At 45.2% G+C, this 270,710-nt stretch overlaps 1 protein-coding gene and 1 non-coding gene across 2 annotated transcripts; both read left to right on the top strand.

Annotated features, from left to right (window-relative positions):
* Nucleotides 1-50,162: 50,162 nt before the first annotated feature.
* Nucleotides 50,163-50,269, top strand: LOC144611126 (U6 spliceosomal RNA). Its single transcript, XR_013549482.1, has one exon. It is a non-coding gene; the product is annotated as a U6 spliceosomal RNA (small nuclear RNA).
* A 20,895-nt stretch (nucleotides 50,270-71,164) lies between these two features.
* LOC144607224 (zinc finger E-box-binding homeobox 1-like) lies at nucleotides 71,165-243,115 on the top strand. The gene is given in 10 exon segments (XM_078423908.1): nucleotides 71,165-71,288; nucleotides 169,221-169,427; nucleotides 181,291-181,353; nucleotides 188,265-188,453; nucleotides 198,372-198,574; nucleotides 210,971-211,079; nucleotides 220,491-222,259; nucleotides 225,071-225,125; nucleotides 225,128-225,250; nucleotides 236,039-243,115. Coding segments are annotated over 10 exon segments (3,303 nt in total). The 5' UTR covers nucleotides 71,165-71,230; the 3' UTR covers nucleotides 236,566-243,115.
* Nucleotides 243,116-270,710: the final 27,595 nt, after the last annotated feature.

Below are 270,710 nucleotides of genomic sequence, written 5' to 3'. Positions count from 1 at the left end.
GGTTTCAGTGTTTGTCTTTATCCAATCCTTGAAATCTTGGAGAAGTGACAATATTTTAGTGCAGGAGTGCTGAAGTTACAGGAAAGCATTTCTAGAAACAGAGAAAATAGGTGCAGGAATAGGCCATTCAGCCTTTTGAGCCAGCACCTCCATTCAATTTGATCATAGCTGATCATCCAGAATCAGTACCCCATTCCAGCTTTCTTCCCGTATCCCTTGATTCTGTTAGCCCTAAGAGCTCTATCTAACTCTTGAATGCATCCTGTGAATTGGCCTCCACTGCCTTCTGTGGCAGAGAATTCCACATATTCACAACTCTCTGGCTGAAAATTGTTTTCCTCATCTCAGTCCTAAATGGCCTACCTCTTTTTCTTAAACTGTGACCCCCTGGTTCTGGACCACCCAACATGGGGAACATTTTTTCTGCATCTAGCCAGTCCATTCCCTTAAGAATTTTATTTGTTTCTATAAGATCCCCTCTCATCCTTCTAAATTCCAGTGAATATAACCCCAGTTGATCTATTCTTTATCTCACTCATCTCACATTAAAATGACAGGTTTGGCCAGGTTGAAAGACTCCTTACTTACTAACTACAGCAGAGAAGGAGGCCATTCAGCCCACCAGCAAACCAGTCCCATCTGTCACATTTCCCCCCATTTCTTATTTCTTTCTAACCCTACAACTTATTCTAATTTCCTTTGATTCTTTTGCCAATCACCTACATGCAGGGGTAATATATAAGCATATATATATATATATGAAGGGGTAATATATCACCATAGAGAGCATCCTAACACATGGCATCCCTGTGTGGTACTTCAGCTGCACGGAGGCAGAGAGAAAAGCTCTTCAGCAGGTAGTCCATAGAGCTCAGAGGACCATCGGAACACAGCTACCAGCCTTGGAGGGCATCTACAACACACGATGCCTCAGAAAAGCCACCAGCATCCACAAAGACTCTTCACACCCCTGCAACAGTCTGTTCGAACTCCTTCCATCGGGCAGACGATACAAGGCCTTCTACGCCCGCACCTCCAGACTCAGGAACAGCTTCATCCCCAGGGCCATAGCTGCTATGAACCGGTCCTGCTGAGCCGGTTGGTCACATCGCACAGTGAACCGGCACAGATCTACTTGCACTTTATTCTGTTTTAAAACTGTTCCAATTTGTTTCATTGGTTTGTTTAAATTAATACTGACTAGCTAATTAAATTATTGCATCGTATGGGAGGCGCATTCCAAATCTCGTTGTACCCCATTACAATGACAATAAAGATATATTATATTATATTGTATTGAATTGTATTGTATTGTATTGTATTGTAATGGGCAGCTAATTAATCTAACAGCTTGGCTTTAAAATTTGGGAGGATGCCAAGAGCCTCGGCAGAAAAGCCACTGGACACAGAGGGAGAACATACAAACTCCAGACAGCAAGGTCAGCATTGAGCTCAGACCCTGGGGCTGTGAAGCAGCGCTAACCGCTATGCAACTGTCCCACCCACTCTTCATACTTTTATATATGACGTTAAAAAGATCTTTTAAATCCATTTTATTCAGCGCAGATTTCTTACACTTATCACAAATCTATTTCTCAAAAATATTTGCCCGGAGGCCCCAGGTTTCCCAGGACGGCCTTCTGATGGCTCTTACGAGCATTTTGATTAGTGATGTGGGTCTGCTTTGAAGCCAGTTTGGCAAGATCCAGCCTGGAATTGTAGCTCTCCCAGGGGTATCGCCTGGGTTTTACTTGGACTAGTATTTCCATAACAGAGTGCCAGAATAGGAAATGACATCACCACGTCCTGACATGCAAAAGTAAATGCATCCCATCTCGGACTCCACAACTTTGGCATTATTTACTTTTCTGTTATGGAGCTGTTGCTAAGTTGTCCACAGTCTGCTCGACTGGATTAGAGTTACAGATTTCCAGCTGAGGTGACTCAGACGGAATAGCAGTGCAAAGTAAGTCAAAGTGAACCTTCAGACTTTAGCAGCAGTTTGATGTTTTTTACTGCCTTTGCATACCTAAGTTTGACAAGCGAGGCCCTAAAATCCAGTCTTTCGTGATCTCCTGCCTCAGCTCAGTTGCGTCCAATTGTTGATCATTTTTACGTATGGTACCGTCAAAAAGGAGCTCCATAGCCTCACATTAATGTTTCCATGGTTTCTTTATTGTCATGCGCACAGAGGTGCAGTGATATGCTTGTTCTGCAAGCTCTCCAGCAAATCATACCAGACATCAGTAAACGCTTTAAACGCCCCTCCCATTCCCACACTGACCTTTCTGTCCTGGGCCTCCTCCACTGTCAGAGTGAGGCCCAAAGCAAATTGGAGGAGCAGCACCTCATATTTCGCCTGGGAAGCTTACACCCCAGCGATATGAATATTGGACTTCTCTCACTTCAAGGAACCCCTGCATCCCCTCTCTCTCCATCCCTCCCCCACCCTAATTTTCCAACTAGTTTGATTGCCTCCTGATTAAATTTTACTTTTTATGCAGCTAACAATGATCTATTCTACATATTCTACTTGTACCGCATCCCCTTTGATCTCTCGCTTTCACACCTTACCCTTCCATATCTCTTGATTCCCTCTACCCTGACTCTCAATCTGAAGAAGGGTGTCGACCCGAAACGTCACCCATTCCTTCTCTCCAGAGATGCTGCCTGCGCCACTGTTACTCTAGCATTTTGTGTCTATCTTCGGTGTAAACCAGGATCTGTCGATTAGTAAAATAGATCCTCATCTGAAACACCATGGAAAGTCATCACGTTAGAGCACCATCTTGCAACTTTGGAATGCATATTAGACTTCTATGGTTTTAGAGGTACAGACCAGAAACAGGCCCTTCGGCCACCGAGTCCACACTGACCAGCAATCCCCACACATTAACACTATCCTACACACTCACACGGGACAATTTACATTCATACCAAAGCCAATTAACCTACAAACCTGTACGTCTTTGGAGTGTGGGAGGAAACCGGAGCACCCGGAGAAAACACACGCGGTCATGAGGTGAACGTACAAACCGAATACAGACAGCATCCCTAGTCGGGATCGAAACCCACATCTCGGGCGCTGAAAGCGCTGCAAGGCAGCAACTCTACCACCGTGCCGGCCTATGGTCTACTTGGGAGGCAGGACATATTGACCTTGGTGCACAGTAACGGAGAGGCACCTGCTGGAGGTGACGGAGAGCGTGTTCTCAGTGGTTGTGAGTGGTCGTGCTGGCGGAGGCAACTGTGGGAGGCCCCACAGCAGAGTCCATCAAAGTCTCCGAAACATCCGATCTAAACCTAAAGAGACGTGCAATTCTTATATGTGTAGGAAGGAACGGCAGGTGCTAGTTCAAACCAAAGATGGACACAAAAAGCTGGAGTAACTCAGCGGGACAGAATATTTTCCCAGCCTGATAGTTTAACTTGGTAGTAAATTTCATCGTGAAATGTTTTCGAAATCAATAAGAAAAATGTGTTTTGTGCATTTCTTGGACCTGTTTGTGAAAACTTTGTGTAATGTCAAAGAGATTAGAAAACAGCAGATTAAAATAAATTATAAGGAAGACCGACACAAAGTGCTGGAGTAACTCAGTGGGACAGGCCTAATTCTACTCCTATTCCTTATGACAGGCAGCATCTCTGGATAGAAGGAATGGGTGACGTTTCAGGTCGAGAGAAGAGTCTCGACCCGGAACGTCACCCATTCCTTCGACCTAGAGATGCTGCCTGTCATACAGTCATAAGGAATAGGAGTAGAATTAGGCCATTCTGCCCGCTGTGTTACTCCAGCACTTTGTGTCTGTCTTCCTTCAAATTTATTTTAATCCGCGGTTTTCTAATCTCTTTGACATTACACAAAATATTCACAAACTGGTCGAAAAAATGCACGAAACACATTTTCCTTAATGATTTCAAAAACATTTAGCGATGAGACTTGCAATCAAGTTAAATTATCAGGATAGAAAAATAGTCACTTTCTGATATTCAGAAAAACATAATTCTGGACTGAGCAGAGCTTCAATGTTCACTGCAGTTAGTCATTTTTGAGAACTCTGCGGCATGGTGGCGCAGCGGTAGAGTTGCTGACTTACAGCTCCAAAGACCTGGGTTCGATCCTGGCTAGGGTGCTTGTCTGTACGGAGTTTGTGCATTCTCTCCGTGACCTGCGTGGGTTTTCTCCGAGAACTTTGGTTTCCACCCACTCTCCAAAGACATACAGGTTTGTAGGCTAATTGGCTTGGTATGAATGTAATAAAATTGGCCCTAGTGTGTGTAGGATAGTGTTAATGTGCAGGGATCACTGGTCGATGTGAAGAGCCTGTTCCAGCACTGTATCTCTAAACTAAAACTAAACTAAACATAGATCAAGATGCAGCCATATAGTCAAAACAGGTGGCATCACACAGAAATATTTACTCTTACAGCACAGATCAGAGAGACTGGTATTGATACTGTGCCAACTTAACTGAATTCTGGTGTAAACCTCTCAGCTTAATAACATAGTGGGAGTGGGGTGAAATATTATGTAGATTTAGAGTGCAGTCTTCATTGTGAGATTAATTTAATGCAAAGTTCCATCCAGAATTAAAAGGTCTTTTTTTAAACGGACTTGCTCAATGCTGAAGATAGACACAAAAAAGCTGGAGTAACCCAGCGGGTCAGACAGCATCTCTGGAGAAAAGGAATAAGTGATGTTTCGGGTCGAGACCCTTCTTCAATACTCCCAGCTTAAGTCCATCTGATGAGTGACTGACTTTGCGACCCCTCTAGATAACCTTAATTATCTTGTGTTGAGGTAATGATCAGTAGCAGCTACACATTTGATGCTCCAATGTTTTTAGTCCCAATACTGAGAAGTTCAGAATCAGAATCAGAATCAGAATTACCTTTATTGTCATCCAAAAAAAACAAGTCTTTCGGACGAGATTTCGTCACCCACAGTCCAACAGTAAGAGCAATAAAATAAGCAATTACACACACAACCACAAAGCAACACAAAACAAAAAAAAGAAACATCCATCACAGTGAGTCTCCTCCAGTCACCTCCTCACTGTGATGGAAGGCCAGAATGTCTTTTCTCTTCCCCTGCCGTCTTCTCCCGCGGTCAGGCTGTTGAAGTTGCCACGTTCCAGGCCGCGCCGGACGGTGAAAGGTCCGAAGTTAGCGCAATATGTAGTGTGTGTACCCTTACCAAAAGGCAGCCCCGGTAACAAAAATTCTCTGTTTTCGGAATTCACAAATCACAACCAAAATTAATTTGAGATACGGAATAAGAATTTGCTTTCGCAGAATTCAAAAGGAAAAAAAACCCGAAATAAACACAAAATGCGAAACAAATATCATGAATTTTTGGCAAGGGTTCACATTCGCGGAAGATCAAAAACAATGTGGACAGTTTTCTCTGAATTAAACACCATCTGAATGCAGAGGTGTGCTGCACGTTGAACTGAAAACATCTGCTTCGTTTGCTTTCCTTTCCTTTGTCACAGCCATATATCCTTATTTCATATTTTTTTAACGATACAACTTTATTCATCCCAGAGGGAAATTGATTTGCCTCCAGTCAAAAGATACAGTTTGCAAGGCATCGAAAGTGTCATGCGCATTAAAAGAATAATGACAGTTATTGCACAGTTCGTGTGTAGCATTGCACAAGCATGAAAATTAAATTTTCGAGTGGACAAGTCCTTGATGTGCAAAAATGGGGGGGGGGTGGGTCAGTCTACCCCATGACAGAAGTGGGAGGAGTTGTACAGTTTGATAGCTACATGGATAAAGGATCTCCTGTGGCGTTCTGTGCTGCACCTTGGTGACAATAGACAAAGGTGCAGGAGGAGGCCATTCGGCCCTTCGAGCCAGCACCGCCATTCAATGTGATCATGGCTGATCATTCTCAGCGGTCTGTTGCTGAAGGTGCTCCTCAGGTTAACCAGTGTGTCGTGGAGGCGGTGAAATGTATTGTCCAGTTTGAGGAGCATCCTCCCCTCCAACACCACCTCCCACGAATCCAACTCCACCCCCAGGACGGAGCCAGCCTTGCTGATGAGCTTGTTGATTCTGTTGGCGACCCGCGGCCTTTGCCCTGCTGCCCCAGCACACGGCAGTGAAGAAGATGGCACTGGCCACAATTCCGGGCACAATCTCTTCACGCAATATGACTGAGAGTAGATCCGTAATGTGGTTTACATATGTGAGTGGCTGCGATGGTACTGAAACCATTGCAATGATAATAATTAGCATAATGCTAATTCTAGTTTGCATAATTAGCATAATGCTAGTTCCTTGAACTTCTGGCAAACGTTCAGACAATTGTGAGACCGTGAGTGGTCTTTATTGTCCTGATGTGAGGAACTGTCTTCACCTGGTTGCTTTCTCAGCTATTCAACTGCAATGGCAACTCCCTACTCCCACGCCCTTATCTCTAGGTTCCTCTAAGATGTTATCCTAAAACCCCATTCAATTTTACATCACAATTGTGTACCTCACCAACATCAACCTAGAACATAAGCTCAAATTCTAAGGGTATGTTGACAATCACCAACAGTAACCTAACTCCAATGTTCTCAACCTCCACCGTGTTATAGGAAAGATGTAGTCAAGCTGGAAAGGGTACAGAGAAGATTTACAAGGATGTTGCCGGGGCTCGAGGGTTTGTGCTACAGGGAGAGGTTGAATAGTCTGGGATTCTATTCCTTGGAGTGCAAGAGGATGAGGGGTGATCTTTTTGAGGTGTATAAAATCATGAGAGGAATAGATCGGGTAGATGCACAGTCTCCTGCCCAGAGTAGGTGAATCGAGGACCAGAGGACATAGGCTTAAGGTGAAGGAGAGAAAATTTATTAGGAATCTGAGGGGTAACTTTTTCATAGACCCACCACCCTTTTTCACACAGGAGGTAGTTGAGGCAGGGACTATCCCAACATTTAAGAAACAGTTGGACGGGTGCATGGATAGGACAGGTTTGGAGGGATATAGACCAAGCGCGGGCAGGTGGGACTAGTGTAGCTGGGACATGTTGGCCGGTGTGGGCAAGTTGGGCCGAAGGACCTGTTTCCACGCTGCATCATTCTTTCACCCATTCCTTCTCTCCAGAGATGCTGCCTGTCCCGCTGAGTTACTCCAGCATTTTGTAACTATCTTCGGTGGAAACCAGCATCTGCAGTTCCTTCCTGTACATCTATCTTACTTTTCTTCAGTACATTTTATATGATTTGGAGCATTGCAGTGCACACAGTCTTTTAATTGTGGTGTACGTGACATGTTACATAGACTCCTCATTACTTGACTTTTATATTGAATCTTAGGACTGAGGTTTGCTGAATTCCTATGTTGAGTGAATTTCTGTTTTACTAATCATTTCTTGTGTTATCAGCCAATTGTTAGAGCAAAAGAAATTTCATTTTCTACTCAACTTCTACGTTATTATAGCTAATTACAGAATCCACTAGAACTCATTACGCAGAAATCATTACCTTTAGTGTTGAGGCCTTTTCAAGCAACAGATGAAAGAAAATTGCTTCATTTGTTTCATTGATCACTCAACCACCCTGCATGTGAGTAGGTGTGGGCTGAAGTCTGAACCCAGTCTGAAGAAGGGTCTCAACCTGAAACGTCACCCATTCCTTCTATGCAGAGATGCTGCCTGTCCCGCTGAGTTACTCCAGCATTTTGTGTCCATCTTCTGGGCAGTTAGTTAGTATTGTGCATCCCTCTAAACTGGTTTCTCAACCCCGTGCATTGATATCACTCAGTCACTCAGACACAGCGACAAAGTCTAGGACAACCTGCTGAGAAAGAAACTGAACGTGTAGGAAGGAACTGCAGATGCTGGTTTACATCGAAGATTGACGCACAATGCTGGAGTAAGTCAACGGGACAGGCAGCATCTCTGGAGGGAAGGAATGGGTGACGTTTTGGGTCGAGACCCTTCTTCAGACTGAAGATAGTCTGAGTTACTTCATCATTTTACGTCTATCTTCGAGAAAGAAAGTGAAACTGGGTGCAGCCACTGCAATGGCTGTGTGGAGAAGGGCCACCATTGAAGTATTTCTCGCATTGTTTGGTTTAGTCTAGTTTAGTTTAGTTTAGTTTAGTTTAGTTTAGTTTAGTTTAGTTTAGTTTAGTTTAGTTTAGTTTAGTTTAGTTTAGTTTAGTTTAGTTTAGTTTAGTTTAGTTTGGTTTAGTTTAGTTTAGGGCGGCACGGTGGTGCAGTGGTAGAGTTGCTGCCTTACAGCGAATGCAGTGCCGTAGACTCAGGTTCGATTCTGACTACGGGCGCCGTCTGTACGGAGTTTGTACGTTCTCCCCGTGACCTGCGTGGGTTTTCTCCGAGATCGGTTTCCTCCCACACTCCAAAGACGTACAGGTGTGTAGGTTAATTGGCTGGGCAAATGTTTAAAAAAAAATTGTCCCCAGTGTGTGTGGGATAGTGTTAATGTGCAGGGATCGCTGGGCGGCGCGGACCCGGTGGGCCGAAGGGCCTGTTTCCGCGCTGTATCTCTAAATCTAAATCTAAAATCTAGTTTAGTTTAGTTTAGTTTAGTTTAGTTTAGTTTAGTTTAGTTTAGTTTAGTTTAGTTTAGTTTAGAGATACAGTGCAGAAACAGGGCTGTATCTCTAAACTAATAAATTGGAGTCTGTGTTAAATTCCTATGAGCTGTTTGTTCAACAGTTGTATGTAATTGATCATTGTTGTTGAGCTGACATTGTGTAATGTGAATAACAGAACTTGTGATGAAAATGTTTCATTTTTTTAGTTTTAGAGATAAAGTGCGGAAACAGGCCCTTCGGCCCACCGAGTTCGTGCCGACCAGCGATCCCCACACAGTAACACTACCTTACGCATGCTAGGGACAATTTTACATTAACACCAAGCCAATTAACCTACAACCCTGAACGTCTTTGGAGTGTGGGAGGAAACCAAAGATCTCGGAGAAAACCCGCGCAGGTCACGGGGAGAACGTACCTGCCAAGCACCCGTAGTCAGGATCGAACCCGGATCTCGGGCCCTGTAAGGCACTAGCTCTACCACTATGCCACCAAGACCAGAATGTTCTTTATTACATACATTTTTTTTTGAAAGTCAAAAAGAAACCATTGTTGTTGCAGTCGACGATCAACGGAACTGCAAGCAAGTTACAACAATCCTTCCAGATATAACCTTGCCACACACATCTCTAAGACAACAGCATCCCACCAATCATAAGATAGCACTCTCCTCCAAACCAGTGGTTAACCATTAAAGCCTGTAACATCTACCCAATAAACACACTATTGAGTAGTGAGCAGCATCTTATGCAGCAAGCACTCAAAATATTAATTTTCCTTTGAAAGTTTTGGTATTCTGAGAAACAAATTTGAGTGCAGAGTCGAGGATTGACGGGTATTGAATCATTTACAGTTCCACCTCTAACAGGATCACACCACGAGCCACATCTTATCTTCCCATCTCCAGCCTTTTCTGCTTTCCACCGAGACTGGTCCCCTCGCAACTCCCCGGTTAACTCATCCCTCTCCCCGGGCACTTTCCCCTGCAACCGCAGGAGATGCAACACCTGTCCATACACCTCCTCCCTCAACTCTGTCCAGGGACCCCAACAGTCGTTACAGCTGAGGCAGAGGTTCACTTGCACCCCCTCCAACCTCATCTACTGTATCCCCTGTGCCAGGCGTGGACTCCTATAAATCAGCGAGACCAAGTGCAGACTCCGCTATCGTTTCGCTGAACACCTCCCGTTCAGTCCGCCTCAGCTTACGTGATCTCCCGGCTGCCAAACACTTTAATTCTCCCTCTCATTCCCACACTGATCTTTCTGTCCTAGGCCTCCGCCATTGCCAGAATGAGGCCAAACGTAAATTGGAGGAACAGCACCTCATATTTTGCTTGGGCAGCTTACACCCCAGCTGTATGAAGGTTGATTTCCCTAATTTCACGTAATCCTTGCATCCCCTCTCTCTCCATCCCTCCCCCACCCCAGTCGTTGTACTAGTTTTACTGTCGTCCCGTTAAGTTCCTCTGTCTGTATTAACTCGTTATCACCTACCCAACGGCCAACAATGGACCATTGTGGGTTCCAAACTTCCTTGATTATCGTTGCTTTCTGCATATCATTTCTCCTAAGTACCGTCTATATGTCTCGTTCTCCTTTTCCCTGACTCTCAGTTTGAAGAAGGGTCTCGATCCGAAACGTCACCTATTCCTTTTCTCTCGAGATGCCGCCTGACCCACTGTATTACTCCAACCTTTTGTGTCACATGTACAGTTCAAATCGGGGTTTTTGGTATCAGCAGGTCAACCAGCATTAGGTCTTCCTGCATATCAATCAATTGATTATAATCACCCTTTGGACTGCACCAGACCTGCACCAGTCCTTACCACACAATATGTAAACACAGCAAAAGCATATGGAGTGGTACAAATTACTCCGTATTAGATAGTTCCGGGTTAGACACGTTGGTTGAAGACAGAGAGAATTCCTATAGATAGACACAAATTGCTGGAGTAACTTAGCGGGACAGGCAGCGTCTCTGGATAGAAGAAATGGGATCCAGGCTCTCCAGAGATGCTGCCTGTCCCGCTGAGTTACTCCAGCATTTTGTGTCTATCTTTGGTGTAAACCAGCATCTACAGTTCCTTCCTGCACAGGATTCCTAGGGATTCAGTGTGTCAATCCCACACAGATAACTATGCAGAGGGACAGAGACAGCACAAAATCCGTAGAGACAAAAATCTTGTGAATATTTGATAAGGGGCTCGAGAGGTACTTAAATTAGTAAGCCAATGTCCACTTTAACCTCAATCATCCATCAAGCTTTCCACATTTAAATTAAACCCGAAACGTCACCCATTCCTTCGCTCCAGAGATGCACGCTGAGTTATTCCGGCATTTTGTGGCTATCTTCGGTTGAAACCAGCAGCTGCAGTTCCTTCCTACAAATTAATTTAAAAGTTGGAAGATTACTTCCCCTGAATCAGTATCATAAATAAGTTTCTCAATAGATCTATAATGATGAAACTAGTAAGAAACCATCAAGCATCAGGCATCTCTCCAGAGATGCTGTCTGATCCGTTGAGTTACTCCAGCTTTTTCATCAGATCATAGATCATTGATAGGAGCAGAATTAGGCCATTCGGCCCATCAAGTCTATTCTGCCATTCAATCATGCCTGATCTATCTCTCCCTGCTAACTCCATTCTCTTGCCTTCTCCTCATGTGTCTATCTTTAGTAAGAAACCCAATCATTCAAAACCAGAGTGTGAGTTGTGATGTTTTCTCTCATGACAAAGTAAGATAATGCAGAAGATGAAAAAATCAAAGAAAAAAATTAGAATATGTTTAAAAAACCCCAGAGAAACAGCATTAATGTTCAGGCTGAAGTGTGGAGCAAAGTTTGATGTGGGCTTACCAATCTGAAACACTTTTTCTACTGTGTGTTTTCATAATTTGTTGAGCATTTCTGGCATTTATCTATCTTTGTCCAGCGTTGGGTTAGAGTTGCCTCCTCAAGGATCTATCTTTGATTGTCATATTTCTGCCTATATCCTGAAGCTCAGCTGTATCATTCACACGCACACACACACACACGCATGTACATAAGCACACACGCACGCACACGCATACATGCGCACGTGCACACACACATCCTCACAGGCGCACATGCACACATACGAATGCATGCACACACACTTGCACGCACACACACGTATGCATGTGCACATGTGCACGCACGCACGCGCGCACACACACACACACAGGGCCGTCTTAACGCATGGGCCTGATGGGCACTTGCCCGGGGGCCCACGAGCATAGGGGCCCCATGCTGATCTGTGTATGTTAAGTGACTTGCAATAAATAAATACTACTTTAAAAATGTAGGTTCAATAAGTGCTTTTTTTCGCAACATTTTCGGTCCCTAAGTGCTTCTCACAGCGATCTGTAAGTGCTTTTCGCAAAAATGTAGCACCCTAAGTCCATCGCTAAGTGCTTTTCGCCGGCACGACAGGGGGGGGCTGGTAGGGAAAGGGGGGTGGGGGAGAGTAACGGTAGGGGCCCCAGTACACTGCTTTGCCCGGGGGCCCATAATGCTGTAAAAACGGCCCTGCACACACACACACACACACACACACACACACACACACACACACACACACACACACACACACACACACACACACACACACACACACACACAAACTCATGCGCACCCAAACGGTACACACACACGAACACACACACACACACACACACACACACACACACACACACACACACACACACACACACACACACACACACACACACACACACACACACACACACAAACTCATGCACACCCAAACGGTACACACACACGAACACACACACAATCTCCTGACATCCAATATATTACACCACTGCCTCTCTCAACACCTTCATATCTCAGCCTGACTCGCTGAGTATTTCCAGTATTTTTTGTTTTATTGTTTTAGGATTCCAGCATCTGCATCTTTTTAATTTTCAACTTTGTGCTTAAGTTTGACAAGATGAACCTCTGATCATATTTCTGTGGTCACACTGGATGAGACTGATCCCTTCCACTGATCCCATCGCTGCTTTTGCCTTTGGTGCCAAAGACCTCCTCCTCATCTTTGTCATCTTTATCCTGTCGGCCTGGCTGATCTCCCTTCTTCCACACTCTATAAATACGAGCCAAAACCTAGTTGTTACTGTTCCGTGCAGGAAGGATCTCCCTTCTTCCACACTCTATAAATACGAGCCAAAACCTAGTTGTTACTGTTCCGTGCAGGAAGGAGCTGCAGATGCTGGTTTACACCCGAAGATAGACACAAAATGCAGGAGCTACTCAGCAGGACAGGCAGCAACTCTGGATAGAAGGACTGGGTGATGTTTCGGGTCGAGACCCTGCTTCAGACAGTTTGAAGAAGGGTGCTGACCCGAAACGTCACCCATTCCTTCTCTCCCGAGATGCTGCCTGACCCGCTGAGCCACACCAGCATTTTGTGTCCATCCTCTGTTAGTGATCCTGTTTGAACCAACTCCTGTTTGCTGATTACACCTGTGCTCATAGACTTATATTACCTGTGGTTAAGCAAAAGGGTCGACTTTTCAAATCCCTACATATTCTCATTATTCTCTGTATCAGTAATCTCCTGCAGACACACAATCAGGGCCGATATCTGTGTTACCCACAATCTATACTCTTTGACTTTCCCGGTTTTAATTGTTTCATCATGGGTAGCCACTCATCTGCCTCACGTAATCTTTGCAATTCCCCTGATATGTCTCTGGTCGATATCTTTGCCCACCTTTAAAATGCTCTGTAAAATTTGCTAGTTTGACCAAAACATTGGGCATTTCCTCTAATTTACCCTAATGTGGCTCATTGTGAGATGTTGTTCACCTCAGCATTTCAATATGTTCAAGGTGTTTTTCACATACAAGTTGTTGTTGCAAAGGGCGTATTGAAAGGAAGGATGAAGAGATTTATCTCGTTGCCAAATCGAAAATACTTCTTTTGATTTTTTTTGCTTGTAATTTTGTGGGCCTGCTGGTGTCGAATCGAAAAATATCAGACTGAACACTCTTATTACATGTTTCAATATCTTTTTGAATGGGTAAAATAACCTCCTCCATCCTCACAGATGATTTAATGAATGATAATGGACGTCTGGATACTTAATGTTGACAACACTTGACTTTGTTTATCCGGCTGCTGCAAGAGAGCCAAAGCTAATCAGTTGTGATTTGGTTATTTAACGAGGGTTTTCAACAAGGAAGGTGCTCATTTCTGGGCCTGATTCCAAGAGGTTGCCTATTTTTAAGTACAGCACCTAGACCCACAGTAAATGACACTTGTACTCGTTGTGAAGGGCATACCAATAATATAATAATTGCCAAAGATAGACACAAAAAGCTGGAGTAACTCAGCGGGTCAGACAGTATCTCTGGAGAAAAGGAATAGGTGACGTTTCAGGTCGAGACCCATCTTCAGACTGAGAGTCGGGGAAAGGGAAACGAGAGATTCCTTTTCCTCTTTCCATTTCCCCTGACTTTCAGTCTGAAGAAGGGTCTCGACCCGAAATGTCACCTATTCCTGTTCTCCAGAGATGCTGTCTGACCCGTTGAGTTACTCTAGCACTTTGTGTCTATCTTCGGTTTAAACCAGCATCTGCAGTTCCTTCGCACGCATGTATTAATTGCCCATGTTTTTTGGATTGGCGTTTACATTTTAAAGACATTCGCAAGCAGATGCTAGCAGGAACTTTCTGTGAATATATAATTTTACAAAAGATTCTGATTCATTTTGAGAAACATGACAAACTTTGAAACATCACTGAACTAAAAGCAATGCAAAGTTCTGAAAGTACCCAGATGGTCCGAGACCATGTGTGGAGAGAATGGTTATATGTTTTACTGGTACCGGTCTCTACAGAACCTCTCAGTCTCTTCTGATGGTTGCAGGAAGCCCCAAACTTTGAGCGGCACGGTGGCGCAACGGTAGAGTTGCTGCCTTAGAGCGCTTGCAGCTTCAGCGACCCCGGTTGGATCCTGACCACGGAGTTTGTACGTTCCCCTCGTGACCGCGTGGGTTTTCTCCGAGATCTTCGGTTTCCTCCCAAACTCCAAAGACGTACAGGTTTGTTGGTTAATTGGCTTGGTGCAAGTGTAAATTGTTTCCAGTGTGTGTAGGATAGTGTTAGTGTGCGGGGATCGCTGGTCGTCGCGGACTCGGTGGGCCGAAGGGCTTGCTTCCGCGCTGTATCTCTAAACTAAACTAAACTAATGTTGCCTGACCTTAATATATCAAATGATACCATTTTCTGTTCTTGTTTCGGAAATGCTTTTGTTGCTATGGATTGAGAAACTTTGACTCTGCATTCCTTAGGCGATGTGCCACGTCTGATTTTGGTATGGTGTGGCTGTGCAGGAACTTCTCCCACCTCTGAGACATTAGCACCTCAACTGGGTGGGCAAAGATGACCAATGAATGTATGGGAAGATGAAGGCTTGGCTCATGGGAGATAGAGTTAAATATAGACCAAGTGGACTCGTTGGGCCCAAACCTCTCCTGCATTGGTGCAGCACCCTCTCCTCCCCCCCTCCTCTCCCCTCCCACCTCCCCCTCTCCCCCTCCCTCCTCCCCCCTCCCCCTCCCTCCTCCCCCCTCCCCCTCCCTCCCCCTCATCCTCCCCTCCCCCTCCCCTCCCTCCCCTCCCCCCCTCAACCCACCTTGTCCTTTCTCCTCCCCCTCCCTCCCTTCCTGCCTCCCTCCACCACCCTCCCTCCCTCCCTCCACCACCCTCCCTCCTCCCTCCCTCCCTAGGAGATAGATTTAAGCTTTAAAATGTGAATAACTAAAAAAATATAAGACCGATTTCAATGAAACTTCTTCCATTAGCACCAAAGGGACAACGGTGAGTAAGGTGGGCCTAAAATTGTCATGCTATCGTGTACCGTTTTGGCTGTAGTTCAGGAACAAACAAACAAACAAACGAGAGTTTTAGTATATAGATAGCAACTAGTCTAAAAACACTAACCCCAATCCTTGTATCTCATCAACTATCAGAAATAACAGGCCAAATTGCTGAATCAGGACTTTCATTGAATGGGAATTTGGAATGCAGATATTCAAAATGATGGAAGAATTGAAAAATGGCTCGAGAATTGTTAAGTCATAAGGTCATAAGTCATGTGATAGAAGCAAAATCAGGCCATTCAGCCCATCAAGTCTGCCATTTAATCATGGCTGATCTATCTCTCCTTCCTAACCCCATTCTCCTGCCTTCTCCCCATAACCCCTGACACCTGTGCTAATCAAGAATCTATCTATCTCTGCCTCAAAAATATTAATTGACTTGGTCTCCACAGCCTTCTGTGGGAAAGAATTCCACAGATTCACCACCCTCTGACCAAAGAAATTCCTCCTCATCTCCTTCCTAAAGGAATGTCCTTTAATTCTGAGGCTACGACCTCTGGTCCTGGACTCTCCCACTAGTGGAAACATCCTCCCAATATCCACTCTATCCAAGCCTTTCACTATTGGGTAAGTTGATAGCTATATGCTGGTGAATTATTCATTACAGAGAGGGTTTGCCAATTTAAAATTACTACAATTTTTGGGAACGTGACAAATGTCTTTGAAAGAGGGAAGTTAGATAAATTCCTTTCGAAAGACTGGTTATGGAAATATTGAAAGCAGGTATTAAATAGAAATATTTTACAATGGATGTGCATTGATTAACTGATGCAACCCTGGGACATTACCATTTGACAAAGGAAATGGTTCCAAAGGGTCAAGGGGAGATTTGTTTTGAAACTGTATTTTAAAAACATTTCTGATAAATGCTTCGAAGCTAGAAATGTAGAGGATAAGTTTTCAGATCAAACAAATTAATCCCTAGAGCCGTATAATACAAAGAGATTACACAATCACAATCACAATCACGATGTTGATAAAACTTTATTAGCCAAGTATGACAATTCGGCCCTTCGAGCCAGCACCGCCATTCAATGTGATCATGGCTGACCATTCTCAATCAGTACCCCGTTCCTGCCTTCTCCCCATACCCCCTGACTCCGCTATCCTTAAGAGCTCTATCTAGCTCTCTCTTGAATGCATTCAGAGAATTGGCCTCCACTGCCTTCTGAGGCAGAGAATTCCACAGATTCACAACTCTCTGACTGAAAAAGTGTTTCCTCATCTCAGTTCTAAATGGCCTACCCCTTATTCTTAAACTGTTGCTTTGCAACATACGAGGAACTTCATTTACCATACAGTCATAACAATAAAAAGCAACAGGACACACAAAATACATTTTAACATGAACATCCACCACAGTGACTCCTCCACATTCCTCACTGTGATAGAAGGTGAAAAAAAGTTCAATCTCTTCCTTCTTTGTCCTCCAGTGGTCGGGGGCTCCGACCTTCCGTTGACGGGACGATCTTGACTCCCGTAGCCGGCGGTAGGCCTTCCTCATTGGGGCGATCAAGCTCCTTCATCGGGGGGCAGGGGATCTCAGCTCCCCCGTGCCAGGTGATCTACCCCAGGTCGGGACCAGTCGAACCTCGTGCAGCTTTTGGAGCTCCCGACCGGTCTCAACCCGAGACTGCGAGCTCCTGATGTTAAAGTCCACAGGCTGCATTGGAGCGTCGATCCCAGGCGAGGGATCGCAGGCTCAGATGATAAGTCCACGCACGCACCTGGGAAACGGGAAATATATTTATGAAGATGAAATTCAAGGTGCAAAATGATTTACCCATAGTCAAAGCAATGATTGGGCTAATATTTTAACTGCATAGAATAGAAAGGGAAAATAAAATAAAGGCCATCCGGGGCTCCTGATTTTGTAATAAACCAATTTATTCACAGAATGCTGGAGTAACTCAGCAGGTCAGGCAGCATCTTAGGAGAGAAGGAATGGGTGACGTTTCGGGTCGAGACCCTTCTTCCGACTGAATAAACCAATGTTATTACAAAAGTGCCAGATGACGTAGAATGAAACAAATCGAAGTTTGGGATATGGTAAAAGATGACTATATCAAAAAACACAAAATTAATCATGAGGACAACTGCCTCCAGAGGAAAGTGAGCAGTTCTGATTGCGAAGGGCATTACAATTGGCGAAGCTATACAGTGTTTTGTTTAGTCTCATAGCTCCGGGAGCCTGATTTAATCTTACAGGTTTAGGCAGAGTTTTCATATTCTCACCATGATCATGCGACTCTCTCTCCCTTAAACCAAGGATGCAGTTTAGATACAGCACAGTAGTACAGGTAGCACAGAGGTAGTGCTGCTGCCGTACAGCACCAGAGACCCGGGTCCGATCCTGACCATTGGTGCTGTCAGTACAGGTTTGTACATTCTCCCCTGTGATCGCCTTAGTTTCTCCGGGTGCTCCCATATTCCAAAGACGTGAGGTGTCTAGGTAAATTGGCCGCTCTAAATTGTCTCTCGTACGTAGGATAGAACTTGTGTACAGGTGATTGTTGGCCGGCCTGGACTCAGGGGGCCAAAGGACCTGTTTCCGCTTTGTACGTCTTAACTAAAACAGAACTAAGCTAGATGTGCTAAGCTGAATGGCCAATGAACCTCATATCCCACCCTTCAGCTTTATACCAACCGTAGGTGACCAATTTAGTGCGAAACCATTCATCTGAATGGGGTCATCAATCTTGATTAAATAGATAGTGGCTTATCATAAGGTCATAAGTGATAGGAGCAGAATTAGGCCATTCAGCCCATCAAGTCTACTCCGCCATTCAATCATGGCTGATCTATCTCTCCCTCCTAACCCCATTCTCCTGCCTTCTCTCCACAACCCCTGACCCTGTACTAATCAAGGATCTATCAATCTCTGCCTTAAAAATATCCACTGACTTGGCCTCCACAGCCTTCTGAAGCAATGAATTCCACAGATTCACCACCCTCTTACTAAAGAAATTCCTCCTCATCTCCTTCCTAAAGGAACGTCCTTTAATTCTGAGGCTATGACCTCTAATCCTAGACTCTCCCGCTAATGGAAACATCTTCTCCACATCTACTTTATCCAAGCCTTTCACTATTCGGTACATTTCAATGAGGTCCCCCCCTCATCCTTCTAAACTCCAGCGAGTACAGGCCCAATGCCGTCAAATGCTCATCATACGTTAACGCACTCATTCCTGGGATCATTCTCGTAAACCTCCTCTGGACCCTCTCCAGGGCCAGCACATCCTTCCTCAGACGTGGTGCCCAAAACTTTGGAACCATTTAAAATATTTTGGATCATTTAAAGACGCATGGAATCCGCAGTGACTTGGTAGTTTGGGTTCATAACTGGTTCACTCATGGAAGCCAGAGGATAGTAGTGGAAGGATGTTATTCTGGCTGGAGGTCTGTGACTATTGCTGTTCTACAGGGATCTATGCTGGGAACCTTTGTCGTTAGTAATATATACAAATGACTTGGACTGAAGATGGAGATGGGCTGGTTAGTAAGTTTGCAGATGACACCAACATTGGTGGAGTTGCAGACAGTGAAGAAGGCTGTCAAAGGACACACCAGGATATTGATCAGTGGTGTGGACTGAAAAATGGTGGATGGAGTTTAATCCAAGCAAGTATGAAGCGTTGCACATTAGGAGGCCAAATGTAAGAGGGAAGTCTACATAACATGGCAAGAGGAATCTAGGACTCCAAGCCTAAAGAGTATAGAAGTTGGGAGGTTATGCTGCAGTTGTATAAGACGTTGGTGAGGCCGCATTTAGAGTATTGTGTTCAGTTCTGGGCACCATGTTATCGAAAAGATGTTGTCAAGCTGGAAAGGGTACAGAGACGATTTACAAGGATGTTGCCAAGGCCAGAGGGTGTGAGCAAAAGAGGGAGAGGTTGAGTAGGCTGGCACTCTATTCCTTGGAGCGCAGGAGGATGGGGGTGAACTTATTGAGGTGTATAAAATCATGAGAGGAATAGATCGGGAAGATGCACAGAGTCTCATGCCCAGAGTAGGTGAATTGAGAACCAGGGGACATAGGTTCAAGGTGAGGGGGAAAACATTTAATAGGAATCAGAGGGGTAACGTTTTCACACAAAGGGTGGCGGGTGTATGGAACAATTTGCCAGATGAGGTAGTTGAGGCTGGGCCTATCCCAACATTTGAGAAACCGTTAGACGGGTACATGGATAGGACAGGATTGGAGGGATAGGGACCAAGCGCGGGCAGGTAGGTCTAGTGTAGCTGGAATATTTTGGCCCCTGTGGGCAAGTTGGGCCGAAGGGCCTGTTTCCACTCGGTATCACTCTATGACTATGTAGCTCCCTGAAAGTGCCGACACACGTAGAGTTGGACAAAAAGCTTTATGGTGTGCATGTTTTCATCAGTCTGGGCTTTGGGTATAAGAGTCAGAAAGTCATGTTGCAGCTTTATAAGACTTTGGTTAAGCCAAATTTGGTGTATTATGTGCAAACCTGGTCATCCAATTATGGATGGATGTGAAGGCTTTGGAGCGCGTGCAGAAGAGGTGTACCAGGATAGCCTGAAGAAGGGTCTCGACCCGAAACATCACCCATTCCTTCTCCCCAGAGATGCTGCCTGACCTGCTGAGTTAATCCAGTGTTTTCAGCACTGTAGTTCTTTGTGAATCATAGTATCCTTACTCCGTTGACTACACTCTTCATCCTAGCAGTACGCATTGCTCACAGAAGGGCTTCAAGTTCATGTTCCATCTCCAGGTCCAGAATAGAGGTAGCTGCAGAGGAGATGCAGCTTGCCAAAGCGAACAGTGCAAGTCACACTTCACCTGCATCAGTACAATACCTGTCTCTGCAAACATGAGGGGATCCATATACCTTGGCTCCGGAGAGGGTCCACAGGAGGTTTACAAGTATGATCCCAGGAATGAGTGGGTTAACATGCGATGAGCGTTTGTCGGCACTGGGCCTGTACTCGCTGGAGTTTAGAAGAATGAGGGGGGACCTCATTGAAACGTACCGAATAGTGAAAGGCCTGGATAGAGTGGATGTGGAGAGGATGTTTCCACTAGTGGGAGAGTCTAGGACCAGGGGCATACATAGCCTCAGAGTTAAAGGACATTCTTTTAGGAAGGAGATGAGGAGAATTTTTTTTAGTCAGAGGGTGGTGAATCTGTGGAATTCTTTGCCACAGAAGGCTGTGGAGGCCAAGTCAGTGGATATTTTTAAGGCAGAGATAGATTCTTGATTAGTACTGGTGTCAGAGATTATGGGGAGTAGGCAGGAGAATGGGGTTAGGAGGGAGAGATAGATCAGCCATGATTGAACGGCGGAGTAGACTTGATGGGCCGAATGGCCTAATTCTGCTCCTATTCCTTATGACCCTGCGGGTGATATGTTCCCATGCAAACATTCTCCTTCACAAGGATGGAGATAAGAGGGTTGGGAGGTGTGCTTTGAGTACAACTAAGTGAGTAACTTCAGTGCATTTTGTAAATGGCACACACTGCAGCCACATTGCATCAGCGGTGGAAGGAGGGAATGTTTAAAGCAGAGAGTGAGGATCAATAAAGTGGCCTGTATTGGCCTGATGTCAAATTTCTTGAATATAATTGAAGCTATATTCATTCAGGCGAGTGGAAAGTATGCCATCACTTCCCCTTTGTGTACGGGGGGAATTCCTTTGGGGTGTCAGGAGGTGAGTTAAGTGCTGCAGGATACCTGATGGTCTGACCTGCTCCCATAACCATGGTATTCATATGTGTAGGAAGTAACTGCAGGTGCTGGTTTACTTCGCAGATAGACACCAAATGCGGGAGTGACTCAGTGGGGCAGGCAGCATCTCACGGAGAGAAGGAAGGGGTGACATTTTGGTCAACACAGGAAACATGTTCCCGATGTTGGGGGAGTCCAGAACCAGGGGCCACAGTTTAATATATTATTCATTTTAAAAATATGTATATATATTAATATTAATTCCTCAGAACGATGACCTAGGCTCCAACAACTATAATCGCTTCTCCGATGACTGTCTCTCCATCATTTGAAACATATAAGATTATTAAGGGGTTGGACACGTTAGAGGCAGGAAACATGTTCCAAATGTTGGGGGAGTCCAGAACCAGGGGCCACAGTTTAAGAATAAGGGGTAGGCCATTTAGAACGGAGATGAGGAAAAACTTTTTCACTCAGAGTTGTAAAGCTGTGGAATTCTCTGCCTCAGAAGGCAGTGGAGGGCAATTCCCTGGATGCTTTCAAGAGAGAGCTAGATAGAGCTCTTAATGATAGTGGAGTCAAGGGATATGGGGAGAGGGCAGGAACAGGGTACTGATTGTGGATGATCAGCCATGATCACGGTGAATGGCGGTGCTGGCTTGAAGGGCCAGATGGCCTACTCCTGCACCTATTGTCTATTGTCTAAGACCCTTCTTCGTACTTCTTCTCGAAGTTGCCTGGAACAGAAGGCTATGGTAATAGGGTTATAGAGTTATAGGGAAGGGTCTCGACCCATTCCTTCTCTCCAGAGATGCTGCCTGTCCTGCTGAGTTACTCCAGCATTTTGTGTCGATCATGGTATTTATATGGTTGGTCCAGATGGGTTTCCAATTGATAGATGGTGATAATGCGACTGAATGTCAAGAGTTGGTGCTTGGACTCTCTCTTGCAGGAGATGATCATTTTCTGATACTTTTGTGGCACAAATGTTACTTCAGTTTTCAACCCATGTCTGAAAGTTGTCTCAGTCTTGCTGCATGAAGGCAAGGACTGCTTCATTTGCCAAGGAAATGCAATTGGCATAAAACATTGTGCAGTTATCAGTAAACATCCCAATTTCTGATCTAATAGACAATAGACAATAGGTGCAGGAGTAAGCCATTCGGCCCTTTGAGCCAGCACCACCATTCAATGTGATCATGGCTGATCATTCTCAATCAGTGCCCCATTCCTGCCTTCTCCCCATACCCTCTGACTCCACTATCTTTAAGAGCTCTATCTAGCTCTCTCTTGAAATCATCCAGAGAATTTGCCTCCACTACCTTCTGAGGCAGTGAATTCCACAGATTTACAACTCTCTGACTGAAAATGTTTTTCCTCATCTCCGTTCTAAATGGCCTACCCCTTATTTTTAAACTGTGGCCCCTGGTTTTGGACTCCCCCAACATTGGGAACATGTTTCCTGCCTCTAACGTGTCCAACCCCTTAATAATCTTATATGTTTCGAATGATGGAGAGACAGTCATCAGTGAAGCGATTACAGTTGTTGGAGCCTAGGTAATCATTCTGAGGAATTAATATTAATATATATATATATATATATATATATATATATATTTAAAATTAATAATATATTTATTTTTTCCGGTCAATACAATACAACATACAAATGTGAAAGTTAAATAGTACAAAATCATTATATCAAAAATAAAACAATATAATCACACATGATATTCTCTGACCGAAAATAAAGGTGTAGGCAGAAGCCAAAGCTTATTGTGCCTACCCTTAATACTTAACAAAGCATTACCCTAACTCGCCAAAATAGCAGCGAAACAAAACAATAAAACAAAATATAATTAAAAAACACAACATCATAAGTCAGAAGCAGATAAGCAAAACATAGAAACACAAGTATAATCAAGAAACATCATTTCTGTCATGTCAGTCATTTCTCAATGTTGGCCACATATTTTGCATCGTTCAAATATAATGATTTTGAACATTTTCTTGAATTTACACATATTACTACACTCTTTTAATTCATTGTTGCAACTATTCCATAAATTGACCCCTTTAACAGTCACACATCTATTTTTCACATTTGTTCTTACCCACTTTTTTTCAAACATATAATTTCCCCTGAGTGGATATCTGCTCTCCCTCACTGTAAACAAGCCTTGGATACAGTCAGGAAGTGTTCTTTCTTTTGCTCTAAACATTATTTGTAGAGTATTAAAGTTTACTAGGTCCATAAATTTTAGGGCTTTACTTGGGCTTGGACAATTAAACACCAACAACCACTACCATGTGAGGTGTGACTCCAACCTCTGGTGTTTTCCCCTTGAGATCAAATGTACAACCACTTCAGTCTGTAACCAGTAGGAAAATAACTGCAGATGCTGGTATCACAAAATGCTGGAGTAACTCAGCGGGTCAGGCAGCATCTTTGGAGAGAAGGAATGGGTGACGTTTCGGGTCGATAAGTTCAGTCTGAAGAAGGGTCTCGACCCGAAACGTCACCCATTCCTTCTCTCCAGAGATGCTGCCTGACCCGCTGAGTTACTCCAGCATTTTGTGATACCTTCAGTCTGTAACCAGGTAGGTTGGTTTGTCTAAATGTTGCTTCAGTGACCGAGGCAGCCTCTAGATTCAAGCTCTTTGGTTCACGTCTAAAATTATAAAAGGACTGGACAAGCTAGATGCCAGAAAAATGTTCCCAATGTTGGGGGAGTCCAGAACCAGGGACACAGTCCAAGAATAAAGAGGGGGCCATTTAAAATTGAGGTTAGAAGAAACTTTTTCACCCAGAGTTGTGAATTTGTGGAATTTTCTGCCACAGAAGGCAGTGGAGGCCAATTCACTGGATGAATTTAAAAGAGAGTTAGATAGAGCTTTAGGGACTAGTGGAATCAAGGGATATGGGGAGAAGGCAGGCATGGGTTACTGATTGTAGATGATCTGCCATGATCACAATGAATGGTGGTGCTGGCTCGAAGGGCCAAATGGCCTCCTCCTGCACCTATTTTCTATTTTTCTATGTTTCAACCAAGGCTGTGATAAGGTTTGCAGCTAAGTGATCCTGGCAAAATCCTAACTATGAATTACACAGAAAAAGGTTGTTTGGTAATGAGAGAATGATGTTTGATAACACTTTGTTGACAATTAGCTGTTTTGGAATTGTCCTGCTTTTTAGGAACATAACAGCCTTGAGCTATTCTCCACGTTGCTGGGTGGATGCCAATGTTACAGATGTCCTGAAGCAGTTTGAGCAGAGAGGCGGCATGGTGGCGCAGCGGTAGAGTTACAGCCTTACACCCACTACCACGCCAGAGACCCGGGTTCGATCCTGACTGCAGGTGCTGTCTTCGTGGAGTTTGTACCTTCTCCCCGTGACTGCGTGGGTTTTCTCCAAGATCTTCAGTTTCTTCTCAAACTCCAAAGACGTACAAGTTTGTAGGTTGTGTAAGAAAATAACTGCAGATGTGTGTACAAATCGAAGGTATTTATTCACAAAATGCTGGAGTAACTCAGCAGGTCATGCAGCATCTCAGGAGAGAAGGAATGGGTGACGTTTCGGGTCGAGACCCTTCTTCAGACTGAAGAAGGGTCTCGACCTGAAACGTCACCCATTCCTTCTCTCCTGAGATGCTGCCTGACCTGCTGAGTTACTCCAGCATTTTGAGAATAAATACCAAGTTTGTAGGTTAATTGGCTTGGGTTTGTATACTTAGTATAAGTGTAAATTGTCCCTAGTGTGCGATGGGTAGTGTTAATCGCTGGTCGGTGCGGACTTGGTGGGCCAGAGGGCCTGTTTCTGCGCTGTATCTCTAAACTAAACTAAAAAAAATGCAGATGATGGGGAAGTGCAGATCTCAACATCCAGTAAACAGTGGGCATTTAAAGGTGAGGAAGTAAGAATTCAGTCAACATGTTCCCATAGGGTAGGAAACAAAGATGGCCGACATAACCTTACACTGCTGTTCAACAGAGCTAGATGTGCCAGTGTTCTGGCTGCTGCTGCTGCCATATCCTCTCCATAGTATTCAATAGTACGCACATTGGAGGAACAGCATCTCACACTGTATTTCGCTTGGCCAGCTTGCAGCCTAGTGGTGTGAATATGGATTTCTCTCACTTCGGGTATCCCCGGCATTCCATCTCTCTCTGTATCCCTCCCCCACCCAAGTTGCACCAGCTTCTCATGTTCACCCAACAAACAGCTTACAATGGCCTGTTTCCTTTATCATCGTTACTTTTTTTGCATATCTTTCATTCATTGTTCTTTATCTCTCCACATCACCATCTGTATTGCTCGGTTCCCTTATCCCAAACCAGTCTGAAGAAGGGTCTTGACCCGAAACGTCACTTATTCCTTCTCTCCAGAGACGCTGCCTGTCCCGCTGAGTTACTCCAGCTTTTTGTGTCTATCTTTGGTTTAAACCAGAATCTGCAGTTCCTTCTTACACTGTTTTCAATAGTATGCTTGTTTGAGCGAGAGATAGCCACAGGAGAAATCTGTACTGTTTGGCAACTGAATCATCGTACCACAACCAGAGAGCAGTGCTGAACTAATATCTATTTCTTTGGTGATCCTCGACTATCCTTGATCGGACTTTGCTGGCTTTACCTTGCACTAAGCGTTATCCCGTTATCTGTACACTGTAAATAGCTCGATTGTAATCATGTGTTGTCTTTCTGCTGACTGGATAGCACGCAAAAAGTTTTTCACTGTACCTCGGTACACGTGACAATAAACTAAACTGAAGTAAACTGAACTGTACGACCATTCGTCTATCTGGCTGAAGATTTGGTGTGGCCATCTCCCTAATACTAGTGTCTACAGCCTTCTCTGCCTCCTGTAAGCTCCTCTGTGCAAGTATAACCAGCACTGTAGGTTACTTTTTGATCGGACTTTGATGGCTTTATCTTGCACTTAACGTTAGACAAGAGACTATAGACAATAGGTGCAGGAAGAGGCCATTCGGCCCTTCGAGCCAGCACCGCCATTCAATGTGATCATGGCTGATCATTCTCAATCAGTACCCCGTTCCTGCCTTCTCCCCATACCCCCTGACTCCGCTATCCTTAAGAGCTCTATCCAGCTCTCTCTTGAATGCATTCAGGGAATTGGCCTCCACTGCCTTCTGAGGCAGAGAATTCCACAGATTCACAACTCTCTGACTGAAAAAGTTTTTCCTCATCTCAGTTCTAAATGGCCTACCCCTTATTCTTAAACTGTGGCCCCTTGTTCTGGACTCCCCCAACATTGGGAACATGTTTCCTGCCTCTAACGTGTCCAACCCCTTAATAATCTTATACGTTACGTTATTCCCTTATCATGTATCTGCACACTGTGAATGGTTCGATTGTAATCTTGTATTGTCTTTCTGCTGACTGGTTAGCACGCAACAAAAGCTTTGCACTGTGCCTCGGTGCATGTAACAATAAACTAAACTAAACTAAACAAAGGGGATCAAGTTCAACAAGGTAGACACAAATTGCTGGAGTAACTCAGCGGGACAGGCAGCATCTCTGGAAAGAAGGAATGGGTGATGTTTCAGGTCGAAACCCTTCTTCAGGCTGATGTCATGCGAGTGGGTGGGACAGAGATAGAATGTAGTCAGAGACCGTAAGACTGGTGGGAGAACTGGGAAGGGGGATGGGATGGAGAGAGAGGGAAAGCAAGGGCTACTTGAAGTTAGAGAAGTCAATATTCATACCGCTGGGGTGTGAGCTGCCCAAGCGAAATATGAGGTGCTGTTCCTCCAATTTGCGCTGGGCCTCACTCTGACAACGGAGGAGGCCCAGGACAGAAAGGCCAGACTGGGATTGGGAGTTGAAATGCTGAGCAACAAGGGGCATGGATGCAAGTGGCTGGGCTGTCAACTAAGGGCATGTGTTCCCCAATATTTAACTGGACAAAATGAGGCAATGAGCACGGGTACATTCAATTGTTCCATCACGTTGGCAACACGTGACAATGCCTTCTTGCCCGGAGGCCAGCCAGCCAGAAGCCAGCCAGTTCCCAAGCAAGACCCGAGCTTAACGAGGAGAAATGGGAAATGTCAAATGCGCAACTGAAGAATCTGCAATCGTCTTCATCCAGATGTCCAAATCATCACAGCATTCAGAAGACTGCATCTACTCCACATCCTGTGAAATGGCTGAGGATCTGTAAAACAGCACCAGATGTGGGACTAGACAAAAATCACAGCTTGTATAAAAATTCTAATAATCCACTGTCTTGACTATTCATACACTGAGATAGTCAGTGTCTGGCTCACCGTGTGATATTTGCTGGGCTCCTTTCCCACCCACCAGGGCCCTGTTTCCCCACACTCCGTATGCATTCACTGGAGTCCTTGTACCTGCGTTCCCTTTGAACTTGTGTAGGAAGGAACTGCGGACGCTGCTTTAAACCGAAGATGGACACAAGATGCTGGAGTAACTCATTGGGACAGGCAGCATCATATCATCATATCATATATATACAGCCGGAAACAGGCCTTTTTGGCCCACCAAGTCCGTGCCGCCCAGCGATCCCCGTACATTAACACTATCCTACACCCACTAGGGACAATTTTTACATTTACCCAGCCAATTAACCTACATACCTGTACGTCTTTGGAGAGGTGACGTTTCGGGTCGAGCCCTTTCTTCAGTCTGAAGAAGGGTGTCGACCTGAAATGTCAGCCATTCCTTCTCTCCAGAGATGCTGCCTGGTCCGAGGACTAGAACTGTCCACAATACAACATGCAGTCCAACCAATTTTTTTTGTCCAGCTGCAAAAGAACATCCCACTACTCTATCCACCTGCGTCACCGCTCTCAGCGAGCTATGTGCTTGCACTCAAGGTGCAAGTGCTCTTCAGCTGCAGTTCAACACAGGAGATCCCTGCCATTTACTCAATATGTCAGGTTTAGAGATACAGCGCGGAAACAGGCCCCTTCGGCCCACCGGGTCCGCGCCGTCCAGCGATCCCCGCACGTTACCACTATCCTATACCCACTCGAGACAATTTTTTACATTTACCAAGCCAATTTACCTACATACCTGTACGTCTTTGGAGTGTGGGAAGAAACCGAAGGTCTCGCAGTAAACCCACGCGGGTCACGGGGAGAACGTGCAAACTCCGTACAGACAGCGCCCGTAGTCAGGATGGAACCCGGGTCTCCGGCGCTGCAAGCACTGAAAGGCAGCAACTCGACCGCTGCGCCCATGCCCTCCTGGAACAATTCCCACATTCCATCTGCCACCGCTCCACCTAATTTTCCAGCTGTTCTACATCCCACTGTTCCCATAAACAACCTTCTTCACTGTCTATGACTGCGTGTCATCTGCAAACGTACTAATCAGACCACCTGCCAAGTCGTTTACATATCTTACAAACAACATCGGTCCCAGCATCATTCCATGGGGTTCACCCCCAGTCAGAAAAACCTTTGTTCGCCGTTTACCTCCCGTCTCTACCACCAAACCAATTTTGGATCCAGTTCACCAACACATCTTGGATTCCTTGTGCCTTCATCTTCTTGACCAACCTACCTTGCAGGAACTTGCCAAAAGCTTTGCTGAAGTCCGTGTAAATCGTGTCTGCCTTGCTGCCTTCATCAATTTTCTTTGCGACTTCTTCAAAAAAACTCAATCTGATGTGTGAGATCCGAATTCCCCTGCAGAAAACCACGCTGACTCCTTCCAATCATTCACTACCTCCCCATGTGATCCGATCCTTCAATCTTTTCAAACAACAAGGACATTAATTTCAGTCCCACAAGTCCTAACATTAGAGGAGAAACCAGAGGTTTGTGTGCAGGTAAGCACTTAGATTAGTTTAGTTTAGAGATACAGCACGGAGACAGGCCCTTCGGCCCACCGAGTCCACACCGACCAGCGATCCCCGCACATTAACACTATCCTGCACACACTAGGGACAATTTTTACATTTATACCAAGACATTTAACCTACAACCTCCAATGAGGTCGATAGTAGTTCAGCACTGCTCTCTGGTTGTGGTAGGATGGTTCAGTTGCCTGATAACCGCTGGGAATAAATTGTCCCTGAATCTGGAGGTGTGCGTTTTCACACTTTTATACCTTTTGCCCGATGGGAGAGGGGAGAAGAGGGAGTGGCCAGGGTGTGACACGTCCTTGATTATGCTGCTGGCCTTGCCGAGGCAGCGTGAGGTATACATTTGTCAATAGAACGGAGGTTGGTTTGGGTGATAGTCTGAGCTGTGTCCATAATTCTCTGCAATTTCTGATGGTCTCCGATGTGATGTCTCCTGATAAAATGCTTTCTACGGCGCATCTGTAGAAGTTGGTGAGAGTTGTAGGGGTCATGCTGAACATCCCAAGCCTTCTAAGGAAGTAGAGGTGTTGGTGTGCTTTCTTGGTCGTTGCTTCAATATGGGTGGTCCAGGAGAAGTTGTTGGTGATATTGACTCCTAGGAATTTGAAGTTTTCAACCATCTCTACTTTGGCGCCATCAATGCAAACTGGGGCGTGTGAACTGCTTCACTTCCTGGAGTGGATCACTATCTCCTTTGTCTTGCTGACATTGAGAGAAAGGTTGTTGTCTCGACACCAGGACACTAGGTTCTCGATCTCCTTCTTGTACGCCGTCTCATCACTACTTTATATCCGGCCCACAGCGGTGGTGTCATCTGCGAATCTGTAGGTTGAATTAGATTTGTACACGGCAGCACAGTCGTGGGAGTACAAGGAGTAAAGAAGGGGGCTGACAACTCATCCTTGTGGAGCCCCCGTGTTGAGGATGATCATGGAGGATGATGTGTCCCCTATCCTCACTGATTGGGCTCTGTTGTTCAGGGAGTCGATGATCCAGTTGCAGAGATGAGATGCTGACTCCAAGTCCCATGTGTTTGGTGATGAGCTTGGATGGGATAATGGTGTTCTACCCCTTCTTTAGTTTAGTTTAGTTTAGTTTAGTTTAGTTTAGCTTCAAGATACAGCGTAGATACAGGCCGTTCAGCCCACCGATTCCGCGACGACCAGCAATCCATTTAGAACTGAGATGAGGAAAAACTTTTTCAGTCAGAGAGTTGTGAATCTGTGGAATTCTCTGCCTCAGAAGGCAGTGGAGGCCAATTCTCTGAGTGCATTTAAGAGAGAGCTGGATAGAGCTCTTAAGGATAGCGGAGTCAGGGGGTATGGGGAGAAGGCAGGAACGGGGTACTGATTGAGAATGATCAGCCATGATCACATTGAATGGCGGTGCTGGGTCGAAGGGCCGAATGGCCTCCTCCTGCACCTATTGTCTATTGTCTATCCCCGCGCATTAACACTATCCTACACACACAAGGGACAGTTTACATTTATACCAAGCCAATTAACCTACAAACCTGTACGTCTTTGGAGCGTGGGAGGAAACCGAAGATCTTGGAGAAAACCCATGCGGGTCATGGGGAGAAAGTACAAACTCCGTACAGACAAGCACCCATAGTCGGGATCGAACCCGGGTCTCTGACGCTAAAAGAGCTGTAAGGCAGCAACTCTACCGCTGCACCACCGTGCCGCCCACTGAGGACTTCCTTGCGATAAGCCTGATTGCTTTCCAATTTCTTGACTCGCCCCTTTTCGCCTTTTTTTGAACGGGACTGTAAAAATTTCCACTGTCAGTCAGGTTCATCCAGGGGACAATTGCTCATTGAAGCTTCCTTAGCTTTTCAGCTGCCTGTAAATTCCCTGTTTCTATAATTGGAGAGGTTATAAGGGTGGAACATTTGGAAGAAATAATTAGCTGAGAAATATAGAATCCGATGGGCACAGTATGAGGTTACTGCACAAAATCAATAAAAGGGTTTGCATCTAAACAGTATGGTCACGTTACCTAAACTAAACCAGGTCAGTCTGTTGTCACGTGAGAAGTATTTTCCTCTGCCCACTGGCCGATGTTATGGCTGGAATCAACAGGCTGGGTGTTTCGTTCAATGGTATGTTATAACATCCTGAGTGACAGACTAAACTGGTGACATAATCATTGTAAGATTATCAGAATTTAATCAGCCTTGGACTTCTGGGAAGTGTCAGTGGTCTATGTATTGTAAATATTTAGCAAGTACAGTAGATTATTGGTTTAACAGTAGAATTTTAGCATCCTGACATCCATGAAAGCAGACAGCTCTATTAAATCAATAGCCATCTTTTAGCGGGCACCTTTCCATTTTCATTCATTTGGAGAAACATGCAAGCTGACATGGCCCTTTTTAATTATGTCCCAGAGATATTGGTTTGTCACTGTTTACATTTCCTGGAATAAAATGCAATGGCATGGCTACGCCTGACATTTGGAAATCACTAACCAACTCCAACAAAATGCCAGTTCTTTGGTTGATTTACTACCACTTTTCTGTGAAAGCGACTTTTCTTGTTCGGAATTACACACGTATTTTTAGGGGAATAAAACGATGAATATCATTATTCTCCAGCACGCTATATTGACTTTTGAATCATTTAGGCATGAAGCCTCCACAAAGGTATCAGTGGAAATGCAGTACTTAATAATCCGGCTTCTCATTTAATTAATGAATGCTGTCAAGTTCCAGAACAAATCCAACAGCCCATTGCTTCACAACACTCTGTCTACTTCATTATAACCCCTTCCCCTTCCCCCACCCATTCCTACAATGAGCGCTGAGGCTAGCAATGTCATAGAAACAAGTAACCTGGGAGATTTTGTTTAGTGGCTCTGATTTTAATATCATCTATTAAAAGTCCACAGGTACAACACTGACTCTGGGTGAAACATGTGTGACATGATGTAGCATGTTTATCGACTGTTGTGAGAATCAAATGGCAGATTTTCTGTGCTTTTTCCAATTAATGGCATCTTTTGTATCGATGTTTTGCTCTGTTGTTACTTTCTCCCAGCTAACAAGCCAAGTCAAGTCAAGTTTATTTGTCACATACACATACACGATGCGCAGTGAAATGAAAGTGGCAACGTCTGCGGATTGTGCACAAAAAAGAATTACAGTTACAGCATATAAATAAAGTTAATAAAGTTAATATAGAGAAGACAAAATTTAGTCCCTGGAGTTATAAAAGTTGACAGTCCTGATGGTCTGTGGGAAGAAACTCCGTCTCATCCTCTCCGTTTTCACAGCGTGACAGCGGAGGCGTTTGCCTGACCGTAGCAGCTGGAACAGTCCATTGCTGGGGTGGCAGGGGTCCCTCATGATCTTGCTTGCTCTGGATCTGCACCTCCTGATGTATAGGTCCTGCAGGGGGGCGAGAGTAGTTCCCATGGTGCGTTCAGCCGAACGCACTACTCTCTGCAGGGCCTTCCTGTCCTGGGCAGAGCTGTTCCCAAACCAGACTGTGATGTTGCCGGACAGGATGTTCTCTACAGCCCCAGAGTAGAAGCACTGAAGGATCCTCAGAGACACTCTGAATTTCCTCAGCTGTCTAAGGTGGTAGAGGCGCTGCTTTGCCTTACCCACCAGTGCGGCAATATGCGTTGCCCACGTCAGATCTATTCTACATTTTTCTTGATCTCCATCCCCTGTCTCGTTTTCACACCGTATACTTCCTTATCTCTGTGTCTCCCTCTCCCCTGAATCTCAGTCTGAAGAAGGGTCTCGACCCGAAACGACGCCCATTCCTTCTCTCCAGAGATGCTGCCTGTCCCGCTGAGTTACTCCAGCATTTTGTGTCTATCTTCGGTTTAAACCAGCATCTGCAGTTCCTTCCTACAGCATCTTTTATATAGTAACGTGACCAAAACTGAACACAATATTCCAAGTGCAGCCTCATCAACATCTTGTACAGGTACCCCAACTTCCATTCGTAGTGCCCTGATTGATGAGGATCATTATGCCAAATGCCTCCTTCACCAAACCTGTCCATCTGTGATATGACTTTCAGGGAGTCCCTCTATTCTTCAACACCACATAGAGCCCTACTGATCACTATGAACATCCTACACAGGTTTGACTTCCCACAATCCTACGCCTCACACTAATCTGAATTAAACTCTATTTTGTCATTGGTTGGCCCATATACCCAGCTGATCAAGATCCCACTATAATCTCTGATAATCATCTTCACTGTCTGCAACCACCAGTTTTAGTGTCACCTGCCAAATTACTAACCATGCCTTGTCAGGGGGTATGGGGAGAAAGCAGGAACGGGGCACTGATTGAGAATGATCAGCCATGATCACATTGAATGGCGGTGCTGGCTCGAAGGGCCGAATGGCCTACTCCTGCACCTATTGTCTATTGTCTATTGTACGTTCTCATCAAAATCATTGATATCGATAATAAAGTCAATGGGCCTGATATCAACTTCTGAGGCCGACTAGTCACAGGCCTCCAGCTCAAAAACCAACCTTCCGCCATCACCCTCTGCTTCCAACTATCAAACCAATTATGTATCCAATTAAGATAGACGCAAAAAGCTGGAGTAACACAGCGGGACACGCAGCATCTCTGGTGAGAAGGAATGGATTGTAGCGACCATAGAGAATGGTCCAGGTCGTCGAACCCTCGGATTGGCCAGCGAGGTCACGTGGGAACGCGACCATGGGGATTGGTCCAGGAAACGACATCGCTGATTGGCCAGCGATGTCAGGTGCGCGTTTGGCGCCCGATTTAGCCAGTTCGGCGAAGTCTTCAAGGAAGACAGTAAGTTTATATTGGTTGTCCTGTAACTTGTTGTTTTGACTCTGTATTCGTGTATTGCGGCTGCAATAAACTTCGTCTACAACTAGCAAGTTTCGGACTCGCCATATTGGTGACCCCGACATGATCTGGACGATCACCAACTGAGCAGGAACCCGACGCCTCGTTGACGATGACCGAGCAGGGCACACCGGAGTCAAGCGCGGCAGACGTTCATCTTCCGTTATTTTGGACGTACGCACCGCAAGCTTGGTTTATCCACGCCGAGGCCCAATTCCACATAAAGAAGGTGTCGGACGATTCCACGAAGTACTTCTACCTCGTCAGCGCGCTATCGCCGGACACAACCAAGCGCGTGATGCGGTTTATCATAAATTCACCTGCGGAAGACAAGTATGTAACCATGAAGAAGGCATTACTGCGAACCTTCGGGTTAAATAAGCATGGTGGTGCGGCAAAACTTCTGCACCTACCAGAGCTTGGAGACCAACTGCCTTCCGTCCGCATGGCCGAAATGATGGTGCTAGCCGGTGAGCATACGGATTGCCCGATGTTTGAACAGGCATTCCGCGAGAAACTTCCCGAGGATGTCCGACTGCTGCTTACGGATTGTTCTTTTAAGGACCCCGAAGCATATGCAGCGAAAGCGGACGCGCTCATAGCGGGAAAAAACAAGGCAAGTGATTCAATCAACAAAGTCTCGACATCGGTGACCACGCCACAGCGACGGCAAGATGGCGCCACGTCTCCCGCCAATTCTCCGAAAGCCCGCCAAAAAGATCCGCACAAGCGCGGCTGGTGCTATTATCACCTATGATGGGGTAACGAATCCCGCAACTGTCGTTTGCCTTGTACCTTCGCGGGAAATGCCTCGGCCGATCGTACATAGGGGCAGTTACGATTGGCCAGAACCGGCGCCTCTATGTCCATGATCGATTCACGGACACAGAATTTTTGGTAGACACGGGAGCCATCGTCAGCATAGTGCCGCCAACCGACCTCGAAACCAGATCGGGTAAGACAGGTCCCACCCTCATCGCGGTTAATGGCAGCCCAATTCGCACTTTCGGTACACGGAAGATGTCCCTTGTGTTAGGCCTCCGCACGTACGAATGGCCATTCATCATAGCCGACGTCAAACAAGCGATCCTGGGCGCAGATTTTCTCTGGGCTTTTTCACTGGTTCCTGATGTCCGCGGTAACGACCTCCGAACCGCTGCTGAAGACGAGCACGTCGCTCCGGCAATCGCCTCCTCGCCCAGCCCTACTGTCCAGGCCGTCGTCGCGGCCCCCGACACGTATGCTGCGATTCTGGCAGAGTTCCCAGAGCTGCTCGTCTAACGTTTTGACGCACCTTCAGCTAAGCACGGTGTGGTCCATCACATCCGCACCGAAGGCCCTCCCGTTTTCGCTCGGGCCAGGAGACTACCGCCAGACAAACTGGTGGTGGCACGGGCGGAGTTCAGGAAGATGGAGGAAATGGGAATTGTTCGTCAGTCTGACAGCCCGTGGGCCTCGCCGTTACACATGGTCTCCAAGGCATCTGGGGGGTGGAGGCCATGTGGCGATTATCGGCGTCTCAATGCTGTCACCACGGCTGATCGCTACCCCATACCGCACCGACAGGACTTTTCATCTGGACTGGAAGGATCGGTGGTGTTTTCCAAAATCGATTTGGTGCGAGGATACCATCAGATTCCGGTGCGACCGGAGGACATACAAAAAACTGCAACTATTACTCCGTTCGGGTTGTTTGAATGGTTGCGTATGCCTTTCGGTTTAAAGAACGCGGCACAGGCTTTCCAGCGACTGATGGACCGCGTGGGTAGGGGTTTACCCTTTGTGTTTATTTATTTAGACGACATCCTGGTAGCCAGCCCCTCAGTGCAAGAACACCAGGCCCATTTGCGGACCGTGTTCCAGCGGCTCCAAGACCACGGGCTCATTATTCAACCCTCCAAATGTCAATTCGGCCTGCCTGCTCTCGATTTTCTAGGACACAGAATTACCCCTGCCGGCGCTGTCCCTTTGCCAGAGAAGGTGGAGGCTATCCGGGCTTTCCCCAGGCCCACCACAGTAAAAGGGCTGCAGGAGTTCGTAGGCATGGTTAATTTCTACCATAGATTCGTTCCGGCAGCGGCGCGAGTCCTGCGCCCGCTTTTCCAATGCCTTGCAGGTAATCCGGTAGAGTTGTTGTGGTCCCCGACCGCAGAGTCGGCTTTTACGGCAGCTAAGGCAGCCTTGGCAGACGCCACCATGTTGGTCCATCCGAGCCCCTCCGCCCCCACGGCCCTGATGGTTGACGCCTCTGACGTGGCGGTGGGCGGGGTTCTGGAGCAGCAGGTTGGTGGCCGTTGGCAGCCTTTAGCGTTTTTCAGCCGGCAACTAAATTCGGCCGAGCTGAAATATAGCGCATTTGACCGAGAGCTTCTAGCTCTCCATTTAGCTGTTCGTCACTTCAGGTACTTCCTCGAGGGCCGCCCATTTGTGGCATTTACGGACCACAAGCCATTAACATTTGCTTTTTTGAAATTGTCTGACCCATGGTCGGCCCGCCAGCAGCGGCACCTGACTGCTATCTCCGAATTTACCACAGATGTCCGTCATATCGCGGGTAAGCTGAATGCCGTTGCTGACGCCCTGTCTAGACCTGCTTTTCCCCCTATTTCGGCGGTGGACTGCGAGGTGGATCCCCAGGAGCTCGCGGAGGCACAGCTCCTGGCGGATACCGTTTCGACGTACCAGTCCACCACTTTGGGATTGAAGTTGGCCCAGGTAGCTTGTGGGTCGGAGGGCACGAAAGTCTGGTGCGATGTTTCTCTTCCTCGCCCCAGGCCGGTAGTACCGCCCTCCCTTCAGCGCCGGGTTTTCGATGCCATTCATGGGCTGGCGCACCCGTCCATCCGCTCCACCTCTGCCTTGGTGGCAGCGAGGTTTGTCTGGCATGGCCTGCGGAAACAGGTAGCGGGGTGGGCACGTTCCTGCGTGCCCTGTCAGACCGCTAAGGTCCAGCGCCACGTCCAGCCCCCCGTACAGGATTTCGAAGTCCCGGCTTTTCATTTTTTCCACATCCACGTGGATTTGGTCGGGCCTTTGCCTTCCTCCCGGGGCTACACCCACCTCCTCACGGTGGTGGATCGGTTCACCCGGTGGCCAGAGGCTTTCCCATTGTTTGATATATCGTCAGCGTCTTGTGCTAGGACTTTGGCCCTTCATTGGGTAGCTCGTTTCGGGGTCCCGGCAGTTATTACAACTGACAGAGGACCACAGTTCACTTCGTCCCTCTGGGCCGCGCTGGCGGAACTGTACGGGTCCAAATTACAACCCACAACTGCATATCACCCCCAGGCAAATGGACTCGTAGAAAGGTTCCACCGCCAACTTAAGGCGTCCCTCAGTGCAAGGCTTGAAGGCCCGGACTGGGTAGACCAACTCCCTTGGGTTCTTTTGGGCATCCGGACGGCTCCTAAGCCAGATCTCGGTGCGTCGTCCGCAGAGCTGGTATATGGCTCGACCCTTCGAGTACCTGGAGATCTGTTTCCGGACACTTCAGCCCTGCTCCCTACAGTCCCATCAGCGTTAGCAGCTCTCCGGGAACGGGTGGGCTCCCTGGCTCCAGTGCCGACTTCACGTCATGGGTGTCCCATGGTACATGAACCGTCTTCCCTGAAGGACTGTGAGTTTGTTTTTTTGCGTAAAGATGCCCATCGCGCCCCGTTGCAGAGGGTCTATCAAGGGCCGTTCCGGGTTTTACGTAAGGGAACGGCTACTTTCACCTTAGACATGGGCGGCAAGAGTGAACTCGTCTCGGTGTCCCGGCTCAAACCTGCCCATTTGGACCCGGATCAACCAGTCCTGGTCGGTCAAACCCCTAGAAGAGGCCGACCTCCGTTAGTTCCGCCCAGTCCACAAACCCCCGTTCCGACAGTTCCTCCGGGACCCCCAGTTTCGGCAGTTCCCCTAGGACCCCCCGTTTCGGCAGTTCCTCCAGGACCCCCCGTTCCGGTAGTTCCTCCAGAACCCCCCGTTCCGGCTGTTCCACCAAGTCCGGAACCTCCGGCTCCTGTGGTTCAGGCTGTCCCTCTCCGTACTCGTTATGGTCGCGAAATCCGGCTCCCTGCTAGGTTCCGCACCTCGGGTTCTGGGGGGGGTCATGTAGCGACCATAGAGAATGGTCCAGGTCGTCGAACCCTCGGATTGGCCAGCGAGGTCACGTGGGAACGCGACCATGGGGATTGGTCCAGGAAACGACATCGCTGATTGGCCAGCGATGTCAGGTGCGCGTTTGGCGCCCGATTTAGCCAGTTCGGCGAAGTCTTCAAGGAAGACAGTAAGTTTATATTGGTTGTCCTGTAACTTGTTGTTTTGACTCTGTATTCGTGTATTGCGGCTGCAATAAACTTCGTCTACAACTAGCAAGTTTCGGACTCGCCATAGGATGACGTTTCGGGTCAAGACCCTTCTTCAAACCAACTAGCTCTCCCTAGTTCCCTTGTGATCTAACCTTCCAGAGTAATCTGCCATGCAGAACCGTATCAAGGCCCTTGCTTCGGTCCACATAGACTACATCTCCGCCCTGCCCTCATCGACCTGCTTGACTACTTTTTCAAAAAACTCAATTAAATGTGTGAGACATGATCTCCTCTGCAGAAAGCCATGCTGACTATCCCTTATAAACCCCCACCTTTTACAAGGTATTTATTCACAAAATGCTGGAGTAACTCAGCAGGTCAGGCAGCATCTCAGGAGAGAAGGAATGGGCGATGTTTCGGGTCGAGACCCTTCTTCAGCACATACTGTAAATATATGTCTTCAGAATCTCTCCGGTAAAGTACCTACCACAGATGTCAGACTTACTATTGCATGGTTCCCAGGTGGGGTTTTTTTGCAGCCCTTCTTCAATAAATGCCTCAGTCAAGTCTTCTGGGCACCTCACCTGTGGCCAACAACGATACATATATGTAAGCCAGGGCTCCCACAATTTCTTCTCTAGTTTCCCATTGTCCTTTAAAGCACCTGGAGAGTTAGCTCCCTTTATATGTGTTAAGACGCCCACCTGGAGAGTTAGCTCCCTTTATATGTGTTAAGACGCCCACCTGGAGAGTTATCTACCTTTATATGTGTTAAGAGGTCCACCTGGAGAGTTATCTACCTTTATATGTGTTAAGACGCCCACCTGGAGAGTTATCTACCTTTATATGTGTTAAGACGTCCAGCGACTCCTCTGCTGTAATGTGAACTATTCCGGAGACATCCCATTAACTTTTCCCAATTCCCTAGTCTTCATGTCTTTATCCGTCGTTAAAACAGGAGAAATATTCATCAATGAGGACCTCATCGATCTCCACACAGATCTTTGAGGGGCTCTGTTCACTCCCTAGTTACTAGTTTTCCCTTACTGTGTTATCAACATCCCTTTGAATTCTCCCTAATCTTCTCTGCTAAAGTTCTCATGTTCATTTTATGCCTTTCAGATTTCCTTCTGCATCCCTAATACTCCTCCAGGGACGTACTTGCTCCCAGCTGCTTGTACCCGACCCATGTCTCCTTTTTTTCTGAGCAGAGCCCCAATATCTTTTCACTCTTTTCCACATCTTTCATTCATTGTTCCTTATCTCTCTACACCATCGTCTTGATCTCTGGTTTCCCTCATCCCTAACCAGTCTGAAGAAGGGTCTCGACCTGAAAGGTCACCCAGTCCTTCTCTCCAGAGATGCCGCCTGTCCTGCTGAGTTGCTCCAGCATTTTGTGTCTACCTTCGGTTCAAACCAGCATCTGCAGTTCCTCCCGACTCAATATCTTTTAGACAGACGCAAAGAGCTGGAGTAACTCGGTCGGGTCAGGCAGCATCCCTGGAGAAAAGGAATAGGTGACGTTTCGCGTCGAGATCCTTCTTCGGCAATATCTTTTGTCCTCCAGGTTCTCTCTAATCATGTGCAGGAAGGAACGGCAGGTGCTGGTTTAAACCGGAGAGACACAAAAAACTGGAGTAACTCAGCAGATCAGACACCATCTCTGGAGAGAAGGAATAGGTGACTGGTTTTGGGTCAAGACCCTTCTTCAGACCTACCCCCTACTCATGCCACCCTTTCCCTTCACTCTAATAGGGACATTGCAGGCCTTGAACTTTCACACTCTAACTTTTAAAAACCTCCCACATAGCTATAAGTATGTACAGTACATATTTGTGAATACCAAAATGAGAATTAAGACTGCTTATGATGGGAAATCGATGAGTTAACATACCAGTAAGGTGAGCTTTCTGTGCGCTCCAACAGAACCTCGTGATTATATATAATGTGGTGGTTGTCTCCGAACCACCTTTTATAGAGGTTTAGACATTTTAATTTTACATCCTGTCATACATATTGAGACTTAGCATTTGATTATTACAGCACTCATTAGACATTTTACACAGTGTCGCTCATGTGCCATCCATTGTTAACTACGTACCTGCGGACTTTCGATGCACGGAATTCAAATCTCCCAGGTTACTTGTTTCTATGGCATTGGTAGCCACACTGCTCTTTGTGGGAGTGAGGTGGGGGGGAAGGGTTGTAATAGCATGAAAGAAGTGTTGTGAGGCATTTGGTTGTTGTGGTTTCTTTCGGAAATGGAAGGCGCCCAATTTTCCTTCTCCATGCATGTTCAGAAAGAGAGGTTGTGGACATTGCAGTGCTGCAAATCAGGGCTCCTGATCAACGCTAATCTTCGAGGTGCAGGAAATTTGGAGCAGTGTCAGGCTTTAAAAGACTTAAGATTGACACGAAAAGCTGGAGTAACCTAGTTCTCCGACTAGTTTGACTGTCCTGATTAAATTTTATCTTTGTGTGCCTCATTGTCACCTTCCCCTGGCTAACACTGATCTATTCTACATATTCATTGATCTTTGTCCCGTTTGATCTCCTGTTTTCACACTTTACCCTATCATATCTGTCTTCCTTGAAGGCAGACACGGGTGAAATTGTTATGGGTAACAAGGAAATGGCAGAAGAGTTGAACAGGTACTTCGGATCTGTCTTCACTAAGGAAGACACAAACAATCTCCCAGATGTACTGGAGGACAGAGGATCTAGGGGGGTAGAGGAACTGAAAGAAATTTTCATTAGGTGAGAAATAGTATTGGGTAGACTAATGGGACTGAAGGATGATAAATCCCCTGGGCCTGATGGTCTGCATCCCAGGGTCCTCAGGGAGGTGGCTCTAGAAATAGTGGACGCATTGGTGATCATTTTCCAATGTTCAATAGATTCAGGATCAGTTCCTGTGGATTGGAGGATAGCTAATGTTATTCCACTTTTCAAGAAAGGAGCGAGAGAGAGAGAGAAAACGGGGAATTACAGACCAGTTAGCCTGACTTCGGTGGTGGGAAAGATGCTGGAGTCAATTATTAAAGAGGTAATAACGGTGCATTTGGATAGCAGTAAAAGGATAAGTCCAAGTCAGCATGGATTTATGAAAGGGAAATCATGCTTGACTAATCTTCTGGAATTTTTTGAGGATGTGACAAGTAAAATGGATGAAGGGGAGCCAGTGGATGTAGTGTATCTAGACTTTCAGAAAGCCTTTGATAAGCTCCCACACGGGAGATAGGTGAGTAAAATCAGAGCACATGGTATTGGGGGTTGGGTGTTGACATGGATAGAAAATTGGTTGGCAGACAGGAAGCAAAGAGTAGGAGTAAACAGGTCTTTTTCAGAATGGCAGGCAGTGGCGAGTGGAGTGCCGTAAGGCTCGGTGTTGGGGCCGCAACTGTTTACCATATATATTAATGATTTGGAAGAGGGAATTAGAAGCAACACTAGCAAGTTTGCGGATGACACAAAGCTGGGTGGCAGTGTAAACTGTGAAGAGGATGTTAGGAGGTTGCAGGGTGACCTGGACAGGTTAAATGAGTGGGCAGATGCGTGGCAGATGCAGTATAATATAGATAAATGTGAGGTTATCCACTTTGGCAGCAAAAACAAGGAGGCAGATTATTATCTCAATGGTGTTAGGTTAGGTAAGGGGGAGGTGCAGCGAGACCTGGGTGTCCTTGTACACCAGTCACTGAAAGTTGGCGTGCAGGTACAGCAGGCAGTGAAGAAAGCTAATGGAATGTTGGCCTTCATAACAAAAGGATTTCAGTATAGGGGTAAAGAGGTTCTTCTGCAGTTGTATCGGGTCCTGGTAAGTCCACATCTGGAGTATTGTGTATAGTTTTGGTCTCCTAATTTGAGGAAGGACATCCTTGTAATTGAGGCAGTGCAGCGTAGGTTCATGAGATTGATCCCTGGAATGGCGGGACTGACATAAGAGGAAAGATTGAAAAGACTAGGCTTGTATTCACTGGAGTTTAGAAGGATGAGAGGGGATCTTATAGAAACATATAAAATTATAAAAGGACTGGACAAGCTAGATGCAGGAAAAATGTTCCCAATGTTGGGCGAGTCCAGAACCAGGGGCCATTTAAAACTGAGGTGAGAATTTTTTTTTTAACCCAGTTGTGAATTTGTGGAATTCTCTACCACAGAGGGCAGTGGAAGCCAAATTACTGGATGGATTTAAGAGAGAGTTAGATAGAGTTCTAGGGGCTAGTGGAATCAAGGGATATGGGGAGAAGGCAGGCACGGATTATTGATTGGGGACGATCAGCAATGATCACAATGAATGGCGGTGCTGGCTCGAAGGGCCGAAGGGCCGAATGGCCTCCTCCTGCACCTATTTTCTATGTTTCTATGTTTCCTCTCCCCGATTCTCAGTCTGAAGAAAGGTCTCTGAAGAAGTGTCACCCGTTCCTTCTATCCAGAGATGCTGCCTGACCAGCTGAGTTACCCCAGCATTTTGTGTCTTTCTTTGGTGTAGACCAGCATCTGCAGTTCCTTTCTACACACGTGGCCTGACTCGTGTGTAGGAAGGAACTGCAGATGCTGGTTTAAACCGAAAATAGACACAAAAATCTGGAGTAACTCAGCGGGACAGGCAGCATCTCTGGAGAGAAGGAATGGGTGAAGTTTTGGGGTTGAGACCCTTCCAGAGTAAAAGACTCCTGTTTGCTCGAGTTCATTCATTGAGCCTCAGACGAACTTTACTTTTAAAAAATGCCTATGGCGGGTGATTCTTTTGATTACGTTACCTAAAGCATTCTTATCCACTGCCAAGAACGACCTTCAGACAGGATTCTACTCGTCAATGGGGAGAGCTCTGGCTTGCTGCTTCAGGAGTTTAAACCGTTGTGATAAGTTCCACATCTATTGTCAGCAACAACCAAGGTAAATAAAACAGGGGGCAAGGAGGCTTTGCAGGAAACTGCTGAGGCTGTCAGTGTGACCACAATAGTACAAAGGACATGGTTTCAATGCCTTTCTTGAGGGGGTAAATTAGAAATGAATTTCGGAACTGCTGCTTCCGAAGAGGCCTTGCGGGGTGAGAACTTTGCTACCTGCTGTCTTCGGCGTCGCTGGTTTCGCAGGAAGAAATACAAAGGTAACAAAAAGGGACATCACAGATATCTACGTGCGTGGAAAGCCGTGACTTGGGAACATGCTGTTTGGCCCAATCACTCTCTGCCAGCATTCGTCTTCCACATGAACGGCAGTCCTAATCTCATTGCCCGAGCTGCTGCCATATCCTTTTACGGACTATGTTCCTTCACCCTTGGTTATAGAAATTGGCTCGGTGGGAAAAAAGTGTTGGGATTACATCGCAATAAGAATAGATAGGTTCACATGCAAATGAGGTTTATTGGGGCACTACTAATAAAGGTTCTTTGTGTCACCTTTCAGGAAAGGCTTTGTTATGATAATTGACTGGGGTTTGAGAAATCCAGACAGTTTTTATGGTTGGCTTGTAGGATGCGGGGTAGGTTTGATGCAAGAGAGAGAGTGGTGAGTCTGTGGAATTCTCTGCCACAGAAGGTAGTTGAGGCCAATTCATTGGCTATATTTAAGAGGGAGTTAGATGTGGCCCTTGTGGCTAAAGGGATCAGGGGGTATGGAGAGAAGGCAGGTACAGGATACTGAGCTGGATGATCAGCCATGATCATATTGAATGGCGGTGCAGGCTCGAAGGGCCGAATGGCCTACTCCTGCACCTATTTTCTATGTTTCTATGTTAAGATGTGGTTAGGTTTTAATGCAATGACTCTATCTGCCCCTTGTGGTAATGCATGAATGAGTAGATCGGCACAAAATGCCGGAGTAACTCAGCGGGACAGGCAGCACCTCCGGAGAGAAAGAATAGGTGACGTTTCGGGTCGAGACGGCTCTGAAGAAGGGGCGTACAAGTGGGTATCTTGTTCCACCTCTCACCTTCTAGCCCCGGTCTCTCCCTCACCTCTCACTTCTATATATGTGGGGACTGAACTGCAGATGCTGGTTTACAAGGAAGATAGACACAAAATGCCGGAGTAACTCAGCGGGACAGGCAGCATCTCCGGACACGTCAGTCTGAAGAAGGGTCGAGACCCGAAACGTCCCCATTCCTTTTCTCCAGAGATGCTGCCTGTCCCGCTTGAGTTACTCCAGCATTTTGTGTCTGTCTTCGGTTTAAACCAGCATCTGCAGTTCCTTCCTGCACATATCTTTAAACAATGCATTAATGAGGTTTGCTCTGAGATTGCACTCTGATGACGAGCTATTTTTTTGTCTTTAGCCTCTGGCTTCTCCGTGAGAGAGGCTCAATGATTGAAAGTGTTGTGTTGCTGTCACTTTTATGGTGACAAAGAGTGCAGAACTAACCTTGTACCATTGAGTCAGGCCTCTCCCAAAACCACAGGCCACTGCCAGAGTTCCAAGCCATCATTGTGATTCCTGCCTTCAAATACGTGACTGGCTACTGGCATGGAAAACCGCTCCTTTGGCTGCACTGTTTAGCTATGTCCCCTGGGGACCTCTGCTGTTGTTACAGATGTTATGAGGAATCAGACACCTTTTTTGGACGTGGTTTCCTTTCTGGCATCCTCCCTCGCTTTGTGTTCCACTGCCTTCTTGGAAACACTCAGCAGGTCAAGCAACACCTGTGAAAACAGAGTTTTAACTCTTCAGGCCTAAGGTGCATTCATTCCGATGACAGTGAAAGGCTTGGATACAGTGGATGTGGAGAGGATGTTTCCACTGGTGGGAGAGTCTAGGACCGGAGGTCACAGCCTCAGAATTAAAGGACATTCCTTTAGGAAGGGGATGAGGAGGAATGTCTTTCGTCAGAGGGTGGTGAATCTGTGGAACTCTTTGCCACGGAAGGCGTTGGAGGCCATGTCAGTGAATAGTTTTAAGGCAGAGATAGATAGATTGTTGATTATTGTGGGTGTCAGGGGTTATGGGGAGAAGGCAGGGAGGAGGGAGAGATAGATCAGCCATGACTGAATGGCGGAGTAGACTTGATGGGCCAAGGTTTTGTTTTACATGCTATCCAAACTGATCATATATACCATACATAAATATATGGTGAATAGTAAATGGTGTGTGTAGTGCTTGTTTTATGCAGGGTAAGTAGGACTGAGGGGCAATCAGGACCAATACAATATTAAGAAGACCCTTCACTTCATTAACAGGAAACGCACCTAAGGGAAACAAAAAAATGGCATCAGTCCCGATGCCTCTGGGACGTTGCAACGACCGTCCTCCATCCCAAGATGAGTTGCCTTACTTCTTCGTGCGGAAGGACCAAGGTGCCCATTTCCTCTGCAAGTCCACTGCAAGAAGCTCATCTACCTGTCCACCCACCTGATGGAGGCAGCAGGTCACCTGCAATCCAACCATGGAATGGGTTGAATTGTTATCTGTGATGCTGGACAATGGTCTGAGGGAGATTCGACCCGGCAATAACTATAGTTGGACATGGTCTGCCCCTGGATTCAGCCAAAAGTGCAGAAGTATAAAGATTAGAAGCCAATCTAAACTGAATCTGAACAGAAGTGTTGACATACAGAACTGAGCTATGAGGATCATTGCCTCACTTTTATAGAGATTTTAACATTGGCTTCGGACAATCCAAGCCACTCCACAAAGTTTAGGGGCTGTGTTTAAGATGCCTCAAGAAATCTTGCAATAGGCACGGTGACGTAGCGGTAGAGTTGCTGCCTGACAGCACCAGAGACCCGGGTTCGATCGCGTGCTTGACTGTATGGAGTTTGTACGTTCTCCCCGTGATCTGCATGGGTTTTTTCCGAGATCGTCGGTTTCCTCCCGCACTCCAAAGACGTACAGGCTTGTAGGTTAATTGGCTTGGTATAAATGCAAAATTGTCCCTAGTGTGTGTAGGGTAGTGTTAATGTGTGGGGATCGCTGGTCGGTGCGGACTCGGTGGGCCGAAGGGCCTGTTACTGCACAGTTTGGTTTAGTTTAGTTTAGAGATGCAGCGCGGAAACAGGCCCTTCAGCCCACCGAGTCCGCGCCGACCAGCGATCCCCAAACATTAATACTATCCTACATACAAGAGCATTATGGAATACTTTGCAATTGCCTGTATAAGTCAAAGGTTCATGAATGACAGGAGTAGAATTAGGCCATTCGGCCCATCAAGTCTACTCCGCCATTCAATCATGGCTGATCTATCTCTCCCTCCTAACCCCACTCTCCTGCCTTCTCCCCATAACCTCTGACACCCGTACTAATCAAGAATCTATGTATCTCTGCCGAGCCCCATTCTCCTGCCTTCTCCCCATAACCCCTGACCCTGGACTAATCAAGGATCTATCTATCTCTGCCTTAAAAAATATCCACTGACTTGGCCTCCACAGCCTTCTGTGACAAAGGATTCCACTGATTCACCACCCTCTGACTAAAGAAATCTCTCCTCATCTCCTTCCTAAAAGAACGTCATTTAATTCTGAGGCTGTGACCTCTGGTCCTGGCCTCTCCCACTAGTAGAAACATCCTCTCCACATCCAACAGTTGCATCATTCATGAGGCACAAGACAGCCTGGTTCAACAGCACTCCATACACCATACTAAACGTCATTCCCTTCACTACCAATGTACATTACTTGTGGTAAGTGCCATCCGCAAAGTGAGAGGCCATTACTTCTTCAACGGCTTCATCAATAGTCAAGATTAATGTTGGATGTGGCAGCTCCGTGAAAGAGAAAGATTGTGTGGGACCCAGCAAAGCCTGAGACATCAGTGTGAAAGGAGGAGAACCATATTATACTATAATGAAATCCAGTAGAAGCCTTGTATTCCGAGTTCCCTGCACCATTGGTGAAGCCACTGTTGAACTGAATAACCTATTCAGAGCTTGTACAGTGAAAAGTGCAGGTGGTTGTTGATAGTTGGCAAAAAAAGATTTTTTAGAAAATGTTAAACCCCTTGTTGGTCCATTCAAGATATCTAAAGTCAACTTTCTCCGACTAGAGGGCCAATTCTTCCAATAAAATTAAATATTACATTGAATTTATTCAAGCAAAAAAAAAAGCAAATTGCCCAAATTGCACCATCCCTTGAAAGTATTTTCTACGGTAATTAAAATTACATTTGTCCAGGCATTGACCCAAGAAGAGTAAAGTGACTTGCCTCAATGACTATCATTGATATCCGTGGCACTGATATCCGTGATGATGAAGTAATTTGAGGCATTGGTTATCGTGCATATTAACTCCTACCTCACCAAGAACCTGGACCCACGCCAATTTGCCCACCGGAGATCAACGGAGGATGCGATGTTGATGGCTCTCCATTCTGCACTGGACCACTTGGACAATATAAATAGATGCAGGTGCTCCTCAACTTACAGTGGGGTTACCTTCCGATAAACCCATCGTAAATCGAAAATATCGTTAGTCAAAAATGCATTTAATACACCTAACCTCCCAAACATCATAGCCACCTAACCTACGGTTTCTACTGAATCTTTTAGTTTAGTTTAGAGATACAGCGGTCACGGGGAGAACGTGCAAACTACGTACAGACAAGCACTCGTAGTCAGCATCGAACCCGGGCCTCTGGCGCTGTAAGGCGGTCCCTCTACCGCTGCGCCACTGTGCCGCCCACCAGAGTCAGAGAATGGTCAAGGAATGCAAGGCCGACACGACTTGTTCCTGAACAGGGTGTGTGGTCTGGAGGAATAATTCACAAAGCAGGATCTATCCAAGGATGCAAGATTTACCTAAGATTGGTCAGGGAATGTGGGCTTGCACAATGTGTTGTAGAATCTAGTTTTTTGAAAGGATTAGTAACGAGGAGATGGTGGTGGAATGTGGGGCTTGTCAGGGTGATTTGTGGACATGAGACACAAGTGAGAGGATAATGGCATGTGCAAAAATAGTCAATATTCAGTGGATATTTTTAAGGCAAAGATATATAGATTCTTGATTAGTACGGGTGTCAGGGGTTATGGGGAGAAGGCAGGAGAACGGGGTTAGGAGGGAGCGATAGATCAGCCGTGAATGAATGGCGGAGTAGACTAGATGGGCCGAATGGCCTAATTCTACTCCTATTCCTTATGACCTGGACCCTGGAGGGCCTGAAAGGATGGTCAATCTAATTGGGATCTGTGAAGATGTTCAGAGAATGTGGAATTGACAAGTAGAATCAGCAAGCATAATCAGAAGTGTGGTGCCCTCAAAGATGGTCAGAGATTGTGAGGCCTGTGGAGATAGAAACATAGAAACATAGAAAATAGGTGCAGGAGTAGGCCATTCGGCCCTTCGAGCCTGCACCGCCATTCAATATGACCATGGCTGATCATCCAGCTCAGTAACCTGTACCTGCCTTCTCTCCATACCCCCTGATCCCTTTAGCTACAAGGGCCACATCTAACTCCCTCTTAAATATAGCCAATGAACTGACCTCAACTACCTTCTGTGGCAGAGAATTCCACAGACTCACCACTATCTGTGTGAAGAAATGTTTTCTCATCTCAGTCCTAAAAGACTTTCCCCTTATCCTTAAGCTGTGACCCCTGGTTCTGGACTTCCCCAACATCGGGAACAATCTTCCCGCATCTAGCCTCTCCAACCCCTTAAGAATTTTATATGTTTCAATAAGATCCCCCCTCAGTCTTCTAAATTCCAGCGAGTATAAGCCTAGTCTATCCAGGTACAAGAACCTGGGATTTGCGAGGACATTAAAGTCTGTGGCCTAGAAAGACAGTCAAAGAATGTGGGACGTGTGAAGATGATCCAGAAACCCAAAGTGTACAAGGCTGCTCAGAGGAACTGCAGCTACAAGGTGGGCCAGAGAACTTGTGGACTGCAAAAACCATGAGGGAGCCAGGCCCAGCAGGGCCACCGAGAATGGTCAAAGAGCAGGGCCTGCAAGGGTAGAGTAGGTGGACCTGCTTATTAAGAAGGTCACAGAGCCCTGGGCCTGCAGGGTCTTTAGTTTAGTTTAGTTTAGTTTAGTTTAGTTTATAGTTTATAGATACAGCGCAGAAACAGGCATCTTCGGCCCACCGAGTCCTCACCGACCATCAATCCCCGCACATTAACACTACCCTACACACACTAGGGATAATTTACACTTGTTTAGTATGAAGCCAATTTACCTACAAACCTGTAGATCTTCGGAGTTTGGGAGGAAACCGAAGATCTCGGAGAAAACTCACGCTGGTCACGGGGAGAACGTGCAAACTCCGTGCCCGACAGCACCCGTGGTCAGGATCGAACCCGAGTCTCCGGCGCTGCGAGCACTGTAAGGCAGCAACTCTACCGCTGCCCCACCACCGGCGGCCGCAAGGTCAGTCACAGAATGCGGGCCTTGAACAAAGGGATGAGCCTAGAGCTACGAGAATAGTCAGAGAGTTCAGGGCCTTCTGTGGTGGCCGGAGAATGGAGAGCCTGCAAGGGCACTTATAAAGTGCAGAGTCAATAAACATGGTTCAAGGCATGAAACATTAAATCTCCAGTTTTGAAATGATTATTTTGCTACTGAGACTTACCCGCCATTGGACGGCTTCCCATATTTGCTGTCACGAAATTCTTGCTGGAAGAGTATATCAATTGCCGCACTGGTCCATGAATTTAATTACAGGAGGACAATTTGCCCAAATGCTGGTTATAAATAAGTCAGGCTTTCAATATTTCTTCTAAACTGGACACTTCACCACCAGCAGTGGAGGATTATTGACAGTTTGTTGGCCGGCTTTGTGCTTCCCAACGTTACGCAATTGGATTAAATCAAAATGCTCCAAAGCACTGCAAAGATAATGTTCAGGAGTCCGTTTAGTAGACTGACAAATAATAGCACTTTCATAAATGATTACGTGACTATTCAAGCAGCACTGGGACAACACATCACGCAACAGGAAAGTGCATTAAAAAATAAAAGTATTAGCTGTTGAATGCTGGTGCCATATTCCTTCCTGCCTTGGCACCAATGATACTAGAGGAACAAGATAGACCACTCGACCCTAAAAACCGTAGTACATGCTCGCTTCGGCAGCACCTATACTAAAATTGGGACGACACAGAGAGGATTAGCATGGCCCCTGCGCAAGGATGACATGCAAATTCGTGGAGTGTTCCAAATTTTTTAATAATAAAAAAATAAAAAAATAAAAATAAAAAACCAAAAAAACCATAGTATGGCATGGCGCCATTTTAGTAAGCAGAAACTTGCAGAAACATTTTAAAAGAAAAATAACAAAAATCTGTGAATTGATAGATGAGATATATTCTGCATTTTTATGGTATCATCACACATACTGTTCCCCCAAAACACTGATTACACTGCGAGAGGCATAACGAACGGCGGCTTTTTCCTACTAAAATGGTGGCCGTTCCGCTCCTGTGCGTTACTACACTTCAGTATAGGCGATTTCAGCGGAGTGGTCCATCTTGTTCCTCTAGTGTCTTTGCTTGGCACCAATGTTCTGCCAGTGGATAATGAAATTACTTTTGGCTCTGCTAGCAGGTGTCAGCTCTAACTTTCGATCTGCTGCCTACATACCGATAGCCCCCACTGATCACAGTTGAAGCTCAGACTTGGTGCAGGTAAATGTTTCGGGGTTACTTTTACCGCGGTATTTGATTTAAATTTAAATATGTGGATGTGCTTCATGCGATGGAATTTGAAAAACCATGGAAAATGGGTTGTCTAATCTCTGCGTAGAAATTTGGCAGTGAGCGGCCCCGAACCTTAGACACGTTGTCATCAGCTGTCACCTTGTGCCTCCGCCCTACGAGACAAACGCTGCCCTTTCAGAAACTGCCGTCCTGAAAAACAAACGGAACAAAGCATCGCTGGGGACATGAACATGAACAGCTACTTCTGATAGATTTGTTACGACAGCAAAAAAACATCTCACCAATGTGGAGTGAACTGAGTTTGCCTTGTGCTGTTTTATTTCTGCTCTAAGATACAACGCAGGATAATGTAATAATAGTTATTACGCTGCATTTAAATACTAATTCTGTCATTCTTAGCTGTGAAAACTTTCCTTTGACTTCTCTAGGTAAGTTAGGTGACAGTGATGATAGCATATAATTATGTGAGTTAGCTCTTTCTGAACTAGTTTATTGCAGCATTTTATCAGTTATGATCTAATGACTTTGAAATAATACATTTTATTCAATTTATAATTGGGGCCCTTATTTATTAAAAACAGAAACACATCACTTCCTGTCATTGAATTTCAATGCCATTTTTTAGCCTGTTCTCCTGCCTTAGCAATGGCCTTCTATAGCCTTTCAAGCTTCTAAAAAAATTACAATTTGTCCCACAATTTGATAACGTCTGCAAATGTGACCATTAATTCCTCTTGAGCACATCAAAATAATTGGTGTGGAGAAACAGGTAGTGTAAGAAAATAACTGCAGATGCTGGTACAAATCGAAGATATTTATTTCACAAAATGCTGGAGTAACGCAGTCAGCAAGTGGAAGTGCCCCAGATACTGAACCCTGGGGGTTACAACAATCTTCCCTCATCTTCTAAAAAATTGTGTTTTCACTCCTAATCACTGTTTTGACAGAGAGAGTCAACACCCATTGGAAGGCACAGTAAGAGAAGAATTATTGGTCGCTTGGAAAGGCAGGGATAGGGTTGCCAACTGTTCCGTATTAGCCGGGACATCCCGTATTTTGGGCTAAATTGGTTTGTCCCATACTGGACCGCCCTGGTCCCGTATTAGGCCCGGGGGGGGCGCTGTAGGCCCGGACGCTGTAGGCCCAGACGCTGTAAGCCCGGACAGTGTAGGCCCGGACGGTGTAGGCCCGGGCGCTGTAGGTTCGGACACTGTAGGTCCGGAGGCCTGGGCGCCGCCTAACGGAGGGTGCGCAGCAACCCGCCTCGTGGCCCGGGCGGCTGCTGTTCGTGGAGCGGGAGCACGTGGCCGCTGGCTGGGTGAGGTCACGTGGGGCGCGGGGCAGTGACGTCACCTTGTCCCTTATTTGGGAGTGAGGTACTTGGCACCCCCAGGCAGGGACTAACCAAATATATAGCGCATGGCTCTGTCAAGGACAGTTCTTGTCCTACCAATCCTCGTGATTTTTGTTGAAGGGATTACAAGATCTATGATGAGGGCAATGCCGTAGATGTGGCCTAGTCATGCTCCATGAATGCACGGATAGTGGCCAATAGACCACAAATGAATGATTCAGAGCAAAGACTGAGCCTGACAATGCCATGTGATTGACCTGACACTTAGCTCAATCTTGCCGGCTGCAATGTTGCTTTGCACCTCCAGAGAGTGAAGCTGATCTTCAGAACTGATGGGAAGCTGTTCAATCAACAGAACAATGAAGGAGTTGAAGGTAGACACAAAATGCTGGAGTAACTCAGCGGGACAGGCAGCATCTCTGGAGAGAAGGAATGGGTGACGTTTCGGGTCGAGACCCTTCTTCAGAGTGAAGGAGTTGAACCGCAGTGCAGGGACAATGTTTGTACATGTTCAGGGCCTCTTTTCCAAGCCACTGTCAACACTTTCACTGAAGTGCACAGGATGGGCCTCACGGACAACATAAGCAAGGCAAACTACCCCTAATCAAACTGCCTTGTTCAACCACACTGCCCTCGACAATATAGGTCCATGGAGCAATCCAGAAAAATATCAATCACTTGCCATATCTCAGGTGTCAACCATCAATGATCAAATTCACCATTGCTTTTAATTGCCCAGTCCAGCCTTTGGTAATTTGAGGGAAAGGGTGTTTGAAGATCAACACATGCCTGGGAGAATGTTCAGAAAAAATGTTTAAAGCCTGGGATTGTTTGACGATCCAGGCCTGGAGGGTTTGAGTTACAAAGAGAGTCTGGATAGACTGGCACTTTTCTTGTAGGAGTGCAGAACACTGAGGGGTGACCTTATAATGCAGGGGTGACCTTATATGCAGGGGTTGGAGAGTCCAAAACTAGAGAGCATGGATTTAAGGTGAGAGGGGAAAGATTCAAAAGGGATTTGAGGTGCAACTTTTTCACACAGAGGTGATGCATTTATGAAACATTCATGCCAGAGGAAGTGGTAGATCCAGGTACAATATATGGGGCCAGTTTATTTTGTACAGGGACAGTGATGAGCATTTGTAACGTGTAATCAGGGATGGTGGTGGAAGCAGGTACAATTGTAACATTTAAGGGTCTTTCAGATAGGTACATGGATATGCAGGGAATGGAGGGGTATGGACTATGTGAGGACAGAGGAGGTTTGTTCAACATGGTATTAGGTTCTGCTTGCATCAAGAGAGAGTTAGATATAGCTCTCAGGGCTAACGAAATCAAAGGAAATGGGGAGAAAGCAGGAACGGGGTACTGATTCTGGATGATCAGCCATGATCATATTGAATGGCGGTGCAGGCTCGAAGGGCCGAAATGGCCTACCCCTGCACCTATTTTCTATGTTTCCAATTCCAATTAAAAGACAGGGATGGGACAGGTTTGGAGGAATACTGGCCAGATGCAAGCCAGTGGGACTAGTTCAGTTGGGCAACTTGGTCAGTGGGGACAAGTTGGGTTGGAGGCATATTTCCAAGCTGCATAGCTCAATGACCCTGAGAGCTACTCCCTGAACCACAGCGTGGATTCTGTCCATCCAGAGGCACAATGGACACACTCTTCACCACGTGATAACTCCAAGAAAAATGCAGGGAGTAGCAGCAGCCATTATAAATACTCTCCTTTATCTCATTCAATAGGAAGGGCCTGTGGAACACCCTGATCAAATCTGGTTACCCACAAAAATTAATCTCCATCTTTTCTTGCTCCATGAATGCACAGATAGTAACCAATAGTCCCTAAATGAACGATTGAGAGCGAAGACTGAGAATGACAATGCGATGTGATTGAGCTGACACTTAGCTCAATCTTGGCGGCTGCAATGTTGCTTCACACCTCTTGAGAGTGAAGCTGATCTTCAGAGCCGATGGGAAGCTGTTCAATCTACAGAACAACGAAGGAGTTGAACCGCAGTGCAGGGACAATGTTTGCCTTTGCTAATGACCAGGGCCTCTTTTCCAAGCCACTGTCAACACTTTCACTGAAGTGCACAAGATGGGCCTCACGATCAACATAAGCAAGCCAAACTACCCCTAATCAAACTGCCTTGTTCAACCACACTGCCCTCGACAATATAGGTTTATGGAGCGATCCAGGAAAATATCAATCACTTGCCATATCTCAGGAGTCAACCATCAATGATCAAATTCACCATCTACATACTAAAACTCTCGTTTGTTTGTTTGTTTGTTTGTTTGTTCCTGAACTACAGCCAAAATGGTACACGATAGTGAGACAATTTTAGGCCCACCTTACTCACCGTCATTCCTTTGGTGCTAATGGAAGAAGTTCCATTGAAATCGGTGTTATATTTTTTAAGTTATTCTCATTTTGAAGTTTAAATCCATCTCCGAGGAAGGGTGGGGGGGGGGGGGAGGGATGAAGGGAGGGGGAGGAGGAAGGATAAGGGGGTTGAGGGGGATGGAATGGGGGAGGGGAATGGGGAAGGGGAGGAGGGGTGGAGGGAGGAGGGGTGGAGGGAAGAGGGGGAGGGGGAGTGGGAGGAGGGAGGAGGGAGGGGGAGGGGAGGACGGAGGGGGAGGGAGGGGGGTGGGAGGAGGGAGGGAGGGGGAGGGATGGAGGTGGTAGAGGGAGCGGAGGGGAGGGGTGGGCGGAGAGGGGTGGGGAGGAGAGGGTGCTGCACCAATGCAGGAGAGATTTGGGCCCAACGGGTCCACTTGGTCTAGTTGCTTTTAATTGCCTAGTCCAGCCTTTGGTAATTTGAGGCAAGGGGTATTTGAAGGTCAACACAGGCCTGGCACAAACTGCATGTCCACTGGGCAGCAATGATCACTGGCCTCCTCTATGCATCTGAGACCTACACTACCTATAGGAGGCATCTCAAGGCACTGGCAAAATACCATCAACGGTGTCCCTGCAATATTGACTGGAAGCAGAGACGAGCCAATGTCAGTGTCCTCTCCCAGTAGCAAGGCTCTAGTTACATTCCGTAGGCACCATTGGGATGGCCACATTGTTCACATGCCCACACCAGACTCCCAAAACAGACACTCTATTCTGAGTGGAAACCAGTATCTGTTTAGTTTAGTTTATTGTCACGTGTGCCGAGGTACAGTGGATAGCTTTTGTTGCGTGCTAACCAGCCAGTGGAAAGACAATACATGATTACAATATGATTACAAAGTGCTGTTCCTTCCTACACACTCTATTCCGAGCTCTGTTATGGGTAAAGATTACCAGGTGAAGAGAGGAAAAGATTCAAGGATGTGCTCATAGCTTGCTTGAAGAACGCACCATCTCCACTTAGAACCTCTGACCCACACTGGACCCAAGTGGAGAAGAAGAATTCTGGATGGCATTGAGAACCTCACTGCCATGTATCATGAGCACAAGCGGCTACGGAGGTAAGTGTGCACAATGGAGGTAAGTGTGCACAATGGAGGTTAGTGTGCACAATGGAGGTTAGTGTGCACAATGGAGGTAAGTGTGCACAATGGAGGTTAGTGTGCACAATGGAGGTAAGTGTGCACAATGGAGGTTAGTGTGCACAATGGAGGTAAGTGTGCACAATGGAGGTTAGTGTGCACAATGGAGGTAAGTGTGCACAATGGAGGTAAGTGTGCACAATGGAGGTAAGTATGCACAATGGAGGTAAGTGTGCGCCACCACCCACCTGACCATTCAATGTGCCGCCAACTACCCAATCTGTGAAAGGGTCTCTGGTTCCCATATGAGCCTCATTGGCCACCTGAGAACCCATGCAACCAGAGTGGAAGCAGGTCGTTCTTCATCCAAGGGATTGGAGAACGGCAGGCTCTGGTGGCACGGCAGTAGAGTTGCTGTCTTACAGCGCTGGAGACCCGGGTTCGATCCTGACTACGGGTGCTTGCCTGTATGGAGTTTGTACGTTGTCCCCGTGACCTGCGAGGGTTTTCTCTGAGATCTTCCTTTTCCCCCACACTCCAAAGACGTTCAGGTTTGTAGGTGAATTGAGAAGGTATAATCGTAAATTGTCCCTGGTGTGTGTAGGGTAGTGTTAGTGTGCAGGGAACGCTAGTCGGCGCGGACCTGGTGGGCCAAAGGGCCTGTTTCAATAAACTAAACTAAACAGAAGAAATAAAAGAAAAAGATGCAGCAGGACTGTTTTGTTCTTTCTAATTAATTTTCCACATACCGTCTCCATGTCATTTACTTGTTCTAACGACCTGACATGTCAAACTTTTTAATTTCTCTCCCTTCCCCAGAGCTTTCATGGTCACGCTCCACCTACCCACAATGAAGTATTCTTACTGCAGCTTTATTTGCACTTGCTAGTATTGGAGCCAAATGTTCAACATAACAGAGCAATAAATGTTGGGTGAGGAAATGTGAAGCTGGGCCTCTCTCTTATCCCAAGGGATGCACGGCAAAATCCATGAAGTTCTATCAAAAGAGATAGAAAAAGATGGAGGAAATAAAAGAATGCAAAGTTTAGTTGCTGACTTGTATTGTTGCAAGTTATTACTAAATGTTCCCTGATATACAAAGATGACCATGGTCATCAAACCATCATCTCCCAGACTGTCCTGAAACCTCCCCACCATAGCCTCCAACCTTACAGTTCCACATTTCTCTCTCCTACCTAAAGTCCACAAGCTCACTTCTGCCTGCTCCTACCCCAGCCAATTAATCTCCAAACACCTCGATTCTATCTTGTCCCCCGTAGTCCAGTCTCTTCCGACCCACTTCCGAGATACCTCACACATTCTTCAACTCTTCAATAACCTTCGATTCCTTGGCTCCCATCACTTCATCTTCACTGTGGACGTCCCAGTCCCTTCACGCCTCCATTCCCCATCAGGTAGGTTTCCGGGCACTCCGGGTCTTCTTTCAACAGAAACCCAATCATTTTTTTTCCCTCAACCAACACTCTCCTCCATCTGGCGGAACTTGTCCTCACCCTGAATAAGTTTATTGGCTCCTTTCACTTTCATCAGGTCAAACATGTTGCTGTATGAACTCGCATGGGCCCCAGTAATACCTGCCTCTTTGTTGGTTACGTTGAACAGTCCTTGTTCCAAACATACCCCATGGAATGGAATGGAATGGAATACGTTATTGTCACGTGGGACCAGGCACAGTGAAATTCTTTGCTTGCATACCCAATGTATACAAATAGCAACCACCTACGGCATTGACAACGTAACAAAGCAGTTCAAGCCAAGAAGCAGCTGATGGAAGTTCAGTCGAAAGAAGCGGTTGCTATAAATCAGCTGAAGAGCCAACTGACAAGAAGATAGTAAGAAATCCGAGCTGGAGATAAGATCTGGCAGTTGGGATAAGCTATGTAGATTACGGTAGGATAATAGATTTTTACCAAGCTAATCAATAACAAGTCGATGACAAGGGATATGCCAATATGTTATATTGCAACTTCAAATAAACGACTAAGTGATTTAAATGTCGTGGAGATCTCTGTTGTTGTGATGCTTGCGTTAAGAAAATATCGTTCCAACTAACCTACGTCGAAACGGCAGACGAGAAGCTGGCCGTAATATCGTTGCGTAGGAGCCATTTTGCATATTATTATATCAGCATAGGTAGATTTTTACGATGAATCTTCAAAGTCACAAATTTAGATTTTTACGATGGTATGGCCAGCCCCCCCACCAGCGGTCCCCCCACGCCGGGTCCTCATTGCCCAGTGTCCTTCCTCCCCATTGCCCAGCACCAAGTCCCAACCTTTTCTCCGCTATATTGACGGAGGCTGCCTCCTCCACCCGCGCACAACTCGTTGAGTTCATTGACTTTAGTACTAACTTCCAGCCTGCCCTCAAATTCACGGACTGTCTCTGTTGCCTTTCTCAATGTTTCTGTCTCCATCGCAGTGGACAGACTGTTGACTGGTGCTTACCACAAATCCACTGACTCCCACAGTTACCTTGACCACACCCCCACCCACTCACCCTGCCACTTGCAGGAACGCCATCCCTCACCCTAAATGTCTCCATCTTCACCACATCTGTTCCCAAGGTGAGGCTTTCTCCTCAAGGATATCCGGGATGTCCTCTGTCTTTGGTAAACATGCTATCCTGCTGTTGTGGGAGGATCCCTCACCCCTGCCTCCTCTGTGTGTAACGAGGTTCTGCTCTCGTTCCTTCTCGCTCCAGATGGAACAAGGATTGAGTCCCCCAGGTTCTCATCTTCTCCCACACCCACTTCCGTATCCAACGCGTCATTCTCAGTCACTTCCAACGTGATCCCACCACCAGTCACATCTTCTCGTCCCCACTCCATTTTGCTTTCTGCAGAAACCACTCCCTTCGCAACTCCTCGGTTCACTTATCCCATCCCTCCCAGCCTGACCCGTCCCCAGGTACTTTACCCTGCAACTGCAAGAGCGAAGATCAGTCCCTACATCTCCTCCCTCATCTCCATCCACCAACCCCAGTCTCCCTTGCAGATGAGACAGAGGTTCACGGGGGCCGCATCTAACCTATTTTTCTGTATTTCATAGTCATACAGTGTAGAAACAGGCCCTTTGGCCCAACTTGCCAACACCGGCCAACATGTCCCAGCTACACTAGTCCCACCTGCCTGCATTTGGTCCATAACCCTCCAAACCTGTCCTATCCATGTACCTGTCTAACTGCTTCTTAAACGTTGGGATAGACCCAGCCTCTCCTCTGGCAGCTTGTTCCATACACCCACCACTCTTTGTGTGAAAACGTTACCCCTCAGATTCCTATTAAATCTTTCCCCCTTCACCTTAAACCTATGTCCTCTGGTCCTTGATTCACCTACTCTGGACAAGAGACTCTGTGCATCTACCCGATCTATTCCTCTCATGATTTTGTACACCTCTATAAGATCACCCCCTCATCCTCCTGCGCTCCAGGGAATAGAATCCCAGCCTTCTAAACCTATAGCTTAGATCCTCTAGTCCTGGAAAAATCTTCTTAAATATTCTCTGCACCCTTTGCAGCTTGACATCTTTCCTATAACACGGTGCCCAGAACTGAACACAATACTCTAAATGCAGACTCACCAACGTCTTATACAAAGAGCATTTGGTGCTCCTGATGTGACCTCCTTTACATCGGCGAGACCAGGCACTTACGCTCTGTCTGACAATGCCCACTGGATATTTCAGTTGCAAACCATTTTATCTCCCTTGTCATTCCCATACTGACCTTTCTGTCCTTGGCCTCCTCCAAACGAGTCGAGTATAGGAGCAAAGAGGTCCTTCTGCAGTTGTATCCTAGGACCCTAGTGAGACCACACCTGGAGTACTGTGTGCAGTTTTGGTCTCCAAATTTGAGGAAGGATATTCTTGCTATTGAGGGCGTGCAGCGTAGGTTTACTAGGTTAATTCCCGGAATGGCGGGGCTGTCGTATGTTGAAAGACTGGAGCGAATAAGCTTGTATACACTGGAACTTAGAAGGATGAGAGGGGATCTTATCGAAACGTATAAGATTATTAAGGGGTTGGACACGTTAGAGGCAGGAAACATGTTCCCAATGTTGGGGGAGTCCAGAATCAGGGGCCACAGTTTAAGAATAAGGGGTAGGCCATTTAGAACTGGGATGAGGAAAAACATTTTCAGTCAGAGAGTTGTGAATCTGTGGAATTCTCTGCCTCAGAACGCAGTGGAGGCCAATTCTCTGAATGCATTCCAGAAAGAGCTAGATAGAGCTCTTCAGGATAGCGGAGTCAGGGGGTATGGGGAGAAGGCAGGAACGGGGGGAACTGATTGAGAATGATCAGCCATTATCACATTGAATGGCGGTGCTGGCTCGAAGAGCCGAATGGCCTACTCCTGCACCTATTGTCTATTGAGAAGAACAACACCTAATATTCCACTTGAGTAGCTCACAACCCAACAGTATGGACATCTTCCTTGTGGCCCACCCTGTTGGTGAGCACCCATTTCTATCACTATCTCCCACTCTCCCAGTCACCCTGCTCCTGCTCCTCTCCCTCGTACATTCAACCCCCATCCTCGAGTCCCTCATTTCCCTTTTATTCCCCCCCTTTCCCCTCTTCTCCTGTCCCCTTGCACCTAGATCTCTCCCTCTGGCTTCACATTTCACTCTTCTCTCTGATACCCTTTAGTTTCTTTCTGCCTCTAGCCTTTGCCACTTATTCCATCCATTTGCCAATTATCATCCCTCACCCTCGCCTGTATCCACCTATCACTTGCCCGAAGATAGACACAAAAAGCTGGAGTAACTCAGTGGGACAGGCAGCATCTCTGGAGAGAAGGAGTGGGTGACGTTTCGGGTTGAGACCCTTCTTCAGACTGGCACGTCCGGCAGCTTTGCCCTGCCCCCACCTTCCTCTTCCAAATTTCTCCCGCTTAATACTATCAGTTTGAATAAGGGTCTTGACCTGAAACGTTGCGTGTCCATTTCCGCCATAGATGTTGCCAGACCCGCTGAGTTCCTCCAACATTTTCTGTTTTGAACATGGTCTAAGTCTTACTAATAGAAGTTGATGTGTCTATAAACCGATCTGTTGTGACCAAGCAGAAGGACGTGGAAGAGAGTAAGTAAGTGACGTAAGAGCAAGTAAGGGGAGGGATGTTTTTTAACTGTTGGCAGACCAATTTCCCTCCGGGGATATATAACGTTCTATCGTATCGTATCGGATACGGTGACACTCTGGTGCATGTCGGTATTAAGAAGGAGGGGGTGGTTAAAATCATGGAATGTATAAGGAATGACAGTTTCTCCAGTTACTAGAGGAAAGCATGGCAAGAGATAGCTGTGTGCTAGTTGAAATTTTTCCATTTTCACTACAGGTGAGGCACCAGAAAACTGGAGGATCTCTCCAGAGATGCTGCCTGTCCCGCTGAGTTACTCCAACAGTTTGTGTCTTATCTTCGGTGGAAACCAGCATCTGCAGTTCCTTCCAACACGTAAACAAAATCTGTTAGGAGCTGAGGCCAGAAAAGCTGCACCGTTTCAGATACAGCGGGAGGTCCTGTATCCGTTGTTCAAGATGTGGACTGGACTCTTATACATCGGCGAGACCAAACACAGACTGGGCGATCGTTTCGCTGAACACCTTCGTTCAGTCTGCCTGAACCTACCTGATCTCCCAGTTGCTGAACACTTTAATTCCCCTTCCCATACTGACCTCTCTGTCCTAGGCCTCCTCCGTTGTCAGAGTGAGGCTAAACACAAATTGGAAGAAGAGCATCTCATATTTCACCTGGGCAGCTTACAGCCCAGTGGTATTATATTTAATTTCTCTAACTTCAGGTACCCCGGCAATCCCTCTCTCTCTCTCTCCCCCCACCCCCATCCCCACTAGCTTCTCGTTTCCACCCAACAAACAGCTAACAATGGCCTGTTCCCTTTATCATCGTAACCTTTTTGCATATCTTTCATTCATTGTTCTTTATCTCTCTACATCATCGTCTACATCTCTCGTTTCCCTTATCCCTAACCAGTCTGAAGAAGGGTCTCGACCCCGACCGAAACGTCACCCATTCCTTCTCTCCAGAGATGCTGCCCCGTCCCCCTGAGTTACTCCAGCTTTTTGTGTCCATCTTCCATCTCAGAGGCAGTTGGAGCCGGGTACACTCCACGAACATTTGGGAGGGAGAAGGTTCCTCCTGCTTGTTGCAGTTGGCCGAGAGGGGTAATCATTCATAGAAACATAGAAAATAGGTGCAGGAGTAGGCCATTCGGCCCTTCGAGCCTGCACCGCCATTCAATATGATCATGGCTGATCATCCAACTCAGTATCTCGTACCTGCCTTTTCTCCATACCCCCTGATCCCTTTAGCCACAAAGGCCACATCTAACTCCCTCTTAAATATAGCCAATGAACTGGCCTCAACTACCTTCTGTGGCAGAGAATTCCACAAATTCATAGCAAATTCAGCTGGTGCCTGGGATGGCTGACGGCCGTAAAGCCACGGGCGGCGTTAGGAGGGGAATTCCAGCAACGTTGTGGGTTGAGTTGGACCCAGCAGCAACGCTTAAGGCCAAGCGCGGCTGCTTTTAGTGAGGAGCACGGTGGAAGTGTTTCAATGACAACAGTCGCCGTCTGCACAGAAGTCCCCGTGGGTTTGTAACTGGACCCTGCCCAGGGGAGGGGTCAATAGTCAATAATTTGTCACATACACATAAATGTGTAGTGAAATGAAAAATTACCCGCAGTTCAACAATAAGACCAATAAGAATAAGAATAATCAATAAAAATGCAATAACACATACAATCATAAACTAACACAAAACAAAAGAGGGGGGGGGGGGGGGGGGGGGGGGTTGCACAGTTGTGCGATGCTTTGACAAAGCGATTCACAGCACACAGCTTCACCCAAAAGTGCGAGTCATCTCACATGTTCATTTCAACGCCCAGAATGTCACACACAGTTAGTTGTCTGCGCCAAACAGCGTGCTAATTAAACTTCAAAAGTAACTCGGAGGCTGTGAAACACATCGGGTGGGGGCGGGTCCCGGCAATAATTTCACACGGTTTTTTTTCCTTTCTATATATGCATGTATAATAAAAATTAAAAAAAACACACGCTTTGCATTGGGGTCAGGAGGAAGGTGACCAAATGTAATCGGCCATTTTAGCGGAGGCGCTGCTCTTTGCACCGCGTAATGGGATCTGACCTTCCGACCCAGGCATGTCCAAGCGCCCCCTCATCACAACCAAACTCTCCCCTCCGTCAATGCAACCGTGCAATGCGAGCAAGAAGGTTTCAGGGCTCGTTAGTCCCCTCCCAGTCCCTAGGTAGCCCATTGCCAGTGGAATCCGTTTTAACGTGGGAGAAGCCGCCTGTTTCCTTTATCACCGTTACTTTTTTTTTTGCATTTCTTTTATTTGCATTTCTTGCATGCATTTGTTCTGCATCTCTCTCTCTCTCCATCACCGTCTATATCTCTCTCCCCTCCCCCCCCCCCCCCCCCGACTCTCAGTCTGAGGAAGGGTCACCCATTCCTTCTCTCCAGAGACGCTACCTGGCTGTCCTGTCCCGCTGAGAGTTTTGTGTCTCAAGCGGATGACTGACTGACTGTCCGGCGGCGCTCTGGGCTACCAGTGGCTGTAGATGGGAGGGGAACCCCCACCCTGGCGCCCACTTCTCCCCCTCCATTCCCCCCACCCCAAACCACCCACTTCTCCCTCCACTCCACCCCCCCACCCACTTCTCCCTCCACCCCCACCCACCCACCCACTTCTCCCTCCACCCCCCCCCACCCACTTCTCCCTCCACCCCCACCCACCCACCCACCCACTTCTCCCTCAACCCCACCCCACCCACCCACTTCTCCCTCCACCCCCACCCACCCACTTCTCCCTCCACCCCACCCACCCACTTCTCCCTCCACCCCCACCCACCCACTTATCCCTCCACTCCACCCACTTCTCCCTCCACTCCACCCACCCACTTCTCCCTCCACCCCACCCACCCACCCACTTCTCCCTCCACCCCACCCACCCACCCACTTCTCCCCCCATCCCCACCCACCCACTTCTCCCTACACTCCACCCACTTCTCCCTCCACCCCCACCCACCCACGTCTCCCTCCATCCCCACCCACCCACTTCTCCCTCCACCCCCACCCACCCACTTCTCCCTCCACCCCACCCCCACCCACCCACTTCTCCCTCCACCCCATTCCCACCCACCCACTTCTCCCCCATCCCCACCCACCCACTTCTCCCCCCATCCCCACCCACCCACTTCTCCCTCCACCCCCACCCACTTCTCCCTCCACCCCCACCCACTTCTCCCTCCACCCCACCCACCCACTTCTCCCTCCACCCCCACCCACCCACTTCTCCCTCCACCCCCACCCACCCACTTCTCCCTCCACCCCCACCCACCCACTTCTCCCTCCATCCCCACCCACCCACTTCTTCCTCCACCCCCACCCCCACCCCCACCCCCACCCACCCACTTCTCCCTCCACTCCCACCCACCCACTTCTCCCTCCACCCCACCCACCCACTTCTCCCTCCACCCCCACCCACCCACTTCTCCCTCCACCCCCACCCACCCACTTCTCCCTCCACTCCACCTCCCCCCCAACTCAAGCCGCCTGCCAAATTAAGCGCATCCATTTTCTGAATTCCGCTAGGATTTCGTGTTGCTTTGCGAACGCGGGCAAAAGAAGAGATTTATCCCGAAGATAGAAATACAAAAAGCTGGAGTAACTCAGCAAGTCGGGCAGCATCTCTGGAGAGAAGGAATAGGTGACGTTTCGGATGGAGACCCTTCTTCAGACTGAGAGTCAGGGGAAAGGGAAACGAGAGATATAGACGGTGATGTAGAACAAATGAATGAAATATGCGCAAAAACATGCACAGCTAACAATAGTCCATTATCGTTACTTTTTTACATTTCTTTCTTATTCAATTGTTCTGTATCTCTCTACATCACCGTCTATATCTCTCGTTTCCCTTTCCCCTGACACTCAGTCTGGAGAAGGGTCTCTCGACCAGAAACGCCACCCATTCCTTCTCTCCAGAGATGCTGCCTGACCCGCTGAGTTGCTCCAGCTTTTTGTGTCTGTCTTCGGCTTAAACCAGCATCTGCAGTTCCTTCCTACATTATTTACCCCATTCCCTTTATACTACTCATATCATCATATCATATCATATATATACAGCCGGAAACAGGCCTTTTCGGCCCACCAAGTCCGTGCCGCCCAGCGATCCCCGTACATTAACACTATCCTACACCCACTAGGGACAATTTTTACATTTACCCAGCCAATTAACCTACATACTCTGTGCACACCAGTGAGCAAGGACAAACCCCGTAGCCGCAATAAAGACAGACAAACTCAAACGACAGTGCAAGGCTTGCTGTTAGTTTGAGACGTTTAATCAGTGTGAACGTTTTTTTAAACTATATAATCAATCAAATCAATTGGGGATACAATGACAAAATTATCTGAATGATGAGTAAAAAAACCCCAACCAATCCCAAAATTATTTGGCGGAATTGTGAAATAGTTTTTTAAAGTTTAAAAAATAAAAATGTTAAAATAAAAAGTTTTAAAAATTGTTTGAAAAATAAAATGAAGTAGGATTGACGAATGGTACATTGCGGGTGGTGTTAATGCAGATTGCACAAAATAAGCAAATTATAACATGACGAATGTGACACTCTTTGAAAGGCGAATGTATTTAGACCCTTTTGCTTAGTTTGTTTCCAAGCGCCAGAATAGGGTGAATTGCAGAATAAGATTTCATATCTTTACACTACAGACGTTTACCTTAAAAACAAAGCACGATTGATTGGATGCACGCAATACTGGTAATTCCCGTTCGTTTTACACCAAAACAGTAACCGCACTTCCAGATCAATCTGTTGGCCTCCGGAGATCGGAAATCCACCTAACAAACGCAGGAAGACATAGACACAAAATGCTGGAGTAACTCAACAGGTCAGGCAGCATCTCTGGAGAAAAAGGATGGGCGACGTTTCGGGTCCGGACCTGAAATGTCACCCATCCTTTATCTCCAGAGATACTGTTTATCCCGCTGAGTTACTCCAGCATTTACAGTGGAATGTCTATGGTTCGGCATCTGCATTTCCTTCCCACACATAATAAATGCACGTTTTCCCTTTCAAAAAATGAATCCGTTTTCGTGGATGTATGAACTCCTAGCTAGTAGCTTTTTTTCAAAAAATCTGCCAATCTATATTATCATGAATAAAAAATGTCTCTTAATTTTTGTTGCAATAATTCACATGGCCAATGTCAATTTATGGAGTACTTAAGCGACCTCAACTCCATGGAGCATAAATTCGTCACCCGCCACCACTGGTAATCTCCAAAACATGTAGTTAGAGGTTACATATTTATTTGAAAAAAGCTTATATATTATTTTTAACATAGGAGTCATTTAGATATGATGATCGGTAAAATAGGTTTTCAAAGTGGACATCCATTTTGCACCTGAATAGCAAATTCCCTTTAACTAAAATATTTTTTTACACACACTTTAAATTTCCAGAGTTGCGATTGATTTCAAGTTCTTCTCCCTTGGGAATGTGGAAAACATGACCCCTGGCAGAAGTGATTCCAAAGAACAAGTGACTTCATACACAATGGGAAGTTGTTTTACTTCTGGCTATGAAATTAACATAGAATTAGAGAATGATTACAGCACAGAAGGCCATTTGGCCCAATCTGTCCACATTGACTCTCCATCAAAATAATTCACTTGCTCATCCCAGCTTCTTCTCTGTACCCTTGCAACCTTTTCGCACTGAACCTACTTCCACCCCATCTGCATGCAATGCATTCCAGATTCCATCCAGATGCTGCAAATAGAAATATTTTCCTCACGTCACTTATGATTCTCTTACCTTTTTTAAATTTAAACTTGCGACCTTTAGTCCTCAAACCCACCACCAAAAGGAAGACTGTCCAGTGTGTACACTCATCATCTTTTTATATATTTCCATCATATTTTCCCCCAGTCTTCACGTCCTCTAATCTATCCTTGTAACTATCATCCTTCATCCCAAGAACCAACCGAACGTTTGGCATTCCTGCTGTTGTTCGTTATGCCTCACTTCATAACACCCCAAGTGTGTATGGCTGATTAACCAAGCTTTTCACTGTACCGAGTTACGCGTGACAATAAACTAAACTACATTGTTAACCTCCCTGCTACCTTCAATGATTTGTGCACAGATACCCCAAATCCTTCTGGCCCTGCAACCCTTATTGAACATTGTCCTTTACTCTACACTAGACCAAGTGGATCCGTTGGGCCCAAACCTCTCCTGCATTGGTGCAGCACCCTCTCCTCCCCTCTTCACCCCCTCCCCTTCCCCTCCCCCTCCCCTCTACACCCCCTCCCACCCTTCCCCTCCCCCTACTCCATCCCCCTCAACCCCCCTTATCCTCCCTCCTCCCCCTCCCTCCCAAGGAGATAGATTTAAACTTAAAAATGTGAATAACTTTAAAAATATAACACCGATTTCAACGAAACTTCTTCCATTGGCACCAAAGGGACGACGGTAAGGTGGGCCTAAAATTGTCGCGCTATCGTGTACCATTTTGGCTGTAGTTCAGGAACAAACAAACAAACAAACAAACGAGAGTTTTAGTATATAGATAGCATCTCCTTTTTCTGCCTACCAAAATGGGCCACCTCACATTTCTCAGCATTAAACCTCCCTTTTCACATCTGCCCACTCCATCAGCCTGTTTATATTTTGCCAGTTTGTCACTATCCTAAGATTTGTGCTATAAAAAAGTAAATTTAGAAACTTTGTCGTTTGCATTTCCAAATCTAAGCTATTAATATGGAACCAAAAAAATCATTGGGCATACCACTACTCACCTTCTTTCAGTCATCAAAAAAATATTCACCATGAATCTTTGTTATGTGTTACTCGGCTAATTTTAAATCTGTGTTAATGATAGCCCTTGTATCCAATATGCATAAACTCTGCTCAGATGTCTGTTATGTGGCATCTTCCCAAAAATCTTCTGGAAGTTCATAAATGTTTTTAAGAGAGTTTAGATGAGGACTAGATGAATTTAAGAGAGAGTTAGATAGAGCTCTGGGGGCTAGTGGAATCAAGGGATATGGGGAGAAGTTGGGCACAGGTTACTGATTGTGGACGATCAGCCATGATCACAATGAATGGCGGTGCTGGCTCGAAGGGCCAAATGGCCTCCTCCTGTACCTATTTTCTATGTTTCTATGTCCTATCAAACTGGTTAAATACCATTTCCCATTAACAAATTCATGTTGGCGTCCCTTAATTAAACTATTTTTTCTCCATGTAACTATTAATGCTGCCCTGGATTGATATTTCTAAACGCTTCCCTGCCACTGAGCATAAACTGCCAGGTGTCTAGTTTCAGGGCTGACTGTATCCTTGCACCCTTTCGAACAAGGGAGTAACATTTGTTACTCACCAGTCCTTTGGCATTATTTCTACATCCAATGAACAGTGGAGGCTTATGGTTGGCGCCTCTGTGATTTCTTCTGTTGCTTCCTCATGTTCTTAGGATGCATCCCATCTGGTCCTGGTGACTTAACTACTTTAAATTCAGCCTATTTTTCTTCACCCTCCATGTTAACATTTGGGACTCTAGACATAATAAAAACTCTCTTCTCCTTTCCTTCTCCATTGGAAGCATTGTCTTCTTTGTTGACGATAGATGCATAATGCTCATTAAGTTCCTTAACACAATCCTCGTACACTTTTGTTCCCACTTTTGTTCTTAACAAGCCCCACAAGACTTTCTAGATTTCTAGAACACTTTTTGGATTCCCATTTTTGTAGGCAGGTAATCCATATCTCATATAGTCCAATTGTCTCTTGTTTTAAATTTTACTTCCCCAGGATTTTTTTTTTTTTTTGAAAGCCATTCTGGTATTTCCAACCAGACACGAGTAATATTCAGCCTTTTTGGTCTTTATCTTCCTCTGTATATCTTTCTTATCTTCAAAGCTCTAGATTTGTTTGTTCTTCCTTTGGGAATATTTCACATGAAAATCTGCCTGAACTGTATCCAAACTATTTCTTTCTTAAAGGCAGTTCTATGTTCTATGCCAGTTTTGCATGTTAACCTCTGATTCCAATCTACCTGAACCAGATCTAATGTCTTCCTATTGATATTGGACTTTATCCAGTTAATTATTTTTTTAAACTTTGGACTGGTCTTTCTCTATAGTTAATCTAAAATTTATGATCACTATCTCCTAAATGTTCCCCTTCTGAAACTTGGCTCCCTTGATCTAACTCATTACCCAGAATCAAATCCAGCAATTCCCCTCTCCTCTTTGGATCAGAAACATATTGCTCAGGAAAATCATCCTCAGCACATTTTAGGATCTCTTTACTCTCTATGGCCTCATCACTATTCCAATCTCTGTTTAACTTTGTATAATTAAAGACTTCAATGTAACTCATGCATAGTTTTTGCACATCTACAATTTTCCTGAATAGAGTCAGAGAGTGATACAGTGTGGAAACAGGCCCTTCGGCCCAACTTGCCCACACTGGCCAACATGTCCCAGCAACACTAGTCCCACCTTGCCTGCATTTGGCCCATATCCCTCCAAACCTATCCTATCCATGTACCTGTCTAGCTGTTGGAATAGTCCCAGCCTCAACTACATCCTCTGGCAGCTTGTTCCAGACACCCCACCACCCTTTGTGTGAAAAAGTTACCCCTCAGATTCCTATTAAATCTTTTCCCCCTCATCTTAAACCCATGTCCTCTGGTCCTCGATTTGCCTACTCTGGACAAGAGACTCTGTTCATCTACCCAGTCTATTCATCGCATGATTTTATACTATATTTGATCTTCCATTCTTCTCCCACTTGTGATAAATTTTGTCATTCTTTAATACTATTTTTGTTTATTTCATGCATACAGGATTTTTATTTGTAGCATAATGCACCATTACTTAAAGGAATGTGTAGCCATGATGCACATTCTTGGTTCTCCTCTCAGTCCAAGCTTGATAATTAAAAACGATGAAATCATCAAATGAAAATCAGCTTCCAATTTATAGAAGCCACTTTTATATCTCTATCTCTCTATTTATAAAAAGTCAATTTTATATGTGTCTATTTCCATGCATATGTATTCCACTTTATATCATCTCACAAATGGTATAACGGTCTCATAGAAAACAAAACAAAATCTTGCGTACATAATGTATAATGATACATATAAATCATATACAAACTGATCTGATATATACAATTTATTTATATATAAGTCACATACATAAAATATATACTCTGGATAGCAGGAATTTCTATCCTTCTATCCAGATATTCCTTCTATCCAGTGATGCTGCCTGTCCCGCTAAGTTACTCCCGTATTTTGCTTCTTCGGTGTAAGCCAGCAACTGCAGTTCCTTCCCTCCACATAAAACATGTACAGCGTGGCTGTACTAAATACACCCGAGTGCAATATTTGCATCTGTATTCCTCTCTCCCCCCCCCCCTCTTCTTCTTTCCACCGAAGGTGCATGTTGGTGTCGCTGATGCCCCACAATCATAAAATAAAATCTCTGGGCACTTTGCTCACAGTTTTTAAATTCCCGCGGCACATTGAAAATTCTGCCGCAAAACCCTTAAACCCGAGGAGGGTTGGAGGAGCCCGGGGGGGAGGAGAAGAGGGGGAAAAGAGAGACAGAGGATGTGGAGAGGAGAGAGCAAAGAGAGAGATACTGTGTGGAGAAGAGAGGGAAAGAGAGAGAGAGATAGAGTGCATGGAGAGGAGGGGAAGAGAAAGAGAGAGTGTGTGGTGAGGAGAAAGGGGGAAGAGAAAGAGTGTGGAGAGGAGAGGGGGGGAGAAAGAGGTGCGTGGAGAGAGAGGGGGAGAGATAGAGTGTGTGGAGAGGAGAAGGGAAGAGAAATAGTGTGTGGAGAGGAGGGGGAGGTAAGAGAAAGAAAGCGTGTGTAGAGTAAGGGGGTGAAGAGAAAGAGTGTATGTGAAGAGAAGAGAGTGTGAGTGTGTGTGGAGAGGAGGGGGGAAGAGAAGAGAGAGTGTGTGTGGAGAGGAGAGGGAGAGAGTGTGTGGGGAGGAGGGGGGGGGAAGAGAAAGGGAGAGTGTGGAGAGGAGAGGTGAAGAGAAATAGAGAGCGAGTGTGTGTGTTGAGGGGTGTGTGGGGGGGGGGGGGGGAAGAAGCAGCAATCTGCAGGAGGGTTAAAACCTCCCCTGCTGCCATAGGGATGCGCTGGCAAAGGGGGCTGTGTGGCTGGGCTCTGGGCTCCTCTCTGGGGTTGGAGTGAGCCAAAGCTGGCGAGCGAGAAGAGTCGGCGGAGAGGTTGAGTGTGTCGCAAAGCAAAAAAAAAAAAAAAAGAGCCCAGAGAGAGAGAGAGAAGAGGAGAGGAGAGGAGAGAGGGGGGGGGGGGAAATTTTTATAAAAGTGTCGCAAAGAAGTATTGGCTGGCTGGCTGGCGGGGTGGGTGGGTGGGGGTGGTGGCTGCTCGCTTGCTGCTGCATGCATGCGTCCTGGAATTTGACAGCGCTTATCAATGAAACGAGAGAGAGAGAGAGGAGAGAGAGAGAGAGAGAGGGAGAGAGAGAGCGGATCATGGCGGATGGCCCCAGGTGTAAGCGCAGAAAGCAGGCCAACCCCAGGAGGAAAAACGGTGAGACCGCTGCTGCCCTGTCTGAGATGAAGGGGGTGAAGGGGGGGGGGGGGGGGGGGGGGGGTGAGGAGAGGAGGAGGGGAGGGGGTGAGGTGAGGGGTGGAGGAGAGGGGAGGGGGGTGTGAGGAGGGAGGAGGAGGAGGAGGAGGGGGGAGGCCAAGTTTTCCCCCAGGCCCCGGATAACTGAGAAGAAACAAAAGGAGGAAGGAGGAGGGGGGGGGGGGGAGAGAGAAAATAAAACTTCAACTCGGGGGAAGAGAAAGAGAGAGAGAGAGTGGGAGAGAGAGAGAGAAAGGAGAGAAGAGTGTGTGGAGGAGGGAGGGAGAAAGAGGGAGAGAGAGAAGAGGGGGAGAGGGAGAGAGAGGGGAGAGGGAGAGAGAGAGAAAGAGGGAGAGAGAGAAAGAGGGGAGAGGGAGAGAGAGAAAGAGGGAGAGAGAGAAAGAGGGAGAGGGAGAAAGAGGGAGAGGGAGAAAGAGGGAGAGAGAGAGGGGAGAGAGAGAAAGAGGGGAGAGGGAGAGAGAAAGAGGGAGAGAAAGAGGTAGAGAGAGAGAAGAGGGAGAGAGAGAGGGAGAGAGAGAAAGGGGGAGAGAAACTAGTGTGGAGAGAGAGAAACTCGAGTGTGGAAGAGAGAGAGAGAGAGAGAGAGGAACGAGTGTGAGGAGGAGAGGGAGATAGAGAGGGGGAGAGAAACGAGTGTGGAAGAGGGAGAGGAGGAGGAGGAGGAGGGGGGGGGGGGGGGAGAGAAGAGAGTCACCGTTTTAATCGTGAAAGAGATAAATATATATGTGTGTTTTTAAAGCGAGGGCTCCCCCTCCACCCCGGCCCGGCTTTTATGATCGTTTGCCGAGGGGGGGGGGGGAGGGAGGGGAAAGTGGTGTTAAAGTTGTGAGGCGGAGTGTGTGTGGGTTTACCTGCTGGGCCGGGTCGGGCTGGGCCGGGCCGGGCTGTGCTGGGCCGCACCGCACCGCACCGCCCGCGCGCCTAACGGTTCATCCACACGGGCTGTGCTGTGGCCCCTGGACCGTTATACGCGCGCGCCGCTGCTCCCGCCACCGCTCACACACACACACACACACTCCACACACACTCACACACTCACTCACTCACTCACTCACTCACTCCCTCACACACTCACACTCTCCACTCGCACTCACTCACACTCACTCTCTCCACTCTCACTCACTCACTCCCTTCCTCACACTCTCCACTCTCACTCATTCACTCACTCACACTCACTCCCTCACTCTCCACACCCTCTCACACTCACACACTCTCTCACACTCTCTCACTCACTCACACTCTCACACTCCCTCACACTCTCTCACTCACACTCTCCACACTCACTTACTCACTCGCTCTCACATTCTCACTCACTCACACTCTCACTCACATTCACACTCTCACTCACACTCACTCACACTCTCTCACTCACACTCACTCACACTCTCCACTCACTCACTTACTCACTCACTCACTCTCACATTCTCTCTCACTCACTCACACTCTCACACTCTCTCACTCACTCTCACACTCTCTCACTCACTCACTCACTCACTCACACTCTCTCTCACTCACTCACACTCACTCACTCTCTCTCAACTCACTCCCTCACTCTCCACACTCACTTCCTTACACTCTCACTCATTCACTCACTCACACTCTCCACACTCACTCACTCCTCCCTCATTCCCACTCTCACACTCACACTCTCACTCACGCCCTCACACTCCCTCTCCAATCTCAAACTCACACCACTCACACTCTCCCCTCTCATACTCACACTCACTCTACTCACACTAACCACCTCTCTCCCCACTCACACTCTCCCCTCTCACACTCACTCCACTCTCACTCCACAGTCACTACACTCACTCCGCTCTCTCCCCTCTCACACTCTCACTACACTCTCACACTCACTCCACTCACACTTCCTCCACTCTCTTGCTCACTCCCTCCCCCCCTCTCTCCTTCTCTCCCTCCCCCTCTCCCCCCTCCTTCCCTCCCTCTGCTCTTTATCAGCTCAGACAGCCGCCTCCTCCCTCCACCCAGCCCAGGGCCATCAAAGCAAGGCAGCAACAAACACAAACACACAAACAAACACACAAACACACACACTCACACACACTATATATATGTGTATATGTGCATATATAAACTCCAGCACGGCCGCCTCTTCACCTACAAGCTGTTTTTCTGGCCTGCACAGTTAAACGCAGTATCACATCTATTTTCCAAATTTCCCCTTTTTTTAAAATACACTATATCGGAAAAAAAAGTGAACTTAGTACCTGACGCAGTCGGGGTTAAAATTGTTTAAAGAGGAAATAAGACTTTTAAAAAAAAATTGTTTATCCGTGGGTCCGATGTAAACATACACTGTTTTACGAAGTTTTTGTTTATGGCTCAATTTGCAAAGGAAGGATTTGTTTGAAATGCGTGTTGTGGTACCTATTTGGTGGCAATGGTTTGAGTGAATTGCCTGGGTCGCTTCACTGACTCGGGGACCCTCGGCTAAACAGTTATATAAGGAATACATTTACATGGCAGTGTGGAAGCAGTTGCATCCCCACCCCCCCTCTTCTCATTTGCTTATTTAAAGTTTATTGTGAGTGTATGTGGAGGCTGTTTCTCAACTGTGACTATGGAATAGTGCCTTCTTCAGGGTGCACGTTATATTTCACTTCGAGAGTTGCAATGATTTTTTTTAATGTGCATTTTAATTTAGAAAGGTAGAGATTTATTTTCCTGCAGGAAAATGCAAGTCAACGGTGTGCTGGGAAGCATCACCCCTCCTGCATTTTAATGGCCATTGTGTATTTATTTTTCCTAGTGCAGTGATCAATTTTAAAATCCTACATTTTTGCAATAATGACCTGTTTATTTTTAATGTATGCATTTGTCAGGTTGAATGGATCTGTTAAAATTTTTAAAAAAAGAATATTTCCCCATAATGGTTGATGCTAAGTTGATGGGCTTTTCCTGCTGACGAAATTGTGACATGTGCGGTTGCCGCTGCGAGCGAGAGAGAGAAGGGAGGGAGACCGATGTAAACATGTTTACCTGAAAAAATGGGACTGCGACGGTGTTTAAAAATGGCAAGAAAACCCAGAACGTGCCTCTTTAGTTACCTTGGCCGTCTGTAAACCAAATAGCAATGTGATAACCCAGCGGGATTATATATATATATATGTAAAAAAAGAAAAAGTATCTTCGTTCAGCAGGAGAAACCGATTCCCTGGTTGTGGTGTCGAGGCGAACTGACAGGCTGCAGCAAATGGCAACTTGTGCAGGTAGAAATGGTGTTAGTTTCAGCCCCCCTCTGTCTGCTTCAATCTCCAGGGAGAGATTTATTTACCATGGTTGCAGTAAGGTTATTTTCCTTTGTGTTTTTGTGTCGGGCATATAATCTGTTAAAGGTACTTTAATTTTTTTTCCCTTCCAGTCCTAGCATTTTTAGATTTAATTTTGGAACTGCCCCACCATGGATCTTGGAAATAGGGATGTAGTTCATATTTATTTTATTTATTTTTTGAAATGCTCGACGTGCTCGCCATTCGTATATGCATTTCGTCTCGGTGTGTCGTTCCTTCTCTATATATGTGTTCCGGGGAGGGGTGTAGTGGTCGTTAATATCTGATTAGATTGACGCCTGGAAGCTCCCGCAGAGGAGCGAGTGGAGTGGAGGAGGGGAGGGAGGGAGGGAGGGAGGGAGGGGGAAGAATGAGCATGTTTTCCGTTGGGTGGGTGGTGGTTATTATTGTGCAGGACTTGTGCACAGGTAACAAATGCGGTGAAAGCATTGCAGATTTTTATTTATTTTTAAAAACGTTGCGTTCCCTCACCTTTGCCTTCCATGGGAAAATAAACAATTTTGTTAACGGATTGCACATTATGTTAAACGAGAGCTCTGTATCTTTAATCCTATTGGAGCAGTAATAAATCTTTAATTTTTTTCCAAGTCTCTGCCTATGCTGTGTCTGCCCACTAGGGTAGCTTTTTTTAAATTTTCAAATTGTCCAGGGTAAAGTAATTGTCTGTTTTTTGTTGTTGTTGTTTACAAATTGGAAACTTCACAATTTGTTAATTGTCCATTTTATATTCGTTGTTGTGATTTCTTTGTGCTCTTTAACTTCTAAGAGTATTTATCCAAATATCAGTTTGTACTCCCCTGCTTCATACCATTCAGTTTCATCCAGCAATGTAGTAACTACAAGCTTCCCCCCCCTTTTCACGTGAATAGTTTTTCTTTCTTTTGAAATGGAAATCACGGGAGTTTGGGCCTGGGTTTCCCCATGTTGTTTTCCAATTTTGAAACGCCTATTTTGATTCATTGGTAAAAGTAAACCTCGAAACTTCACAACAGGTGCTGAGAAAAATCAGCAAAAATCAACTTCTTATTTTAAATCTTGTGGAAAAAACCCCCAGTTCAGGCTGGACACAAAGAATTGCGACTATTTCGACTCTTGAAATTTGACAGCCAAAGAATGGTATGAAGTAAGCGACGTGAGCACAAACTACTGATTTTAAAATAAATGTAAGGCGGATGATTCTTGACTCTATATAAAATTTGTACCTGCTGGATTTACTTTTGAAAGCCTTATTTTACTAGGTTCAAGTTAAACACTTTAGGCATAAATAAAGCCGAGTGATTATATTTGGGTTTGTGAAGGTGAAGAATGTTAGTGTTGAAGGTTGGAATGCAGCATTTGCTTTTCAATACTTGGTGTCAGCATCCCATGTAGTTGGGTGCAAATTGGAAATAACATATAAGCGTAAATTGTTCTCACCCCAGAACTCTATGTCAGATATCCAGTTATCTTTAATGATCTCGTTTGAGCTGTGGTCTACGGTCTTCAGGTACCAGATAGAGTGGCAAACATTTTATCTTCATTAATGGCGCATTATGTTTGCCCTGTTTTCATATTTGGTTTGCTGAATGAGTGAAATGCAGCACCATCGTCATGTTAATCACCAAAAACAGCACATTTAACTGCTGCATCCAACGGGAAGAGTTTTGTGCGCACATTTACAGCTCGGATACTTTTCCAAAGTAAGCTACTCAAGAATTTTGTGCCCAAACTCAGCAGGAGGCCAGCATACAAAGTACTGCCGGGTGACCCCTGACCCAGAGACTTTGAATGTCTTGGTATGATTTCACTTTCACTGTATCCTTTGTCAACGTGAATGCTTGTCAGATCAGATGTGTGTACAGACCTTTTTTTCAGCAAATGTGCCTGAAGGAAAGGAACAAAGCAGTAGGTCATCCTGAGCATTATCCTTGCGTTTGTTTTCTGCAGTGCAGGATGGGGGAGGGGTTCTTGTTATTTCTGAGGAGGTACTGAGCATCCACTGTAGTAGGTTAGTGTTTTATTTTCTGTTCGCTTTAAGAGTGGGCGTGTTCTTTGCTCTGAATATGAATAGATAACTAGGAAGATCAATTTTGTGAAGGTGGAAAATACAGTGCCCATATCTTGAAGATTAGACAAATATGCCTTGAGTGTTTTTACACATTCAAGTCAAGTTTATTTGTCACATGCACGATGTGTAGTGAAATAAAAGTGGCAATGCCTGCGGATTGTGCACAAAAAAGAATTACAGTTACAGCATATAAATAAAGTTAATACAGTTAATACAGAGAAGACAAAATTTAGTCCCAGGAGTTATAAAAGTTAACAGTCCTGATGGACTGTTTGTACAGTGTAACCTGTGCATAAGTGATAATATCTCTCGCTTTAAGCATCTCATTTATTTCTAGATAGATTGTATATTTCAGTGATTTTAATTTTGTACTTTTTCTGAACTGTGAAGATTTAGCTAATGAATTTAACAATAGCAGTTCTTGTTCCAATAACCAGAGTCCTTTTTGGCTAAACCTTGTGTTGTGTCTGGCATGGTTCGGAAATTGGTCAGTTTGACCAGTTAATTTGCTGTGCTTCGTTTCCAGCCATTGTACGTTACGTGCAGAAAAGCACAGGGAGAAAGGCATAGTTACCTTTTATAGATTGTCCGCTGTACCTCATACAGTTTCTGCATAAAAAGAAAGGGCCTATTCACTGATTTCTGCGTAGAAGAGGCAAGAGTCTTTTCATTCTAAGCTTGTGGGACCATTTTCCAAATTTGCTCACAATGTTTGTTGGAAAATCGAAGATTAGCGTTGCAATCATGGCTGCTGGGAACAAACATTTTTGCGGTTGTTTTTTTTGCATCTTCAAAATCTGATATGTTGTGGTTGATATTTAAATCTGAACACGGAACAATATTATATCTGAATAAATTTGCAATATTGTGCCATTTTAGAATATGTTAAATTTGATGGCACTTTTAAGTGACTTGGAATAATGACCTTGTTTCTGAGGTCACCCATGGAAACTCTTCAAACTTTCAAACCGGTACTAACTGTTCAGCCGTTGCCAAAGTTGTGTAGATTTAAACTTGAGTCTTCAAATAGTTTAGTTTAGTTTATTGTTACGTGTACCGAGGTACAGAGAAAAGCTGATTGTGACATGTTATACATTGGGGAAAAAATGATGGGACAAATGATAATATAAGCACTTCTTAAATTAGAATTTTGCGATGGAAAGTTTATTTAAAACTTGGGATTTGCAGAGATTCTAATTGGGGTCAATTTTTAGCTGCTATGTTCAAGCTTTGTCCAGAATTGTCTACATACCTATGTTGTTTTCCATGTTAATGCAAATTAAGCAGAATAAATTTGAGGAAGTTGGACTGGAATCTGGACCAGTAAAGATGTGGATGCTTTATTTGTATGTAAACTAATTTTCAGTATGTATTAGAATCTGGACAGCTGATTAAGACTGTATCCGTTTTACAGTAGTGTTAGGAAGGTACTGCAGATGCTGGTCTCCCCTGACTTCAGTATGAAGAAGGGTCTCGACCCGAAACGTTCCCCATTCCTTCTCTCCAGAGATGCTGCCTGTCCCGCTGAGTTACTCCAGCATTTTGTGTCTATCTTCGTGTCTGTTTCACAGTTAGATGGGTGATGATGCCATTTGGGAGTCAATAATAGAGTTAATGAGCCCTTTGTTTTATTTGGTTTTGTCCTTCTTTGCTCCAGCTGATTGCTCTCTGATGCATGAGGTCACAACTGTTTATTTCTGCGTTGGCGAGATGAACAACTTTATAGCAGGGGATTCCACTTTGGTTTCCTGAAGAAAGTTTGGCAGTACTGTAACAATAACTTGAGTTTTCAAATAATTAAAAATATAATTTGAAATATTTCTGGATTCAAATCCAATAGATTAATTTTCCTGAGAAATGTTAATGTATAAAAATAGTGTTCTACTCTTTAATTGCCTGGCAGCAGCAGCCTTCAGCAGGGATAACAGCGTTAAGACGGAGTTTTATGAATGGCCTTGGGAGATCTAATAAAACTGAAATAAGTTGGCATTAAGAAGGCAGTGTTTACTGTTATGCCCGGCAGAAATGTTCTTGGTTGTGTTGTCAACCGATCAACTCAATCCTGCAACATCAGTCAGAACTTTCTCTGGGTAATGTCCTGGACCTGTCCACCCTCAGCAGCTTTGTCAATGACTTCCCTCCACCATAAGTATATGTATAAGTATATGTATAAGTATAAGTATATGTCTCCACCTATATCCTTCCTTTGTCCCGCCCCCCTGACATCAGTCTGAAGAAGGGTCTCGACCTGAAATATCACCCATTCCTTCTCTCCTGAGATGCTGCCTGACCTGCTGAGTTACTCCAGCATTTTGTGAAATAAATCCCTCCACTATAAGGTCAAAATTAGTTATTGAAAATACTACCACTGAGGGAGTTGGATTGGAATGTAGACCAGTAGGATGCTATTTTCTGTTTGTGCAGCATTTAGTTCTATTTAAAATTCCTGAGACAGGGAGGCAGTCTGCCGACATGCAGCTGGTTCTGAACAGTGTGCAGGTCTAATCTAATAATTGTAATGTTCACACTGTATGGGTGTTGACATGTAAAAAGCTAACTACTTACCCTTGAGGTTCAATGGAATCACCATACATAGGCTCCATCCCCAGCCTTAAAGAGATGTGGTGAGAATAGGAGAGATGCTATTGATCAAAGCTTAAAATACATGAGAGCTGCGTGAATACGTAGATTAAATTTTATCACTGAATGCTTCGTTGTCACCTTCCCCAAGCTAACGATGGTCTAGCCGACATTTTCCTAGAACTTTGTCCCCTTTGATGTCTCATTTTCACACCTTACCCTTCCATATCTCTGTGTCTCTCTCCCCTGACTCTCAGTCTGAAGAAGGGTCTCGTCCAGCATCTGCAGTTCCTTCCTGCACAGAGAAAGTCAGAGCTAGTTATTCTGTGTTGGATGACTCGTGTCCAACTGGAGCTGGGCTGAAGTGCCTGTTTCCTTGCTTTATGACTCCAAAGTATATTGACACCATAAAGACTTAAATCATGATTTTGATGGAATATTTTCTGTTTGCTGGGAAGGGTGCATTTGCAGTAACTCCCATTCACGCCACTGCACTTGATTGGAACCTTGCCCATCCACCAACTTGTTGTATAAGAAAATAACTGCAGATGCTGGTACAAATCGAAGGTATTTATTCACAAAATGCTGGAGTAACTCAGCAGGTCAGGCAGCATCTCGGGAGAGAAGGAATGGGTGACGTTTCGGGTCGAGACCCTTCTTCAGACTGACAACACCAGTGGCTGACGTATCTTGTTGTAAAGCACAAAAATAGCTGATTTGGCCCACCATGCATGCTTTATTTACATGATGCACCGCGCATCGTAAATGAACAAGGCTGTTTGTGTAGCACGCTCCACTCCCATGACTTCCATCACGTGGCAGGAAGTGGTAGTTGGATGAGAAGACATTAACCTGCAAATCACATGGCATGATGATTTTGGTACATATTGCATATTTCTCTGCAGCTGCTTGGTGAAAATCCTGTCATTCCTTGCCTGGCGCTGCAGATGGCAACAAGGCACAATGACAGCCAGCTTGAAGTCATGCAGCAATGGGCAACCATTGAGGCATCAATCCTGAGTGAAAAACTCCTTTAGTAATGATCACGTTAAAAATACGATGAAAGCAATAATGAATATGGACACAAATGAATTAGTAGCAGCACACTCTGCCCTTAAAACCGGCTTCGCCATTTAATAATATAACCAATCCGATTGGAATTATGAATACCTGCCCACCTTTGGAAACCTATTGTATAAGAAAATAACTGCAGATGCTGGTACAAATCGAAAGTATTTATTTCACAAAATGCTGGAGGGGAGATGTAACGTGACCTGGGTGTCATGGTGCACCAGTCATTGAAAGCAAGCATGCAGGTGCAGCAGGCAGTGAAGAAAGCGAATGGTATGTTGGCATTCATAGCAAGAGGATTTGAGTTTAGGAGCAGGGAGGTTCTGCTGCAGTTGTACAGGGCCTTGGTGAGACCGCACCTGGAGTATTGTGTGCAGTTTTGGTCTCCTAACCTGAGGAAAGACGTTCTTGCCTTAGAGGGAGTACAGAGAAGGTTCACCAGATTGATCCCTGGGATGGCGGGACTTACATATGAGGAAAGACTAGAGAGACTGGGCTTGTACTCGCTGGGATTTAGAAGACTGAGGGGGGATCTTATAGAAACATATAAAAATCTTAAGGGGTTGGAGAGGCTAGATGCGGGAAGATTGTTCCCGATGTTGGGGGAGTCCAGAACCAGGGGTCACAGCTTAAGGATAAGGGGGAAGTCTTTTAGGACCGAGATGAGAAAACATTTCTTCACACAGAGAGTGGTGAGTCTGTGGAATTCTCTGCCACAGAAGGTAGTTGAGGCCAGTTCATTGGCTATATTTAAGAGGGAGTTAGATGTGGCCCTTTTTGCTAAAGGGATCAGGGGGTATGGAGAGAAGGCAGGTACAGGCTACTGAGCTGAATGATCAGCCATGATCATATTGAATGGCGGTGCAGGCTCGAAGGGCCGAATGGCCTACTCCTGCACCTATTTTCTATGTTTCTATGTTTCTAACTCAGCAGGTCAGGCAGCATCTCAGGAGAGAAGGAATGGGTGACGTTTCGGGGTCGAGACCCTTCTTCAGACTGATGTCAGGGGGGCGGGACAAAAGGTGGAAACCTATTTCCCCTTTGCTTATCACACAAGCAGATAGCTACGATTTAAGAATGATCAATGAATCTGTATCCACTGCCCCTTGATGAGGAGCGTTTCAAAGGCTCGTGACCGCAGAAAACATTTTGCTTTATCTTTGTTGCAATCCCTTATTTTTAAAGAGGAAAAGATTCTGTTGAGACCCAGCATGATGTTATGTTTCAATCAAACTATTGCTCGCTCTTCCAGGCTCTGGCAGGTGCAAGCCTAGCTTGTCCAATCTTTCCTAATAAGGCAACGTACACAGCACAGGTATTAGTCTAGCAAACCGCCTCTGAACTGGTTCCAACCCGTTTACATCTATCATTAAATAATAAGACTAATGTTGCACACAACACCAAATGTGATCTCATAAAAGCCTTGCAGAATTGAAGTATTTTCGCGGTTTGACTTTAGCTGCGATCGGTAGTTTGGAGATACAGCATGGAAACAGGTCCATCGGCCCACAGAGTCTGTGCCAACCAGTGATTCCCGTGCACTAACACTATCCTACACGCACCAGGGACAATTGACATTCATACCAAGCCAATTAACCTGCAAACCTGTACGTCATTGGAGTGTGGGAGGGAACCGGAGTTCCCGGAGAAAACCCACGCAGGTCACAGGGAGATCATACAAACTCCGTACGGACAAACACCCATAGTCTGGATTGAATTAGAGTCACTCGCGCTGTTAGGCAGCAACTCTACCGCTGCACCACTATAGCACAGAAAATATGAACCGCTTCTCATATCTTAGGAGCCATCGGGCAGTGCTGGCCTATAACAATGATGACATTCACCATCACCTACAATGCAGAAGTACTGCCTTAAGTCAATTGAAGAAAAGGCTAATTGAATGTCAAGACTTGACCAAAACGCAAGGTCTAATTGGGCAGCCGTGATCTCCACCAAGGGTGTCGACCCAAAACTTCACCCATTCCTGCTCTCCAGAGATGCTGCCTGTTACTCCAGCACGTTGCGTCTACCTTTGATTTAAACCAGCATCTGCAGTTCTTTCCTACACTATATATTTCTGAGACCTGTCTACAGCAGGCATCTCAAGGTGCTTGAATAAGAAGATCTTGTCTCTGCAAGATCCTCATATTTATTGAAAGGGCCAATGAACCTATGTTAGTTCCTCTCCCATTACAACATCTCCAGAATTGAGGGTCAGTCAATTGGATTGGGCATGTTGCAAGATTTGCACAGCCAATGCTGGACAACCAAACTCTTCTGAGATCTGCTTGTGGAAGCAATTACCAAATGGAGAAAGGACAGAATTGATGGGTGGGCTCAAAGTCTCAAGTCTCCAAGGAAAATTGCCGCATCCCCATTTAGTCCTGGGAATCTCTGGTTCTTCGCTATTGGAAGTGGAGAAGGAGCGCATAAATCTGTCAGTTCCACATTGGTCATGTTAACCACCTCAAAACCCACAAAACCAGAATGGATGCAAGTCATCCCCAATCTCAAGAAGCTGCTGTAAAAAAATGTATAACTGAAGCATAACCTCCCCTATGTGTGTGTTCAGTTACCCCCCCTCACAAAAAAAAATGTTGTTAGCTTTCCTAATTGATTGCTGTATATGCTAATTCCTCTTTATTTGAATCGTGCAAGAGGGCACCCGATTCCTGTGCAACACCATGCACAACTCGGAGTTATGGCAGTACAATGGTGCAGCGGTAGAATGAATGAACGAATACGTTTATTGGCCAAGTATGCAAGGAATGTGCCTTGGTGCTCCGCTCACAAATGACAACAAATGAGAATAAAGCATAACACATCAAAACAATAAGGATACACCATTACGGTCTACACATGTGGGTGAAAATAAACCAGAGCAAAAAAGAGACGACAGACTTTGGTTATTGAGCTACTGCCTTACAGTGTCAGAGACCCGGGTTTGATCTTGACCACGTGTGCTCTCTGTGCAGAGTTTGCACGTTCTCCCTGTGACTGCGTGGGTTTTCTCCGGGTGCTCCGGTTTCCTCCCACATTCCAAATTCCAAAATTGTGGATTGATTGGCCTCTGTAAATTGTCCCTAGTTCATAGGATAGAACTAGTGGATGGGTGATCGTCGGTCGGTGCAGAAATGGGTGGGTCGAAGGGCCTGTTGCAACCCTGTGTCTCTAAATTAAACTGAAAGCTCTGCAGTCCTTGCTATTTAGATAAAGTGGTTTCTTTATTATTTATTTAATCACGGACAATTTTGCATTTTCCTGCTTCATGCACTGTGCCAGATTGTTAGCCATGTGGTAAACCTATCTTAGTTTAGAGATACAGCACGGAAACAGACCCTTCAGCCCGCGCCGACCAGCAATCCCCACACACCAACGCTATCCTAAACACACTGGGGACAATTTACAATTTTACCAAGCCAATTAACCTACAAACCTGTATGTCTTGGAGTGTGGGAGGAAACCGGAGCTCCCAGAGAAAACCCACGCAGGTCACGGGGAGAACGTATAAACTCTGTACAGGCAGTACCCGTAGTCAGGATTGAACCTGGGTTTCTGGCGCTGCAAGGCAGCAACTTTTCCGCTGTGCCACCGTGCTGCCCCAATCTGATTCCCTTAGATTGGATGAAGGATGTCTGATCTAATATGTTAACTCGTTTCCTCTTTCCACTGATGCTGTTTCACTTGCTGAGCGTTTCCAGCGTTTTCTGTTTTTTTATTTTGGATTTCCAACAGCTGAAAATTTTCATCTTGATTCTGTATCCCTTTGTATTCTCATGCCTCGTCACAACCTCTCTGACTTTGTCATTTATATATCTGTTCCAAAAACCTTTTGTTTTACAATGCAGTTTGATCACCAACTGGATGTTTTCAAGAGAGAGTTAGATTTACCTCTTAGGGCTAAGGGAATCGAGGAATATGGGGGACTGATTTTGGATGATCAGCCATGATCATATTGAATTGATCATGTTGCTGGCTCGAAGGGACGAATGGCGTACTCCTGCACCTATTTTCTATGTTTCTATTTGTGAATGTTGAAACTTTATATTTTGATGGGGTCACGACATTCAAACTCTCTCATCTGACTTTTCTAGCTGTTGTCATCTGGCACAGGAAGGTTTTGGTGACTGGGATATTCAAATAAAAGCCTCAGTCTATTTTGATTATATTTAAAGTCACTTAATTAAAAACTTTAACTCAAATTTGCTGCATGTACCTCCCTATTTACCCTATGACTGTTTTGGTCAGTTAAAATCTCGCAACAGCGGTTTTCCTTGGTTTTTTTTTCCTTGACCATAGCATCCTGTTCTTGTTTGCTTATTTTAAATTCTATTCATGTTGAACAGTTATATGAAGAATCAGTTGCAAGAGTTTCAAACAAATTAGTCCATGAGATGAAAGATCATCCTTTATTTTCATCCTGCCCCGCTTCCCCTTCCTCTTTCATTAGTATTCTTTGTTTCTAAAACCCCCTCCTTCCATTTAAAGTCAGTTTTGTGTTTTCTTTTCAAAGATAGACACAAAAAGCTGGAGTAACTCAGCGGGTCACACAGCATCCCCGGAGGGAAGGAATAGGCGACGTTTTGGGTTGAGACCCTTCTTCAGACTTTCTTCAATCTGGAAGAAGGATCTCGACCCAAAACATCACCTATTCTTTCTCTCCAGAGATGCTGCCTGACCTGCTGAGTTACTCCAGCTTTTTGTGTCTATCTTCAGTTTAACCCAGCATCCTTCCTACACTATTTATCCCATTCCCTTTATACAACTCTGTTCGCACCAGTGAGCAAGGACAAACCCTGTAGCTGCAGTAAGACAGACAAACTCAAACGACAGTGCTGTTAGTTTTAGACGATTATACTGACTGACGGGAGGGCAAATAACTTGCGTGATCAGTGTGAACTTTAAAAAAAAACTATATAATCAATCAAATAAACTGGGGATCAAATAAAGTGGATGGCCGCCATTTTAATTGGGTGTCACCTGTTCCTTTTCCTTTTCTCCAGAGATGCTGCCTGACCCGTTGAGTTACTCCAGCTTTTTGTGTCTATCTTTCTGTTTAAACCAGCATCTGCAGTTCCTTCCTACACAGGTGTTTTTTTCCCCCACGCTTATTGAAATAAACGGTAGTTTCTCTTGATTTTATTGCTTCCCAGGGTCTGAAAAAATCGGGAGTTCTAATCTGTCTTTTCTCCCATTAAGCCTGGTATTATCTAACTGTTGAGCCTTGTTTTGTTGTCCTGTTTCTTCACATGCCTGTCAACCTCGCCCTGATTCTCCTTCCATCTGCCAACACTAGGGGACGTTCATCGTCATTAGCCTTTCAAAACTTAATATTGAAACTAGAATTGCATTCAAAAGACTTTTGGGAGTTTTAAAATTCATATTTAAACTTCTAATTGTTTAAAGCATTTCACTGTATTTACTTCCGGTCTTCCAAAGTGGTTATTTTAACTTCGCTGTCAGGAAACTGACAGACGTTGATCCAAGGGGAAGAATAACTGGAGGTGATCAAATTCAGTTAGAGTCTTGCCGTGTTGTTTAGGCTGTTTGTTAAAATCGCTGCAGCTAGTTCCACAACCCTGCACATTTCTGTCCTTTCATGCATTTTTATTGATTATTCTTATTGGTCTTATTGTTGAACTGCGGGTAATTTTTCATTTCACTACACATTTATGTGTATGTGACAAATAAAGGACTATTGACTATTGATTTATGCACCTCTCCTTTGAACGCATTAAATAAATTTCTTTCAGTACCGACCCTAGCGGAGTCAGGGGGTATGGGGAGAAGGCAGGAACGGGGTACTGATTGAGAATGATCAGCCATGATCACATTGAATGGCGGTGCTGGCTCGAAGGGCCGAATGGCCTCCTCCTGCACCTATTGTCTATTGCCTTGCGTTCTGAGCCGTAACAGCTTCTCGTGCACGCTGGGTCCACTCCATGCCGGTGAATTTTCACAGCTAGTTATTGAGCAATGTAACTATGGTCTGGATGCAAATTTCCCCAGCTATTCTGCAAACAGGTGGTAACTGGTACCTAACCACACTGTCATTGTTGAAATCATTGAATCGCAGATGTGGGCAGCACTCATTTTGTACGCATGCATCCGTTGAACTTATTGTGTGAAGTCTGCTGTGCATAGATAGAAATAAATATGACTTGTTGACCCATACAGATTTGCTTGAGAAAATTCTGTATATTTTTTGCTCAACAAGAGGAGGAGTTTTGATTATCACTCAGACTTTATGTGCTTTAATTAACACAGAAACATAGAAAAATAGGTGCAGGAGTCGGCCATTCGGCCCTTCAAGCCAGCACCGTCATTCAATATAAGAAAATAACTGCAGATGCTGGTACAAATCGAAGGTATTTATTCACAAAATGCTGGAGTAACGCAGCAGGTCCCTTCTTCAAGAAGGGTCTCGACCCGAAACGTCACCCATTCCTTCTCTCCTGAGATGCTGCCTGACCTGCTGAGTTACTCCAGCATTTTGTGAATAAATACCGTCATTCAATATGATCAGTCATGGCTGATCATCCAAAATCGGTACCCCGTTCCTGCTTTTTCCCCGTATCCCTTGATTCCATTAGCCCAAAGAGCTGAATCTAACTCACTCTTGTAAATATGCAGTGAATTGGCCTCCACTGCCTTCTGTGGCAGCGAATTCCACAGATTCACAACTCTCTGGGTGAAAATGTTTTTCCTCATTTCGGTCCTAAATGGCCTACCCTTTATTCTTAAACTGTGACCCCCTAGTTTAATTTGAAAATAAGCTTGTTTTTTTTTCTTTTCTCTTGCACATCGATTAAATTCCTAATGCAAATTGGCATGTGTTGATCCAGTTTAGGTGACATTGTTTTATTTGGTCAGACTTGAACATATTTAATGACGTTTCCTGATTTAGAGGGAGAACAAAAGGAGGCAATTTGTATTTTAATTTTCTTGTTAAATATTCATGAAGTCTGAATTGAAGCCTGGTTATAGTCATAGCATTTTGAGTAATAATGAATTTATAAAGGAAGAGACCAAATAAGGGGCTCAGTTGTGGCAGATGGTATCAGCGTACAGTGCTATTTAACAAACTTGTGAAGGAACTCAGCAGGTCAAGCCACATCTGTGGAGGTAGAGGGATAGTCACATTTTGCATCAGGACTGAGAGCGTAGTTTACTTTAGTATTTTAGTTTAGAGATACAGCGCGGAAACAGGCCCTTCAGTCCACCGAGTTCGCACCGACCAGCGATCCCCGCACACCAACACTATCCTACACACGCTAGGGAAAGTTTTACATTTACCCCAAGCCAATTAACCTACAAACCTGTACGTCTTTGGAGAGTGTGCGGAAACCGAAGATATTTGGAGAAAACCCTCACGGGGAGAACGTACAAACTCCATACAGACAAGCACCCACATTCAAGGTCAAACCCGGGCTCTCTGGCGCTGCAAGGCAGCAACTCTACCTCTGCTCCACCGCGTCGCTGTGTAGAAGAGAGATGGTCAGTTTCATCTGAAGGACTCAGGGAAGCGGAAACTGGCAGGTGATAAGTGGGACCAAGTGAAGAGGAGGATGATGAGCAGATGGAGCCAGGTTGGGAGAGGGTGGAGATTGAGTTGGAGACTGGAAGGTGATAAGCGGAGTCAGTAAAGTGCTAAAGATTCTGGAAGGTGATAATTGGAATCAGGTAATGGAGCAAAGTAACAGGGGGACAGTGTTGAGATAAACTGGGGAGATCAGATGGCCAACATGCCATTCAATCTCGTTCACTGAAGTCTCCTTTGTATTATTATTAAGTAAATATTTTGGTAACATGAGACGAAAATAATGCTGCTCGAGAAAAATTGCAAAAAACTCTATAAACTGCATTACAAAAAATTAATTTACAGAAATTAAAGTTATTATTATGGTATTTTGCTCCGTGAAAATGGTGTCAGATACTCATACAAGTTGATGTTACGTCAATACTGTTGGCATCCGTCCTTATGTGAGAGATGACGGTATGCGGCTTTGACTTTGTCCTGCGTGGAGAGGGGAAGGTTTCACCGGTGGTTGCATTTTCTACTGCGGCTGACGAGGCCCATCCTTGACAGGCAAGCCCTCCCTCAGCTTTCACAGGTGAAGTTGTCTCTGGACGTTATATTGGGGAAGGTGTTGCTGTTGCCGTTGACCATTTTGTGGTGTTAGACAATAGACAATAGGTGCAGGAGGAGGCCATTCGGCCCTTCGAGCCAGCACCGCCATTCAATGTGATCATGGCTGATCATTCTCAATCAGTACCCCGTTCCTGCCTTCTCCCCATACCCCCTGACTCCGCTATCCTTAAGAGCTCTATCCAGCTCTCTCTTGAATGCATTCAGAGAATTGGCCTCCACTGCCTTCTGAGGCAGAGAATTCCACAGATTTACAACTCTCTGACTGAAAAAGTTTTTCCTCATCTCTGTTCTAAATGGCCTACCCCTTGTTCTTAAACTGTGGCCCCTGGTTCTGGACTCCCCCAACATTGGGAACATGTTTCCTGCCTCTAAAGTGTCCAACCCCTTAATAATATTATACGTTTCGATAAGATCCCCTCTCATCCTTCTAAATTCCAGTGTATACAAGCCTAGTCGCTCCAGTCTTTCAGCATATGACAGTCCCGCCATTCCGGGAATCAACCTAGTAAACCTACGCTGCACGCCCTCAATAGCAAGAATGTCCTTCCTCAAATTTGGAGATCAAAACTGCACACAGTACTCCAGGTGCGGTCTCACTAGGGCCCTATACAACTGCAGAAGGACCTGGCCTCCGGAGTTTTTAACCACATGCTGACGTGCTGCTTCATACCTGCCTGGAGGTCCTTTCTCCACCTCTCCCAGTCTTCAGCGGCAGCTTCCCAGTTGTCAGTGCCAATGTTAAAATTTGTCGTATCTCCTTTAATCGTGTCCTTGAGGCGAAGGTCTTCCTCTGTGCATTGGTGACCTCCCCGTCCAACACATCTCTGGGGATGTAGGGGACGTACAACGAGATCTGGTGTCCTAGTGCATCAGTCACTGAAAGGAAGCATGCAGGTACAGCAGGCAGTGAAGAAAGCCAATGGAATGTTGGCCTTCATAACAAGAGGAGTTGAGTATAGGAGCAAAGAGGTCCTTCTGCAGTTGTACCTGGAGTACTGTGTACAGTTTTGGTCTCCAAATTTGAGGAAGGATATTCTTGCTATTGAGGGCGTGCAGCGTAGGTTTACTAGGTTAATTCCCGGAATGGCGGGACTGTCGTATGTTGAAAGACTGGAGCGACTAGGCTTGTATACACTGGAATTTAGAAGGATGAGAGGGGATCTTATCGAAACGTATAAGATTATTAAGGGGTTGGACACGTTAGAGGCAGGAAACATGTTCCCAATGTTGGGGGAGTCCAGAACCAGGGGCCACAGTTTAAGAATAAGGGGTAGGCCATTTAGAACAGAGATGAGGAAAAACTTTTTCAGTCAGAGAGTTGTGAATCTGTGGAATTCTCTGCCTCAGAGGGCAGTGGAGGCCAATTCTCTGAATACATTCAAGAGAGAGCTAGATAGAGCTCTTAAGGATAGCGGAGTCAGGGGGTATGGGGAGAAGGCAGGAACGGGGTACTGATTGAGAATGATCAGCCATGATCACATTGAATGGCGGTGCAGGCTCGAAGGGCCGAATGGCCTCCTCCTGCACCTATTGTCTATTGTCTATTGAAATCTAGTTGGCGTCCTGATTGTTTGGTTGGATAGGAAAACGCAAATAAAATATCTTCCCATTCTTTGTTGCTAAGCTTTCAGGTGAAGTAATTGTAGATGTAGCAGGTAATAAGAAAAGTCAGCTTTGTAATCATTTTCATGCGAGGAACTGATTACAAATTTAGGAAGATTATGCTTTGCACTTTAACACTAAACACGTTAACTGCCCCTCCCATTCTCGCCTTTCTGTCAGGGGGTGTGGGGAGAAGGCAGGAACGGGGTACTGATTGAGAATGATCAGCCATGATCACATTGAATGGCGGTGCTGGCTCAAAGGGTGGAATGGCCTCCTCCTGCACCTATTGTCTATTGTCTATTGTAAAGCAGGCACTCTGAAAACACCACCATTTTATAGCCATCCACTCTGTTGCTTAATGCAAGGTGCTTGTCGCATTAAGACCTGGTCTCCGGCACTGTAAAGCAGCAACTCTACCGCTGCGCCACTGTGCTGCCCTAGTTGTTAAATTAAGTACGTGTTAGTTGCTACCAATAAGAATGGTTGTCTTGCTTTGCTGTTTCCCACCCGTAACTTAATGTTTCAAAGATCAGGTGAATGGCCTCTTTGCTTGTGCAAAAACGCATTGATGGTTTCCTTTATGCCAAACATGATTTTACATTTTTTTTATTGGTAGCGTGAATCTTTCAAGCTAGCCACGTAGTAGCCTGTAAAAAAATATTCACTCTGTTCAGTGAAGTTTTTGTGTCGGTACTTTCTGTTTTTGGAATCACCTGCTTTATAAATATCTGGCAGGTAGAACTTTGTATCAGGAGTGATTTCAATCTGTTGCGCAAATGAGGTGAGATTTAGTGAGGGGAGGAGGAAGTTACCTTCTATGTGGACACCTTGTTTATACAAGCAAAAGGGCAAAGTGGACATGAAGTGAAAATAATGTGCTTATTTACTCGGCATATTTACATAAGACACATCAAACCAAGCCACTTTCATTCTGTCTTGCAGTTAAAATTGAGTCTGTTTGATCTGACCATGTCCTATCCAGAAGCAAGATTACTGATTGGTGTGACAGTTAATTTAAGTATTAGTTAATTTGTGCTTTTGCACCTCACTGCAAATTGATATCTTTTTTTTCCTAAGACTTTTCATACTCTGGTGTGGTTTATAAGAGTGACAGTGAAGTAACAACAATAATTTATGAATGTGTAGGAAGGAATTGCAGATGTTGGTTTAAACCGAAGAAAGACACAAAATGCTGGAGTAACTCAGCGGGACATGCAGCATCTTGTGTTACTGAGTTACTCCAGCATTTTGTGTCTAATAATTTATCAATGATCATTAATAGTTCTGATTTCCATAGGCATAGGCAACCAAAGGCAACTTATTCTTTCTGACAATAGTGCCCGCTGTAAATGTTATGCTGGATTACGTGCTGAAACTCAACCCTCTGACCCGGAGGAACAAATGCTGTCAGCTGAGCTAAGGTCACCCTGGTTAACAGCATAACCTATTGCGTTTTAGGATCCAGTTTGAATTTAACCTGCAGGAAGGAACTGCAGATGCTGGTTTTTCACCGAAGGTAGACACAAAATGCTGGAGTAACTCAGTGGGACAGGCATCATCTCTGGAGAGAAGGAACAGGTGACGTTTTGGGTCGAGACCCTTCTTCAGACTGAGTCTTGTGGAAGGAAATCCTCCCAATTATAAGAGCTTAATTTTGATAACTCCCCCCGTGCTTAGAGTCAGAGATTTATACAGCACAGAAACGGGCCCTTCGGCCCAACGCATCGATGCTGACTGAGTTGTCAGCCTGAGCTAGTTGCACTTGTTTTTTTTTGGCAAATATCTCTTTAAATCTTTCCTGTCCATATGCTTGTCAAAATTTATTTTAGACCTTACAATTGTTCCTGACTTTACCACAGCTCGCAGCTCTTGGCATCTACTCATCGCCCTCTGTCAGAAAAAGTTGCTTCTCAGGTTCCCATTAAATCCTTTCCCTCTCACTTTAAATCCATGCCCTCCAGTCAGAGTCATAGAGTGATAAAGCGTGGAAACAGGCCCTTTGGCCCAACTTGCCCACACCGGCCAACATGTCCCAGCTACACTAGCCCCGCCTACCTGCGCTTGGTCCCTATGCCCCCTAAACCTGTCCTATCCATGTACCTGTCTAACTGTTTAGAGTCACAGAGTGATACAGTGTGGAAACAGGCCCAACTTGCTCACACCGGCCAACATGTCCCAGCAATACTATTCCCTGCCTATAGTTTCTTAAATGTTGGGGTAGTCCCTGCCTCAACTACCTTCTCTGGCAGCTTGTTCCATACACCCACCACCCTTTGTGCGTAAAAGTTACCCCTCAGATTCCAATTAAATCTTTTTCCCTTCACCGCAAACCTACCTTTACACTCCCCTACCATAGAGAATTGTCTGTGGCCATTCACCTAATCCATGCCCCTCATGATTTGATAAACCACTATAATGTAGCCCCCTCAGCCTCCTACGCTCCAAGGAAAGCAGCCCTAGCCTCCCCAGTCTCTCTATATTACTCAAATCCTTCATTTATTTTTTTCTGCATCTTCTCTAAATTTAGCACCTGGCAGTCAGAACTACACTCGATACTTCAAATGCGGTCTCTGCAATGCCTTGTTCAGCTGTAAGATGACATTCCAGCTCTTGTACTCGATACCCTGACTGTACAATATACCACCCTATCTACCTTTTGTCGCCATTTTCTGGGCACTACCCGTTGGACTTTGTCCAGTAACATTCCCTAGGCCCCTGCCATTCACTGAGTATGCCCTGCCCTTATTTAACTTCACGAAATGCATCACTTCACACTGGTTTGAGTTACATTCCATCAGCCAATCCCTTGCTCACTTTCTGAGTTGATCTTGATCGTACTGCGGGAAGAAAGGGGCGGCACGGCACAGTCGTGCAGCGGTAGAGTAGCTGCCTGACAGCTCTTGCAGCGCCAGAGACCAGGGGTTGGTCCTGGCTACGGGTGCTATCGGTATGGACTTTGTACGTTCTCCGCGTGACCGCGTGGGTTTTCTCCGGGTTAGACAATAGACAATAGGTGCAGGAGGAGGCCATTCGGCCCTTCGAGCCAGCACTGCCATTCAATGTGATCATGGCTGATCATTCTCAATCAGTACCCCGTTCCTGCCTTCTCCCCATACACCCTGACTCCGCTATCCTTAAGAGCTCTATCTAGCACACTCTTGAATGCATTCAGAGAATTGGCCTCCACTGTCTTCTGAGGCAGAGAATTCCACAGATTCACAACTCTCTGACTGAAAAAGTTTTTCCTCATCTCAGTTCTAAATGGCCTACCTCTTATTCTTAAACTGTGGCCCCTTGTTCTGGACTCCCCCAACATTGGGAACACGTTTCCTGCCTCTAACGTGTCCAACCCCTTAATAATCTTATACGTTTCGCTAAGATCCTTAATAATCTTATACGTTTCGATAGGTTCTTCGGTTTCCTCATGCACTCCAGACAATAGACAATAGGTGCAGAAGTAGGCCATTCGGCCCTTTGAGCCAGCACCACCATTCAATGTGATCATGGCTGATCATTCTCAATCAGTACCCCGTGCCTGCCTTCTCCCCATACCCCCTGACTCTGCTATCATTAAGAGCTCTCATTAAGACGTACGGGGCAGTAGTTTAATTGGCTTGGTATGAGTGTAAATTGTCCCTAGTGTATGTAGGACAGTGTTAATGTGCAGGAATCGCTGGTCAGTGTGGACTCGGTGGGCCAAAGGGCCTGTTTCCGTGCTGTATCTCTTAACTAAACTAAACTAATTGGACACTCAAACATACACTGATATATGTGATATTCTTGGATTAAAATGCACTGTGGAAGCAGAGAACTTAATGTGTCATGTTCTTATAATATAATGTTATTTTATTATAATACCAACTTAAACTGCCACACCAATGAGTAATTTGGGAAATAATCTATTGCTTCTGGATTACAGTGTGTGAAATATTCAACTGGTCAGATTGCATCTTTCAAGTAAGCAAAATGTTGGTAAGGTAGACACAAAATTCTGGAGTAACTCTGCGGGTCAGGCAGCATCTCGGGAGAGAAGGAATGGGTGACGTTTTGGGTCGAGAGCCTTCTTCAGACTGTTGTCAGGGGGGGGGGGGGGGGGGACAAAGATAGAATGTAGTCGGAGACAGGAAGACTAGTGGGAGAACTGGGAAGGGGGAGGTGATAGAGAGGGAAAGCAGGGACTATCTGAATTTAGAGAAGTCAATGTTGATACCGTTGGGGTGTGAAGTACACAAGTGAAGTGTGAGGTGCTATTCCTCCAATTTACACTGGGCCTCTGACAATGGAGGAATGTTGGTTAGACAACCTTCTCAGGCATGTATTAAGATGCAGACAAAGGGGGAGAGAACACATTGGAGAGCTAAGGCAAGGAGAGTGAAAGGAAAAAGAGTTAAATGGCAGGGTAGATTATGCTGCAGACCAGAAGAACACAGCCCATCGTGCTGCTTCGACCATGATGCCAATATAAACTAATCCAACCCGCCTGCATGAGGTCAGTATTCCTCTGTTTCGTGCCTGCTCACTGGTCTGTCTGAAAGCCTCTTAAACTATCAAACTTTCTTTCACCATCTCCCCTGGCAGCATATTCCAGACACCTACCATTCTCTGTTTAAAACAAAATGCCTCTCAGGTCTCCTTGAAAATTTATCCCCCATCACACCTTAAACATAGACCCTCCAGTTTTTGACATTTCTACCTTGGGGCAAAATGACTGTTATTTAACCTATGAATGCCTCATGTAATTTTATCGACCTCTTATCAGTTTGCCACGCATCCTGCATCCTTCGCTCCAGTAAAGATGATCTGTGTGCCCTTGCGGGGGCTGTGCATGTCGTTTGCCTCGGTAGGGGTCGAGCTGCCTGTCCGTGGGTGTGGGGGGAAGAGAGGGGAAGTTTTGTTGCCTCCATCACAGTGAGGGGGTGTTTGGAGTCACTGTGATGGATGTTTGTGTTGGGGTCGGGTGTCCTGTGTTCTTTTCTTTTTTGCTGTGTTTTGTGTGACTGCTGAAATTTTGTTCGGTGTAAAAAGCCGAGTGACAATAAAGTGTTGTTATGTTATGTTATGTTATGTTATGTTATGTTACCTTATATCCAATCCAGACGGTAATGACTATAAAGAGGTTGGACCGGCCTTTTTTCTTAATAGAATGAAAAGCCCTAGTCCCGATTTGTCAATTATGTTTCTTACTTATGAACTTATTTGGGGAGGTATAGTGGGAAGAGGGGTGGGTGTAAGTAGAGATGTACCAGATTAGACTCTTGTGAAGAGTGTGGCGAAACAGTGAGGGGTAACCCACTTGAGGCGAGATGATGAATGGTAATCTGAAGAATGGAGGTGATGCTACCTGCTGCCTTTATCTCCTTTCCCACAGTACAAGACCAGAACCCAGTCGTTCCAAGTGAAACAGCAGCTTTAAATTTAGTATCTTGTATTTGTTGCTTTCGATATATACTGGACCAAGTGAGCCTGTTGGGCCCATTCCTCGTAGAGGGGGGACAGGGAAGGGGAGAGGGTGTGACTGAGTGAGCCCTGGACCCACAAGCCTCTCATCATCATCATATCATCATATACATACAGCCGGAGGCAGCAGAAGTTATGAAGCTGCTTCTGCTGTCTCTGTTTGTTGTCGTTCGCCTGACTGAGGTCAGTTGACAGGGCTCACCACGGGGAGGTCGACAACATGAGCCCCAAAGCCTCTCCTGTATTGGTGTAGCACCCTCAACCCCCCTCCCCTCCCCCACCACTCAATCCCCCTTATCCCCCCCTCCTCCCCCCACTGAGCCTATACTATGCACTGTCCCCCTCCCTGACTCTCAGTCTGATGAAGGGTCTCGACCGAAAACGTCACTTATTCCTTTTCCCCGGAGATGCTGCCTGTCCCGCTGAGCTACTCCAACATTTTGTGTCTAGACTAGATATGTACATGGCAAACTGTTTTTTAAACGTTGTGATAGTACCTGCGTCAACTACCTCCTCCAGCAGCTCGTTCCACACACCCACTACCCTTTGTATACAATTGTTGTCTCTCAGGTTCCTTTTAAATATATTCCCCCTCACCTTAAACCTATATTCTCCGGTTCTTGATTCCCCTAAATGACTCTGTGCATTAACCCTATCTATTCCTCTTATGGTCTTTTACGCCTCTCTCATCCTTCTGCGCTGAGGAATAAAGTTGTAGCCTGCTCAACCTCTCCCTATAGCTGAAGCCCTGGAGTCCTGGCAACTTCCTCGTAAATTTTCTCTGCACCCCTTCCAGCTTAACAACATCTTTCCTATAGCAGGGTTACCAAAATTGAACACAATACTCCATGGTGGCACTGGAGTGCTGCTGCCTCACAGCACCAGGGACCAGGCTTAGATCCTGACTGCGGTGCTGTGTGTACGGCGTTTGTACCTTCTCCCCGTGACTGGATTGGTTTTGTCCGGGAGCTCCAGTTTCCTCCCACACTCCAAAGGTGTACAGCTTTTTACGTTAGTTGGCTTCTGTAAATTGTCCCTAGTATGTAGGATGGTGTTAATGTGCGGGGATCGCTGGTCGACGCGGACTCGGTGGGCTGAAGGGCCTGTTTCCGCGCTGCATCTCCAAACTAAAGTAAGCTAAGCTCCAGATGTGGCCTTGCCAACGTCTTGTACAACTGTACAGTAACCTCCCCACTTCTATACTCAATACGATTTATTCACAAAATGCTGGAGTAACTCAGCAGGTCAGGCAGCATCTCGGGAGAGAAGGAATGGGTGACGTTTCGGGTCGAGACCCTTCTTCAGACTGATGTCAGGGGGGCGGGACAAAGGAAGGATATAGGTGGAGACAGGAAGATAGAGGGAGATCTGGGAAGGAGGAGGGGAAGGGAGGGACAGAGGAACTATCTAAAGTTGGAGAGGTCGATGTTCATACCACTGGGCTGGAAATATGAGGTGCTGTTCCTCCAATTTCCGGTGGGCCTCACTATGGCACTGGAGGAGGCCCATGACAGAAAGGTCAGACTGGGAATGGGAGGGGGAGTTGAAGTGCTCGGCCACCGGGAGATCAGTTTGGTTAATGCGGACCGAGCGCAGGTGTTCAGCGAAGCGATCGCCGAGCCTGCTCTTGGTTTTGCCGATGTAAATAAGTTGACATCTAGAGCAGCGGATGCAATAGATGAGGTTGGAGGAGGTGAACCTTTGTCTCACTATACTCAATACTCTTGACTGATGAAGGCCAATGTGCCAAAAGCTTTCTTGACCACCCTATCTAGCTGTGATTACACTTTCAAGGACACTGTATACCACCACGCATGGATCCCTCTGCTCTACAACACTCCCCAGAGTCCCGTCATTCACTGGTGTAAGCCCTGCACTGGTTAGTTTTTCCAAAATATGATACCTCACACTTCTCTGTATTAAACTCCATCAACCATTCCTCAGCCCACCTGCCCAACCGATCAAGATCCTGCTGCAATTTTTGAATGACCATCTTCACTATCTGCAATACCGCCCACTTTGTGTCATCTGCAAACTTACTAATTATACATTGTACGTTCTCATCCCAAGTCATTGATATAGATGACAAACAGCAATGGGCCCAGCACCAAACCCTGAGGCACGCCATTAGTCACAGGAATGTATGGGAGGGTTACCTAAATTCTGTCTAGATTTGGAAACCAATAGAATAGAATGATATTGCTATTTTGTGACCTTTTATTGAGTTGTATGTTGATTTCTGACAGTGAGCTTGAAAAGCAACAGTTTTTGAGTACTACTAGACAAAGTGGACCCGTTGGGCCCAAACCTCTCCTGCATTGGTGCAGCACCCTGTCCTCCCCCCTCCCCTCTCTCCTCACCCCTCCCCTCTCCCTCCTCCCCTCCCCCTCCCCTCCTTTTATAGACAATAGACAATAGGTGCAGGAGGAGGCCATTCGGCCCTTCGAGCCAGCACTGCCATTCAATGTGATCATGGCTGATCATTCTCAATCAGTACCCCGTTCCTGCTTTCTCCCCATACCCCCTGACTCCGCTATCCTTAAGAGCTCTATCTAGCTCTCTCTTGAATGTATTCAGAGAATTGGCCTCCACTGCCCTCTGAGGCAGAGAATTCCACAGATTCACAACTCTCTGACTGAAAAAGTTTTTCCTCATCTCTGTTCTAAATGGCCTACCCCTTATTCTTAAACTGTGGCCCCTGGTTCTGGACCCCCCCAACATTGGGAACATGTTTCCTGCCTCTAACATGTCCAACCCCTTAATAATCTTATACGTTTCGATAAGATCCCCTCTCATCCTTCTAAATTCCAGTGTATACAAACCTAGTCGCTCCAGTCTTTCAACATATGACAGTCCCGCCATTCCGGGAATTAACCTTGTAAACCTACGCTGCACGCTAAACTTTAAAATGTGAATAACTTTAAAAATATTACACCGATTTCAATAAAACTACTTGCATTATCACTAAAGTGACAATGGTGAGTAAGGTGGGCCTAAAATTGTCACGCTACCGTGTACCGTTTTGGCTGAAGTTCAGTCACAAACAAGGTAACAAACGAGAGTTTTAGTATGTAGATGTGAAGACAGGAGACACAAGAAACTGCAGATGCTGCGATCTTGTGCAAATAGCAAAGTGCGAGAGGGATTATGGCAGTGGCCTGCAGAAAGCACTGTCGGCCAGAGACGACAACTTAAGCCACAACAACAGCCGCGTCACCAGACCGTGCAGCAGCTGGTGAAGAAGGCCTCGCTGGGGCAGACCAGCGGCATCTGCGCCCAGTTTTAAGGTGAAACTACACAAAGTGCTGGAGTAACTCAGCAGACGGGATCAGTCTGAGGAAAGGTCCCGACATCACCTATCCATGTTCTCCAGAGATGCTTCCTGACTCGCTGAGTTCCTCCAGCAATTTGTGTTCAATGCAAAATTCCAAAATTTGCAGTTCCTTGTGCCTAAACTTTTATGGTTTATTGCATCCTATTTTATGGTCATGCTTTGGTATGCATCTCCAGACCTGTCAACAATAACAAGTCACATTGCCTTCCATCAGCTAGCACCACCACCTTATTAGTTATTCATAGAGTGATCCAGCGTGGAAACAGGCCCTTTGGCCTAACATGCCCACACCGGCCAACATGTCCCAGCTACACCAGTCCCACCTGCCTGCGTTTGGACCCATATCCCTCCAAACCTATCTATGTACCTGCAAGGGAGACACAAAGAACTACAGATGCTGGAATGTCGAGCATAAAACAACTGCTGGAGGAAATCAGTGGATCTGGCAGCATCTGTGGAGGGAAATCAGTGGGTCAGGCCGCATCTGTGGAGGGAAATGGAGTGTTGGCATTCCGGGTTGGAACCCTTCAGTCTGAAGAAGGATCCCAACCCAAAATGTCATCTGTCCATTTCCTTCCACAGATGCTGCCTGACCCATTGACATCCACAAGCAGTTTCTTTCCAATTGGACTACACTCTATCATAGACGCCCTCTTTGTTGTCTGCACCACTCCCCTTTGTCTGCAACTTAAACGTGTTTGAGTTCTAACTTTTCCTTATTCAGGTGAAACGTTGTCCGCTTGGGATATTATCTGATCTGCTGAGAATTTGCACAATTTCTCTTTTCCAATCAGAATTCTATCATCATTTTTTCATTTTTTCATTTTTTTCATTATTCCTGGACAAATCTGAGTTCAATTGCTCTGAGCAAATTAAATTTCCAATTCGATTTGGAAAATCAAAATGGTCGGTGCAATGAGAAAACCACCTCAGTTTGGCTAGAATTGTATTGGTAGCATCAGAACAGTGGTTGCATGAACTCTGCCTCAAATTTGTTTCAACTTGGGATAAATCTTTGAGGCTTTCTGCACCTGTGTACATGGTTGTGTTATAGTTAATACCACAGTGTCCTTAATTCACAATACCAATTGTATTGCTGCGATATAGCTGTTAGCTTCCAATTAGAAGTAATATACCTTGTGTGAGACTGAAATTGAAAGCTGAATTTTCTCAAATATTTGCTGATGTGTCAAGATTTCAACAGATTTATGCTTCTGGTTTCCTTGGCAAATATCGATATAATAAAACTCTCGTTTGTTTGTTTGTTCCTGAACTATAGCCAAAACGGTACACGATAGCGCAACAATTTTAGGTCCACCTTACTCACCGTCGTCCCTTTGGTGCTAATGGAAGAAGTTTAATTGAAATCGGTGTTATACTTTTAAAGTTATTCATATTTTAAAGTTAAAATCTATCTCCTAGGGAGGGAGCGGGGGAGGAGGGAGGATAAGGGGGGGTGGAGTGGGGGGGAGGGGAGGGGGGGAGGGGAGGAGGGAGGGAGGGAGGGAGGGAGGGAGGAGGGGGGAAGGAAAGGGTGCTGCACCAATGCAGGAGAGGTTTGGGCCCAACGGGTCCACTTGGTCTAGAATCTTTATAAATGTGGACCCTGAGGTCCACATTTTGGGGTGGTGCAGCGGTAGTGTTGCTGCCTTACAGTGACAGAAATCCAGGTTCGAACCTGACTATGGGAGTTGTCTGTATGGAGTTTGTACGTTCCCCCTGTGACTGCGTGGGTTTCCTCCAGGTGCTTCGGTTTCTTTGCACATTCCAAAGACGTGCATTTTTGTAGGTTAATTGGCTTCTGTACATTGTCTCTAGTGTGTGTAACAATCACTGGTCACCGTGGGCTCGGTGGACCGAAGGACCTGTTTTCACACTGTATCTCTAAACTAAAACTAAACAAGCTTATAGCTAAAGTGGCATGGCAAATTAATTGCCCCAGAAGATTAAGATGCACGAATGGGAATCTGAGGGGTAACTTTTTCACACAAAGGGTGATGGGTGAATGGAACAAGCTGCCAGAGGTGGTAGTCGAGGCCGGGACTATCCCAACGTTTAAGGAACAGTCAGACAGGTACATGGATAGGACAGGTTTGGAGGGATATGGACCAAGCGCAGGCAGGTGGGACTAGTGTAGCTGGGACATTGTTGGCCGGTGTGGGCAAGTTGGGCCGAAGGGCCTGTTTCCACACTGTATCACTCGATGACTCTCTGCATGGGATTAACAGTGACTTGGTCATGTGAATTGGTTTACTGTTAGAAGACAGATGGTGCAGTGGAAGGACACAACGTCTGTGGCCAGTGGAGTTCCGTAGGGATCTGTGCTGGGACCTCTGCTGCTTGTGATGCATATAAATGACTTGGACGTAAACATGGACGGGTTGGTTAGTAAGATTGCAGATGCAAGATTGCTGGCGTCGCGGACTGTCAGGGTACACAGTGGGGTATAGATCAGTTACAGAAATGGGTGGAGAAATGGCAGATGGAATTTAACCCGAGCAAGTATAAGGTCAAATCTGAGCACTTTGGGAGGTCAAATGTAAGGGGGGAATATCCAATTAATGGCATGACCCTTAGTAGCATTGATGTACAGAAGGATCTTATGGTCCCAGTCCATAACTCCTCAAACGTGGCAGCACAAGTAGATAGAGTGGTAAAGAGGCGTATGGAATGGGGCATTGAGAACAAGAATCAGGAAGTGATGATGCAGCTTTATAGGACTTTGGTAATGCCGCATTTGGAATATTGCATGCAGTTCGGGTCACCCCAATACATAAAGGATGTGGAGGCTTTGGAAAGGGCGGAGAGGATGGTTACCAGAATGATAGGCACAAAATGCTGGAGCAGAAAAAAACTGCTGGTTTAAATCGAAGGTAGACACAAAATGCTGGAGAAACTCAGCGGGTCAGGCAGCATCTCGGGAGAGAAGGAATGGGTGACGTTTCGGGTCGAGACCCTTCTTCAGACTGATGTCAAGAAGACTAGTGGGAGAACCGGGAAGGCGGTGGGGAAAGAGAGGGACAGAGGAACTATCTGAAGTTAGAGAAGTCAATGTTCATACTGCTGGGGTGTAAACTGCCCAAGCGAAATATGAGATGCTGTTCCTCCAATTTGCACTGGGGCCTCACTGCTGGAGTAACTCAGCGGGTCAGGCGACATCTCTGGAGAAAAGGAATAGGTGACGTTTTGGGTCCCTTCGAGACCCTTCTTCAGTCTGAGAGTCGGGGAGAGGAAAACCAGAGGAGGGAAAAGGTGCAGAACAAATCAGAACCGGCACTGATGACTCCGGAAAGGTGGAGCCCACAATGGTCCATTGTAGGCTGTGGAAGAGGTGATAACAAAGGGATGTGAACAGTGAAACTAGCAAGATGACTAGGGTGGGGGAGAGACAGAGAGAGAGAGAGAGAGAGAGAGAGAGAGAGAGAGAGAGAGAGAGAGAGAGAGAGAGGGAGAGAGGGAATGCAAGGGTTACTTCAAATTGGAGAAATCGACATTGGATCCAAGCTTTGCACCAGAATGATGCCTGGATTGGGGGGAATTAGCTGCAGGGAGATGTTGGTCAGACTTGGATTGTTCTCTCTGCAATGCTGAAGGCTGCAGAGATATCTGATAGAAGAATATAAAGTTAGAGAGGCATACTTAGGGTAGACAGTCAGAATCCTTTTCCCCAGGATGGAAAAATGAAAAACTGGAGGGCATAGCTTTGTGGTGCGTGGGGCAGAGTGTTAAGGAAATGTGCAGGGCAACCTTCTTTACACAGAGTGTGTTGGTTGCCTGGAACATGTAACCAAGGTTGGTGGTTGTGGCAGGCACAATAGTGGTTAAGAGACCTTTGAATAGGCATATATATCTGGACTGTTTACAGGTCGATAATACATGGAAGATAGACACAAAATGCTGGAGTAACTCAGCGGCAACAGGCCGCATCTCTGGATGGAAGGAATGGATGACATTTTGGATCGAGACCCTTCTTCAGACATGGTCTTGGCATCATGTTCTGCACTGACATTGTGGGCTGAAGGTTCTGTTCTTGTGCTGCACTGTTCTGTGTTTGATGTTCTAACTGTGTACTGCATGCCTTCAATGCAATCATTTTGCATGACTTTAAAATGCAGGACAAGGTCCCCTTAACTGATCTCTGAAATGTTGAGTGTACATGTTAGTTTCTGTGAGGAAGGGTGGGGAGGAAATGCGGCAGTGCCTGACAAGCACTCATGCTCAGAATGCAAAAGTGAATGTGTGTGTGTGTGTGTGTGTGTGAACTCGTGATCAAGGCTACATGTGTTTTGAGTTTCTTCCACATACCTTATCAAAAATCAGAATAGTGACTGTTTGGAAGTCTTACACCAGGTGCAGTCTAAGGTAGTCAAGAGTGTTTTATTGTCAAGCGTCCCAAAACGGAACAGTGAAATTCTTACTTGCTTCATCGAGTGGCAAATTCAGTCATTAGAGGCAAAATGGAGCAGAATTGTTTATGGAGCGTTTGACTTTCCCTCATTGTTAACACTCGAGTGTTACGTTAAGTGTGAAGTCCTAAATTGTTTTTTTTTATCTCAATCGCAAAGTTATTACAGTAGCTTGCATTCATGCAGAACAACACAGGGGACTTGCAATGGAAGCAGGTGCTTACTACTGGCTAAGTACAGTGATCTGGGGAGGAAGTCTAAAGATTTGATTTGTGTTGTTGTGCTCGCTTTTGACACGAGAAAGCAAGTGAATAACATCAGTTTGGTTTTGTAAAATAACAGATAAGAAAATTAATGAGCATACAGATCCTTATTAGTTACAAGTTAGTACCAAACCTACATGCCACATTGGCAGAGTGGTATTTTGTTGTTCTTTCGATTTTTTTAGATTTTAGATTTAGAGATACAGCGCAGAAACAGGCCCTTCGTCCCACCGGGTCCGCGCCGCCCAGCGCCGCCCTCACACTAACAACCACTAGGAACAATTTTTACGTGTGTCCAGCCAATTAACCTACATACCTGTACGTCTTTGGAGTGTGGGAGGAAACCGAAGATCTCGGAGAAAACCCACGCAGGTCAAGGGGAGAACGTACAAACTCCGTACAGACGGCGCCTGTAGTCAGGATCGAACCTGAGTCTCCGGCGCTGCATTCGCTGTAAGGCAGCAACCCTACCGCTGCGCCACCGTGCCGCACGATTTTGGTCAGTTGCTAATTTTGGTTCATTTGGTCAGTTGCTAATTTTGAAAAGAAATATTAAATGCCCATGAAGAGATCACTGATTGCTACAATTATAAGTTTTAGTCCCATTTACTTTTCATATTTCTGAAGTGAGTATAGAATGCTGATGTATATAAATATCAGTTAGCTAAAATTGTCTTGTTGTTTAAATTCATGAGAATATTTTTTTTAATTTTTCAAAAAAAATCTGCTTATTACAGATGTCGAACTCATCCAACCAACCGTTAGAAAATCGAGTGAACTATAAAAGTAATTTAAAATCTGCAAAAATCCGATTTTCTTTTTGACAAGGGGTACATTTTGTTTTGCATTTTGTGAACAGGCTTCTAAAGAAAATGATGTTGAGTTTCATTCTATAAAATACTAGAGCATTAGAACTTTTTAATTCTAGGCATGAACTCGACAAAAAACACCAATTCAGCTTTGTTTAGAGGGACAGTGTGGAAGCAGGCCATTCGGCCCACTGGGCCTGTGCCGACCAGCAATCCCTGCTTATTAACACTATCCTACACACTAGGGACAATTTTTACATTTTCCAAGCCAATTAACCTACATACCAGGGACAATTTACATTTGCCAAGCCAATTAACCTACATACCTGTACGTCTTTGGAGTGTGGGAGGAAACCGAAGATCTCGGAGAAAACCCACGCAGGTCACGGGGAGAACGTACAAACTCCGTACAGACATGCACCCGTAGTCGGGATCGAACCCGGGTCTCCGGCGCTGCACGCGCTGTAAGGCAGCAACGCTACCGCTGCGCCCCTGATAAGTTCTATCAGAATTTAAAGTAGATCATTTGAATAGTGAAATGTTCCTTCTTGGAATGTGTTGGAGTGTTGAAAACGTAACTGCAGTTGTATAATCGCACCTATCACGGTAATCCCTCTATTCCTCAGAATCCGGTGTTATTCTCACCAGTGCTGCAAGTCAGGGGCTCAGTCCTGAACTGCCTTTTGGCTTTTAATCAGCAAAGTCCTATTAAGCATAACGTTGTCACAACTGGTCACTACGTTACAGGAAAGATATGCCTGGTCACCATACCATAGGAAAGATATCTTTGCCCTGCAGATAGGACAGAGGGGATTCACCAGGATGATGTCCGGATTGGAGAATTATCGTTCTTTAGAGAGACTGGAGAGGCTGGACTTGTTTTTTCTGGAATGAAGGAGGCTGAGGGATGAGTTCATAAAAAAAGGTAAGATCATTAAGAGGCTCAGATAGAGTCAAAATCGTCTTCCCATGATCAGAGTACAAAGACACATGTCGGTATCGGGTTAGGGTGAGAGGTAGATTTTAAGGGGGATTTTTAGGGGCTATTTTATTAAAAGAGGGTGATTGATATTTGGAACATGCTTCCAGAGGAGCTGGTAGAATCAGATACAATTACTAAGGCAGCACGGTGGCTCAGTGATAGAGTTGCTGCTTTACAGCGCTTTCAATGCCAGAGACCCAGGTTCAATCCTGACTGTGAGTGCTGTCTGTAAGGAGTTTGTACATTCCCCCCGTGACCGCGTGGGTTTTCTCTGAGATCTTCGGTTTCCTCCCGCACTCCAAAGACCGACAGGTTTGTAGGTTAATTGGCTTGGTATAAATGTAAATTGTCCCTGGCATGTGTAGGATAATGTTAATGTGCGGGGATCGCTGGTCGGCGCGGACTCGGTGGGCCTAAAGGCCTGTCTGCGCTGTATCTCTAAATGAAACTAAACTATTATATTGAAGAGGCATTTAGATAGACACTGAAGGCATTGAATGATAAAGACCTAACACTAATTATATGGATGGGCAAAATGGTTGGCATAAATGTCGTGGGCCGAAGGCCTCATCATTGTGCTGTTTAACTCTGAATCTCTATTGCATTTGGTTTGGTTTTTTTAATTAGACAAACAGACCAGCTGAAACTTGCCTGACGTTCATTGGTTTTATTTGTCTCGGTTGCGTTGAATCACAGCATAGAGTGCGTGGGTTGTCTGAACTGCTGTGGGATCAGCAGGAAATTAGCACTCCACTGGATTTCACGAGGATCCAACATTGGCGAGCAATGGTGAGGACCCCTAGAAACTTCAGAACTTGACACAGATGAAGATGGCCACACCAAAGAAAATCAAATCGTCCTTCGAACCTGCAGGATAGCTTGCATTCACTGTTGTAAGCAAGCTACCTTTTTAGAAATAAAGAACTGCAGATGCTGGTTAACGCACAAAAGGGCACAAAGTGCTGGAGGAACTCAGCAGGTCAAGTGGCATCTGAGGGGAAGAAGGAAGCTGGAAAAAGGAAAGAGGCAGGACAAAGGACCAGAACCAGGGGCCACAGTTTAAGAATAAGGGGTAGGCCATTTAGAACGGCGATGAGGAAAAACTTTTTCAGTCAGAGAGTTGTAAATCTGTGGAATTCTCTGCCTCAGAAGGCAGCGGAGGCCAATTCTCTGGATGCTTTCAAAAGAGAGTTAGATAGAGCTCTTAAGGATAGAGGAGTCAGGGGGCATGGGGAGAAGGCAGGAACGGGGTACTGATTGTGAATGATCAGCCATGATCTCGTTGAATGGCGGTGCTAGCTTGAAGGGTCTATAAAGGGTGGGAGGCAATAGGTCCACATGGGCGAGGGAGGGGGTTTTCACAGGTGGTGGTTGGTTGGAGCAAAGGCCAGAGATAAGAACAATAGGTGTGAGACGGGTTTGAAGAGTGCGGGTGTAAAGCCAGGGGTGAGGTAGGTAGCAGGAGTGGAAGGGGGTGAGGGAAAAATAGGCCAGAGTCCAGGTGGGGAACAGGGAAGGGGGTGAGGGAAGAAGGGGGGGGGTGTTGTGGGGGTGAAAGTGTGTGCACGCGATGGGGGGGAGGCGGGTGTGGGGGGGGTGGTGTTAGTTAACCGAAAATTGGAGAATTCAACATTCACACCATTGGGTTGTAAGCTATCCAAACGGAATACAAGATGCTGCTTCCCCAGTTTGCGTGTGGCCCCACTCTGGCAGTGGAGGAGGCCCAGGGCAGAGAGTGAAGGAAGGAACTGCAGATGCTGGTTTAAACTGAAAATAGACCCAAAATGCAGGAGTAACTCAGCGGGACAGGCAGCATCTCTGGAGAGAAGGAATGGGTGACGTTTCGGGCCGAGGCCCTTCTTCGCAGGACAGAGGGGCTGCATTTTGAGCTGTTCTTGTTTGACTATTTGGTGCATTGCACTCTTGGCAAGAGTAATTCAAATTTTACTACTAAAAAAACGTTTTCTTGCCAGATCAAATTCGTCTTGATCGCAGCAACTTGGCTGTGGTGTTGCATGTGAAACACGCAGAGGACAAAGGGATAATTTGTACCATTTCTTTGTATTGAAACTTTACTATTCTGTCATAGTAACCGATTCAGAGGAATGTTTACCTTTGCTCAGCATGGTGGGTTGAAGTATGTTCATAAGGGCTCAGTGCTTGTTGAATAAGGGTTTGCAGTGAAAGTTGTTATTGCCTCATGCCTCTGTTATGGGCTTTTATGGCTCATTTAAACGGCAATTAACATGTCATGCACCAGTGAGAATGACTTCTGGCAGCATCCTCCTGGTTTGTTCTTCACTCTTCAACCTAAATAATCAAGAAGCTTGTTATTGAGAAGAAAATCTTGGTTGGCATTTGAAGTTCGTGCTCTTGAGGTGCATCAAGTGCTGGATTTTGGTCTGCGGGCATGAAATGAATTAAAGTTTGCAAATAACAAAGAACTTGGAAGTAGGAAAAAAAAAGTGAGGAAGCTAGTAGTTGATTAAGAGATTAGTGTTCGGCACGGTGGCGCAGCGGTAGAGTTGCTGCCTTACAGCGAATGCAGCGCCGGAGACCCGGGTTCAATCCCGACTACAGGCGCCGTCTGTACGGAGTTTGTACGTTCTCCCCGTGACCTGCGTGGGTTTTCTCCGAGATCTTCGGTTTCCTCCCACACTCCAAAGACGTACAGGTACGTAGGTTAATTGACTGGGTAAATGTAAAAAGTGTCCCTAGTGTGTGTAGGATAGTGTTAATGTGCGGGGATCGCTGGGCGGCGCGGATTCGATGGGCCGAAGGGCCTGTTTCCGCGCTGTATCTCTAAATCTAAAAAAAAAAACACCCGTTGCAGGCTGGTTGAATGGTATCAGATGAAATTTTATACAGAGCAATGTCAGGTATTTTGGTCATTGAGAGAAAGAGAGGCAATATAACCCGTAGAACTATTAAGTGAGGGTTAAAAAAAGTTATCATTAATTGCAGTTTTAACTACACCATCAGGGCGGTATGGTGTCGCAACGGTTGAGCTGCTGCCTTGCAGCGCCAGGGACCCGGGTTTGATCCTGACTACGGGTGCTGGCTGTACGGAGTTTGTACCTTCTCCCCGTGACCTGCGTGGGTTTTCTCCGGGACCTCCGGTTTCCTTCCACACTCCAAGACGTGCAGGTTTGTGGGTTAATTGGCTTTGGTCCAATTGTAGCATTGTCCCCAGTGTGTAGGATAACGTTAGTGTGCGGGGATCGCTGGTCGGTGCAGACTCGGTGGGCCGAAGCCAGGGTCAGTTTCCACACTGAATCCCTGAACTAAACTAAACTAAATTAAAATGATGATAAAGTCCAAGACCGCCTCTTTTACGTTTGCCTTCTTTAAGCTGGGAGTAGAAGGCTTGCTTTGGTAGACACTTGTCTTCCATCCGAACAACATAACCGCTCCGTCTTAGTTGGTCCTTGATGACGAAGGCTTCGATGCTTGAACAAAAGCCCGTGCCTGCACTAACAACTCAGTGAAACTGATACTGGAATTGTGCTTCCCATGGATTGCACTACATCAGCTTCTGATGGGGATCCATTCCGAGAAACTTCAGTGCTTCTACTCTGGGGCTGTAGAAAGCATCTTGTCCAGAAACATCTCAATCTGGTTTGGGAACAGCTCTGCCCAGGACAGGAAGGCTCTGCGGAGAGTAGTGCGTTCGGCTGAACGCACCATGGGAACTACACTCGCCCCCCTGCAGGACCTATACATCAGGAGGTGCAGATCCAGAGCCAGCAACATTATGGGGGACCCCTACCACCCCAGCAACGGACTGTTCCAGCTGCTACGGTCAGGCAAACGCCTCCGCTGTCACGCTGTGAAAACGGAGAGGATGAGACGGAGTTTCTTCCCACAGGCCATCAGGACTGTTAACTCTCATATCACCAAGGACTAATTTAATTTACTGTATTCATTTATTTTTTGTTAATTTTTTTTTTTCTATTCTGTTTTGTAGTTTTAGCACAATCTGCAGGCGTTGCCACTTTCATTTCACTGCATATCTTGTGTATGTATGTGACAAATAAACTTGACTTGACTTGACTTGAAACTGAAATGAGCACAGTGAGAGCCTCATCACTAGGGTCTCTTCTACATCCTGCAGCTCCGCTCTTGCTCCCCCTCCCCACACTCGCAACAAGGACAGAATCCTCCTCGTTCTCACCTTCCACCCCACCAGCCAGCGGATCCAACATATCATCCACCAACATTTCCGTCACCTACAACAGGACCCCACCACTGGCCATATCTTCCCATCCCCTCCCCTTTCTGCATTCCGCAGGGACCTTTCCCTCCGTAACTCCCTGGTCCACTCGTCCCTTCCTACCCAAACCACCCCAACCCCGGGCACTTTCCCCTGCAACCGCACGAGATGCAACACCTGTCCCTTTACCTCCCCCCTCAACTCCATCCAAGGACCCAAACAGTCTTTCCAGGTGAGACAAAGGTTTACCTGCACCTCCTCCAACCTCATCTATTGCATCCGTTGCTCTAGATGTCAACTTATTTACATCGGCGAAACCAAGCGCAGGCTCGGCGATCACTTCGCTGAACACCTGCGCTCTGTCCGCATTAACTAAACTGATCTCCCGGTGGCCGAGCACTTCAACTCCCCCTCCCATTCCCAGTCTGACCTTTCTGTCATGGGCCTCCTCCAGTGCCATAGTGAGGCCCACCGGAAATTGGAGGAACAGCACCTCATATTTCGCCTGGGCAGTTTGCAGCCCAGTGGTATGAACATCGACTTCTCCAACTTTAGATAGTTCCTCTGTCCCTCTCTTCCCCTCCTCCTTCCCAGATCTCCCTCTATCTTCCTGTCTCCACCTATATCCTTCCTTTGTCCCGCCCCCCTGACATCAGTCTGAAGAAGGGTCTCGACCCGAAACGTCACCCATTCCTTCTCTCCCGAGATGCTGCCTGACCTGCTGAGTTACTCCTGCATTTAGTGAATAAATCGATTTGTATCAGCATCTGCAGTTATTTTCTTATACAGGTCATTAGGTCATAAGGGATAGGAGTAGAATTAGGCCATTCGGCCCATCAAGTGTACTCTGCCATTCAAACATGAGTGATCTATCTCGCCCTCCTAGCCCCTTTCTCCTGTCTTCTCCCCGTAACCTATGAAATCTGTACTAATCTAGAATCTATCTCTGCCTCAAAAATATCCACTGACTTGGCCTCCACAGCCTTCTGTGGCAAAGAATTCCACAGATTCACCACCCTCTGACCAAAGAAATTTCTCCTAATTTTCTTCCTAAAAGAACGTCCATTAATTCTAAGGCTATGACCTCTAGTCCTAGACTCTCCCACTAGTGGAAACATCCTCTCCACATCCACTCTATCCAGGCCTTTCACTATTCTGTATGTTTCAATGAGGTCCCCCCTCATTCTTCTAAACTCCAGCGAGTACAGGCCCAGTACCGCCAAATGTTCACCGTAGGTTAACCTCCTCATTCCTGGGATCATTTTTGTATACAAGCCCTCTTGAAATAAATGCTGGCATTGAGTTTGCTTTCTTTACTACTTATTCGACTTACAGATTAGCTTTTTGGGAATCTTGCACCAGCACTCCCAAGTCCTTTGCACCTCCGATTTTGGGATTCTCGAACACCTCCGATTTCGTGATTCTCCATACAGTCAAGCACCCTTAGTCAGGATTGAACCCAGCGTTGTAAGGCAGTAGCTCTACCGCTACGCCACCGTGCCTCCCTTGGCTGATTTGTGAGAAGGGCCCTCCACATCAGATCCTTGACACCCAGCACACCTTGTGCTTCAGGTGACAGAGGTGGGAATGAGCCCATTGGGTGATTGAGTTGGGAAATGAGTCCATTATCCAGCTAAGTCTGGAATATGAATTTGCTAAGAATGTCCGGAGAGTGGTACGGTGGTCGTGGTCGAGGTTCATCCCAATCAGCTGTGTGACACAGAACCGTTCTTGGCGAAGGTACACACAAAATGCTGGAGTAACTCAGCCGGTCAGGCTGCATCTCGGGAGAGAAGGAATGGGCGACGTTTCGGGTCGAGACCCTTCTTCAGACTGAAGAAGAATCTCGACCCAAAACGGCACCCATTCCTTCTCTCCCGAGATGCTGCCTGACCCGCTGAGTAACTCCAGCATTTTGTATCTCTCTTCCATTTTAACCAGCATCTGCAGGGTTTTTCCCGACACTGTTCTTGGCGACGTATGCAGGGATAGTCATGAACTGCTGCGTAAGGGCAGTCAACCTGCTGGGAGGTTCACTCTGGTCTATAAGTGCAAGGTGGTGCCCGTGACTAAACTGCAGCTGCCACATTACAGGGTCAAGAACTATGTACCGAGGCTCACAGTAAAGCTTGGTGCAGCCACTGCGAAGCTTTTATGGGGGAAGAGGTTTTCGTTTCATGCTTTCCCGCTGTTGCACATTGAGGGGCTGGAACGTGCTTTTAAAGAAAAACTCTGGCTTATCCCCGATGGAATGTATGTGCCAGAAAAACTAACTTCATGTGAGTTTTGTATTGCTTGTCCTGTTCTTGCGAATGGCAATGCATGAATATACTGAATTATGTATTTGTGAGTTTCATAATTAAAGTATATTGCAGAGAAATGGAACTTGTAAATGTATTACAAAAGCAAGGAAGTTTAGTTTAGTTTAGTTTAGCGTAGAAACAGGCCCTTTGGCCCACCGAGTCTGCAGGGACAAAGAGTCACCTGCGCACTAATTCCTACATACGAGGGATAATTTTAATGATTTGGACGAGGGAATTGAATGCAACATCTCCACGTTTGCGGATGACATGAAGCTGGGGGGCAGTGTTAGCTGTGAGGAGGATGCTAGGAGGCTGCAACGTGACTTGGATAGGTTAGGTGAGTGGGCAAATGCATGGCAGATGCAGTATAATGTGCATAAATGTGAGACTATCCACTTTGGTGGCAAGGATAGGAAAGCCTTTTATTTGAATGGTGACCGATTAGGAGAAGGGGAGATGCAACGAGACCTGGGTGTCGTGGTACACCAGTCATTGAAAGTAGGCATGCAGGTGCAGCAGGCAGTGAAGAAAGCGAATGGTATGTTGGCATTCATAGCGAGGGGATTTGAGTATAGGAGCAGGGAGGTTCTGCTGCAGTTGTACAGGGCATTGGTGAGACCACACCTGGAGTATTGTATACAGTTTTGGTCTCCTAATCTGGGGAAAGACATTCTTGCCATAGAGGGAGTACAGAGAAGGTTCACCAGATTGATTCCTGGGATGGCAGGACTTTCATATGAAGAAAGACTGGATGGACTCGGCTTGTACTCACTGGAATTTAGAAGATTTAGGGGGGATCTTATAGAAACTTACAAAATTCTTAAGGGGTTGGACAGGCTAGATGCAGGAAGAGTGTTCCCGATGTTGGGGAAGTCCAGAACAAGGGGTCACAGTTTAAGGATAAGGGGGAAGTCTTTTAGGACCGAGATGAGATAGTTTTTTTCACACAGAGAGTGGCGAATCTGTGGAATTCTCTGCCACAGAAGGTAGTTGAGGCCAGTTCATTGGCTATATTTAAGAGGGAGTTAGATGTGGCCCTTGTGGCTAAAGGGATCAGGGGGTATGGAGAGAAGGCAGGTACGGGATACTGAGTTGGATGATCAGCCATGATCATATTGAATGGCGGTGCAGGCTCGAAGGGCCGAATGGCCTACTCCTGCACCTATTTTCTGTTTCTCTATGTTTCTAATTTACAGAAGCCTATTAACCTACAAACCTGAAGACAGACACAAAATGATGGAGTAACTCAACGGGACAGGCAGCATCTCTGGATAGAAGGAATGGGTGACATTTCGAGTCGAGACCCTTCTTCAGGAACGTCACCCATTCCTTCTCTCCAGAGATGCTGCCTGTCCCGCTGAGTTCCTCCAGCATTTTGTGTTTATCTCCGGTTTAAACCAGCATCTGCAGTTTCTTCCTACAGCCTACAAACCTGCACGTCTATGGAATGTGGGAAGAAACTGGAGCGCCTGGAGTTCAAGTCAAGTTTATTTGTCACATACACATAAATGTGCAGTGAAATGAAAGATTACCCACAGTCCAACAATAAGAGCAATAAAAATAAGCAATAACACACACAATCAAACAAAAATAAACATCCATCACAGTGAGTCTCCTCCAGTCACCTCCTCACTGTGATGGAAGGCCAGAATGTCTTTTCTCTTCCCCTGCCGTCTTCTCCCGCGGTCAGGCTGTTGTAGTCGCCACGTTCCAGGCCGCGCCGGACGGTGAAAGGTCCGCAGCGGGCCGACCCCAGCCCCGCGATCCGGTGCGAGCGAAGACGCTGCCGCTGCACGTCGGGGCGGTCGGGGCTCCCGAAGTTTACACCGAACTTCCTAAAAGTCTGGCTTGGCGGCAACTGGAATTTTCTGCCCAGTTCTGAGCAGTGTGAAAAGCCATGAAGAGCGTGCAGAAAAGATAGAACAGATTAATCTTGGGAAGAAGGGGTGTACAATTGCAGAGATAAATTGGGAAGCCGGGGTTATTCCTCTCGGAGTAACAAAGATCTGGTAAAGTTGTTATAAATGGTGTGGTGTTTAGATGAATTTAATAATGTTTTCATCGATTGAAGGGTCCAGAACCAAAAAAACACTTGGTTTAAGATTTGTTTTTAGATAAGGAAAGCTGAAACAAGCGAGAACTTTATCAGGCTGCTGGTATTAACAATTTGAAATGTATTGAATGGGTGATTGTAGCAGATTGGGTTGTTGTGTTCAGAAAAGAATTAGCATTCTTTTCACAAAGGAAAACAAATGTGAAGATGAAGGAAGATTGGCAGCCATGTCTCATTTTCAAAGCTTGTTCTGGAATTCCTTCCTTAACCTCTGTACCTCAGTCTTCCTTAAGAAGCTTCCTTAAAACCCCCACTCTTTGATCAAGCATTTTGTCATCTATCTTGTGACATTTGATGTCAATTTTGTAAGATAACATTCATGTCAAAGCCTTTGGATGTTTAACTGTGTTGTAAAGCAACTTGTTTATATGCTCCATATTTGTAAATATCTTCTTGGTCATGTACACTGGAAAACATTAAAAACTTAGTTTGAAGTACTTCTTTAAGAAGATGGGCCATTATGCCACTAAACCTCAAACTTTGTAAATGCTATATATTATCTTGCAGACTAGATTAAACAGTCTTTTGCTATTCCTAGCTACTTTGCGTGTGCGCCAGAATACTGTGATAACTTCAATACCACCTCAACGATATGAATTTGGTAAATGCCAGGCAGGGTAAATTGTTCATAGCCGTACTGGTAGTGACACTGTTGGAATTTTTTGTTATTTTTACCATCTATATACTAAAACTCGTTTGTTTGTTTGTTCCTGAACTACAGCCAAAACGGTACACGATAGCGTGACAATTTTAGGCCCACCTTACTCACCGTCGTCCCTTTGGTGCTAATGGAAGAAGTTTCATTGAAATCGGTGTTATATTTTAAAAGTTATTCACATTTTAAAGTTTAAATCTATCTCCTAGGGAGGGTGGGAGGGAGGGGGAGGAGGGAGGATAAGGGGGGTTGAGGGGGATGGAATGGGGGGAAGGGGAGAGGGAGGGGAGGGGGAAGTGGAGGGGGGAGGAGAGGGTGCTGCACAAATGCAGGAGAGGTTTGGGCCCAACGGGTCCACTTGGTCTAGTGATCATTAACTTGAGCAGTGCTAATGTGCTATTTGTTTTTTTACTAGTGTTATCATCTTCTCTTACTGAGTTACTGAGATCAGAATCATTAAGAGTTTGAGACATTGTAGGGGGGGCATTTTGGCCATTGTGATTGTTGTGGTACTCTACTGAGTAGTCCTGAAGTCACTGGTCTTTAAGTGCTCATCCGCATTTGTTCTAAACATGTATTTCTGCTGCTATCTCCTTTTAGATAGTAAATTCTAGATCACCATCACTCTCTTGGTAAAAGGAATTAACCTGTCCTCTCCCTAATTCTACTATCATATAATTTATGCCTCCCAAGTTTTGGTTCCCTGTCCTAAGGAAAATGGATGCTTCGTATTTATTCGTTTAGGCCCCTCATAGTTTAATCGGGGTGCATCAAATTTCTGGTTTGCTTCATTGCCTCGAAAGAAAACAACCACTCTCTAAATCTATGGTATGAACATTGATTTCTCCAACTTTAGATAGTTCCTCTGTCCCTCTCTTCCCTTCCCCCTTCCCAGATCTCCCACTGTCTTCCTGTCTCCACTTATATCCTTCCTTTGACCTGCCCCCCTGACATCAGTCTGAAGAAGGGTCTCGACCCGAAACTTCGCCCATTCCTTCTCTCCTGAGATGCTGCCTGACCTGCTGAGTTACTCCAGCATTTTGTGAATAAATACCTTCGATTTGTACCAGCATCTGCAGTTATTTTCTTATATTCCATATAAACAACATCCACCCCCCTACCTTCATCAATCTCCTTTGTCACTTCCTCAGAAAACTCAATCGTCAGTAAGGACTCATACAAAGCCGTGCTGGCTATCCCTAATTAGCCTATTCTCTTCCAAATGGGAGTAAATCCAACATCCTAAATTATTTTATTTTATAGAAATGTCCACACCTTCAATTCAATCACTTTAATGATCTTGCCTCCACAGTGCTGAGGATGAGAACGCCAGAGATTCACTCCCTTTGCGAGAAGAAATTGCCATGCAACCCATTTTTAAGTGTCTAGCCCTTTGAAACAATCTCCCCTCATTAGAGACTGGTGGCCAAGACCATTTTGCATCCAATTTGCTGTTCTCGATGGATCGCATGGGTTTTTACTTTTGTGACCAAAATGCCACGTGGACTTTTGACAAAAGCCTTGCTAAAATCTACATAAACAACAAATGGTTTGAAAGACGTTTGGACAGCACCATGGATGGATATGGTTTAGAGGGATATGGGGCAAATGCAGGCAACTGCACGTCTGGAAGGGGCACCTTGCTTGGCAAGGTTGAGCTGGGCCTGTTTCCACGCTGTGTGACTCTACGGCAACTTTATTTCAGTGAATGAAGGTTAAGGAGGAAGATAGTAAGGAAAAGCTGAAATAGGTAAATATACAACGAGGCACAACCAGTTTTTTTGCTTGGCTGCAGTGCTCTAAATGTGTGAAGCATTGGATGTTGTGTGAGATCGACACAAAATGCTGGAGTAACTCAGCGGGACAGGCAGCATCTCTGGGAGAGAAGGAATGGGTGACGTTTCGGGTCGAGACCGATGCCTGTCCCACTGAGTTACTCCAGCATTTTGTGCCCATCTTCGACTTAAACCAGCATCTGCAGTTCTTGCCTGCCTGGATGTTGTGCGAGGTTTTGTGGAAATGGTAGAATCATGAATTAGCATGGAACTCGATGATGTTGCTGCAACAGAAACCTGACGTCAAGTGGGCTGTGATGAATGCTGCGGGCTATATTAAATAAAAATTGAAAGAGGAAGAATATTGAAGATATAGTTATTAACATAAAAGGCAAGGCTTTTATTTATGGTGCTGAGAGCGTAGTTGTTTTTAAATAATTGAAACATTTGCCATTTCGAAGGTATATTTATGGACCACCAAATTCCACAAAGGAAATTGAATAATGATTTATATTGCCTGGATTTGTAATTATGGGAGACCTTGATTTAAAATAGGCTGGGTAGGACATAAGTCTCCAGTTAAAATAGGTTCAGGCAAACCAGCATGAGCTGCTTCTCTGATGAGCCTGTCGTAATTACTTAGCTACTTATTACAACTGGGAAGGCAGCAATTCAGGCCCACGCCTGCTCCCAGCACTGCAATGCCATCAATCCCATCCCCACTCCGGTCGCTCTGCAGCACATTTTGCATCCCCCATTTGATTCTTCTCCACTTTCCTGCAGGAAGGGCCAATTTTTACAATCGGTAATTCGCCATTCAGCATGAATTTGGTACATAGAAACGTAGAAACATAGAAAATAGGTACAGGAGTAGGCCATTCGGCCCTTCGGCCCTTCGGCCCTTCGAGCCTGCACCACCATTCAATATGATCATGGCTGATCATCCAACTCAGTATCCCGTACCTGCCTTCTCTCCATACCCCCTGATCCCTTTCGCCACAAGGGCCACATCTAACTCCCTCTTAAATATAGCCAATGAACTGGCCTCAACTACCTTCTGTGGCAGAGAATTCCACAGATTCACCACTCTCTGTGTGAAAAAAAACTTTCTCATCTCGGTCCTAAAAGACTTCCCCCTTATCCTTAAACTGTGACCCCTTGTTCTGGACTTCCCCAACATCGGGAACAATCTTCCTGCATCTAGCCTGTCCAACCCCATTAAGAATTTTGTACGTTTCTATAAGATCCGTGGGACCATCCTAAGAGAAAAGAGAGTAGTCACTGGGAGATTACACGATTTCCAGACAGGGTTAAGGCCCCAGGTGTCGAGAGCAGTGAGACGGTGCCATCCTTTCCCCCCCCCTCATATTTCTTGTCCTTTGCCCTCTTTTATTCTCTCCCTGCGTGTTTGTCCACTCTCACCTTGAACTGACTCCACCTCCCTCCACCCATTGCTGAATACATACATCAGCCAAAACATTATGACCTGACGAGCCAAAACATTATGACCACCTGCCTAATATGCTGTTGGTTGGTCCTCCCTGTGCAGCCCCATACGCAGCAGGGTGCGATGCACTGTGTATTGTGACACATTCCTCCCGTGACCACCATTAAAATTTTCTGTGACTTGTGCCAGCGTAGACAGTTATTCACAAAATGCTGGAGTAACTCAGCAGGTCAGGCAGCATCTCAGGAGAGAAGGAATGGGCGACGTTTCGGGTCGAGACCCTTCTTCGGTTCGGAACAGACGGGATAGCCTTCGTTGCCCTCGCGCATCGATGAGCCTTGGGCGCCCAACACCCTGTCACCGGTTTGTGGTTTGTCCCTCCTCGGACCACTGTTGGTAGGTACTCACCACTGCTGACCGGGAGCACCCCACAAGTCTTGCCGTTTCAGAGATGCTCTGACCCAGTCGTCTGGCCATAACAATTTGGCCCTTGTCAAAGTCGCTCAGGACTTTACTCCAGCTCATTTCTCCTGCATCCAACACATTAACTTCAACAGCTGAGTGTTCACTTGCTGCCTAATATATCCCACCCCTTGACTGGTGCCATTGTAACAAGATAATCAATGTTATTCACTACGCCTGTCAGTGGTCATGATGTTTTGGCTGTATTTTCAGAGGACCATGGGCTATTGAGGGACTATAGTATAAATACGCAAACTGGTAAAGAGCAGAAGGTACAAGATAAGCACGGATAAATGGATATTTTAATTGAACATTTTCTGGTGATGTTCCTCAGTATTCAACTATGATATTTTTCAGCTGCACTCTTTTCCCATTTAATTTGAGTTTAAGGTGATCTGATCTCTCAGTGTACTGTTGTTGCGAAGCTGGAGAACTGTGAACTGTTAGGCAGAATGCAGTAGATTGGGGCGGTGATGCAGTGGTAGAGTTGTTGCTTTACAGCGCTTACAGCACCGGGGGGGGGCAGGTTGGGGGGAAGGCAGAAGGAAGAATAGTCAAAAGCAGGATATGTGCCCCGCTGAGTTATTCCAGCATTTTCAGTGTAAACCACCATCTGCAGTTCCTTCCTACACATAGACAATAGGTGCAGGAGGAGGCCATTCGGCCCTTCGAGCTAGCACCGCCATTCAATGTGATCATGGCTGATCATTCTCAATCAGTTCCCCATTCCTGCCTTCTCCCCATACCCTCTGACTCCGCTATCCTTAAGAGCTCTATCTAGCTCTCTCTTGAATGCATTCAGAGAATTGGCCTCCACTGCCTTCTGAGGCAGTGAATTCCACAGATTCACAACTCTCTGACTGAAAAAGTTTTCAAACTCGCTCGTACTTAAAGCTGGCCCCCAGGTAAGATCACCTGTCAGAGAAAAGGAATGGGGGACGTTTCGGGTCAAGACCCTTCTTCAGCCTGAAGAAGGGTCTCGACCCGAAAGGTCATCTATCCTTTTCTCCAGAGATGCTGTCTGTCCCGCTGAGTTACACCAGCTTTTTGTGTCTATCTTCAATTTAAACCAGCATCTGCAGTTCAATAGACAATAGACAATAGATGCAGGAGGAGGCCATTCGGCCCTTCGAGCCAGCACCGCCATTCAATGTGATCATGGCTGATCATTCTCAATCAGTACCCCGTTCCTGCCTTCTCCCCATACCCCCTGACTCCGCTATCCTTAAGAGCTCTATCCAGCTCTCTCTTGAATGCATTCAGAGAATTGGCCTCCACTGCTTTCTGAGGCAGAGAATTCCACAGATTCACAACTCTCTGACTGAAAAAGTTTCTCCTCATCTCAGTTCTAAATGGCCTACCCCTTATTCTTAAACTGTGGCCCCTTGTTCTGGACTCCCCCAACATTGGGAACATGTTTCCTGCCTCTAACGTGTCCAACCCCTTAAAAATCTTATACGTTTCGATAAGATATGTGTCCTGATGCATGGCTTTGACCCAAATGTTGACAATTCCCTTGAAAATTCCCTTGTATAGAAGCTTGTACTTGCTCCTCTGCATGCACTCTTCTTCGTCTTCAGTCCAATGAATGGATTGGAAGGTCTAAGCAGGCACAGATTTAAAAGACAGATTTTCCCAGGATAAATACAATAGGATTGTCACTAATTTATGGTTTTTTTCCCATCGGCTCAAAGGAATCTAGCATTATTACACATTCAGAAAAGCTTTGGAAAAGCATTATCAGCAATTGTGGGAATTCCATTTTATATGTGGAAATTCCAAAGTTATTAGAAATGCTAACTTTTTTGTGCAAGATGCAGCCTCATCTCATTCGTTTTTAAAACTCCAAAGACGTACAGGTATGTAGGTTAATTGGTTGGGCAAATGTAAAAATTGTCCCTAGTGGGTGTAGGGTAGTGTTAGTGTGCGGGGATCGCTGGGCGGCGCGGATCCGGTGGGCCGAAGGGCCTGTTTCTGCGCTGTATCTCTAAATCTAAATCTAAAATCTAAAGAGCTGGGTTTTCCTTCTCTTCTTGTTTGGGCTGCACCACCAGTCAGTTGGTTGGCCCTTTGTTGCACCCTCAGGCAAGTAGGTCCTTCGTTTGTCAAAAGTGATCAAAAGTTTACATAGGAATGGAAATGCATTCGCTTAACTTCAAGGACAAGCCAATACTTGCTGAGGTTTGTGTATTTTTGGTGCCCTTTAGGAGATTTGTCTGCAACTCAAGTTTTCCAATGGGATTTTTGTTTTCCCTCGCATTTGCAATGCTGCCAAAACCTGCCAAATGACATTGACGGTACATTTACGCAAAACGCATCTACTGTAAGGTTGATGCAAAAAGCTGGAGTAACTCAGCAGGTCAGACAGCATCTCTGGAGAGAAGGAATAGGCGACGTTTTGGGTCTCGACCTGAAACGTCGCCTATTCCTTATCTCCAGAGATGCTGTCTGACCCGCTAAGAAACTCCAGCTTTTTGTGTCTATCTTCGGTTTAAACCAGCATCTGCAATTCCTTCCTTTACATTTCGACTGCTGTAAGGTGTTCGGCCTCGTTGTTCTAAAGATGCCCATTGAGTCCGCGACACCCATCAGCTACCCATTTTTGTTTTGAAAAGAATTGGATGAGGCAATATTTTTCTTGTACTGTTCTGATTCTTGGGAACTGTTCCTCAAGGAGCGTTAGAATATTTGAGAGGGTACAACATGGAAGTAGATGGATTCTTGATAAGTGGATGGGTAAAATGTTACTATGGAGTTGAGCAGAAAAGCCATGATTACATTAAATGGTGGAACAGGCTCAGGGAGACAAGTAGATTACTCTTAATCCCCTAATATGTTCACACATGTGCAGTGAAATAGCTCTCACTGGATGGTTGAAGACTATCACTATACCTGTATGTTATGTATGTTACTTCCCCTTAATCACGTTGTCTGCATTGTTGTTATTTAGGTCTTACTGCATGCAGAAATTGATTTTGAGCGATGTTGGTTGTTTTGCTACATGTTTTTTTTTGTGGATGGCTGTTAAATGTCAGCATCCTGATCCTTTCCGTATACTTTCTGGGCCATCGCTACCATCAGGCACACACTAACTCCAGCACTCTTTTCTATTTTAACTGGTGCTTATTGTTAACCATTCAGAATGATTTGATTCCCTATTGTAAGAGAAAATAACTGCAGATGCTGGTACAAATCGAAGGTATTTATTCACAAAATGCTGGAGTAACTCAGCAGGTCAGGCAGCATCTCAGGAGAGAAGGAATGGGCGAGGTTTCGGGTCGAGACCCTTCTTCAGACTGAAGAAGGGTCTCGACCCGAAACCTCGCCCATTCCTTCTCTCCTGAGATGCTGCCTGACCTGCTGAGTTACTCCAGCATTTTGTGAATAAATACCTTTGATTCCCCATTGTTGTCAGTCCAGATCCATGTTTCTGTAATAGCGATTGGTTGAATCCATGTGGTTTTGTCTGTGCTGTTATTATTCGTCAGATTTATGATATACATGCTTCATGTGTTTGATAGGGTGCTTTGTGCTTTTTAAATATTTTTCCTGAAGTCACTTTATTAACTTAGGCCAGCTCCGGCTGTGCTCTGAGTCAGGTTTTGGGTTCAAGTTACGCTCCACAGATCCTTGAGGGAGTGGAACGCAGCTGAAGACTCCATCTTTCACACGAGAGTTTGAACCAAAACTCTCCTGTTTTGGTCTGGCATGAAAGAGCCCACCGTACTAATTTCACGTGGAGTAGAAATGTTATCTTTAGTTTAGTTTAGTTTAGAAAAAGATACAGCGCGGAAACAGGCCCCACAGCCCACCGGGCCCACGCCGATCAGCGATCCCCACACATCGCACAGTGGCGCAGCGGCAGAGTTGCTGCCTTACAGCGAATGCAGCGCCGGAGATTCGGGTTCGATCCTGACTACGGGCGCCGTCTGTATGGAGTTTGTATGTTCGCCCTGTGACCTGCGTGGGTTTTCTCCGAGATCTTCGGTTTCCTCCCACACTCCAAAGACGTACATGTATGTAGGTTAATTGGCTGGGCAAATGTAAAAAAAAATTGTCCCTAGTGTGTGTGGGATAGTGTTAATGTGCAGGGATCGCTGGGTGGCGCGGACCCGGTGGGCCGAAGGGCCAGTTTTCTGCGCTGTATCTCTAAATCTAAAATCTAAAAAAATTAACACTATCCGACACACACTAGGAACAATTTTTACATTTACCAAGCCAATTAACCCACAAACCTGTGCGTCTTTGGAGTGTGGGAGGAAAGCGATGATCTCGGAGAAAACCCAAGCGGGTCACGGGGAGAACGTACAAACTCCCCGCAGACTGGGTGGAACCCGGGTCTCTGGCGCTGTAAGGCAGCAACTCTACTGCAGCCTGACTACTTGTTAATTAATTTTCAACCAACATCGCTCAAAATCAGTTCATCTGGTTGTGGAAACTTGCTTTGCTTAAACCAGCGGGCTTGTTTCCTTCATTATGATACTGACTACACATTATTAACTATCAGGTGCTTTAAGAACATGCTTAATGGCACTGAATAAATAAAAAATCTATTTTTTAACATTATTTTATTTTTAGTAATTTCTGTTCCTCCCAATGTAACTCGCTTATTTTACCCAGATCACTGCTCAGCTTGGCATTTCTCATACTGCTTTAGAATTTACCGTTTCTGAAATCCTGTTGTCTTCACATTATTGGTTTAAGGGTGGCACGATGGCACAGCGGTAGAGTTGCTGCCTTGCAGCGCCGGAGACCCGGGTTCGATCCCGACTGCGGGTGCTGTCTGTATGGAGTTTGTACATTTTCCCCGTGATCGCGTGGGGTTTCTCCGAGATCTTCAGTTTCCTCCCACACTCCAAAGACGTATAGGTTTGTAGCTTAATTGGCTTTGTATTAATGTGTAGAAAAAATGTCCCTGGCGTGTGTAGTTAGTGTTAATATGCGGGAACCGCTGGTCGGTGCAGACTTGGTGGGCCGAAGGGCCTGTTTCCGCGCTGTATCTCTAAACTAAACCGAACGAAAACTAAAGCACCAATCACTTGCCTAATTTTTTTATTCAAATACTAATTTTGTAGAAATGTTGCACATCAGATCGAATTGAGAGGCTATGTCACTTTCAATCATTCAGTTAATCTGTTTATTGATTGCCCTTGCCTGCCTTTGTATGAAGCCTGATGTGCGAAGAAGGATCTCGACCCGAAAAGAGTCTGAAGATGGGTCTCGACCCAAAACGTCACCCATTCCTTCTCTCCAGAGATGCTGCCCGACCCGCTGAGTTACTCCAGCATTTTGTGTCTACCGTGTTTAAGCATCTTGTACATTGGATGCACCCAGTTGCCCTCATAAAAGTTGGAGAAGATTCCAAAGTTCTGCGACGCATTAATCTTATAAATGACAGCAAGGAGGCCATTCGTCTCATCAAGTCTGTGTCAGCTCTTAGGGTAACAATTGCACAATACCATTCCCCCTTTACATTATTTCTCAACTATTCTTTCTCGCCATTTCCCATCATCCTTGTTCGTTTTGCCATTAACATACACTGAGAGAAACTGGCCAGTTAATCTACACACACACACACATCTTTGGGATGAAGGAGGTGACTGGACCACTTGGAGAAAATAGACACAAAAAAGCTGGAGTACCTCAGCGGGTCAGACGGCATCTCTGGAGAACAGGGCGGCACGGTGGCGCAGCGGTAGAGTTGCTGCCTTACAGCGAATGCAGCGCCGGAGACTCAGGTTCGATCCTGACTACGGGGCGCTGTCTGTACAGAGTTTGTACGTTCTCCCCGTGACCCGCGTGGGTTTTCTCCGAGATCTTCGGTTTCCTCCCACACTCCAAAGACGTACAGGTATGTAGGTTAATTGACTGGGTAAATGTAAAAAATTGTCCCAGTGTGTGTAGGATAGTGTTAATGTGGGGGGATCGCTGGGCGGCGCGGACTCGGTGGGCCGAAGGGCCTGTTTCCGCGCTGTATCTCTAAATCTAAATAAAAAAGGAATAGGTGGCATTTTGGGTCGAGATCCTTCTTTACATTCACTCGGAGAAAACCCATGTAGTAATGGCAAGACTGTAAAACCTTTTTACATAGACACCAACTAAGGTACGGACTGAACTGGGTTCTGGGAGTGATGAGTCAGCAGCATTGACTGCTGTCAAATAGGAAATGGACTTCATAACCTGGTATCATGATCCCAGAGCATGTAGTTTTGATTTATTATTGGAGCACCAACAGAAAAAATGTTTGAGGGATTTTGCTATGTCCAGTTTGGCTTCAGGTGTAACTTTTCAGAGAAGTTCGCTGGCTAATTCCAAGGGTCAAGACGTTATATTGTCAAGTGCCTCGAAACGCAACAATGAAATTCTTACTTGCAGCAGCACAACGGATGTGTGAACACAGTACTCTGTAAAGACTATAATAAACGACAAAAAAACAAGTGTATAGGAAGGAACTTCATATGCTGGTTTAAACCGAAGATAGACACAAAAGGCTGGAGTAACTCAGTGGGTCAGGCAGCATCTCTGGAGAAAAGGAATAGGTGACATTTCGGGTCGGGACCCTTCGTCAGATGGTCACCTGAAACGTCACCTATTCCTTTGCTCCAGAGATGCTGTCTGACCCGCTGAGTTACTCTAGCTTTTCGTGTCTTAAAATCATCAACAAAACAGTCCAGTATTTAAAAATAACAAACAATAATCGTGCAATAGAGAAAGACAATACGCCCAAGTCTATGTAGTTCGGAGCTTAATTGGAGGTTGTAGTGTTTAGTAGCCTGGTAGTTGTTGAGAAGAAGCTGCTATTGAACCTGGAGGTTACAGTTTTCAGGCTCCTGTACCTTCTTCCCAAATGCATGAATAGACAATAGACAATAGGTGCAGGAGGAGGCCATTCGGCCATTCGAGCCAGCACCGCCATTCAATGTGATCATGGCTGATCATTCTCAATCAGTACCCCGTTCCTGCCTTCTCCCCATACCCCCTGACTATCCTTAAGAGCTCTATCCAGCTCTCTCTTGAATGTATTCAGAGAATTGGCCTCCACTGCCTTCTGAGGCAGAGAATTCCACAGATTTACAACTCTCTGACTGAAAAAGTTTTTTCCTCATCTCAGTTCTAAATGGCCTACCCCTTATTCTTAAACTGTGGCCCCTGGTTCTGGAAATGAGAGCATGGTCAGGGTGGTGTGGGTCGTCTTGTGGGTGCTTGTGGATGCGAGCAAAGCATGCGATTATTTTTCTTTTAATAAGACAATAAACCCAATGGAGCCATTAAATGGGAAGGAAAGAGGAGTGTGGTGACATCTGGCTTTATTTCCATCTCCTCTCCAAGAGACCCCCAGTACAACGCCCATCTAGCCCTTCCTGCATTCCCTTCGCTTTCCGTTGCTCCCATGGTCTTCGGCCTCATGTATCATCCTACCGTCTTCAGCTCTTTTTCCCACTGTCCACCACCTCCCCCTTGCAACCGCATTGCCATCTTGCACAGCAGTCTTCTTTCATCTCACTTGGACAGGTGCACTGAAAGGAAATAGGTTGCTTGGTGCTGGAACCATCTGTACCATTGAGGGCCAGAGGGAGTCCTGTCGTAAACCCAAACAAACAGGGGTATAAACTTCAAAATAATGCGACTGAAACTGGCCATTTGTTAAATGGTGTGGGGTTTAAATTCTGTACTTGCGTACAACTTCCCTCTGTTGCTTGGAGAGGCCTGGAGCGATGCTTCAAACTGCTTCTGTTTACATGACCGCAGTGTCTTGTTGTTTGAATTCCATTCTCGAGTCCTCCTACATTTTGTCCTGGTGCCCATTTTAAAAAAAAAGCATGGGGCAACGGATTATGCAAGATGCGTACTAAATACACGGGATGAAGTTTCCCTGCCATCTAGTGGTGCAATGGCCACGATAGATGACAGGTGGCAAATGTGATTAGTGCATTAATGCACTGAACATTCATAAGGGCATCAGGCTGGAGAACGGGGATAGGAGGGAGTGAAAGATCAGCCATGATTGAATGACACCTCGGTAGTAGGCCAGATCTCAAACAAGCACAAGATGGAGTACAGAATGGAGATAAGGTCATAAGTGATAGGAGGAGATTTAGGCCATTCAGCCCATCAAGTTCACTCCGCCATTCAAACATGGCTGATCTACCACTCGCTCCTAACCCCGTTCTTCTGCCTTCTCCCCATGACCTCTGACGCCTGTACCAATCAAGAAATATTTATACACTGTCCAAAGTTAGTCCTTCGTGACTAGGCCAATGGTGCTGTGGAGGAAAGTCTTCGCTGGAGTTGGTCTGATCATCACCAGTTGAAAAATTACCAATCTGTCGGGGAACTGATGGAGAATCTTTAAGGGCAAATGTTCAAAGGTGTTGCTAAATACGTGAATTTAATTTTTAAGAGGTAATGGAAAAGGAGCAAAATGTCACGCTGATTGTGTAGGTGATGAGAGTTGCTCACGTTGGAGAATAAAAACAATGCTATGTTCTTGGTTGTGTATCAAGATTGCAAAGGGACTAATTTCAGATGCGCTGTGTTATCATATCAGAGCTTGAGCCACATATCTCAGGAGACACTTTTCAACAAATTCAGCCAGCAGTGATAACATTTGCGGCTTACTTCAATGCTGTGGTTAAGTGTTTGAAGATGTTAAACCTAGCACCAAGCTCCTGGTCTACCAGGCAACTGTGAACTCTGCTCTCCTGTAAACTGGTGACGCATGACATTATCAGTATTGGGCAACGCAAATGACAGGAAGGGCACTATAAATGCGGTATTTGTGAATGAGGTAAGTATGCAGGTGAAAGTTGTTGGATTTGCAGACAGTGAGGAAAGTTGTCTGAAGCTACAGCAGGATATGGATCTGATGATTAGGGCAGCATGGTCACAGCGCTAGAGACCCGGGTTCGATCCTGACCACGGGCGCTGTCTGTACAGAGTTTGTAAGTTCTCCCCTTGACCTGCGTGGGTTTTCTCCGAGATCTTCGTTTTCTTCCCACACTCCAAAGACGTACAGGTTTGTAGGTTAATTGCCTTGGTAAAATTGTAAATTGCCCTCAGTGCATGGAGGATACTGTTAGCTTGCGGGGACCATTGGTCGGTGCGGGCTCGGTGGGCCGAATGACCTGTTTCGGCACTGTATCCCTAAACTTAAAGTTCAGTGGAGCATTGGTAGATGGAATTTAATCCTGACAAGTGCACAGTGATGGTTGTTGAGAAGCCAAATAGGGATAGGACATGGTTAGTAAATGATAGAGCACTCGGGATGTTGATGAACAGTGAGACCAAGAGGTGCAAGTGCACATTTCTCTGAAAGTGGAAACAATAGGGTGGTGAGAAGGCATTTGGCATGTTGGCGTAGGCTTGGAATATAAAAATTGGGACTTGATGTACCAACTTTCTAAAACACTGTAGAGACTGTACTTGGTGTTCTGGTCACCACACTACAGGAACTATGTGGTTGCAGGCGGATTCCAGAACGTTGCCTGGATTGGAGGCCTTTAATACAATGAGGAAAGATTGGTTAGGCTGGGTTGGCTGAGTGAAGGAACCCAAAGGATGATCGAAGAAAAGTGTATGAAATTATAAAAGGCATACATAAGACAGAGAGCCGGAACCTATTTTCCATGGTAAGGTTATCAAAATAAAAGGTGGTAGTGGTTTAAGGTGAGAGTAAAGTATTTTAAAGAGAATTTGAGAGGAAAGTTTTTTTTAATGCAGAGTGTGATTGATATCTGGAGCTGAGAATGTGTTAGATAAAACCTCTGTTTTAGGTTAGTTTAGAGGTACAGCTCAGAATCAGAGCCTTCGGGTCCGCGCTGACCCACAATACCCGCACACCAACACTATCCTACACACACTTGGGACAATTTACATTTATACCAAGTCAATTAACCTAAAATCCTGCATGTCTTTGGCGTGTGGGAGGAAATCGGAGCTCCCGGAGAAAACCCACGCAGGTCACGGGGAGAACGTACAAACTCCGTGCATGGTAGCACAGCGGTAGAGTTGTTGCCTTACAGCGAATGCAGCGCCGGAGACTCAGGTTCGATCCTGACTACGGGCGCCGTCTGTACGGAGTTTGTACGTTCTCCCCGTGACCTGCGTGGGTTTTCTCCGAGATCTTCGGTTTCCTCCCACACTCCAAAGACGTACAGGTATGTAGGTTAATTGGCTGGGCAAATGTAAAAAAAATTGTCCCTAGTGTGTGTAGGATAGTGTTAATGTGCGGGGATCGCTGGGCGGCGCAGACCCGGTGGGCCGGAGGGCCTGTTTCTGCGCTGTATCTCTAAATCTAAATCTAAAAACACCCGTAGTCAGGATCGAACTCGGGTCTCTGGCGCTGCGAGGCAGCAACTCTACCATGGCACCACCATGTGCTTAGGAGATACTTAAGCAAGCACTCGTAGACTGAATACAGCAAAGAATATGTACCAAATGCAGGAAAATGGCATTGGTGTAACCAGGCAAAAATAGTTGGCTTTGGCGTAGTGGGATAAAGGGCCCATTTTCTCCCGTTCAACTGATATTTGCATTTCTGACCTTGGATTTCTGGAAATGGCACTGATCAGAGGACAGGTGGTTTGAAGGAATTAACCAAGGATGTTCCCAAAGCACAGTTGGGAAATGTCATGTTCCCAGTCATTTGTAAGAATCCTTGGCCCATGATGACTGAAAATGGAGAAGGAGCATTTGGGATGGCATTGAGGACCTGTAGTCTCAATTGTCTCCCAAAGTAACTCATGAACTAATTTTGTTCCTCCAAGTATTTCTTGGTCCTGTGGCAGAGTCCGGCATCAGGCAAAAAAGGTGTATAAGTGTGAAAACACACACCACCAGATTTGGAGATAGCTTCTTCCCAGCTGTTATCAGGCAACTGAATTATCCTACCACAACCAGAGAGCAATGCTGAACTACTATCTACCTCATTGGTGACCCTCGGACTATCCTTGATTGGACTTTACTGGCTTTACCTTGCACTAAACGTTGTTCCCTTATTATGTATCTGCAGTTATTTTCTTATACTGTAAGTGGATCGATTGTAATCACGTATTGTCTTTGTGCTGACTGGTCAGCATGCAACAAAAAGCCTTTCACATGTCTATAAACTAATCTGAACTGAACTGAGTCTGTGACCATCACATTGACTACAGCAGTCATTTCATCCTTGATTGTTAGCGACTTCCCGTGAAGGAGAAGATGGATTTGAGCATTTCATTATAGGAAGCATAACAAAACAAGACGCAGACTTGTCAGGAATACTCCACAATTTCAAAGATTTGGAATGTGAACATTCTTCACAGGAGCTGTGTGAGGTAGAGTTATCTGACCAAAAGCCTTCGTGATTTTCACGGTAATTAATTCCTAACGAGATGAGTGAAAATGGTTCATTAATTTTGAATCATGCGAGGGGATTAGAAGAATTTGACTTCTCAGACTATGTTTAAAATGTCAAATTATCTCCTTCAAGTAAACATTGTGCAGAACCTGTACGTTTTTTTTTGTGTACACAGAGTTGTCTGAAAAAGAGGAATCGTATAGGATATGGGGGTGAGCAAGTTTAGATCTGGCTCAGATTGACACAAAAAGCCGGAATAACTCTTCAGTTTGAAGATGGGTCTCGACCCGAAACGTCACCCATTCCTTCTCTCCAGAGATGCTGCCTGTCCCGCTGAGTTACTCCAGTTTTCTGTGTCTATCTTCGGTGTAAATCAGCACCTGCAGTTGCTTCCTACGCATTTGGAGAAAAAAAATCAGTGCAGGAAAAATAGTTTATTTTGGTGCTTCAATAAACCAATATAATGATCTAACCTGTCTTGTGATTTTATCCTTTTGCTGATCTTTAATGCAGTTGTATCTGTGGAAGCTGACGTGGAATTGCAAGGACTTTGTATTTATCAAATTATGTGCGACTGTGATGAGGTATTATAGATTTGGATTAATGTAGCAGTGAGGATTTGGTCTGCAGAGCTTGTTTCAAAAATGTGTGCATCGGTGGGCCAATTTTATTATTCAAGTCATATAAAATAATTCTGCTTCTGGCAGATTTAATTTTAATAAGGACTCATCTTCCTGCATATGGAGTTCAATGCCGTAAATTAACACTTTAATATAATTTAAAACTGCAAACTGACTAATATCAGTAACCCATTCTGAAAAATTTGAACAATAACATTTTGAAAATTTCCCAGTAAGTACCTTTGGACAATTCTCTTGCAGCCAACAAAACCTTTAGTAGGCTTGTATATGTTTTAGTTTATCCGTGGTCAGTAGGAAATAATTACAGGTTTTGTAGGAGGGAAAAAAAGTGACTGCATTTAAATAGTCAGAAAATGATTGCTTGTAATGAATAAAATGACTTTTGTTGAAGTCTCTTTTTTGTGTTTTTATTGATTATTTAGTTAAGTTTGTCTAGGTCTATAATATTTTCTTTTGTGATGGCACATTATCATCGCTTGATCAATACTGTGATTAAACCTGGTGCAGGTGCACAAGATGCTTTGCATCGGACCAGGCAAGCTTGACAATGTGCAGGAGAAAGCGAGGACCAAGATCTCTGTACTGGAGCGGGAGGTTACCTGTCAATCTGGAGACCGACTATTAAACTCCAAAGATGTTGAGCAATTCCATTTTGCAGTATTCGTTCAGAAGGCAGGTGCAGTGGAGGCTTGATCAGATGCATCAGTCTGAAGAATGACCCTGACCAAAACATCACCTATCCGTGCTCTCCAGGGATGCTATCTGATGCTAGAGTTAAGTTCAGTCTAGTTTAATTTATTATCACTTGTGCCAAGGTACAGTGCAAAGCTTTTTGTTGCGTGCTAACCAGTCAGCGGAAAGACAATACACGATTACAATTGAGCCATTCACAGTGTATAGCTACGCGATAAGGGAACGACGTTTAGTACAAGGTAAAGCCAGCAATGTCCGGTCAAGGATAGTCCGAGGGACACCAATAAGGTAGCTAGTAGCACAGGACTGCTCTCTGGTTGTGGTCGGGTGGTTTAGTTGCCAGATAACTCCGTTACTCCGACCATTTGTGTCTTTCTAACTGAAGTCTTTCTACTCCTGTGGAGTTCTATGTACTATAGACAATAGGTGCAGGAAGAGGCCCTTCGAGCCAGCACAATGTGATCATGGCTGATCAATGTGATCATGGCTGATCATTCTCAATCAGTACCCCGTTCCTGCCTTCTCCCCATACCTCCTATCCTTAAGAGCTCTATCTAGCTCTCTCTTGAATGCATTCAGAGAATTGGCCTCCACTGCCTTCTGAGGCAGTAAATTCCACAGATTCACAACTCTCTGACTGAAAAAGTTTTTCCTCATCTCAGTTCTAAATGGCCTACCCCTTATTCTTAAACTGTGGCCCCTGGTTCTGGACTCCCCCAACATTGGGAACATGTTTCCTGCCTCTAACGTGTCCAACCCCTTAATAATCTTATACGTTTCGATAAGATCCCCTCTCATCCTTCTAAATTCCAGTGTATACAAGCCTAGTCGCTCCGGTCTTTCAACATACGGCAGTCCCGCCATTCCGGGAATTAACCTAGTAAACCTACGCTGCACGCCCTCAATAGCAAGAATATCCTTCCTCAAATTTGGAGACCAAAACTGCATACAGTATTCCAGGTGCGGTCTCACTAGGGCCCTGTACAACTGCAGAAGGACCTCTTTGATCCTATACTCAACTCCCCTTGTTATGAAGGCCAACATTCCATTGGCTTTCTTCACTGCCTGCGCTGTCGTTTGAAGGCCAGCTGATCAAAGTGCAGGAGCAACATGTTCCAGTAATGAGGAGGGTTAAGGACAGCAAAGTAAGGGAACCGTGGATGAAGGAGTTCATCATCACTTGTCCAACGTCATCTATAAACTACCAACAGAAATTACGCTTGTTTATCAAATGGAATTTTTGTTATAACAGTGAATTATACAACGGTGAATTTTCAAACAAAAATATCTTGTGTTTACTTGCATCAACCTTGTGTGACCAATTTGAGTAAACTTGTTAAAGTGTGCTATTTTGGACACTTGGCCCTTGCACGAGATTTTTTACGTATGCACATAGAATTATGGGCAGGGCAGGATACGAGGAAGCATGAACTGATCTGCGATCTTGAACATAAATAATCCAAGATGATGATGATTTGTCTCTTAATTTCTTTTTTCAAATGGGGAAAAGATACGCATTTTTGTTGCTGTTGATATATTCTTGAGTTCTTGAACCAACCTAAACAACAACCCTAATGCATGGTCTGAAGAAAACCAGAAAAGTTCTCCAATGACGTAGATAGGTCACGACCACACTCTAACTCACGAGAAGACCATTCAGTTACCTGATAACAGCTTGGAAGAAATTGTTCCTCAATCTGGAGGTATGTGTTTTCAAATTTCTGTGCCTGTTGCCTGATGGGAGAAGGGTGAGACTGGTCCTTGATCATGTTGGCAGCCTTGCCAAGGCAGCATGAAGTGTAGATGGAGTCAATGGAGTTGTTTGTGTGACGGTCTGGGCTATGTCCACAGCTCTTTGCAATTTCTTGCTGTCTTGGATTGAGCTGTTCCTAAACCAGGCCATGTATCCTGACAAAATGCATCTGTGGAAGTTGATGTGAGTTGTTGGGGGCATGTCGAACCTCCTAAGCCTTCTAATGAAGTTGAGACGTTGGTGTGCTTTCTTGGCAATAGATGTGGCTGATCCAGGACAGTTGCTGGTGATATTTATTCCTAGGAACTTGAAGATTTTGACCATCTCCACTTCAGCGCTATCAATGTAGACCAATCTCTTTTCTGTATTCCATCTCATCATGACCCACTACGGTGGTGTCATCTGTGACCTTGTAGATTGAGTTGGATTGATGTTTGGCTACACAGTCGCGAATGTACAAGGAGTGTAGTTGGGGGCTGAGAACGCATCCTTGTGGAGCCCCAGTGTTGAGGATGATCGTGGAGGATGATTTGTCCCCTACCCTCACTGATCGGGCTCTGTTGGTCAGGAAGTCGAGGATCCAGTTGCAGAGGGAAGTGCTGACTCCAAGTACAATGAGTTTGAAGATGAGCTTGGTTGGGATAATGTTATTGAAAGCAGAACTGTAGTCAATGAATCTAAGTCTGATGTAGGTGTCCTTCTTATCCAGGTGTTTCAAGGATGAGTAGGGCCCAGGCATGTGAATTTCCGTGTTTTTTAAATCAATTTTCCGTGCTTTTTGCCCTGGAAGTTTCCCCGAAAATGTGGCACCTAGGCTGGGCAAGGCAGCCAATCTCAACCTCATCGGGACTTCCACGGCCGATCGGTGGGTTGAATTTGTAACCTGTGGCCGGGGCTCTGGAACTCCAGCCGAGCTGGAGCCGGCACATCTATCCCCATAGCCGACTTCCTTGGCCTGCTGGATAAACCAGCAAAGCTCTGGAACCAAGAGTGGCAGAAAATCAGTGGTGGAACTGTAACGAGTAAATATTAAATTTAAGTGCAAGGTTATATAACTAAATTAATTAAGACAGGGTTAAAATATAAAACACAGCAGAAAAGCCAATTACCACCTTTTTGGGCCTTTTTACCACCTTTGAGTATCTCTAAATCTCTAAATCTAAATCTAAAAATTATCAATTAATGTGCGAATTTACTTCAAAATGTTGTTAGTGTACAGTGACATATTCACATTATTTTGTAATGTCTGTTTTTACTTTGAAATGCACTGAAAGAGGTTTGAAACTGGTAATTTGGTGTGTAAATTACCTCGCGCAAGCATTCGCCTTTTTTCCTCTTTTTCTACCTCGCTCACTTGCCTGAGGGCCAGGGAGACGGCATTAGTCATTGGCAGACTGCAGTGGATCAAGGCTGCTTGTTTGGCTGAAGTTAATGTGTGCCATAACCAGCCTCTGGAACCACTTGATGATGGTGGATGTCAAGACCAGTGGAGTTGAAGTCCTGACTTGCGCTTGACTTGGTTTTAAGTGAGGCGTAGTTGCACAGATCGTCGGCCTCACTCTCTCGTCCCGGCCTATCGGGTTCTAGCAGCAAGACATAGTCGGGATGGCCGGGAACAGGTCAGGATGCAGTGGATGGTCAGAGGTGTCCTACGTATCTCACTCTGCCCTGTTTGCGCTCCACGGCGCTTTGCTGGGATGGTCTTTCTGCCCGTTGAACCTTCTGGTGGTTTCCTCCGCGCGATCCGCCGAACCCAGGCTTCACGTGCTAGGTAGACAAGCCCTAAAGCCGCTGGAACCAACGACTTGCCGACTGTACTTGTGGCATGCACACAAGACAGTGGAGACATCGTGGGGGCAGGGTCCCGTACAACTCCCGTACAAGTCCCATTAGGACTTGCCCACTGCCCAAGTGGACGGTAGTCATTAAGGCATGTGACCTTGCTTTTCTTTGGCACTGGGATGTAGTGACATCTTATCAAGTACAGATGCTCCCCGACTTACGTTGCTTCGACCTCCGATATTTCGACTTTACGATGGTGCAAAATTCATACATATTCATTGGAAACCGTACTTCGAATTTTTGAATTTTGATCTGTTCCCGGGCTTTTCCCGGACTCGCAGGCCGCCGCCACGCCCGCGGCCGCCCCGTTATCTCCTCAGCCTAGCCACAGGATCAACGTTTACCTGCCGCCGCGGCTGCAGCAGCGTCACTCAAACGGCCTCTTGGGCGCACGCGCCGGTTTCTGTTAGCGAGGAGGCTTCTGGGAGTATTAAATGCATCTTCTACTTACGATATTTTTGGTTTTACGATGGGCTTGTGGGCACGTAACCCCATCGTAAATTGAGGAGCACCTCTTGAAGCAGGTGTGAACCTCAGGACAGAGCAGGGAGAGATGAAAGATGTCGGTGGATGTTCTCGCTCATTGGTCCATGCAGTTGTGAAGGACGCTGCCAGGGAGTCCATCTGGGCCAGTAGCTTTCCGTGGGTTCATCCTTCTGCAACAGTGACCCTGGGAACAGGCACACTCGAGTCTGTCGGGACCAATATTGCCATCCTGTTGGCCCTCTGCTCAATGCGAGCATAGAATGCATTACAATACAATACAATATAACTTTATTGTCATTGTACAGGGGTACAACGAGATTGGGAATGCGCCTCCCATACGATGCAATAAATTAATTAGCTAGTCAGTGTTCATTTAAACAACCCAATGAAACAAATTGTAACAGTTTTAAAACAGAATAAAGTGCAAGTAGATCTGTGCCGGATCACTGAGCGATGTGACCATCCGGCTCAGCAGGACCGGTTCATAGCAGCTATGGCCCTGGGGATGAAGCTGTTCCTGAGTCTGGAGGTGCGGGCGTAGAAGGCCTTGTATCGTCCATTAAGTTCATCATCATCACCACCAGCGAAGGTATTTATTTCACAAAATGCTGGAGTAACTCAGCAGGTCAGGCAGCATCTCAGGAGAGAAGGAATGGGCGACGTTTTGGGTCGAGACCCTTCTTCAGACTGACTTTCCTTTGTGGCCCATTATAATATGCCTTGCTACAGTCGACAGGTGTCCTGAGCGGTTATGCTGGGACTCAAGTTTGTCCCGGTTTTGTCCCTTAGCATTCCTAATGGCTTTGCGGAGATCGCAGCTATGAGAACAACTTTGTTGGGTGGACAGTTTCTGCCTTGTTTTTGAAAACAAATTGAACGAACCAAATCGTCACTTGGATGATCAGATAACACTTGAGGCATTTGAATGATTAAAACCTAAGGGGAGGAAAATATGACAAGGCTGGGGTTTCCACAGCTTGCACATCTTACCAAACGCTAGTTTGTGGCTATGCCACTGGGGAAGCCCCAGGCTGGAAAATTAAATGAGTGTGCACCAGATGCATAAAGCATGAGACTTCTTTGAGAAAGTCACAGAGTGATACAGCGTGGAAACAGCATCTCAGGAGAGAAGGAATGGGTGACGTTTCGGGTCGAGACCTTTCTTCAGTCTGAAGAAGGGCCTCGACCCGAAACGTCACCCATTCCATCTCTCCTGAGATGCTGCCTGACCTGCTGAGTTACTCCAGCATTTTGTGAAATAAATACCTTCAATTTGTACCAGCATCTGCAGTTATTTTCTTACACTACCTGTTGCTCCACTGCGATTTCTCCCCAAGGTATGTCCACTTTGAAGAAGTTCTCCTCCTCTCTTCGATGAGTGTTTAGCAACATGCTCTCTCGCTGCTCCCCCTCTGTGATTTCTCCTGCCCTCCTGCTCTACGAACACATTTTGACACAGATCAGTCTGAAGAAGGGTCTCGACCCGAAACGGCACCCATTCCTTCTCTCCTGAGATGCTGCCTGACTTGTGAGTTACTCCAGCATTTTGTGAATAAATACCAGCGTGGAAACAGGCTCTTCGGCCCAGCTTGGCCACACCGGCCAACAATGTCCCAGCTGCATTAGTCCCACATGCCTGCATTTGGTCCACCTGCCTGGCGTCTAAACTTGTTCTCTCCTTATACCTGTCTAACTGTTTCTTAAACGTTGGGATGTTCCCTGCCTCAACTACCTCCTCTGGCAGCTCGTTCCATACACCCACCACCCTTTGTGTGAAAAAGTTACCCCGCAGATTCTTATTAAATCTTTTCCCCTTCACCTTAAACCTATGTCCTTTGGTCCTCGATTCCCCTGCTCTGGGCAAGAGACTCTGTGCGTCAATCTGATCTATTCCTCTCATGATTTTATACACCTCTATTAGATCGCCCCACATCCTCCTGCGCTCCAAAGAATAGAGTCCCAGCCTACTCAACCTCTCTATATAGCTCACACCCTCTAGTCCTGGCAATCTTCACCTGTAGCCTTTCCAGCTTGACAACAGGGAGTTGCAATTTTTTCTGGAAAATAAGAGTTTTGTACCAATAGCTTTACAAAAACCATTTTACAATAGCTTTACGATAGCTTTACAAAAACCAGTCTCTGTCAGAGGCTGCCGAGCGAAGCAGCAACTGGCTGTGGCTGAAGAGGAAAGACTCCAACTGGGCTGCAAAATGACCAGCAAGAGGGGTAAAAACGGAGGGGAGCGCACATGGGGCGCCAGGTATCGCTGTTGAGCCTTCGGGAGGTGTGGTGGGCCTATCAACGAAACACCAAGGAAGGAGGGTGCCCACCTGATGACCCCAATGAAGTCTTTACCCCTACCCCCACTCAAGAGATTAAGAAGGTGCAGATTACAGTAGGTTTAGATTTAGGTTTAGAGATACAGCGCGGAAACAGGCCCTTCGGCCCACCGGGTCTGCACCGCCCAGCGATCCCCGCACATTAATCCTACACACACTAAGGGACAATTTTTTTAAACATTTGCCCAGCCAATTAACCTACATACCTGTACGTCTTTGGAGTGTGGGAGGAAACCGAAGATCTCGGAGAAAACCCACGCAGGTCACGGGGAGAACGTACAAACTCCGTGCAGACGGCGCCCGTAGTCAGGATCGAACCTGAGTCTCCGGCGCTGCATTCGCTGTAAGGCAGCAACTCTACCGCTGCGCCACCGTGCCGCTCTAGGGATTGTAATACCAAGTCCTATATGCTCAACTTACGATTGTTTCCATTAGTAGCTTGACAATCCGAATTTGAGTAATTGTATAACTAGGCTGAATGTTCAAGTAAATGAAATATCTGAAAAAATATATTTTGAATATCTCATTCAATATAATATGATACTGAAAGCATAATGCAATTAAGTCCATAATGCCCCATGAGTTTTGTAATCCACACTGACCATAATCTATTTGCTCCAATGTGGTGTGCACATGAGAGAGAGAGAGAGAGAGAGAGAGAGAGAGAGAGAGAGAGAGAGAGAGAGAGAGAGAGAGAGAGAGAGAGAGAGAGAGAGAGAGACGGAGAGACGGAGAGAGACAGATCATCCCTGAAACATTTAGATTATGATTATTAACGACCTGTTAAAATCTGCGAGATGGATTAATTTATTAGGTTTGCCAAAGTGTACTTTCTAAAGTGCATCATGTCTAGTTATAATCCTTAACATTTATTTTTAAATTAACCTTCAATACATACATAATGATGTGACATTGCTGATGGTTTTCCAATGTTGTTCATATTATTAGAGGTTGTATGCTTATGATTTGGTATCCACTCTTTGTGTACATTCCCCCTTGTAAATTTTGCCCGAGGTTTTCAATCTCTGCTTTCTGATCCTTGAACCATTCACTAATTGGGAATCACATTCCTCCATTTACCCTATCTAAACCAATCATGAATTTGTGCAACTATATCAAATCTCTTTGAAAGCTTATCTACACTCAAGAGGACACACACCAAGCTTCCCCAATCTAATCTTATATCTGAAAATCTCGATCACTGGATAATTGTCTCAAATCGTTTCTGTATCCCATTCAGGTCCTTCATATCTGCCCAAAGTAAGCTGAGCAGTATTAAACACAGTGCCCGTGTGTGAACGGCGAGACCAAGCACAGGCTCGGCGATCATTTCGCTGAACACCTACACTCAGTCCGCCTAGATCTACCTGATCTCCCAGTTGCTAAATACTTTAACTTCCCCCTCCCATTCCCACACTGACCTTTCTGTCCTCGGCCTCCTCCTCTGTCGAGTGAGGCCCAATGCAGAGTGAGGCCCAATTGGAGGAACAGCGCCTCATATCTTGTTTGGGCAGCTTACAACCCAGCGGTATAAATATTGACTTCTTTAACTTCAAGTAACCCTTGCATTCCCTCTCTCTCCTTCCCTCCCCCATCCTAGTTCTCCGACTAGTTTGACTGTCCTCCTGATTAAATTTTATCTTTGGTATTTATTCACAAAATGCTGGAGTAACTCAGCAGGTCAGGCAGCATCTCAGGAGAGAAGGAATGGGTGACGTTTCGGGTCGAGACCCTTCTTCGGACTGATGTCAGGGGGGTGGGACAAAGGAAGGATATAGGTGGAGACAAGACTTTCTATCTTCCTGTCTCCACCTATATCCTTCCTTTGTCCCGCCCCCCTGACATCAGTCTGAAGAAGGGTCTCGACCCGAAACGTCACCCATTCCTTCTCTCCCGAGATGCTGCCTGACCTGCTGAGTTACTCCAGCATTTTGTGAATAAATACCTTCGATTTGTACCAGCATCTGCAGTTATTTTCTTATACAAATATTATCTTTGTGTGCCTCATTGTCACCTTCCCCCAGCTAACAATGATCTATTCTACATATTGATTGAGCTTTGTCCCGTTTGATCTCTCGTTTTCACACTTTACCCTATCATATCTGTCTTCCTCTCCCCGATTCTCAGTCTGAAGAAGGGTCTCTGAAGAAATGTCACTCGTTCCTTCTATCCAGAGATGCTGCCTGACCAGCTGAGTTACTCCAGCATTTTGTGTCTTTCTTTGTGTCTTGCTGGCGTAAACCAGCATCTGCAGTTCCTTTCTACGCACATGGCCTGACTCGTGTGTAGGAAGGAACTGCAGATGCTGGTTTAAACCGAAAATAGACACAAAAAGCTGGAGTAACTCAGTAGCCAGCATCTCTGGAGAGAAGGAATGGGTGACGTTTCGGGTCGAGACCCTTCTTCAGACTGGTTAGGGATAAGGGAAACGAGAGATGTAGACGATGGTGTGGAGAGATAAAGAACAATGAATGAAAGATACGCAAAAAAGTAACAATGATAAAGGATTGTTAAGTGGGGTTAGCCCAGATAGCATTTGTGGTCGGCATGGATGAGGTGAATTGAAATCAAAGATACTAGAGGAGCAAGATAGACCACTCGACCCTAAAAACAGTAGTGTGTCATGGCGCCATTTTAGTAGGCAGAAACTTGCAGAAACATTTTTAAAGAAAAATAATAAAAATTTGTGAATTGATAGGTGAGATATATTCTTCATTTTTATGGTATCATCACACAGACTGTTCCCCCAAAACTGTGAGAGGGATAGCGAATGGCGGGTTTTGCCTACTAAAATGGCGGACGTTACGCTCCTTTGCGTACTACACTTCAGTACAGGCGATTTCAACGGAGTGGTCCATCTTGTTCCTCTAGTATCTTTGTATCCTCTAGTATCCTCTAGTACCCATACCTTCTCTCCAGAGATGCTGCCTGTTCCGCTGAGTTACTCCAGCATTTTGCATCAACAGGCCATTGCTAGCTATTTGTTGGGTGAAAATGAGAAGCTAGTGCGACTTGGGTGGGGGAGGGATAGAGAGAGAGAGGGAATGCCGGGGCTACCTGAAGTGAGAGAAATCAATATTCATACTGCTGGGTTGTAAGTTGCCCAAGCGAAATATGAGATGCTGTTCCTTCAATTTGCGTTTAGCCTCACTCTGACAATGGAGGAGACCTAGGACAGACAGGTCTGAGTGGGAATGGGAAGGGGAATTAAATTGTCCGGCAACCGGGAGGTCAGGTAGGTTCAGGCGAGCTGAGCGAGGGTGTTCAGCGAAACGATCGTCCAGTCTACGTTTGGTCTGACCGGTGTTCCGTACAGGTTCAACTTGACCTTTGTACTCGTTTGTATCTACATATGGATTGCCTGGTCCCTACTATGATTCATTGACCACTTCCTCACTTTAAAAGATATACCAGGTATAGAGCCGCCCACATTCCCACGTGGCATTTAGAAACCACAGAGAACAGAAAAGGACCATTTCCATCAAAGATACTAGAGGAACAAGATGGACCACTCTGTTGAAATCGCCTGTACTGAAGTGTAGTACGCAAAGGAGCGTAACGTCCGCCATTGTAGTAGGCAAAACCCGCCGTTCGCTATCCCTCTCGCAGTTTTGGGGGAACAGTCTGTGTGATGATACCATAAAAATGAAGAATATATCTCACCTATCAATTCACAGATTTTTATTATGTTTCTTTTAAAATGTTTCTGCAAGTTTCTGCCTGCTAAAATGGCCACATAACATACTACTGTTTTTGGGGCGAGTGGTCTATCTTGCTCCTCTAGTATCTTTGATTTCAATCCACCTCGACCATGCCGACCACAAATGCTATCTGGGCATAACCCCACTTAACTGCATTATTCCTGTGTCCCTTTACAAATCTCCTATCTTAAGCGGTTGATCAAATGCATGGTGTTTCCACCTCTGGAAGCTTGTTCCAAATAACGACCGCCCTCTGCCGGGAAAACTTACCCTGCTGGCCTGCTTTAAACCTCCCCCCTCTAATCTTAAACCTATGTCCTCTAATCCTGGACTCTTGCCCTGTGAAAAAGATTCTGACTGTCTTATCCATGCCTCTCAATTTTATAAACCTCTAAGGCCACCCCTCAAACCCTCCCAGGTTCCAGTCAGAATAAATCCAGCCTATTTAATCGCTCCTTGTAATGATAGCCTTCAGTTCCAGGCAACACCCAGGTGAATAGTTTCTGTACCTTCTCTGTTGCGACCATACCCTCCTTGTAGTTTGGCTACAGGGAGAGCATGGACAGGCTCGGACTTTATTCCTTGGAGCTCAGGAATCTGAGGGATGTACATTAGATTGTGCCCGGAATAGATGGGGTGAATGCACAGAGTCTTTTACCCAGAGTAGTGGAATCAAGAAGCAGAGGATATAAGTTTGAGGTGAGAGAGGAAAGATTTAATAGGAACCTGAGGGGGCAGCTTTTCCATGCAGAGGGTGGTGGGGCTATATGTCTTTAAATGTTATAGTACCTGCCTCAACTACCTCCTACGGCAGCTCGTTCCATACACCCACCAACCTTTGTGTGAAAAAAGTTGCCCCCCAGGTTCCGATTAAATCTTTCCCCCCTCACCTTCAATCTATGTCCTCTGGTTCTTGATTTCCCTACTCTGGGTAAAAGACTCTGTGCATTTACCCCTATCTATTCCCCTCAGGTCTTATACACCTCTATAAGATCACCCTTCATCCACCTGCGCTCCAGGGAATAAAGTCTTACCCTCTTCACCCTCTCCCATAGTTCAGCCTTTTGAGTCCTGGCCACATCCACATTTGTCTTCTCTGCATTCTTTCCAGTTTGGCGACATCCTTCCGACAACACAACTGGCCAAAACGCAACCAAATATTTCAAATGTGGCCTCATCAATGTCTTGCACCACTGTAAAATAACATACTTTATTTTATACCAATAACATACCAATCTTTATACTCAATACTCTAACTGATGAAGGCCAATATTCAGAAAGCCTTCTTGATCACCCTATCTACCTGCGACTCCACTTTCAGGGAACTATGCCATTCACTGTGAAGGTCTTGCCCTGGTTTGACTTCCCCAAATGCAATACCTCACACTTATTTGCATTAAACTCCATTTGACATTCCTTAGCCCACTTGCCCCACTGATCAAGCTCCTGCAAGCCTGTAAGCTTGATAATGAATCAACTTCACTATCGCCTGCACCACCTGTTCTCGAGAGATTGGACAAACCTGGATTGCTCTGCACGGAATGGAGGGGCATGGACCATGTGCAGGCAGATTGGATCATTTGGCATCTGATTTGCAGCTTGTTCATGATATTGCAGTGCTCCTTGAGGAGCAAGCTGATTTACGTTAGTTGGTAGTCCTCAAAGGAAATGCTGGCTAGAAATTGGGGGCATTCCTGCTCAATACTTCAGTTGTCTGCTCAACTTCTGTAACCGAAGGAGGGTGTTACCTTTCCTTGCCTGTGTTTCCTCCAAGCCACAAGATCTTTGGTACTGGGTACTTGTAGAGCAATTTCCTTTTAGCTACATTCCTCTGCTGGTGGGATGGCATATTCCCAGGAATTATGGTAAACAATTAGGGCGGCACGGTGGCGCAGCGGTAGAGTCGCTGCCTTACAGTGATTGCAGCACCAGAGACCCGGGTTCGATCCCGACTACGGGCGCCGTCTACGGAGTTTGTACGTTCTCTCCGTGACCTGCGTGGGTTTTCTCCGAGATCTTCGGTTTCCTCCCACATTCCAAAGACGTACAGGTTTGTAGGTTAACTGGCTTGGTACAAGTGTGAATCATCCCTAGTGTGTGTGGGATAGTGTTAGTGTGCAGGGATTGCTGGTCGGCACGGACCCGGTAGATCAAAGGGTGTATTACCACGCTGTATCTCTAAACTAAACTAAACTAAGAAAAAGTAGTAAAGCTTTATTTTAAAATAATAATTCTCTGTTTATATTATTGTATACAAATGTGACTGTAAGCACACCAATGCATAAGAAAGCCTAGGAAGTTTGGCATGTCCCCACCAACTCTCACCAACTTCAATTTCCGTAGATAGCATTCTATCAGGATGCATCACAGCTTGGTTTGGGAGCAGCTCCATCCAAGACCGCAAGAAATTGCAGCGAATTGTGGACGCAGCCCAGACCATCACACAAACCAACCTCCCTTCCACTGACTCCATTTATACCCCACGCTGCCTCGGCAGGGCCAGCAGCACAATCAAGGACGAGTCGCACCCTGGCCACTCCCTGGCCACTCCCTCTTCTCCCCTCTCCCAGCGAGCAAAAGTGTGAAAACGCACAACTCCAGATTCAGGGACAGTTTCTTCACAGCTGTTATCGGGCAACTGAACCATCCCGCCACAACCAGAGAACAGTGCTGAACTACTGTCTACCTCAGATTGGTAGATATGACCCTCGGATTATCTTTGATCGGACTTTAGTGGCTTTACCTTGCACTAAGAGGTATTCCCTTATCATGTATCTATACACTGTAAATGGCTCGATTGTAATCGTGTATTGTCTTTCTGCTGACTGGTTAGCACGCAACAAAAGCTTGACAATAAACGAAACTGAAACAATGTTTTTCCCTCAAGGGTGCAGCAGGCTCAATAGCCAAACCTACTAACAATCTAGGATCAAATGCCTTTAGGTGAATGGCCCTATGCCTTGCCCTTTGTAATCGTGCATGGCCTTTCCGCTGACTGGTTAGCATGCAACAAAACCTTTTCACTGTACCTCGGTACACGTGATTATAAACTAAACTGAACTGAATTCAGTGAACTGAACTGACCGGAATGGCGGGACTGTCATATGTTGAAAGACTGGTGCGACTAGGCTTGTATACACTGGAATTTAGAAGGATGAGAGGAGATCTTATCGAAACGTATAAGATTATTAAGGGGTTGGACACGTTAGAGGCAGGAAACATGTTCCCAATGTTGGGGGAGTCCAGAACAAGGGGCCACAGTTTAAGAATAAGGGGTAGGCCATTTAGAACTGAGATGAGGAAAAACTTTTTCAGTCAGAGAGTTGTGAATCTGTGGAATTCTCTGCCTCAGAAGGCAGTGGAGGCCAATTCTCTGAATGCATTCAAGAGAGAGCTAGATAGAGCTCTTAAGGATAGCGGAGTCAGGGGGTATGGGGAGAAGGCAGGAACGGGGTATTGATTGAGAATGATCAGCCATGATCACATTGAATGGCGGTGCTGGCTCGAAGGGCCGAATGACCTCCTCCCGCACCTATTGTCTATTGAATTGGATAGGGAGTTCTGCTGACCAGTAAAGCAAGTAGTCTGTATTTGCCTGTGGACTAGCCTGTCCAATTTAGTCACATTTATCCAAAGGTGTAAAGAGGTCGACGCGGCTGGATGTGCCTTTGCCGTCTCTAAATCTGGGGTATTTAAGATCTGCTGGCACAATATTTATTTATAGCAGTTTGGTAAAACTGTGTGGCTTGCCGGGCTGCATCACAGGGCATTTTAAGTAGCAACCGCATTGCTGTGGATCTGGGGGCACGGCACATACAGACAGACTGGTAATTAATGACGGCAGACATCAGTGAACCATCTAGGTTTTGACAAGAGTCTGGCAGCTCTGTGGTCACCATTCCGAATACTAGCTCTTTAATTCCAGGTTATTTAATTAACTGGACTTAAATTCCACAGCCGCCATGGTGGGATCCAGTCTCCAGATCTTCAGTCTAGGAATCTGGATTACCCATCCAGCCGTTTACCCACAATGTTATCATTCCTGTGACTGTTTTTCATCCCGCATTACCCTTTATAATTGGCAACCTTTATTGTTGCCATCACAATCACCTCCTAAATGCTTCCTTTTTTTCCTGGGAAGTAAATCTAAAATGGTCGTGGGGGGAAAACTGTGTACGACGTTTCCTCTACCACCTCCACGGCTTTGTCCATATGTTGACTGAACTGTACGTGAACTCTGCTTGCTTTTTCCTTGCAGGTTTTTTTTAAGACTGGGAATCGTCAGTGTGGACTGTCAGATGAATTTTATTAATATGCATCAGATAATGAAAATAGTTTGCCTTTGTGACTCGGTGGTAGGAAGCACCTGTCGGGGAATATAATTAGTTTCAAGTGTGTTTTACTCATTACAAACATTTGGATTTCCAGAGCTAGCTATCAGGTGCTCAGCTCAATAAGTTATGTTGCCTATTTTTAGCCAATAAATTGCTAGACCACCTAGATCATCGTTTAAAATATTTTCCCTTCCCACTTCACGGCTGTTATTTTAAGTTGGTGCTCCGGCTAAATTTAAAAGTGAAGTGAAAAGGCACTTTTAGCCCTTTGCAAACTTTGTAAACTAACCAAAGTTGTAGCACAATTTTTTAGCCCCTGCATTACGTGTATTTTCTGACTTCGAGACAAAGTCAGCTTAAGGATATCTGTTCCAAAGAAGCACGTGTGCTATCCAGTAAAAGATTGTACTTACTGTAGTAGATACTGGGAGCAGAGGCGGTGAGAGAGCAGGTGTTGAGGGGAGTTGTTCTAGGAACTAACTGTTGGGCCTTCCCGAGGTGGCATAGGCCTAACTCAACGAAACACCAGTGGTGCCCACTTGATAACCCCGATGATATACTTGCATCGACGTGATCGGCTGTTTTTAATGAGCTTGTCAACATGAAGGTAGCTGTTTATTGCATATGGTGTTGGTTATTGTCCTTAGCATAAGTTTGTATAATCAGTTTAGATAGCACTTTGACTTTGGGCTTGGTTTTCTTAGTTCAGCGCTTATCCTGGTGTTACCCACCTCCACCTCCAGTTTAAATTCCATCTGGAATATTTTGGAGGACCAGAAACCAAGAAACTAAGAATCGCACAAGTACTTTGTGTTTTAATTGTAATTTAACATTGTAAGATTAATTTGCTTTTATTTTATTTCCAGACCCTATGTGTATTCTGTTAGGCTATTTTTACGTGTTGTTTTTACAGGCTGTCCACAGACACTCGACTGATGGACGTAAGAACAGGTTCCCACAATAGTGTTCAGTCATGTAGATATGTTCGTTCCTGTGAACGGCAGAACTAGTCTCCTCTCTCTCTCCGCATTTCGTAATTGGTCTTTCTTATCAGTACTGTGCTTTTGATGCCATTCATTACAGTACCGTGGAAGAATGGTTATCATATCTAGGGATTTTTGTACATTTCTGGCTTTCGTTTAGAAATACAGCGCGGAAACAGGCCCTTCAGACCATTGAGTCCACACCGGCCAGCGATCCCCGCACACTAACACTATCCTACACACATTAGGGACAATTTACACATACACCAAGCCAATTAGCCTACAAACCTGTATGTCTTTGGAGTGTGGGAGGAAACCGAAAATCTCGGAGAAAACCCACGTGGTCACGGGGAGAACGTACAAACTCCGTACAGACTGCATCCGTGGTCGGGATCGAACCCTGGTCTCCGGCGCTGCAAGCGCTGTGAGGCAGCAACTCTACCGCCGCGCCACCGTGGCAAAATTCTGGACAGACATCCATTGGCTTATGGATGTCTGTTCCAAAGAAACCCGTTTGTTACATGGGGAAAGCTTATATTTTAACATTGTATGATTAATTAAGATTTATTTTGCTTCCAGACCCTATGTTACTATGTTAGGCTACTGCCATGGCCTAGTTTTTAATTTCTTTAGTCTGTCAGGGGTTATATTTTTTTGTTATGTCAATTTATTTCCATGAAATATTTTTTAATTTTTTATCCATCGAGTTATTCAAATATGCAACAGAAAAGTACCTCCTGAAAAATATATTTGAATTCCCCGAAGTAAGTTCCATTTTAAGAGTTTTCATGCAAATAATTTATAACGTCTTTTTTTTAAGACTCCTTTGCATATTTTGGTTGAAGATGTTTTCAGGAAGAGAACTTGGGTCTTTTTGATCATTTGTTCTTTCCGCCAGGAGGTCACCATTTCAGGTTAGATGCTGTAATTGTGGAATTCATGTAAAGCATCGTTGGCATGAGCTTTCTTGCACCATTTGCTGCAAGTCACACAAAGGGTGGTGGGTGTATGGAGCAAGCTGCCAGAGGGGTCTGAAGAAGGGTCTCGACCCGAAACGTCACCCACTCCCTCTCTCCTAGATGCTGCCTGACCTGCTGAGTTACTCCAACATCTTGTGACACCTTCAAGCTGCCAGAGGAGGCAGTTGAGGCTGGGACTATCCCAACGTTTAAGAAACAGTTAGACAGGTACACGGATAGGGACAGGTTTGGAGGGATATGGACCAAACGCGCGCAGGCAGGTGGGACTAGTGTAGCTGGGACACATTGGCCGCTGTGGGCAAGTTGGGCCGAAGGGCCTGTTTCCACGTTGTATCGTTGAAAACGATAGATTTAAACTTTAATATGTCACACTATGACGCCATAAAGCAGTAAAATGATTTGAACCTCTGTGTGGTAGTCAAAATCAGGAGGTCACCACGAGAAAGCAGACAAAATAATTCTGGGGAGATTTTGATAATTGTAATTTGATCTCCGTCAAATTACAAATATCTCTTCTAGAAACCCCGTTGTTCAAGCTGTTTAATTTCAGGATTATCCAGGCGCGTGATAGAGTGTCAAATAGATGGGGAGTCACAGTGAGGTGGTCGCTTGCTGAGGTACAGACAGAAAATAGATGGGTGACCAGCAGGGCAGGGGAATAGGCAGAGAGTGACAATAGACAATAGGTGCAGGAGTAGGCCATACAGCCCCTCGAGCCAGCGCCGCGAGTGCACAAGTCCCCTGGGGCCATTTCCCCCTCGACAACACATATGCTCCTTTGGATACCATTGTGAGGAATGACAACAGGGGAGAGCAGCAGCAGCAGTGTGGTCTGTGGTGCCTCTGAGGCACAGCGGGGAAGGGAAAAGTCAGGCAGACCCACAGTGATAGAAGGCTCATTAATTAGGGCAACAGACTGGAGATTCTGTGGCAGCAAACAAAATTTCAGGAAGGTGTGTGGAGATTTGGGCAGCTTACAACCCAGCGATATGAATATTGATGTCTCTAACTTCAAGTAATCCTTGCATCGCCTCTCTCCATCCCCCCCCACCCCCCCACCCCCACCCACGTACGTCGTACCAGCTTCATAGTCGTCTTGTTGAGTCTCATTGTCTGTAACTCGTTTTCACCTAGCCCACAGCTGACAATGGCCTGTTTCCTTCCTCAATCATTACTTTATTGCATATCTTTTATTGATTGATTTGTTCTATATCAATCAATATCACCATTTATATCTCTCGTTACCCGTTCCCTTGACACTCAGTCTGAAGAAGGGTCTCGACCCGAAACGTCCCCTGCTCCTTATTAAACTTATTCGTTCATTCATTCATTCATTCCTCCAGAGATGCTGCCTGGCCCGCTGAGTTACTCCAGCTTTTTGTGTCTATATCTTCCAGGATGGTGTGTTGCCTCCCTGGCCCCAGGGCCCAGGATGTCTTGGAGTGGCTGCATGACATTGTCAAGGGGGGAAGGAGAGCAGCCAGAAGTCATTGTGCACCTCGACACTAAATGACATGGGTAGGAAAAGGGATGAGGTGCTGCGAAGTGAATGCAGGGAATTAGTCAGAAGATTAAAGAGCAGGACCCCATGGATAGTAATATCACGATTAGTCCCTATGGCATGTGCTAGTGAGGGAAGGAACCGGAATATAGACTAGACTAGACCAAGTGGACCCGTTGGGCCCAAACCTCTCCTTCATTGGAGCAGCACCCTCCTCTCCCCCCTCCCCCCCCTCCCCTCCCCCCGTCCCCCCTACTTCCTCCCCTCCCTCCTCCCCCCTCCTCCCCTCCCTCCTCCCCTCCCCCTCCCCTCCCCCTCCTCCTCCTCCCCCTCCCCCTCCCTCCCCCCTGGTGGAGGAGTTGCGCTACTAACGAGGGATGCTGTCACGACAGCTCTTAGAGAGGACATACTGGAGGGTTCGTCCATAGAAGTGATACGGGCAGAGCTTAGAAATAAGAAAGGTGCAAGCACTCAATGGAATTGTACCATAGGCCCCACAACAGTAAGCGGGAGATCGAGGAACAGATATGTAGACAGATGTACCAAAGCAACAGGGTTGTCTAAGATGGTGACTTTAACTTCTCCAATATCGGCTGGGACTTGCTCACTGCCAAAAGCTCAGACGGGGCAGAATTTGTGAGGGGCATCCAAGAGGGTTTCTTGAAATAGTATGTGGCTAGACCGATCCGAGAAGCATTATGGCAGAAGGACGCTATTCTGGCTGGAGGTCTGTGACCAGTGGAGTTCCATAGACATCTGTGACGGGACCTCTGTTGTTTGCGATGTATAGAAATGACTTGGACATAAACGTAGTAAGTTTGCAGATGAAACCAAGTTTGCTGACGACTGCGAGGAAAGGCTGTCAAAATATACAGTGGGATAGAGTTCAGCTACAGAAATGGGCAGAGAAATGGCAGGCGGGGGCTAACCCGAATAAGTGCCAGGCGTTGCACTTTGGGTGGTCGAATGTAGGGAAAAATATACAATCAATGGCCTGACCCTTAACAGCATGGGTGTACAGATCTACAGGAAGAGGCTGGACAAGCTTGGATTGTTTTCTCTGGAACGCCAGAGGTTGCGTGGAGACTTGATAGAAGTATATAAATTTTGAGGGGCATAGCCAAGTTGGAAAAATCAAATACCAGAGGGCAATTCTTTAAGGTGAGAGGGGCAAGGTTTAAAGGAGGTATGCAGGGCAAGTTATTTACACAAAGGGCGGAGAGTGCCTGGAACATCCTGCATCTCAAGAGACGTTAAAGTCCTGAAGAGACTTTTGGATAGGTTTAAGAAGTGTTCATTACTGATGAGCAGTGTAACTGGGTGCATAAGAGATTGATAATCTCATAAGGATATGGCAGATTTGACAGTAAGAACACAAAATTGGCTTTTTATTATGGAACATTGTAAAATAATGGTTGTTGGAGGATACTACGTGTATTTAATAAATATGTGTTAGTTAAGGAAGAAAATGCTTTTTATTAATCAGTTATCCCAATGTGCAATCTATAGATCAGAAATAGACACAGAATGCTGGAGTAACTCAGCGGGACAGGCAGCAAATCTGGAGACAAGGAATGGGTGACGTTTCGGGTCGAGACCCTCCTTCAGACTGTGATTATAAATATCTGATTAGTGTTTAACTGTTGCAAAATTATCTGAAAAACATGATTAAATGTTGAAGCCCGATCCCCAGGAATCAAATTGTTACCCGGGTCATTAAAGGCCACAATTTCTAGGCTGTTTTAATCTAGTTTGTGCCCTGTGATTGACTTTGGGCTGGGTAGCGGGAAACGTTAACATATGCGGTTGACAGCAGTGCAATAGAGCCAAGTTCAAGTTGTTAATCTGCCGTTTTAAGATTTAATGGGGACCTTTTGGAGAGCTTTATCACCTAGGTTTTACTCGAGTAAAACTGGTTCACTGTTCTGTCGTGGTTTGCACCCTGCCTTAAGCTAGACCAAAAAGAATATTTGTGGCTCAGCATAGCCTACCAGCTGAGACACAGCATTCATTTCCAAATACAGGCAAACCATTTTGCTGTCAACTAAAGCATAGTTTGAAGTGATGCAGTATTTATAAACATACAACAGTGTTTATAAAACTGCAACGGACTACGTCGGTATGAGTATGTTGTCTGCCCAGGTTTACCAGTTATTTGTGTGCGAAGGAACTGCAGGTGCTGGTTTAAACCGAAGATAGACACCAAAAGCTGGAGTAACTCAGCGGGTCAGGCAGCATCTCTGGAGAAAAGGAATGGGTGACGTTTCGGATCGAGACCCTTCTTCAGACTGAGAGTCAGGGGAGAGGGAAACGAGAGATACAGACGGTGATGTAGAGAGATGCAGAACAAATGAATGAAAGATATGCTAAAAAGTAACGATGATAAATGAAACAGACCATTTTTGATATCCCACTGAGTTACTCCAGCTTTTTGAATTTACCAGTGATATATTTATCACATACTTTATATCACATATTCAGTCTTGGCTTCAATCAATAAAATACCGGAAATAATTCATAGTTTACGTAAATGTGAGAAGTTAAGATATATATTTTTCAATTTATTTGCAAGTTGGTCATAATACCTCAAGAGGATTATTTTCTCCATTTGGTGATACATATATATATACATGCATAGGGAATGAGAGCTGTTATTTACATTGAAAACACGTGGTATTTTCATGTTGTAAAATGTAGTATTGTCAAGAAAAATTGGATTGGCTATGTAACTCTTGTCATGATTAAAAGAGCATGAGGGGTACACAGTATTGTCACCATTTTGAAGATACCCCTTCTAGAATCATGAGCTTGAGTCAAGGCATTAAGCCCTTTGAGGTATATCTACAAGTACCCTCACTTTAGAAAGGTTATACTGTATGTTGCGAAATTATGTAAGAAATATTGTAGTTTAGTTTAGAGATACAGTCCTTCGGCCCACCGAGTCCGCGCAGACCAGTGATTACCGCACACTGACACTGCAGCAAAGACCCAGGTTCAATCATGGCATAGATTTTCTCCGAGATCTTCGGTTTCCTCTCGCACTCCAAAGACGTACAGGTATGTAGGCTAATTGGTTTGGTGTAAATGTAAAATTGACCCTGGTGTGTGTAAGATAGTGTTAGTGTGCGGGGATCTCTGGTCAGTGCGAGCTCGGTGGGCCGAAGGGCCTGTTTCCACCCTGTATCTCTAAACTAAGCTAAACTTAACATCATCAGCATGTGCTGTTTTGCAGCTACATTGACCAGTAAAAGTGCATGGTGTGACTTAAATAGTCAATGTGGGCCTTGCATTTATTTTACAAACATCACAATCTTCATAAGTTTACTGTGGGCTTTGTGATTCTATTTTCATTCGTTCTGAGTCTAGGGTCATAATGTTGAGCTCATCATGGTCAGTATTCTTTCTCTTGATAATGTCATGATAATGCGTACTGGTCAGAAACTTATCTTAATTGACAATAAGCCTGTTGAACCTAGGTCAGCTACTGCTACTGTGCAAGAAAGGTCACCAGAAAGCCTTTTGGGCCTGGATAGTGAATATCCATCATGAGATACCGTGATTTCCTAAACTAAATTCTGCTGTTACTATGTACAAATGGACCTTTTCGAAACATATAAAATTCTTATGGGGTTGGACAGGCAAGACGCAGGAAAAATGTTCCCGATGTTGGGGGAGTCCAGAACCAGGGATCACCGTTTAAGAATAAGAGGTAGGCCATTTAGGACTGAGATGAGAAAAAATGTTTTCACCCAGAGAGTTGTGAATCTGTGGAATTCTCTGCCACAAAAGGCTGTGGAGGTCAGTTCACTTGATGTATTCAAGAGAGAGTGAGATTTAGCTCTTAGGACTAACGGAATCAAGAGATATGGGGAGAAAGCAGGAACGACGTACTGATTCTGGATATTTATTCACAAAATGCTGGAGTAACTCAGCAGGTCAGGCAGCATCTCGGGAGAGAAGGAATGGGTGACGTTTCGGGTCGAGACCCTTCTTCAGACTGACCCGACCCGAAACGTCACCCATTCCTTCTCTCCCGAGATGCTGCCTGACCTGCTGAGTTACTCCAGCATTTTGTGAAGAAATACCTTCGATTTGTACCAGCATCTGCAGTTATTTTCTTATACTACTGATTCTGGATGATCAGCCATGATCATATTGAATGGCAGTGCTCGCTCGAAGGGCCGAATGGCCTACTCCTGCACCTACGTTCTATGTTTCCATGAAACGTGCTTCATGAGGTTCAAAAGTACTAAGCCATCTGTTTGCAATTGAATTTCCTTGCATAACTAGTGGCTCGTGAAACAGCAGGCAGCCACGATGGCGCAGCGGTAGAGTTGCTGCCTTGCAGCGCTTGCAGCGCCGGAGACCCGGGTTCCATCCCGACTACGGGTGCTGTCCGTACGGAGTTTGTACGTTCTCCCCGTGACCGCGTGGGTTTTCTCCGAGATCTTCGCTTTCCTCCCACACTCCAAAGACGTACAGGTTTGTAGGTTAATTGGCTTGGGTTTGTATACTGGGTATAAGTGTAAATTGTCGCTTGTGTGTGATGGGCGGGGATCACTGGTCGGTGCAGACTCAGTGGGATGAAGGACCTGTTTCCGCGCTTTATCTCTAAATTAAACTAAACTAAACTAAATAAAAGCCCTGTAAACTCAGTTGGTAAAGGGAACTCTATCTCTCCCTCTCCCATGACTCAGTCTGAAGAAGGGTCTTGACCCGAAACGTCACCTGTTCCTTTTCTCAAGAGATGCTGCCTGACCCGCTGAGTTACTCCAGCATTTTGTGTTCATCTGAATTGAGAACTTGAAAAACTTTTTTTGATGGACTCTTTTTGTCCGTTCCAAAGAATTTACATCTCTTTCATAGCTCTGAAGACAACAGCCAAGTGATTTTGAGTGTTCCTTGCAAATCCCCAAATCGCAATGAACCTCCCCGCTAATTTTACTTGAGGACTCTTTGCAATTTATCTATAATCACAATTATTAAATTTTGTTTTGTTATCTAGCAAACCAATTCATAGGCCCACAATGACAAAACCATAAGCATACTAGGTGCTTTATGTGAAAATAAACTTTTACAGAACGGTCTGAAGAAGGGTCTCGACCCGAAACGTCACCTATTCCTTTTCTCCGGAGACGATGACTGAACCACTGAGTTACTCCAGCTTTTTGTGTCTATCTTCGGTATAAACGGGCGGCACGGTGGCGCAGCGGTAGGGTTGCTGCCTTACAGCGAATGCAGCGTCGGAGACTCAGGTTCGATCCTGACTACGGGCGCCGTCTGTACGGAGTTTGTACGTTCTCCCCGTGACCTGCGTGGGTTTTCTCCGAGATCTTCGGTTTCCTCCCACACTCCAAAGACGTACAGGTATGTAGGTTAATTGACTGGGTAAATGTAAAAATTGTCCCTAGTGTGTGTAGGATAGTGTTAGTGTGCGGGGATCGCTGGGCGGTGCGGACTCGGTGGGCCGAAGGGCCTGTTTCCGCGCTGTATCTCTAAAATCGAAAAATCGAAAAAAAATCTAAACCAGCACGTGCAGTTCCTTCCTACACCTATTATGAATAGTTCATCGAAAGTGATGAGCCAATTAATCAAGTAAACTTGCCTGCGCACTCTAGTGCAAATGCACATATGTACACAGAAATTGTGTAGGAAGGAACTGCAGATGCTGGTTTAAACCAAAGATAGACACAAAAAACTGAGACCCGAAACGTCACCCATTCCTTCTATCCAGAGATGCTGCCTGTGCTGCTGAGTTTCAATGTACACAGAAACTGTTCATTCTGCCCAAATAGTTTATGCCAAACGAAAAAGTCATTCCGCTTCACCACTCTCACTCCCATTATCATCCTCGAAATCCTTCTGTGCTTCAAGGTGGACGAGATTAGTGACCTTGCATCAGTAATTGTCTGATTCTTTATTTTTCGTGAGCCAATTTCAAATTTTTTGAGTTGAGAGCTAAAATGACATATTTAAGATATTGGGCAGGCTGAAAGTCATTTTGCTTTAACTTAAACCTGTGCTCAGAAAAGTGAATTCACTAACCTTTTAACACTTTTGTCTGCTGTTCTCCAAAATTGGTTTCGTATCCTAATTCATTTTGTATCTTTATACTCCCCTTTTTTCGCTCTCTGCTAGTTCTTGCTTATTTGATTCCCAATGCCTTTCTTTTGGTCCTTTATGTATTTACATCTCTCCCACACGTCCTATACTAAGAGCCATTTAGCTTCTGGGCCTTTCCTGCCTCCCACAGGAGCAGTCCCATTAGTGCCATGTTCATCCTCCTCCGCTCACACCCTGATGTGCCGACATCAACATACTAAAACTCTCGATTATGTGTATGTTTGTTTGTTCCTGAACTACAGCCAAAACGGTACACGATAGCGCGACAATTTTAGGCCCACCTTACTCACCGTCGTCCCTTTGGTGCTAATGGAAGAAGTTTCATTGAAATCGGTGTTATATTTTAAAAGTTATTCACATTTTAAAGTTTAAATCTAATCTAGGGAGGGTGGGAGCAGGAGGGAGGATAAGGGGGATGGAGTGGGGGGAGGAGAAGGGGGGGAGGGGGAGGGGAGGGGAAGAGGGGTTGGAGGGAGGGGGAGGGGGGTTGGAGGGAGGAGGGAGAGAGGAGGGGGAGGGGGGGGGAGAAGAGGGTGCTGCACCAATGCAGGAGAGGTTTGGCCCAACGGGTACACTTGGTCTAGTTCTTCTTTAAAATCTGAAAGATGCAGAATGAGTTTGTGCGCTACAGCACTGACGAAATTCCCTAATTAAACCCAAATCGAGGGAAGGAATAAAGAAGCTCCACAATAAATACATTTAGTCCTTGGGCTGCCTCAGACATCGCAAATTCAAAATACGAGAATGAGTTGAATAACGATGGCTGCTATCAAGTCGTTTGTTGAAATATTTTTGGTGGCTTGCCAACAAACATACTAGTCACTGGTTTCTGAATCAAGGAAAAGGTCTGATAGAATTGGCAGATTTGGGGCTAAGTATGTGCATCTGTGTAACCTAAAGTCATTACTCAGAAAATCTCTCATGTGAAGCAAATGCTGTCTTGTTAACGTTTATGTTGCCCAATTTCCAAGTTGACATAATTACTGTCTGCTTGAAACTAGTGGGACTAATACAGTTCAGTAACTGCTTAATTGACCTCAACTTAGATGATCATAATTGATGTAGTTATTTCAAGTTTTTTTTAGTTAGCACATTTTTTTTTAATCCATTTTCCCCAGAATTATAATAGTAGTTTCTCTCCCCTCCCAAACCTCCCTCCGAACAATTAGAAAGTAATATTGCTCCATATGTAGCAAGTGGTGCTATTTTGATTGCTGCACTTGCTAAGAATTTTGAATCGATCCATTAGTTCTTTCTCCTTTTCACTTTAATTATTAACCACCTTCCCGCTTAATACAAATGGAGAACTTGTGTTTCTTTTTCTCGTTCGTTCCTTTCTTCTTCGTGCAATTTCGTTTAAAAACTTTATAACACTTTCACTTTTGGCCACGGCAGGGCAAAACTACTTTCCTAAATCATGATGTCTGTAGCCCTTCAGATAACCAACGTTCAAATACATTTTTGGGACATGTGGTGAGGGTTTGACTTGTGCCACCCTTTCAGATCTATAATTCATCTCTATGGGGAAGAAGGTTTTCCTAAATTGAATTCATCAAATTCCATGGGGTTAATTTTAACATTATCTGCCAGAGCTATCCCCTGTCCCTTTTTTGCCCTCCTGATTTATTTTCTTCCCGAAACTCCTCCTGGGAATCACTTTGATCCCAGCTGCCTATACATGCCCCATGCCTCCTTATTCTTGACCAGAGCCTCAGAAGGCACTGGAGGCCAATTCTCTGAATGCATTCAAGAGAGAGCTAGATAGAGCTCTTAAGGATAGCGGAGTCAGGGGGTATGGGGAGAAGGCAGGAACGGGGTACTGATTGAGAATGATCAGCCATGATCACATTGAATGGCGGTGCTGGCTCAAAGGGCCGAATGGCCTCCTCCTGCACCTATTGTCTATTGACTTCTCTTGTCATCCAAGATTCCTTATGCCCACCTGCCTTGCCCCTCACTTTTAACAGGGACATATACGTGTCCTGTTTTCACACTCTTGCAAAAATCCCACTTTCCGTGCATTCCTTTTCCTTCAAACAACTTGCTCCAATCAACTTGAGCTAGTTCTGTCAATACCTTCAAAGAGTCCCAGAATGAACCTGATCAGAAAACAAGGCACATGTTGATTCAATTTTAAGTTGATTCCAAGAGGAGGTGAAATTCGAGGTTGTATTTCTGTGAACAGGTAAATAATTATGGGAGATCTAAAGGTTTTTTTTAATACTAACCTTGAGTGTATGATTCAGAATTTAATCAAGGAATTGAGAAAATCAGCCACTGTCTAGATTTCCCTCCAGCAGTTAGTTCGGTGTCTCAATAGACAATAAACAATAGGTGCAGGAGTAGGCCATTCGAAGGATGACGGAGGACCTCATAGAAACTTACCGGATAGAGTGGATGTGGAGAAGATGTTTTCACCAACGAGAGAATCTCGGACCAGAGGGAACAGCCTCAGAATAAAAGGATGTACCTTTCGAAAGGAGATGACCAAATTCGTCAGTCAGAGGGTGGTGAACCTGTGGAAGATGTCATTGGGTATTTTTAAGGCAGAGATTGGACAGAGTGGATGTGGAGAGAATGCTTCCACTAGTGGGAGAGTCTAGGACCAGAGGTCATAGCCCCAGAATTAAAGGACGATCCTTTAGGAAGTAGATGAGGGGGAATTTTTTTAGTCAGAGGGTGGTGAATTGGTGGAATTCTTTGCCACAGAAGGCTGTAGAGGCCAAGTCAGTGGATATTTTTAACGCAGCGATAGATAGATTCTTGATTAGTACGGATGTCAGGGGTTATGGGGAGGCAGGAGAATGGGGTTAGTAGGGAGAGATAGATCAGCCATGATTGAATGGCGGAGTAGACTTGATGGGCCACGTGGCCTAATTCTGCTCCTATCACTTATGACCTTATGATCTCTTTATGGACTCTGCTCCAACGCAATGCCCTGAAGACCCCAAGCCAATGAGTGAGGTTGCGTGTCCAAGACACACTGACTTGAAGTCCAGCATATTTAGCACCTGCGAAAAGACGCCTTGCCTCTCTATCAGGAAGAACCAGACCTGGTTGATGAGCATGGTCGGGAGATCCAGTTAACTGCAAACGCAAGACATTTTTGAAACTCCACCCTAATCAAGGAGAAATAAACCGCTCTCAGGCACCTGAAAGCTGGAGATTGCTCCAGTAAACAACTTGGAAATCCGATTAAATTGCACAGTTTGTGCATGAGCTACTTCTTGAAAGCTGGTTTTCACAACAGAAAGAGGTGACAGTTGAGCCAATTAATGTATATAACTGATTTGATTAAAAATGGCAAGCCTATGTCTTTTGTTTACAAGCAAGTGCCCACACAATGAAAATTAACCGCAGTCGCATCTTTCTGAAAATATCTCAATATAGAGAGCTTAGAATATAGTATTTATGTGTTACAATAGACAATAGGTGCAGGAGGAGGCCATTCGAGCCAGCACCGCCATTCAATGTGATCATGGCTGATCATTCTCAATCAGCACCCCGTTCCTGCCTTCTCCCCATACCCCCTGACTCCGCTATCCTTAAGAGCTCTATCTAGCTCTCTCTTGAATGCATTCAGAGAATTGGCCTCCACTGCCTTCTGAGGCAGAGAATTCCACAGATTCACAACTCTCTGACGGAAAAAGTTTTTCCTCATCTCAGTTCTAAATGGCCTACCCCTTATTCTTAAACTGTGGCCCCTTGTTCTGGACTCTCCCAACATTGGGAACATGTTTCCTGCCTCTAACGTGTCCAACCCCTTAAAATCTTATACGTTTCGATAAGATCTCCTCTCATCCTTCTAAAGTTACTCAACTTCTGGTGTGATCTGAGGGCTTGATAGGTTTTTGTAAAGTTCATACTCAAGCCTTACTCCTTTGTACCTGTCTAGATGCCTCTTAAACTTGTTCTGTCCACCACCATCTCCAGCACCTCGTAACAGGTACCAACTAATCCTTGCGTGAAAAACGTAACCCTCGGATCTCTTTAATCTTCGCTCTTATCTGTGCCTTCCTGTTTTAGACATCTCCTACAAACATAACAGACGCGCAAGCTAGCTATGCCTCTGTTAATTTTGTACACCTTTATTATGTCACCTATCAGCCTCCTTTGCTCCAGGAGTAACAGGCCCAGTCCCTTCCCCTGATGTCTGAAGAAGGGTCTCGACCTGAAACGTCACCTATCCGTGTTCTCCACTGATGCTACCTGACCCGCTGAGTTACTCCAGCACCTTGTGTCTTTTTTTTGTAAACCAGCATCTGCAGTTCCTTGTTTCTACAGTCTCCATATTACTCAAGCCTTCCACTACAGTAATGGAAATTGGACTTTAAAGAAAAATGGGTTTACTAATAAAAATTATGAAGTGACTGATGTATAAATTCCTGAGAAGAATAGATAGGGTCAATGCACAGGGTAAGGGAATTTAGAATTAGAGGGCATGGGTTTAAGGTGAGGGAGGAAAGATTAAATTGGACACAAAATGCTGGAGAGAAGGAATGGGTGACGCCTCGACCCGAAACGTCGCCCATTCCTTCTCTCCAGAGATGCTGCCTGTCCTGCTGAGTTATTCCAGCATTATGTGTCTAACTTTGGTGTAAACCAGCACATTAGGTTCCTTCCTACACAAGATTAAATTGTTACCTGAAGGGCAACTTTTTCACAGGGTGGTGGGACTATGGAACAAGCTGCCAGTGGAAATTGAAGTACAATAACAACATTTGAAAAGCATTTGGCAGATACATGGGTAGGAAAGGTTTAGCAGGATATCAGCCAAATACCTATAAATGGGAATATCTTAGATGGGATAGGTGTGAAAGAGTGGGGCCTGTTTCTGTGCTGTATAAATCTATGACTGAATTACTAAAACTGGTTCAGTAATACCCACCTGAGAAGGAAGCCTGCAAGGGCGTGCAGCGTAGGTTTACTAGGTTAATTCCCGGAATGGCGGGACTGTCATATGTTGAAAGACTGGAGCGACTAGGCTTGTATACACTGGAATTTAGAAGGATGAGAGGAGATCTTATCGAAACGTATAAGATTATTAAGGGGTTGGACACGTTAGAGGCAGGACACATGTTCCCAATGTTGGGGGAGTCCAGAACAAGGACTCAGTTTAAGAATAAGGGGTAGGCTATTTAGAACTGAGATGAGGAAAAACTTTTTCAGTCAGAGAGTGGTGAATCTGTGGAATTCTCTGCCTCAGAAGGCAGTTGAGGCCAATTCTCTGAATGCATTCAAGAGAGAGCTAGATAGAGCTCTTAAGGATAGCGGAGTCAGGGGGTATGGGGAGAAGGCAGGAACGGGGTACTGATTGAGAATGATCAGCCATGATCACATTGAATGGCGATGCTGGCTCGAAGGGCCGAATGGCCTCCTCCAGCACCTATTGTCTAATCCTTACCCATTTGGGCTATGTGTCTCTTGAGTGCTTCTGTTCAGGGACAGTTAGCAATAGCCATTAATTGTCTATATCCTGTGAATGAATAGTTGATATTTTATTTAAAAAGGAAGATTTTTCTTAGATCTGCAGTATAAGTTACAGGTTGTTGCAATTTTATCTGAACACGGTATATTTGTCGTGATCAACCTTTAAGCCCACTGTCAAATGATGTGAAATATTTGGATATTTAATCTTTTCAGGATATGATAGTTGCTTAAGTGAAGTGAAAGGACTGTAATAAGGGCGCAGAGAGAGCCCAGTTTAGTTTAGAGATACAGCGCGGAAACAGGCCCTTCAGCCCACCGGGTCCGCGCCGACCAGCGATCCCCGCACATTAACACTATCCTACAGACACGGGGGACAATTTTTACATTTACCAAGCCAATTTACTACATACATACCTGTACATCTTTGGAGTGTGGGAGGAAACCAAAGATCTTGGCAAAAACACACACGGTCACGGGGAGAACGTAAAACTCCGTACAGACAGCTGGCGCTGTAAGGCAGCAACTCTAACGCTGTGCCACCGGGACCGCCCTAACCAGAAGCTCAGGCTACATATAATCTGTAAAATGCCCATCGTCTTGGCAGAACTATTGAATGTTACCTTGAATGTTTATCATATTTGCATATATTCAAAAATTTTTTTTTTAATCCTTTAAATATTTTGAAAAATTCTAAATATTTAAAAAATCAATATTAATTTTGCCCCTTTCAGTCGCCTCCTCCCTCTCTCCATGTTTTGAAATAAGCTTGGAAGCATTCCTCTCTAACTGTGGGGAGTCACTGCAACTTCACACCCCAAGGGCTCACAGTTATTGTAAGAACTGCCAACATTTCACCCCAAAATTTGGGTTAATTTTACTCGCTTGCAGCAATTAGCACTATATTTTATTTTCCCTTTTTAATTCCATTTTTAATTACTTTTTGTGGGGTTTTTTTCCCCACCATCAATTTGACTGTCACGAAAGTACCTGCATCAAGGATGATGATGGAAAAACAACTTGTAAAATCAATGGAGACACAAGAGACTGCCGATGCTGGAAATTTTGAGCAAAAAAGCAAATTGCTGGAGGAACTCAGCGGGTCAGACAGCATCTGTGGAAAGAAATGGACAGACAATGTTTCCGGTCCAGATGCTACTTCCAAATGCAGAAGGGCCCCAAAAAATTATCTGTCCAATTCTCTCCAAAGATGTTGCCTGACCTGATAAGTTCCTCTAGCCGTTTGTTCTTAGCTTGTAGAAATAATGCATGTTTGAAGAAAATAGTCAAAAAACATTGGAGAGAACGTTTCCTAAATTCTTACACAGTCGATAAATGAGCCTTAAAAGATTCTGTTCAATGTGTGAGAGCAAAGTAATTAATTAACCACTAATTGACTACTGCATTACTCTGGCAACTAAACAGCTTTGATATGTCTTAAACCAAATCAATATTACCTTTTGTTCTGCATCAATTAGAAACAAATACTTGTCATTTGAAGGGAAAGATTGTGTTGTAAAATGAAAAGAATCAACACTTACACATGAATTAGTAAACTGCTGGCTGATTGCAAAATTAAATCAAGATAGGTACAGGATATTGTAAATACTTGAGGGATATCTGGAAATGATGTATGAGTAAGTTTATTTATACTATGCATATTACAATGCAAGCTTTTAGTTAATGTGTGTTTTGGTTTGATGCGTTAAGCTTTCACTATTCATGTTCTTAATTATACTTGTCTAGAATCCCCTCGGTGCCTTCAATGTTGTTAATTGTTTGGCGTGCAACAGGGGGCATCCATTTTAGTTGTGGCCTGCTGCTTGGGAATACAGAAGTGCCCAGTGCATCAGGCACTACTGAGTCAGCCTTAACTTTGAAAAGTTCCTCCCTTTGTGTGTTACAGCAATGCAGAGAGCACAAAGGATTTCAGATAAAACTGAAGATAGACACAAAATGCTGGAGTAACTCAGCAGTACAGGCAGCATGTCTGGGTGGAAGGAATGGGTGACGTTTTCACACAGTCTGAAGAAGGGTCTGGACCCGAAACGTCACCCATTTCTTCCATCCAGAGATGCTGCCTGTCCCGCTGAGTTACTCCAGCATTTTGTATCTAACTTTGGTGTAAACAGTGCCACCGTGGGTACTGGTGGTGCAGCGGTAGAGTTGCTGCCTTACTACAGGCGCCGTCTGTACGGAGTTTGTACGTTCTCCCCGTGACCTGCGTGGGTTTTCTCCGAGATCTTCGGTTTCCTCCCACACTCCAAAGATGTACAAGTATGTAGGTTATTTGGCTTGGTAAATGGAAAAATTGTCCGTAGTGGGTATAGGATGGTGTTGATATGCGGGGATCACTGGTCGGGGTGGGCCGAAAGGGCCTGTTTCCGCGCTGTGTCTCTATAAACTAAACTAATTTGCAGTTCCTCCCTACTCAGATAAAACTGTCAGGGCTTTGGTCTGGTGGGATCCATGGGAGAGAGGACTGGGAAAAGGGTGGAAGGGGGAAATCAGGACAAGGGTTGGCAATCAGAGGTGGTAGTGGGGGCTGGCGTTAGAGAGGGTGTTCAAGTGAATAGGGGGGTCTTTGATCGAGGATGTTGTGTGCACTACTGGGTCGGGAGCACAAGTCAGGCAGGGTGTTAATCATTGTGCGAGGGGCTATTTTAGTGACTGTGCAAAGTGCATTGGGGGATATTAATTTGGGGGGGGTTATGAAGGGCTTAAAACAAAGTCAGTAAATAAATAAGTTTGAAGGAGACGGTCTATTTGGATTCGCAATGGGTGCTGCTCAGAAACCCCTTTAGTTTGTGCAGCTGGAGTGCACGCCGTTCCATGAAAACCTGACTGAGTGGGAATGAAAGCAGCAAAAACTATTTGGATGAACATGGACTGATTTCTTCCAACAGCATTCTAAACTCAATTTGCAATGGGAAGTGCCAGGTTGAATTTACAGAATGGCGCAGTTGGGGCTAGTAAAGCTTTTTTATCACGTTTTACTCGAGGAAACATTCACCACCCTCAGGTAGCTTCGAAGCAGGGTGCATGCGTGCGTGATGACATTTCTAGGTCAATAAATGGAGAAAATGTATGAATCACTGCCTAGCAAAAGTTTATTTAAAATCTAATAATGCCCATATTTTGTGTGTTTCACGAGTTGATGACATTTAACATGGTCCAATAACAAAAAACTCCCATTAACAAGGAAATCATTCATATTACCAAATATTTCTGAATGTTCCAAATGGAGCTGGATATGCACACACCTGTTGTAGATCTATGATGTGGAATGATAAGGGCCAGTGGATCTTTGATTTTGCATTGCTGGTTCTATTACTCTGCTCTGAAGAATGGCGGAATCCTCTCTTGATGAGATGCTTCAGATTTATACTGGCAGATCCAATCTAGTTAGATCTCATGTAGAACGTAGGTTTAAGGGTGGCACAGTGGTCGAGTTGTTGGCTTACAGCGCCGGACACCCGGGTTCGATCCCGACTACAGGCGCTGTACTGTACAGAGTTTGAACACTCTCCCCGTGACCTGCATGGGTTTTCTCCGGGATCTTCGGTTTCCTCACACACTCCAAAGAAGTGCAGGTTTGTAGGTTAGTTGGCTTGATTTGAGTGTAAATTGTCCCTAGTGTTGTGTTAATATGCGGGGATCATTGGTCGGTACGGACCCGGTGGGCCAAAGGGCCTGTTTCCTGCACTGTATCTCTAAACTAAACTAAACCATACTAAATTGGTGATTTCTATTTGTTTAAAATGGGATTCCCTGCAGGAGATTGAGAGGGAAAATGTAAATGAATTACTTGAAATAATTAAAAACATGAAGCACATTAATTTGAACAAAATTATGTTATTATGTGCAGGAATTTAATACTTTTGATTAGTGATAGACATCCAGTTTTGCAAAAGGCAGTAAATTACTAAGTAGGGCCGGTGGACGTGTGTCATCTGAGTTTATTATGCCATGTCAGATACTTCTTGAGCACGTTTGACCTTTGTTAAATGTGGGCTGAATCTACCTCTGTTCAGCCCATTATACTTATTAAAGAACTTGATTTATGCATCGCCATGGCGATTCTGTATTATTGGCACGGAAAATTGTAGGTTAACCATTGAAGTTCAGATTCTGGTTCAATTGGGTGCTGCCTTTTAAATTAATGTGTTGTTTTTTCAGTAAATCCACCATCACGATGACTCCACACGTAACTCTACTCAAACATGCTTTCTTCAGAGCTTCCATGCTTCATTTTGAATCTTCAGTAAAGTTGATACTTGCTTTCTCATCTTCACCCATCCATTTTTAAAATATTTGATTGCATTAATAGAGCGAGGAAATATTTACAACATTTTACTCCCTGTACTAGACCCTTCATCTGCATTTTGGTAGTAATTCCATTTTATTCAATTAGACAATAGACAATAGGTGCAGGAGGAGGCCATTCGGCCCTTCGAGCCAGCACCGCCATTCAATGTGATAATGGCTGATCATTCTCAATCAGTACCCCGTTCCTGCCTTCTCCCCATACCCCCTGACTCCGCTATCTAGCTCTCTCTTGAATGCATTCACAGAATTGGCCTCCACAGATTCCACAGATTCACAACTCTCTGACTGAAAAAGTTTTTCCTCATCTCCGTTCTAAATGGCCTACCCCATTATTCTTATTCAATTGTCCTGAAATTGCAGCTTATGAACCGAATAATTTTCAAAATTTGTCTTGCTCCAACTCAAAGGCCATGTTTTCCAATGGTCTGTAAGCAGTTGCAGCCTTGGTACTTAAGGCCTTTCCCAATTGGAATGGCCACAATTACACACCTGCAGACATCTACCCGACTCCCAACTTGTCCTGTCCATTTAGGCAACAATTGGATTATGCTGCTGAACTGTTTGAGAGAGCTCTGTGATTCAGCGACACCTCATGACTTGGCAAGTGGTGGATGGACACCACTTCTGACCATCTTGTAACATACGGATTAGTTCATCTTTGCCTTCTGAATCCTTGCATAAATTAATTAATCTGCAGAAAAAAGTGATTAATTAAAGCTTTATGGTTTTAGTGTGTAAAAAGCTGTTTTACTCATCTCAGTAGAAAGGTCAACCTACTGCACAACTTTAATCTAGTTCCCGGAGGAGCAAGTCTTGCATTCTCCTCAGAGTCATAGAGTCAGACAGCGTGTAAACATGCCCTTTGGCCCAACTTTCCCACGCCGACCAACATTTCCCATCTACACTGGCCAGTGTTTGGTCCCATATCCCTCTAAACATATCATATCTGTGTATCTATGTAAATCTCTTAAACATTATGATAGTCCCTACCTCACCTACCCCCTTTGCAGCTCTTTCCATGCACCCACCACCCTTTGTGTAAAATAGTTACCCCTATTAAATCTTTCCCCCTTCATCTTAAAGCTGTGTCCTCTGGACGTTGATTCCCCTACACTGGGCAAGGGTCTCTGTGCCTTTACATGATCTTATTCCTCTCACCATTTTTTATACAACTATAAGATCAGCCTTTCCCCTGACTCTCAGTCTAAAGAAGGGTATCAACCCAAAAAGTCACCTATTCCTTTTCTCCAGAGATGCTGTCTGACCCACTGAGTTACTCCAGCTTTTTGTGTCTATCTTTGCTTCTGCAGTTCTCTTCCGACACATGAGATCATCCCTCATCCTCCTGCGCTCCAAGGAAGTTCTAGCCTGCTCAACCTCTCCATATAGCTTAGGCCCTCGAGTCCTAGCAACATCCTCGTAAATCTTCCCTGTACCCTTTCGAGCTTGACCACATCTTTCCTATAACATGGTGCCCAAAACTGAGCACAATACTCCACAATGTGGCAAAGAATCTTATACAACAGCAACATGACCTTCCAACTTTTGTACTCAATACTCTAGTCAATACTCCTCAGTCTTGCTGATCTCTAGCTCCTGCCTATCTGTTTATCACCGGCCCTTTTCTTTAATTCCAGTGCACAACAATAAAATTGTAAGTGGGGCCAAAACATTGGAACCCCAGTACCATGCAGGGCTCCGCTAATCTGCAGAGGATTTAGTGCCAGTTGGGAGATTTTGCCAGGGTGTATGTTGTCGAGACACATCGCCCAGTGCCATACAATCATCATAAGGTCATAAGTGATAGGTGCAGAATCAGCCCATTCGGCTCATCAAGTCTACTCCGCCATTCAATCATGGCTGAACTATCTTTCCCTCCTCACCCCATTCTCCTGCCTTCTCCCCATAACCCCTGACACCCAAACTAATCAAGAATCTATCTCTACCTTAAAAATATCCATTGACCTGGCCTCCATAGCCTTCTGTGGCAAAGAATTCCACAGATTCACCACCCTCTAACTTAAGAAATTCCTCCTCATCTCCATCCGAAAGGAACGTCCTTTAATTCTGAGGTTATGACCTCTGGTCCTAGACTCTCCCACTAGTGGAAACATCCTCCCCATATCCACTCCATCCAAGCTTTTCACTATTCGTTAAGTTTCAATGAGGTTCCCCCCTCATCTTTCTTTCTATTCAATCATCAGAGGATCAGGCCCATTAATGCAAGTATCTCTTATCAACTTTCCTTTTGGTGCATTTGCTTCTTAGATTTTTGTTTAGATTTAGAGATACAGCGCAGAAACAGGCCCTTCGGCCCACCGAGTCCACGCCGCCCCGCCCGCCCCGCACATTAACACTATCCTACACACACTAGGGACAATTTTTACATTTACCCAGTCAATTAACCTACATACCTGTACGTCTTTGGAGTGTGGGAGGAAACCGAAGATCTCGGAGAAAACCCACGCAGGTCACGGGGAGAACGTACAAACTCCGTACAGACGGCGCCCGTAGTCAGGATCGAACCTGAGTCTCCGGCGCTGCATTCGCTATAAGGCAGCAACTCTACCGCTGCGCCACCGTGCCGCCCTTCCTGACGATGAAGTGTATTTATAATGACTTGTGGTGTTATTTCTATGCAGAGCTTCAACGAGTAGTTATGTATTTTGGCATTAGTCATTTCAAGGCATGTAGTATATCTCTCTACATGTATGAAAAGTAAATTGCTTTTTGATTTAACTGTACATTGTCTTTCTGTTTCTTACAATTCCAAATCAAAATTTTGGCAACATTTTTTTTAAATTAAAGAATCTCAGTTTGTGAGCACAGCCAGATTAGAATGATCTCTTCCCTACCATAAACAAAAATGTAATACTTCAAAATTCCTGCAATGCCCTTCTTGAATAAAATGGATATTTAGGAGTGCAGCCTGATTATCTTTCATATTAAAATTGAATTCACTTTCAGTATTAACTCGGACTTTCCATTACAAAGAAACGCTTCAACGATTCTGACAAAGGATTATTGTTCTGAAATGTCAACTCTGTTTCTCTCCACACAGATGCTGCTTGACTTATTGAGCATTGGAGTCATTTTCTGTTTTTAGAATTATAGTCGTAGCTCGTTGAAACAGGCCCTTCAGCTTACTGAAGATACTCACAAAATGCTGGAGTAACTAAACGGGACAGTCACCCACTCCTTCTCTCCAGAGATGCTGCCTGTCCCGTTGAGTTACTCCAGCATTTTGCGTCTATCTTCGGTTTAAACCAGCATCTGCAGTTCCTTCCTACACATTCCTTCATCGTACTGTATCTGTGTTGACCATCAAGTACCTAACTATGCTAATTCTACTTTGTCACACTCTGTCCTTACCAATACGCATTTGGAGTATTGTGAGCAATTTTGAGGCCCCATATCTGAGGAAGGATGCACTGGCTCTCGAGATGGATCCAGAGGAGGTTTACAAGAATGATCCCAGGAACGGGTGGCCCATTGACGATGAACGTTTGACGGCACTGGGCCTGTACTCACTGGAGTTTAGAAGGATGAGGGGGGGGGATCTCATTGAAACTTACCGAATAGTGAAAGGCTTGAATAGCGTGTATGTGGAGAGGATGTTTCCACTAGTGGGAGAGTCTAGGACTAGATGTCACAGCCTCAGAATTAAAGGACCTTCCTTTAAGAAGGAAATAAGGAGGAATTTCTTTAGTCAGAGAGTGGTGAATCTGTGGAATTCAATGCCACAGAAGGCTGTGGAGGCCAAGTCAGTGGATATTTTTAAGGCAGAGATAGATAGATTCTTGATTAGAACGGGTGTCAATGGTTATGGGGAGAAGGCAGGAGAATGCGGTTAGGCGGGAGAGATAGATCAGCCATGGCGGACTAGACTCGATGGGACGAATGGACCAAATTCTGCTCCTATCACTTATATGTGTCGTGGTGTTTCAAAAGATTGTCTGGATATTAAAAATGTTCTTTTTTAGATGTAGATTTAGATTTAGAGATACAGCGCGGAAACAGGCCCTTCGGCCCACCGAGTCCGCACTGCCCAACGATTCCCGCACATTAACACTATCCTACACCCACTAGGGACCATTTTTACATTTGCACAGCCAATTAACCTACAGACCTGTACATCTTTGGAGTGTGGGAGGAAACCGAAGATCTCGGAGAAAACCCACGCAGGTCACAAGGGGAGAACGTACAAACTCCGTACAGACGGCGCCCATAGTCAGGATCGAACCTGAGTCTCCGGCACTGCATTTGCTGTAAGGTAGCAACTCTACCGCTGCGCCACCGTGCCTCCACCGTTCCTTCAGGGGTGTTAAAGCACGGGATGAGGACCACTACGAGTATACTTAGGCATGTATCACAGGTTAAAAGTGGAGAACAATATTTTTGTTTGTTTGTTTTGCAGTTACCAACTATAATAATGTCGTTGAAGCAAGTTCAGACACGGATGATGAGGATAAATTGCATATCGTGGAGGATGAGAGTGTAACTGATGCTGGTGAGTGCGATGCAAATGCACTAGAGGATGACTTGCCAACAAAGTGTTCAGTGTTGCCGAGGAAAGAAGACTCGGATGAAGAAAATGAGAGCGCTGATTGGAGAAACGAAGAGGGTGAGTAGTTTTAATATCAGTACTTCGAATAAATAGCATTTTTTTTTTTTTAATGAAGTTTGATGGTTACGGTATTTTGGATTCCAGCTATCTCATCTGGATTGAGAGATTGATGCTGACATTAAAAAATCATACACAGGTGCTCCTCAGCTTACGATGGGGTTCCGTTCCGTGAAACCCATCGCAAATATTGTAAGTCGAAATGCATTTAATGCACGTGATCACGTGGCCGGGAGCGAGCGGCTGCCATTTGCACCATCGCAAAGTCGAAATATCGCAAGTCGAAGCGTGGTAAGCCGGGGAGCACCTGCACTAGATGATCTGCAAACTTACAAGGACAGGTAAGGGCGGCACGGTGGCGCAGCGGTAGAGTTGCTGCCTTACAGCGCGTGCAGCACCGGAGACCCGGGTTCGATCCCGATCACGGTTGCTGTCTGTACGGAGTTTGTACATTCTCACCGTGACCTGCGTGGGTTTTCTCCGAGATCTTCGGTTTCCCCCCACACTCCAAAGACATACAGATTTGTAGGTTAATCGGCCCGGTATAAGTGTAACATTGTCCCTAGCATGTGTAGGATAGTGTTGTTTTGTGGGGATCGCTGGTTGATGTGAATTCAGTGGGCCGAAGGGCCTGTTTCCATGCTGTATCTCTAAAACTGAAACAGCATGTAGAATCGATGCGATACCCTCTCGGGCATTGTGGTCACTGGTGCCGAGGGTCGTACTCAACTGAATTTTCATGGTCGCTGTTTAAGCTGGCATTGGAGATGTCACCAGAATCCTCTTGCATGCCAGCAGCCTTTCAGGACTTCCACCTTGTTCAGTTCAGCTTAGTTTATTGCCATGTTATTGAGGCCTTGCTATCAAATGCCTTGCTATTGAGGGCGTGCAGCGTAGGTTTACTAGGTTAATTCCCGGAATGGCGGGACTATCATATGTTGAAAGACTGGAGCGACTAGGCTTGTATACACTGGAATTTAGAAGGATGAGAGGAGATCTTATCGAAACGTATAAGATTATTAAGGGGTTGGACACGTTAGAGGCAGGAAACATGTTCCCAATGTTGGGGGAGTCCAGAACAAGGGGCCACAGTTTAAGAATAAGGGAGAGGCCATTTAGAACTGAGATGAGGAAAAACATTTTCACTCAGAGAGTTGTGAATCTGTGGAATTCTCTGCCTCAGAAGGCAGTGGAGGCCAATTCTCTGAATGCATTCAAGAGAGAGCTGGATAGAGCTCTTAAGGATAGCGGAGTCAGGGGGTATGGGGAGAAGGCAGGAACGGGGTACTGATTGAGAATGATCAGCCATGATCACATTGAATGGCGGTGCTGGCTCGAAGGGCCGAATGGCCTCCTCCTGCACCTATTGTCTATGTGTTCCAAGGTGCAGTGAAAAGCTTTTGTTGCGTGCTATCTGGTCAGTGGAAAAACAATACATGATTACAATCGAGCCATATATAAATAGATACATGATAAGGGAATAGCGTTTAGTGCAAGGATAGTCTGAGGGTCACCATGAGGTAGATAGTAGTTCAGTATTGTTCTCTGGTTGTGGTAGGTTGGTTCAATTGCCTGATAACAGCTGGGAAGAAACTGTCCCTGAATCTACAAGTTGGTGGACTTCTGGGAGCATTAGCATTTCCTGGTATATGTCCAGCAGTCCTCGATATTACCCTGATCCTCCAAAATTAAAGCAGGGATTGTACAGCAGAAATATGATGTAAATGTGTGGAGGAGTGTTGAGGAAATGGTGAGGGATTCGCTGTGAAGGTTTATCATGAAATTGCTTTGAATGTAGCAGGCTGTCTTTTGGTTAAAAAGTGTAACAATTAAGATTTCCATCATGTTCTCCACTCTTTAGAACATTTCCCAAAACTCTTGTTACTGGATAGTCTTCTTCCTTCATGCAGTCATATCATATATCATATATATATAGCCGGAAACAGGCCTTTTCAGCCCACCAAGTCCGTGCCCCCCAGCGATCCCCGTACATTAACACTATCCTACACCCACTAGGGACAATTTTTTTTTAACATTTACCCAGCCAATTAACCTACATACCTGTATGTCTTTGGAGTCAATTTGTAACAGAATATTTTGTTCTACACACCTGCATGCTGTAAAGCATGCAGTCAATTTGTAACAGAATTTTTTGTTCTACACACCAGCATCCATCTTATAATTGACAAAATTGCCTAAATGTCACACAAATTAACTCCAGGTTTTTTATGTGCCGCCCTCATTTTCAGCTGGATTTTGTATATTTTCATAAATTTAAGCCTAAATTATTTCACCTTCTTTTTGTATGAGTTGGTATAAAGAATACAGCTTGAACTCATTATTGGCCATGCAGTTTAAGATTAGAATGTGTGCACTGGATGGATAGAAAGATGTGCAGAATCCTACTGCAGTGTTGGCCAGCAAAGATTTGGCCTAGACTCTGTGTGGTCCAGTAAACACTGCTTTTGGGATGGAAAATGGTTATACCATGACAACATTTTTGGGAAGAGGTCTTAAGATTGGAGAAACATGAAGGAAATCTCTGTCGTTACACTTTTTTGTAAAAGTATTCAATTGACTATCAAGGTGCAGCTCACATTGTGAGCTTTTAAATGCATGTATTTCCTCAAGCAAAAATAATTATTTCTTTAAAGTTTGTGGTACGGTTGGTAATGCAGCCACGTTGGACTCAAATGTGTTAGGCATGCGTCATAGAGTGACACAGTGTGGAAACGGGCCCAGCTACACTAGTCTGTGTTTGGCCCATATCCCTCCAAACCTGCCTAATTATTTCTTAAATGTTGGGATAGTCCCTGCCTCAACTACCTCCTCTGACAGCTTGTTCCATACGCCCACCACCCTTTGTGTGGAAAAAGGTACCCCTCAGATTCCTATTAAATCTTTCTCTTTCACTTTAAACTTGTGTCCTATGGTCCTCGATTCACCTACTCTGGGCAAAAGACAATGACCAGTCATTGAAAGCAAGCGTGCAGGTGCAGCAGGCAGTGAAGAAAGCGAATGGTATGTTAGCATTCATAGCAAGAGGATTTGAGTATAGGAGCAGGGAGGTTCTGCTGCAGTTGTACAGGGCCTTGGTGAGAGTATTGTGTACAGTTTTGGTCTCCTAATCTGAGGAAAGACATTCTAGCCTTAGAGGGAGTACAGAGAAGGTTCACCAGATTGATCCCTGGGATGGCAGGACTTTCATATGAAGAAAGACTGGATAGACTAGGCTTATACTCGCTGGAATTTAGAAGACTGAGGGGGGATCTTATTGAAACATATAAAATTCTTAAGGGGTTGGAGAGGCTAGATGCGGGAAGATTGTTCCCGATGTTGGGGAAGTCCAGAACCAGGGTCACAGCTTAAGGATAAGGGGGAAGTCTTCTAGGACTGAGATGAGAAAACATTTCTTCACACAGAGAGTGGTGAGTCTGTGGAATTCTCTGCCACAGAAGGTAGTTGAGGCCAGTTCATTGGCTATATTTAAGAGGGAGTTAGATGTGGCCCTTGTGGCTAAAGGGATCAGGGGGTATGGAGAGAAGGCAGGTACAGGTTACTGAGCTGGATGATCAGCCATGATCATATTGAATTGCGGTGCAGGCTCGAAGGGCCGAATGGCCTACTCCTGCACCTATTTTCTATGTTTCTATGTTTCTATGACCCTGTGCATCTACCCGATCTATTCCTCTCATGATTTTATACATCTCTGTAAGATCACACCTTAACCTCCTTCAAGCCAAGGAATAGAGTGCCAGCCTACTCAACCTCTCCCTATAGCTCACACCCTCTAGTCCTGGCAACATTCTCGTAAATCTTCTCTGTACCTTTTCCAGCTTGACAACATCCTTCCCGTAACATGGTGCCCAGAACTGAACACAATATTCTAAGTGCGGCTTCACCAACGTCTTGTGCAACTGCAACATGACCTCCCAACTTCTATACTCAATACTCTGATGAAGGCCAAAGTGCCAAAAGCCTTTTTGACCACACTGAGCTTGGTTCAGCATGCACCATATTTGCTAAACTTGACTTAAAGTGACTTTGTCTTAAACATTACCACTGCCTTATATTAATCTATTCATAATTTAGATTTAAATTAATATACGATATTTTTTTATGTATGCTTCCATGGTGGGTACCTCTTTCTTCCTGTAACATAAGTCGAGTGATCCTTGAAGCTGCCTGGCACGGATAAAGTTTATACAGCAACAAGAAATAAGTATTATTTTTAACAATTTGTGTGGAAACGTTGTGGGAGGCTCAAAAAGTACTTGCATTTCAGCTATGTTGGCCCAGCAAATGTTCCCACTGCCGGGACTTGAAAAATTCCGAGTAATTTTGGCATTTCAAGAAATATCTTTCAACATTGGAATTTATCCACGTTGCAAATGTATAAGCACAAAATAGCATATTCAAGTTGTTCTGAAATTTTTGATAAGTATGTCAAAAGTAATCACAATTATTTTGATTTGATTTTTTTGATTTATTTGTTCTAATGATGGTAACTATATACATTTCTATTCATTTTATAATGAACTTGGATGCAGTTGAAAATGCTTTCGTTATATTGAACTGGTAGTTGAAAGGCTTGCTTTGAAATTTAAGAGAATGGATATTTAAAGGCCATCAATGCAGTTTGAAAAGTTGAACTTTTAATAAATCTGAATATAAACAGTGGCACCAGTAAAATTGCCGATGTAGCTGTTTCACAATCATAATAGCCTTCTTGTTGAACTAATCTCTAATGAAAGCCTCTGAATTGTACCAAGCCATGAAAAATATGATAACAGTAAAAGAGTTTTTGTTAAGTGTTCAATGCTTGGATAGTGCTGATGTTTAAAGCAAGCTGTGTACAAGTCACTGAAGGCCACATGTAAATGCCACAGGTAACAAGCAGGGTAAATATGTTAGCCTTCATTAGACAATAGACAATCGGTGCAGGAGTAGGCCATTCAGCCCTTCGAGCCAGCACCACCATTCAATGTGATCATGGCTGATCATTCTCAATCAGTACCCCGTTCCTGCCTTCTCCCCATACCCCCTGACTCCGCTATCCTTAAGAGCTCTATCTATCTCTCTCTTGAATGCATTCGGAGAATTGGCCTCCATTACGGTTGGATTTTCAGAATTGTGATTCTTGTCGGCCTTGGTGAGACTGCTCTTGGAATATTGTGTACAGTACAGGGTGCTTTCCATAGAGAGAGTACAGCAACGATCCGCCACGGTGGCACTGCGGTAAAATTGTTGCTTTACAGCACCAGAGACCCGGGTTCGATCCCGACTACGGGTGCTGTCTGCACGGAGTTTGTACGTTCTCCTCGTGACCGCGTGGATTCCCTCCCAGATCTTCAGTTTCCTCCCACACTCCAAAGATGTACAGGTTTGTAGGTTAATTGACTAGGTGTAAATGTAAGATTGACCCTAGTGTGTGTCGGGAAGTGTTAGTGTGTGTGGGATCGCTGGTCGGTGCGGACTCGGTGGGCCGAAGGGCCTGCTTCTGCGTTGTATCTCGAAACTAAACTAAAACTAAACTAAAGTGTGGTGAACCTTCGTAATTATCTACCCGAGAATGAACACAACAATAATTGATAGATTTCTGGGCATTAAGAGAATCTTAAGGTATGGGGAAAGTGGTGGAAAAAGGTGCTGAGTTAAATGATTGTCCGTGGTCTTTATGAAGGCAAGGAATCCTCAAGTCCGACTACTGTTTTTATTTCTTATGGCAACATTGGATAAAATGGACCGTTTTCTGGAATAGGACTGTTTTCTGGAATCACAAGGACCGTTTTCTGGAATAACTTGAATAAACGTTATTCAAGTTATTCCAGAAAATGACAGATCAACAAACTTGGTTGCTGACTTTCATGTTTTCATTTTACCGATGTAAAAGGTGGAAGCAACCAGAGTGAAATGGTTTTAGATTGTAAGTGTGCTTTTAGGTTGGGTCTTTTGTCTTCATGGACTAATGAAATGAAGATTACAAAATATCTCCATACATATCTCCCCATTCTTTCACTTCAGTTACCGTTTGCTGTATTTGCTTCAGATCTCTGTTTATAGTGAGGATAGTGCAGCAGAGAAGCAAAAGACCGTTTTACATCTAGGAAGGTTTAACAGTAGTAATCTAGAGACATTTAGTTCAGTTCAGAGATACAGCGCGGAAACAGGCCCTTCAGCCCACCGAGTCCGCGCCGACCTGCGATCCCCCGCACACTAACACTAGGAATAATTTTAATATTTTATACGGAGCCAAATACGTCTTTAGATTATTAAGGGGTTGGACACGTTAGAGGCAGGAAACATGTTCCCAATGTTGGGGGAGTCCAGAACAAGGGGCCACAGTTTAAGAATAAGGGGTAGGCCATTTAGAACTGAGATGAGGAAAAACTTTTTCAGTCAGAGAGTTGTAAATCTGTGGAATTCTCTGCCTCAGAAGGCAGCGGAGGCCAATTCTCTGAATGCTTTCAAGAGAGAGCTAGATAGAGCTCTTAAGGATAGCGGAGTCAGGGGGTATGGGGAGAAGGCAGGAACGGGGTACTGATTGAGAATGATCAGCCATGATCACATTGAATGGCGGTGCTGGCTCGAAGGGCCGAATGGCCTCCTCCTGCACCTATTGTCTATTGTCTTTAGTCTCCAAAGTCTTTGGAGTGTGGAAGAAAACCAAAGATCTCAGAGAAAACCCACACATGTCTGGGGAGAATGTACAAACTCCGTACAGCCAAGCACCCATCGTCAGCATCAAACCCGGCTCACTGGCGCTCTAAGGCAATAGCTCTACCGCGGTGCGACCGTGCCGCACCGAACCGTACACCAGATTTGATTTGTTATTTTTGAAATAGTTAAGATAAGTTCTTGTCTTTCTGTCTTAAGCTGCTCAAACTGGATCTCAACACTTTGTAATGAATGGCCTTGTCCATTAGCACTGCGATGTGAATGCGTAAAGGTGTTTTCAAACCTTGAAGTGCTCAAGTACATTCGAGTAATCAAAAAATTACAATGTTCCACATTCACATATGGTGAACCTTAAGAGGTGTGGGAGTATACTGTGAGATTCTGTGTCAGCTCAGTGGGGGCAGAAACGTTTGAAAGCTGCCAATTCCGTGCTCAGCTGCCAGGTTTTACCCACTTATTCAGGACAAGTTCTGAAATGCCATTCCCTGAACTCCTCCCTCCCTGAAGCAAGGAGGTCCTACTGCAGTCGTGCGGGGCCCTGGCGAGACCGCACCTGGAGTATTGTGTGCAGTTTTGGTCTCCTAATTTGAAGAACGATATTCTTGCAATTGATGTGATTTGCTGAGTTGCTCCAGCATTTTGTAATACGTTCTTGCGATTGAGGGAGTGCAGTGTAGGTTCACCAGGTTAATTCACGGGATGGCGGGACTGACATACGGTGAAAGAATGGGTCAACTGGGCTTGTATTCACTGGAATTTAGAAGGATGAGAGGGGATCTTAAAAAAACAGACAACATTCTTAAGGGATTCGACAGGCTAGATGCAAGAAAAATGTTCTCCATGTTGGGGGAGTCCAGAACCAGGGGTCACAATTTAAGAATAAAGGGCTTGTCTCACTTAGGCGATTTTAAGGCGACTGCCAGTGACTAGGCTGTCGCCGACAGTTCGCCGGGGTGTCACGGGCATGATCGTGAGGAGTCTTCAAAGAATCGTAGTGGATCTCGGCACGTCGCTGAGAAATCATCCGGTATGAAATTTCTCGGCGACAGCTGGCTTGTCGGCAGGTATCGTAGCTTATTGCGGGCGCTGTCGCCTGCTGTCCCCAGGTTTGCTAGGTTGTCGCCTGTACTTTATCATGACATCTCATTCAAAGAGTTTGTGAATAAAGTTGATTTTGGTGATTTAAAAAAAAATAGGTGTCGGAATTTACTGAATTTCTAAGTACTTTATCATGACATCTCATTCAAAGATTCTAGTCGCATTCATTTTGACCATTAAAATCAAACGCTGACACACGCTATGAGAATATATTTCATTTATTTATTTAGATCAATGAGGCAAACACATACACAGGCATTTCACTACGTTTATTAAAGGCCAAAGCTCACATGTAGATAGACACTACTAACACAAAGATAAACTGAGTTTTACGGCTATGCTGTTTGTAGGGGGTACGCACACCTGATCATAAGGACAGCAAGGTCCGGCCAGACCATTTCACACGTCAATGGCGCCTCCGAGCATGACACTTGTGGTTTAAACCCGTCCACTGAAAAGTAGCTGCAACAGCCAGGTGTGGATTGTGGGCGGAGTCCGCGATGCATGCAGTTTTCCCATCTTTCATAGTAATATAGTGTTTTTGAATAAAGTTGATTTTGGTGATTTAAAAAAAAATAGGTGTTGGAATTTATTGAATTTCTAAGCACTTTATCATAACGTGTCATTCAAAGATTCTAATCGCATTCATTTTGACCATTAAAATCAAACACTGACACACGCGCTGCGCTACGAGAACACATTTCATTCATTTATTTAGAACAATGAGGCAAACACATACACAGGCAATTCACTACGTTTATTAAAGTGCCAAAGCTCACATGTAGATAGACACTACTAACACAAAGATAAACTGAGTTTTACGGCTATGCTGTTTGTAGGGGGTATGCACACCTGACCATAAAGGACAGTGACTTGTGAAATGGTCTGGCCGGACCTTGCTGTCCTTATGGTCAGGTGTGCATACCCCCTACAAACAGCATAGCAGTAAAACTCAGTTTATCTTTTTAGTAGTGTCTGTCTTTGTGTGAGCTTTGGCCTTTAATAAACGTAGTGAAATGCCTGTGTATGTGTTTGCCTCATTGAATGAAATGAATGAAAAGTGTTCTCATAGCACAGCACGTGTGTCAGCGTTTGATTTTAATGGTCAAAATGAATGCGACTAGAATCTTTGAATGACATGTCATGATAAAGTTCTTAGAAATTCAATAAATTCCAAACCTATTTTTTTTTTAAATCACCAAAATCAACTTTATTCAAAAACAAGATATTCCTATGAAAGATGGATAACTGCTTGCCCAAATCTTTTTTTTTTTAAACGGACACTTCACACGAATGCAAAATATACCTAGAAATTTCACTGGACTTCACACGAATGCAAAATATACCCAGAAATTTGCTGTCGGTTTGTTCACGTGTGAGTTGTGCTTGTGACACCTCCACATAAGTGCAGGTTTTCGTTGGTTGTCTTGCTTGCTGTGGTCCCTGTCATAGTGGACGTCCTAGGTAGCGAAGACTGAGTCGCCGGTTGTCGTCAGCTTGCCGTCACCGGTAGGTTGTCTTAGCATGGCGCGGGCATTGTCGTGGACATTGTCGTAGGGTTAATTTTTTCAGCGATCTGCTACGACTTTCTTTACATCACCGAAACCAAATGCAGGCTCGGCGATCGTTTCGCACAACACCTTCGCTCAGTCCGCCTTAACCAACCTGATCTCCCGGTGGCTGAGCACTTCAACTCCCCCTCCCACTCCCAGTCTGACCTTTCTGTCATGGGCCTCCTCCAGTGCCATAGTGAGGCCCACTGGAAATTGGAGGAACAGCACCTCATATTTCGCTTGGGCAGCCTGCAGCCCAGCGGTATGAACATTGACTTCTCCAACTTTAGATAGTTCCTCTGTCCCTCTCTTCCCCTCCCCCTTCCCAGTTCTCCTTCTATCTTCCTGTCTCCACCTATATCCTTCCTTTGTCCCGCCCCCCTGACATCAATCTGAAGAAGGGTCTCGACCCGAAACGTCACCCATTCCTTCTCTCCTGAGATGCTGCCTGACCCACTGAGTTACTCCAGCATTTTGTGAATAAATATCTTCGATTTGTACCAGCATCTGCAGTTATTTTCTTACACTTTATGCTACGATTTTGACAGTCGCCTAAAAAATCACCTAAGTCGGACAGGCCCTTAAGGGGTAGGCCATTTAAGACTGAGATGAGAAAAAACTTTTTCAGCCAGAGTTTTGAATCTGTGGAATTATCTGCCACAGAAGGCAGTGGAGGCCAATTCACTGGATGTTTTCGAGAGTTAGGTTTAGCTCTTAGGGCTAACAGAATCAAGCGATATGGGGAGAAAGAATGAATGGGGTACTGATTTTGGATGATCAGCCATGATCATATTGAATGGTGATGCTGGCTCGACCAGCCGAATGGCCTCCTCCTGCACCTATTTTCTATGTTTTCTCCTGGAGTCCACTGAGAAGTGTACATTTCTCTATATTTTTTCAGCACTTATGAAAGTGCTCTGGCCCCATTCATTCCAGTGGGAAAAAAAACTGCTGTGGACAGAAGGGTAAGCACGAGATATATTTTTAAAAGTTTTAACAGTTCACAAGTTATAGGAGTAGAATTAGGTCATTCGGCCCATCGAGTCCACTCCACCATTCAATCATGGCTGATCTCTGCCTCCTAATCCCATTTTCCTGCCTTCTCCTCATAACCCTTGACACCCGTTCTAATCAAGAATTTGTCTATCTCTGCCTTAAAAATATCCACTGACTTGGCCTCCACAGCCCTCTGTGGCAATGAGTTCCACAGATAAACTAACCTCTGACTAAAGAAGTTCCTCCTCACCTCCTTCCTAATAGAGCGCCCTTTCATTCTGAGCTACAACCTCTGGTCCTAGACTCTCCCACCAGTGGAAACATCGCGAGCATTCAGTGAGTGCGAGCATTGAATTTGCCTTTGATTTCAGTTTTAATTTTTTTTTGCATATTTTGTTTTTATTGTAATTTTTCAATCCTTTTTTGTATGTGTTAGTATGTGATTGTTTTTGAATCCTGGAATATCAGAATCACTCGCAAACATTTGCCGGCTTACAAAGCTGTGTTCGAGTCAGAGTGCATCAGCCACATTTGCAGGGTTTCACCGCTCACTGGGTGCTAACCTGCCGGTAGATGATTGTACAGGAAGGATTATCAAGGGGTTGGGCACGTTAGAGGCAGGAAACATGTTCCCAATGTTGGGGGAGTCCAGAACAAGGGGCCACAGTTTAAGAGTAAGGGGTAGGCCATTTAGAACTGAGATGAGGAGAAACTTTTTCAGTCAGAGAGTTGTGAATCTGTGGAATTCTCTGCCTCAGAAAGCAGTGGAGGCCAATTCTCTGAATGCATTCAAGAGAGAGCTGGATAGAGCTCTTAAGGATAGCGGAGTCAGGGGGTATGGGGAGAAGGCAGGAACGGGGTACTGATTGAGAATGATCAGCCATGATCACATTGAATGGCGGTGCTGGCTCGAAGGGCCGAATGGCCTCCTCCTGCATCTATTGTCTATTGTCTATTGAACTGCAGATGCTGGTTTAAATTGAAGATAGACACAAAAAGCTGGCGTAACTCAGCGGGACAGACAGCATCTCTGGAGAAAAGGATAGATGACCTTTCGGGTCGAGACCCTTCTTCAGGCTGAAGAAGGGTCTTGACCCGAAACGTCCCCCATTCCTTTTATCTGACAGGTGATCTTACCTGGGGGCCAGCTTTAAGTACGAGCGAGTTTGAAGGTTTGGCACTATAAGTGCACGATGTGGTTCATTGTCATATTTGTGCTTTGTTGTTCCAACCGAATTGAGTGTAACCTTGCGACTTGGTTGCGATCACAAGGAAGAATGCAAATGTTCTGATCTTCAGACCTGACGCAATTTAGTATTCTTTCCGTAACAGTGCAATAAAGGTGTAAGCAAAGGGGCTGAACAGATGAAATATGCCAGGCTTTGGCACAGTACCCAAGAAGCTGTTGGAAATGTGTGCATTTCATCTTAGCTCTGGATATTTATCAGGATAAAGAAAAGTGTACTCGGTAAATTTATTCACTTATTTTCATTGAAATGTTATTTAGACTTTGAAACTCATTTATTCTTGCTTTTCAGGAAAGAAAGAAAATGCAGACGACCTGGGGCCTGAAGCGCAGATGCTCAATGATAGTTGTGCAGGTACAGATTAAGTCTTCATATGGGTACAGATTAAGTCTTTACATGGGACAAATAACCAACCTGATCTGTATGCGGTTGTTAATGACTTTGGACGCAAAAAGCTGGAGTAACTCAGCGGGTCAGACAGCATCTCTGGAGAAAAGGAATAGGTGACGTTTCCAGTCTGATAGTCTGAAAGACTGGATAGACTGGGCTTGTACTCGCTGAAATTTTGAAGACTGAGGGGGGATCTTATTGAAACATATAAAATTCTTAAGGGGTTGGATGCGGGAAGATTGTTCCCGATGTTGGGGAAGTCCAGAACCAGGGGTCACAGATTAAGGATAAGGGGGACGTCTTTTAGGACCGAGATGAGAAAGCATTTCTTCACACAGAGTGGTGAGTCTGTGGAATTCTCTGCCACAGAAGGTAGTTGAGGCCAGTTCATTGGCTATATTTAAGAGGGAGTTAAATGTGGCCCTTGTGGCTAAAGGGATCAGGGGGTATGGAGAGAAGGCAGGTACAGGTTACTGAGCTGGATGATCAGCCATGATCATATTGAATGGCGGTGCAGGCTCGAAGGGCCGAATGGCCTCCTCTTGCACCTATTTTCTATGTTTCTATGTTCAGACTGAGAGTCAGGGGAAAGGGGAATGAGAGATATAGACGGTGATGTGGAGAGACACAGAACAAATGAATGAAAGATGTGCAAAAAAGTAACAATGATAAAGGAAACAGGCCATTGTCAGCTGTGGGCTAGATAAGAACGAGTTGCAGACAATGAGACTCAACAAGATGGCTTTGAAGCTGGTACGACTTGGGTGGGGGAGGGATGGAGAGAGAGGGGATGCAGGGGTTACTTGAAGTTGGAGGTCAATATTCATACCGCTGGGTTGTAAGCTACCCAAGCGAAATATGAGGTGCTGTTCCTCTGATTTGCATTTTCCTCACTGTGACAATGGAGGAGGCCCAGGACAAAAAGGTCAGTGTGGGAATGGGAAGAGGAATTAAAGTGTTTGGCAACCGGGAGATCAGGTAGGTCCAGGCGGACCGAGTGAATGATGTTGCCTGTGGTTCAGAATTTAATGTCACAGAAAAGAAAATGATGGAAAAAGGGAAAGAATTATTGACATAAGTATGTGGGTGACGGTAACGAACTCTTCAGTATATTTGCTGCTTTTGCTGCAATTATAAAACTATTATTGGAATAAATAAGTCAACTGCTTCATAGTCGTACAGCAAGGAAACAGGCCCTTCGGCCTTCTCATCCATACCGACCAAGATACCATATCATATCATATCATATATATACAGCCGGAAACAGGCCTTTTCGGCCCTCCAAGTCCGTGCCGCCCAGCGATCCCCGTACATTAACACTATCCTACACCCACTAGGGACAATTTTTACATTTACCCAGCCAATTAACCTACATACCTGTACGTCTTTGGAGTGTGGGAGGAAACCGAAGATCTCGGAGAAAACCCACGCAGGTCACGGGGAGAACGTACAAACTCCTTACAGTGCAGCACCCGTAGTCAGGATCGAACCTGAGTCTCCGGCGCTGCATTCGCTGTAAAGCAGCAACTCTACCGCTGCGCTACCGTGCCGCCCGCCCTATCTAAGCTCGTGCCATTGATCTGCGAACGCCCCATTGTCCCTCTAAACATTCCCTTTACGATCGCTTCCCTCAACACCTGCGCTCGGTCCGCGTTGGCCAAACTGATCTCCCGGTGGCTGAGCACTTCAACTCCCCCTCCCATTCCCAATCTGACCTTTCTGTCATGGGCCTCCTCCAGTGCCATAGTGAGGCCCAACAGAAATTGGTGGAACAGCACCTCATATTTCGCCTGGGCAGCTTGCAGCCCAGTGGTATGAACATCGAATTCTCCAACTTTAGATAGTTCCTCTGTCCCTCTCTTCCCCTCCACTTTCCCAGTTCTCCCTCTATCTTCCTGTCTCCGCCTATATCCTTCCTTTGTCCCGCCCCCCTGACATCAGTCTGAAGAAGGGTCTCGGCCCGAAACGTCACCCATTCCTTCTCTCCTGAGATGCTGCCTGACCTGCTGAGTTACTCCAGCATTTTGTGAATAAATACCTTCGATTTGTGCCAGCATCTGCAGTTATTTTCTTATACTACCCTATCCATGTACCCGTCCAAATGCCTTTTAAATGTTGTTATTGTTTCTGTCTCAACTGTCACTACTTCTGGCAGCTCATTCCGTACGCCTGTGTGAAAATGTTGCCCTTCAAGTTCCGATCAAACATTTCACCTTGGGACCCATGTCTGAGGAGCAATGTGTTGGCGTTGTCAGCGGGTCCAGAGGAGGTTTACGGGAACGATCTCGGGGATGATGGGTTCATGTATGATGAGCGTTTGGCGGCACTGGGCCTGTACTCGCTGGAGTTTAGAAGGGTGAGGGGGGACCTCATTGAAACGTACCGAATAGTGAAAGGCCTGGATGGAGTGGATGTGGAGAGGATGTTTCCACTAATGAGAGAATCTAGGACAAGAGGGCACAGCCTCAGAATAAAAGGATGTGCCTTTCGAAAGGAGATGAGGAGCAGATTCATGAGTCAGAGGGTGGCGAATCTGTGGAGGATGTCATTGGGTATTTTTAAGGCAGAGTGACTGATTCTTGATTAGTAAGGGTGTCAAGGGTAATGGGGAGAAGGCAGGAGAATGAGGTTGAGAGAGAAAGGTAGATCAGCCTTGATTGAATGGCGGAGTAGACTTGATGGGCCGAATGGCCTAATTCTACTCCTACGACATGAACATGAATCTTTCAGATTGAACCTATGTCCACTAATTCTTGATTCCCCTACCCTAGACTGTGTATTCACCCTATTTATTCCCCTTTTACACACCGCTACAAGATTATTCCTCAGCCTCCTGTTTTCCAAGGAACAAAGTCTTGGCCTGTCGAACCTCTTCCTGTAGCTCAGGCCCTCAAGTTCAACATCTTGTAAATCTTAGTTTGGTTTAGTTTATAGATACAGCGCGGAAACAGGCCCTACGGCCCACCGGGTCCGCGCCGACCAGTGATCCCCGCATATTAACACGATCTTACAGATACTAGGGACAATTTTTGCATTTATCAAGCCAATTTACCTACATACCTGTACGTCTTTGGAGTGGATCTTCTCTGTACATTTGGCTTAATGGCATCTTTGCTCTAACATGGGTAACCAAAACTGAACATAGAAACATAGAAAGTAGGTGCAGGAGTAGGCCATTCGGCCCTTCGAGCCTGCACCGCCATTCAATATGATCATGGCTGATCATCCAACTCAGTATCCCGTACCTGCCTTCTCTCCATACCCCCTGATCCCTTTAGCCACAAGGGCCACATCTAACTCCCTCTTAAATATAGCCAATGAACTGGCCTCAACTACCTTCTGTGGCAGAGAATTCCACAGACTCACCACTCTGTGTGAAGAAATGCTTTCTCATCTCGGTCCTAAAAGACGTCCCCCTTATCCTTAATCTGTGACCCCTGGTTCTGGACTTCCCCAACATCGGGAACAATCTTCCCGCATCCAACCCCTTAAGAATTTTATATGTTTCAATAAGATCCCCCCTCAGTCTTCAAAATTTCAGCGAGTACAAGCCCAGTCTATCCAGTCTTTCAGACTATCAGACTGGAAACGTCACCTATTCCTTTTCTCCAGAGATGCTGTCTGACCCGCTGAGTTACTCCAGCTTTTTGCGTCCAAAGTCATTAACAACCGCATACAGATCAGGTTGGTTATTTGTCCCATGTAAAGACTTAATCTGTACCCATATGAAGACTTAATCTGTACCTGCACAACTATCATTGAGCATCTGCGCTTCAGGCCCCAGGTCGTCTGCATTTTCTTTCTTTCCTGAAAAGCAAGAATAAATGAGTTTCAAAGTCTAAATAACATTTCAATGAAAATAAGTGAATAAATTTACCGAGTACACTTTTCTTTATCCTGATAAATATCCAGAGCTAAGATGAAATGCACACATTTCCAACAGCTTCTGTGGCAGATAATTCCACAGATTCACCACTCTTTGTGTGAAAAAAAACTTTCTCATCTCGGTCCTAAAAGACTTCCCCCTTATCCTTAAACTGTGACCCCTTGTTCTGGACTTCCTCAACATCGGGAACAATCTTCCTGCATCTAGCCTGTCCAACCCCTTAAGAATTTTGTAAGTTTCTATAAGATCCCCCCTCAATCTTCTAAATTCCGGTAACACAATACTCCAAGTACGGTCTCACAAATGTCTTGTACAACTGTAACATAATGTCCCAACTTCTAAACTCAATCCCCTGACTGATGAAGGCCAGTATGCCAAACACCTTAACCACCCTATTAGCCTGTAATGCTACTTTCAAGGAACTATGCACTTGTACTCCTCGATCCCTCTGCTCCACAACAATCCCACGGCTCTACTGTTCACTGTGACGGTCCTGCCCTGGTTGAACTTCCCAAAATTCAACACGTAAACACTTCTCTGAATAAAACTCCGTTTGCCATTGCTTGGCCACTTTCACAGCTGATCCAGAGCCCGCTGTAATTCTACAATACCAACTATGGTAATGTGTTCTGCAAGCTTACTAATCTTGCCTTGTACATTCTCATTCAAATGGGCGATGACAAACTGCAATGTGGGCAAATAGAGGGTGTTCCTGACCTCCCATCTACCCCTTTGGAGACCTTTGAGCTATCTTTCATCGGACTTTATCTGGAACTATGTGTTGTACATTTTATCCTTTATCTAGGCACTGTGGACGGCTTGATTGTAACCATGTTTCGTCTTTTCTTTGACTGGATAGCACGCAAACTAAAGCTTTTCATTGTAGCTCAGTACACGTGACGGTGATAAACTAAACTAAACTAAACAATGTGTCCAGCACCGATCCCTGAAACACAGTACTAGTCACAGGCATGGGGGGACCGCCGTGAAGAGGGGGAGTCAAGTCAAGTTTATTTGTCACATACATACAAGATGTGCAGTGAAATAAAAGTGGCAACTCCTGCGGATTGTGCTAAAACTACAAGCCAGAATAGAAAAAAAAAAATGAACACAAAAAAAAAATTAATACAGTAAATTAAATTAGTCCCTGGTGATATGAGAGTTAACAGTCCTGATGGCCTGTGGGAAGAAACTCTGTCTCATCCTCTCCGTTTTCACAGCGTGACAGCGGAGGCGTTTGCCTGATCGTAGCAGCTGGAACAGTCAGTTGCTGGGGTGGTAGGGGTCCCCCATAATGTTGCTGGCTCTGGATCTGCACCTCCTGATGTATAGGTCCTGCAGGAGGGGCGAGTGTAGTTCCCATGGTGCGTTTAGCCGAACGCACTACTCTCCGCAGAGCCTTCCTGCCCTGGGCAGAGCTGTTCCCAAACCAGATTGTGATGTTACCGGACAAGATGCTTTCTACAGCCCCAGAGTAGAAGCACTGAAGGATCCTCAGAGAGACTCTGAATTTCCTCAACTGTCTGAGGTGGTAAAGGCGCTGCCTTGCCTTACTCACCAGTGCGGCAATGTGTGTTGTCCATGTCAGATCCTCTGTGATGTGGACTCCCAGGTATTTAATGCTGCTCACCCTATCCACAGTAGACCCATTTATCTCCAGTGGCGTGTACGTCCTCGGATGTTGAGCCCTTCCAAAGTCTACAATCAGCTCCTTAGTTTTTGTGACATTCAAGAGGAGGCTGTTGTCCTGACACCAGAGTGCCAGATCAGCCACCTCCTTCCCCGTGGGGGCAGAACAAAGGGGGGACCTGGACTTTGTGACTTTGTCAGCGCCCTTAATGGGCGACTATTTGCATACCTTGGGTAGGCACGCAAAGAATTTCACTGTGACTTCAATTCCATTCAGTTCACAAAACAACCTTTCAACACCACCTGCTGCTTCCTACTATGAAACCAATTCTGTATCCAGTTAGCCAGCGCCCCCTGGATCCCTTGTGAGCTAACTGTCGTTCCAGCGCAGCAGACCATGCAGAACCTTATCAAAGGCCAAAGATAGACACAAAATGCTGGAGTAACTCAGTGGGACAGGCTACATCTCCGGAGAGAAGGAATGGGTGACGTTTCTTCAGACCCCAACCCGAAACGTCACCCGTTCCTTCTCTCCGGAGATGCTGCCTGTCCCGCCGAGTTACTCCAGCATTTTGTGTCTATCTTCGGTGTAAGCCAGCATCTGCAGTTCTTCCTGCACTTCTTGAAGGCCTTCCTGAAGAAAACAAAACACATTTCTAATGTTGTGTCTCAAAGTTCTTTGCATTCAAACTACATTAAAGCTTAATGTTTCCTCTGGGTGTTTGCCTGCAAAATTTGCCTTTCTGAACCATGAGATCTTTCCACAAATGTGAATTTAACGTGTCTTCTGCAGGACGGGACCCTCACCAAATACACCTCAGCATTATTTAAGTATATGCATCAAATATCTACCCCTTGGGCAAGGTTTGGAACAGCAGGTTTTTTTTTAAATTTCTGAAGTTAATTTCATTTTAACATGTTTGTAAAACCAGTCTCAGTTCATAATCTGCCTTGTATGAATTATAATTAAATCTAATAACGAATAGTGTTACACCGACAAAAAAAAAAAAACGCACATGATGTTAGACACAAAAAGCTGGAGTAACTCAGCGGGTTAGACTGCATCTCTGGAGAAAAACATATCTCTGTAGTTGGGAATCAACCCCTGCTCATTATTCCTTACTTTTTAAATAATCGTTGTTCTATTAGTGACGTTTGGGGTGGAGGCACATCTTCAGACTGATGAAGGGTCTCGAACCAAAACATCACCTATATCTTTCCTTCAGCGATGCCGCCTGGCCCGGCTGATTTATCCCAGCATTTTGTGTCGCTCAGCGTCAGCAGTTCCTTCCTACACAATGCATGTGATGTGTTTTGTTTTTGGAGCTGCGATATCGAATAACTTCAGATTTATTGATAGCCAAGGAAGACGGATGTGAGTCTGATGGCGAGAACTGCTTTCACGATTCAATGGCAGAAGATGAGCAGACCCATGATCCAAAAGTGCAGGAATACCTTCAGCAGAAAGACACAGCAGTAATCTTCCCAGAAGCACCAGAGGAACAACATAGAAGAGCCACGCCCGAAGCTAGTGGACAAGAAGAAAATGGTAATTTAAGTATTGGCGCTATTGCACGTAATTTCTAACTATTCAAAACCATTTACAAAAAAACACTACTTTTGCTCCAGAAAACATAGAAACATAGAAAATAGGTCAAGGAGGAGGCCATTCGGCCCCTTCGAGCCAGCACCGCCATTCATTGTGATCATGGCTGATCATCCACAATCAGTAACCCGTGCCTGCCCTCTCCCCATATCCCCTGATTTGAAAACGAAAATAAAAACTGCAATTCTGAAATTTAAACTGTAAGTTCTGGTAACGCGTCAGTTTTAATGAAGGGACCTGGACCTGCAATGTTAACATTTTCCATAGATGCTGAAAGACCTTTTTGAAAATTTCCATCATTTTCTGTTTCCATTTAATGTTTGTTGCAGTTTATTTGCATCTCTGTTCGGTGCAATAGATGGCTTACACAAAACTTGTATTGGATGAATATGGAGCACTGTATATATACATAGGATTCTTAGGAAAATAACTGCAGATGCTGGTACAAATCGAAGGTATCACAAAATGCTGGAGTAACTCAGCAGGTCAGGCAGCATCTAGGAGAGAGGGAATGGGTGACGTTTCGGGTCGAGACCCTTCTTCAGTCTGAAGAAGGGTCTCGACCCGAAACGTCACCCATTCCCTCTCTTAGATGCTGCCTGACCTGCTGAGTTACTCCAGCATTTTGTGATACCTACATAGGATTCTTGATTGTAATAAAAAATGATGCTTTAGATTTTTAGATTTAGAGATACAGCGCGGAAACAGGCCCTTCGGCCCACCGAGTCAGCGCCGCCCAGCGATCCCCGCACACTAACACTATGCTACACACACTAGGGACAATTTTTTACATTTGCCCAGCCAATTAACCTACATACCTGTACGTCTTTGGAGTGCGGGAGGAAACCGAAGATCTCGGAGAAAACCCACGCAGGTCACGGGGAGAACGTACAAACTCCGTACAGACGGCGCCCGTAGTCAGGATCGAACCTGAGTCTCCGGCGCTGCATTCACTGTAAGGCGGCAACTCTACCGCCGCGCCACCGTGCCGCCCCACAAACAAAGGTAGAATTGGATGAAAGGTAGAAGAAACAACGGTAGAATAAATAGTCTGGCATCGTGGATGCAACCGTTATATAAATGATAACTAGCCTCTCACGATATTTCAACCTGATATGTGGTGAGTTTCCATTCCTGCCTGGAACTCTAATTTCCTGCCTCCTGAGAACTTCTGTATTTATTTGGACTATGGACTTAGCCACTATTCATTGTCAGGGTCCTCCCAAGCGCCTCCACACCAAGCACCACACTACTTCCTTTCAAATGAGGTGATATAGGAGATTGGTGAAGATACATATATGGATTTTAATAAGGCTTTTGACAAAGTCCCTTATAGTAAGCTGATCCCAAAGATCAAGATGTGCGGGATTCACGTTGACTTGTGTCGTTTGGATTCTGAACTGGCCTTTTCGTAAAGACAGAGGCTTGTGGTGGAAGGTAGATATTCAGGCTGGAGCTCTGTGACCAGTGGAGTTCCGCAGGGATCTGCGCTGGGACCTCTGCTGTTTGTGACATAGAGAAATGACCAGGACGCAAATGTGGATGGGTTGGTGAATAGTTTTGCTGACGACACCAAGATTGGAGGAGTTGCAGACGGTGAGGAAGGCTGTCAGAAGACACAGTGGGATATAGATCAGCTGCAGAATTGGACAGAGAAATGGCAGATGGAGTTTAAACCAAGCAAGTGTGTGATGGTGCACTTGGAGAGGGTGTCTTTCCAGGTGAGACAGAGGTTCACCTGCACCTCCTCCAACCTCATCTATTGCATCCGCTGCTCTAGATGTCAACTTATTTACATCGGCGAAACCAAGCGCAGGCTCGGCAATCGCTTCGCTCAACACCTGCGCTCGGTCCGCGTTGGCCAAACTGATCTCCCGGTGGCTGAGCACTTCAACTCCCCCTCCCATTCCCAGTCTGACCTTTCTGTCATGGGCCTCCTCCAGTGCCATAGTGAGGCCCACCGGAAATTGGAAGAACAGCACCTCATATTTCGCCTGGGCAGCTTGCAGCCCAGTGATATGAACATCGACTTCTCCAACTTTAGATAGTTCCTCTGTCCCTCTCTTCCCCTCCTCCTTCCCAGATCTCCCTCAATCTTCCTGTCTCCACCTATATCCTTCCTTTGTCCCGCCCCCCTGACATCAGTCTGAAGAAGGGTCTCGACCCGAAACGTCACCCATTCCTTCTCTCCTGAGATGCTGCCTGATCTGCTGAGTTACTCCAGCATTTTGTGAATAAATACCTTCGATTTGTACCAGCATCTGCAGTTATTTTCTTATACTACTTGGAGAGGGTGAATGTGTTTTGTAATCAATCCATTACAAAGTATTAGGTGAACCACAAAGCATTTATTGATACCCATTGATACGCAGAGTGAACAATACATAATGTTGCACTCCTCGTATCAGCTTACTGACAGACTACCAAACTAAATGGATGAGCAGGCTGTTATCAGTGGCTGCGGTCCTATTCAAATCCTGGACTGGACTACCAGGTGGACTGTGTAATCATGCATAAGATATGTGGTGAAGGTTATATTGACAGAGATAAATGTGGTTGATCTACAGAATGTAAGGGGAAAGTCTACAGTTAATGGCAAGACCCTTGACAGCTTTGATGTGCAGAGGGATCTTGAAATCCCAGTTCATAGCTTGCTGAAGGTGGCAGCGCAGGTGGATAGGGTGGTAAAGAAGGTATTTGGTATGCTTATCTTTACAGCTGTGGGCTTTGGATACAAGAGTCAGGAAGTCATGATGCAGCTCTATCGGACTTTGGTTAGGCCCACATTTGGAGCATTGCGTGCAGTTCTGGTCACCCTATTGCAGGAAGGATGTGGAGACTTTGGAGAGGGGGCAGCAGAGATTTACCAGAAGGCTGCCTGGATTAGCGGCTTCAGCCAGCTCAGGGAGAATTGGCGTGTTAAGGGAGAGGTTGGATAGACGTGGATTGTTTTCACTGGAACGTCAGGGGTTGAGGGAAAACGTGATGGAAGTCTCTACAAAGATGAGAGGAATGGATAGGGTAGACAGTCAGAACATTTTATTCCCATGGTGGAAATGTCCAGCACTAAAGGGCAGAGCAATAAAGTGAGAGGGGGAAAGTTCAATAGAAATGTGTGGGTCAAGTTTTCTACACAGAGGGTGGTGGGGGCTTGAAACGCACTGCCAGGGGTGATGGAGGAGGCAGATACGATAGTGGCATTTAAGAAGCCTTTAGATAGGCACATGGAATTGCAGGGAATAGAGGGATATGGATCATGTACAGGCAGATGAGATTAGTTTAACTTGATATCATGTTCGGCACAAACATTGTGGGCCAAAGGGCCACATCCTGTGCTGTACTGTTCTACAGTGCCCTCCATAATGTTTGGGACAAAGACCCATCATTTATTTATTTGCCTCTGTACTCCACAATTTGAGATTTGTAATAGAAAAAATCACATGTGCACATTGTCAGATTTTATTAAAGGCCATTTTTATACATTTTGGTTTCACCATGTAGAAATTACAGCAGTGTTTATACATGGTCCCCCAATTTCAGGGCACCATAATGTTTGGGACACATGGCTTCACAGGCGTTTGTAATTGCTCAGGTGTGTTTAATTGCCTCCTTCATGCAGGTATAAGAGAGCTCTCAGCACCTAGTCTTTCCTCCAGTCTTTCCATCATCTTTGGAAACTTTTATTGCTGTTTATCAACATGAGGACCAAAGTTGAGCGAATGAAAGCAAAGAAGCCATTATGAGACTGAGAAACACGAATAAAACTGTTAGAGACATCAGCCAAACTTTAGGCTTACCAAAATCAACTGTTTGGAACATCATTAAGAAGGAAGAGAGCACTGGTGAGCTTACTAATCGCAAAGGGACTGGCAGGCCAAGGAAGACCTCCACAGCTGATGGCAGAAGAATTCTCTCTATAATAAAGAAAAATCCCCAAACACCTGTCCGACAGATCAGAAACACTCTTCAGGAGTCAATAGTCGTTTATTTATCACATACACATAAATGTGTAGTGAAATGAAATGAGTCAGGTGTGGATTTGTCAATGACCACTGTCCGCAGAAGACTTCATGAACCGAAATACAGAGGCTACACTGCAAGATGCAAACCACTGGTTAGCCACAAAAATAGGGTGGCCAGGTTTCAGTTTGCCAAGAAGTACTTAAAAGAGCAACCACAGTTCTGGAAAAGGGTCTTGTGGACAGATGAGACGAAGATTAACTTATATCAGAGTGATGGCAAGAGCAAAGTATGGAGGAGAGAAAGAACTGCCCAAGATCCAAAGCATACTACCTCATCTGTGAAACACGGCGGTGGGGGTATTATGGCCTGGCTGCTGAAGGTACTGGCTCACTTAATCTTCATTGATGTTACAACTGCTGATGGTAGTAGCATATTGAATTCTGAAGTGTATAGACACATCCTATCTGCTCAAGTTCAAACAAATGCCTCAAAACTCATTGGCCGGTGGTTCATTCTACAGCAAGACAATGATCCCAAACATACTGCTAAAGCAACAAAGGAGTTTTTCAAAGCTAAAAAATGGTCAATTCTTGAGTGGCCAAGTCAATCACCCGATCTGAACCCAATTGAGCATGCCTTTTATATGCTGAAGAGAAAACTGAAGGGGACTAGCCCCCAAAACAAGTATAAGCTAAAGATGGCTGCCATACAGGCCTGGCAGAGCATCACCAGAGAAGACACCCAGCATCTGGTGATGTCCATGGATCGCAGACTTCAAGCAGTCATTACATGCAAAGGATATGCAACAAAATACTAAACATGACTATTTTCATTAACATGACATTGCTGTGTCCCAGACATGTGCCCTGAAATGGGGGGGGACTATGTATAAACACTGCTGTAATGTCTACATGGTGAAACCAAAATGTATAAAAATGGCCTTTATTAAAATCTGACAATGTGCACTTTAACCACATGTGATATTTCTTTCTACTACAAATCTCAAATTGTGGAGCACAGAGGCAAATAAATAAATGATGGGTCTTTGTCCCAAACATTATGGAGGGCACTGTATGTTCTAAATACCTTTACAGTTTTATTGACCACAATCCATTTTCAAACACCTGAAACAAATAAATATCAGTCGTTTAATTTTTCCTTAACGTGATTACTTCCTTGTTTGAAGTATTTTGAGATGCAGTTCGTTGGATGTCGATCTTGTATAATATCTCATCTGATACAGATGTTGATTTTCTTTTTTAGAAATGTAGCATCTTGGAAACTTCATTGTGCACCAGTAATGTTTTGACTGTACTTTGTTAAACAAAGAAGGGTCCCGAGCGAAACGTCACTGTTCAAATTCTTCAGAGCTGTGGCATGAATCACTGAGTTACTCCAGCATTCTATGCTTTAAAAATAAAATGCTGTGCACTTTGTCGCGATTAAGTCCTGTGATTTTCGTCATCATTTTCTATCAAATTGGTTTGTTTCCACTTTCAGGTTTTTTTTCCCAATTACTTTGTTTATTCTTTCTTCTTTTTTTGTTAAAGTCCCTCAAAAATATAACTTCTAATTGTTTCGTCGAGAAATATTTCAGCAAATATGTTGAAAATTATTTGTAAGTACTTGGAGCGCAGGAGGATGAGGGGTGATCTTACAGAGCTGTATAAAATCATGAGAGGAATAAATCGGGTAGATGCACAGAATCTCTTGCCCAGAGTAGGGGAATCGAGGACCAGAGGGCATGGGTTCAAGGTGAAGGGGAAAAGATTTAATAGGAATCTGTGGGGTAACCTTTTCACACAAAGGGTGGTGAGTGTATGGAACAAGCTGCCAGAGGAGGTAGTTGAGGCTTGGGACTATCCCAACGTTTAAGAAATAGTTAGACAGGTACATGGATAGGACATATTTGGAGGAATATAGACCAAATGCAGGCAGGTGGGACTAGTACAGCTGGGACATGTTGCTTGGTGTGGGAAAGTTGGGCCGAAGGGCCTGTTTCCGCACTGTATCACTCAATGACTCTGACTCTAAATGAACAAAAAGGAAAATTTAATTTTTTTTTTACTATTGCTCTGTCCAATCGAGTCTGTAGATCTCAGGCTTATCCCTGTTTTTTTGCCAACTGACCAAGATGTAACCAAGTCATGTCTTCGACAGCAACTGTATTGAATCTAGACTCAAAATGCTGCAGTAACTCTGGGACAGGCAGCATCTATGGATAGAAGGAATGGGAGGCATTTTGGGTCGAGACCTTTCTTCTGTTGCCTGACTTTACATGTGTTTTGCACCTGTAATTAATGTGCACATAATATTCACACGCCCAGCATTATGTTGAATGTACAGAACAAAAACAATTCAAAGCAAGTGCAGACCAGGTTGGCACTAAGTGGTGAAAATCTCATTCAAAATCAATATACTAAAACTCTAGTTTGTTTGTTTGTTTGTTTGTTTGTTCCTGAACTACAGCCAAAATGGTACATGATAGCGCGACAATTTTAGGCCCACCTTACTCACCGTCATCCCTTTGGTGCTAATGGAAGATGTTTCATTGAAATCGGTGTTATATTTTTTAAGTCATTCACATTTTAAAGTTTAAATCTATCTCCTAGGGAGGGAGGGGGGAGGGAGGGAGGATAAGGGGGAGTTGAGGGGGATGGAGTGGGGGAGGGGTGGGAGGGGGAGGGAGAGGGAGGGAGGGAGAGAGGAGGGGGGAGTGGGGGAGGAGAGGTTTGGGCCCAACGGGTCCACTTGGTCTAGTAAATATTAATTTTGCAATTAAAAAGATGTAATGTAGCACCAAGGAGTTGCGACTAAATAGCTGTTATTCCACTGTTCATTTCAGTGACAGCTTAAAAGGACAAAGTCGTACCTATCATATTCCATTTTTCACGGAGAAATTCCATAGAGCATTGTTCGCGGACTGTGGAAGTCCTTGTATCTGGCTCAATGTGTCAGTTTTATGCTTTGGTGCTTATATTACATCCTCATTTACTCATTTGTCCAGTTTTGAAAGAAATTACTTTGGTGAATTACAATTATTGATTCTTAATCAGAATATAAAGAATATGTTTCTGAACGGCATTGTTCCAAGCCTGACACTATTAAACTGATAAACCCCTACAAACAAGTAGCATCAAGGCATAGAGTCATGCAGCATGGAATCAGGCCCTTCAGCCCAACTTGCCCATGTCGATCCAATGACCCATTTATACTAACCCCACCTGCCTGTATTTGGCCCATATCCCTCTAGTCTTTTGTTATCCAAGTACCTGCCCAAATGTCTTTTAAATGCTGTTATAGTATCTGTGTCAACTACCTTTTAGATTTTAGATTTTTTAGATTTAGAGATACAGCGCGGAAACAGGCCCTTCGGCCCACCGAGTCAGCGCCGCCCAGCGATTCCTGCGCACTAACACTATCCTACACACACTAGGGACAATTTTTACATATTACCCAGTCAATTAACCTACAAACCTGTACGTCTTTGGAGCGTGGGAGGAAACCGAAGATCTCGGAGAAAACCCACACAGGTCACGGGGAGAACGTACAAACTCCGTACAGACGGCGCTCGTGGTCAGGATCGAACCCGGGTCTCCGGCGCTGCATTCGCTGTAAGGCGGCGACTCTACCGCCGCGCCACCGTGACCGCTCCTAGTTTCCCTTCTCCCCTAACTCTCAGTCCGAAGAAAGGTCTCGAACCGAAATGTCACGTATTCCTGCATTCATGTATTATAGGGGCAAAATACATGTGAAGCCAGGTAATAGAAGATGGGTGAAGACTCGATATACCACCCTTTCCTTCTATCCAGACATGCTGCCTGACCCGCTGAGTTACTCCAGCATTTTGTGTCTGTCCTAATGGGTTCACCTGTTATAAAGGGGAACGGAGAGAAAGGGGTCAACTGCACTCATTGTCTACTCCCTTTCCTCACAGTCACCCACCTCCTCTCTTCTCGAGTAGTTGCTCTTTAAAACCCTCACTCTGCCTTGTGGGCAGGGTGGGATCATACTGAATATCACAAATCATCCCACAAGCCCATGTGTGCATGGCTTGGGGAACCACTCTGTCAAACATTTGTGATTACAGACGTCACCTCACCACAAGTGACACTTGTATACAAAGAGCACGTCAACATTGAACTTGTGGAATGCAGGAAACTGTGGACATGGGAATCTTGAGCAAAACACACAAAGTGCTGGAGGAACTCAGCAGGCCAGGCAGCACCTGTGGAGGGAGGGGACTGATAAAAGAGAGCTTCTTCTAAGTACGCATGATCTGAGGAGATTTTATGCGGAGTGGTAAAAATGGAGACGCAAGAACTGCAGATACTTTGCCAGCTGTCTCTGCACCCCACCTCCCCCTCCAGCACATCAGTCTGAAGAAGGGTCTTGACCCGAATCATCTTATGTCCAACCCCTCCACATATGCTGCCTCGCCTGCTGAGTCCCACCAGCACTTAGTGCTTTGTCCAAATGGAACAGATACAATTATATATAAATATTGCAGCTCCCTGGTTGAGTGCTCTACAAAAATGGATTCCTTGACACAAAGGGGTATTTAGTTTTAATCTTGAAATATTTTTCATGCAATATCCTGTGATGTTTGTCACCCGCTGCTAACCAAAGGTATTTCTCCAGGTGACAAACCAAAATGTCCTCTTTGGTTCGCAACTCTCAGATGCAGATGCACGGGCTGCAATCTGTGCTTTTACCAGATGTGTTGTTAAAATGTACCTGCAACACTTTCGTTTTCTTGTAACTTGGATAGTGCCCAATCTTTCCTCCCCATTTCCATGTTTGATGTGGGTGACCACAACACAAACTGCGGAGCGTCCTGGACAATACAGCTCACCCCCTCCATGACACACTGGTCAACCTGTGGAGCACCTTAGCAACAGACCGGTACCATCACGGTGCAATACAGAACGCCACAGGAGATCCTTCTTCCCTGTGGCTCTCAAACTGTACAACTCCTCCCCCTTCTGTCGTGGGGTAGACTGAGAACCCTCCCTCCCCCCACCAATCTTTGCACATCCCCAATCCTTTCCACTCGTCACTTTAATTTCATGTATTTTGTGTTTTAAGCCTCACTTTCCCTCATAGAAACATAGAAAATAGGTGCAGGAGGAGGCCATTCGGCCCTTCGAGCCAGCACCGCCATTCATTGTGATCATGGCTGATCGTCCACAATCAATACCCCGTGCCTGCCTTCACCCCATACCCCCTGATTCCACTGGCCCCTAGAGCTCTATCTAACTCTCTCTTAAATCCATCCAGTGATTTGGCCTCCCACTGCCCTCTGTGGCAGAGAATTCCACAAATTCACAACTCGTATCGTATATTTAAAATGTATAAGTCACAGGAGCAAGGACGTTTATTTGGTCAGCCTACTTTTTCCTATCAATTTTAATTGTACCGGAAACGTAAATTGGTTTGCTCTCTTTTAGGAATAGATTCAAAGACTGTAATATAAGAAAATAACTGTAATAATAAAATAATAATATAAAAAAATAATAATAAGGGCGGCACGGTCGCGCAACGGTAGAGTTGCTGCTTTACAGCGAATGCAGCGCCGGAGACTCGGGTTCGATCCTGACTACGGGTGCTGTACTGTAAGGAGTTTGTACGTTCTCCCCGTGACCTGCGTGGGTTTTCTCCGAGATCTTCGGTTTCCTCCCACATTCCAAAGACGTACAGGTTTATAGGTTAATTGACTGGGTAAATGTAAAAATTGTCCCTAGTGGGTGTAGGATAGTGTTAATGTGCGGGGATCGATGGGCGGCGCGGACCCGGTGGGCCGAAAAGGCCTGTTTCCGCGCTGTATCTGAAATATGAAAAATATGCTGGTACAAATCGAAGGTATATGTATTTATATATCCTGTTTCAAATTTACAGGAACACCTGATGCTTTTGCTCAGCTCCTCACCTGCCCGTATTGCGATAGAGGATACAAGCGTTTGACTTCACTAAAAGACCACATCAAATACCGCCATGAAAAAAACGACGACAACTTCAGCTGTTCCCTCTGTCGCTACACATTTGCCTACAGGACCCAACTGGATCGTCACATGGCTTCACACAAGTCAGGACGAGATCAGGTATAAAGAGGAAACCAATTCTGCTCCAAGCGATCTCATTGAAACGCACAAAGCTCTGATCAGGCTTGTCAGGCTGGACGCGGAGAGGATGTTCCTTCCGACTGAAGGAGGGACTGGAACAAGAGTCCCGATCTCAGGATACGCGTTTACACCCTCGGATTAAAAGCCTTCCTTTTGAGGCTGGTGAACCGCCCGCAAAAGGCTGTGCAGGTTCATTCCCTATTTAAGGAGACTCCTGGATAGATCGGATGTGGAGAGGATGTGGAAAGACGTTCTTGCCTTAGAGGGAGTACAGAGAAGGTTCACTAGATTGATCCCTGGGATGGCGGGACTTTCATATGAAGAAAGACTGGATAGACTAGGCATGTACTCGCTGGAATTTAGAAGACTGAGGGGGGATCTTATAGAAACATATAAAATTCTTAAGGGGTTGGAGAGGCTAGATGCGGGAAGATTGTTCCCGATGTTGGGGGAGTCCAGAACCAGGGGTCACAGCTTAAGGATAAGGGGGAAGTCTTTTAGGACTGAGATGAGAAAACATTTTTTTCACACAGAGAGTGGTGAATCTGTGGAATTCTCTGCCACAGAAGGTAGTTGAGGCCAGTTCATTGGCTATATTTAAGAGGGAGTTAGATGTGGCCCTTGTGGCTAAAGGGATCAGGGGGTATGGAGAGAAGGCAGGTACAGGATACTGAGCTGGATGATCAGCCATGATCATATTGAATGGCGGTGCAGGCTCGAAGGGCCGAATGGCCTACTCCTCCACCTATTTTCTATGTTTCTATGACGCTTCCACTAGTGGGGAAGGTCTTGGACCAGAGGTCATAGAATTAAACGGCGTTCCTTCAGGAAGGAGATGAGGAGGGATTTCTTTAATCAGTGGGTGGTGAATCTGGGAAATTCATTGCCAAGGAAGGCAGTGGAGGACAAGTCAACGGATATTTTTCAGGCAAGGGACGGTTAGATTTGTGATTAGTGCGGGTGTCAGGGGTTATGGGGAGAAGGCAGGACAATGGGGTCACGAGGGAGAGATAGATCTGCCATGATTGAATGGCGGAGTAGCCGTGATCGCCGAATGGCCTAATTCTGCTCCCATCACTTATAAACATGAGATAGAGACATGCTAGGGGGTGTATGGGGAAAGAGCTGGAATAGACAATAGACAATAGACGATAGGTGCAGGAGTAGGCCATTCGGCCCTTCGAGCCAGCACCGCCATTCAATGTGATCATGGCTGATCATTCTCAATCAGTACCCCGTTCCTGCTTTCTCCCCATACCCCCTGACTCCGCTATCCTTAAGATCTCTATCTAGCTCTCTCTTGAATGTATTCAGAGAATTGGCCTCCACTGCCCTCTGAGGCAGAGAATTCCACTGATTCACAACTCTCTGACTGAAAAAGTTTTTCCTCATCTCTGTTCTAAATGGCCTACCCCTTATTCTTAAACTGTGGCCCCTGGTTCTGGACTCCCCCCAACATTGGGAACATGTTTCCTGTCTCTAACATGTCCAACCACTTAATAATCTGATATTGAAAAAGAGGATTAGCCATGGATGTATTGAATGATGAACCAAGCTCACAGAGCCATGTTACCTACCGTCTCTTTTATGTATGCAGAGCTCATTTCCATTTATCTGTTTTAATTTTGTCTAGTGAACCCTGTTAATTTGTAAGGTTAGTAGTTCTTTCCGGTAGAAGGTAGATTCACAATGCTGGAGTAACTCAGCGGGACAGGCAGAGAGCCTGGAGAGAAGGAATGGGTGACGTTTCGGGTCGAGACCCTTCTTCAGAGTTCTTTCCAGTGGTCACTTAAATGGAAATGTTTGATTTTGTTCCCTCCTTCACACCCATCCCCTTCCTACACGTTTCATCTGCTCCACTGCGAAATCTCATCAAGGTGTGCCTACTTTGAAGAAGTTCTCCTCATCTCTCTGCGAGAGTTCATCTTGCACTTCCTTATCTCTGCATCTCCCTCTCCCCTGACTCTCAGTCTGAAGAAGGGTCTCGACCCGAAGCGTCACCCATTCCTTCTCTCCAGAGATGCTACCTGACCCACTGTTACTCCAGTATTTTGGGTCTGTCTTCGGTGTACACCAGCATCTGCAGTTCCTTTCTGCACTGAAGCCCGTATCTGTTTTTCTGATATCTCTGGCTTCAATGATTTTCATGCCTACTTTCATCTTCCACCTCCCTCAACTTCAGTTCATCTAAAATTCTACTGCCCATGTCCTCATTTATCCTATGCCCTGCTTAACCAGTGACCTGTAAACCTACATCTGATCCAGCAGCAGTTACAGGAAATCCAGGTCATAAGAAGCAGAATTAGGCCATTCGGCCCATCAAGTCTACTCCGTCATTCAATCATGGCTGATCTATCTCTCCCTCCTAACCCCATTCCCCTGCCTTCTCCCCATAACCCCTGACACCCGTACTAATCAACATGACAATTCCAGCAAGTTGCAGCTACAAAATAATTAATTCCTCTACAATTTGAGTAATAACTAAAATTCCACACTGAAACATTGTTTTCCACACAGTGCACCAGGACAGAACATTGTAAATTAATGTCATATTATGTAGTTAAATGCATCTAATGCCTAAAAGCAAATGAATCCATCTTGCATGATTCAGGTTTGTTTTACTAAGTTTTACACCACAGCTTTCGTTGAGTGTTTTCTGCATTACATTGGCGACATTATATTACATAGGGCGGCACGGTGGCGCAGCGGTAGAGTTGCTGCCTTACAGCGGTTACAGCACCAGAGACCCGGGTTCGATCATGACTACGGGTGCTGTCTATATGGAGTTTTGTACATTCTCCCCGTGACCAGCGTGGGTTTTCTCTGAGATCTTCGGTTTCCTCCCACACTCCAAAGAAGTGCAGGTTTGTTAAGCTAATTGGCTTGGTATAAATGTAAAATCGTCCCTAGTTTATATGGAATAGTGTTAATAGACAATAGGTGCAGGAGGAGGCCATTTGGCCCTTCGAGCCAGCACCGCCATTCAATGTGATCATGGCTGATCATTCTCAATCAGTACCCCGTTCCTGCCATCTCCCCATACCCCCTGACTCAGCTATCCTTAAGAGCTCTAACTAGCTCTCTCTTGAATGCATTCAGAGAATTGGCCTCCACTGCCTTCTGAGGCAGAGAATTCCACAGATTCACGACTCTCTGAGTGAAAATGTTTTTCCTCATCTCAGTTCTAAATGGCCTACCCCATATTCTTAAACTGTGGCCCCTTGTTCTGGACTCCCCCAACATTGGGAACATGTTTCCTGCCTCTAACCTGTCCAACCCCTTAATAATCTTATGCGTTTCGATAAGATCCCCTCTCATCCTTCTAAATGTGTGGGGATGGCTGATCGGTGCGGACTCGGTGGGCCGAAAGGCCCGTTTCCACGCTGTATCTCTAAACTAAATTGGCTGCTGTCTTTGTATAATTTTCAAGGTGGCGGTTGCTTCAACACCACATTTTAAACCTTGTTAACGAAATTGGGAGGGAAAAATGGCAAATATGAACAAGTGCTGTTAGTGTGCATATTTTCTCTGTCATTATTAGTCAACAAATGATCAAAATAGTTCAAACGCCAGCCTTGTAACAGATGGCTTTAATGTTGAGAAGTAATGTTCATTCCCTCTGGGAGTTATATGCCGTTTGGGTGCACCAATTCCAAGGAAACTGTTTACATGTTGCCAATCCCATCAGGGAACAACTCTTCAGAGAATCCACCAGGTCAAGGGAATTTGATCTCTGGGCTTCCCTTCGGAAATGCTTAATGAAGTTCACACCTGATGCCAGCTCTGCATCTCGAGGCTGGAGACATGGAAAATGGCAGATCTCCGTGGGAAACAGGAAAGATAAAAATAACACAGTACATCTTGCCATGGATCTTTGAATACTTTACAGGAGGGTAAAAGTCCCCACAAAGGAGGTCGAAACGGGCTGAAGTAAATTCAGATGGCGGCTAAAGTGACAGGAGAGATGACCAGTTCTCGGGGAGGGGAGAGAGTAGAAAGATGAAATGGTTTAAGGAGAGACTTCGGTGGGATCTTCATGGAGGCTGAACTATTGATTACCAGTGACGGTGGGGAAAAGTAGTAACAGCGTACCTTGACGTAGGAAATGGAATAGACTGTCACCCATGATCTGAGAAAACTGTTGTAATAAGATGAAGCATGAGTATAGAGGGAATTAACAGGAGGAAAGCGCTTTGAAGCGTACTGAGGGACAAAGCCTGGTGAATTTATTTTTAAACTGTTCTTCAGCTCAATTCGTGCTGGTTTAAAATTTGTCCTCCGCGATTTTTTTTTGTTGCAGGATAATTAAAACTACACGCATTTCAACCTCGGTTGTATTATTTGATCATGGAATAACTTGTTTTAAAACTGCTAAAAAATGACATCAGATCAAATTCACATGCATGTACAAAACAAATGGTGTGCATTAAAATCCTGCTGACGGATCGCACGATGCACTGGCAGCGAGCACCACATTCCCTTCCTTGCTCACGGTAATTCTGTCTGAAGTGGCCAGAAAACTGGGTTGGATCCCGATCACGGGGGCTAGCTTTGTGGAGTTTGTACGTTGGCCGTGTTACCGCAAGGGGTTTTCTCCGGGCGCTCCAGTTTCCTTCCACATCCCAGACACGACGGGTTTGTAGGTTAATTGGCCTCTTGTAAAATTGTCCCCTAATCTGTAGGGAGTGGATGAGAAAGTGGAGTAACATTAAACCATAGTGAACGGATGATCGGCGGTCAGCGTGGACTCGGTGGGCCGAAGGGCCTGTTTCCGTGCTGTATTTCTAAACTCTGAACCAGCTTAACCTGGTTAGTGGAATGACACAGTGACCAACACGTTTCTTATTTCAGTTCTCTCAACAGAGACTCTAATCAATTTTGAACTTGAATTTTGCTGATAAACACATTTTTTTCATCCAATTGCATCATAGAATTGTACATGAAACAGGCCGCTCAGCCCAACTAATCCACACCGATCATAGAGTCATACAGTATGGAAACAGGCCCTTCAGCCCAACTTGCTCATGCCCTCTAAGATGCCCTATGTAGACTAGTCCCACCTTCCCATATTTGGCCCATATCCCTCTAAACCTCTCCTGTCCATTTATCTGTCCAAATGTCTTTTCAGCGTTATAATACCTGGCTTAACTCCCCCCTCTGGCAGCTCGTTCCATACACCCTCCACTCTCTGTGTGAATACGTTGCCCCTCAGGTTCCTTTTAAATCTTTCCTCTCTCACCTTAAACCTATCTCCTCTGGTTCTTTTAGTTTCCCTCCTCTGGGCTAAAAGACTCTGTGCATCTACCCTATGCATTTGGCTCATGATGTTATACATCTCCATAAGATCACCACTCGTCCTCCTGTGCTCCAAGGAATAAATTCCTCGCCTGCGCAACCTCTCCCTGCAGCTCACGTCCTGTCACCGTCCTTGTAATCCCTCTCTGCATTCTTTCCAGCTCAACAGCATCTTCCCTGTAGCAGGGTGACCAAAACTGAACACAGTACTCCAAATGTGGCTTAATCAAAGTCTTGTACAACTGGAACGTCACATCCCAACTTCTATACTCATTGCCATGATTGATGACGGTCTTCTTGACCACCCTATCTGTCTGAGGGCGTACAGCGTAGGTTTACTAGGTTAATTCCTGGAATGGCAGGACTGTCATATGTTCAAAGACTGGAGCGACTAGGCTTGTATACACTGGAATTTAGAAGGATGAGAGGGGATCTTATCGAAACGTATAAGATTATTAAGGGGTTGGACACGTTAGAGGCAGGAAACATGTTCCCAATGTTGGGGGAGTCCAGAACAAGGGGCCACAGTTTAAGAATAAGGGGTAGGCCATTTAGAACTGAGATGAAGAAAAACTTTTTCAGTCAGAGAGTTGTGAATCTGTGGAATTCTCTGCCTCAGAAGGCAGTGGAGGCCAATTCTCTGAATGCATTCAAGAGAGAGCTAGATAGAGCTCTTAAGGATAGCGGAGTCAGGGGGTATGGGGAGAAGGCAGGAACGGGGTACTGATTGAGAATGGTCAGCCATGATCACATTGAATGGCGGTGCTGGCTCGAAGGGCCGAATGGTCTCCTCCTGCACCTATTGTCTATTGTGACGCCACTTTCAAGGAATTATGTACCCGCACACCTCGATCCCTTGCTCAACAACACTTCCCAGAGCTCTGCCATTCACCGTCAAAAAGTCTGGTCCTGGTCTTTCCCAAAATGCAACTTATCTGCACTAAACACCAGTAGTCATTCCTCAGATCACTTGCCCAACTGATCAAGATCCTGCTGTAATTTTTTGATAACCATCTTCACTATCTACAATACCACCCACTTTATTGTCATCTGCTACCTAACTAATCATGCCTTCGACATTCTCATTCAAATCGTTGATATAAACCACAAACAGCAAAGGGGTCCACACCAACCCATAGGCACACCACTAGTCACAGGCCTCTGGTCTGAAAAACAACCTTCCACCATCATCATCTGCTTTCCTTTCCTGTCTATCCAGTCGGCTTGTTTTCCCTGGATCTCATGTGATCTAACCTTCCACAGCAGCCTACCACATGGAACCTTATCAAATGGCTTGATAAAATCCATATAGACGTGTTTACAGCTCTGCCCTCATCAACCTCCTTGGTCACCTCTTCAAAAAACTCGATCAGATTCGTCAACCCCTATCTATCCAAATGCATACCTATCTTAAACTTCAGAATACTCTCCAGTAACTTGCCGTCTGCCCATGTTAGGCTCATTGGTCTGTCGTTCCCAGACTTTTCCTTGCAGCCCTGATTAAATAGAGGCACAACATTAGCCACCCTCCAGTCTTCCAGCACATCCGCCATCTCTAATGATGATTATATCTCAGCCAGGACACCTGTAATTTCTTTTCTAGCTTCCCAGTGTCCTCGGGTATATCTGATCAGACCCAGGACATTTGTCTTAAGACGTTCAGCACCTCTTTGACCGTAATACTAACTGCCCTCAAATCACTTTAATTAACTGTCCCAAGTTCCCCAGCCTTCATGTCTTTCTCCACAGTTAAAACAGGATAAATACTCATTGAGGACTTTGGCCATCTCCTGTGGCTCCACACACAGATGACTGCTTTGGTATCTGAGGAGCCGGATTCCCACTTTAATCACCCTCTTTCAATGGTCAATGTTTCCCTTAATGTGTACCAATAAACTTCATTGTTCTCCCTTAATATTATCTATCAGACCTATCCCCTGCTCCCTTTTTGCCCAACTGATTTTCTTCTTAAGTCTGCACCTCAGTTGTCGAAACTCCTCCAGGGTTACACCTGAAACTCCTCCAGGGTTACACCTGAAACTCCTCCAGGGTTACACCTGAAACTCCTCCAGGGTTACACCTGAAACTCCTCCAGGGTTACACCTGATTCCAGCTGCCTGTACCTGTCCCATGCCTCATTTTTCCTGAACAGCGCCTCAATTTCTCTCATCGTCCAAGCTTCCTTACGCCCACCTGCCTTGCCCTTCACTCTTAACAGGGATGTGCATGCCCTGAACTCTTGGCATCACACTTTTAAGAGCATCCCACTTTCCAGATGTTCTATTGCCTGTAAATAGATAATAGGCAATAGGTGCAGGAGGAGGCCATTCGGCCCTTCGAGCCAGCCCCACCATTCAATGTGATCATGGCTGATCATTCTCAATCAGTACCCCGTTCCTGCCTTCTCCCTGGATCTCAGCTATCTTTAAGAGTTCTATCTAGCTCTCTCTTGAAAGCATCCAGAGAATTGGCCTCCACTGCCTTCTGAGGACGAGAATTCCACAGATTTACAACTCTCTGACTGAAAAAGTTTTTCCTCATCTCTGTTCTAAATGGCCTACCCCTTATTCTTAAACTGTGGCCCCTGGTTCTGGACTCCCCCAACATTGGGAACATGTTTCCTGCCTCTAACGTGTCCAATCCCTTAATAATCTTATATGTTTCAATAAGATCCCCTCTTATTCCAGTGTATACAAGCCTAGTCGCTCCAGTCTTTCAACATACGACAGTCCCGCCATTCCGAGAATTAACCTAATGAACTTACGCTGCACGCCCTCAATAGCAAGAATATCCTTCCTCAAATTTGGAGACCAAAACTGCACACAGTACTCCAGGTGCGGTCTCACTAGGGCCCTGCACAACTGCAGAAAGACCTCTTTGCTCCTATACTCAACTCCTCTTGTTATGAAGGCCAACATTCCATTGGCTTTCTTCACTGCCTGCTGTACCTGCATGCTTCCTTTCAGTGACTGATGCACTAGGACACCCAGATCTCGTTGTACGTCCCCTGTTCCTAACTTGACACCATTCAGATAATAATCTGCCTTCCTTTTCTAACCACCAAAGTGGATAACCTCACATTTATCCACATTAAACTGCATCTGCCATGCATCTGCCCATTTACACAACCTGTCCAAGTCACCCAGCAACTTCATAGCATCTTCCTCACAGTTCACACTGCCACCCAGCCATGTGTCATCTGCAAATTTGCTAATGTTACTTTTAATCCCTTTATCCAAGTCATTAATGTATATTGTAAATAGCTGCGGTCCCAGCACCGAGCCTTGCGGTACCCCACTAGTCACTGCCTGCCATTCTGAAAGGGACCCATTTATCCCCACTCTTTGCTTTCTATCTGCCAACAAATTTTCTATCCATGTCAGTACCCTACCCCCAATACCATGTGCTCTAACTTTGCCCACTAATCTCCTATGTGGGACCTTGTCAAAGGCTTTCTGAAAGTCAAGGTACACTACATCCACATCCACCGGCTCTCCCCTGTCCATTTTCCTAGTTACAGCCTCAAATAATTCTAGAAGATTAGTCAAGCATGATTTCCCCTTCGTAATTCCATGCTGACTCGGAACGATCCTGTTATTGCTATCCAAATGCTCCGCAAATTCGTCTTTTATAATTGACTCCAGCATCTTCCCCACCACTGATGTCAGACTAACTGGTCTATAATTTCCTGTTTTCTCTCTCCCTCCTTTCTTAAAAAGTGGGATAACATTAGCTATCCTTTAAAAAGTGGGATAACATTTGCTACCCACTCAACTTGAGCAAGTTCTTGTCTCAAACCATCAAAGTTGGCCTTGCCCCAATTCACAATTTGAACCCTGCCTTTATCCATCTTAAAGTTAATAGACCAATGGTCACTGGTCCAAAACGACTCGCCCATGAACACATTGGTTACTTGCCCCTCCCAATTTCCTAAGAGTAGATCAAGTTTTGCCCTCTCCCGTGTCGGGCCCTCTACGTATTGCCTGTGGAAACTTTCCTGAACACATTTGACAAATTCCACCCCGTCTAAGCCTTTGGTACAATGACATTCCCAGTCCATATTGGGAAAGTTAAAATCCCCAACTATGACAATCTTATTAGTCTTGCAGTTGCCTGCTATCTATTGGCATATTTTAATTCCAGTTGACTAATTGGGGGCTGGTAGTACACTCCCAACCAGGTGATCATCCCTATTTAATTTCTCAGCCCCATCCATATAACTTCACTGGACGAACCATCAGATATATGTCGGACTACTGCTGTGACATTCTCCTTCATCCATAAAGAAGCACCCCCTCCTCTTTTACCCCACACCTCTATCTCTCCTGTAGCACCTGTACCCTGGAACATTAAGCTTCCAGGTCTGTCCCTCTCTTCGCCAGGTTTCAGTCATGGCTACAACATCTCAGTCACACATACCAATCTACACCCTGACTTCATCCACATTACCCGTCAGGCCCATTGTATCAAGATAAGTGCAATTCAATTCCTCCTTGCCCTGCTCCTGCCTAGTCTGTCCACTGAACTTTCTTTCATCACCATCCATACCGACTTTCAGCCTTCCACCTGCCTCAGTCTTGCATTCGGTCTTGCCCCCCCCTCCCCCTGCCAATTTAATTTAAGCCACCGTGTTGCACTGGGTTATCTGACTGCCAGGATATTGGCTCCCCTCCAGTTCGGGTGCAACCCATCCTTATACAGGTCAATGGGCACCTTTCTATAGGAATCCAAAGGCCCAGACTTTAGTCTATAGCTCTTTACATCTAAGCAGTCTAACTGCTCATTTACACATTTATCTGCTGTCGTCGACCTAGCTCCAGCCACTCTCTCATTCCAGGTACTCGACACGTTTAGTTTAGAGAAACAGCTCAGAAACAGGCCCTCCGGCCCACTGAGTCCACACCGACTGGCGATCCCCGCACACTAACACCATCCGGCACACTCGCGGGACAATTTTACACTAACACCAAGCCAGTTTACCTCTATACCTGTACGCCTTTGGAGTGTGGGAGGAAACCGAAGATCTCGGAGAAAACCCACGCGGTCACGGGGAGAACGTACAAACTTCGTACAGACAGCGCCCGTAGTCGGGATCGAACCTGGGTCTCTGGTGCTGTAAGGCAGCAACTCCACCGCTGCGCCACCGTGCCGCCCCAATCACTCTCTGAGTAATGAACCTCCACCCTCATATTCTCACGAAACCTCTTCCCCCTACCCTATACCTATATCCTCTACTTTATCTACCTCTAATATGAGGAAACGTTTCCTGCAATCTGCCCTATCTACACCCTTCAGAAGTTTACACAGCACCGCCATATGCTACATGTCAGCCACGTCAGGGAGCATAGACCTACCTTCTCCAGTCTTCCCTCCAACTGAACTGCTCCAACCCAGGCAACTCCAGATGAATCTCAACTGTACCCCCTCCAGTGCTATCATACCCAGTGTTGCAGTGCTAATTGTTTAGGTGTCGGAGCTGTCACTGGTGCCAGAGCGACCGCTGGTAAATTCCCAGCTGGTTAAAATTCCCCGCTGTTTATTTAGGCTTTTTTTACAGAGGTGCCAGCCGGAGGGGCGCTCCAGTGAGCTCCGGCAGCACTGCCCCCCCCTGGTCGTACCATTTCTTCAGCATGGCGACCAGAACTGCACGCCGTACTCCAGCTGAGGTCCATTTGTGCATAGCCTCCATGCTTCTGTATTCAGTTCCCTGACTAATGATGCCCAGTATCCCACACCCCTTCCTAACTACATTATCTACCTGTATGAACACCGTCAAGGTTCTTTGGACTTGGACTTGGAGGTCCCTCTGTTACTCAATGAGAAGCCTCAATACTCTCTGGGTATTCACACGATGTATGTCCAAGCCTCGTTAGTGTTGTCAAAGTGCATCACCTCACATTTGTCTGGATTAAACGCCATCTCCCATTTTTTCAGCCCAATGCATCGATATCTCTCTGCCGCCGAAGACTACCTTACACACATTCACCGCTCCACCAATCTCTCTCGTCATCCGCGAATTGAATGATCATGCTTCCCACATCCACGTCCAAGTCACTGACGTACATTACAAACAGCAAGTGCCCCAGCCTCCTGTGGGACACCCGCTAGTCACAGACATCCAATGGCCAAGGCAGCCTTCTACCACCGTCCTCTATCTACCTTCTGTCAAGCCAAGTTTGGATCCAGTTTGCCAACTTGTGCTGGATCACTCAGACCCTGAACCTTTGAACCGACGCTCACCTCAGCCCATACCCTGACCTCAACAACAGCTCTTCCAGCGCAAGACAGCCACTCCTGCCAGAGCTAGCCTCCCTTTTACATACTGCTGCTAGGTTAAGAAAACCTCAATCCCTCCTCCTTTTCAAATGGTTACTGCTGATGATCCTCCACCTTGCTGAAGACATGTTAGTAGTAAAACCTTGGCACTTTATAATTTAACATTTTTCATGAGCCTTGAGGCATGTTCGTAAGCTCATCAGTGATAGGAGCCATTCGGCCCATCAAGTCTGCTCTGCCATTCAATCATGGGTGATCGATCTCTCCCTCCTAACCCCATTCTGCTGCCTTCTCCCCATAACCCCTGACACCCGTACTAATCAAGAAAGCTTAGTTTCGTTTAGAGATACAGCCCCGGAAACAGGCCCTTCGGCCCACCAAATCCGTGCTGACCAGCGATCCCCGCACACTTGCACTATCCGCCACACACTAGGTACAATTTACAATTATATCCAACCAAGTTAACTAGACAAACCTGTATGTCTTTGGAGCGTGGGAGGAAACTGGAAGATCCTGGAGAAAACCCACGCAGGTCACGGGGAGAACGTACAAACGTCATACACCCGCAGTCAGGGTCGAACCCGGGTCTCTGGCGCCGTAAGGCAGCAAATCTACCGCTGCGCCACTGTGCCGCCCAAAGGTTGTGTGAAAGTTGATTGCTTTTTTTTGCGTTGAGTTTTTACCTTTTGTTGAAAACAAGCAAAAGGAATTTTTTGACAAGTCTGCTGTTTATTTGTCTGCAATGTAATCTTTCTGGAAAATGCAAGGTGTGCTTACAAAAGATTTATTTTGTTTTTAAAAAAGCGCCATGTTGTGACGCAGACTAGCGGAAACCGCAAGTTCAAGTGCACTGAATGTGGAAAAGCATTTAAGTACAAGCATCATTTAAAGGAGCACCTACGCATCCACAGTGGTGAGTTGATCTGGTTTTTTTGCGCTTCGTATTGAGGTGAATGTAGGGTCTTATTGTGAAATGTTCTTAATCTTCCAATTTCATATCAAGCACATTTGCCAGATTTGTTGTTCTCTCTTCAATCACCCTAACTTCAGAAGGGTGATAAATCGGTTTAGAACTTAGTTAACCGATGTTTCTATCGCTACCTATTTTCTTTCAGATTTGTTACAGCTCGGTCCTTAATATATCCTTAGCCAACAGGACAATAATATGTCCTTAGCCAATCCACCATACTATTTTTCTTTCTTGCAACTTTCTCTCTTGCACTTTTACAATTCACTAGAACGTTGGCTGGTATCACAAAATGCTGGAGTATCTCAGCGGGTCAGGCAGCATCTCAGGAGAGAAGGAATGGGTGACGTTTCGGGTCGAGACCCTTCCTCAGACATTGGTTGGAATGACTGAAAAGTAATCAGTTGGTTAAGATTTTATGACAGAATCGCAATTACAGCAGAGAGTCTATGGATAAGATACTTCTGTTTTACATCCCAGCCAAAGTTAAAAGTGCCAAGGTGTACAACTGCATAGAATGTACAGCACAGAGGTATGAGGATGAGGAGGAACTTCTTTAGTCAGAGGGTGGTGAATCTGTGGAATACTTTGCCACAGAAGGCTGTGGAGGCCATGTCAAAGGATATTTTAGATAGATTCTTGATTAGTATGGGTGTCAGGGGTTATGGGGAGAAGGAAGGAGAATGGGGTTAGGAGGGAGAGATAGATCAGCCGTGATTGAATGGTGGAGTAGACTTGATGGGTCGAATGGCCTAATTCTGCTCCAATCACTTATGACCTTATGACTATTTGACGCAACTGACCTTTGCCAGTGTTTATCACGAAATAAAACTGATAACCGATTTCCACAGAAATCTGTTTAATTCATTTCATATGTTCCCACTTAACGAAAGCAAACTCAAGGTGTATTCATCAAGTAGGGTTGCCAACTGTTCCCTATTAGCTGGGACGTCCCGTATTTTGGGCTAAATTGGTTTGTCCGGTACGGGTCCGCCCTTGTCCCGTATTAGGCTGGAGGTCCGCGGGCCGCTGTAGGCCGGGGCAGTGTAGGCTGTCGGAGTGTGTTCGGGGAGCTGGGCCGAGTGTGTTTGCCGAACGGAGGTTGCGTAGCAACCCACCTCCCGGCCCGGGCGGCCGCCATTGGTGGAGTGGGAGCACGTGGCCATTGGCTGGGTGAGGTTATGTGGGGCGCGGAGCGGTGACGTCACCTTGTCCCGTATTTGGGAGTGAGATAGTTGGCAACCCTATCATCAACTGTGTTGTGTTAGCTTATCTTCACTGTACCAATACGTGAATGCAGAATGTTATTTATTGTTTGCATGATTGTGAAATGTCCTGTGGCACTGAAATGGAGTTGAAAGTTCTGTCATTGCTTGGCCAACTTTTCCTCTGTCAAACAATGCTTCCAAAAATAGATTAATTGGCCATTCTGTTTCTCTTGCTTGCGGAATTTGACTATGTGGAAAATCGCCACAGTTTTCACTGGCCGCAAATAGCTGTATTTCGAGGTACTTATTCGTGAAATCCTTTCAAACATTAAATAAAAACGTACGGCATCTATGTTTTCAACTAAAGTTCAATATAAAATAAGCAAATTACTGCAGGTAAAAAATTTTTTTAAATTGAAACACTGAAAATAAAACATTGGTGGAAACACCAGGCAATATTTGTAGTGAGAAATAAGTTTTTTGTTTCAGTAATGGCATTTTCAATACTGGACAAATATACAAAATACCGGTTCTAAGGTGCAGAGAAAGGGTGGAGAGGAAGTGAGAAACCTTTGACAGTACAAAATGAACCAAGGTGGCAAAGAGATTAGTGGAGGAGGTGTAAATGAGAAGTGCAGAAAAATTATCTGAAATTTCCAGATGCAAAAAAAAATGGTAGTAATAAAAAATGTGAGTGACATAAAACATAAACAAAAGTACAGCAGAGGGACAGGCTCTTCGGCCCACAAGGTCTGTGCTGAACTTGATGCCAAAATATACTATCTCATCTGCCATGAAATAAACTAATCATCCATATTCCTCCATTATCATGATCCATAATCCTCCATTCCCTGCATATCCATAGGCCTATCGAAAAGTCTTATTAATGACAATATTGTGTCTGTCTAATACCTCCCCTAGCAAAGTGTTCCAGGCACCCTCCACCTTCTGTGTAAAAAAAAATAGTTTCGCCCTTCAATCTTCAATATTTCCACATGGGAAAAACACCTTTGTGTGTTTCAGTTTCAGTTCAGTTTATTGTCACGTGTACCGAGGTACAATGAAAAGTTTTTACTGCACGCTATCCAATCAGCAGAAAGACAATACATGATTACAATTGAGCTACTAATTTTGGCCTTCATAACAAGAGGAGTTGAGTTTAGGAGCAAAGAGGTCCTTCTGCAGTTGTACAGGGCCCTAGTGAGACCGCACTTGGAGTACTGTGTGCAGTTTTGGTCTCCAAATTTGAGGAAGGATAGAGCAGTTTAAGAATAAGGGGTAGGCCATTTAGAACAGAGATGAGGAAAAACTTTTTTAGTCAGAGAGTTGTGAATTTGTGGAATTCTCTGCCTCAGAGGGCAGTGGAGGCCAATTCTCTGAATACATTCAAGAGAGAGCTAGATAGAGCTCTTAAGGATAGCGGAGTCAGGGGGTATGGGGAGAAAGCAGGAACGGGTTACTGATTGAGAATGATCAGCCATGATCACATTGAATGGCGGTGATGGCTCGAAAGGCCGAATGGCCTACTCCTGCACCTATTGTCTATTGTCTATTGTCTAACAGTGTACAGATACATGCCTCAGAGGGCAGTGGAGGCCAATTCTCTGAATGCATTCAAGAGAGAGCTAGAGATAGCTCTTAAGGATAGCGGAGTCAGGGGGTATGGGGAGTCAGGGGGTATGGGGGTATGAGCAGGAACGGGGTACTGATTGAGAATGATCAGCCATGATCACATTGAATGGCGGTGCAGGCTCGAAGGGCCGAATGGCCTCCTCCTGCACCTATTGTCTATTGTCTATTGTCTATGATAAGGGAATAACTTTTAGTTCAAGATAAAGCCAGTCAAGACCAATCAAGGATAGTCCAACCGTCACCAATGTGGTAGATAGTAGTTCAGACTGCTCTCTGGTTGTGGTAGGACGGTTCAGTTGCCTGGCATCTTCACCACTCTATCTGATAGTCTAGTGTTGACTATCTGATATTCTTAAGTCCATGTGTCGATACAGGTGCTCCCCAGCTTACGATGTTTCGACTTGCGATAGTCCGACTTTGCGATGGTGCAAACGGCAGCGAGCCGTAGCGAGCCGCAGCACGCTTCCGGCCACGTGATCTTGTGTATTACAATGCATTTCGACTTAACAATACTTTTGGTTTCCGATGGGTTTCTCGGAACAGAACCCCATCGGAAGCTGAGGAGCACCTGTATTGTATTGGTGGAATGTGTAGGAAAATAACTGCAGATGCTGGTACAAATCGAAGGTATCACAAAATGCTGGAGTAACTCAGCAGGTCAGGCAGCATCCTGGAGAGAAGAAATGGGTGACGTTTCGGGTCAAGACCCTTCTTCAGACTGATGTCAGGGGAGCGGGCCAAAGAAAGGATATAGGTGGAGACAGGAAGACAGTGGGAGAACTGGGAAAGGGGGAGGGGAAGAGAGGGACAGAGGAACTATCTAAAGTTGGAGAAGTCAAATGTTCATACCGTTGGGCTGCAAGCTGCCCAAGCGAAATATGAGGTGCTGTTCCTCCAATTTGCGGTGGGCCTCACTATGGCAGTGGAGGAGGCCCATGACAGAAAGGTCAGACTCGGAGTGGGAGGGGGCGTTGCAGTGCTCAGCCACCGGGAGATCAGGTTGGTTAATGCGGACTGAGCGAAGGTGTTGAGTGAAGGTGAAATGTTCTTGTGTTCATTTGAACTTGTTGGAAAAAGTGCCGGAGGCCAATCTCAGGGTGACTAGACTGGGAGTGAGTCAGAGAATTAACAGGTAACTGGAAAATAGACGATTTGCTGACCAAATGGAGGCCTTCCACAAAATAATTATTCAGTTTGCAGTTGGTACTCCCAATTTACAGGAGCAATAAATGAAATATCAAGAAATATCCTGGCTTCTAGGTAAATTAACTATTTGGAATAAATGCTTTACAGTCATAGAGTGATACAGTGTGGTAACAGGCCCTTCGGCCCAACTTGCCCACACCAGCCAACATGTCCCATCTACACTAGTCCCACCTGCCTGCGTTTGGTCCATATCCCTCCAAACCTGTCCTTTCCATGTACCTGTCTAATTGCTTCTTAAATGTTGGGATAGTCCCAGCCTCAACTACCTCCTCTGGCAGCTTGTTCCATACACCCACCACCCTTTGTGTGAAAACGTTACCCCTCAGATTCCTATTAAATCTTTTGCCCTTCACCTTAAACCTAGAAGAAGAATAGAATAGAATAGCCATTATTGTCATCCAAAAACATGTTATTGGACAAAATTACATTACCCACAGTCAACAATGAGAGGCAATAAAAAGAAAGCAATCTCCTCTGGTCCTCGATTCATCTGCTCTGGGCAAGAGACTCTGTGCATCTACCCGATCTATTCCTCTCGTGATTTTATATAACCTCTATAAGATCTCATCCTCATAAGCTTTCTTATTCAATACTTCTTTGTAAACCGGCTATTCGGAATACAAGCTATGTTATTAAATACTTCTTTGTAGGATAATCTTTGAAAGGTTGCACTGTTGATGATGAATCTTCAGTCAAGATCAACAACAATTGAATTCACCCTGTTCTTTTTTTAACAATACCGTGGTATTGCACTTTGCATCTCATCTCCAACTTAGCCCCACCTCTACTCCAATCTTATGCAATGAGAAACTTGCAATAAGAAACATGTAGTATAGATTTTCTTATTGACTTGAATCAAACCAGACAGCAGATGCAAAATGATCCAGTTATTTGTTAACTGGCACCTGCATCATGTGCTTTACCTTAGTATTCCAAGTTATGTTTCAAAGTGCGCCATCAAGGGTCTCTAGAACTGAGCCCATTCCAGCGGCCAGCCATCAAGCATTCATAGACATGCATTCTTTTCAGAGCTGTTGGAGAATGGAAAATATTCCGGTGTCTGACTCAGAATCTTCAAAAACACATGGGTTAATCACATGATGATTTGTTTAACTCGCATTCAAAGATTGTGGCAGTTTCGTTGTTCATAAGTTCATTAGTTAAGTTCTAGGAGAAGAATAAGGCCATTCGGCCCATCAAGCCTACTTTGCCATTCAATCACGGCTGATCTATCTTTCCCTCTCAACCCCATTCTCCTGCCTCCCCCCCTCCCCACAACGCCTGACACCCGTACTAATCAAAAATTGTCTGCACTACCAAGGTTGCAATGAGCTTTTCCAGGAGATATTGCTGGCCAAAATACTTGTTTCCAACTTGCATATTTGTCCAGAAATATCATCGTAGAAAAAATCATATATGTGAGCTGAGGTTATTATAAGAGCTATCTGTAATATACCTGGCTGTAATTTGTTCAGTTGCACTGTTTATTTGCTGTAATTTGGCCAAAATCAATGTAAGGATCAAGGAGTCAAAATCAAAATCAAAGTAAGGATCAAGGAGTCAAAATCAAAATCAAAATCAAAGTAAGGATCATGGAGTCATAATCAAAATCAAAGTAAGGATCAAGGAGTCATAATCAAAATCAAAGTAAGGATCAAGGAGTCATAATCAAAATCAAAGTAAGGATCAAGGAGTCAAAATCAAAATCAAAATCAAAGTAAGGATCATGGAGTCATAATCAAAATCAAAGTAAGGATCAAGGAGTCATAATCAAAATCAAAGTAAGGATCAAGGAGTCATAATCAAAATCAAAGTAAGGATCAAGGAGCCAAAATCAAAATCAAAGTAGTGGATCAAGGAGTCAAAATCAAAATCAAAATCAAAGTGAGGATCAAGGGATTTTAAGTGCGAGTTTAGGTGCAATTAAGTGATAGGAATAGAATTAGGCCATTCGGCCCATCAAGTCTTTGTTTTTATAATTCATCCTAGAAGATATCCCCGGTGACAAAACTGATCATGCACTCAGATGACTGAATTACCTGTGGGAGTTTCCAGTAATTGCATTCATTTGCAATCCATCAAAGAATTACTGATGATTAAAGTGAATCTCTGGGGATCAAGGACATCACGAAGTACCTATTTTCAACAGTATAAGTCAAACACATCTTAAATTTTCTTTTTGAAAGCAAATTTCATCAGAATTTCTCCTTATCAACTTCCCTGTTCAAAGATGGGCGAACGTGTAGGGCAGAGAAACGTCAGGAACATTGGACCAGGCATCATTTTTCGGAATCAATCATCAAATTTCAGGTGCGGTAGGAAACCATGCAGTGCGTCAAATCTGCGCTGGTTAAAAAAGTATTACTCAGTCGAATCTCAACTTCTGGTCCGAACTCTGCAGTCCAACTTGTGCTATTTCAAGTGCACATTCAAGTCCTTTTTATATGTGATAAGGGTTTTTTCATCCACCATTCCTTCAGATAGAGACTTCCATAACCTAATTATTCTCAATTATTTTTCATAATTTCTCCTTTCATCCTCCCTGGAAGGAATACAATCGAAACAGGTTTTAAAAGAGTTCTGAAAGTCCATGCCCGCTTTTTTTTTAGATTTAGATATAGAGATACAGCGCGGAAACAGGCCCTTCGGCCCACCGAGTCCGCGCCGCCCAGCGATCCCCACACACTAACACTGTCCTACACACACTAGGGACAATTTTTATATTTTACCCAGCCAATTAACCTACATACCTGTACGTCTTTGGAGTGTGGGAGGAAACCGAAGATCTCGGAGAAAACCCACGCAGGTCACGGGGAGAACGTACGTACAATCTCCGTACAGATGGCGCCCGTAGTCAGGATCGAACCTGAGTCTCCGGCGCTGCATTCGCTGCAAGGCAGCAAATCTACCGCTGCGCCACCGTGACCGCCCTATACATCACCTCTTGCACTGATCTCATTTCATAATGTTAGGATAATTGAAATCCTACTGCCATGACTACTGCCTTTTTATTTTTGGACACATCTACAAATGTGCTCTTCGGCCCACTTCAGTTTGGAAGTGCGGGTTACACCAACCTCACCGTTTCCCACCCCGTTCGAGTTCACATCTGTGCCAGAATTGCCAGCCAAGCACAACATTGAAACTCTGCTGTGATTTGCTCATTATATGGAACGAATCCAGCATCTTTACACCTCATTCCTTAATCTGTACGAGGGAGCTGCAGATGCCGGTTTACACCCGAAGACAGACACAAAATGCTGGAGTAACTCAGAGGGACAGGCGGCATCTCAGGATAGAAGGAATGGGTGACGTTGCAGATCGAGACCCCCCTTCTTACCCTGAAGAAGGGTCTCGACCCGAAACGTCACCCGTTCCTTCTATCCAGAGATGCTGCCTGTCCCGCTGAGTCATTCCTTAATCTGTTTGCTCATTCTTTGAAAGTAACTCTGGTACAAACCATGTACTCAATCTCTCCCCCCCCCCCCCCTCTCATCTTGATATTTTAATTTTATTATTCCAATATTTTTTCATTTTACCATAACAACCCAGTCTGCAGTGTCTATCAGAAAGATTCAGATAAGCATGCTACTCTGTTTTAGAAACATAGAAACATAGAAAATAGGTGGAGGAGTAGGCCATTCGGCCCTTCGAGCCTGCACCGCCATTCAATATGATCATGGCTGATCATCCAGCTCAGTAACCTGTACCTGCCTTCTCTCCATTCCCCCTGATCCCTTTAGCCACAAGGGCCACATCTAACTCCCTCTTAAATATAGCCAATGAACTGGCCTCAACTACCTTCTGTGGCAGAGAATTCCACAGACTCACCACTCTCTGTGTGAAGAAATGTTTTCTCATCTCGGTCCTAAAAGACGTCCCCCTTATCCTTAAGCTGTGACCCCTGGTTCTGGACTTCCCCAACATCGGGAACAATCTTCCCGCATCCAACCCCTTAAGAATTTTATATGTTTCAATAAGATCCCCCCTCAGTCTTCTAAATTCCAGCGAGTACAAGCCCAGTCTATCCAGTCTTTCAGACTATCAGACTCGAAACATCACCTATTCCTTTTCTCCAGAGATGCTGTCTGACCCGCTGAGTTACTCCAGCTTTTTGCGTCCAAAGTCATTAACAACCGCATACAGATCAGGTTGGTTATTTATCCCATGTAAAGACTTAATCTGTACCCATATGAAGACTTAATCTGTACCTGCACAACTATCATTGAGCATCTGCGCTTCAGGCCCCAGGTCGTCTGCATTTTCTTTCTTTCCTGAAAAGCAAGAATAAATGAGTTTCAAAGTCTAAATAACATTTCAATGAAAATAAGTGAATAAATTTACCGAGTACACTTTTCTTTATCCTGATAAATATCCAGAGCTAAGATGAAATGCACACATTTCCAACAGCTTCTTGGGTACTGTGCCAAAGCCTGGCATATTTCATCTGTTCAGCCCCTTTTGCTTACACCTTTATTGCACTGTTACGGAAAGAATACTAAATTGCGTCAGGTCTGAAGATCAGAACATTTGCATTCTTCCTTGTGATCGCAACCAAGTCGCAAGGTTACACTCAATTCGGTTGGAACAACAAAGCACAAACATGACAATGAACTGGCCTCAATTACCTTCTGTGGCAGAGAATTCCACAGACTCACCACTCTCTGTGTGAAGAAATGTTTTCTCATCTCGGTCCTAAAAGACTTCCCCCTTATCCTTAAGCTGTGACCCCTGGTTCTGGACTTCCCCAACATCGGGAACAATCTTCCCGCATCTAGCCTCTCCAACCCCTTAAGAATTTTATATGTTTCAATAAGATCCCCCCTCAGTCTTCTAAATTCCAGCGAGTATAAGCCTAGTCTATCCGTATCTATTTTAGTGAATAACGATGAGCAGATTACAGTGAGTGTAAGATAGGTTCTTAAATTTTAACCTCCTTTGAAATCTTGTACCTGGTCTTAGATTTATTTAATAAATTTGGAGTTTTCCATCTCTGTTGGCACGCTGTGTCCCATGAAAACCGTCCAAGCTATATTTTTATTGGTGTATTTAAAAGTATCCTCAAAGGAATAGTGCACTGACAGAATGATTGATTTAATTTCTAATCTGCATTTTCTCATCCCATTGTTACCGATTTTTGGAATACCCCGTCAGACTAGATAATTGTTTGCAGACAATAGAAGACATTTATTACATCGGTACAGTTCAGTTTCGGCCGACGGTTTTATTCTGTAACGTTTTTAATTTAAAGTGAAGAATTGTGTTAATGTTTTCTTTTTTCTCCCTCTCTCTCTTTCTCTCTGTTCTTCAGGAGAAAAGCCATATGAATGCTCGAACTGCAAGAAACGGTTTTCTCACTCCGGCTCTTATAGCTCGCACATCAGTAGTAAGAAGTGCATCGGCCTTATATCACTCAATGGCAGAGCACGTTCAGGAATCAAGACACCTCAAGGCACTTCTCCATCCCTCTCTCCGTCAACCAACAGCCCTGCTCGAACACAACTTCGTCATAAGCTAGAAAACAATAAGCCTTTACAAGAACAGCCGGCCGTAAACCAAATCAAAACTGAGCCTGTGGATTATGAATACAAAACTATGGTGGTGACCTCTGGTATCAACTGTGCAAGCTCTTTACAAAATGGAGGATTCAGTGGCGGGACCCCAGTCCAGGTTACAACCTCTCCCCAGAGCGTGGTTCAAGCTGTTGTATTGCCAACTGTTGGCCTGGTCTCTCCTATTAGCATCAATCTAAGTGACATTCAGAATGTTCTCAAAGTTGCAGTATTAGAAAACAATCGTGTTACTCTCCCTTCCAAAGAGCCAGGAGCTGTATCTTCTGGGTTGGTGCAACAAAACAGCCATTCCCTCATCTCATCAATTAGTCTTCCCTTGATTGATCAGGATGGAACAACCAAAATCATTATCAACTACAGCTTGGAGCCAAGTCAGCTCCAAGTCCTGCCACAAAATTTGAAAAAGGTAATTCTGCATCCAGCAGTCAGTTGTACAAATGAAAAACCACCAGAAGACCTCACAGTCAAGTCTGAGAAAACGGAGACAAGTGCAGGAGTTAGTAACACATGCCTTCTTTGTAATGAATGTCCTGGTGGGTTAAATGCACTTCACGAGCTAAAGCACTATCAATTAAAAACTGAAGCTCATTCAGGAGAGAGCAGTATTACGGAACCTGAAAACCTCGCTGCAGCCTCTGTGTCAATAGAAGAGAACACCTCTTCGGAACAAGAACCATTGAAGAACCTGTTGTCACTTCTGAAGGCATATTATGCATTGAACGCACAGCCAACATCCGAAGAGCTGGCAAAGATCTCCGTCGCTGTAAACCTGCCGTTGGAAAAGGTAAAAAAGTGGTTTGAGAAAATGCAGACGAGTCAGGTCCCAGTCCAGCTATCATGTCCCTCTTCTCCCACACCAAACGACGAGGAGGTCAAACCAAAGCTGTCCATCAGTCACCCAGAACCATCACCCTCTGACCTTCAAAGCAACTCAGCAAATTCAAAAACCCACGACACGCTGACTGAACCTCAGAATGCAACTACGCCGCCTGGTGCAACAGCAGAACCTTTGGGGAGTAGCACTTCTTCCCCATCGCCGCTTAACCTTTCCTCTGCATCTTCTCGAAATTCCCAAAGCTATCTCAACACATCGGACGGCAACCAAGAGGATTTACAGTTGGAACCTCTTGACCTGTCGCTTCCCAGGCAGCAAAAGGAAGGGCTGGGAAGGCCCACGATAAACAGTGTTTACCACAGCAGTGTTCATTATGTCCAAGAGGAGCCTTTGAACTTGACTTGTCTAAAGAAGGAGCAGACAGAAAACGACAGTGTTGACGAAGGAAACTCAACAAGTGCCAAACCTATAAATATTGCAATTCCTGCAGACACCACCAAACTTCCCATGATCGTTGCCATTTCAAGTCAAAACAATGTTCCATGCCTCAGACCCCTTACGACAATAACGCAGGCCAGCTTTATTCCACAGGTGGCCTACACGTATAAAATAACTCATTTAAATCCACCTGAACAACAACAGAAACCAACTCAAGCCAACGGAAATCATCTCGTAAGTATGCTGAATTTTGGCTGTAACGAATTCCTTGCGGGATTGTCTGTAAAAATAATTCAATATAGATTTTTTTTCCCGATTCTTACTGGTTTTCTTTTACTGCTCAGTTCAGTTTTAGTTTATTGTCACGTGTACCGAGGTACAGTGAAAAGCTTTTGTTACGTGCTGACCAGTCAGCAGAAAGACAACACATGATTATAATCGAGCCATTTACAGTGTATAGATACATGATACGGGAATAACGTTTAGTGCAAGGTAAAGCCAGTGAAGTCCGATCAAGAAAAGTGCGAGGGTCACCAAGGAGGTAGATGGTAGTTCAGGACTGTTCTCTGGTTGTGAAAGGATAGTTCAATTGCCTGATAACAGCTGGGAAGAAACAGTCCCTGAATCGGGAGGTGTGCGTTTTCACACTTCTATACCTTTTGCCTGATGGGAGAGGGGAGAAGAGGGAGTGGCCAGGGTGCCATTGGCCCAATTAGTGGATGTCTTATCCCAGAAGATTATAATGTGTGGCATTATATATTTTTAGGCTTTGCACAACATCAGCTTGTTAGACAATCAATGGTTTGCTCACTGCAATGTTTGTAGAGAATGTCGAATTATGTCCTACCCCTCTATACCAATGCAATTCTTGTGCACCGAAGTGCCTTGCCTTGCAAGAAGTAACAGGTAGTATTTTAATTCGTTTTATGTCATCTCCAGAAAAGGTTGTTATTACAAATGCGAGCTTAAATGTGCAGCTTAAAGAAAACTAGCTCTCTGGCCATGGACACATGAATGAAAATCCTTTTCTGAAACTTGCTCTTCACAGCTGCCTCACCCCCCCCCCCCCCCCCCCCGCCCCAGCCGCAGCGAGACTCCTGACGGGTACCCGTAAAAGGGACCACATCACCCCGATTCTGGCCTCTCTCCACTGGCTCCCACTACAGTACAGAATCAACTTCAAGCTCCTCCTATTCACATACAAAGCCCTAAACGGGCTTGCCCCCCCCCCCCATATCAAAAATCTTCTAACCCCCCTCTCTATCTCCAGGTCCCTCAGGTCGGCCGACTTGGGGCTACTGACTATCCCGCGGTCTAGGCTTAAGCTCAGGGATGACCGTGCATTTGCAGTTGCAGCTCCTAGACTGTGGAACAGCATCCCTCTCCCCATCAGAACTGCCCCCTCCATCGACTCCCTTAAGTCCAGGCTCAAAACCTATTTCTACTCCCTAGCGTTTGAGGCCCTTTGAGGGGGCGCTGTGAACTGTTTTGTATGTGCTGTTATGTTTGCGTGCCATTGTATGTTCATTTCCTAGTACCTGAACTGATGTACAGCACTTTGGTCGACGTGGGTTGTTTTTAAATGTGCTATACAAATAAAATTGACTTGACTTGACTTGACTTGACCATGTTCCTTCTGGCCTTTCACTTTCCCCGCTGGTCCCTGGCCCACGTGCAACCATAGTCCTAGTAGTTGATTGTCACTCCTGATTTTCTCCTTGAGTGGCATGGTGGTTTAGAAACATAGAACAATAGGTGCAGGAGTAGGCCAATCGGCCCTTCGAGCCATTCAATATGATCATGGCTGATCATCTAAAATCAATACCCCGTTCCTGCTTTTTCCCCATATCCCTTGATTCCTTTAGCCCTAAGAGCTAAATCTAACTCTTTCAGTAGAGCGCCAGAGACCCGAGTTTGATCCCGACTACGGGCGCTGTCAGTACGGAGTTTGTACATTCTCCCCGTGACCTGCGTGGGTTTTCTCCAAGATAATAGACAATAGGTGCAGGAGTAGGCCATTCGGCCCTTCGAGCCAGCACCACCATTCAATGTGATCATGGCTGACCATTCTCAATCAGTACCCCGTTTCTGCCTTCTCCCCATACCCCCTGACTCCGCTATCCTTAAGAGCTCTATCCAGCTGTCCCTTGAATGCATTCCGAGAATTGGCCTCCACTGCCTTCTGAGGCAGAGAATTCCACAGATTTACAACTCTCTGACTTGAAAAAGTTTCTCCTCATCTCCGGTTCTAACCGAGATCTTCGGTTACCTCCCACACTCCAAAGACGGACAGGTTTGTAGGTTAATTGGTTTGGTCTAAATGTAAAAAATTGTCCCTTAGTGTGTGTGTGTGTGTGTGTGTGTGTGTGTGTGTGTGTGTGTGTGTGTGTGTGTGTGTGTCTCTCTCTCTCTCTCTCTCTCTCTCTCTCTCCTCTCTCTCTCTCTCTCTCTCTCTCTCTCTCTCCTCTCTCTCTCTCTCTCTCTCTCTCTCTCTCTCTCTCTCTCTCTCTCTCTCTCTCTCTCTCTCTCTCTCTCTCTCTCTCTCTCACTCTCTCTCTCTCTCTCCTCTCTCTCTCTCTCTCTCCTCTCTCTCTCTCTCCCCTCTCTCTCTCTCCCCTCTCTCTCTCTCTCTCTCTCTCTCTCTCTCTCTCTTCTCTCTCTCTCTCTCTCTCTCTCTCTCTCTCTCTCTCTCTCTCTCTCTCTCTCTCTCTCTCTCTCTCTCTCTCTCTCTCCTCTCTCTCTCTCTCTCTCTCCTCTCTCTCTCTCTCTCTCTCTCTTCCCCCCTCTCTCCCCCCCCTCTCTCTCTTCTCTCTCTCTCTTTCCCCTCCCTCTCTCTCTCTCTCTCTCCCTCCCCTCTCTCCTCCCTCTCTCGCTGGTCGGTTACGGACTCGATGGGCCGAAGGGCCTGTTTCCGCTCTGTATCTCTGAACTACACTAAACAAAACTTACCCACCCCTGGCCTCCACCGCTTGAATAGGCATACATTAATACAGATACAAAGTGATTGTCTGAAAATACATAACAAAGCTGGTTGTGTTCCTGAAGAGGAAAGCCAGGAGACGAGTTTCCGGAGGCGTGCCCAACACCGATGAGCAGAACGATCAGACTCTGCGCCACCACGTAAGAAAATAAAAAAGACAGAGAATGGAATGTACGCCTGTGATTTGTGCGATAAAATATTTCAGAAGAGTAGCTCTCTTCTGAGACACAAGTACGAACACACAGGTAAGAAAGATAATCGTTATGCTGTGCAAGTGTAGCATGTTGTGCCATTTCCAGCCAGGAATGCTGTTGTTAGTCTAGAAATCTGAGTGCACCGATGTGGGGGTGCTGCATTGGGATAGACACCAGAGGCTCATTCAGCCGTTAGTCCATAGCTGCCAACTGCAGAGGCAGCTGAATGGATACTCTGTGCTAGTTAGTTACATTTCAGTTTAGTTTATTGTCAGGTGTGCTGAGGTACAGTGAAAAGCTTGTTGCCGCGTGCTAACCAGTGGGGGCCAGGGGGAGAGTGGCTGGAGGAGACCAATGGGTAATGCTTTGACCTGTGTTGAGATGGATGTTGCTAAGAGGGAGAACAAGGCATGGCAGTTGTACCAGATGATGCACCAACAGTGTGAACTGCTTAGCATAGAAACATAGAAAATAGGTCCAGGAGGAGGCCATTCGGCCCTTCTGCTTTTAAAAAAGAAATAAGCGGAACACTGTTCCGTACATTTAAATCTAAAGTCGGGGCAGGACAGTGCGCAGCGGTAGAGTTGCTGCCTCACAGCGCCAGAAACCCGGGTTCCATCCTGACTTTCAGGCTGTTTGGGCGTTTTTTTTTTTGTACTGTTGGGCTGAAGGACATCAAAGGTTATGGGGCGAAGGCAGGAGAATGTGGTTGAGAGGGGAAAATAGATCAGCCATGATCGGATGGCGAAGCAAACTCGGGGGCCGAATGGTCTAATTCAGCTCCTATGTCTTATGAACTACGGGTGCTGTCTGCACGGAGTTTGTACGTTCTCCCCGTGACCTGCGCGGGCTTTCTCCGGGTGCTACGGTCCCCTCCCCCCCACACCCACACCCCACACTCCAAAGACTTTCAGGTTTGTAGGCCTAATTCACTTGATACAATTGTAAATGGTCCCTAGTGCGTGTAGGATAGTTGTAGGTGTGTGGGAAACACTAGTCGGTGCGGACTCGGTGGGCCGATGGGCCTGTTTCCGCGCTGTATCTCTAAACTAGGCTAAACTACACATTGAATTTGCCTTTGCATGCATTATACACGTAGAAAGAACGATTGCTTCTGCCTTTGAAATCCGAACATTCTTACACTTGTCGCGTGTGAAGGAAGTATCTTTCACTGAAATTTGTGTAGCATTGATTGGTCAGTTTTCCTTATTAATGTGTGTTGGGTAGTGGAATAGAGTAAGAACTAACACAGCCATAATTGGTCAAATATCGCCTGAGCTCTGCAGCTCCAACTTGGCAAAGGAATGATTTGGCAGCTTTCTCAGGAGCCACTGATTGTGCATCACTGTGTGTTGGTAAATTATTGGTGCACAGGAGTGGAAACATTAAACAAGTAACCACCTCTTGGCAGTTATGCCATGTCAGACCACGAGCAAATCGAGGGCAGTTGGTACATTAGTTTAGTTTAGTTTGGAGATACAGCACGGAAACAGGCCCCATCGGCCCACCGAGTTCGCATCCACCAGCGATCCCCGCACACTAACACCATCCTACACCCACTAGGGACAATTTTAACATTTACACCAAGCCAATTAACCTACAAACCTGTACGTCTTTGGAATGTGGGAGGAAACCGAAGATCTCGGAGAAAACCCACGCAGGTCACGGGGAGAACGTACAAACTCCGTACAGACAGCACCCGGAGTCAGGATCAAACCTGGGTCTCTGGCGCAGTAAGGCAGCAGTAGCTCTACCACTATGTCACCGTATCTATTTTTATTAAAAATATATATATTTTTAAATTTACTTTTCTTTCCTTTCCATTTTCATTCTCTAGAGTTCCTTTCTTTGAATATTTAACCGGTCTTGCACTTGCCTACTTATTTTTCCTCTCTATGCTTAAAATTTACTGAGCCATTATCTTCTGTGGTAAGGCTCAGAGTTGCTTTGCATTCCATAGTTTTCTGAAAGTTTTGTGTAGAAAGTTGTTGAAAGCGCAGCCCGGTAATATTACAGCAAAGGAAACAAGGCTATTGTTCTTTTTAATCATCAGAAGTACTGTGGTATTAACATAAGGTCATAAGTGATAGGAGCTGAATTAGGCCATTCAGCCCATCGTCTACTCCGCCATTCAATCATGGCTGATCTATCTCTCCCTCCTGACCCCATACTCCTGCCTTCTCCCCATAACCTCCCCAACACCCGTGCTAATCAAGAATCTATCTATTTTCGCCTTGGAAATATCCACTCACTTGGCCTCCACAGCCTTCTGTGGCAGAATTCCACAGATTCACCACCCTCTGACAAAAGAAATTTCTCCTCATCTCCTTCCTAAAAGAACATGATAAGATTAGAAAAAATATATGAATGAAGTGAATCAAATTTTTTTTTTCCGATAGAGCCAAAGGAAAGTATTAATATGAGAAACATTTAGAAAATGCAGGAAAGAGTACCTACACCTATTAAGGATATGTTTTGTGTCAACAAGTTGGCTGGCAGTGACTAGCGGTTGTCACATTGTTAGACTAAAAATAGACAATAGACGATAGACAATAGGTGCAGGAGGAGGCAATTCGGTCCTTCGAGCCAGCACCGCCATTCAATGTGATCATGGCTGATCATTCTCAATCAGTACCCGTTCCTGCCTTCTCCCCATACCCCCTGACTCCACTATCCTTAAGAGCTCTATCTAGCTCTCTCTTGAACGCATTCAGAGAACTGGCCTCCACTGCCTTCTGAGGCATAGAATTCCACAGATTTACAACTCTCTGACTGAAAACGTTTTTCCTCATCTCCGTTCTAAATGGCCTACCCCTTATTCTTAAACTGTGGCCCCTGGTTCTGGACTCCCCCAACATTGGGAACATGTTTCCTGCCTCTAACGTGTCCAACCCCTTAATAATCTTATACGTTTCGATAAGATCCCCTCTCATCCTTCTAAATTCCAGTGTATACAAGCCTAGTCGCTCCAGTCTTTCAACAGACGACAGTCCCGCCATTCCGGGAATTAACCTAGTAAACCTACGCTGCACGCCCTCAATAGCAAGAATATCCTTCCTCAAATTTGGAGACCAAAACTGCACACAGTACCCCAGGTGCGGTCTCACTAGGGCCCTGTACAACTGCAGAAGGACCTCTTTGCTCCTATACTCAACTCCTCTTGTTATGAAGGCCAACATTCCATTGGCTTTCTTCACTGCCTGCTGTACCTGCATGCTTCCTTTCAGTGACTGATGCACTAGGACACCCAGATCCCGTTTTACGCCCCTTTTTCCAAACTTGACACCATTCAGATAATAATCTGCCTTCCTTTTCTAACCACCAAAGTGGATAACCTCACACTTATCCACATTAAACTGCATCTGCCATGCATCCGTCCACTCACACAACTTGTCCAAGTCACCCTGCAACCTCATAGCAACTTCCTCGCAGTTCACACTGCCACCCAGCTTTGTATCATCTGCAAATTTGCTAATGGTACTTTTAATCCCTTCATCCAAGTCATTAATGTATATTGTAAATAGCTGCGGTCCCAGCACCGAGCCTTGCGGTACCCCACTAGTCACTGCCAGCCATTCTGAAAGGGACCCATTTATCCCCACTCTTTGCTTTCTGTCTGTCAACCAATTTTCTATCCATGTCAGTACCCCACCCCCAATACCATGTGCTCTAATTTTCCCACTAATCTCCTATGTGGGACCTTGTCGAAGGCTTTCTGAAAGTCGAGGTACACCACATCCACCGGCTCTCCCCTGTCAATTTTCCTATTTACATCCTCAAAGAATTCCAGAAGATTAGTCAAGCATGATTTCCCCTTCGTAAATCCATGCTGACTCGGAACGATCCTGTTACTACTATCCAAATGCTCCGCAATTTCGTCTTTTATAATTGACTCCAGCATCTTCCCCACCACTGATGTCAGACTAACTGGTCTATAATTTCCCATTTTCTCTCTCCCTCCTTTCTTAAAAAGTGGGACAACATTAGCTACCCTCCAATCAACAGGAACTGATCCTGAATCTATAGAACATTGGAAAATGATCACCAATGCGTCCACAATTTCTTGCCCCACCTCCTTAAGTACCCTGGGATGCAGACCATCAGTCCCTGGGGATTTATCAGCCTTCAGTCCCATCAGTCTACCCAACACCATTTCCTGCCTAATGTGGATTTCCTCCAGTTCCTCCGTCACCCTAGGATCTCTTGCCACTAGAACATCTGGGAGATTGCTTGTATCTTCCTTCATGAAGACAGATCCAAAGTACCGGTTCAACTCGTCTGCCATTTCCTTGTTCCCCATAATAAATTCCCCTGCTTCTGTCTTCAAGGGACCCACATTTGCCTTGACTATTTTTTTCCTCTTTACATACCTAAAAAAGCTTTTACTATCCTCCTTTATATTATTGGCTAGTTTACCCTCGTACCTCATCTTTTCTCCCCGTATTGCCTCCCCGTATTGTTGTTCTTTAAAAGAGTCCCAATCCTCTGGCTTCCCACTCTTCTTTGCTATGTTATACTTCTTCACTTTTATTTGTATGCTGTCCTTGACTTCCCTAATGCTGTCCTTGACTTCCCTGGACAGCATTTAGCTTTCCGTGATGAGGTTGTTGTGAAAATCCATCCCTTTCAGTGCATTTCAGCACTGAAGCAGCTATCAACACCATTTTCATAAAGCTGACGAAAATAAGACACATCTGTACGGTAACTAATCCACCTCTGCATTCATGGCATCTGCTGAGTTAGTGGAGCAGTTACATATGGCATGAATGAGCACTAGGTATTATTACTTTGGAATAGCTTGCTAGAATGAACCAACAACTTCTTTAATCACCGATTGCCGATGATAAAATCAGTTGCATTCAAAAGGCCTTTGCACATTTTCACCAAGTAGAATAGAACAGAATTGAATAGAATAGCCTTTATTGCCATCCAAAAACATGTTTTTGGACAAAATTACATTACCCACAGTCAACAATGAGAGGCAATAAAAATGAAAGCAATAAAACACACAATCACAAAAACCAACATAAAACATAAAAATCATCCGTCACAATGAGTCTCCTCCAGTCACCTCCTCACTGTGATGGAAGGCCAGAATGTCTTTCTCTTCCCTGTCGTCTTCTCCCTTAATCCTCTTCCGTGATTATGCTTGGGAGGTCTGAAGGGTCTCGACCCGAAACGCCACCTATTCCTTCTGTCTGTCCCGCTGAGTTACTCCAGCTTTTTGTGTCTGCCTTAGGATGACCATGGCGTCATTTGGACTGGAGTGTGGGGTTGTGTGGAAAGGAAGGAGTGGGCAGGACCCCCCCTCCTCTTGGACTCCCTCCGACAGCCCTCTACCATCTTTAGACATTTTTATTTCTAACTGCCATCGTGACATCAACTTTTCCCCCTCCCCTTACCCACTCTAACCTCACCCCCTCTGGACGTACAGCCCTCCGCTCACTCTGCAGCAACATTATCATCAAACCTGCCAACAAGGGAGGTGCCATGGTAGTCTGGCGAGCTGACCTGAACTGCACTGAGGCCAGGCGACAACTCTCGGACACCTCCTACTTACCTAGGGTTGCCAACCGTCCGGTATTAGCCGGGACATGCCGTATATTGAGCTAAATTGGTTTATTCCGTACGGGACCGCACTTGTCCCGTATTAGGCCCGGACACTGTAGGCACGGACAATGTCAGCCCGGGGGCCAATGTAGGCCCAGGGGCCCGGGCGCCGCCTAACCGAGGTTGCATAGCAACCCGCCTCCCGGCCCGGGCGGCCGCCATTGGTGGAGCGGGAGCACGTGGCCGCTGGCTGGGTGAGGTCACGTTGGCTGCGGGGCGGTGACGCCACCTTTTGTCCCTTATTTGGGAGTGCGAAAGTTGGCAACCCTATACTTACCCGTGGACCACGACGCCACAGATGAGCACCGGGCCATCATCTCACAGAGCCTCAGCTCCAGGATTTGCATTGAGTTCAGTAAATGGCGCTGAAGAGGTGGCAAAGTGGTTGGGAACAAAAGCCGGAAGTGGAGAATCAGAGGCCAGAGTAACACTTGTGGTGAGGGAGTGGTCACTGAGTTTGCAGGTCAGAGCAACCTGGAGAGATGGGCGTTGTGTAGGGGAAGAGGGTCGACCCGAGGATGTAAGAAAATATTTTGTTTATCCCATTGCATGTGCTTGTCTTGCCAGGAATAGCCGCTACTGGGTACCTTAGGACAGTGTAATCCAGGTTCCCTGAATCGTTCTAAAAAGAGCTCTGCACGAGGAATAACATCATCACACGTACCTAATTCGTAAATTACATTGTGTAGGAAAGAACTGCAGGTGCTGGTTTAAATCGAAGATAGACACAAAATTGCTGGAGTAACTCAGCGGGACAGGCAGCATCATTGGAGAGAAGGAATTCCCACACTGACCTTTCTGTCCTGGGCCTCCTCCATTGTCAGAGTGAGGCCCAGCGCAAATTGGAGGAACACCACCTCTTATTTCGCTTGGGCAGCTTACACCCCAGCGGTACATTGATTTCTCTAGCTTCTAGTAGCCCTTGCTTTCCCTCTCTCCCCATCCCATCCCCCTTCCCAGTTCTCCCACCAGTCTTACTGTCCCCGACTACATTTTATCTCTGTACCGCCCACTCCCCTGACATCAGTCTGAAGAAGGGTCTCGACTCGTAAATTTCATTGATCTGAATTTTTTGATTAATGTGAAAGGATTCAGCAATAGTTGTTGCCAAGTCTTCCCTGATGCCTGATACTAACTAGCTGTTGGTGAAATCCTGATTGCCTTGTCACCTTCCCTTTTTTGCTTGGTGTTCTTGCCAGCTGCCTCCTTCCATGAAAGAGATCATCCAGACGTTGCCTCTTTTATTCATTCCCACTCACTCCTATTCCTTTTTGTTTGGCTCCTGCATTAGATCTGCTTTCCGCCTTCAAGTCACATAAATCACGACTTAAAAATGCATCGCCCTCCACCCTCATGAGAGGACTAGATCTGGTAGAGTCTCTTGCCCAGAGTAGGTGAATCAAGGACCAGAGGACATAGGTTTAAGGTGAAGGGGAAAGGATTTAATAGGAATCTGAGGGATAACTTTTTCGCACAAAGGGTGTATGGAACAAGCTGCCAGAGGAGGTATTTGAGGCATGGACTATCCCAACGTACATGGATAGGACAGGTCTGGAGGGATATGCGCAGTAGGCCATTCGGCCCTTCGAGCCAGCACCGCCATTCAATATGATCACGGCTGATCATCTAAAATTAATACCCGGTTCCTGCTTTCTCCGCATATCCCTTGATTCCTTTAGCCCTAAGAGCTAAACCTAACTCTCTCAGTAGAGCTCCAGAAACCCGGGTACGATCCCGACTACGGGTGCATGTCTGTACGGAGTTTGTACGTTCTCCCCGTGACCTGCGTGGGTTTTCTCCGAGATCTTTGGTTTCCTCCCACACTCCAAAGAAATACAGGTTTGTAGGTTATTTGGCTTGGTATGAGTGTAAAATTGTCCCTAGTGTGCGTAGGGTAGTGTTAATGTGCGGGGAGAGGGGATCGCCGGTCGGTGCGGACTCTGAGCCAAAAGGCCCGTTTCCACACTGTATCTCTAAACTACACTAAGCTAAACGCTCTACTCCTCCAAAACCATCCATCTCCCTTGCCCATTATCCCATCAGTGCTGACCATGCCATCGATTGTTTCAGTTCTACTTTCTGGAAATGCATCCACCCCATATCCCCTCCCCAGCTGTTTCCCTATTGATGTCCACCATGGAATCAATGCGGCTTTTGCCTCTACATCTCTGTCTCAGTCCTGGGCCATTTTGATTCATGAAAACTGCTAGCGGTTACCTATTGGAAAAACATGGACTAAGTTGCATGTTTCCATAGGTGATTTGCAATATGTAGTATGGTTCTTTAAATCTCTTTTGCTGAATTTATTACTTGCCTACTCGTGAAAGTTTTATGCTATTTTCTTTTGCGTCCTTTTTTTGTATTAAATTAAGGATGAGTCTGCACTCAGTCAGGATCTGAGATTCCAGAGACTGTCTGACTTCAGCTCGTTGCATTTGCATTTTCTTTTACGGGCTCTGAGCAGCTATAACAACCCTCCTCCTCTCCCCAGCTCCCTCTCTTCCCCCACCCCCCGATCCTTCTTCAAGTTGGAAACTAGGAGAGTGTTCCTTCTTGGGGAGAAGGCAGGAGAATGGGGTGAGGAGGGAGAGATAGATCAGCCGTGATTGAATGGCGGAGTAGACTTGATGGGCCGAATGGCCTAGTTCTACTCCTTTTCCTTGTGACCTTATTATGAGCAGCCCTCAGCTTGCTCTGCAGGTTGAGATCATGGCTGACCTTGAATGAAACCTCCACATTCCCACCTTCTCACAACAACCCTGTCTGAAGAAGGGTCTCGACCCGAAACGACACCCATTCCTTCTCTCCAGAGACACTGCCTGTCCCGCTGAGTCGCTCCAGCTTTTTGTGTCAACCTTCCACCCGCACACTTATCCAGTTTCCATCTATCTCCGTCTTCAAAATATTTCAAGATGGTGCTTCTATTATCCTTGGAGGATGAGTATCCAAAGACTTGCAACCGTGGGAGAAAACATTTTGCCCCATCTTGTTTTTAAATGGGCAACCTATTTTGAAACAGTGACTCCAATTTCTAGTCACTAATTCCAAGTCACTAATCACTTTGAAACTTCTGCATATAAAGGCCCAGCCTATCCAGCCGTTCCTCATAACTCAATCCACCCATTCCATATTGGTCCAGTACATCACCTTTGAACTGCTTCCGTTATATTAGCAGCCTTTCTTAAATGAGGAGTTTAATAGAGTCATAGAGTGATACAGTGTAGAAACTGGTCTTCCGGCCCAACTTGCCCACACCGGCCAACATGTCCCAGCTACACTCGTCCCACCTGCCTGCGCTTGGTCCATATCCCTCCAAACCTGTCCTATTCATGTACCTGTCTAACTGTTTCTTAAGCGATGGGATAGTCCCAGCCTCAACTACCTCCTCTGGCAGCTTGTTCCATACACCCACCACCCTTTATGAGAAAAAGCTACCCTTCAGATTCCTATGAAATCTTTTCCCATTCACCATGAACTTATGTCCTCTGATCCTCGATTCCCCTGCTCTGGGCAAGAGACTCTGCATCTACCCGATCTATTCCTCTCATGATTTTGTACACCTCAATAAGATCACCCCTCATCCTCCTGCACTCCATGGAATAGAGACCCAGCCTGCTCAACCTCTCCCTATAGCTCAGACCCTGAGCTAGTCCTGGCAACATCCTCGTAAATCTTTTCTGAACCCTTTCAAGCTTGATAATATCTTTCCTTTAACATGGTGCCCAGAATTGAACACAATATTCTAAATGCGGTCTCACCAATGTCTTATACAACTGCAACATGACCTCCCAACTTCTATGCTCAATACTCTGACTGATGAAGGCCAATGTGCCAAAAGCCTTTTTGACCACCTTATCTACCGACGACTCGACCTTCAAGGAACCATGCACCTGCACTCCTAGCTCCCTCTGCTCTACAACACTACCCAGGGGCCTACCATTTACTGTTGAGGTCCTGCCCTTGTTAGACGTCCCACAATGCAACACCTCACACTTCTCTGTGTTAAATTCCATCATCCATTCCTCAGCCTACCTGGCCAATCGATCCAAATCCTGCTGTAATCTTTCACAACCATCTTCACTATCTGCAAGGTGGTATTTTCAATAATCTTATAGGAAAAGAAAACCTGAAATTTGTGGAAAAACAAATCTAACGAGGTGAGCCCGCCAGTTAGCTAGTTTACGCCATATGTTTACTTCATCCAAAAAAAGTTTTAAAAATGTAACTTCAAGGAGTTGCAATGTTGTTCAAGATTTAAATGGTTGAAATAAAACAGATAGCCTTCTAAGGATGCATCTCAAAATTCGGATTTTGGTTTTGGAAGATTGTTTTGAATGAAAAGCAAAGTGGAAATTACAAAGGCAAAGCACACAGAAGGGAATTCTATGATTATATTGTTACTGCTAAAATTGAAATGTTCAATAAAGCATTGTAACTGTAAATGGAACTGAACCTGGGTATAGCTTTCGGGTGAGAGGGGGCAATGTTTAAAGGAGATGTGTGGGGCAAGTTTTTTACGCAGAGTGGCGAGAGCGTGGCATGAGCTGCCAGGGGTGGTGGTTAAAGCAGACACGTTGGTGGACTTTAAAAGGCTTTTGGAGAGGCCCAGAAATGAGTGGGTTAACATAATGAACGTATGTCGGCACTGGGCCTGCACTCGCTGGAGTTTAGAAGAATGAGGGGGGACCTCATTGAAACGTACAGAACAGTGAAAGGCTTGGATAGAGTGGATGTGGAGAGGATGTTTCCACTAGTGGGAGAGTCTCGGACCAGAGGTCACAGCCTCAGAATTAAAGGACGTTCTTTTAGGAAGGAGATGAGGAGAAATTGCTTTAGTCAGTGGGTGGTGAATCGGTGGAATTCTTTGCTACAGAAGGCTGTGGAGGCCATCAGTGGAGGCCAAGGCAGAGATAGATTCTTTATTAGTACAGGAGTCAGAGGTGATGGGGAAAAGGCAGGAGAATGGGATTAGGAGGGAGAGATAGATCAGCCACGATTAAATGGCGGAGTAGACTTGATGGGCCGAATGGCCTAATTCCACTCCTATCACTTATGACCTTATGACACGGATATGCAGGGAATGGAGGGGTATGGGTTATGTGCTGGCAGATAAGTGATGGTCATGGCATTATGTTTGGCCTGTCCTTGTGCGTACTATGCTCTATGAACCTTGTGTCTTTCTCTGTTTTACGCAAGTGTTGCTTACATCTAATGTCTCCGTTTGGCCAGGTAAGCGCCCACACCAGTGCGGGATCTGCAAGAAAGCCTTCAAACACAAGCATCACCTGATTGAACACACGCGACTGCACTCTGGGGAGAAGCCTTACCAGTGCGATAAATGCGGCAAGCGCTTCTCTCACTCGGGCTCGTACTCGCAGCACATGAACCACCGCTACTCCTACTGCAAGCGCGAAGCGGAGGAGCGCGAAGGGGCGGAGCAAGAGGAGGCCGGGCCCGACTCGCTGAACAACAGCGAGTACGCGGACATCAGGAGCCCCCCTTCGCACGCGGACTCGGACGACAAGGACAGCACGGCCAGGGAAGACGAAAGCGAGAAGGACGAGGAAGAGAAGGAAAGCGACGAAACGCAAGATAACTGCGCAGAGGGAATGAGGGAGGAGTCGGACGAGGAGGAAGCGGGGGAGGAGGAGGAGGAGGAGGAAGCGGACGAGGAAAATAGAACAGAGCCAATGAGCGACGTGGAGCAGGAAAATACAGTAAATAGTTTGGAAGCTAATTCGCCAGAAAAAATGTAATGAATACTTGATCAGGAATATAAATTGGAGAAGAAATGTTCTGCGATTAGTGTTGTACCATGTTTTTCTAAAAAAAAAATTCCAGAAACACACACTATATTGCTATGTTTTTCTCTTCACTACTGTGTAGAAATCCCGGTGTGCCTGAACCTCAAACGATTAACAATTTACCACATGGACTGTGTTTAAGATATTAGGAATGATGTTTGTATAAAAAAAAGGCAAAAAAAAAAAATTGCAAGCGAGAAAATGCATAAACTGACTGCCTTGGTTCAAAAGACAAACCCAACAGGTTTTAAAAGAATTTGCTACCAGTCATTCTGCATTACCTGTTTACCTGTGTTGCTCTTCATTCTGCCATTCATGTATTCCCATTAACTTCAACACTCTACAACTGGGAGAGATTTCTATGAGAATTTCTATTAACAAACGAAACTGATCAATTGTAGATTTATAGTTACTACAACGCTTTACTCCACTGCTGGCGCTCATCATTTCATTGGTTTAAAAGGATGTGAAAACTTCTGCACTACAGAATTCCCTTTATACTTGTATCTAACATACTCCTCAGTATTATTGTCTACCTTTACCAGTATCGCACTAGAAGGTAGTAATTAATGACATTAGTTGACCTTACTTTAGAGTGTAAATTCATTTTGAAGCATGATGTTAGCCTTAAAGCAAGCTACTAGCAGAGTAAAACCAAGAAGGAAGTGGTAAGACTTGTAGTTAGATGTATAACAGTTTGTTGCCAAGTCTTCAAAAGTGAGAACTAACAGTATAATTGTCGGAAAGAACCGAGGTCAGTGTTTTAGTCACTAGTGTTACTTAGGTAAGTGAGGATTATGGTATGGAGCTTTGTAACCCCCTTGGCCTTATGCAAGACCTGTGTGCTGCAAGTGCCATTTATAAATCAGTATTATGGAAATGTGGCTCTAACCAGCCCTTAGCTTTGGTGCAAGTTATTAACAGTGTTAGCTGATTTTATTTCAGTATTATTTTAATTCAAATTACGATAACATTTTAGTTTCCTATGTTTGTGCAAATTTTGTACTGTATGTCCTCAACCCAGGCAGTATTAATACCCTACTTACTGACACATGTACCTTTTAGTTTTAGAAAACTTTTATATTTATGTGTCTTATTTTTATATTTCTTTATTGTTATTTATTACACAATGTAGTGTATAATACTGTAGTTTGTATTAATACAATAATATATTTTAGTACAAAAAATGATTTGGAAGGTTGATAAGAATTCAAAGCAGAAATACAATTGGTTCTCTTGAAATCAAATTTTGTTGAAATGTTATGTAACATTATTACTTGCTGTGGACTAAAAGCTGGAGCATCAAATGGGAATGTACGACCTTTACATTCAGAATCCAATTATTTGCCCTGCCTCACTTTTAATGCATTGGGCTACTGAATTTCAAGTATATTGTTATACAGCATGGTATTTTTGCAGTTTTTGAAATTAGTGTGTAACCATGGAACCAAGTATTGAAATCCTTGGCCAAATTACAAAGTCATGCACAGTGTTGTTGGGAATAACATAACACTTTTTGCTTTGTGCCAATTTGGTTTAGAATTCCTCTACATCTGATACAAGCCAGAAGTTTTTTTTTTAAATTGCCTAGTTTCATGATAGTCATTTTCTAGTTTTATACCAGACTACCCATCTCACAATAAAATGCATCAACAAACTGTCTGAACTTGTGACTTCACTGTTGTGTATTAGTTTTTGTTCCAGAGCTGGTACTAACATCATATTTTGTGCATCCCCCCCCCAGGTTTTTGGCTTATTGGCAATTGTGTTGAAAAACACCCGAGATACATGTCCATTTTAAAATTACTGAAACATTGCCTGTTTCATGGACTCTAATGCAAGACCTGCATGCTGCAAGTGCTATTTATAAATCAGTATTATGGAAATGTGGCTCGAACCTGCCCTAAGCTTTGGTGCAAGTTATTAACAGTGTTAGCTGATTTTATTTCAGTATTATTTTAATTCAAATTACGATGACATTTTAGTTTCCTCCGTTTGTGCAAATTTTGTACTGTATGCTCTCTAACCAGGCAGTATTGATACCCTACCCTACTTCAGATTGGGATAATATTCAGAATTCCCCAACCATGTGTTAACAGAATTTTAATCAGTAAATGTTTGTGTCACGGCGTCCATTTTGAAGGTTAGGTTAGATTTGCTGGTCAATGAGTTGCAATTTTACTAGTTTCTATTGGTTTGATGTGTCCGTGGATGGAATCCTTTTGTTTTCTCCAGCTCACAAAGTAAGTAATCGATTTCTTTTCTCTCTCTTTTGCCTGTCTGAACAGAGCATCTGAGCGTCACAAGGAGTTTAGGATCTTGGTCTGCACTCAGCAGCATGTGAGATTGACGTAATGAGATATTGAATTGAAACCCCATTTCCTGCAAGTGATTTTTGCCCGCCTTTTGAGGCCACACAAAAACGATTATGTCTTTGCTATTGATGAGATTGGCAAAGGTTTAGTAACGGTGTCTCCTGGAAATCGAAACCAGATGTATTTTTCTTTTTCGGTATGCCTACGTGTTTTCTAGACATGCGCTATCGATCTGAAATCTAGATGTTTGTTGATGGCGATAGTTAGATTTGTCGAAGATTTCAAGATGATATATAGACCTGTGTGATATGCAGAGAAGAGGGTAGAAATTTAGCATTAAAGTATAGGTAACATTTTGAAACGAGAAAACACAGTGGGAATAAACACAGTGGAAAATGTGCTGTAGAATGAAATAAAGCATTATATACAGCAGCTCCTCCGGTGGACTGGAAGGTAGAAAATATTATCCCACTATTGAGAGTATGAAGAATCATAAAGTTACTTTATGTAGCAGGATATATAAAGTTAGTTGGCTTATTGTGAAGAGCTTTCCAATTGTGAAATATCAGGGGGCAGAAGATGACAGTTAAGAAAGTAAAACTGTGTTGGGAAGGCATTGCATCTCCTCTGTAGGTATTTTAGGAGATCTTGCGCTATTCATAAACACTGCAATCTTATCAGCATGGAAGGAGGCCATTTCATCCAACAAAACAACATCACTAATAGGGCCGGCACACAGCGGTAGAGTTGCTGCCTTACAGCGCCAGAGACCCGGGTTCAATCCTGGGTGCTGTCTGCAGGGAGTTTGTACGTTCTCCCAGTGACCTTTGTGGGTTTTCTCCGGGATCTCCGGTTTCCTCCCACATTCCAAAGACGTAGGTTAATTGGCTTGGTATAAATGTAAATTGACCTTGGTGTGTGCGGGATAGTGTTAGTGTGCGGGATTTGGTTAGTGTGCGGGATTTGGTTGGCCTGAAGGGCCTGTTTCCACATTGTATGTCTAAACTAAACATAGCTAAAAATAAAATCTGGAAGCATTCAGCAGGTCAGGCAGCACCTGTGGAAGTAGAAAGATTGTTCTCATTTCACAGGTTCACATTTATAGGAGTAGAATTAGGCCATTCGGCCCATCGAGTCTACTCCGCCATTCAATCATGGCTGATCTCTTCTAATCCCAATTTCCTGCCTTCTCCGCATAACCCTTGACACCCATTCTAATCAAGAATTTGTCTATCTCTGCCTTAAAAATATCCACTGGCTTAGCCTCCACAGCCCTCTGTGGCAATGAGTTCCACAGAGTAAATACGCTCTGACTAAAGATGTTCCTTCTCACCTCCTTTCTAAAATAGTGCCCTTTAATTCTGAGGCTATGACGTCTAGTCCTAGGCTCTCCCACTAGTGGAAACATCCTCTCCACATCCACTCTATGCCTTTCATTATTCTGTAAGTTTCAATGAGGTCAACCTTCTAAATTCCAGCGAGTACAGGCCCAGTGCTGTCAATGCTCATCGTATGGTAATCCACTCATTCCTGAAATTATTCTCATAAACCTCCTCTGGACCCTCTCCAGAGCCAGCACATCCTTCCTCAGATATGGGGCCCAAATTTGCTCACAGTACCCCAAATGCGGCCTGAGGTCATAAGGAATAGGAGTAGAATTAGGCCATTTGGCCCATCACGTCTACTCCGCCATTCAATCATGGCTGATCTATCTCTCCCTCCTAACCCCATTCTCCTGCCTTCTCCCCATAACCCCTGACACCCGTACCAATGAAGAATTTATCTATCTCTGCCTTAAAAATATCCACTGACTTGGATATTTCTTTTTCTGTGGCAAAGAATTCCACAGATTCACCACCGTCTGACTAAAGAAATTTCTCCTCATCTCCTTCCGAAAAGAACGTCCTTTAATTCTGAGGCTATGACCTCTAGTCCTAGACTCTCCCACTAGTGGAAACATCCTCCCCACATCCATGAGTTAATTTCTTTCTGGGGGTGCCAAACATCACCTGGTTCTCTTAGCAATTACCTTAAATGCATATCCTTTTGACTATTGATTTCACTACCAATGAAAGCAAGTTCTCCCTATCTATTTAAACAGAATCCTCCATGAATCTAACCTGTCCAAACGTTTTAAGATGTGCACGCAAGGAAGTGCAGTTGATGGTTTACAAAACAAAACCCATAGTGCCGGAGTAACTCAGCAGGTCAGGCAGCATCTCTGAAGAACGTGGACAGGCAACATTTGGGTCTGAACCCTTCAGACAGATTGTAGTGGGGATGGGGTGGGGGGAGAAAGCTGGAAGAGATGTGGCAGTGGGATAAAACCAGGCAAGTGATAGGTGGAAGATAGACACAAAAAGCTGGAATGACTCTGCGGGACAGGCAGCATCTTTGGAGAACGTGGACAGACAACGTTTTGGGTCTGAACCCTTCAGACTGATTGTAGTTGGGGGGGGGGGGGGGAGCTGGAAGAGAGGTGGCAGTGGGACAAAGCCAGGCAAGTGATAAGAGGAAGACAGACACAAAAAGCTGGAGTGACAGCGGGACAGGCAGCATCTCTGGAGCAAAGGAATGGGAGGCGTTTCAGGTCGAGACCCTTCTTCCTTCACAAGTGATAGGTGGATACAGATGAGGGTTTTTGATGGATAGATAGGTGGACAGAGATGTGAAGAAGACCAGAGGTTGTGAGATAAAGGAGAGGAGAGGAATGAAATGTGAAGCCAGGGGAAGTGATATGTGGAAGGAGGGGAGGGGTATAGTAGGAGAAATGAGGTGGGGCACGAAGAAGAGAGGGGGAAATGTAAGGAGTGGGGGATGTTGTCGGTTAGTCACATAAAATTGGAGAATTCAGTGTTCATACCATTGGGCTGTAAGCTACCCAAGTGGAATATGAGGTGTTCCTCCAGTTTGTGTACAGAGATATTCTGCCAAATTAATCTTTAGCGCCGTTATTAAATATTTCTTTAAAAACCTATGCGAATGGAGAATAATTTCAGCTTCACATTACTGAAGTCCCAGGCCCCAGGTACCATTCTAGTTTGACTACTAGCTCATTTGGCTACTTACTATCCAAGGCTTTGTCGACTCTGTTTCCCGAATAGCACTGCCCATAACTGAACTCCAGCTGAGGTCTACTGATATTTTTTTGATGCTTTGTGCGCTTCCCAATCGTGATTTTTAAAAAAAAATGTCTTGTCAACTTGCAACAACAAGTGCCATTTATTTGGTGCATTTAACACATCAAAGATAATCTGGAGGTTGCTTCACAGGAGTGAGTATGCATCGGCCAAGAATGAACACCACGTCAGATTAAAACAGATGACCCAAAGCTGGTTGGGGAACTTGGTTTAAAGGACCAGCTGAAAGGAGGGAGAAACAATAGAGAAATCTTAGGAGAGAATACGGGCGCCGTCTGTACGGAGTTTGTACGTTCTCCCCATGACCTGGGTGGGTTTTCTCCGAGATCTTCGGTTTCCTCCCACACTCCAAAGACGTGCAGGTTTGTAGGTTAATTGGCTGGGCAAATGTAAAAATTGTCCCTAGGGTGTGTAGGATAGTGTTAATGTGCGGGGATCGCTGGGCGGCGCGGACCCGGTGGGCCGAAGGGCCTGTTTCCGCGCTGAATAAACAAAATCTAAATTCTGGAGCTGAAGGCACATGAATTATTAAATTCAGACCTGCTGAAGAGACCAGAATTGGAACAGCGCAAACATGTTGGAAGATTGTAGAGTTTCAGGTGGTCACCGAGAGAGGAGGGATAAGGAAGTAATATTTGAAAGCAACATTTTGAATGGCCAAGGTTAATGGAGCTGCGCGATGGAAGCCAGTCAGGAATGCATTGAGATGGTTGGTTGATGAAGGGTAACAAATTTAGGTGAGGGTTTTAGCTGAGACAGAATAGAACCATAGAGGTAATGTTTCAAGGTTTGGAATTGCCTGTCTCTGTCATGGCAGGAATATGAGGTCTGAAAACCTAGTCTGCAAACAGTTTCAGATATTTATGGGTGAGTAGATAGGATCAAAAGGCAAAGAATTGGTTCAAAACACCATCAAGCACTGTAGAGAAAGGTGTAGGAAAATAACTGCAGATGCTGGTTCAAATCGAAGGTATCACAAGATGCTGGAGTTACTCAGCGTGTCAGGCAGCATCTCAGGAGAGAAGGAATGGGTGACGTTTTGGATCGAGAGCCTTCTTCAGACTGGTAGAGTCTGAAGAAGGTTCTCGACCCGAAACGTCACCCATTCCTTCTCTCCTGAGATGCTGCCTGACCCGCTGAGTTACTCCAGCATTTTGTGATACCTTCGTAGAGAAAGGTGTGGTATATTTTAAAGTTCAATTCCATTAAGCTCTCACACCTATGGTGCTTGGGTAACTGAGAATGTTTTTATCCTAATTGAGATGTTTTTTTTAAAATTAGCATGTAGGAGATTTTTTCCGATATGTTTAGAGAAATTGGCTCATCAGTCTGAATTCCTCTATTACTTGATTTGCATGCAATAGTTTTAGTGTCTCCCCATTTACACTCGATCTTTAAATTGTCACTTAATATTTGTATTAATTTCTAGTGTAAATAATAGTGTGGATTAATTTTAGTGGTGTGCTTTTTAATATTAAGGACATTTGTTGGAAACTCGAAGTGTGATTTCCAATAAGAATATGCCCACCCGTTTAAACCTGTTCTCCTAATTTGGATTCCTGAGCTTTGAAAACTATTTTTTTTTCTCATCTGATATAAAAACAGAAAATGCTGAATATGGAGTAGTTAGCAATTAAAACAGAAAAAAACTGAAGTTGTAGATAAGGGAGGCCAAAATAATACGAGGAAGATCAAAAAGAGTGTATGAAGAGATTGCAGAGTAACGTCATGGTGATATTTCAGGTCGAGACACTTCTTCAGCCTCTCGACCCGAAACGTCACCTGTTCCTTTTCTCCAGAGATGCTGCCTGACCCGCTGAGTTACTTGGGCATGTTAATTGGTTTAGAGAATGCAGAAAATCTTTCCCTAGGATGGCTACTGGCCACTTTATGATGCAGGTATCGTTATCCATGCTCGTTATTAAAAGAAAGTCCGTTCTTTTGTAAAGATGATCTAAAATTAAGGATGTGTAGGAAGGAACGGCAGATGCTGGTTTAAATCGACGATAGATACAAAATGCTGGAGTAACTCAGCGGGACAGGCAGCGTCTCTGGAGAGAAGGAATGGGTGACGTTTCGGGTCGACACCCTTCTTCAGACTGAGATTCAGGGGAGAGGGAGATACTTAGATTAGGAAGTGTTTAAAGATGATCTAAAATTAAGGATGTGGAGGAAGGAACTGCAGATGCTGGTTTAAATCGAGGATAGACACAAAATGCTGGAGTAACTCAGTGGGAGATGCTGCCTGTGATATTGCCTGTCCTGCTGAGTTACTCCAGCTTTTTGTGTCAATCTAAAATTAAGGAAATCGACTTCGCTTGATGGGATTTGCCCCAATTCCAAACTTGCAAATGATGTATGTATAGCACTTCTGCCCAAAGGTAGGCACAAAATGCTGGAGTAACTCAGCGGGTCAGGCAGCATCTCTGGAGAGAAGGAATGGGTGACGTTTGAAACGTCACCCATTCCTTCTCTCCAGAGATGCTGCCTGACCCGCTGAGTTACTCCACCACTTTGTGTCTCCCTTCGATTTGAACCAGCATCTGCAGGTTTTTTTCCTGTACTTCTGCCCGAAGTTGGGGATTATAGTGTCGACTAAATGCAACCAGTCTACACAAAGTGCACAAGGTCAAGGTTCCACATTGGTGTGTTGAGTTGGTCAATGTTGCTGGGTGCAAGTGTTAGAAGGAGAGGGTGCAGAGAAAGGATTCAACAAAGTTCAAGTTTTATTGATAAAGTTGCAGCTTCTCAAAAGATCAGAATACCGCTGATGTGAAAACAAGACCCATTTGTTATTGGCGGTGGTAGAAAATACAAACCACAATGGAAATCAGATGGTTAATTAAAGCAAAAATGAATTAGCAATATGAAGCGGGGACATGGTGAGATAGAAAATAATCTGCATAGAATGCAATTATCCAATTGATGGATAAGTTGCAATTTCCAGATAAACACATTTACGTTATCCAATTAATGCTGCTATTTATGCTGCCCTTAAACCTCCTTTGAAACTTCATCTAATTCTATCAGAAAAATCCCAGTTCCCATCCATTGTTTAGCTATTCAACCTTCTCTCCCAATGCCATTCACCAACCTACGACCACCATTAATGAGTTCCACAGTGGGCGTTGTGTCGGCTATCTTGTTTTGTCAATGTTCTACATCTATCTAGAACTATTCTCGCAACTTGAAACACACTCGGGTTACTTTTATCACTTCGTTTCATAGGTTTGAATACCTCTTCTTGGGCATCCTGAGCCAGCGACAGAAAAAGAGACTTGGCCTGTTGGTTATTTTGTCTTGGATCATCGTTTTGAGGTGATCCCCTCAAGTGTTTTCAGGTCCCACTACACATCCATTGAATAATATGAAGACTGGAAGTGTTTAGACACTTTTTGGGGCCTTACCAATGACATTTGTCACGATTTGTCATTTGCAGGCATTGATTCCTCTTCTCCGCCACCTAGTTCAAAGCTGACAGTGACCAAGGCAAGGGAGGGAGGCGAATCCCTTTACAATTCATTGATGATTTGTCTCACTGTATATGAAGGTCGCTTTGTGTTCTTAATTTTCCTCTTAACCTCTCATAGTATGTAACATGCCTATCAAATCCATGCTGATTTATTCATTTATTTTTTTTCGTTCTGAGATTTTTCCTCTAATTTCTATTCAGACTTGTACATGCCGTAAAAATGGATTTGTAGTTTAAAAAAAAGTACATGTTTTCAAAAGAATAGTGCCTCTGCAGTCACTTCTCTAGATATCTTAAAATGCACAAATGCAATCTAAGCCAGGAATGTTAACTTTACACTTTGATTAGCTTACTTATTTTTTCTCCTTCAGAAGTTGTACAGCTGCATTTAAAATAATCAAATATTTAGCTGTCTTGCCCATCAATATATCTCCTTAGTAAATACAGAAGCAAAATAACTGTTTAACGTTTCTACCTTTGCACTTTGACTGCTTTGGATTTTGTCCTAGCCACCTCAGAGTGACAATTTTTATTTATGGAGTTATAGAATATTTTACTATTTAGGTCAGAAGGCCATAAGTGATTGGCCCATCAAGTCTGCTCCGCCATTCAATCATGGCTGATCTATCTCTCCCTCCTAACCCCATTCTCCTGCCTTCTCCACATAACCCCCTGACATAACCACTAATCAAGAATCTATCTATCTCTGCCTTAAAAATATCCATTGACTTGGCCTCCACAGCCTTCTGTGGCAAAGAATTCCACAGATTCACCACCCTCTGACTAAAAAAAAATTCTCCTCATCTCCTTCCTAAAGGAGCGTCTTTTAATTCTGAGGCTGTGACCTCTAGACCTTGACTCTGGAAACATCCTCTCCACACCCACTCTATCCAAGGCTTTCACTGTTTCCTCAATTATTTATTTAACGTTCCACTTCGCAGTGTATTTGGGTCCTGTTTTATTCTCTTAGAATTCTTTCCTGTTGTCCATTTAATCGGGAGATGACTCTGCTGACCCCGTTTTAAGTCATACATATCTCATTGGGTTTCATTTGTTTTCGTTTGTACATGTAAAAATGATTCATGTACACAATGAAATGCAATTAGAAACGTAGAAACATAGAAAATAGGTGCAGGAGGAGGCCTTTTGGCCCTTCGAGCCAGCACCGCCATTCATTGTGATCATGGCTGAGTTGATCCACAATCAGTAACCCGTGCCTGTCTTCTCCCCATATCCCTTGATTCCGCTAGCTCTATCTAACAGTCCAGGAATTTGCTCGAGCACTATTGATTTAACTTTGCAACCTGCCACAATTTCTGCATCAGTTGGACCCTGCTATTCTGAGACGTAGCCAGCGTTTTTAGCATTCCTGAGACAATTTGCTTTGCATGGAGAAAGCTGTGCCATTTAAAGAGGGCTTCCTCGAGAAAGTCCCAGCCCAGCACTGGGAACGTGGCCCTGCTAAACGTCTTTTAATCTTTGTTACGGCCGCTCTCATTTCTAGTTCCCCTTCCCGCTGGATCCCGACCCAGATCTTGCCACCTAGCTCTGATCTTGGCGGGGGCCCATCCCCACCCACACTGATTTTCAGACAAACAAAAACTTCTGTCACAGGGGAAAACCACCGACCGACCGACCACCAGGTATCACGCCCTAAAAAATGAAAATGTGTAACGAGCAGTCAGTACAACCAAAGGCCTTGGACACCACATAGGTTTGCAGTAGCTAGCCCTCAGCTGCAAGGTTCATTGGCATGCTGTGCAATAATGCGTGTATGATTTTAGTAGTGCTGATTAAGTTCCAGGTCATTCTATTATGATCTCTATTACCAAGATGATCTCCTAATCAGGTATAGGCTTGTTTCGTCTCCATAATCAAATCTGGCAGTATTTCCTCTCGTGTCGGGAGGGTCTTTTTCTTGTACCTGCACAGGAAGGCATCAGTCTGCATCTTAGTAACTTCATTCAGATTTCCCTTCTTCGGCCAATTAATTCTGTGGTGGTTGAAATCTCTTTAATTATGTCTTGTGCTCATTTCTCTAACGTGTACATTTTTTCCTTCTGCTGATACGTGGCTGAGAGCTGCAACCATTTGCATTATCGATTTCTTTTTTTTTAATCTCCATCTACATGTATCATATTCTGAGCTGCTGATGTCTCTGTGGCTTCTGCTGTTATTACTATGTTTGATGAGTCATTGTTCCATCTTCTTCCTCTCCGTTTTAAACTTTATAAATGTTATATATTCTGCGATGTTTTAATCCAAGCCAACACTTTTCAAATATTTCGTAAGTTTGTAGAAGTTAATAAGTCTGCTTCAACCTCTGGAGCTGGTTACCAACACTGTTATTCCAAGGTTGGCACATCAGACTTTAACAGCTCATTTAGAAGTTCTGTACCTGTTGACGTGAGACAGATAAATGTGTTACAAGATGAGGCTATCAGTCTTGAAGAACCTGAATATTACTGGCGTAAAGCAAGGGTCAGTCTGTGCAATATAAATGCTGTAATTTATTTTCCTTTTGTACAAATGTACAAAAATGATCCTTTACAAACTGCTTTATTTTCCTCATAATAAATGAACCTGTTTCCCACATGTGATTGCGAGGCCTTACTTTATTCTCTAAACGAACAACAAAAATGTTTCCGTGCCGTATCTCTGAACTAAACTCAAAACTAAACACAAAGTACTGTATTTACGAGCAGTTTGATCAGCAATTGGGGAGAGAAACAAGGATTGACGATTTATAATGATGAAAGCAGAACTGATGAAAGATCGTGTATGAAGGAACTGTAGACGCTGGTTTAAACCGAAGACAGACGGACACAAAATGCTGGAGTAATTCAGAAGGGTCTCGGCCCAAAACGTCACCCATTCCTTCTCTCCAGAGATGTTGCCTGTCCCGCTGAGTTGCTCCAGCATTTTGTGCCTACTGATGACAGATTAATGGCCTGAAACGTTAAACCCGCCTTTCTCCGCAAGGGGGAACGAAGACGAGGTTTTCTCGTTTTCGTTTGTGTCGTGTGAGGTTTTGTCTGCAGGGGTCACCGCATTCAGTACTTCAGTGTAATCAATGCCACAGGAATCAATGGTTTTTTTTGGGGTGGGTGGAGTAGGCTATGGAGTTGTCTTATCACATTTTCAGTGCTTGCAGCCCTGGTGCCAGTCACGAGGGGTGGGGTGGGGTGTGATGGCTGAGGTCCCCAACATGGCCTGTTGGTCCATCAGAAGAGTTCTCAGGCGCCCAACCAGGGGAGAAAAATCCAACATTGATCTCGTCTCACATTTCAAACATTTTATATACAACTAGACCAAGTGGACCCGTTGGGCCCAAACCTCTCCTGCATTGGTGCAGCACCCTCTCCTCCCCCACCTCTCCCCCCCTCCCTCCTCCCTTCCCCTTTCCCCTCCTCCCCTCCCACTCCATCCCCCTCAACCCCCCTTATCCTCCCCCCCTCCCTCCCTAGGAGATAGATTTTAACTTAAAAAAATATAACACCGATTTAAACTAAACTTCTTCCATTAGCACCAAAGGGACGACGGTGAGGAAGGTGGGCCTAAAATTGTCACGCTATCGTGTACCGTTTTGGCTGTAGTTCAGGAACAAACAAACAAACAAACGAGAATTTTAGTATATAGATGAAATAGGGAGTGAAATGCACATGCCAGGAATATGTCAAAACTGATATTAAAGCATCCACAAAAGTGAATACATTTTATACAATCTGTTATTGTGAAAGATTTATCAGAGGGATTCACAATCCACACGTTTGTTTAGGTTTGTGGGCCAGAAAGTTCACAATACACTACGTGTAGGAAGGGGTTTAAACTGAAGATCGAGGTAGGTGGTGTGAGTTTACCAACATTATGCCAAACTAGTTTATTGTTTTATGAAGATGGGCACAAAATGCTGGAGTAACGCAGCGGGACAGGCAGCATCTCTGGAGAGAAGGAATGGGTGATGTTTCGGGTCAAGACCTCTATGGCCACAAAATGCTGGAGTATCTCAGCGGGACAGGCAGCATCTCTGGAGAGAAGGAATGGGTGATGTTCTTCAGCCCTTCAGTCTGAAGAAGGGTCTCGACCCGAAACATCACCAATTCCTTCCCTCCACAGATGCTGCCTGTCCCGCTGAGATACTCCAGCATTTTGTGCCTACACTAAACAATAAGCTAGCTTGGTATAATGTTGGTAAACTCACACCACATACCTTGATCCTAGAAGTAGAACGTTTTTCAAGTATTTTAGAAGCAGGAAAAGCCTCCTCCACCTAAGTTGCACCAGCTTTCCATTTTTACCCCTACGGACAGCAAACAATGGCCTGTTTCCTTTATCATCGTTACTTTTTTGCGTATCTTTTATTCGTTGTTCTTTATCTCTCCACATCACCGTCAATATCTCCCGTTTTCCTTATCCCTAACCAGTCTGAAGAAGGGTCTCCACCTGAAACGTCACCCATTCCTTCTCTAGAGATGCTGCCTGCCCCGCTGAGTTACTCCAGCTTTTTGTGTCTATCTTCGGCTTCCTACTCAAAAGTTACTGATTGTCTGAAACTAGTTTCTTTGACGTGGAGAAGGTTGCTAATCACTTCCAGCTTTTGGAGAAGCAGGGAATCATTGACTACAAGTTCCATGCATGAGCATTTAAATCCCAAAGTCCATAACTCAGAATCTCCTGTCAAGTCTAAAGGTGTAATGACTGCAAAGCTATTCCCATTCAATCAAGAAAATCTGGGTCATTCATTTTCAGAAAAGTGGCAGGTGACAAAAGTTCAATTGAGAAAGATTACATTCAATTTAGCTCAAATTTATCACTATGATTGCTGTCGCCAAGGTTTTTGCAAGAAGAAATGTTGCTATTGCCAACCAAGCTGCTTAAGATTTGGTCCAATGTCACAAATTTACAACTAATTGAATATTAAATTGACTGTATCACAGAGCAGATGAATAGTGTAGGAAAATAACTGCAGATGCTGGTACAAATCGAAGGTATCACAAAATGCTGGAGTAACTCAGCAGGTCAGGCAGCATCTAGGAGAGAGGGAATGGGTGACGTTTCGGGTCGAGACCCTTCTTCAGACTGACCCGACCCGAAACGTCACCCATTCCCTCTCTCCTAAATGCTGCCTGACCTGCTGAGTTACTCCAGCATTTTGTGATACCACAGAGCAGATGAATGATAGCCATGAGTTTTGCATTTTTTTAAAAATGTTTCTCCTGTAATCTTTTTAGTGCAAGGTTTATGGAGTAATTTCTCCTCTTTCCTGAACTGTCAGCTGTACATGCGATCACCAGGGTGTGGAAGGATGCCATTTGGCCCATTATATTTGTGCCAGTCGACAAGGAGCTGCCAAACCTAGAAAGCTCCCACGTCTCAGCACTTGACCTGTAGCCCTGGAGGTCATCATCTCTGCAGGTACACCTCCAGGCACTTTTTAAACGTGGTGAGCAATCGGGGTGGCACGGTGGTGCAGCGGTAGAGTTGCTGCCTTACAGCGCTTACAGCACCGGAGACCCAGGTTCAATCCCGACTACGGGTGCTTGTCTGTACGGAGTTTGTACGTTCTCCACGTGACCGCGTGAGTTTTTTTCCCCGAGATCTTCGGTTTCCTCCCATACTCCCAATACGTACAGGTTTGTAGATTAATTGGCTTGGTATAAATGTATAAAAGAATTGCCCCTAGTGTGCGTAGGGTAGTGCTAGTAGGAGAACTTCTTCAAAGTCTGAAGAAGGGTCCCGACCCGAGACGTCACCTACCCATGTCTTCCAGAGATGCTGCCTGACAATAGACAATAGGTGCAAGAGGAGGCCATTCGGCCCTTCGAGCCAGCACCGCCATTCAATGTGATCATGGGTGATCATTCTCAATCAGTACCCCGTTCCTGCCTTCTCCCCATACCCCCTGACTCCGCTATCCTTAAGAGCTCTATCTAGCTCTCTCTTGAATGCATTCAGAGAATTGGCCTCCACTGCCTTCTGAGGCAGTGAATTCCACAGATTCACAACTCTCTGACTGAAAAAGTTTTTCCTCATCTCAGTTCAAAATGGCCTACCCCTTATTCTTAAACTGTGGCCCCTTGTTCTGGACTCCCCCAACATTGGGAACATGTTTCCTGCAGCACTTTATGTTCCACACAGGTAAAGCATCAGTGCAGCCTCATTCTTTACAAAGTGTTGTCACTGTGATTGCTCGGGTAACTGAAGCTGAGTTCCTTTTCACAGGGCACAAGCCACAGCTTTGAGAGAGGGTCTCTTTAACGAGAGTAGTTGAAACAACGCTGATCGTCTCTTGGTCGGCGGGTCGAAGGGCCTGTTTCCGCGCTGTATCTCTAAACTGAAACAAAATAAGTACTTTTATTGCTCTTTCGGGCAGTGAGTTTCAGAATGCAAACAGTTCATCAGTTCAAAGAAATAACCCTTGCCCCTAGTTTTTAGTTTAGTTTAGAGATACAGCGCAGAAACAGGCCCTTTCGGCCCACCGGGTCCGCGCCGGCCAGCGATCCCCGCACATTAACACTATCCTACACACACTAGGGACAATTTTTACATTTACCAAGCCAATTAACCTCCATATCTGTACGTCTTTGGAGTGTGGGAGGAAACCGAAGATCTCGGAGAAAACCCACGCAGGTCACAGGGAGAACGTACAAACTCCGTACAGACAGCACCCGTAATCGGGATCGAACCTGGGTCTCCGGCGCTGCATTCGCTGTTAGGCAGCAACTCTAAGCACATGGAAGTGCAGGGAATGGGGGGGGATATGGATCATGTACAGGTAGATCAAGAGCAAGCAAGATTATGGGGGACCCCTACCACCCCAGCAACGGACTGTTCCAGCTGCTACGGTCAGACAAACTCCTCCGCTGTCATGCTGTGAAAACGGAGAGGATGAGACGGAGTTTCTTCCCACAGGCCATCAGGACTGTTAACTATTATATCTCCAGGGACTAAAACAAATTCTGTATTAATTTTAATTTTTATGCTGTAATTGTGATTTTATTGCACAATCCGCAGGCATTGCCACTTTCATTTCACTGCACATTGTGTATGTGTATGTGACAAATAAACTTGAGGTGAGATCAGTTTAACTTGCCATCATGCTCGGCACAGACATTGTGGGCCGAAGGACCTGGTCCTGTGCTCCCCTGTTCCATGAAATATGCTTATTGTTTCTTATCGCTAGGAACCTTGTAATTTTATACACCTCAATTAAATCTTCTCTCAACCTCCGCTCTTCCATTGAAGAATACCACAGTCTTTCCTCACGGCCAACATTTTCCAGTTCTTCGTAATGGCTGCAAATCTCCTCTTCATCCGCTCCAATACAGTTGCAACTTTTTTGATGATAATGGAGTCTCTCCTTGATCTCTGGTTGGCATTGATACCTGCAGCCCAGCGGTATGAACATTGACTTCTCCAACTTTAGATAGTTTCTCTTCCCCTCCCCCTTCCCAGTTCTCCCTCTATCTTCCTGTCTCCACCTATATCTTCCTTTGTCCCGCCCCCCTCTGAAGAAGGGTCTCGACCCGAAACGTCACCCATTCCCTCTCTCCTGAGATGCTGCCTGACCTGCTGAGTTACTCCAGCATTTTGTGAAATAAATACCTTCGATTTGTACCAGCATCTGCAGTTATTTTCTTACACTGTACAGAGGATCTCAGCCAAAGAGGCAATTCAATTCATGGGATAAGGTTGCTGAGAGACACAGTCACACCTCCTGCTTGTGGAAGTTTAATGAAATGAAATATGAATTAAAACCACGGTGGCTTTCACAATTCTGGTTCCAAGTGAATGGAGGACGAGAGGTGATCATAGAATGATATCTCAGGTGACAGAAAATATTAGCGAAAACACAAAAGATTGTCCAAGAAGAGCTAATTTGGAAGTTCATGAGATTTCAATACCTGTAACAACCCTGATTTATAATCATTGGCCCTTTAGCTGAAACGACTCCACACACTTTCAATTTGATGGACTGGTTTTTCGCACATCAGAACTCTTTCGAAAATGTAAAACATTTTCACTAAATTGACAGGCTTGGTGCTATTTTTTGAACCTGTCAGCAAGTGTTCTCGCTAGCTGCTCCCAAGACCAACATGTCATGATTCACATTCAGTTACACGCAAAAATACAACTCCGTGTGACTAGCTATAAGTATTGATAGCTTTTTTTTTAGCACCAGGAGCATCTGACCGAAAAGGTGGATTTTTAAAGTGGCACGACCTGAAATGGATGGTTTGGACTATGGTGGCACGACATCATGTCAAGAGGCGCTTTCTTCTGTCTGAAAAATTTAAGTGGAACATTTGAAATATTTTTAGTTTAGTTTAGTTTGGAGATACAGCATGGAAACAGGACCTGCGGCCCACCGGGTCCGTGCCGACCAGTGATCCACGCACATTAACACACACTAGGGACAATTTACATTTATACCGAGCCAAGTAACCTACAAACCTGTACGTCTTTGGAGTGTGGGAGGAAACTGGAGATCTCGGAGAAAACCCACACAGGTCACGGTGAGAACGTACAAACTCCATGCAGACAGCACCCGTAGTCAGGATCGAACCCGGGTCTCTGGCGCTGTAAGGCAGCAACTCTACCGCTATGCTGCCTTATAAATATTTGATATTTTGGCAAATATTTTTATCTCAAATTATTTTGGTTTTTCATCTATTTTGGAGGGTATCTTCTGTTTTTCCATAACAAACAACAAAATGGGTTAACCAGTTATTTGGAAGCATAATCTTTCTGAAACCCAATAGGCAACTTCACTGGTAGGTGGAAACTCCGTAAAGATAAATGTATTTCACGGTTTGGCTTAAAGATTTTTTTGCCAAATAAATAATTACTTTCTTCCACGAAATCCATGTACTTTTTTTATTTCAGGCCATTTTCCCCTCAGGAGCTTGTTTTTAATCAGCATTGGGCCACTGAGCAAAAACGCCCCACAGCCAAGTGGAATTAATCAATAATTCAGAAGCATGCTTTAAAAATTGCATGCAACATTCTGAAAGCAAAATATAAATTCTGCATGGTTGACATTTATTGCTGACGTGGAGTTTTACGAGTGAGGAGAACAAAATAAACTGGTCTTTCCAAGCAATGCTTTGCAGACTTTATCTGTAGAGAACTAAAAACGTGAGTGGGTTTGATAAAAACATGAGTTCTGCTCCATGTACATAAGTACTTGAGCATGGTGTCAGTGCAAATGATTACCGCACAAAAGTTAATGATAGGGCCATCTGTGTCCATGCTGTCTTGCTTCTAGAACAATCCAAAATGGTTCCCTGCCTCATTGTCTCTACATATTCTTGCATCTTACTCCACTTTAAATATATATTTTTTAATTCCTTTAAAGTTGCAACCTCATCTTTACCACAAGTTTTAGTATAGTTTGAGTTTTGTAAGTACAGCACGAAAACAGACCTTCGGCCTACTGAGTCCACACCGACCATCCATCACCCGCTCACACTGGTTTGTTTTAATGTTTTAGTTTAGTTTAGAGATACAGCGTGGAAACAGGCCCTTTCAGCCCACCGGGTCCGCGCCGACCAGCGATCCCCGCACATTAACACTATCCTATACCCACTAGGGACAATGTTTACATTTACCAAGCCAATTAACCTACAAACCTGTACGTCTTTGGAGTGTGGGAGGAAACCAAAGATCTCGGAGAAAACCCACGCAAGTCACGGGGAGAACGTACAAACTCCGTACAAACAGCACCCGTAATCGGGATCGAACCCGGGTCTCCAGCACTGCATTCGCTGTTAGGCAGCAACTCTACCGCTGTGCCACCGTGCCGCAGAACGTTATCCCACTTTTGTATCTGCTCCCTGCACAGTAGGGTAAATTTACAGAGGCCAATTCACCTGTAAACCCGCGCCTCTTTGGGATGTGGGAGGAAACCAGAGCACCCAGAGATAACTCACGCAGCCACAGCGGGAACATACAAACTGCACACAGACAGCGCCCGAGATCAGGATCAAACCTAGGTCTCTGGCACTGTGAGGCAGTGGCTCTACTAGCTGCATCACTGTGCAACCCTATTAGATACATTCTCTGTATCAAAGCTCTTCACAGTTTTCAGTGTAAAGGTAATATCTGGAAAATACTTTCCATGACTTAGGTTAAGTAAAGATTTGCAGGCACAGGCATCCTAACTAATACAGTCTTTCCCCGTTCATGCTACAATAACTTGCAGAATTTTAACTGAGTATGACTGGGCAGCACGGTGGCGCAGTGCCAGAGACCCAGGTTAGATCCGCGTTTTCCGTACGGAGTCTGTGCGTTCACCCCGTGACCTGCGTGGGTTTTCCCCGAGACCTTTGGTCTCCTCCCACGCTCCAACGACGTACAGGTGTGTAGGTTAATCGGCTTGGTATAAATTGTAAAATTGTCCCGAGCGTGTGTAGGATAGTGTTAATGTGAGGGGATCGCTGGTCGGTCAGGACTCTGTGGGGCCGAAGGGCCTGTTTCCACTCTATAAACTAAAACATTCCCTTGACCTTTATTCCAAAGGAAATGACTCGGGTTACCTCCCACTCAATCCACAGTTTCCAGCATCAACAATATTTCCATTTACAGAGCGACTTTAACATGGCAAAACTATGCCAAAGCATTTATTGGATAATTATCAACGGAAGTACGTTGATGCTGAATCAAACAAGGAAAGTGTGGAGCTGATGTTTAATCTCTAGCTTTATTGTGCTTAAACTCATCTGCATTCTGTATCGTTGCTAAACCAAGCGCAGGCTCGACGATCGTTTCGCTGAACACCTCCGCTCAGTCCGCCTAGGCCTTCCTGATCTCCCGATTGCTAAACACTTTAACTCCGCCTCCCATTCCCACACTGATCTTTCTGTCCTGGGCCTCCTCCATTGTCAGAGTGAGGCCCAGCGCAAATTGGAGGAGCAGCACCTCATATTTCGCTTGGGCAGCTTACACCCCAGCGGTATGAACATTGACTTCTCTAACTTCAAGTAGCCCTTGCTTTCCCTCTCTCTCCATCCCTCCCCCATTCCAGTTCTCCCACCAGTCTTACTGTCTCCTACTACATTTTATCTCTGCTATGTTGTTACCTTCTCCCAGGTAACAATGATCTATTCTACATTTTCCTTGATCTCCATTCCCTTTGTCCTATTTTCACACCTTACACTTCCTTATCTACGCATCTCCCTCTCCCATGACTCTCGGTCTGAAGAAGGGTCGTGACCCGAAACGCCCCCCCCCCCCCCCCCGTTCCTTCTCTCCAGAGATGCTGCCTGTCCCGTTGAGTTACTCCAGCATTTTGTGTCTATCTTCGGTTTAAACCAACACCTGCAGTGTCCTCCTGCACATTTCTTTAATGTCTTTTCTATTCCTTGGCACTGTAGACTAAAACTGGTACTCAATCCCAAATTAACCAACCGACTGCATGAATGAATTATTATTTATTGCACTCTTGTGCTCCATATTTCAATTTGTATTCTTAAAGAGAAGGTGCTTGGGAAGCTGAAAGGACTGAAGGTGGATAAGTCACCTGGGCCGGATGGACTGTACCCCAAGGTTCTGAAAGAGGTGGCTTTAGAGATTGTGGAGGTGTTGGTTGTGATCTTCCAAGAATCACTAAAGTCGGGAGTGGTTCCTGAGGACTGAAAAATTGCCAATATTACCCCTCTGTTCAAAAAGGGAGGGAAGCAGAAGAGTGGACACTACAGGCCTGATCGCCTGACTTCAGTGCTTGGTAAGATGTTACAGTCCATTATTTATGATAAGGGTTCCGGGTACTTAGAAACGCACGATAAAATAGGTCAAGGTCGCATGATTTTGTGTGAAGAGGAATCTCGCTTGACTAATCTGTTGGAATTCTTTGAGGAAGGAAATAGCAGGATAGACAATAACTGCAGATGCTGCCACAAATCGAAGGTATTTATTTCACAAAATGCTGGAGTAACTCAGCAGATCAGGCAGCATCTCAGGAGAGAAGGAATGGGTGACGTTTTGGGTCGAGACCCTTCTTCAGTCAGTAGATGTGGTTTACCTGGATTGTCAGAGGGTCTTTGATAAGGTGCCACATGTGAGGCTGCTTAAGGAGATGGGAGCCCATGGTATCAAAGGGCAGATACTGGCATGGATCGCAGGTTGGCTGGATGGAAAAGAGTGGCAGTAAAGGGGGCTTTTTCTGCATGGCTGCCAGAGACTAGTGGAGTTCCGCAGGGGTTAGTGCAGGGGCCGCTACTCTTCACATTGTGTATCGATGATTTAGATGAGGGAATTGAAGGCTTTGTGGCCAAGTTTGCGGATGAGACACAGATAGGTGGAGGGGCAGGTACTATAAAAGAAGCAGGGACTCTGCAGAAGGACTTGGACAGGTTGGGAGAGTGGGCAGTGTGGTGGCTCAGATGGAATACAGTGTGGAGTCATGCATTTTGGTAGTAGGAATAAAGGCGGAGACTATTTTCTAACTGGTGACAAGGTTGAGAAATTGGAGGTGCAAAGGGACTTGGGAGTACTGGTGCTGGATTCCCAAACGTTTCATTTGCAAGTTGAATCGGTAGTAAGGAAAGCAAATGCAATGCTAGCATATATCTCGAGAGGACTAGAATATAAAAACAGCAATGTGATGCTGAGACTTTATCGGGCACAGGTCAGTAGACAATAGACAATAGGTGCAGGAGTAGGCCATACGGCCCTTCGAGCCAGCACCACCATTCAATGTGATCATGGCTGATCATTCTAAATCAGTACCCCGTTCCTGCCTTCTCCCCATTACTCCTGACTCCGCTATCCTTAAGAGCTCTATCTAGCTCTCTCTTGAATGCATTCAGAGACTTGGCCTCCACTGCCTTCTGAGGCAGAGAATTCCACAGATTCACAACTCTCTGACTGAAAAAGTTTTTCCTCATCTCCGTTCTAAATGGCCTACCCCTTATTCTTAAACTGTGGCCCCTTGTTCTGGACTTCCCCAACATTGGGAACATGTTTCCTGCCTCTAACGTGTCAAACCCCTTAATAATCTTATACGTTTCGATAAGATCCCCTCTCATCCTTCTAAATTCCAGTGTATACAAGCCTAGTCGCTCCAGTCTTTCAACATATGACAGTCCCGCCATTCCGGGAATTAACCTAGTAAACCTACGCTGCACGCGCTCAATAGCAAGAATATCCTTCCTCAAATTTGGAGACCAAAACTGCACACAGTACTCCAGGTACGGTCTCACTAGGTCCCTGTACAACTGCAGAAGGACCTCTTTGCTCCTATACTCAACTGCCTGCTGTACCTGCAGACCATGTTTGAAGTATCGTGAGCAATTTTGGGCCCCATATCTGAGGAAGGATGTGCTGGCATTGGAGAGGGTCCAGAGGAGGTTTACGAGGATGATCCCAGGGATGATTGGTTTAATGTATTTTGTTCATTTGATGGCTCTGGGCCTGTACTCGCTGGTATTTAGAAAGATGAAGGGGAACTTAATGAAACTTATCCAATAGTGAAAGGTCTGGATCGAGTGGATGTGGAGAGGATGTTTCCACTAGTGGGAGAGTCTAAGATCAGAGGACAGAGCCTCAGAATAAATGGACGTACCAACAGAAAGGAGACAAGGAGGAATTTCTTTAGTCAGAGGGTGGTGAATCTGTGGAATTCATTGTCACAGATTGCTGTGGAGGCCAAGTCATGGGTATTTTTAAAGCTGAGATTGACAGATTCTTGATTAGTACGGGTGTCTGGGGTTATGGGGGAGAAGGCAGGAGAATGGGGTTAAGAGGGAGAGATAGATCAGCCTTGCTTGAATGGCGGAGTAGACATGATGGGCCGAATGGCCTAATTCTGCTCCTATAACAAATGAACTTATGAACTATTGATATTAAACTCATATCTGATTTTCTGTAGCTTTTTCCATTGGTACCTTCAGCCTAAATTCTTGGGCAGGAAACATGTTCCTAATGTAGGGGGAGTCCAGAACCAGGGGCCACAGTTTAAGAATAAGGGGTAGGCCATTTAGAACAGAGATGAGGAAAAACTTTTTCAGTCAGAGAGTTGTAAATCTGTGGAATTCTCTGCCTCAGAAGGCAGTGGAGGCCAATTCTCTGGATGCTTTCTAGAGAGAGCTAGATAGAGCTCTTAAAGATGGCGGAGTCAGGGGGTATGGGGAGAAGGCAGGAACGGGGTACTGATTGAGAATGATCAGCCATGATCACATTGAATGGCGGTGCTGGCTCGAAGGGCCGAATGGCCTACTCCTGCACCTATTGTCTATCGTCTGTTGTCTATTGTCTATCGTCTGTTGTCTATTGTCTATTGTCTGCTGTCTATTGTCTCTGCTCATTGCACCCAGCACCCTAAGCTATTCCTGATACTGCAATTTCTTGGTTAACTTCACACTGGTTTTTACTGAGACCATCATTTGAAGGAAGCACGTTAGCATTAATATGCTCTGCCCACCAAATGCAGTGAGTGGATGGGAAAGCAAGCATGAAGGAGTAGTTAATCTGCTCATAGCCGACTGCTGGTAAACTAATTAATTGTAACATGTGGAGCTTGCAAATGATTGTTAGCATTGGAAGCAACTGATGGAAACTTCAGGCAGCTTCAGTTGACTGTTAGTAATGTTAACAACTGCGCGATTTGAAACGTGGAGATTTCAGGCATATCCGCAGTGTCTTCCGTAATTGTTAACAGTGCAAGGAGCTGTCTGAAAATGCCTGAAGTCTTAACTTTTAAATTGCTACGGATAGAGCAAGCACTTATTAAATCACAGGGGAAAAAGTCTTAATATTAAAAAGTCTTAATACCCATAATATTTTAAGCAGCATCTATGCAATTGGTAAAAAAAAAACATGTGGTTAGTGTGGGTGATTGTATACATGACAATGTAGGCGGCAATGGAAGTACCATTGGTGCAAGTGTTGAGGACTGACTTCATATTCAACAGGCACCAGTATCCACCCACATCCCAAAGACGTAGATTAATTGACCCTCTGAAATGGCCCCTAATGTGTAGGGAATGGATGAGAAAGTGGGAAATATAGAACATAGAAAACGTAGAAAACAGGGTGCAGGAGTAGGCCATTCGGCCCTTCAAGCCAGCACCGCCATTCAATATGATCATGGTTGATCATCCAAAATCAGTACCCCATTCCCGCTTTCTCCCCATATCCCTTGATTCCGTTAGCCCTGAGAACTATATCTAACTCAACAAGTGTGAATGGTGTGGACTCAGTGGACCAAAGGGGCCTGCTTCCTTGCTGTGTCTCTAAACTAAACTAAATATTTACCAGGTGTGCCTATTCCATCAATCTGTCTTTCCATTTTGTTTAACCTAGGAGAACCGGAACATCTACATACTCCAAAGGTAGGATAAAACTTGCTAAAGAAAAGCAAAGAGAATTATAAGGACACTAATTAACCAAAGATAGACACAAAACGCTGGAGTAACTCAGCGGGACAGGCAGCATCTCTGGAGAGAAGGAATGTGTGACGTTTCGGGTCGAGACCCTTCTTCAGATTGAGAGTCAGGGGAGAGGGAAACTAGAGATATGGAAGGGTACAAAGAGGATGTAAGGTGTGAAAAAGACCGATCAATGCAGACTATGTTCAAGGAGATGTACAATGGTTCATTGTTAGCTGAGGGGAAGTTGACAATGAGGCATACGATCAGTGAAATTTTATCAGGAGGACAGTGAAACTAGCAGGAGAACTAGGGTGTGGGAGGACGGAGAGTTACTCCAGCATTTTGTGTCAACCTTCAGTGTAAACCAGCATCTACAGTTCTTTCCTGCACATACTAATTAACCAGTTGGATACAAGGAACTACAGATGCTGGTTCACAAAGAAAAAGACACCAAATGCTGGAGTAACTCAGTGGGTCAGGCAGCATCTCTGGAGAGCACGGACAGGTGATGCTTCAGGTCGGGACCCCTTTTCAAACTGATTGTGTGGGGGGGGGGGGTTGGAGAAGAACATTTTTTTGACACAAGTGGGGGAGGTTTTCTAAGCACAGACGGTGGACAAAGGCCAAATGTAAAAATACAGAAGGTTTAGTTTTTAGTTTAGAGATACAGCGTGGAAACAGGCCCTTCGGCCCACCGGGCCCGTGCCGACCAGCGATCCCCGCATATTAACACCAACCTACGCACACTAGGGACAATTTTTACATTTTTACCAAGCCAATTAACCTACAAACCTGTACGTCTTTTTTGGAGTGTGGGAGGAAACCGAAGATCTCAGAGGAAACCCACGCAGGTCACGGGGAGAACGTACAAACTCCGTTCGGACAGCAACCGTAGTCGGGATTGAACCCGGGTCTCCGGCGCTGCTGCATTCGCTGTAAGGCAGCAACTCTGCCACCATGACCGCCCAGGTGTGAGACTCAAGGATGTATATTGTGAAGCAAGAGGAAGGAATGTAGGTGGAAGAGGAGGGGAGAAATAGGTGTGAGTCCAGGTGGGGCTGAGGGGTTAGGGTGGGGGTTAGGGGATTCAGAAGGGAGAGGGGGAGGGCTTTGTAGTTCCCTAAAATTGGAGAATTCAATGTCCATACCGTTGGGCTGTAAGCTGCCCAAACGGAATATGAAGTGTTGTGCCTCCAGTTTGTGCGTGGCCTTACTCTAGCAATGAAGGAGTGCCAGGACAGGAAGGTCAGATTGGGAATGGGAAGTGGAGATTAAAATGGTTAGAAACTGGGAGATCCAGATGGCCTTGTGCGATTGTTCGGCAAAATGGTGACTGAGTTTCCGCTTGGTCTTGCCGATGTACAGGAGGTCAAATGGGCAACACCGGATGCCAAGAGAGAAGGTGCCCGTGAACCTCCGTCTCACCTGGAAAGACTGCTGGGGTCCCTGGATGGAGGTGAGTGAGGAGGTGTAGGGGCAGGCGTTACATCTCTTGCGGTTGCAGGGGAGAACACCTGGGGGGAAGGGATGAGTGAACCAAGGAGTTGTGGAATGGGAGTGGTCTCTGCGGAAGGCAGGCGGAAAGGGGTGGGTAGGGTGGAAGTGCAGGTGGGATCACGTTGGAGATGTCGACGGAAATGTCGGAGGATGACGTGTTGGATGTGAAGGCTGGCGGAGGAGAGGTGAGGACCGGGGGAACTCTGGCCTTGTTCCGTCTGGGGGGGAGCGAGAACGGAACTACGGGACACGGAGGAGACGCCATTGAGGGATCCATCTGTGACCAGAGGAGGGAAACCACGTTTGCTACAGATGTAAAGGATGTCCTAGAATGCCCTAGGGTGGCACGGTGGCGCAGCGGCAGAGTTGCTGCCTTACAGCGAATGTAGCACCGGAGACCCGGGTTCGATCCTGACTACGGGTGCCGTCTGTACGGAGTTTGTACGTTCTCCCCGTGACCTGCATGGGTTTTCTCCGAGATCTTCGGTTTCCTCCCACATTCCAAAGGCGTACGGGTTTGTAGGTTAATTGGCTGGGCAAATGCAAAACTTGTCCCTAGTGTGTGTAGGATAGTGTTAATTTGCGGGGATCTGTAGCAAACGTGGTCGGCACAGACCCGGTGGGCCGAAGGGCCTGTTTCCAAGCTGTATCTCACTAAACTAAAACGGAAAGCCTCATCATGGGAGCAGATGAGGCAGAGACAGACAAATTAAGAGTAGGGGACAGCGTCTTTTGCAAGAGGCAGGGGTGGGAGGAAATGTAGTCCAGACAACTGTGGAGGTCGGTGGTTAATCGTAGATGGCAGTCGACGATCTGCCCCTCGTGAAGGTGTGAGAGAGAAAGTGACCGAGAAAGGGGGAGAGAGACGCCAGAGATAGTCCAGGTGAACTTGGACACTTGAGGGCAGGGTGGAAGTTGGTGGTGAAGTTAATGAAGTCAATGAGTTCTGCACGGGTGCTGGAGGCAGCCCCGATGCAGTCATCGCATTGTAGCGGGGAAAGAGTTGGGGGATGGTGCCGGTGTATGTTTTGAACGACGACTGCTTGATGTAACCAACGTAGAGGCAGGCATTGCTGGGGCCCGTGTGAGGTCACAACGCCATAAGGGATAGGTGCAGAATTAGGCCATTCGGCCCATCCAGTCTACTCCGCCATTCAATCATGGCTGAACTATCTCTCCCTCCTAACCCCATTCTCCTGCCTTCTCCCCATAACCCCTGACACCCGTACTAATCAAAAATCTATCTATCCCTGCCTTAAAAATTTAGATTTATTCATTATTATTATTTTTTTTTTAAATTTGATTTAGAGATACAGCGCGGAAACAGGCCCTTCGGCCCACCGGGTCCGCACCGCCCAGCGATCCCTGCACATTAACACTATCCTACACACACTAGGGACAATTTTTTAAAAAACATTTGCCCAGCCAATTAACCTACATACCTGTACGTCTTTGGAGTGTGGGAGGAAACCGAAGATCTCGGAGAAAACCCGCGCAGGTCACGGGGAGAACGTACAAACTCCGTACAGACGGCGCCCGTAGTCAGGATCGTACCTGAATCACCGGCGCTGCATTCGCTGTAAGGCAGCAACTCTACCGCTGCGCTACCGTGCCGCCCTAACTTGGCCTCCACTGACTTGGCCTCCACAGCCTTCCGTGGCAATGAATCCCACAGATTCACCACCCTCTGCCTAAAGAAATTTCTCCTCATCTCCTTCCTAAAAGAACGTCCTTTAACTCTGAGGCTGTGATCTCTAGTCCGAGACTCTCCCACTGGTGGAAACATCCTCTCCACATCCACTCTACGCAAGCCTTTCGCTATTCGGTACATTTCTATGAGGTCCCCCCCCCCCTCGTTCTCCTAAACTCCAGGGGGAAGTGGCTGAGTGTCGACAAACGGTCGTCATAGGTTAACCCACTCACTCCTGAGTGGCGACTGCTACGTCGTTAAGTTGGAAGAAGTGAGAGGAGTCAAAGGGGGAGTCGTTCAGGCTGAGGGCAACGAAAGATTTGAAAGGTTTCATTGGCATATCAATTATTTGCAATACTCCCAAGGTCAAACTGTCATTGCGCGGAGAGGCTAGAATTCTATTCATTGTGGGATACGGAGGCTTTCGGGCCCTTGAGTCAGTTTCAAGGGAAAGGAAGTGTTGATCTCAGTGTCAGATGGATGAGTTCAGATGAACCATTTGACAGGGCATTTTAGCTTCAATCAGAGGCAACTTCAACAGGACCTTGCGGGAGTTTTGTGGTAGTCGTGGCTTGATAATGGCAGCCTTGTCACCCTTAGACTAATGCTCAGATGTTGAAATCTCGCCCTTGCCCCATGGGGAATTTAAATGTAATTAGTTTAGAGATACAGCGCGGAAACAGGCCCTTTCGGCCCACCGGGTCCGCGCCGACCAGCGATCCCCGCACACTAACACTATCCTATACCCACTAGGGTCAATTTTTTTAACATTTACCAAGCCAATTAACCTACAAACCTGTCGTTCTTTGGAGGGTGGGAGGAAACCGAGGATCTCAGAGAAAACCCACGCAGGTCACGGGGAGAACGTACAAACTCCGTACAGACAGCACCCGTAGTCGGGATGGAACCCGGGTCTCCGGCGCTGCATTCGCTGTAAGGCAGCAACTCTACCGCTGCGCCACATTATTTTAAATAGGCCATTCATTTTAAATTAGTTAAATAAATCTGGAATAAAAAGCTGTTATCAGCAACTGCAACTATCAAACTACTGGATGCTAGGTAAAAAAATGTACAATGCACAAATGTCCTTCCGTCTCCTTCTCTGCAGCAACCTGCTTCACTCTGAACTGCTCGCTGAGAGAGAACCACTTTGTTTAAGCCAACAGTTATTGCCCAAAGGATAGACACAAAATGCTGGAGTAACTCAGCGGGACAGGCAGCATCGCTGGAGAGAAGGAATGGGTGACGTTTCGGGTCGAGACCCTTCTTCAGATTGAGAGTCAGGGGAGAGGGAGTCATAGAGATATGGAAGGTCAGGTGTGAAAACGACAGATCAAAGCACATGCCGATTAGGGAGTGTGGAATGGATCATTGTCATTGCTGAGGGGAATGATGCATACAATCTGTACACTGCAAGGGCCAGGAAGCGAGCGGGCAAGATCATCTCTGACCCCTCTCACCCTGGCCACAAACCCTTTGAAGCACTTTCCTCTGGAAGGCGTCTCCGGACTGTCAAAGCAGCCACAGCCAAACATAAAAACAGCTTCTTTTCCACGAGTCGTAGTTCTACTCAATAACAAAAGTCTGGAGTCTCTTTTCTGCTCTGGTTTAATTTCACCCGCATGTTTAGACCGTAATGTTGTATCCTTATTGTTTTGATGTGGTTATGCTTTATTCTTAATTGTTAACTGTATGTTTGTGTTGTCATTTGGTGAGTGGAGCACCAAGGCACATACTTGGCCAATAAACTTATTCATTCATTCATTCATTCATTCATTCATTCATTCATTCATCCATTCATTCAGTAATATTTAATTAGGTGGACAGTGAATCTAGTCAGAGAACTAGGATAGGGGGACAGAGAGAGAGAGAGAGAGAGAGGGGATGCAAGGGTTACTTGAAGTTAGAGAAATCAATAGACATACCATTGGGTTGTTAGGGCGGCACGGTGGCGCAGCGGTAGAGTTGCTGCCTTACAGCGAATGCAGCGCCGGAGACTCAGGTTCGATCCTGACTACGGGCGCCGTCTGTACGGAGTTTGTACGTTCTCCCCGTGACCTGCGTGGGTTTTCTCCGAGATCTTCGGTTTCCTCCCACACTCCAAAGACGTACAGGTACGTAGGTTAATTGACTGGGTAATATGTAAAAATTGTCCCTAGTGTGCGTAGGATAGTGTTAATGTGCGGGGATCGCTGGGCGGCGCGGACCCCGTGGGCCGAAGGGCCTGTTTCCGCGCTGTATCTCTAAATCTAAAAAAAAAACTCTAAGCTGCCACAGCGAAATATCACCATCTGGGATAGGCTATAAATGGCCACCAACTTTGTGTGCTGGAATTCCATGACTCTGAGCCAGTGGAATGTGGGCTCGTGCCTGAGGCATGAGCACGAAATGTAGGCTGAATCTTCATATCATATCATATCATATATATACAGCGCGGAAACAGGCCTTTTCGGCCCACCAAGTCCGCGCCGCCCAGCGATCCCCGTACATTAACACTATCCTACACACACTAGGGACAATTTTTACATTTACCCAGTCAATTAACCTACATACCTTGAGGGCAGTACCCGAGGGCAGGCTCCTTGGTGGGAGATCCTATCTTTCCGATGAGACAGTGAGCTTGTTTCTGAGACGTGGATCATTGGCCGCCCTGGCTCAATCCCTCTCCAGCAAGGATATCCGTCTGAAGAAGGGTGTCGACCCGAAACGTCACCCATTCCCTTTCTCCAGAGATGCTGCCCATCCTGCTCAGCTTATTGTGCCTATCTTCGGTTTAAACCAGCATCTGCAGCTCCTTTGCCGGATTCAGTTGGTTATTCTCACTGCCTCAGTTGGCCCTGGGGTCATAAGCCCATGGAGATATAGAGATATCTTGGGCATAGTTTCTATTGATGTCAAGGAGGTACTGGAAGCTCCAAGGTGCACGAAAGTAGATAAATCTCGTGGCAGATCCATCCAAAGACACTGTGCGATGCTAGAGAGGAAATTGCAGCAGAGCTGGCTGAGAAATATCAATCATCGTTAGACACGGATGAGATTAGTTTAGTTCAGTTTAGAGATACATCGCGGAAACAGGCCCTTTCGGCCAACCGGGTCCGCGCCGACCAGCGATCCCCGCACATTAACACTATCCTATACCGACGAGGGACAATTTTTACATTTACACCAAGCCAATTAACCTACAAACGTGCACGTCTTTGGAGTGTGGGAGGAAACTGAAGATCTCGGAGAAAACCCACGCGGTCACGGGGAGAACGTACAAACTCCGTACAGACAGCACTCGTAGTCGGGATTGAACCCGGGTCTCCGGCGCTGCATTCGCTGTAAGGCAGCAACTCTACCGCTGTGCCACCGTGACGCCCAAATGCCGGAAGAGGGGAGAGTGGTCAATGTTGTGCCTCTTTTTTTTTTAAAAGGCTGCAAAGAAAAAAACGGGAACTATATTCCAGTAAGCCTAACACCTGTGGTAGGAAAGTTACTTGAGAGGATTCTGAGGAGTAAGATAAACATGCATTTGGATATGCAGGTTGATTATGGATGGTCAGCATGGTTTTGTATGTCTCACGTAGATGAGATTTTTGAGGAAGTAACCAAGAAGGTTGATGAGGGCAGGGCTGTAGACATAGTCAACATGGATTTCAGCAAGGCGTTTGATAAGGTTCCACATAATAGACTATTTTGGAAAGTTAGATCACATGGGATCCAGGAATCACTAGCTTACCGGACAGGCAGCATCTCTGGAGAGAAGGAATGGGTGACGTTTCGGGTCGAGGCCCTTCTTCAGACTGAAGGAGGGTTTCGACCCGAAACGTCACCCATTCCTTCTCTCCAGAGATGCTGCCTGTCCCGCTGAGTTACTCCAGCATTTTGAGTGTATCTTCGATTTAAACCAGCATCTGCAGTTCCTTCCCACACACTAGCTTGCTGGAGATAGAATTGGCTCTGTCTTTGGAGTGTGGAAGGAAATAGGAGGCAGGTGGAAAGTTGCCTTTTGGACTGGAGGCCCGTGATGAGTGGTGTGCCTCAGGGATCGGTGCTGGGCCCATTACTGTTTGCGATCTACATCATCGATTTGGATGAGAATGTACAAGGCATGATTAGTAAGTTTGCAGATGACACTAAAATAGGTAGCATTGTAGACAGTGAAGAGGATGATCAAGAATTACAATGGGATCGTGATCATCAGGGTATAGAGGCCGAAGAATGGTTAATGGATTTTAATGCAGACAATGCACTCCAAAGACATACAGGTTTGTAGGTTAATTGGCTTGGTATAAGTGTAAAATTGTCCCTAGCGTGTGTAGGGAACTGTCAGCACGCGGGGATCGCTGGTCGGTGCGGACTCGGTGGGCCGTAGGGCCTGTTTCCGTGCTGTATCTCTAAACTAAACTAAAAGTATGTGGTGTATCATTTTGGGGAGTCAAAACGCAGCAGGATCTTCACAATGAACATTGAAGTCCTGGAGAGTGTTGTAGAGCAGAGGGATCTGGCAGTACGTTGCGGATAGATAGGGTGAAGATGACTGGGGAAATTGATTATAGAAGTTGGGACAATAGACAATAGACAATAGGTGCAGGAGGAGGCCATTCGGCCCTTCGAGCCAGCACCGCCATTCAATATGATCATGGCTGATCATTCTCAATCATTATGTTGCAGATGTGCAAGACATTGGTGAGGCCTCACTTGGAGCATTGTGTTCAGTTTTGGTTATCCTGCTGTGGGAAATATGACATTAAGCTGGAAAGAGTGTAGTTAATATTTCTGAGGATGTGGTCACATCTCCAGGGGCCTGAGCTTTAGGGGGGAGAGTTTATGCAGGCTAGGATTTTTTTCTTTGGAGAGTAGGAGGCTGACGTGTGATCTTTTTTGAAGTGTATAAAATCACGAGGGGCATAAAGAACGTAAGTGCATCGACAGTTTTTTTCCCAGGAGAATCAAGGATTAGAGGGTGTAGATTTAAGGTGAGCGAGGAGAGATTTAATAAGAATCTGAGAGGCAACTTTCACGTGGAGGGAGGTGGTTGTAGGGAACGAGCTGCCGGGGGAAGTAATTAAGGCAGGAACAATAACAACACTTAAAGCAACATTTGGACAGATATATGGATGGAAGGATATGAGCCTAATGTGAGTAAAATGGGACTCTCATGAGGGCATTTTGGTCGGTATTAAAAAGTTGGGCCTAAGGCTTTGATTCCATGCTCTATGACTCCGACACAAAGAACCATGAAAAATTAAATGACATTAAAAGTTATAATTATTAAAAAACATAAACTGTCCATGCATTTACCTCATCCATGCCCTTCATGATTTTTTACACATCAAAAAGATCACCTGGCAGCAAAAATAATTTATTTAAAAAATAAAGCAAAAAATAAATTGAAACAAATATACTTTAAAACATTCACACCATTCACCATTACCGTATTTCCTCACAACCCGTACAATGAATAGACACATGGATCATTTGCCAGCCGGGAGTCGGGAGTCGCCAACTTCTTCACTCCCAAATACGGGACAAGGTGACATCACCGCCGCGCGCCCCACATGACCTCACCCAGCCAGTGGCCATGTTCTCCCGCTCCACCAATGGCGGCCACCGTGCGGCGGGTTGCTAAGCAACCTCCGTTAGGCGGCTCCCGGGCCTCCGGACCTACACTGTCCAGAGCTAAAATGTCGGAAACCTAGAATGTCGGGATCTAAACTGTCGGGACCTGTTGTGATATTGCTGGGACTACTTTGTTGTATCACAAGGACTACTTTGTTTGCCTGTGTAGTAATGTGTATATAAGAGATTGGGGTGATTAGGTGGTCACTCTGGTTCCAGGTGGCCACGGAATAAACAGCCTGGATTTAAGTTCCAGCATTATAACCTTTTACACACGTGTACTTGTGGTCCGTCCAGGGTCATAACAAAGGTACAACAGATACTGGACCATGAAGTACAACAGGACCTAGAGCGTCGGGGCCTACAGCGTCCGGGCCTAAAGCGCCCCCCCCCCTGGGCCTAATACAGGACAAGGCCCAGCTAATAAGGGACAGTTGTCAACCCTAATCATTTACCAGCCCCAGCTTGGCACTGGATTTGAACCTAGATTCCCTGGAGCCAATGCTGGACAGCAGCCAGTGGAGTGGAGCGGAGCCAGTAGGTTTAGGCCATCTAGGTTTGTGTGGGAATCGTGAAACCTGCAGCATGCTGAGAAGAAATCTGCAGTCAGTGTATAATGCCAGCAAAATCTGGCCCATTAAACTGAAGGCCCGTGGCTCTCTGAGCTAGTTGCAAATAACTCCCGAGGCATTGTTTTCAAAAAGATACAGAGCCAATTTTTCTGCAGCAAACAGGCCTGATTTCTGCTCAGCATCTTATAGAGATGTTCGGGTGGTCTAACAATGCAATAGGCTGTTGCAATTCTTGTATTCCAGCAATGACAACTGAGCAGTACATGGCTTTGACATGCAAAGGCATAGTCTGAAGTCCGAAAAAGGTGCAACATAAATGTATTTTATTCAGTGTTTGATGGGTTGCAGGGAAAGCAAAACTAACTTTCATTTGTCAACGTGCAGAGAATTTCAGAGTAATCTTTTTACCCGGAGAGCAAGAAAGAGCTGGAACAGT

Source organism: Rhinoraja longicauda, chromosome 2, assembly GCF_053455715.1.
Source record: "Rhinoraja longicauda isolate Sanriku21f chromosome 2, sRhiLon1.1, whole genome shotgun sequence".
NCBI lineage: Eukaryota > Metazoa > Chordata > Chondrichthyes > Rajiformes > Arhynchobatidae > Rhinoraja > Rhinoraja longicauda.
Note: the sequence above shows the minus strand (reverse complement) of the source record. Positions and strands in the feature narration are given on the sequence as shown.